Below are 288,358 nucleotides of genomic sequence, written 5' to 3'. Positions count from 1 at the left end.
AAATGTTTGTTTTCCAGCACAAAATTAAATATTACAGAAAAAAATGTTTGTATCTGAGCAGCATATTACATAAGAGAGCACTTTTCAGATTAAAAAAAGAAAACATAATGAAGGCTACTGGGGTTTGCTGCAAAATTAAGAAGTGAGTGTGACAAAGTGTCCAGAAGAACTGTGGCTGGTTCTGTAAGATGCTCAGTAAAACCTACAGCTCATTTCCTTATAAAACTGCACTCATTGTACCTGAGACTACTATTTTTTTTTAAACAAAGGGTCGTCTCACACCAGATATTGACTTTGTTTAATTTATTATGGCTTAGTGCTGTTTATAGTATTTTTTTAATGTTGAAACATTCATTTAATTATTTTTAAGTCATTTTGGGATTACAGCATTTCTTTACATGTGCCTAAGACTTTTGCACAGTATTGTATATTAAATTGAATAAAGTACAAAGACAAGCTATTTAATATTCAAACTGAATCCTTTTTTTTAATATATACTCATTCTGAAATTGATTCCAGCAACAGGTTCCAAAAAAGTTGGTATCAGAGCAACAAAAGACTGGGAAAGTTATGTAATGCTAAAAAAAAACAAAAAAACAAACAAACAAAAAAACACCTGCTTGGACCATTCAAACCATTGCATTATGTTTGTGTTTACATTTTCCACAACATCTCAACATTTATTTCAGGAAGCAGGGTTGTATTACATTAATTTCAAATCAGAATACAACCCCAAAAACTTGCAAACTGTTTCTACTCACCCTTTGGTTCAGTGGACTTGTCCTTTCGACAAATTTTTACTTTAGTCATAAGGACTATCTTATGCTCATCTCAAAACTCCTTATTATAATATGAAATGATAATACTCAACACTCCATATCATTTCAATACACTTAATAATGTTTTGTTCATACAAATGCATACAGTAATGATTTACAATATAATCCCATGATCTGGTGTCACCCAGAAGAGGATGGATTCCTTTTTGGGGTCTGGATTCTCACAAGGTCTCTTTTTCATGTCATCTCAGGAAGCCACGGTCACCCCTGGCTTTTTTATTAGGGATATGGATCTCCATGCAGGTTGCTGTAAAACTACTTTGTGACAATTTCTGTTTGCAAAAGAACTATATACAGTTGTGGTCAGAAGTTTACATACCATGACATGAATGTCATCTTGAATATAAATGTCATGGCAATATTTGGGCTTTCATTAATTTCTTTGAACTGTTCTTTTTCTGTGGCAGAATGATTGTACAGCAAAAACACTAGAATTTGGTGCACAAGTTTTGATTTTCTTTGGGTTTTCTAAAATCAACACAGGGTCAAAGTTATACATACATGGTCAAAAATTTACATACACTCACTTAGATTATTAATTCAGAAATGCTGAAATTTCCAAAATGTCTCTTATCTTGCCAAGGCCAAGGTCTCTTAACTTCCTGTTAGTGATCATGATTGACTACAGCTGGTAGCTTCTCTTTGCCTTCATAAAAAGGGTTTGTTTACAGCACTCATTGGATTGACCAAAACACAGTAAACTGGGAAAGTCCAAGGAGCTCAGTGCAGATCTGAAAAAGAGGATCACAGATATACACAACTCCAGAGTGTCTCTTGGAACCATTTCTAAACAACTGCAAATTCCAAGATCAGTTCAAACAATTGTATCCAAGTTATTGTGAGGTGTAGTTACTTTGCCAAGCCACTTTGCTTCAAGAAAACCCAAACCGTCACCCTCAGCTGAAAGGAATTTGGTTTGGATGGTCAGGAACAACCTGGGAACCACCATGGCACAGCCCTGCCATTAACTGGAAGCTGATGGATCATTGTCTACAGTTCAGATTACCAGGGACTAAGAGGCTGCTATCCAAGAAATAATCCCCTGCTCCAAAATTGAAACCTCAAGCTTAACTAAAGTTTGAAGGTGACCACACAGACAAAGAAAAATCCTTCTGAAGGATAGCTGTGTAGTCAGATGAGACAAATATTGAATTGTTTGGCCACAATGGCCACCATGTACAGAGGGACACTGTACCAGCTGGTGGTGGTGGTAGGATCATCATGCTCTGGGGCTGTTTTACTGCCAGTGGAACCGGTTCATTGCACAAAGTGGATGGAATAATGAAGAAGGAGGACTACCTCAGAATTCTTCAGCATAAACCATCAGAAACTTGAACACAATTTGGGACTTGGGAGTTACAACAGGACAATGAACCCAAACACGCATCAGAGCTGGTTGTGGAGGATAAAGCAGGCTAACATTAAGCTTAAAACAAGTCCTGACTTTAACCCTATTGAAAATATATGGACCATGCTTATAAGTCTAGTCCATACCAAGAAAAAAAAACAAATTTAATTGAACTTTACCAATTTTACCATGAAGAGTCGTGAAATATCTAACCAGAATTCTGCCAGAAGCTTGTTGCTCGTAAAAAAAAATGTTTGGTCAAGGTGAATCTTGCGAAGAGACATTTTACCCAAATATTAGGTGTGCTGTATGTATATTTTTGACCCTGTGTGTATAATTTTGACCCTGTGTTGATTTCAGAAAACCCAAAGAAAATTAAAACTTGTGCACCAAATTCTAGTGGTTTTTAGTTTAAAGACGCATGCTGTACATTCTGCCACAGAAAAAGAACAGTTTAAAGAAATTACTGAAAGCCCAAATATTGCCCTGGCATTCATATCCAAGATGACATTCATGTCACTGTATGTAAACTTCTGACCACAACTGTAAATACATTGGAACAGAATTAAATACATTACAATCTTAAGTTAACATAAATTATCAAGGATCTTTACTATCATACAGCAAAATAATTTATACAGTATATTTATATCCTTCCTTTTTAATGCTGCTCTTGATTACACTCTTATAAAACTAGCAAACACAAAATTGCTGATGCTGAAAAGTTATTGCATTATTTTAGACAGCAGCAAAGGAAATTGGGCTGTACATAAATGCTAAGGAAACAGAATTCTTCAGCTTTAATCAAAATGGAGCAATGAAATCTATGGATGGGAGCAAAATCAATCCTGTTGATGATTTTGTGCATCTTGGCAGTAATATACAATCCTCTGAAAAATATATGGAGATACGAAAAGTCAAAGCTTGGACTGCTCTGAAAAACTCGACAATATTTGGAAGTTGAATCCCCCTAAAGACCTGAAACAGGAGTTCTTTAGATCTACTGTTGAATCTGTGCTACTGTCTGGCTGAACATCATGGACTCTGACTCACCAACTAGAAAAATCTCTAGATGGGACATACACGAGAATGCTATAGAGCCATCTTAAATATTGACTGGAGAACACACCCTACAATTGAAGAGCTCGATGGAAACCTTCCAAGAGTAACTTGTGTTCTTCAAGAATGAAGACTACACCTAGCTGGTCATTCATGGCATAGCAAAGATGAGGTTGTTAGGGATGTCCTTCTATGAAGATTCTTGCATGGCCAAAAACCAGTTGGTTGCCCTAAGAAGACATACATTGATTAGCAGATGATGCCGGGTGCTTAGTTGAAGACTTACCAATCTTGATGGAAGATAGAGATGAATGGAGAGCAAGAGTCAGAAGTTCAAGAAATCATCTTGTCACGATGATGATGATGATGATGATGATGATGATGATGATGATGAAACATCCTGAAACTGTTCTAACTAAACAGGCCAGATTTCCATTCCAATATTTTATAGCTATAGAAGATAAATTTAACTGAACAATTGATACTTCCACAAACACTGACTGAACTTTCAGCAAGTTCTGACTGTATAGATATTAGTTTTCACACATTAGCAATAATAACCCATGTTTCTAAATCAGTGTTAGTTAAGTTGTGATGTGGCTTGTGTGAGTATGTTTGTGTGTGTGTGTGTGGGGGGGGGGGGGGGTGTCTTTCCATTATTAATATGTAATATGACAATTTTCACTCTCTTAAGTCACACAATCTTTTGGATGATATAACTGTGAAACTATAAATGAATATTTATAGATTGTTTGTAAATATCTGGGCATAGTCACACAATGTATTTCCATATTTTCTTTGGGTAGTGGTTTTTTTTTTTTGGTGTTATGATATGGAAGTCTGTGAAGTTGCAGCCTTTTAATGAGGCTCTAGGGTGCTTCTGGGCTGGTTTGCTCACACCAGACTGCTGCTGCAATGCAGTCCTCAATCACAGCGCTAACAGAATCACTCAAGACATTAAATGCATTAGGGGCCAAACTGTGGGGAAACATATTTATTCCCCTGTTAGGATGATTTAAACCAGGGTTTGTCATGGATCCAACATGCAGAAAAGCTTACATCCACAGGAGATAGGAGATGACTTCTTCTTCTTCTTCTTCTTCTTCTTTTTTGAAACAATATATAGTAAAACTGTGACAGGTTTAAAGCAGCATCCAGTTGAATTTATATGATCAAATTATCAATATTATTATAGTCATAAACATGCAACAGATTACTGTGTTTGCATGTACATCCACCTGTTGTAGGAAGGATAGTTTTATTTTGGATTATATCACATGGTTAATTGTTAAATGCCAGTGAGCTATGCATTATGGAGCTTGCAGACTATGGGGTGGAATATGTTGACAAATTGGCTGAGATAGAAATTGGTTCTGAGTAAAGTGCTCGCTAAAGCATCTAGCAACGAGCATGCCCCCAGGATGAGTCATTTTACGCAGTTCTCAGCAGAAACATTCACTACTCAGCTAGTGACCTTAACAGCATCCCAAATGATTTGATCTGCTCTGCTCTCTTCCACAGCCAGGCCAGTTCTCTATAGAGTGATTAATGAGGGAGGTAAAGAATAGAACCAACTTTAATAAATCATACAGATAGAAAAGCTTAAAGCACAACAGATAGAAGAGCTGGTGAGAGTGGTGACTGTTTCAGCTATGACGCATTTGCGGCGCAAGTTGTTAAGTGCTAGAGATGAACTGTAATTGCGTGTTTTATGCAAGTGTTATATAAATAAATACTTAGAACAGAACTGTTTCTGGCATCTTGATACATGATTTACAGTACCTCATCAGTATGGCAAAAGCTAAGGAGATTTTAGGCAAAGAATAAAATAAATGAAAAAAATGGATAAAATGGATGAACATAATGCTTTGTATAGGGTGGATTAGGAAAAAGATTTAGGATAACTCTATAACCAAGGTTGCCAAATCTTGTACATTACAAAATCAACCCAACAGTTAATAATACCAGTTCAAGTTTGCAAAATCTGACCCTCCAAAACCCTGCATTAATCTTGGATAGATTTACTGTAATTGCAGGGTTTTGGAGGGTCAAACAAAACATTTCATTCATTTTTTCATTCATTCATCTTCAGTAAACACTTCATCCTGGTCAGGGTCATGATGGATCTGGAACCTCTTCCAGGAACATTGTGTGCGAAGCAGGCTGGGACACCCATTCATCACAGAACAAACATATTATAATGTAAAAAAAAAGCAACATTATCATTAAAACCATGCGGTATCCTAATGAAATCTTGTAATCTCCATAGCTCTTGCAGAACTTAACGCTTTCACCTTTCACATATACAACCCCAATTCCAAAAATGTTGGGATGCTGTGTAAACTGTAAATAAAAACAGAATGCGATAATTTGGAAATCATGGAAACCCTATATTTCATTGAAAATAGTACAAAGACAACATATCAAATGTTGAAACTGAGAAATTTTATTGTTTTTTGAAAAATATATGTTCATTTTGAATTTGCGGTCACCAAAACATTTCAACAACGTTGGGACAGGGCGTGTTTACCACTGTGTTGCATCACTTCTACTTTTAACAACACTCTGTAAACATTTGGGAACTAAGGAGATCAATTGCTGTAGTTTTGAAAGAGAAATGTTGTCTCATTCTTGCCTGATATACAACTTCAGCTGCTCAACAGTTCAGGGTCTCCTTTGGTATATTTTGCACTTCATAATGGGCCAAATATTTTAAATGAGAGACAGGTCTGAAGTGCAGGCAGGCCAGTTTAGCACCCGGACTCTTTTACTATGGAGCCATGCAGTTTTAAAACATGCAGAAAGTGGTTTGGCATTGTGTTGCTGAAAGAAGGAAGGCCTTCCCTGAAAAAGATTTTGTCTGGATGGCAGCATATTGCTCTGAAATGTGTATATATCATTCAGCATTAATGATGCCTTCCCAGATGTACAAGCTACCCATGTCATGTGCACTAATGCACCCTCATACCATCACAGGTGCTGGCTTTTGAACTATGCACTGATAAGCCGGATGGCCCCTCTCCTCTTTAGCCTGGAGGACATGGTGTCCATGATTTCTAAAAAGAATTTCTACTTTTGATTCGTCAGACCTTAGGACAATTTTCCACTTTGCCTCAGTCCATCATAAAAGAGCTCAGGCCCAGAGAAGGTGGCGGTGTTTCTGGATATTGTTTATATCTGGTTTTACAGTGGTGCTTGAAAGTTTGTGAACCCTTTAGAATTTTCTATATTTCTGCATAAATATGACCTAAAACATCATCAGATTTTCACACAAGTCCTAAAAGTAGATAAAGAGAACTCAGTTAAACAAGTGAGACAAAAATATTATACTTGGTCATTTATTTATTGAGGAAAATGATCCAATATTACATATCTGTGAGTGGCAAAAGTATATGAACCTTTGCTTTCAGTATCTGATGTAACCCCCTTGTACAGCAATAACTGCAGCTAAACATTTCCGGTAACTGTTGATCAGTCCTGCACACCGGCTTGGAGGAATTTTAGCCCATTCCTCCATACAGAACAGCTTCAACTCTGTTGGTGGGTTTCCTCACATGAACTGCTCGCTTCAGGTCCTTCCACAACATTTCGATTAGATTAAGGTCAGGACTTTGACTTGGCCATTCCAAAACATTAACTTTATTCTTCTTTAACCATTCTTTGGTCGAACAACTTGTGTGCTTAGGGTCATTGTCTTGCTGCATGACCCACCTTCTCTTGAGATTCAGTTCATGGACAGACGTCCTGACATTCTCCTTTAGAATTCGCTGGTATAATTCAGAATTCATTGTTCCATCAATGATGGCAAGCCGTCCTGGCCCAGATGCAGCAAAACAGGCCCAAACCATGATACTACCACCAGCTTGTTTCACAGATGGGATAGGATTCTTATGCTGGAATGCAGTGTTTTCCTTTCTCCAAACATAACGCTTCTCATTTAAACCAAAAAGTTCTATTTTGGTCTCATCTGTCCACAAAACATTTTTCCAATAGCCTTCTGGCTTGTCCACATGATCTTTAGCAAACTGCAGATGAGCAGCAATGTTCTTTTTGGAGAGTAGTGGCTTTCTCCTTGCAACCCTGCCATGCACACCATTGTTGTTCAGTGTTCTCCTGATGGTGGACTCATGAACATTAACATTAGCCAATGTGAGAGAGGCCTTCAGTTGCTTAGAAGTTACCCTGGGGTCCTTTGTGACCTCACCGACTATTACACGCCTTGCTCTTGGAGTGATCTTTGTTGGTCGACCACTCCTGGGGAGGGTAACAATGGTCTTGAATTTCCTTCATTTGTACACAATCTGTCTGACTGTGGATTGGTGGAGTCCACACTCTTTAGAGATCGTTTTGTAACCTTTTCCAGCCTGATGAGCATCAGCAACGCTTTTTCTGAGGTTCTCAGAAATCTCCTTTGTTTGTGCCATGATGCTCTTCCACAAACATGTGTTGTGAAGATCAGATTTTGATAGATCCCTGTTTTTTAAATAAAACAGGGTACCCACTCACACCTGATTGTCATCCCACTGATTGAAAACACCTGACTCTCATTTCACCTTCAAATTAACTGCTAATCCTAGAGGTTCACATACTTTTGCCACTCACAGATATGTAATATTGGATCGTTTTCCTCAATAACTAAATGACCAAGTTTAATATTTCTGTCTCATTTGTTTAACTGTGTTCTCTTTATCTACTTTTAGGACTTGTGTGAAAATCTGATGATGTTATAGGTCATATTTATGCAGAAATATAGAAAATTCTAAAGGGCTCACAAACTTTCAAGCACCACTGTAACTTGCATTTGTGGATGCATTAATGAAATGTTTTCACAGATGATGGTTTTCTGAAGTGTTCCTGAGCCCATACAGTGATTTTCACGACAGACACATGTGTGTTTTTAATGCAGTGTCGCCTGAGGATCACAGGCATCCAATGTCAGTTTTCAGCCTTGTGTCTTGTATACAGAGATTTCTCCAGATTCTCTGAATGTTTTAACGATCTTATTTACCATAGATGATGTGATCCCCAAATTCTTTCAATTTTACACTGAGGAATGTTATTCTTAAATTGTTGCACTGTTTGCCCACACAGTCTTTCACAGAGCAGTGAACCCCTCCCTCTACTTGAATCCTTTGCCAGGATTATACTCTACTTCTGAGAGACTCCGCCTCTCTAGGATGCCCTTTCTGACCTGTTGCCAATTAACCAAATTCTTTTTTTTAGCATTGCACAACTTTTTCAGTCTTTTGTTGCCTTTGTTGCAACTTTTCTGAAACGTGTTGCTAACATCAAATTCAAAACGAGCAAATTCAAAACCTCTGCTCCCTCTCTCCCTTCTCTCTTGCCTCTGGTGTCACTGCCTCACTCCCCCCACTTGAATCCTTTGCCAGTCTCCCCACTGAATCTGCTGCATCCTCCCTGCTCTCCTCTCTCCCCTCATCACTGAACACATTATCTCCTTGTCTCCAGGCCAGCAAGATCTTCCCCTCCTAGTCTCTGGATGCCCAAAACACTTTGCTTCTACAGAATCAGTCTATGTGCAGCAGAGAGGAAGTGGAGAAAATCCAGGGCCCCTGCTGACCTGTCCTGCTACTAGTCCCTCCTTGCAGAGTTCACAGCCTCACTCAAATTGGCCAAGATCAAGTTTTATCACTCCAAAATTCATACCTCCATCTCCAACCCTCGTCAACTGTTTTCTGTTTTCTCTTCTCTCCTCAACTCTCCACAGCTGCACCTCAGTCCTGCATCACTGCAGAGGACTTTGCGGTCTTTTTTGAGGACAAGATCATAGCCATCCGCAACTCTTTCACCATGCCTGCCTCCCTATCTCACCCCCTCCCCACTCTCCCTGTCTCTTCCTCCTTGCTCTCAGCTTTTTCCCCTCTTTCCACCTCAGATACCTCCCAGCTCTCTCACTGTCCAACCACCTGTGCCCTTGAATCTATTCCCTCATCTCTCCTCCAGACCATCACATCCTCCCATTTATCACTTCCCTTGTCAACTCCTCCTTGTCCTCTGGATACTTTTGCTCCAGCTTCAAACAGGGCCACATCACTCCTCTGCTAAAAAAACCCCCACCTTAGACCCTTCTGTCATCCAGATCTACCACCCCGTTTCTCTTCTCCCCTTCTTGTCAAAGACACTTGAACGTGCTGTTGCTAACCAATTCTTTTCTTTTCTCTCACAGAACAACCTCCTGAATCCTCACCAGTCCGGCTTCAGAGCTGGACACTCTCCCTTGACTGTGCTTCTCTCTGTCAGTGAGGCGCTTCATGCAGCACATGCTGCCTCCCTCTCCTCGGTCCTGATTCTCCTTGATCTTTCTGCTGCATTTGACACTGTTGATCACCTCATCCTCCTGTCATCCTTATCAGCTCTAGGGACCTGCAGGACAGCCCTAGACTGGTTCAAGTCCTACCTCTCTGGTCTTTTCCTTCCTTTCCTTTCCTTGGGGTGACAGGGTGGTGTAGTGGTTAGGATGGTCACCTCACAACAAGAAGGTTCTGGTTTCAAACCCAGCGGCCGGCAAGGGCCTTTCTGTGCAGAGTTTGCATGTTGTCTGCGTGGGTTTCCTCCGGGTGCTCCGGTTTCCCCCACAGTTCAAAGACATGCAGTTAGGTTAATATGGGACGGCCTTGGTCTGAGGTGCCCTTGAGCGAGGCACCTAACTCCCAACTGCTCCCCGGGTGCTGTTAGCATGGCTGCCCACTTCTCTGGGTATGTGTGTGTGCTCATTGCTCACGTGTGCGTATGTGTGTGTTCACTACTTCAGATGGGTTAAATGCAGAGAGGAAATTTCACAAGTGTGTGATGAATAAAGTTGTGCTTTCTTTCTTTTTTCTTTCTTTTCCAGGTTACCTGGTCTGGTACTGTATCAGCACCACACCCATTTACCACTGGTGTCCTTCCAGGTTCAGTCCTTGGTCCCCTTCTCTTCTCCCTCTACACCCAGTCTCTTGGCCTGATTATCTCTGCTCATGGTCTATCCTACCACTGCTATGCTGATGACACCCATCTGTTTCTCCCTTTTCCTCCTTCTGACACACAGATCTCCACTCGCATCTCTGCTTGCCTGCATGACATCCACAGCTGGATGGATGACCATCACCTGAAACTCAACCCAGGCAAGACAGAGGTAATCTACATCTCTGCTCAATCCTCTCCACCCCTGGACATTGTCATCTCTCTGGAGGACATCGCTAGGTCTCCTTCACCCAGTGTGAAGAACCTAGGGGTCATGTTTGACAACAAACTCTCCTCCTCAGCAAACATCACTGCAGTGACCCAGACATGTAGATTCTTCCTCTACAACATCCGACAGATCCGCCCTTTTCTTACCACCTATTCTACTCAGCTCCTAGTCTAAGCACTGATCCTCTCCTGCTTTGACTACTGCAACTCTCTCCTTCCTGGCCTTCCAGCTCCTGCCATCAGACCTCTACAGCTCATCCAGAACTTTACAGTTCGCCTGGTCTACAACCTCCCTCATTCTTCCCATGTCACCCCTCTGCTTGCTGACCTGCACTGGCTACCTATCACAGCTTGCATCAAATTTAAGACATTGGTGCTAGCTTACCAGGCTCTCAAGGTGTTAGGGTCAACGTACCTCCAGAGTCTGATCTGCCCCTACACTCCAACCAGATCGCTATGCTCTGCTACTACTGGTTGCCTGGCCCATCCTCTCTGCTCTTGCCCAGCCTGCTCAAGACTGCTGTCTGCCCTGGTTCCCTGTTGGTGGAATGACCTTCCCATTGAGGTCAGAACTGCTGACTCCCTGATCACCTTCAAGCACAGACTGCAGACTCACCTCTTCAGGCTGCACCTCTCCCCTTTTTCCCTGCCCACTGTGTAACTGCATATTAGTCTAGACCAACCCAGGCTGTATACTGTCTAGCCTGGGGTTAGCTGTTTTGAGTTCTCTATTTAGTTGTACTTTATATGGTTGGTTTGTTTCCTTGGCTGTTTGAGTATTGGTATTTCAACAGCATATTAGACTAGGTATTGCTGTCACTTGTTCAGTTGGCACTAGCACTTTCTTGTCTAGAAGTTCAGCACTTCATGTACATGACTTTTGCACATGCACGTCATTCTGGATAAGAGTGTCTGCTAAATGCAATGTAATGTAATTTTTCAAAAATCAATTACATTTCTCAGTTTCAATATTTGATATGTTGTCTTTGTACAACCCCGATTCCAAAAAAGTTGGGACAAAGTACAAATTGTAAATAAAAACGGAATGCAATGATGTGGAAGTTTCAAAATTCCATATTTTATTCAGAATAGAACATAGATGATATATCAAATGTTTAAACTGAGAAAATGTATAATTTAGAGAGAAAAATTAGGTGATTTTAAATTTCATGACAACAACACATCTCAAAAAAGTTGGGACAAGGCCATGTTTACCACTGTGAGACATCCCCTTTTCTCTTTACAACAGTCTGTAAACGTCTGGGGACTGAGGAGACAAGTTGCTCAAGTTTAGGGATAGGAATGTTAACCCATTCTTGTCTAATGTAGGATTCTAGTTGCTCAACTGTCTTAGGTCTTTTTTGTCATATCTTCCGTTTTATGATGCGCCAAATGTTTTCTATGGGTGAAAGATCTGGACTGCAGGCTGGCCAGTTCAGTACCCGAACCCTTCTTCTACGCAGCCATGATGCTGTAATTGATGCAGTATGTGGTTTGGCATTGTCATGTTGGAAAATGCAAGGTCTTCCCTGAAAGAGATGTCGTCTGGATGGGAGCATATGTTGCTCTAGAACCTGGATATACCTTTCAGCATTGATGGTGTCTTTCCAGATGTGTAAGCTGCCCATGCCACACGCACTAATGCAACCCCATACCATCAGAGATGCAGGCTTCTGAACTGAGCGCTGATAACAACTTGGGTCATCCTTCTCCTCTTTAGTCCGAATGACACGGCGTCCCTGATTTCCATAAAGAACTTCAAATTTTGATTCGTCTGACCACAGAACAGTTTTCCACTTTGCCACAGTCCATTTTAAATGAGCCTTGGCCCAGAGAAGACGTCTGCGCTTCTGGATCATGTTTAGATACGGCTTCTTCTTTGAACTATAGAGTTTTAGCTGGCAACGGCGGATGGCACAGTGAATTGTGTTCACAGATAATGTTCTCTGGAAATATTCCTGAGCCCATTTTGTGATTTCCAATACAGAAGCATGCCTGTATGTGATGCAGTGCCGTCTAAGGGCCCGAAGATCACGGGCACCCAGTATGGTTTTCCGGCCTTGACCCTTATGCACAGAGATTCTTCCAGATTCTCTGAATCTTTTGATGATATTATGCACTGTAGATGATGATATGTTCAAACTCTCTTTGCAATTGTACACTGTCGAACTCCTTTCTGATATTGCTCCACTATGTGTAGGCGCAGAATTAGGGGGATTGGTGATCCTTATCCCATCTTTACTTCTGAGAGCCGCTGCCACTCCAAGATGCTCTTTTTATACCCAGTTATGTTAATGACCTATTGCCAATTGACCTAATGAGTTGCAATTTGGTTCTCCAGCTGTTCCTTTTTTGTACCTTTAACTGTTCCAGCCTCTTACTGCCCCTGTCCCAACTTTTTTGAGATGCGTTGCGGTCATGAAATTTCAAATGAGCCAATATTTGGCATGAAATTTCAAAATGTCTCACTTTCGACATTTGATATGTTGTCTATGTTCTATTGTGAATACAATATCAGTTTTTGAGATTTGTAAATTATTGCATTCCGTTTTTATTTACAATTTGTACTTTGTCCCAACTTTTTTGGAATCGGGGTTGTATTATTTTCAATGAAATATAGGGTTTCCATGATTTGCAAATCTTCACATTCTGTTTTTATTTACAATTTATACAGCATCCTAACTTTTTTGGAATTGGGGCTGTAAGTACTATGTTTACATTAAATATTTCCTAAACAAGACTGAGTCTCAGCTTAGGTAAACACATCATGTCAGTGCATGATATCATGTCTGGAACAAACATGCTTTCTCACACCACTTTTGTAGCCAGGGGAGGACAATGGGGCAATGAGAAGCATTGACATGGCATAACTCCAGGATCCAGAGTTTGATCCTGATCTTGTACAGAGTTTTGCATGTTCTCTCAGTATCAGTGTGGGTTTTCTCTGGGTTATCAAGTTTCTCCCACAAAAACTCCTATGTAACAGGGCTTAACCTTAAGGTATTCCCTATTTGCAATAGTGTGAGGATACAGTACATCTTCAGAATATCCATGGCTTCAACGCATTTCTGTAAGTTGCTCTGGATAAAAGCATATGCTAAATGCAACAAAGCATACAAATGTAAATGAACAACCAACCAACCAAACAGTAGCCCTGGAGCTGTGAGGTGGCAATGCTATTATTTTTACTTTCCCTCCACCATGTTGTCTTACATATTTTGTAGCACACACACACACACACACACACACACACACACACACACACACACACACACACTGAAGCGACTGTTTTACAGGGAAATTTCATACATGCTACATCTGGGACATGGAGAACTACAATGGTGACATAAATTTCTATATGTCACTCTTGAGGAAATCGATGAAATGTTTTGATAAATTTGGGTACTTTTTTCTGTGAATGTGTCCGTACAATAAAAAGAACATCACACGTTGGCTTGAAGATATGAAGTTTATCTTCTCATGTTCAAAAACTCATATTTTTCATACGAAATACATAGTGGCTCTGAGTGATATATTTCCTAATATTTCACTCTGATGACATCACTCCCACTGTTTTTCTGCTGACTTGATGTGGATTGTCAAAATGGCAAACTGGTTCAAAATTTAAATTCTTTTGATTAACTCACTTTTTTGTGTGGATGTGTCTTTATATTTTAAAGAATATTACACAGTGGCGTGAAGATATGAAGTTTGTCTTTTTTCACTCGTTTGCTCACTCATGATATATCCATTCACCACTCGAAGACAGATTTCATATCTTTGCGCAACCATGTAATATACTTTATATACAGTGCCCTCCAGGATTACTAGCAATTATTGGTAAAGATTAGTAAAAAGGGTTAGAAAAATCCACCAGCTATTTTTTTAATAACCATTCCCTGACTTATGAAGGTCAACATACTTCTCACTCATTTGGTTTGTGTTCTCGCTTTGCCACATTGATGGATGACTAAGGGAATTTGGCCTCTGTGTCACTTCATATTTGTGCTCCAGTTAATCAGGAAGTCATGGATTACAGCTTAAAAGTTCCTATACACTCCAATCAACTCTCAAATGTACAAAAATGTACAATTTAACTGGGAAACATGCTTCAGTTACATTGTGTTAATTATAATTTCCAGGGGTGCTAATAATAAAAGCACACATGTTTTTGTTGAAAATAATATATATATATATTTATTATATAGACATGACTGTTTTACTGGGAAAGATGCCACTCGTATTTTTCATACAAACTACATCTGGGACATTCAGTAACATAATTCTCCAATATTCTCACTCATAAGTATACCACAAGTTGGCCTACTGGTTAGCGTGTCCACTTCTCAACTGGGAGATCATGAGTTCTACTTGCAGTCAGGTCATACCAAAGACCATCACAAAAATGGTATCTCCATCTGGTGAGGCATGCTGTGATAGAGATGTGAGTAGGGAGTCAAACTCTTGCAGTTACCAGAGGACACTGTAACCCCAGCTACATAACAGGCGAGAGGCCGAGTGTTACTGAAATGGAGATCGGTACCGCCTGATGTATCTTGTGGCATGGGAAGGACTTTGATCACTCGTGAGGAAATCGATGAACTGTTTTGATTAACTTATGTAGTTTTTGATCGTGAATGTGTCTACTGTATATAATAAAAAGAAAATTACACATTGGCTTGAAGATATGAAGTTTATCTTCTCATGTTGAAAAACTCATATTTTTCATATGAAATACATCCTGGACCTGAGTAAAATACTTTCCAATATCTTCACTCCGATGACATCACTTCCAATGTTTTCCTGCTAACTTGACGTGTGTTGCCATAATGGTGCACAGAAGCACTACTGCGGCACAAACTGCTGAAAAAGTTAATGCTGGCTAAAACAGAAAGATGTCAGCATGAACTTTTTCAGCAGTTTGTGCTACAGTAGCTCTTCTGTGGGATTGGACTATATGGGCTAGCCTTCATGCCCCATGTGAATCAATGAGCCTTTGACACCCATGACCTGTCTCTGGTTCACCGGTTGTCCTTCCTTGGACTACTTTTGGTAGGTACTAACCACTGCATACTGGGAACACCCCACAAAATGTGCCATTTTGGAGATGCTCAGACCCAGTCATTTAGCCATCACAATTTAGCCCTTGTCAAAGTTGCTCAGATCCTTACACTTGCCCATTTTTTCCTGTTTCCAACACATCAACTTCAAGAACTGACTGTTCTCTTGCTGCCTAAATATATCCTACCCCTTCATACACGCCCCCACAAATGCTGTAGACCAAAAATGACTTAAAAATAATAATGAAATAAAATGTTTCAACATTAAAGAAAATACTGTAAACAGCAGTAAGCCATAATAAATAGAAGAAAGTCAATATTTGGTGTGAGACAACCCTTTGCTTAAAAAAAATAGTAGTCTCAGGTACAGTGAGTGCAGTTTTATAAGGAAATGAGCTGTAGGTTTTACTGAGCATCTTACAGAACCAGCCACAGTTCTTCTGGACATTTTGACTGTCACACTTACTTCTTAATTTTGCTCAGATACAAACATTTCTTTTTCTGTAACGTTTAATTTTGTGCTGGAAAATGGATGCTTGAACTCTAAAATGTTTTTGTCCTGACTCGATAATATAGAAGTAATAAAATAGAAATCTATAACAAAGTCTGTATGAAAAAAAATAGGGGGTCCAAGACTTTTGCACAGCACTGGATATACAATACTCTTTTTTTTTCCCCCAGATGCATTTACCTGAAAGGGCAACCAGACTTGGAAACCATCTAATGCTATTCCTTTATGTACAACCCAAATTCCAAAAAAAAAAAACCCCAGTGAAATTTCTCCATTTCAAAATTTATAGGTTGTCTTTGTACTATTTTCAGTGAAATATAGGGTTTTCATGATTTGCAAATTATCGCATTCTGTCTTTATTTACAGTTTACACAGTGTCCCAACTTTTTTGGAATTGAGGTTGTATGTGTTAAAGAACAGTGATAGCATGGCACATAGTTCACCATTTTCTGTAATGGAAACTGGAAACTCTGCTTTAGACTTTATGGTAATTATGACTCTGATATCACGCAAAAGCTCTGTGACGTATCAATTAAACCCCATCTTCGTGCAGCCCTAACTAATGCTGTAAACACATGTCTGGATATCTGGCCACGCAAAGGATATTAGGTTCAACTATGCTTTCAGAGTATCATTAGGACTTTAATCAAGGCCAAGGTCTGTGGTGCATTTCTCCTGGGACACTCTGGTCATCATGACCAATAACATTAGGAGCTTTTTTTCCCTGCATGGTCCTTCTGTACAGTTTTGAAACACAAGTTGACATTAACAAGATAAATTATGGGTTTCAAGTAGGTGAATAAAGTTATTTTCTGTATTCTTTGAAAAATAAAATAATTTCATTAACATGCATTTTTTAAATATCTCATTAAATTATATAATTATATATATATAGAGGACATTACACTGTCATATGAAGATATGAAGTTTATCTTCGAGTGGTGAATGGATATATTGCGAATGAGCAAAGCTAATGAGTGAAAATATTTTCAAAATGAGAAGATAAACTTCTTATCTTTGCATGACCGTGTAATGTTCTTTATATTATAAAAACACATCAACAAAAAAAATACGCAAATTAATAAAAAATATTTTAATTTTGAACCGGTTTGCCATTTTGATAAGTCAAGTTTATTTGTATTGGGCGTTTAACAATAAACATTGTCACAAAGCAGCTTTACAGAATTTAAACAACTTAAAACATGAGCTAATTTTATCCCTAATCTATCCCCAGTGAGCAAGCCTGTGGCGATGGTGGCAAGGAAAAACCCCCTCAGACGACATGAGGAAGAAACCTTGAGACAAACCAGACTCAAAAGGAAACCCATCCTCATTTGGGCAACAGCAGACAACATGACTATAACATTAACAGTTTTAACAGAACAGGCCTAGTTAATTTCTGACAATCCAGAGCCAAGGCCAGGGAGCAGACAAACAGGCTAAACTGACTGTCTGCTAGCTGCACAGAGTCGTCACTCAGGGTCCACTACATCGAGACTGTGTCTGTTCCCCGAGCTCAACAAAAAGGTAGAAATATTCAGAGAGTTTGTTCCAGTAACCTAATCAATATAAAATTAGATCATACTGACTGTACAGCTGCTGCCAGTACCTTTGATCTAAAGGTGGGGCTATTAAATATTAGATCTCTTACATCTAAAGCGCTAATGGTTAATGAACTCATTACTGATCAGGAGTTTAATGTACTTTGTTTAACTGAAACATGGATTAAGCCAAATGAATATATAGCATTAAATGAAGCGAGTCCTCCTGGATACAGTTATATACACCAGCCTCGTCTAACTGGCAGAGGAGGAGGCGTTGCGGTTATTTATAATGATTATCTAGGTGTAACACAAAAACCTGGTTATAAATTTAATACATTTGAAGTTCTTCATACTCATATAATGTATGTAGCCTCGAAAAATAAGTTTGCCCAGTTAATTCCGTTACTTATTATTTACAGGCCCCCAGGGCCATATTCTGAGTTTTTTTTCTGAATTTGCAGATTTTCTCTCAGATCTGGTTATTTCCTTAGACAAAGCTTTAGTTGTCGGAGATTTTAATATTCACTTCAATAACCCAGAAGACCCTTTAAAAACAGTGTTTGTCTCCATTTTAGATCCAGTAGGGATTAATCAGAATGTCATAAGACCAACCCATAATGGTGGTCACACCCTCGATCTAATACTAACATTCAGGTTAAATGTAGAAAATTTAGTCATACTTCCACAGTCTGAAGTTATCTCAGATCATTATCTCATCTCATTCAAACTATGTCTGAGTAATAATATATGCACCTCACCACGCTACTGTATTAAACGTGCATTCACGTCAACTACTGCACAGAGCTTTATAAATGATCTCCCAGAGTTATTGACTTTGAATGAGTCACTGTCAGCCCCTGCAGAACTTGACCAGGCAACTGAATGCTTAGAGTCAACGTTCTGCCATACTTTAGATAATGTAACTCCTCTTAAAAGGAAAATGGTCAGAGACAAAAAATTAGCACCCTGGTATAATGGTGACACTCGCACATTAAAACAGACCACTCGAAAATTGGAACATAAATAGTGTCAAACAAAATTGGCAGTGTTCAAATTAGCGTGGAAGGAGAGCTTCCTGAAGTATAGAAAAGCTCTTAGTGCTGTGAGATCAACATATCTCTCCTCCCTAATAGAAGATAACAAAAATAATCTTAGATTCCTATTTAATACTGTAGCAAAATTAACCAGGAATAAGTCCACTATAGACACATGCATACCTGTAGTATGTAGTAGCAATGATTTCATGAATTTTTTTAATGATAAAATTGAGAATCTCCGACAAAAAATTCAAACTACTAATTTAAGGTCAGACAATATAAGTGACCCTGTAATTAACAACATAACTGTATCAGATCATCAGTTAGAATGTTTTACAGTACTTCCCTAAAAGAAACTGAATTACTTTCATTAATCTCAGCATCAAAAGCCTCAACTTCCGTACTAGATCTCTTACCTACATGTCTACTCAAACAGATAATACCTGAAGTAATTGAACCGCTTCTAAAAATAATAAATTCTTCTCTTATGATTGGCTATGCACCCAAATCCTTTAAACTAGCAGTTATCAAACCCCTGATTAAAAAACCTGACCTTGATCCCTGTCAGCTGTCCAATTATCGGCCAATATCAAACCTCCCCTTTATCTCCAAGATCCTAGAAAAAGCTGTGACACAGCAGTTATGCTCATATTTACAGAGGAATAACATCCATGAAATGCAGCAGTCAGGATTTAGACCTCATCATAGCACAGAGACAGCTCTGGTTAAAGTAGTAAACGACCTACTGTTGGCGTCTGATCAGAGGTGTGTCTCGCTGCTTGTGTTGCTTGACCTTAGTGCAGCATTTGATACCATTGATCATTCCATTCTTCTGGATAGACTAGAAAATGTTGTGGGAGTTAAGGGAATGGCCCTCTCCTGGCTCAGCTCTTATTTAACTGATTGCTATCAGTATGTTGATATAAATGGTGATATTTCTAGAGGTATTGAGGTAAAGTTTGGTGTTCCACAAGGTTCTGTCTTGGGTCCACTGCTTTTTTCTTTATATATGTTACCTCTGGGTGATGTTATTCGTAAATATTGTACTGTATTAATTTCCACTGTTATGCTGATGACACACAGTTGTATGTTTCTGCAAAACCTGATGAGAGACACCAGCTTAATAGAATTGAGGAATGTGTAAAGGACATTAGACACTGGATGCTTATTAATTTCCTTCTGCTTAACTCTGACAAAACTGAAGTACTTGTACTAGGACCACATGCAGCTAGAAGTAAGTTTTCTGATTACACAGTAACTCTGGATGGCCTTTCTGTTTCTTCACGTGCAGCAGTAAAAGACCTCGGTGTGATTATTGACCCCAGTCTTTCATTTGAAACTCACATTGATAACATTACCCGGATAGCTTTCTTTCATCTCAGAAATATTGCTAAGATAAGAAATTTAATGTCACTACATGACGCGGAAAAACTAGTTCATGCTTTCGTTACCTCCAGGTTGGATTATTGTAATGCCTTACTGTCTGGATGTTCCAGTAAGTGCATAAACGAGCTTCAGTTAGTTCAAAATGCAGCAGCAAGAGTCCTTACTAGAACTAGAAAATATGACTACAATCACCCCTGTCTTATCCACACTGCATTGGCTCCCAATCAAATTTTGTATTGATTATAAAATACTACTATTGACCTTTAAAGCACTGAATGGTCTCACACCACAGAACCTGAGTGAACTTCTGGTCCTCTATAACCCGCCACGCCTACTTAGATCAAAAGGTGCAGGCTACCTGCTGGTACCTCGTATAGTGAAGGCTACATCGGGGGCAGAGCCTTTTCTTACAAAGCCCCACAGTTATGGAACAGCCTCCCAAGTAATGTTTGGGAATCAGACACAGTCTCAGCATTTAAGTCTAGACTGAAAACATATATGTTTAGTCAAGCCTTTTGTTAATGGTGTTTATGAGGTAAAGGAGTAGATCTGGAGGGTCCTCAGACAGAGTGTTTTGGTAAACTGGGATGTATGGATGCTGTCAGTCCCCCACTCGCTTGCTCACTCGAGTTTGTTGATGTTGTAGTGGCTGGCTGCTTTATGTCCCGGGGCTCCCTCATGCCTGTGTTACCTTCTGGCTCTCCCCTTTTAGTTATGCTGTCATAGTTAGTTGCCGGAGTCCCTGCTTGTACTCAGTGCAATATGTATACTGTTCCTACTTATTCAGGTGACATTGGGCATACCTAACAACCTGTGTTTTCTCTTCCTCTCTCTCCCCCCCTCCCCCCAAATCTGTCCCTCTGAGTTACATGTTGGTCCTGGGATCGAGATGCTGACCTCTTCTGTTCCTCCTCGGACCTGCTTGATCCATCCTGGTACCCTGTTTTCTGGTTGGAGTCTCATCGCATCGCTCCTGTGGAGGATGGCCCCATGAGGACAGTTGAAAGTCACACTTGAAGGACGCTCTGGACTCTTACAGTAATGCTTTTATGGCTGAGGACTACAGTTGACTTGCTAACTTTAGGACTGCAGTTGTCATGAACAGTTCTGCACTCAAGTTTCCATCAATGAAGAGTTTATAACATCAACGAAACTGACTTCATATTAAAACTGTTAATATTATAGTCATGCTGTCTGTTGTTGCCCAAATGAGGATGGGCTCCCTTTGAGTCTGGTTCCTCTCGAGGTTTCTTCCTCATGTCGTCTGAGGGAGTTTTTCCTTGCCACCGTTGCCACAGGCTTGCTCACTTGGGATAGATTAGGGATAAAATTAGCTCATGTTTTAAGTTGTTCAAATTCTGTAAAGCTGCTTTGCGACAATGTTTATTGTTAAAATAGAATAGAATAGAATAGAATAGAATAGAATAGAATAGAACAGAAAGCCTTTATTGTCATCACACAGAGTATAACGAGATTCAGAGCTGCTCCATAAAGTGCACACACACATAGAATAAAAAGAAAAGGTATATACAAAAAACAAAAACTACTATTGAACTACTAGTTACTATATACAGACACATTTGTATAGGTCCTGCATGGAGAATACACCCAAGACAAAGCACAGTAGATAAAACCTTAAGGGCAAGTAAAGTGGCTGATAGTAGCAGCATCCAGTGGTGTGCAACCATGTGTAACATAATTACAGTTCAAGTATATTGGCATTATAGTAACAGTATATACATACATATATACATACATATATATATATATATACACACACACACACACACACACACACACACACATATATATATATATATATATATATATATATATATATATATATATATATATATATATTTGATGGACTCTCCCGTCGGAACGACGTATGAGGTTCGAACAACTAATCTAGTGTTTAGGGTTCCTTGAGGCGACAACTGCTCAGACGCAGGTGGCTCTTGAGTCCTGCAAGTGACTTACAAAGACGACCACAATGAACACAGGTATGGAGGTTGGAGACATGTACTGCTGGCACTTGTGCAGCTGCTTTAGTTCTAGCTCTGTCTACACGCAGCTTGTCGATGCTAGATGCCGAGAACTGTTTGATGCCATTGTGGCACACAGACCACCAAGCCCTTCGATCGCTGGCACACTGCTCAAAGGCTTTCAAGTTGATGTTGATGGCTAATAGGTTGGACTTCAGCTTATCCTTGTATCGAAGCCAAGGTCGACCAACATTTCTATGGCCACTGTCAAGTTGGCTGTACAGGAGCTGCTTGGGTATCCTATTGTCCTCCATGCGCACAACATGGCCTGCCCAACGAAGTTGTGATTGCATAAGAAAACTTTCTATACCACTGATACCGCAATGCATAAACAAGTCCGCATTAGAGACTCTGTCTTTCAGAGTAAATCCACAGATGGTGTGCAAGCAGCTCTTGTGGAAGACATCAAGTTGTTGTATATGCTTCCGATAAGGCGTCCACGATTCCGAGCCATAAAGCAGTGTGGTGAGTACGACAGCTTTGTACACCTGCACCTTGATTTCCAAGCAAATTCCTCGTTCGTTCCAAACTCGATGACGCAGCTTTCCAAAAGCACTAGTGGCACGGGCAATACGGTTAATGATCTCATCATCCAAAGATGCACTTGAGTTGACTATGCTACCAAGATACGTGAAGGTTCTCACATACTTCAGGTTCTTTCCATCTACCTGTAACGGAGTTTCAGGGAAGTTGTGAACTGGTGGTTTCTGTTTGACCCCCTTCACTTGTTTTGGCATAGGGCAGGGTTGATGGATAACCTCGGTTTTCTTTATGCTGATCGTTAGGCCAAAGGCTTTACAGGCAGCAGAGAATCTGTCAACAAGCTGCTGTGCTTCCACTAGGGAGGTTGCCACAAGAGCATCATCATCTGCGAACAGTAGATCCCGTATGACGGTTCTACGAAGGAGTGTTTTGACTTTAAAGCGCTGGTGATTGAATATACCGCCACTTGTTCGGAACTGAAACTTCACTCCAGTATCGACATCAGCAAATGCATAATTCAGCATGACCGAGAAGAACAGTGCGAACAGGACTGGAGCCATTACACAACCTTGTTTGGTGCCGTTGGTAACATCAAAAAGATCTGAAGACTCCCCGTTGGACACGACAGAAGCCATCATTCCATCATGGAAGGATGTTATGACTCTCAACATGTTGACTGGGATGCCAAGTTTCTTCAAAACTTTCCAGAGAGCTGCACGGTTTACAGTGTCAAAGGCCTTGGTAAGGTCTATGAACACCATATATAGCTCTTGGTTTTTCTCACGAGCTTTCTCGGCAACCTGACGCAAGGAGAAGATCATATCGATGGTACCCCGACCAGCACGAAAGCCACACTGAGATTCAGGATAAATATCATCAACAATGTGCTTGATTACTCTTTTGAGCATGAGTCTGGCCAAGATTTTTCCAGCAATTGAAAGGAGAGATATACCGCGGTGGTTATCGCAGATGCTTCTTGTGCCTTTATTCTTGTAAAGATGGTTAATAGAGGCATCTTTGAAGTCCTGGGGGACTTTTCCGGCTTTCCAGATCTCCACAAAGAGGCTATGCAACTTCTGAACCAGTTTTCGGCCACCATATTTGAAAACTTCAGGTGGTATCGCATCTTTTCCAGGTGCTTTGCCAGAGGAGATAAGCTTGATGGCATCAATAACTTCTTGAAAGGTTGGTGTAAATGACAGCTCCTTAATTTCAGGGCGCTGTGTGATAGATGCAATGACATCGTCATCAGTTACAGAGGAAGCATTGAGCACTGTATCAAAGTGTTCCTTCCAGCGTTTCAAAATATAATTTTTATCGGTCAGCAGTGTTCCATCTTTTGCTAAAATTGGTGACACTCCCGATTCTTGAGGACCAAATACTTTCTTAATACCATTGTAGAAGGCTTTTGAATCCTTCCTGTCAAAAGCTGCTTGAATAGTCAGAGCATGCGAAGACCACCAAGCCTCCTTCATCTGTCGAAGCGATTTTTGCACCTGGCATTTGCAGGTTTTGTATGCCTTCTTCTTGGTGGGCGAGTTTTTATCATCGATCCACGCTTTGTGAGCCTGGTGCATTTTTTTAATCAGCTCCTGAACCTCAGTATTTTGGTCATCAAACCAGTCTTGGTGCTTGCGGAGAGGTAAGCCAAGAACCTCCAAGGCGATGGTATGTGTTGCATCTCGCAAGGCTTCCCAGGATGAATCAACGTCATCAGTTATTTCTACAGAGTCTAACGCCGCATCAAGAGTTTCAGCTAGTACCTTCTGGGTTTCAGTGGTCTTGAGAGGCAGGACATTAATACGCTTTGGTACAGGGGATTTCTTCACTCTCCTTTGCTGTAGGCGAAGTGAGATTTTGCTGCGAAGCAGGGCATGGTCTGAGAGATAACAGCTGTTATGAAAAGAGCGTGTGATGTTAAAGTCACGAATATCACGCTTCTTTGTGATAACATAGTCAATCATGTGCCAGTCCCTGGAGCGAGGATGCATCCACGTAGTTTTGCGGCAGTTTTTCTGTTGGAATAGTGTGTTGGTGATAGTAAGATTGAACTCTCTGCATAGTGACAGCAGACGAAGGCTATTATCATTCAGGCGACCAACACCATGATGACCTAAAACACCGCCCCAAGATCTAAAGTCAGCACCGACCCAAGCGTTGAAATCGCCCATAAGGATAAGCTTATCCCTATGTTGGATTCCAGCAATTACGTCCCGAAGATGTTGATAAAAGTCATCTTTTTCTTCTTGCGGTCTGCCCATAGTCGGAGCATAGCAGCTAACAAGTGTAACACGAGTGTCACGTACCAAATCCAGGGTCAATGTCATGATGCGATCTGAAAGACCTTTTGGGAGAGATTGAAGCGACTGGGCAAGATCGGACTTGACGGCAAATCCTACACCAGAGAGACGCGGTTCATCGTGTCCCTTGCCACTCCAGAAAAAAACATAGCCGCCCTTCACTTCCTTCAGTTGAGAGATGCCAGCAAGACGTGTTTCGCTGAGTGCAGCAATGTCGATATCGTACTTCTTTAGCTCATGTGAAACGAGAGCCGTTTTGCGTTCAGGCGCAGAATCATTGTCTTGCAGCGTACGAACGTTCCAAGAGCCAAAATGAAATTTCTTAATTATTGTACTTTTGTTTGGACTGCGATACTGGATACCCAGGCAGCTGCAGTCGACTGCCAAGGTTGGATTGTAAGCATGCAATGTTTAGGGCTCCTTTTAACGCCCCCTCCCCAGAATCAGGGAAAGCAGTGCTGTTCCTAAATAGGTCTGCTTTGTCACCGATGGAGGACACGGACAGCACAATTGCTCACGGGTTTGTGCAAGAACGGCCATCACCCACCGATCGCCACAGTGTAGGCTTCCAGCTAGAGACTTCCAGTGATATCCTTCACCTGTCCCCATCGCTTTCACGCTATCGCCAGTGGACTTCTTGCGTGTAGAACTCTTAGAACTAACCTATAGATGTAGTTGTCAGAAAACCCACACAAATGATTTGTTTAAAGTGGTGAAGGCATGTGTAGGACCATCCACACTTTTTGGAACCATTGATAACACAATATCGGTGCAAAAATTCGCCACAGAGAGAGTGAACAACGGCCCTCATGTTTTTTATTTACGGAGTTAACATCTCCGGATATACTACCAGGGTTTAGTACTTTATTTGTGGTACCAACACTAGACGGATTGCTGACCAGAGCTCAGAGAGACTCCGTCCACCCTCATTGTGTCGTAACCCTGACAGGGGTGGCTAGGGGGTTGCTCGTACTTGCCAAAGGTACGACCCCAGACTCTGGTGGGCGGGGTCGTCCAGCTCCCCGAAGCAGGCTAAGGTCACAATGAACCTTGTCCTGCCCCAGTGCCCAGTACACACATACATACATACATACATACATATATATATATATATATATATATATATATATATATATATATATATATATATATACACACACACACACATACATATATGTATGTATGTATGTACACACACACATATACACATATACATACACATATACATACATGCATGCATCCATGTATATACACACACATATATATACACACATACACACAGCTCAAGTATATTGGCATAATTGGCATATTGTGCATAATTGGCATTATAATAACAGTATATATATACACATACATATATATATATATATATATATATATATATATATATATATATATATATGTGTGTGTGTATATATATACATATACATACATATACACATATACATACATACACATACATACACACACATACATTCAGCTCAAGTATATTGGCATTGTTGGCATAATTGGCATTATAATAACAGTATATACATACATATATATATATATATATATATATATATATATATATATATATATATATATATATATATATATATATATATATATACATACATATACACATACATTCATACATATGTATGCATGTGTATATATATACACATACAGCTCAAGTATATTGGCATCAATACTCCAGTAGTATAAGTAAAGTGGCTAGTGATAGCAGCATTCAGTGATAAGGTGACATTTGTATTGACAGTGCAAAAAGACTTGATGCAATACACACACACACACAAAGTTATCTTTTGAACAGTTCACAAGTAGGCCAGTTCTCAAAGCACCAGTTCCTCAGTGCAGACTGGAGTTGAATATGGTGACTGCTTTAGGAAAGAAGCTGTCCCTGAGTCTGTTTGTTCTGGCCGGTATGGACCTGTATCGCCTGCCAGAGGGTAGCAGGTTGAACATATGGAAGCCAGGGTGGGTGATGTCCCTTATGATGTTTTTTGCTCTGTTCAGACATCTAGAGTTGTAGATGTCAGTTAAGGAAGGCAGAGGGCTGCCGATGATCCTTTGTGCAGTGTTGGTCACCCTCTGCAGCCTCTTCCTGTCAGCCACTGTGCAGCTAGAGTGCCACACTGACACTGCGTAGGTCAGCAGACTCTCTATGGTGGAGCGGTAGAAGGTCACCAGCAGGCTTGTGCTCAGTTGCTCCTTCTTGAGCACTCTGAGGTAGTGTAGCCGCTGCTGGGCCTTCTTGACCAGGGCTGACGTGTTGGTTGACCAGGAGAGGTAAGCAGAGATGTGGACACCCAGGAATTTGAAGGTCTGCACTCGCTCAACACACTCGCCGTTGATATACAGGGAGGCAGGGGTAGCGCTGTTCCGCCGGAAGTCCAGGATGAGTTCCTTTGTCTTAGAGATGTTCAGTGCTAAGTTGTTGGTTGCACACCACCTCTCCAGGTTCAGGACCTCATCTCTGTAGGCCTCCTCGTTCCCCCCTGTTATCATCCCCACCACTGTTGTGTCGTCAGCGAATTTGACGATGATGTTCTCTGGGTGGGTTGCGCTGCAGTCGTATGTGTAGAGCGAGTACAGGAGTGGGCTCAGCACGCAGCCCTGCGGTGAGCCAGTGCTGAGGGTGCGGGCAGATGAAAGCGCTATACAAATAAACTTGACTTGACTTGACTAACATGAAGACAGTTTCGTTGATGTTATAAACTCTTCCTTGATGGAAACTTGAATGCAAAACTGTTCATGACAACTGCAGTCCTAAAGTTAGCAAGCCAACTGTAGTCCTCAGCCATAAAAGCATTACTGTAAGTGTCCAGAGCGTCTTCCAAGTGTGACTTTCAACTGTCCATATGGGGCCGTCCTCCACAGGTGCGATGCGATGAGACTTCAACCAGACACAGGGCACCAGGATGGATCAGGCAGGTCCGAGGAGCAGAAAAGGTCAGCATCTTGATCCCAGGACCGACATGTAACTTAGAGGGACAGATGGGGGGGGGGACATAGGTTGTTAGGTATACCTGGTAACACCCAGGTATTATCTGTTTGAATAGACGTGTAGGTAAGGGATCTAGTACACAAGTTGAGGCTTTTGATGTGGAGATTAATAAAAGTAATTCAATTTCTCTAAGGGGAGTAAAACATTCTAATTGTTGATCTGATACAGTTATATTGTTAACTACAAGGTCACTTACATTGTCTGACCTTAAATTAGTAGTTTGAATTTTTTGTCGGATATTCTCAATTTTGTCATTAAAAAAAAATCATGAAGTCGTTGCTACTACACACTACAGGTGTGCATGTGTCTATAGTGGACTTATTCGTGGTTAATTTTGCTACAGTATTAAATAGGAATCTAGGATTATTTTTGTTATCTTCTATTAGGGAGGAGAGATATGTTGATCTAGCAGCACTAAGAGCTTTTCTATACTTTAGGAAGCTCTCCTTCCACGCTAATTTGGACACTGCCAATTTTGTTTGACGCCATTTACGTTCCAATTTTCAAGTGGTCTGTTTTAAAGTGCGAGTGTCATCATTATACCAGGGTGCTAATTGTTTGTCTCTGACCATTTTCCTTTTAAGAGGAGCTATGTTATCTAAAGTATGGTGGAACATTGACTCTAAGCATTCAGTTGCCTGATCAAGTTCTGCAGGGGCTGACAGTGACCCTATCAAAGTTGATAACTCTGGGAGATCATTTATAAAGCTCTGTGCAGTAGTTGACGTGAATGTATGTTTAATACAATAGTGTGGTGTGGTGCATATATTATTACTCAGACATAGTTTGAATGAGATGAGATAATGATCTGAGATAACTTCAGACTGTGGAAGTATGACTATATTTTCTACGTTTAACCTGAATGTTAGTATTAGATCGAGGGTGTGACCACCATTATGGGTCGGTCCTATGACATTCTGATTAATCCCTACTGGATCTAAAATGGGCACAAACGCTATTTTCAAAGGGTCTTCTGGGTTATCGAAGTGAATATTAAAATCTCTGACAACTAAAGCTTTGTCTAAGGAAATAACCAGATCTGAGAGAAAATCTGCAAATTCAGAAAGAAACTCAGAATATGGCCCCGGGGGCCTGTAAATAATAAGTAATGGAATTAACTGGGTAGACCTATTTTTCGAGGCTACATACATTATATGAGTATGAAGAACTTCAAATGTATTAAATTTATGACCAGGTTTTTGCGTGCCAACTCAGCAGAAAAACACTGGGAGTGACATCATTGGAGTGACATATTGGGAACTATTATACATACAGGCCACTTTTTCCATGGAATAAAAAAACATGTATTCTATTCCCTGCTAGTGGGTTTATTGGTAGCTTGCAATATTGTTATCATATCACTTATCCTCCATGTATTATGCCACTCTCCCCAGTGGAGAATGAGAATGCAATATTGTTACCATATTGCATGTTGCCAAGACAACACGACGTCACACGTCAGAGCTCATGCGAATATCCAATGACAAAACTTTTCTGCTGTGCATGCGCAGAAGACGAGGCTAATCCAGTGCTATAATTAAGCACTAAATAAATAAACTAAAAACTGAAACTGAAGATGCGCTGAACACCCGAAAGGCTACCAAAACTTCATTATATATTCTTCACGCATATTTACAAGACAAAAACATTCCAATGGACATTGAAAAACTGGAAAAGAGACACATCAGAGATGTAAAATTTCTGCAGTAGCAAGTGACTGTGACAGTTTGTAAAACATGGCCACCAGGTTTGCTTCATGAAAAATGGAAGATTTTGAGAGAATTTTGGCTGTCATTTTGCTCCATTGTGTGTAGTTGTCAATGTTGATTATAAAAGTAACTAAGTAAATTACACAGGGAAAATAATAATAATATTCGGCTTGACTGCACTAGCACTGGCCTTTTCTAACACTACACCGGCTGGAAGGTAACTGCACTGCCATGCTAACAGCACTGAGTCGCGGGTAAGCTAGTACTGGCCTTAGCTAACACTACACCGGCTGGAAGGTAACTGGACTGCCACACTAACAGCACCGAGTTGTGAGTAAGCTAGCGTTGGCCTTCGCTAATGCTACACTGGCTGGAAGGTAACAGGACTGTCATGCTAATAGCACGGAGTTTCAGGTAAGCTAGCATTGGCCTTTGCTACTACTACTGCTATGCCAACTGGAAAGTAACTGGATTGCCATGCTAACAGTACTGAGTTGCGGGTAAGCTAGCGTTGGCCTTTGAGAATGCTGATATGAAGAGAGTGTGTATGTAGAATAATAATAATATTGGTTGGCTTTTTTTGTGGTCTATCAGATTTATTCCATTCAGCTACTCGTCTTTGACTCATTCAATATCATGCTAGCTGAATGGAATACTGTATATCTGATATACCACTCAAAGCCAGCCACTACATACAGGACACATTTTCCATGGAATAAAAACATGTATTCTATTCCCTTCTAGCAGGTTTCATTCATGTGGTTCAATAGCATGCAATATTGTTAGCATATCTGATGTGTATTACATCACTCTGCCCAATAGAGAATGAGCATTGAATATGGTTTACGATATTGCACGTTGTCAAGACAACATGACGTGACACATCAGAGCTGATGCGAATATCCAATGAGGAAGTTTTCTGCATGCACAGAACCATTACTTTGTTCACTGGGAAAGAGAAAGACTAGACTAATCCAGTCCTAGGATTAGCTATGTTATAATTAAGCACAAAATTAATAAACTGGAACTAAAGACAGATTGAACACCCGAAAGGCAACCAAAACTTCATTAGATATTCTTCACACATATTTACAAGTTATAAATATGCATGAAGAATCTCTTCGAAGCTTTGGTAGCCTTTTGGGTGTTTTATATATATATGTATTTATTCTATCCATATTCACCTGATATGAGCAATCGCTCACTCTGATTGGCTACTCTACTACTAGGCTATCAGCTCATATACTGTGAGTAGAGGAAAAACAAAATGGCGGACCATGTTGCTGAACCAACCGAGGATGAAATAAAAACTCTACTCAAAAACAAAATCCCCAAAAATATAAAAAAAAGGAACAAAATATGGAAGAAAAGTGTTATATACTTGTTACTATAAAATTAAATGTGAGGCATATTTACGGGTGAACACTTTGTATGTGACCTTTATTCTGCCGCGCACATATTACACTGAATAGATCAGACCCAACATATCAAATACTGATGCGCCCCCTAGGGTGAACTAATCGATCTATGATGATCCCAGATCATTCCAACAATACACTACATCCTCCCTTTTAAGCATGAGAGTCATCTTTAACTTTAATAACACAACAAGAAATAACATCTGCATAAGACATTTTAAATTATATCCTTATACTGTTCAAATATAACCTTTGAATCACATTACATAAATGAAGTCTTCAAAAATTTATTTATTTTTATTTATTTTTTTTTCATTTCAATCACTCTGTTGATTATAAAAATAGAGAAGTAAAAACTTAACTCATTAAGCTGAAACACGTAGATGTAAACAAAGTCAGAACTTGACTTATCTGTAGGCTGGACCTAAGTATTATTTTAACTCATAGTCCATGAATTTTGTAGGCATCTTCACAAGTCTCCCACTTCTGGTGCTGTAGGTGGGAGCAGCTGGAGTGGGACTCTTTGGTTCACAGGCAGGTGTGCTTCGGTCTTGCAAGGCCTGTGATGCGCTGTCCTCTCTCTGTGAAGTGACGGGTTGCTCCAGCATTTCATCGTCGTCTTCTCTGTGTAGACTGGGGTGAATTCTCCTCAGATGACGTCGGTTTCTCAGGAACGTGACACCACTGGGAGTCTGTACGTTGTATGCACGTGGTTCCACTCTTTTGCTTAGGACAGTAGCTGGTTCCCAGCCACGACGTGTTGCCATGTGATCTGTGGTACCAGGAGCAAACTCTGGCAGAGTCTTTGTGTTGTGGTTGTAGTAGTGCTCTTGCCTGGCTTGTAGGTGTTTCAGCCTAGAGTGAAATCCATGTGGGACAGCTGGTTGCAGGACAGCTGTGGAGCTTGGCAAGGTGCTTCACAGTACTCTTCCCATCAGGACTTGTGCTGGTGAAAACTCTGTGCCAGTCACTGGAGTGTTTCGTAGTGACAGGAGAGCTAAGTGCGGGTCTGTGCCAGTCTGTGTTGCCTTTTCAAGTGCGTGCTTTACTGTCTTCACCATTCTCTCTGCGAGGCCATTTGATTGTGGATATCCAGGGCTGGCGTGGACAAGCTTTATGCCCCATGACGATGCAAACTGTTTCATTTCAGAGCTGGCGAAAGGAACATGATCGCTTACCAGCTCTTTTGGGATTCCATGTCTGGCGAAGACGGTTCATGGAGTGGGCCACAGCTTTCCAGTCACGGTTGTTGGCATGGGCCACAGCTTTCCACCATGTGCTCAATGTCATGTGTTATACCTGGCCAGTACATCACTTTTCTTGCCTGTGCTTTCATCCGCTGTATCCCCTGGTGTACGAGGTGCAGTCTGTCAAGCATCAGCTGCCTCACACTCTGTGGGATCACAATCCTGTCACCAGTCATCAGTATACTGTACCATCCTTGATGCTGATGGAGTTTCGCATATGCCAGTACTGGTATAGATTGATGGAAACACTGCCCCGTCGTCTTGGCCAGCCTTTGTTGTGTAGCTCCATCACCTGTTGCAGTACGTTGTCTGTCGCTGTGGCAACCTTGAGCTTTGAGAGAGTGTCTGCGTCGAGCGCGTCTGTGGCTTCCATTGTATGCACTACTCTCTCCTCGAACAGATCCTCCTTCGCGTTATCATTGCATTCAGTGACAACAGTGCGGGACAGGGTATCAGCAACGTGTCCTTGCCTGCAGTGTATGTTATCCTCAGGTCATACCGTTGGAGCTGCTATAGAGATCTTGCAGTCACGTGACCAGAAAGTACACAGCCGCCATTTTGTCGGTAAAAAACACCGCTGAATACTGCTGCACTCATGTACAAAATGGATAAATTTCAACCGACGGACTACACGGCTCATTTTTCTAATGAACAGATAATTAGATATATGTCTAAAATAAACGACCTACGGATTAGTGACCCTTATGGCTTACCGGATGTAGTTTTCACGACCGTGTCAGTGGATATGGAACTGCCAGAGGTGGAATACCCAGACGTGTATAATTACCTCATAAACTTTCCCTCGCTGTTCAGTGGTGAAGCACTGCGTGCTTATAAATCTCTGGACAGTTATCTTTACAGAAATTCATGTGACCCCTAAAAGTGTAAAATAATTTTATATCTAGAGACTACATTGATTGTCACACCACTAAAGACCCAATCCACCCCCCCCACACACACCCCCGCCCCAAGCCTTTTCTCAGGTTCCCACTTCCCGGAATTTTTTATTAGAGCAAGTCATAAACTTATGTTGCGAATAACCACATGGATATACTGAAATAAATACATGGCGAACCTGAGATGAAATGGTCACTGCACAGGCGCCAGTGATCGTTCTTTCCAGTCGGTTCCCATGCCTTGTTCTTGTTGTTTGCATTGGCCCGGCCGATAGCAGCAATCCACTTTCCACGCCTGTCAGGGTCCCGTGGCAGCCTATGAAACTTTCTTCCCGATTTCTGACCTCTCCTGTTGTGGCATTTATATGCCATATAACTCTCCGGCATTGTGGCATGGTAATATTTGAAGATTTGGGCGAAAAAAAACCCAAAGTCAGTGTTGGAAAGACGGCGGAAATATGGCGTTTGACCGACAAAATGGCGACTGCTTACAATCTGGAGCGGATGTGACGTCACGTGCAAGATCTCTATAGCATGCGCTGAAGTCGTGCTGGTGCCTTGCTCAGATGCTTTTTGAAGATGACTTCTAGTGGTTTATGTACAGTACATTGTACATAGTACAGATGTACAGACTGTACATAGGATTGTACAGTCACTGTGTTCCCATAAACATACTGGTGAAAGCGCTTGGTTGCGAAAGCTATTGCCAGCGGCTCTTTCTCTATCTGAGCATAATTCTTCTCAGACTCTGTGAGTGCTCGTGAAGCATAAGACAGTGGCCTACCTTCCTGCAGCAGACAGGCGCCGAGTCCGTCTTTTGATGCGTTGCACTGTATGGTGAGTGGCTTGCTCTGGTCGTAGAACTGGAGCACTGGGGCCTGCATGAGGGCAGTCTTGAGCTTGTCTAGTGCAGCAGTGTGTTCGTGGCTCCAGTGCCAGGCAGCATCTTTTCGTAGCAGCTGCCTGAGTGGGCTTGTGATCATGGCTTTGTTTGGGATGTATTGGCAGAGATATCTTGTCATTCCCAGTAGCCTCTGTAGTCCTTTCTTATCCTGAGGCTGCGGCATGTTTCTGATGGCTAACACCTTGGATTCGTCCGGCTTCACACCCTTCGAGGTGACGACATGTCCCATGTATCTGACTGAGTCCACTTTGTATTGAATTTTCTCTTTGTTGAATTTGATGTTGTTTCTCTGTGCAGTGTCCATGACTTTCTGCAGAATGGCATCATGCTCTTCCTCAGACGCAGTGGCGATGATCATGTCGTCTGCAATTATATGCACTCCATCAATGTTTCCGAATGTCTCACAGTTTTTATGTTGGAAAACCTCGCTGGCGGACTTAATGCCAAAAGGAAGTCTCTTAAAGTTAAACCTGCCCCACGGTGTGCTGAATGTACAGAGCATCGAGGAGGGCTTGTCCAGTCTCACTTGCCAATATCCATCCTTTTCGTCTAAGATGGAGAAGATGGTTTTCCCTGACAGCCTGTGGAGGACTTCTTCTGGGGTAGGTATTGAGAAGTGCTGTCTCTTGATCGCCTCATTCAGGTCACGAGGGTCCAAGCACACCCTGAGCGACCCGTTTTTCTTCTCCGTGATGACCAGGCTATTTACCCATTCTGTGGGCTCTGTCACAGGTGCGATGACATCTCTCTCGACGAGTTCTTCCAGCGTGGTTTTCAGCCTATCCATGACAGCGATGGGGATTTTCCTGCAGCCGTGCACTACTGGGGTCACCTCTGGGTCTATGTGAATGTGATGCACCCCGGGAAACTGTCCCAGACCACTGAAGACGAAGGGGTAGGCGTCCACTAACTCCTCTTTTGTGGCTGGTGCCTTGACTGCGATGGTCTCCATTCTTTTGACCAGCTGCAGTTGTTCACATGCGTCTCTGCCTAATATTGGAGTGGAGGAGTGCTTGGTGATGAAGAACTGAAGATCTAACTTCGTCCTGGCCACATCACAGGTAAGACTCACGGTGCCTTCTGGCTTCAGACGTGCTCCTCCATAAGCCACGAGAGCTATGCGGGTGGGCTGCAGCTGATGAGGACCCGGAATCTTCTGCAAAATGCTCAGAGGGAGCACATTCGCATCTGCCCCAGTGTCCAATTTAAACCTGACCTCTGTGTTTTGTATTTTGGCTGTTGTGTACCATGCATTATCCTGCCGAGTGCTTTTGGGTCCAGCACAGGACATAGTCCCTATGAACAGAGATTCGACCTCAAGATCATGCACACCTGGGGCAGTGGCTCCTTTATCTTGTGTTGACACGCATATCTTTGCGTAGTGGTTCCTCTTGTTACAGTTGTGGCATATGACGCCAAAAGCTGGACATTGACGAGGTTTATGCGCCCCGCCGCACTTTCTGCATGTGTTTATGTTTGCTGCTTGTGCCTTTGTTTTATCTGGTGGTCTTGTCTTTCTTTTCATGCCCGCTCTCCCCTTCTCCGAGCTAGCTGACACCTTGTGAAGAGCCTCCACGGACGCCTCTGGCTGAGCTGATCGCATGGCACGCATCTGTGATTTAGCGGCTTCTGCTGCTCTGCAGATATCGACTGCTTTATCTAAAGTCAAGTCCGTTTCTCTTAATAGCCGCTCTTTCACACGAACATCAGGCACAGTAAACACAAGCTTATCTCTGATCATGTCATTCTCAGTCATTCCAAACTCACAGTTTTTGCACTTCTGGCAAAGTTGTGTCACGAACTGGTCAACGTTGACTCCTTCTGGCATGGGTAGTGACCAAAACTGATGGCGCTCGAACACGATGTTCTTCTTTGGTATGCAGTACTTTCTGAAAGCATCCAGGATATCTTTAAGTGTAGGTTCGCCATCCTCTTCTTCCATTTCAACATCGAGGGTGTTGTATATCTCTAACGCATCCTCACCGACCGTGTGTAGCATGATTGCAATCTTCACCGGTTCATCCTTTTCGTCCGCACTCGTAGCCGTCATGTACAGCTTGAAACGTTGCTCCCATCGGTGCCAATTCTCGCTAAGGTTGCCTGTGAGCACTAGCGGTGCAGGTGGCTTGAACTGGTCCATGCTAACGCTAACGTTCAGTCACTCAATGTAAACTTAAAACTAATTTTCTTCTTAAAACAGTGGAGTTACGACGAAAAACTAATGGTGTCTCGTGTCTCATGTAGATGAAGAAAAAACCTCTTCTGACACCATGTTGTGTACTTGTTACTATAAAATTAAACGTGAGGCATATTTATGGGTGAACACTTTGTATGTGACCTTTATTCTGCCGTGCACATATTACACTGAATAGATCAGACCCAACATATTTTGATAATATTTTGATATATTTTGATATACGTGATACTGATGTGCCCCCTAGGGTGAACTAATTGATCTATGATGATCCCAGATCATTCCAACAATACACTACAAAAAGTATTTGATGGTAAGAATGTATCTTTTTTATTTGTCAAGAATTATTATTACAGCATTTTTCACAATTTGCTCCTGTCATTTCGCCAGTTTGTTTACATTCTAAGCGGAAATTATTTTGTTGGATGTTTTGTATGAAGATTTTATTTATCAAATTTGCCAAAAAAAGAAATGCTCTGTTTCTCAAAATCCAGTGAATGTGGATAGAATAAAACAGTTATTCCACTCAGTCTTGTCGTACATGGCTTATAGCCGACTTGGTGCTACGCGCCTCATCAGCTATCAGCTCATGTATGACTCGATTTCATGGAATAACATACATATATATATATATATATATATATATATATATATATATATATATATATATATATATATATATATATATATAAACAAAATATGTTTCGTATCTTAAATTCTTTACAGTAGCCAGCGTATATAAACAAAATATGTTTTGTATCTTAAACTCTTCACAGTAGCCAGCATATATATATATAGACATATAAACATACATACACAGTACCAGATGAATATTTGGACACCTTTTAATCAACTGTTTTTTCTTTATTTTTTATTAATTAAGACACTTTATGTAATGATGGACTGTTGTTTATTTTCACTTCATCACATGAAACACAATAGCAAGTTTTGAGAATAATGTTTGCATTTTTTCTCTGAAAATTGGAATGTTGAATGCTTATTGCCTTTTTTTGTTCAAATGTTTTATAATATTTAAATAATATTGGCTGGCTTTATTCATGGTATATCAGATATAGTCCATTCAGCTAGCATGATATTGAATGAGTCGAAGACGAGTCCAATATCATGCTAGCTGAATGGAATATATCTGATATACCATAAGAACAGGATAAAGCGGCTAGAGATAATGAGATGAGATGGGGATGATATACCATGAAAATAAGCCAGACATTATTATTATTATCTCATCTCATCTCATTATTTCTAGCCACTTTATCCTGTTCTACAGGGTGGCAGGCAAGCTGGAGCCTATCCCAGCTGACTATGGGCGAAAGGTGGGGTACACCCTGGACAAGTCGCCAGGTCATCACAGGGCCGACACATAGACACAGACAACCATTCACACTCACATTCACACCTACGGTCAATTTAGAGTCACCAGTTAACCTAACCTGCATGTCTTTGGACTGTGGGGGAAACCAGAGCACCCAGAGGAAACCCACGCGGACACGGGGAGAACATGCAAATTCCACACAGAAAGGCCCTCGCCGGCCACGGGGCTCGAACCCAGACCTTCTTGCTGTGAGGCGACAGCGCTAACCACTACACCACCGTGCCGCCATTATTATTATTATTATTATTATTATTATTATACACCATATACCAGAGGGAGGCGGATGTATGTGCAGAAGTTTCAGTTTAATGAAGTGCTGAATATATATACACAACGTGAAACAATAAACACCCAGGCAAACAATCCAAAATTGACAGGCTAGATCAGAAACATGATAACAGGCAAAAGGGTCAATCGAGATGCAAACAGTCTATCTGAGGCAAATCTAGAACAGGAACGAGAAACAGGCACAAGAATTGAGAAACAGGAAATCAAGTACACTGGAAGAAAGGCTCGGTAATGCGTACTAATGTAGCGTAATACTTCGCGATGCAAATGCATCAGCACAGTCCTTAAATAGGCAAACACATTGTTCCTTAATTGAGCTTACAGTAGGTGCGCCTTGTTCACGGCACGCGTGCTGAAGTCCACTCGGCGCGTGCGCAGCCCGAGGCACGCCTTCAGGTGCACACGCCACAGCGCGCAGGACTGACAGAACCCCCTCCTAAAGAGTTCCCACTGGGAGCAAAAATCCATCATACTTGGCCCCGGTGGGGGTTCGGGCTCAGGACACGATTTGGGTTCTTTTCTAGGAGTGGGCTTGAACTCAGGACTTGACTTCGGCTCTGGGTCAGAATCATGCTCAGACTCTGGACTTGACCTGGATCTTGGACTTGGCTCAGATCCAGAACTGAAGGTGGACTCAGGGTCCAGGTTGGATTTGAGCTCTGGCGATGACTTGAGCTTTGGGCTGGACTCTGGCTCCAGCTCAGTAGATGACTTAGGCAGGAGTTCTGGAACTGGCTTGGACGTAGGGCTGGGCTCAAGCTCCAAAGATGACTTGGGCTCTGGGGATGACTTAAGCTCTGGAGATTACCTGAGCTCTGGACTGGACTCTGGCTCAAGCTCTGGAGAAAACTCAGGTAGGAGTTCTGGAACTGACTTGGGCTCAGAGCAGGAAGCGAGCTTCGACTCAGGCTCCAGGCTGTATTCGGGCTCAGTAGAGGACTCGGGCTCTGGGGATGACTCGAGTTCTGGACTTGGCTTGGACTGTGGACTTGGCTTGGACTGTGGACTTGGCTCTCTTTTGAACTCTGGACTTGGCTCAAACTCCGAACTGGACTCAGGCATGGGCTCAAGCTCCATCAACATGTTGCTTCAGTCCTGGTTAGGACCTGGCAGTGGGATGACAATGACTTCATAGTTGGGTAGCAGTGGGATGACGACGTCTTCATAGCCGGCTGCCGAGGCAGAGGTCGTTCCGACGTCCTCTGACAAAAGGTTCAGGAACAGACTCAGGTTCTGGCACTGGCCTTAACTCTGGTATCAGCACTGAAGCTGGCACAGGTACCAACTCTGGCATAGGCTCTGCTGCTCTGGCTGAACCGGGCACTGGCTCTGGAGTAAGCACTGATGCAGGATCTGATGGTGGCTCTGGCACTGGAGCTGACTCTGGCACTGGCATAGGCCCTGGAATAGACACTGGCACAGGCTCTGATGCTGGCACTGACTCTGGCTCCAACTTTGGCACTGATTCTGGAGCATGCGCTGGTGCTGACTCAGACTCTGACTCTGGTACTGGTTCTGGAGCAGGCACTGGCGCTGACTCTGGCACTGGTTCTGGAGCTGACACTGGTGCCGACTCTGGCACTGGTTCTGGAGCTGACACTGGCGCTGACTCTGACTCTGGCACTAGTTCTGGAATGGACACAGGTGCTGGCTTTGACTCTGGAACAGATGCTGGCACTGGAACGGACGCTGGCGCTGGCTCAGGTTCAGGCATAGGTTCTGATACAGACATTGGTTCAGGTGCTGGTTCTGGCTGAGAAACCAGCTTAGGAGAGACAGCCTCCAAGAGGGGCTCAGGAACAATAGCCTCCTCTGCTGTCTCTACATTGGCCGCTGGAGGGAGCTCTGGAGCAACAGCCTCCTCCACTGAGTCAGCCACTGGAGGGAGCTCTGGAGTGATGGCCTCCTCCGCTGAGTTGGCCACTGGACTGATTGCCCCTCCTCAAAAATTTTCATGGGATCCCTCCTTTTCCAATGATTCGAAAATGAACTTGAGCATGGCAAAGAAAGTCTGTGAGCTTTGAAGGCATGGGTGCTCGACTCGAATTAGGTAATCCACCCATCTGCATGCTCGCCCAGCAATAAACATTAGGATGAAGCTTACCCATATGAGTTCGGGTGGCTTGGGCTCTTGGAGGTCCTCATAGAAGAATCCATATTGAAGATTGAACCCCTAGGGTGATATTTCGTAGTAGATTGCCAGGGGGCTCCAGTCAGTCTTCAGCCTAAAATATGAGGCAAGGGGCTGAGACAGGGAAACCCGGAAGCAGCGTGGAATCGTGTACTGAAACGCTTCCGCTACATCTATAGTAAGGCAAAGTATTCTGCCAGGTATGCAAGGGAGGTGGATGTATGTGCAGAAGTTTCAGTTTAATAAAGTGCTGAATATATATACACAACGTGAAGCAATAAACACCCAGGCAAACAATCCAAAAATGACAGGCTAGATCAGAAACGTGATAACAGGCTAAAGGGTTGGTCGAGGCACAAACAGTATATCAGAGGCAAATCTAGAACAGGAACGAGAAACAGGCACAAGAATCAAGAAACAGGAAATCAAGAACACGGGAAGAAAGGCTTAGTAATGCATACTAACATAGCGTAATACTTCGCGATGCAAATGCATCAGCACAGTCCTTAAATAGGCAAACACATAGTTCCTTAATTGAGCTCAGGTGCGCCTTGTTCACGGTGCATGTGCTGGAGTCCACTCAGCCTGAGGCGCACCTTCAGGTGCATGCGCCACAGCGTGCAGGACTGACAGAGGGGAACCGTCAGGGCCTTCTAGTCCTTCAGAGAAGGTCCAAACATATCTGCATTTCAAATGTTATATTTAATTTCTTTCATTCTTTAATTTCTTTCATAATTTCATTATAATTATTCTCTTCTAATTCTAATTCAGCCTCATTTTCTATCAAATTTGCTTCAGAAATGAAAGGGTTACTGTCCTGAAAACATTAAAATAGAGTTATCCAATGAGATTTTTTTGTTGTCTCTAGGCTGAGAAGAGTTTAGAGCTGCTTACTTATTGGTTAGGACTTTATTGCTGGGACAGAAGGCCATGGCAGTGTGTGTTTATGTAGGAAGTGACAGATGAATTAATCAGATATTGATTTATAGTGAGAGGGACCAAAAGTTTATCGCCCTAGCATTCTCGAAGGCCAACGCTAACTTAACTGCAAGTTGGCGCCATCAGCGCAGTAGTGAAGTCACCTTCCAGCTGGTGTAGCATTCATCAGTAGTGTTAGCGAATGCCAATAAAGCAGCCAAGCTAGTGCTATCGAGAGCAAGTAGCACAGGCTAACGACTGAGAAACTAAAATTTCTGTCTCCAGACTCTTCTTCCATGCACACTCGCTACAGTATTTTTCACTCAGACTTAAGTAACCATTTCCCTACATAATTTACTTAGGTACTTTTAAAATCAACATCGACAACTGTACACAGCCAAGCTACCTGGCAACCTGCCACTAATCCCTTGCAAAATCCTTTGCCCTGTTGCTTTTTTGGTGTCTGGCTAAGTTTTGGCTGAGCTGAAGTCCTACCTCTAATAGCAACGGTTTGCCACTGATTTTATATATATATATATATATATATATATATATCTCATCTCATTATCTGTAGCCGCTTTATCCTGTTCTACAGGGTCGCAGGGAAGCTGGAGCCTATCCCAGCTGACTACGGGCGAAAGGCGGGGTACACCCTGGACGAGTCGCCAGGTCATCACAGGGCTGACACATAGACACAGACAACCATTCACACTCACATTCACACCTACGGTCAATTTAGAGTCACCAGTTAACCTAACCTGCATGTCTTTGGACTGTGGGGGAAACCGGAGCACCCGGAGGAAACCCACGCGGACACGGGGAGAACATGCAAACTCCGCACAGAAAGGCCCTCGCCGGCCACGGGGCTCGAACCCGGACCTTCTTGCTGTGAGGCGACAGCGCTAACCACTACACCACCGTGCCGCCCTATATATATATATATATATATATATATATATGTTTCGTATCTTAAATTCTTCACAGTAGCCAGTATTGATGACGCTTTACACACTATTGGCATTATCTTATCCAGTTTCATGAGAAACAGGCACAAGAATCAAGAAACAGGAAATCAAGAACACGGAATGCTTTTCAATTAACAGGTGCCTCATCCAAAGTTAATTAGTGCAATTTCTTGACTTTTTATGCATTTGAGATCAAACAGTAGCAAATAATAAAAATACAGTAAATGGTTCTATTCCACAACTGTAGTATATTTAGTATATATTATGTATTATGTCAAGAACCGCTCAACTAAGTAAAGAGAAACGACAGTATGACATGAAGTATCTTACACACACACACACACACACACACACACACACATATACATTATATATATATATATATATATATATATATATATATATATATATATATATATATATATATATATATAATGTATGTATGTGTGTGTGTGTGTGTGTTTCCACTTCTATCCTGCATGTATAGCTTTCAGTTGGTGTGGGACAGAAATGCTGGGATCCAATACTATATCCCACATCAAGACATGACTGAGAGGTGACAACTGCCAAATATGAGAAGGCGGAGCTTTATTGAAAAATAATCGAGTAAAATGAGCACAGTGAAGACGCGTTCCCCTAGTTCCGCTCCTTAAGGGAATGAACAGAACAATTGCCAGACACATCCATCTCTATTTTCTGTTTCAGTGCACAATGCACAAATACATCACACTGCCACACAAAAAAGAATGCAAGCGTTCATTGGTTGGTTTATAAATATGAAACTTAAAGATGAAAAAAATAAATATTTTCTGTTCAGTCTGTATGCAGTACCAGACCATTCACATTACACTTTATAAATTATTATTTTACTGGCATTTTTGTAAAAGCTTACTATATATAGAGCAACACTCAGATATAATTCCTGTATATAGAGTACAACTTGGATATACTTGTTTTTGTGCAAAGCAGTCCGTCATGCCTATCCTTGAGTAAAGGCAATCATATCTCAACTCAACTTGATTTTCATCCTTCCACATATATAATATACAGAAGAATGAAATGTCATATTCTTACGGAACAAGGTGCATAGACAGTGCAATCAACAAATATTCAAGATAAAACAGAAAACCTAACATAGTGCAAGAGCGGTACAAACATCACATAACACAACATAACACAACCTTACATAAGATGACATAAGACAGCACAACACAGTCTAACGTAACATATGCAACGCAGCATAACACAACATCACACAGCCTAACATTATATCACACAACCGGACATAACGTAACACAGCCTGACAAAACACAATAAAACACAACCTAATACAACATAACGCAACCTAACACCACCTAATATAACACAACATAACATGACCTAACATAACACAGCATCACACAAGCTAACACAACAAAACATAACACAACATAACACAACCTAACATACACACAACCTAAAATAACACAGCATAACACAACCTAACACCACCGAACATAACACAACATAACACAACCTAACACCACCTAAAATAACAACCTAACACCACCTAACATAACACAACATAACAACACCATCTGACTTAACACAACCCAACACCACCTAACATAACAGATCCTAACGTAACACCACCTAACACCACCTAACATAACACAACATAACACCAAACACATTACACCACCTAACATAACACAGCCTAAGCCCACCTAACACAATACAACATAACACCACCTAACATAACACAAGACCACCTAACATAACACAAGCTAACATAAGCTAACATAACATCACTTAACACAATCTAAAATAACACAGAATTACACAACCTAACACCACCTAACATAACACAACACAACCTTACACCACCTAATATAACACAACCTTACACCACCTAACACCATCTAACATAACACAGCCTAACACAACCTAACACCACCTAACACCACCTAACAACACCACACAACACAACCTTGCACCACCTAACACAACCTAACATAACACCACCTAAAATAACACAACCTAACGCCACCTAACATAACACAACATAGCACAACCTAACACCACATAACATAACACAACATAACACAACCTAACGCCACCTAACATAACACAACATAGCACAACCTAACACCACATAACATAACACAACATAACACAACCTAACACCACCTAGCATAACACAACATAACACAACCTAATATCACCTAACATAACACATCCTCACACCACCTTACATAACACAACCTAACACAACCTTACATAACACAACCTAACACAACTTAACACCACCTTACTGTGGCAGCAGGGGCGTGGTCAAGCGTCGGTCTGTGGGCGGAGTCAGGGAAGGTAAGTGGCAGAATCACTGCACCTGATCACCTGTGTTTGTGTGTCTTCCCAGTGACCGTGCCCGAATAATGGCCCGGTTCTATTGGCCAGGGATTCACGGCGATGTCCGTAGGTGGTGTACGGCGTGCCACGAATGCCAGTTAGTAAATCCAGCAGCCATTCCAAAAGCGCCTTTGCGCCCTCTGCCATTAATCGAGACCCCGTTCGAAAGAATTGGGATGGATCTCGTCAGGCCATTAGATCGGTCAACACGAGGGTATCGCTTTATTTTAGTTCTGGTGGACTATGCAACGCAATATGCAGAAGCAGTGCCTCTTTGCAATATCTCAGCACATAGTATTGTGGAAGCACTCTTCCATGTCATCTCCCGAGTTGGAATCCCCAAAGAGATTCTGACTGATCAAGGCACTATGTTTATGTCACGCACCCTGCATGAAATGTATGGGTTACTAGAAATTAAGCTGATCCGCACCAGCGTTTATCATCCACAAATGGACGGCTTAGTCGAACGGTTTAATCGCACCCTCAGGAACATAATTTAAAAGTTTGTACGCCAGGACGCACACAACTGGGATAAATGGCTTGAACCCCTGTTATTTGCAGTGTGAGAGATCCCACAAGCCTCCACGGGGTTCTCCCCATTCGAATTATTATATGAGCGTAAGCCGTGTGGCATCCTAGATGTACTGCAGGAAAATTGGGAGGAGGGACCTTCAACGAGCAAAAACGAAATTCAATACGTTATCGACCTGTGCGCAAAACTCCACACACTCACACACCTAACCCAGGAGAATTTGCAGCAGGCCCAAGAACAGCAAATCCGCCTGTATGACAAGGGCACGCACCTTAGGGAGTTCACACCGGGAGATAAAGTACTCGTGCTGTTGCCCACGTCGAGCTCCAAATTGATCGCCAAGTGGCAAGGACCCTTTGAGGTCACACGGTGAGTCGGGGACGTTTACTATGAGGTGAGGCGAACGGACAGGGGTAGGGCACTACAGATTTACCACCTCAATCTGCTCAAACTTTGGAACAAGGAGGTCCCCATGGCGTTGGTGTCGTTGGTTCCGGAGAAGGTGGAGCTGGGGCCGGAGGTTCAAAAGGGAACATTGACATCGCTTACCTCTCTGGTCCCCTGTGGAGACCACCTCTCCCCGATCCAACTCACAGAGGTTGCCCAGTTGCAGGCAGAATTTTCTGACGTGTTCTCGCCCCTGCCCGGCTGCACCCGCCTCATAGAACACCACATTGAGACACCCCCGGGGGTGGTAGTGCGCAGCCGCCCTTACAGGCTGCCCGAACACAAGAAAAAGGTGGTTCAGGAAGAACTCGAGGCCATGCTTGACATGGGCATCGTCAAGGAGTCCCACAGTGACTGGAGCAGCCCGGTGGTCTTGGTTCCCAAGGCCGACGGGTCGGTCCGGTTCTGTGTGGACTATAGAAAAGTCAAAGCGGTGTCTAAATTCGATGCATACCCAATGCCTCGTATTGACGAGTTGCTGGATCGAATAGGCACGGCTCGTTTTTATTCAACACTGGATTTGACAAAGGGATATTGGCAGATCCCCTTGACTCCATTATCCAGAGAGAAAACGGCCTTTTCCACACTGTTTGGCTTACACCAATTTGTCACACTTCCTTTTGGGCTGTTTGGGGCACCCGCTACGTGCCAGCAGCTTATGGATAGGGTCCTCCGTCCCCACGCCACCTATGCGGCCGCATACTTGGATGATATTATAATCTATAGTAATGACTGGCCATGGCATTTACAACACCTAAGGGCCATCCTTAGGTCGCTGAGGCGAGCGGGTCTCACAGCCAACTCAAAGAAGTGTGCGATTGGGCGGGTGGAAGTACGGTATCTGGGCTTCCACTTGGGCAATGGGCAGGTGCGTCCCCAAATTAATAAGACAGCAGCGATTGCGGCCTGCCCGAGGCCCAAGATCAAAAAGGGGGTGAGACAGTTCCTGGGGCTGGCTGGCTACTATCGTAGGCTTATACCTAATTATTCGGATGTCACCAGCCCGCTGACTGATCTCACTAAAAAAGGGGCACCAGATCCAGTCCAGTGGACAGAGCAATGCCAGCAGGCTTTCTCTGAGGTAAAGGCTGCACTGTGTGGGGGGCCACTATTACACTCCCCTGACTTTTCTCTCCCCTTTATGTTGCAGACGGACGCATCGGACAGAGGGCTGGGGGCTGTTCTGTCCCAGGAGGTGGAGGGGGAGGATCACCCAGTGCTGTACATCAGCAGGAAGCTGTCGGTGCATGAGGGCCGTTACAGCACGATAGAAAAGGAGTGCCTGGCCATGAATTGGGCGGTCCTCGCCCTCCGCTACTACCTACTGGGACGCCCTTTCACCCTCTGTTCGGACCATGCGCCCCTCCAGTGGCTCCACCGCATGAAGGATGCCAACGCGCGGATCACCCATTGGTATCTGGCACTCCAGCCCTTTAACTTCAAGGTGGTCCACAGACTGGGGGCGCAGATGGTCATGGCGGATTTCCTCTCCCGTCGGGGGGGAGTCGGCTGCAGGCCAGATGGCTGCCTGGCCTGAGTTGGGCGGTGGGGGTATGTGGCAGCGGGGGCGTGGTCAAGCGTCGGTCTGTGAACGGAGGGTGGAGTCAGGGAAGGTAAGTGGCACAATCACTGCACCTGATGTCAGTTAACCTGTGTTTGTGTGTCTTCCCCAGTGACTGCACCCTATAAAAGGAGAGAGAGAGCAGAGGAAGGGAGCTCTCTCCCCAACCAGACGACTTGTGTGTGTGCGTGCGTGTGTGGCTGGGAGAGTGTAAAATAATCACTGAAAAGTGCAAATAAAGAGTTTTTGGAACTCAGTTCTGGCCTGCCGTACTTCTGTGCTCCACCCACCCGCTCGAATTCCTACACTTACATAAAACAACATTACACAACCTAACACCACCTAACATAACACAACATAACACAACCTAATACCACTTAACACAACCTAACACCACCTTACATAACACATTACACAACCTAATACCACCTAACATAACACAACCTAACACCACCTTACATAACACAATCTTACACCACCTAACATCACACAACATAACTCAACCCAACACCGCCTAATATTACACAACCTAACACCATCTAACATTACACAACCTAAAATAACACAACCTAACACCACCTAACACAATATAACCCAACCTAGCACCACATAACACAACAAAACACAACATAACACAACACAATGTAGCAACACCTAACATAACACAACAAAACACAACCTAACACTACTTAAATTAAGACAATATAACACAATAAAACATAACACAATCTAACACAACACAGCATAACACAAATTTAAATGTTTTAGGTCATCCAACTAAGTCTAATATAAGATAAAGATAGTAACACTTTACTTTTAATAAATGGAGTGATCATTTAAAATCTGCATTTTGTGTTTACTTACACTCAAAACCTGTATCACCCATGTGAAAAAGTAATTGCCCCCTTAAACCTAATAACTGTTTGGGCCACCCTTGTCAGCAACAACTGCAATTAAACATTTGTGCTAACTTGCAGTGAGTCTTTTACATCGCTGTGGAGGAATTTTTGCCCGCTCTTCTTGGCAGAATTGTTTCAATTCAGCAACATTGGAGGGTTTTCGAACAGGAACTGCCCATTTAAGGTATTGCCACAACATCTCAACTGGATTCAAGTCAGGACTTTGACTAGGCCACTACAAAACCTTAATTATATTTCTTTTGAGCCTTTCAGAGGTGGACTTGCTTGTGTGCTTCAGATCACTGTCCTGCTGAATAACCCAGCTGCACTTGAGTTTTCAGTCACGAACTGATGGGCGGACATTCTCCTTCAGGATTTTCTGATAGAGAGCAGAATTCATAGTTCCATCAACTGTGGCAAGTCGTCCAGGTACTGAAGCAGAAAAGCAGCCCCAGATCATCACACTACCACCACCATGTTTGACTGCTGGTATGGTGTTCTTATTTTGGAATGCTGTGTTAGACTTACGCCAGATGTACTGGGACTCATGTCTTCCAAAAAGTTCTATTTTTGACTCATGAGTCCACAGAATATTATCCCAAAAGTCTTGGGTTATCAAAATGCTTTTTGGCAAATGTGAGACGAGCCTTTGTGTTCTTTTTGGTCAGCAGTGGTTTGCACCTTGCAACTCTCCCATGGATGCCATTTTTGCCCAGTGCCTTCTTTATTGCAGAATCATGAACACTGACCTTAATTGAGGCAAGTGAGGCCTGCATTTCTTTAGATGTTTGGCGGGGTTCTTTTGTGACCTCCTAGATCAGTCGTCGATGTGCTCTTGGTTGAATTTTGGAAGGCCAGCCACTCCTGGGAAGATTTGTCACTGTTACAAGTTTTTTTTTTTTCATTTGTAGATAATGGCTCTCACTGTAGTTCTCTGGAATCCCAGATCCTTGGCAATCACTTTGTAACTTTTTTCCATCAATAAATGAAATCATCATTTGAAAACTGCATTTTGTGTTTACTTTGGCTATCTTTGTCTAATATTAAAATTAGTTTGATGACATGAAACATTTACGTGTGACAAATATACAAAAATAGAACAAATTAGGAAGGAGCAAATACTTTTTCACAGCACTGTAACATATCACAACATAAGACAACCTAACACAACTTAACAAAATACAACCTAACACCACCTACCATAACACAACCTAACACCACCGAACATAACATAATACAGCTTAACAAAACACAACATAACACGATATAACACAATATAACACAACATACAACCTAACATGACACAACATAACATAAAATGAATTGCAAAAACAGTACAGACAAAAGACAGTGTGACACCGTAAACAGCAGCAGAACAATTAAGGAGGTAGAGAATAAAGTGCCAGTGCACACTTTAAAGTGACTGCATGCAGTTTGTGTATTGAATGTCCATTGGACCTTTTATTTGAAATATAAAAAGGTAATTAGGCTTGAAGTCTAATCTATCTATCTATCTATCTGTGTAGTGGTTAGGACTGTTGCCTCACAGCAAGATGGTTCTGGGTTCGAGCCCAATGGCTGACAGGGGCCTTTCTGTGTGGAGTTTGCATGTTCTCCCCATGTCTCCATGGGTTTCCTCTGGGTGCTCTGGTTTCCCCCACAGTCCAAAGACATGCGGTTAGGTTAACATGGGGCAGCCTTGGGCTGAAGTGCCCTTGAGCAAGGCACCTAACCCCCAACTGCTCTCCAGGCGCTGTAGCATGGCTGTCCACTGCTCTGGGTATGTGTGTGTGCTCATTACTCACTTGTGTGTGTGTGTGTGTGTGTGTTCACTACTTCAGATGGGTTAAATGCAGAGGATGAATTTCACTGTGTTTGAGTGTGCATGTGGCAAATAAAGACTTCTATCTATCTATCTATCTATCTATCTATCTATCTATCTATCTATCTATCTATCTATCTATCTATCTATCTATCTATCTATCTATCTATCTATTTCAATACTTTTTCCTGTATCATTCGACTTTATTGCACAAAGCTTTTTATGCATTAGAATATTACTTTAATTTCTTTTTCTGTGTAGTTTTATTCCATTACTACCAACATTTGCTCAACATTTCATGTAAACAGATGCACTGGAAAAATGATTAATAGAAAAATAGTTGAGGTGTTGAATACTTATTTCCCCTACTCTATCTGTCTATCTATTTGTCTTTGTCCATTCATAGATTTTTTTTTTTTTGCAGTTTTGAACATTCCCCCCCCCCCCCCCCCCCCTTTTACTTTCTGCAGATTTGTTCTTCATTAAATCACAAAAGGTTTTGGTGTCTCATGCTGTTAATTATTTCCTTGCTGCCCCTACACTGGGAGGAACCAAATAGTCTCATGTTATTAAATGGAAAGATCGTGACTCCCCTTGTCCCTGCTTGTGTCACCAGATTGATTTGAACACAACTAAACAGTCTCTCTCTCTCTCCCTTTCTCTCTCTCTCTCTCACACACACACACACCAAATGTCCCCTCAAGGTCAAAACTGTCCGAGCTTCCTCTGCAAGATATAAAAGCATGCCCATTAACGCGTGCATGTGCACGGACACACACACACACACACACACACACACCCTGTAGTGAAACAAAAAAAATTAACTAATTAACACTAAGTTAATGCATTTTTGTCACATTTGCATTAGTAGTGAAATGTATGGTAATGTAGGGTTACAAAAAGAAGGGGGTAAATGAATGAATGAATTAATGAAAACACAGAGGATATATTGGATGCAAATATATAGTGAGTCCCTGTATGATAAACTATGCAACTGTATCACAATGACTGTGGTGCAGAGGTGGTATTGTGTGAAGTTTCCCATGTTCTCCCCATGTCCATTTTTTTTTAAAGCTGTGCGTGTATAAATGGCTGGATTTGCACCCCATCCAGGGCGTTTTCCTGCTTCATGCCCAGTGTTTCCCAGACACACACTTCATCTTTCACTAGAACATGCAGACTTCTCACTTATCTCAGGATGCAAGAAAGTGGTACAGCATGAACAGCAATCAACAGGACCAAAAGAAAGCAAATACAGTACATACAACACATGAACAAATGTGTTTATTTTATGTAATTTTATTTTTTATTGTTTGCTGTTTTGCCTTTACCTCTGTAAAGCACATTGAACTGCCACTGTGTATGAAATGCACTATATAAATACATTTGCCTTGCCTTGCTCATTCATGCAATTATCCAATCATCCAATCATGTGGCAGCAGCTGATAGAATTATTTGTCTGGCATGCTTGAACCGGTACAGGCTGGTCTGATTGCTACTTGTTTTGGTTAGTTAAGTCCTTGAGATTTCTCTTCACTCGCACATTCTGCTCTCTACTTAATGAAGGTTATGTTGGCCAGTAATGTCTTTCTTCTTTTCATAAGACTATGATCCTGACGAGTGATGTAATGGGACATAACGTCTCTCTTCTTTCATACAGTAGTAGTCTAAACCAGTGATGTAATGCTTCATCACCCATTTACGTTGTACATAGATAACTTAGCTTCATCAGTTAAATCATCATCATCATCCAATCACATAGCTACAACACAATGTGAATATGTACTCATGTTTGTCTGACAGTAAACTGAGAAACATCTCTGAGCAGCTGTGGCAGTAACTGTTTGCTCCCCAATTGATCTGTGAGGCAGAATCTCTTCAGGCAGCAGAGGTCTACATTCCAGATCATACTTTGTTAAATAAACCCCCTTCGGTACATACAGATCAAAATCTAACAGCAGCATAATGCATAAAATCATGCAGATACAGGTCAAGAGCTTCAGTTAATGCTCACATCAAGCATCAAATGTGATCTTAGCAAAAGACCACATTGGGTTCCACTCCTGTCAGCTAAGAATGTAAATCCGAGGATACAGTGGGCACAGGCTCCCCCAAGCTGGAGAGTTACCTTCTCTTTTCCCAATTTTCAACAATTTTCAGTTTCAGTCAGCATGTGCACACTGTAGCCTCAGATTCCTGACAGCCGACAGAAGTGATACCGATGTGGTATTCTGCTGTTGTAGTCCATTTGCATCAAGGTTCGATGTGTTGTATGTTCTGAGATGCATTTCTGCTTTCCACAGTGGTAAAGAGTGATTACATTTATGTTTATGGTATTTAGCAGACTCCCTTAACCAGAGCAACTTACAGAAGTGATTTGATGTTTCCATCAAAAAATGCATCCTAATACCGGTTCACTAGGTTATGGACTAAGAGTAATATCAGTCTAAAAACTCTGTTTGGAAGGTAATCTCTGACATCTCTCATCAGCAAGGGGTTTCCACCCACAGACCTTCCTCTCACTGGATGTTTTTTCCCCCTACTCTAGCAGTTTCTGAAATACTCAAACCAGCCTTTCCTGCTCATCAGCAGCTTAAACACATAGTAATGATACTCTACACAGAGAAACCCAATGCCCTGACTAATCTTATAACAGACTTGTGGTGAAAAAATGATTAATTTGTTTATCTTCTTCTTCTTTTGGCTGCTCCTGTTAGGGGTTGCCACAGTGGATCTGTTCCGTTTATTTGATTTGGCATAAGTTTTACACTGGATGCCCTTTGTGACGCAACCCTCCCCAATCTATCCGGGCTTGGAACCAGGACTAAGTATGCACTGGTTTTGTGCAACCCCAGTGGCTGGGTATTCTGGGTTTATACCGATTGAAAATGTCTGATAAGCCACTTTCCATTCTGATGTTGGATGGGAACAGTGGTGCACTGATACCCCTTTTCCACCAAATCAATTCCAGGGCTGGTTCGGGGCCAGTGCTGGTTCTGGTTCACAACTTGTTCAACTTGCGAGCCAGCTGAGAACCAGTTTGCTTTTCCATCGCTCGGGGTGCTAAGGGGAGCCACGTCATTACGTCACTGTATACGTCAGTTACGTCGCTGCGTTTGCATAAACCTTGGCGCGAACATCGAAGCAACAACAGCACAGAGAAGAAGAAGCAGCAGCAACAACAACAACAACAACAACAATAATGGATGACTGCTGCTTTACTGCATCCATGATATCTCGTCGCTTATTTAAAAATGGCGACCTTTCGCGGTCTTGCTATTGTTTTTGGTCTTAACAACTCCGCCCCCCGCTGACGTAAGCGGTTCTTTCCTCTGGCCCAGCAAAGAGCTGGTGCTAGCCTGGAACCGTTTTTTCTGGCCCCAGAGCCAGTTCTTTGTCAGTGGAAACAGAAAACCCGGTTCCAAACTAAGCACTGGCCCCGAACCAGCCCTGGAACTGATTTGGTGGAAAAGGGGCAAATGAGAAAGGATTAAATGCATAATTTTTGTGCATTGCAGTGCTGCCACATGACTAGGAATAATTTCATGACTGAGCAGGGGTACAGGTGTTCCTATCAAAGGAATATCAGATTACACATGGATGCTCGCAGTACAGTTACGGTAGAACTGCATCATGGGTTGTTAGACAGTCTGCATGCTGATTGGTCGATGGGCAGGTCATATGCATATCCGGCTTCCTTTCAGCTCTCGTTGTGATTGGATACTCTCGGCGCACAGACTCACGGGATTGCAAAGATGTCCGCGTTCATTTGAAAGTGTGTTTTTACTTCATTTTCACTGCCCATCATTAGTTTTAGTTAGTTTCATTACAAGTATAACCGCTAGTACATTCTGGTGACATCCAGTGAAAGAAAGGCGAGGACTCCAAGACAAAAGACAGACTATTCCTTATTACCAGGTTTGTTATCAGTGGATAGCTTGCCTGCTAATAGTCGCTAGCTTGTTTAGCTAACGGAGCCGGTTGGTCTCTAAGGCTAGAACAGCTGAGTCACAGGGAGGGTTTATACACAGTATCTGTCAATGCAAGTGAAAAATACATAATGTTTAAAATTAAAAAGGACCTGTGGAAAACAGCTACGCTGCTCAACAGCTTCTTTACCAATTAGCTAGCAAGCTAAGTAGCAGCATAGCATGTCTATTTAAAAAAAAAATTCCATTCGTTTACAAGTAGTGTAATTTTCTCAGATGGTTTAGTTGGAATAATATTCTCTCTCTCTCTCCTTCCCTAAGCCAACAAATCATGAGTTTGACCTGATTTACTCAAATGTACTTTTAAAGTGTGCTTCCACATGGTTGCCAGTTCTTCGTGACAAAAACAGGCCAGTGGCAAAACTCAAAACATCACCTCAAACTCTAGACAAGTGCAGAATCAGAGCTGCTGTTGGCACATGGATTGTAATGTTTAAAAGTAAAGTCATACGATACATTTTAACAAGCATGCTGTTTCCTGACGCAGAGATCCTGAAATTTTGTACTATTCCTTATATTGCAATAAATGATAGCTATAATAAGGCATGCATGTAGACTGAAACATTACCTTAGCACAGGAACATGATACAGCACTAATGTTTTAAAGGGAATGAGGAGACACTGCTTGTTGTGTTGGGTGTTTCATTGGTAACGAGTACGTACAGTTGTGTTCGAAATAATAGCAGTGTGTTTAAAAACGTGAGTAAAGCTCAAAATCCTTATAATAGTTTATTTCCATGCATTGGGAACACTGCACATTATATTCTACATCAAAACATGAAGAAAAATGTATGAATATTTTAATTACTTTACAGAAAATGAAGAAAAATGAACATTGGGCTGTTCAAAAAAATAGCAGTGTCTGCATTTTTCATTACAAACTCCAAATATTTACTGTATAAACTGAAAAAAATCTTAAGGATTTAGTATTCCTGTGAATCATTAAACTAATATTTAGTTGTATAGCCACAGTTTCTGATAACTTCTGGCACCTGTGAACAGGTATTCCAGCTCAGGATGATTTGACAACATTCCACAATTCCTCTGCATTTCTTGGTTTTGCCTCAGAAATAGCATTTTTGATGTCACCCCACAAGTTTTCTATCGGATTAAGGTCCGGGGATTGGGCTGGCCACTCCATAACTTTCATTTTGTTGGTCTTGAACCCTGATGCTGCTCGCTTACTGGTGTGTTTGGGGTCGTTGTCTTGTTGAAACACCCATTTCAAGGGCATTTCCTCTTCAGCATAAGGCAACATGACCTCTTCAAGTATTTTGATATATGCAAACTGATCCATGATCCCTGGTATGCGATAAATGGGCCCAACATCATAGTAAGAGAAACATTCCCATATCATGATGCTTACACCACCATGCTTCACTGTCTTCAGAGTGTACTGTGGCTTGAATTCAGTGTTTGGGGGTCGTCTGAAAAACTGTCTGCGGCTCTTGGACCCAAAAAGAACAATTTTACTTTCATCAGTCCACAAAATGTTTTTCCATTTCTCTTTAGGCCAGTCGATGTGTTCTTTGGCAAATTGTATCCTCTTCAGCACGTCTTTTTTTTAACAGTGTAACTTTGCGGGGGCTTCTTGCCGATAGATTAGCTTCACACAGGCATCTTCTAATTGTCACAGTACTCACAGGTAACCTCAGACCGTCTTTGATCACCCTGGAGCTGATCATTGGCTGAGTCTTTACCATTCTGGCTATTCTTCGATCCATTCGAATGGTAGTCTTCTGTTTTCTTCCACGTCTCTCTGGCTTTGCTGTCCATTTTAAAGCACTGGAGATCATTTTAGCTGAGCAGCCCATCGTTTTCTGCACTTCTTTACAGTATACGTTTTACCTCTCCAATCAACGTTTTAATCAAAGCATGCTGTTCTTCTGAACAATGTCTGGAATGACCCATGTTTCTCAGGTTTTCAGAGAGAAATGGATGTACAACATGTGCTGGCTTCATCCTTAAATTAGGGCCACCTGATTGACATCTGTTTTTTCACAGAATGAATGACCTCACTAATTAAACTCCACACTGCTATTATTTTGAACACGTCCCTTTCACTTAATTATTCAATTACACAGACTCAGGAGCATGCATATCATGAATGTTGGGTCTGTTGGTTTTCTATGACTCTACTACACCTACTGGTAAATTATTTGCCATGTAGTAATATAATTTCCACCAAAAACAGTGATTGATCTGGTTAGTCGTGTTGGACTGCTATTATTTTGAACACAAGTGTATGTACGTCCGTCCATGCATGCATCAGTTATCTATAAGCTGGAGCCAATCCCAGCTGACTTCATGAGAGAGCTGGGACACACCTACATCTATAGTAGGGCTAACATAGAGATGAACAACCATTCATACTCGCATCCATAACTATGGACAATTTACATGACGTTACAGGCATTTAGTAGATGCTCTTGTCCAGAGCAACATACAACAGGACTCTGACGTACCCACAGCAGTGGGCAGCCCAGGAGAGCAGTTGGGGTTTAGATGCCTTGCTCAAGGCACTTCAGCCATTCCTGCTGGGCCAGGGAATCAAATCAGCAACTTTTTGGAAGAATTTAGAATAGCCATTTGACCTAATCCACATGCCTTTGGAGTGTGGGATGAAACCTACACAGGCATGGCGAGGCCCCAGTCGGCTGTGAGGTTCGAACCCAGAACCTTCTTGTTTTGAGGTGGTAGTGCTAACCACTGTAATAAATCTGATTTGTTGTGGACTTATTTTTATTAGCATATAGATATAATAAATCTAATGCAAGCACAATGCCCATCCTCCAGACTGCTGATGAAAAAAAATCAACCTGTAAAAACGGCTTAAAAGTACTTAATTGGGAAAACTGATGAATGGAGAATAGCTACTATGGATGAACATTTAAGTTTTTTTTTTTCAAAACGGAGAACGTGAACATATCCACTTTGATCTAATGTATAGTGGATATTCTCTGGAACCAAATTGTGAAATATAAATATCTGTTCTTTCCTTTTTTGTTACTGAGGATGTTAGGGTTTGAAACATTTCTCTTTGTGAGGATAAATACACCCTGGGTGGTATGTTAGTTCCATCCCAGGGCAGCATGCACACAGATATTCACACCTATTTCAGCCAATCCACTGATTGTCATGGTTTAGGATAATTGGAGGAAACTCGCACAGGAGAACATGCACAAAAACTCCACATAGACAGGGTCCTGAGGATCCTAGAACCATGGCATTTGATACAGCAATGCTACCTGCTGTGGCACTGTGTTGCCTGGTAATAAATAGCCATTTGGAAAAAAAACACACAAAAAAACACCCTGGTCTTGAAAATGAAAGGAAACATTTATTATGAACCTGTCTCTTTGCGTATGCTTGCATATATAATGGAAACAAAAAGATCAACTCCCTTAATTGTTCTTTTTGCAGGATAAGATTTCCAAACATGTCTGTTATGTTGCTGGAGGACATCTGCAGTAATTATAATCCATTCATATGAGATGTAAATCGTTATAAATTCCAGACACGGGAGTGTCTCTCTGATGTACACCATTCTTGTACTGGCCTACATACACTTCATTTCAATCCAAATGCTTTGTTTTGACCTTTATTGTAAGTGCTTGTTGTAGGGATTGTGGCCTTCCATATTGCTCTGCGTGAATAATAGATCACATGACCATAACATGTGTGTAGGTTTTAAAAAATTTTTTTTTAATTATTATTGTGTTTTAAACTTCAGCCAGCAGTTGGTTTCATGTTGGCTTTGGCAGGAAACTTGGAAACTCTTCCAAACTCTTGATATATTTCTCAAAGATATTTTTGAGAACAACGAAGCAGTTGTCTGATCCTAACCTTGACACTGTAACAGCCAAAACATTCTTTGGGTTTCAGTCAAAGGAATAAAATACATTTTGTTTTACATTTGAAGCAGTCTCTCTCTCTCTCTCTCTCTTTCTCAGAAATAAAATGCTGATATTGGGGACTCATGTCGAACGTGCATGAAGAGAGAGCTGCCATGATGATAGCCGCTGGGGAACTGCAGTCGTTTGTCCCGTTCGGCCGTGAGCACTGCCAACGCCACCCAAGCGCCGTGAACCTCCAGCTGCGCCAGCTGCAGCCTGCCCCTGAGCTCTGGTGTTCTGATGGAGCGGCGGGACTGGTGGGCTCCTTGCAGGAGGTCAGCCTCCAGGAGAGGGAGAAAGTAGGTGTTACTCTTCCTGCATTTATGCCCTGATATCCCTGCTCTTATGTACCTTATCTCATTCATCTCCTAGTTTATGACCTAGATTAGTTGTGTGTGCTGTTTGGGAACAATATGTCACATTGATTGGATTAAATATTTCCAGCATTTGGATGGTGTTTGTGCAGTTTTTATTGACAACTGGTAGAAAGTGCAAGAATTCATTGTACAGTGCAGACAAACCGACAGGCAAATTCCCACAGTTTACATTGAGCTTTGTCCGGCAGGAGTCCTGGCAGCTGAGGAAAGGCTCAGCTGTGTCGACTGATGAAGCCGAGTATGAAGAGGAGCTGTACGTGGCCGGGCACATGGTCATCTGGAGCCGTGGGACCAAGAGTCAAGCTTCCTGTGTGTACAAGGCTTTCACTGTGGACAGCCCGGTTCAGCAGGTATCTGTAATCTGGAAAAATTAGGAAACAAAATCACTGAATCCATTTAAAATGTGTAATATGTTAACATGGATGCTGATTACATTTACAACAGATTTTAAGGTAAGGAGTAATCAGTACATTTTTTTTGTATTAAAAAAAAGATTTACTTTTTTATATAAGATTGACACTGAAAACTTGAATTATACAGTAATGTGATTGTATGTAATTTAAAACAAAATTAAAGAGCAACTCCAGAGGAGTATATGGAAAAGATAACAAGGCAAGGTTTTTTATTTTTGATAATTTTGATCTTTAAACAAAAGTAATTTTCTCTTACTACCTTGTTTTATCAAAATTAGATTTCATTCGATTCAACTTTGTTGTTGTGCAGAGTACAGGTACAGTGCCAATGAAATGCCTTTAGCATCGAACCCGAAGTGCAAAATGCAGTATTATTTACAGATAAGTGCCAGAAGTAAGTACCACAGCATACAGTCGTGATTCTGTATGTTACAGTATATACAGTGATGGACAGTTACACTGTACAGATGCAGTGTCTTGCAAAAGTATTCATCCCCCTTGGTGTTTGTCCTGTTTTGTTGCATTACAAGCTGGAATTAAAATGGCTTTTTGGAGGGTTAGCACCATTTAATTTATACAACATGCCTACCACTTTAAAGGTGAAAATAGTTGTTTTATTGTGACACAAACAATAATTAAGATGAAAAAACAGAAATCTGGAGTGTGCATAGGTATTCACCCCCCCACCCCCAAAGTCAGTACTTTGTAGAGCCACCTTTTGCTGCAATTCCAGCTGCAAGTCTCTTGGGGGATGTCTCTATTAGCTTAGCAGATCTAGCCACTGGGATTTTTGCCCATTCCTCAAGGCAAAACCGCTCCAACTCCTTCAAATTAGATGAGTTGCGTTGGTGTACAGTAATCAAGTTATGCCACAGATTCTCAATTGGATTAAGGTCTGGGCTTTGACTAGGCCATTCCAAGACATTTAAATGTTTCCCTTTAAACCACTCCAGTGTCGGTTTAGCAGTATGTTTAGGGTCATTGTCCTGCTGGAATGTGAACCTTCGTCCCAGTCTCAAACCTCTGGCCGACTCAAATGGGTTTTCCTCCAGAATTGCCTTGTATTTAGTGCCATCCATCTTTCCTTTAGTCCGGACCAGCTTTCCTGTCCCTGCAGATGAAAAATATCCCCACAGCATGATGCTGCCACCACCATGTTTCACTGTAGGAATGGTGTTCTCAGGGTGTTGGGTTTGTGCCACATGTGGCATTTCCCATTATGGCCAAAAATATCAGTTTTAGTGTCATTTGACCAGAGAATCATCTTCCATGTGTTTGTGGAGTCTGCCACATGCTGTTGGGCAAACTCCAAACGTGATTTCTTAAGCAGTGGCTTTTTTTTGGCCACTCTTCCATAAAGCCCCATTCTGTGGCGTGTACGGCTTAAAGTGGTCCTATGGACAGATACTCCCATCTTCGCTGTGGATCTTTGCAGCTCCTTCAGTGTTATCTTTGGTGTCTTTTTTACATCTCTGATTAATGCCCTCCTTGCCCGGTCTGTGAGTTTTGGTGGGCAGCCTTCTCTTGTCAGGTTTGTAGTGGTGCCATATTCTTTCCATTTTGCTATAATGGATTTAATGGAGCTCCCTGGGATATTCAAAGTTTGGGATATTTTTTATGACCCAACCCTGATCTATACTTCTCCACAACTTTGTCTCTGACCTGTTTGGAGGCTCCTTGGTTCTCATGTTGCTTGCTTAGTAGTGTTGCAGAGTCAGGGTCCTTCCAGAACAGGTTGATTTATACAGACCTCATGTGACAGATCATGTGACACTTTGATTGCACACAGGTGGATCTTAATCAACTAATTATGTGATTTATGAAGTGAATTGGTTGGAGCAGCTCTTATTTAGGGGTTTCATACGAAAGGGGGTGAATACTTATGCACACTCCAGATTTCTGCTTTTTCATCTTAATTATTGTTTGTGTCACAATAAAACAACTATTTTCACCTTTAAAGTGGTAGGCATGTTGTGTAAATCAAATGGTGCTAACCCTCCAAAAACCCATTTTAATTCCAGCTTGTATAGTAACAAAACAGGACAAACACCAAGGGGATGAATACTTTTGCAAGACATTATGTTTGTATTATGTTTGTAAATATTGAAATGCATATTTACAGAGGGGAAGTGGACAAGATTAGAGAGCTCGGTAAGACACCGAGCCTCGCAATCTGAACACACCACCATTTTGGTGTTGTAAAAATGAGACGAGGACCGTGATGTCGGCTTGGACAGGGAACAGGGTTTATGTATTCCCACACACGTTTTAGCTGGTCAAAAAACAAATAAAATCTGTTAAGGTATAATTTTATCTGGCAGGTAGGCTATAAATAAGGAGAAAATCGTAAGAATATTTTAACACTCTGTTTTGGTAATGAAAACCCTGTTAAAATAACAGGTTTTTGGGATGTAAAAAATAAAACCAAAATAAATCATGTTCAGAAGTCAATCTTTATCCTTTCTCTGCCTTTAGTGCCAAATAGAAAAGGAAGAAAAAAAAAACCCTTGCAGTAACCTGGTTGTATAAACGGTTGTGTTAAATATTGTGCTTGTAGTACAGCACTCAGTCTTTTTTGGTTAAGAGGTTACCAACTTGGTACATCTTGATATGGCAATTTTATTCCACCCTTCCTTGCAACAGTGCTCCACATCTGTCAGATTTCAAGGGGCCATTCCAAAATGTTGATTTTCTCTTCTGAAGCCATTCCTTTGTTGACTTGGATTTGTGTTTTGGGTCGTTATTATGCTGGAAGGTGAAATTATTCCTGAGGCCTGCAGGTTTTGTGACAAAATGGATTGGCATTTGGAGCTAACCGTGAGTCCCTCTAGTTTGATTAGAGTCCTAGTCCTAGCTGAAGAGACGCAGCCCCATAGCTTGATGCTGCCACCACCATGCTTCGCCATGGGTTTGGTGTTTTTTGGGTGATAAGCTGTCTTGTTTTTGCAACAAGCATGTCTTTTAGAATTATACTGAAAAAGTCTGATCAGACCATAACACATTTTGCCACATGGTGTCACAAAATGTAGGCAAATTTGGATTTTTTTCTTTTCATGAGAAAGATGCTTCCATCTAGCCACCCTACCCTTGAGTCCAGACGTGAGGAATGAGAGATTGTTGTCACTTACAGGAAATGAACAGTACTTGTCAGATGTTTTTTTTCAGCTCCTTGAATGTTGCAGTATGTCTCTTGGCAGCCTCTCTGATAAGTTTTCTTCTTGCCTTTTTATCAGTTTTGGAGGAATGTCCTGTTCTTTGCAATGTCCTTGTACTGCCCCAATTTCTGGCCCTTTGATGGCTTTCATGGTTTTCCATGATGCGTCTGATTTTTTGGAAAGTCTTCTCTACCCATCTCTGAAAAGATATCAAGGAAATCCTTCTCTTTTTGTTTTGATGCCTTAGGTTTTTAAAGGTTTTATTTTGTTTTCATAAGTGCAGTGCACGAAGCTTCATTTCAGTGCTTTCTCACTATTATTACATAAATATATTGTGCAAAGTGTCTATATAAAAAGGTCAGATGTATTATAAACATCTATTACCACTGTATAAGACCAAATAAAGTTTATTAGCTCAACGAATAATCTTAGTGTGTGGCAAGCCACTTTCACCCATCAAGTTTTATACGAGTGATCAAGTGGCGCCGGCTATAATGTTTTAATGAGGTTTTAAAATTGAACTTCTTTTACAATGCATTTGAACATATGCAGAGCAAAAACAAAGACGTGAGAGAGACAGCACAGCTGTTTTTTAGAAAGACCTTCTGCCATTACAATTCTTTGTAGACTTGTGATCAGCTCTCTGGAATTAATGAGTTGTGAAAATGACCCAAATATACATCGCTACATAGTTTTTCCTGGCAAAAAGTAGACAGCATAGGATGTTATTCTGTGGGTGGATCCCCCCACTAGTGATTATGTTCAGGAGTATAGCGGTGATGGAGACACAGGGACATGGCAGTAGCAATATAGTCCACCGGAGTTGCTCTTTAAGGTATTTATGCACCTTATGTTAAATACTGTCTATTTGGTAGGCTTATTTCTTGTATTTTAATATACCTTATCTAGGCCCTGTGGTGTAATTTCATTGTTCCTCAATCCCGGAAAGAGGGTAAGCCCCTTTTGTGTTGTTGGTTAGAGTGACTACATGTGTAATTGAGATGCATTTTTATTTATTTATTTTTAATAAATGTTGCTAAAATTGAGCTGTTCTCTATATTTGAACTTCAGAAAAGGACACAGTTGAACAGAGTGTCTGTATAGTCCAAAGCACATGCGTGAACGTACACTCTGTGAGTGGGAAGGACTTCATCTCCCCACTGCCATTTCAGGTAAATTGTTCCAAGTGTACTGTACCATCATATTCATACTATATCAGTATTTTATTCCAAATAATTTTCAAGCAGTTGCAAATTATTTATTTATCTCAATACATTACTGCAATGTGCTTATTTATTTTTTTTTCAAGTATTACAAGTGCAATACAACTTTACAGAGGACTTTCTTGTGTATTGTTGGTTAGTCCTATGTAGGATTTTTACTTGAGTATTATGTTTTATTTTGCTTATCCCATGCTGACTGTTAATCACATAAATGTGCTTTTGCTCAGTTTAATTCCTTCAGGTGAGGTTTTGTACTAGCAAAGTGCAGGGTTTTTTTTTTTTTTTTGTACTTCATTAACAAGTCTGTGGATACTGGACAAATGTGTGTGTGTGTAATATATATAGTAGTGTGTATATATACGGGGGCCGCAAAAGTAGGTATACAGTAATGAAAAACAAAATATTCGCACAAAATGTTAGTATTAAATGAAACCTAGCACCACTATTGTAATACTGGAATAATCCTTACTGTATACCTACTTTTGCAGCCCCCTGTATATATTTAAAGTGGTCCTGTGAACAGATACTCCTATATCAGTGCCTTGCAAAAGTATTCATCCCCCTTGGTGTTTGTCCTGTTTTGTCACATTACAAGCTGGAATTAAAATGGAATTTTGGAGGGTTAGCACCATTTGATTTACACAACATGCCTACCACTTTAAAGGTGCACATTTTTTTTTATTGTGACGAACAATAATTAAGATGAAAAAACAGAAATCTGGTGTATGCATAAGTATTTACTCCCCCCCCCCCCAAAAAAAAAAAAAAAGTCAATACTTTATAGAGCCACCCCTTACAGAAAAACTACATGAACTTCACATGTGATTTCTCACATGTGAAATATGTGGAAAATGTGTTTTGCACATGGGAAACGTGGTTTTGGCCCAATTTTATGTGAATCACATGTGGTAACATTTTACACATGTGCTCTACATGGTAACACGTTACAAAATCTGATACCATGTATTCCACATGTGGTAACATGATCACGTGAAATACATGGGAAATTCATGTGTTTTTTCTGTAAGGGACCTTTTGCTACAATTACACACAATTTTTTCTGTTGCATATTCCATCGCTAACACACACAAAATAATTTTTTTAAGCGTTAGCATAATAACTCACTGATGTTGCCATTTGAATGAAGTGTATAGAAACAGTTTGATCATGCCTTTATGTGTGTGTGTGTGTGTGTGTGTGTGTGTGTGTGTATATGCAATTTAGGTTTCCTATTTGTGGCCCACTAAGTTTGGATTGCTTTTTGAGCGCAAAAATATCACAGCTGATGCTCCATTGAGCCTCTCAAGGTACTTATTTCTTAGTTTTACTCCTTATTGTCCAGTGGTTATGCTGGCAGCCCTGTTATTTTCCCTAACTTCTATACATTTAATTAAATTGAGTTAAGGTGTGTGTTTGTGTGCATATGTTTTAATTTGTGTTGGTGGTGGTGTTTTTTTTTCCCCCTTCTTCTTTTTCCTCTGTCTGGACAGGGAGCCTCTTCCCACCCTCTTTAGCATGCTCCACCCTCTGGATGAAATAGCACCTGTTGTCTGCAAATCTACAGGTGAGATGCACCCTGTTTTCTGTTCCTCCTCTCCTCGCCGAACACATTTCGATATTTTTGATTAAGAAGAACACCATCTTTATTCATCACACACTTGTGAAATTCCTCTCTGCATTTAACCCATCTGAAGCAGTGAACACACACATACCCAGATCAGTGGGCAGCCATGCTAACAGCGCCCGGGGAGCAGTTGGGAGTTAGGTACCTCACTCAAGGGCACCTCAGCCCAAGGCCATCCCATATTAACCTAACCTAAAGATTACCTAAAAATTGGGTGGTCTGCCAGCAAAGGTGCCTGCTTCTAAGTTGTTTACACATCTAGATGTAAATATTAGGAAATGAAAGCTGAACTTGGATTCATCTTTTGATCTCAAACCCAAGGCAAAGAAGAACAACAACTTTATTCATCACACACTTGTGAAATTCCTCTCTGCATTTAACCCATCTGAAGCAGTGAACACACACACGTACCCAGATCAGTGGGCAGCCATGCTAACAGCACCCGGAGAGCAGTTGGGACACCATATACACTCCTCTGAAAGCACTGGCCTTGCTTGTTCCAGTGCTTTCAGAGGAGTGTATATGGAGGGTTAAGGTGCAGGGTTATCTAGTTTATATGATTTAACCCGTTTGTCTGGCTGTGGCAGGGCTGTTTGAGATGCAGCGGCTGCAGTATGTATCCGACAGCGCACTCCGAGTGGTGTTCTCCTGTGGTGACCCTTCCATCATCATGACCTACGACACACTGCAATGCAGTCACACCATCTGGGCTCTGCGCAAAGTTACACCAGAGGTAACGCTGATCCAGCTATAATGTTCCTCTTAACCCTTGTGATTGGATCATTATTTAAAGCTATAGCAGTGCAGTGTATTTCTCATATTCACTACATAATTTACTCCACACGTAGGCAATTTATTTGGTGGTGTTACACTTTTGATAGAAATAGAACATGTTTGCTGTGCTGACGCAGAAAAATACTTTTGTATATATTTATTGTTTCTTAAGAGGCTCTCTTAACAATCCTATGTGAATAAGTTTCAACTGAAGTTTTACCCTGCAGGAGCAGTCTACAGTTTTGAAGTGTCCCAGTCAGGATGGGCCAGCTCAGACCCCCACTTTCCTTGGCACACACCTAAGGAGTTTGAGCCGGCTAGACTCCCCTGGCTCGCCCTTGCACTGCCATGCCCTGCATAACCAGAGCCGTGTGCCCGCCTCACCCGCACTGCACTCTCGTTCACACTCTCCCAATATCTCTAACATGGCCGCTCTCAGGTCAGACTGGTTCTGCACTCGACAGACATCTCACAGCTCATTTAAACACCTCCCGACAGTTATTGAAGTATTTCCACTTTATTTTTCCTTTCACTGTTTACGCATTTTCCACTTTCCTTAAGATACTCAACACTGACATCCTCTTACTGACTAAAACCTACATTGTACGAGTTGTGAAAAACAGTTCAAATGTAATAGCAGCATGCTATTAATATATATGTGTTAATAAATGTCATATGTGTTGTGTTCATGAATTAAAATGTCACTGGATCAGAAAATCCTATGCAGAACCTCCCCAGTGTTTCAGGCCTCAGTGCTGTAATGCTCAGTATCAGATCCCTAATTATACATCTTATAGGGAGTAACCTAATGTATTTTAGTTACAACAGCGTTTCCATCATGAGTGTTTTTCTTTGCTGTGTGTGTTTAATAATTAGCCGAGCCCACTCCCCTGGAATGGCAGCACCTTCTTTTACGGGAGCACAGCGCTTCAATATGTCCTGTCACTCACCGTCAGCCCGTGGACACAACCTGCTAGCATCCCCTAATAGTACCCTGAATGAAACAGCCCTGATACCTGAGATGGAGCCCATCCGGCCTGATCTCTGCATTGAGCAGTTGTGGACAGAGACCACTAGTTCCTACAGGTTAGTCACAACCGTTAGATATATGAAAGCTGTCAGATTGTACTGGACTTCATGTTAAAACTAGTGCTGTCAAGCGATTAAAATATTTAATCGCGATTAATGTCGCGACAGTCATAGTTAACTCGCGATTAATCGCAATTTAATCGCACATTTTTGTCACATAAAAAACCATTGTAATTCTCTTATCAGCATAAAAAAGTGAATGGGCTTGCCTTGTACCAATTTTTTATTTTTTTTTTTATTGCAAAGCATAGCACGTCTTGACACACCCACTGCAAAGTGAAACCTAAGCCGAGCACCGGCGCGGGGCTAGCAAGAGAACCATGACTGAAATGATCTACTGTTTGAGTTAGTCTACAACTCTAATCAGAGAGATAGGTTAGACAGTGACGGTAGGCTTGACATGCTTGATTATAATATAAAGTACACTATTATATTAAGTTTAAGTTGTTCGTTGATAAATATTGCATTGAATCTGATCTTTACTGTTTCAGCTCACTTAACACACTTTGTACTTTTACACTTTCTGCCTGTTGATGCGTCGCGCTGTCCAATCAGAGGCGGCCAAATTTGCATATTACAGGAAGGATTTCTGGGATAGCATTGAGTTTACAGTTCAGAGGGATCTGGCTTCTTTAGACGCTGTCTTCTTAAAACTGAATAAATATTTAAAAAGAGCCAAATTAGACAGTCTTTTGAACGGCTCTTTTCAAAGAACGGATCACAAAGATGCGGATCCCATCAAAGAGCCATAAATCCCATCTCTACTAGCGCGCCCTGCCCGCGCTGGTTCTTTTGGGGGGGGGGGGGGGAGAGGACTCTGGCTGTGCGGGGCATTACAGTCTAGCTGCTGGTTTTCTAAGCAAAGTCTCTGTTCCAAGTTCCCGGCAGTTTCAAAAGCTTATGAAAAACCTACATCATGTCACAGAGCGTTAATCTCGCGATAAAAAAATTATCGCCGTTAAAATTGAGTCAAGTTAACGCGTTAATAACGCGCCATTTTTGACAGCACTAGTTAAAACTGTTAAAAATGTTATCTGTTATCACCGTCGCCACAGGCTTGCTCATTAGGGATAGATTAGGGATAAAATTAGCTCATGTTTAAAGTCATTAAAATTTTGTAAAGCTGCTTTGCGACAATGTCAGTTGTTAAAAGTGCTAGAAAAATAAACTTGGTGTGACAGCAAAGAGGATAGTTTACTGTCTAAAGAAAAAAACAACATTTCTGCTTCTATTTTCAGTCACATAATTGGGTGTCATGGCCTTGGTTTTCACTGTTATGCAGATAACACTGAGTTATATCAGTTCTAGCCCTTCTGTCCCTCTTCTTTTTTTTTTTTTAAACTCCGTACTAACAAAACAGAAATTCAGTCAATTTCTTGTTAGTGACCTCTGTTTCTACACTCTCTATCGATTGAAGTCCAGGTTAAAACCTAAATCTGCCTGTTTGTAGTATTGGGATAAATTATTTGACTCATCACTTAACTTTGATTCTCATATTAACTCACTTCCAGATTCTACCTTCCTACACCTTTGCAATATTGCTAGACTCTTCCCTATATTAAACAGCAAAGATTCTGAACACTAGTTCATATCTTCATCAGGTCTTGCTTTGGCTACACTGTTTTTAGTGCTCTTCCTGTTAAAGTTCACACTAAATTGCAATAAATTCAAAACAGTCCTCAGTTGCATCATAATCAGCCCACATTACACCCACTCTATATAAACTGCTCCAATTACCTGACTGTCCCTTTCTGAGTTCTTATAATAACCTTCAAGGCCATCTGTGGTCTGGAACCACAGTACATATCTGACTTTATTCATCCCTGTACCCCCGCCTACACGCTTCGTCAAAAATAAGTGCGTCACATGGAAATTGTAGACTTTTGTCAGCATATTTAAACAAGCAAACATTTCACCATTTTGATACAGTGCCTACAGGTAAAGGTGAAATACTTGAACAAAACAACAAGGAAAATTAGCTCTTTCAGTCATTTATTCAACAAAAATATCAATAGATGCAATTTTCTTCTGTGGAGAAAGTAAGTGCACCTTTGGTTTCAGAAGCGAGTATTGCTCTCTTTAACAGAAATAACTTCTTGTAGGCGTTTTGCATACTTGTCCACCAGTCTCTGGCATCGCCTTGCTGAAATTTTTGACCACTCTTCCATGCAAAATTCCTTCAGTTGCAAGATGTTTGAGTGTTTTCTTGCATATGCTGCCCTTTTCAAATCTCCCCACAACATTTCAATGGGGTTCAATTCTGAGCTTTTACTAGGCCATTCCATAACCGTCTATTTCTTCTTTTTGAGCCATTATTTAGGGGATTTGCTTGTGTGCTTAGGATTATTATTGTTTTGAAAGGTCCACCTCTGGTTCAACTTTTGAACAGATGGCCTCACGTTATCTTCAAGCACTCTTTGACATGATTTCAGAATTCATAGATGAATCAGTGAACGAAAGCTTCCCAGTCCCTGGGGCAGTAAAGCAACCCCAAACCATAGCATTTCCACCATCATGCTTTACAAGTTGGTATGAGGTTCTTGTCCTGAAAAGCTGTCTTTGGTCTGCACCACATATGTGCATTCTTACTGTGGCCAAACAACTTTTACCTTTGATTCGTCTGTCCAGAGCACGTTATTCCAAAAGGCCCGGTCTTTGCTTATATGTTCAGCTGCAAACTGTAGTCTTGCTTTAACGTTTCTTTTGGACAGCAAAGGCTTTTTCCTTGCATACTTCCCATGCAGGTCAAATTTGTCCAGTCTCTTTCCGATTGTAGATATGTGCACTTCCACACCAACAGTTGCAAGAGTTATCTTCAGATCCAGTTGTTTGAAATCTACACCACTTGTAGATGATTTTCCTTACAGTGGAATGATTTCTTTCTAATAATTTAGAGAGCTTGTTAAACCTTTGCCAGATTCATAGGCATCCACAACCTTTTTTCCGAGGTCCTTAGAGAGCTCTTTAGATCTTAGCATGATGACACCACAGACTTCAGTAGCAAAGAGAGCACCAGACCCTAATCAGTGGCACCTAATCTGGAAAAACTGATTCTAATTTATGGACTTGAGAGTGTGATGTGTAAGGGTGTACATACTTTTTCTAGGGTGTCATATATATAAAATGAAAATTACTACAAAATGTTAATTTTGTGTTGCTTGTTGGAGTATGTTATCTTTATCTGTAGGCTCTGTATCAAAGAGAGTGATGTTTGCTCGGTTAAAGTGCTGATGACACGTTTTTGACATCTTTGGCGATGTTTTATAACATAAAAAGTCATTCCTGATGATCCATATATTAATTCACGAAGGCGCCTATTTTACAAGTTATGATAAACGCGGCTATTTGGGCAAATTTGACAGGGCTGCAGCACCCAGGAGACGAAAGAGGAGGAGGAGCTATATGACATCAGCGAAATAACCTTCCTCCTCACTTACCAGTTTGTTGTTGATGCGACAGGTGTTCAGTTTGTCATTATTATTATTATTATTATTATTATACATTTTATATAAGTTATTATGCCTTCGCGTTGTGTTGCTGGCTTTTGCTCCAAGACCCACAAGGATGGGGTAAGTTTATTCAAGTTTCCCAGAGATCCCGAGCTGCATGCGAAGTGGGTGAAGCAAGTCAGGTGCACTCGTGACAAGTGGGAGCCCTCACCAACATCCGTCCTGTGCTCTGAACACTTCGATTTGGATTGTTTTGACACCCTTCCCAGCTTAAAAGAATCTCTTGGGTGTTCAGTTCAGCACAAACGTGTGTTACTACCATCAGCAGTGCCTACACAGTGTTGCCAGATTGGGATTTTTCCCGCCCAGTTGAGTGGTTTCAAGTGCATTTTGGTGGGTTTTGAACATATTTTGGGCTGGAAAACGTCAGTAGTATCTGTTGCCAGATACTGCTGAAGTTTTCCAGCCCAAAATATGTTCAAAACCCACCAAAATGCACTTGAAACCGCCCAACTGGGCGGGATTCCTCCCAATCTGGCAACACTGCCAGTATTCCGGAGGGGGTCTACTAGTAGCTATGCCGGATCCAAAGACAGTCCTCCTGTCAGAACATGTGTTGTGAAACGACATAAGATAAAGGTACGTAGAGCTATAGATTCTACATGATAATCATAAATGTAATCATAAAGTCGGCATGATATCAGTCATGTATTTGCTTGTGAAAGCTTGCGGCTTTCATGTAACTGCCGCCTAGCAACGAGAGGCAAAGGGTAAAGAGGGTAGGCTATCATAGATTCTATTCGGAAGAGATCAACACAATTCTAGACTCCCAGAAGAGGAAGAGCTAGCACTAGAGAGTTCACCGGCGTTTTCATGCGCCATTTCCATTGAGTAGAACCAGAGTAGAACAGCCAGTGAACCGCAGCGTGTTCTCCCGCTGACGTCACAACATGGCCGCGAGCCACGGACCCAGTTTTCTTGCGCTGTGCAATTAAAAGTTGGATATTTGCGTAACAACAGCTTCTTTTCACGTAATTATAACAGAAATCTAACATGTTTGCCATGTTGTATAGTTTATTTAAGAAATTGCATAGAGTCATGTTCGTGTCATCAGCCCTTTAAATATGTTGACAAAAGTCTCAATTTCCATGGGATATACTTCTTTTTTTCATACGATTTGTATGTTGTGCTCGATTTGACTTGAAACTTGGAATAACTGTCATTTTTTTTTACCTCCCTGCTTTTGAGCTACAAAGTGGGGGGAGAAATATGCATTTTTGTAAACAATAATCGAGCCAGCTAACTGATGAGTGATGTATACTTTCCTCGTTAAAGGGAAACTTAGGATTTTTTTTAACCTAGGCCCAATTTTCCCATCTTTTTGGGTCCAAATTTTTAGTAGGTACAAATTAATCAAAATTGGTCCAGTATTGAGTTAGAATGCTATAACTGGCAACTGCAAAACCACTATACGATGTAATCCTATGGGGTAAACATCCGTGTCAAAGTAAAGTGCTTGTTTTCGCCAGTGACAGGCTCATAATGTTATTATATGTGTCTGCCAGCATGGAAAGGATCCCTACAGAGATACAGCTGTGTCAGTTTTCCTCAATAACTGTAAAGAAACTGCAGAAAATGACTTTCACAAGCTAATTTTGCTGTCTTAGGCTCCTGACCATGGATGGCTGTGGCATTATCAGGATTCGAACACGTACTCTCTGGATAATAGAGCAAACGCTTTTGTGTTATGCCATTCGGGAGCCCGGTAGCAGGATGTTTAACATTATACCAGCCAACCTTTGGAATTAATTTCCTCAAAGTCTTGGTGATCTCTATTTCAGATTTTAAGGCTGAATTAAAAACATGTCTGTTCATGTAGTACCATTCCAATTCATGTGCCCCCATACTAGGTGGCTGCTCCTGCCTTTGTCCTTTATTTTTATTTTTTTTAAAGATATTTTTTTGGGCTTTTTGCACCTTTATTGGATAGGACAGTGTAGAGACAGGAAATGAGCGGGAGAGAGAGAGACGGGAAGGGATCGGGAAATGACCTTGGGCCGGAATCGAACCCGGGTCGCCCGCATTCATGGTATGGCGCCTTAACCACCTGAGCCACGACGCCCCCTTTGTCCTTTATTTTGTCCCGTTATTTATCTTTATTTTATCACATCTGTTTTTTCTGATTCCTGTATGCACACATGTTGGTCACGTTTATTAGTTTTATTCATCCTGGTCTTATTTTGTTGTATGCAAGTTATTTGCAGGGATTTTTAAAGTGACCTTATGTTTGAAAGGCTCTATATAAATGAAATCATTATCATCATGTACTCTAATTTCTATGTTTGCTTAGGGAGAAGAGCTGCCAGGCGTCTAAAGTGTTCATTACTTCTGACCTGTGTGAGAACAGATACCTGTGTTTCTTGGTTGAATCCCACCAACAGCTCAGGTGAACATACACTCATTTCTTAAAATCTTCTCATTTTTGCCTTTGTTATTAAAAATGTGATTTCCACAGTCGTGCCTGCTTTTTGGCTTTACTGCATAATGGTTCTATTTAGCTTTTACACGGCTTTCTTGTCCACTCTTGTGTGGTTCTTCTAGATGTGTCAAGTTTCTTGAAAGCAATGAAACTCCCCAACTCATATTTGCGTCAGTTACTTCCATTCCGGCCAAAGATGCTGCACCTTTGGAGGTAAGGAAATAAGTTCAAGGCACGTAAATAGAGACAAACCGACGACTAAATTGTCTATAGAATCAGGATCATTGCTTAAAACATATTGTGACTATTTAATTAGGTGCCCTTTTAAATCTTAGATTCATACAGAAATGATGGTTATAAATCTCATGATGAGCAGTTAGAGATATTACATCCATAAAATGTAGGTGTGCCGTTCCTATGGCAATAAGTCTTTTGATATCATTTGATATTGTGAAAATTGCATTACCTTATTTTTTGTACATATCAAGTAACATTATTATAAAACATAAAAAAACCCTAGCATTACTCTTTGTGGTACTAGTATTTTATTAGCAAATCTAAATATAATATATTGTATATTATTAAAAATTGATTGAATTATGATGTTCTTGGTTTGTGTGTCTGTACTTTCTTATTTTATAGGACATCGATGCGTTGCTGATATTAGAGACCAATGGCAGCTTGGTGTTATACACAGGAGTCACACGGGTGAGCTTTTGTTTGTGTCATGTTGTTCTAACTGTCTAAATTTAAAATAAATTCAAATGGGTCTCAGACCCTAGATGAAAGTTTTCTTTATCTGTAACCATAATCAGTTCACACGTCAGAAAATGTGTTCTTTTAATATGGCATTTGACATTGCTGCTTATTTGATTATGACTGTACGTATAGTCTAAATAGTAATGAGTGAAGTGTGTAAATGTGTTGTCATAACTGTAGTTGTCAGCACTAGATAACAGTCCCCAATTACTGGTACAGAAACTGCTAAGTAATCTTTATTTAAACACCACCCCAAATGAAACACCGCAAATGAATCTTCCATCAAGAAAGCTGGAGTTTCTGACTGCATGAACACTAGTCTCATTTACGGTGATGCTGTTCTTTTATCACTATCTCGACAGAAACACACCACAGCCACACAACATGGCGTTTTCACAGAGGATGCATATGTGCAGTAACTATCTAACTTACATTTGCAAGATGAAAAAAAAAAAAGCTGGGTTCTCAGTGTCGGTGCTGTAAACAGATTATCTTTAGCTTCTAATGTGACCACAGCTAGACTCTGAATGCCAGCCATCTATGCTATTGACTTCCTAAACCGCTGAAAGCCAGCACGGCTCAGCTGGTTAATTTGTTACTTTTGTAATATGATATTTTTAAATGCAGTGCTGTACAATTGCAGTGCAATACAGAGCACTGAGCTTGATCGTTTTGCATATAAGACAGACGTCTTATATGCAAAACGATCAAGCTCAGTGCTCTGTATTGTTATTTCTTTTGTACCTTTTTATAAGCCTAATTTCTAAAGAGCCTGACAAGCAGCATAACAACAATACTCATCATATTTTTCCTCATTATCCATATAGCGCTAGCATTAGGCAAACTTCTGCCAGATACTAGGTCTGTGCAGTATATCAGTGAAAAAGTCCCTACATGGTCTTACAATGCTATGATATTCAGTGACATTGACTCAGAGTATATCATAGTGCAAAATAAATATATTTGCCATGGAACTTCACTTATTTTTTAAATGATAGAAACATCTTACTTAATCTTAAAATCAAAGCTCTTTTGACATTTTTGGGTGTAAAAACTAGTTGCAACTAGAGGTGGACAAAATACTCAAGTTCATTACTTAAGTCAAAGTACAGATCCCACTGGTCAAGTGTTACTCCGATACAAGTGAAAGTTGTCCAGTCAAATTTTTACTCAAGTTAAAGCACTGAAGGTACTTGCTTTGAAAAATACTTAAAGGTGGGGTATGAGATTTTGGAATAACGGTTCCCGCAAGCCATATTTTGAAAAGAAACACGCCCGCCCTCGCCATGCTCCCACCCCCCGCGTCTCCACCCCTCCTCCCCCTTATAAAGCCTGAGAAAATCAGCCTTTATAATGGGTGTCTATTGCGTTACACACCAGTGGAGAAGAGTGTAGAGAGCTTGGAAAAATAGCTCAAACTTTCTCATTTAAACTGTGTTTTCAGCCCCAATTTTCACTCCACACACACAATTTTCTCAAAAGTAGTAGCCACACTTGTCCTGATTCACACAATGTGTCTACCTACACGATAGGACTTGCAGTTTTTGAATGAGAAGCCTGAAAGTGAGGAGAGGATAGCCGCGCAGCCCCATAGACTGCCATTATAAACTTGGCAGAAAAGTCACTCGTTTTTAACTCGCTCTAGTGACCTCATTTTTTACACTACAGACAAAAAAATTACATCAGTGTGTTCAGGAGATCCTTGTGGCGCTCACTGTGAAAGAATTTTTTGAATATCTCCTTCCGTTTTCGTGTAACTCCCCGTTGTTTGGAGGGAGCGCACTGAGAAAATCCTGCGCTCTGTGTGACACTCTGCTCGTGCTCTCTCACACACACACACATACACAGAAGGGACGGGCTGCTCGCGGGCTTCAGTCTGATTGGCGTGTCAGTATCCAATCATTTTGAGGTGGTACCTCGATATGATTGGATGGCGTTTTTCCTTTATCCACTGTAGACTGGATTAAAATATTTCGTTTTTGGGTCAAACCTTCTATTGTACTGCTTGCAACATGGGTGTGAGGAGCTTTTCAAGCAATATGGTAAAAAATACTCCTGAAAAAAATCTCATACCCCACCTTTAAGTATTTAAAGTACATTTTCTGTCAACACATTGTTGTATTATTGTCACAACGCTTCAATACCTAATGCCGTTACCAAAGACAGAAATGTGAATTCACGAAAGGAACGCATGCTGTGCCATCATGGTGTTTTAACGTTAAACTAGCTAGTCAGTGACGCTCCACCTGACATGCTAGCAAACTCTTTTCAAACTTGAAATTATATTGGGTAGCTAATGCTACTAGAAAAGAAAGATTTCTACATTGTTTATTTAGCAAGATTATGCTCAAACATATTTCTGAAAGGGCTTCAGATAAGTTAACATTATTCATGTTAGCGTAACTCCGTTTTTACATGCTAACTAACAGTGTTCAAGTTAACTAGCTATGTGTTAATGTTAGTCGTGGACAAGGCGATGGCAACTTGGCGGACAAATCCATAGAAAGCCATTTGACTAACCAGACTGCATAGCTATTGCAACGTTATCGCTAGCTCTAAAAGCACAGACAACTTCACTGCAAGCTTTCTCTTGGAATAAAACCTTTATATAACTCAATATGCTTCCGCAGATTAGACGGCGAGTTTTTGTAGGCCGTGATGCGGTTCGTTTTCGGCAACTAAGCAAACATCTCATCTCATTATCTGTAGCCGCTTTATCCTGTTCTACAGGGTCGCAGGCAAGCTGGAGCTTATCCCAGCTGACTACGGGCGAAAGGCAGGGTACACCATGGACAAGTCGCCAGGTCATCACAGGGCTGACACAGACACAGACAACCATTCACACTCACATTCACACCTACGGTCAATTTAGAGTCACCAGTTAACCTAACCTGCATGTCTTTGGACTGTGGGGGAAACCGGAGCACCCGGAGGAAACCCACGCGGACACGGGGAGAACATGCAAACTCCACACAGAAAGGCCCTCGCCGGCCACGGGGCTCGAATCCCGGCCCTTCTTGCTGTGAGGCGACAGCGCTAACCACTACACCACCGTGCCGCCCTTCTAAGCAAACATTTAAAACGAAATGCATCTTTAATCCTTTCAGAAAACTGAAACATGGGTTCTGGGTAAAGCCATGGGTCCCTGCATTCCGCAGAAGAACCGCCTCCTTCCATTTTGCCATCATCTGAATGTGTTCAAATAATGCTGTTGAGAAATAATTGAACTTGATTTTATACAGTCTATGGTCGTGAGGTGACCCTAGTGATTACTGTGTCAGTGTCACCTGCGAAAAAACCAATCACGTTTTAGAAAAGAAAAAATATCCACTTTCAAAGCCGCTTCATAGTAATGGGTAACGAGGCCCTTGATTGAAATGTAGTGGAGTAAAAAGTACGATATTTGCCTTTCAAATGTAGTGACGTTAAAGTCATAAGTTTCCAAAAAAAATACTCACATAAAGCACAGATACTCAAAAAGTGTACTTACAGTACTCAAGTAAATGTACTTCGTTACTGTCCACTTCTGGTTGTAACTATGCCACCAGCACTACATCAAAAATGTCACACCCAAAAAACTTGTCCTAAGAATAAACTAATGATTATTCAGTCTTGGGTTTGAACCAACAACCTTTCAAAGGAGCTAATATTGTAAAAAAAAAATACATCTTTGAACGATTGCTTTAAGGGTTTGTAATAGTTTGTATGCAGTTTTTAAGGTCCTCTATAATTTAGAAGATTTTTCTTCTGCTGCTTTGCATCTGGCATTAAATCATTGTTTGTTTATAGCTAGAATTGGCAAGTCCCAGATGTTGTAAGTTTTACAGTTATGACTGACAGTATTTTCTGGATTTAGAACATGAAACTGATTGGTTGTGTGCATCACTGCTATACATCATACCTTGTCACAACACTGATTATCTAATTGTTCTGTAGAAAATGACAGGCTTGGATTATAAACAGCTAAGAGGACTGATTTCATAGCTGAGCCTGGCCCTTTTTGAATCTCACATGAAGTTGTCTCTTTTCTTCTTAGGTGAGCAAAGTGTTTGTTCATGGTCTTCTGTCACCAACCTTAAGTCTGCCAAACTCCCTGCCACACTTAAACACCGCCCTGGAGAACGTGAGCACTCCGGCAAAAGCAACCATCCAGCATATGAGCAGGCTTGAGGAGGTACATAACAGGGACCTTTCAAGGGAAACAATCTTCAGATTATTAAGGGGAAGTTGTATCATGAATTGAATGAGAGGAGTATGAAAAGTCCTGAGATGCAAATATTTAAAGGAGAACTGAAGGCAATTTTTTTTAGTATCAAAATCCTATTTATCTCATTTTATTAAATATAGGAATGCATTTTTGATCGCTATTTTGTCACTGCAGTAGCAAGTTATGAGTGTTTGAAATATGCTCTGTAATATATCAGTCCATATGTCAAAGCAATGGCTGTAAACGAGATGCGTTGAGACCTGTGCGAAACATCGTAGGACGGAAGTAAAACGTACAGCGGAAATCAAAGTGACCGACATCTGCCAACGTTGTCAAAAGACGTGCGCGCCCTCTTTCAAATGCTGATGTAATCAAGCCAGAAGTTTTGTTTGTTTTGATAGCAATCAGGAAAGTTTGAAAAAAGTAGGCAGTAATCGTCATTTAAACTCGTTTTTGTGCAGTATTTCGTTTGGAAAACAGTTCATTTGGTGGAATAAATGTGACACAAGATGCAGAGTATGTGTTTTGCACCTAGTTGTGGTCTGGCTGACACTTCATGTTTCGAAGTCTCACACAAGTCTCGTGAAGATTGCGCAGATAAGTGATGCCTGCCATGGACCAAACAAACTAAATTCAACATGGCTAAAAACTGAATAGGCCGATAAGTGTAATATTTAATTGCAATTAGTTGCCAGTACGAGTCATGATACAAGGTTACTAAAACCGAAAACGTAATTGAATAACACATTTAATTAAGAAGGCGGCACGGTGGTGTAGTGGTTAGCGCTGTTGCCTCACAGCAAGAAGGTCCGGGTTTGAGCCCCGTGGCCGGCGACGAGGGCCTTTCTGTGTGGAGTTTGCATGTTCTCCCCGTGTCCGCGTGGGTTTCCTCCGGGTGCTCCGGTTTCCCCCACAGTCCAAAGACATGCAGGTTAGGTTAACTGGTGACTCTAAATTGACCGTAGGTGTGAATGTGAGTGTGAATGGTTGTCTGTGTCTATGTGTCAGCCCTGTGATGACCTGGTGACTTGTCCAGGGTGTACCCCGCCTTTCGCCCGTAGTCAGCTGGGATAGGCTCCAGCTTGCCTGCGACCCTGTAGAACAGGATAAAGTGGCTAGAGATAATGAGATGAGATGAGATTAATTAAGAAATAAAGCAAGTTTAAAAATGACTTCAGTTCTCCTTTAATAGTGCAATGATCAGTGCAATTGATGTTCACTCCATAGGTCTGAGGTTTGGATCAGAAAGATCTGTTTAAATTTAGAGTTACTGTTCAAACAAATGCACCTTCATTAATGAAAGGCTGTCTGAACAATGGAATTGAAAAGTTTTGTTCTTTTCTTAACTTGGAAGTAGGGTTGGGCGGTATTACGGTAAGAAGGTATCCCGAGGTATCCAAAAGTACCAACGGTATCGGTCTCATTACCGTCATTTAAAAAAAATATATAATATCTAAATAAATATGGAGTACATGAGGTCATAATATAAAATAATAAATTGAAGATCATCCCGAATAACTGTGTGATCGTATTTTCACTAATTCTATCAATTTCCTAAAGAAGTTCTCATCGCGTGCAGGGTTGTTTGTCGTTACCATGGCAACCCTGCGTGACATTTGGAGTCTGACAGAAAGCTTCGCAAGAGACTGAGACCGCGGTTGAAAGATGGCAAGTCAAGATAACGAGTTAGTGGCAAAAAAAAAATACAACATCGGCAGTGTGGCAGTATTTTGGTTTCAAACCAAACGAAAAGGAAGAGCCAGCAATAATGTAAATGACCGTGCAAAATCGAAAAAAATCTAATATGTCCCCTAAGGCACACCATAGCCTGGGGTACTCCACTTCCACGAGATCTCTCTAATGAGTTGTGTTTTGAGTAGGTTACATGAGTAACAACAAGGTAAAATAATATAACGTATGACATTTGGGATGTGGGTAATAAACGTTTGAAATGTCATCTACTGAAGAAACGGAAGAAAACATCGTAGCGTAAACTGTTAGGTTTCTGGTGGGAATCAGCAATGCGCTTGCTATCTTTGTTGGGTGTGTTAAACCGTATGGATTTAAGTGGAATAATTGTAAGGAGTTATGTGATCAAGACAACGTTTTAAGCAAGGTAAGGCCATTTGATTATTAATTTCCCCGCCATGGCATGACGTGGGCCCATATGATTTTGCCTTGTGCAGCTATCATGCATTTGAATTAGATTCGCCTCATTTGCGCTGAAGAATATGGTTTATCGCGCAGTCTAAACGGACTTTGGTGTTGGTTGATTTTCTTTTCTTTTTTTTATTTCCCATGCTTGAAAGGGTATGATCCTGCTCATCGTGTACTTTTTTTGATGGAGTAGGTGAAATAGTGCTGCAAATGGCGTTTTAACGCAGACATGTGTAAACGACAGTTGAATGCTATTTTCAAGATGAAGGAAGAGTTGCGTGATGCTTTGAAATATCTCTTAATCCATTCATCAATGCACAAAATTCGCTTTGCTGCTTAATCCATACCACAATGCACATAATTCGCTATGCTGCTTTTAAATAGTACATTTGAGGCATAGGCGCAGGTCTGGACAAGGTCCGCCGGTATAGGCGCACGTTACACAGTAGGCCGAAACAAAATATTATTTTTTTCTCGGTAATACCGTATACCCCGGGAAAACACAGAGACAGTTTAAAGGTATCAAAATTTGGATACCGCCCAACCCTACTTGGAAGATGATTATATTCAATTGATAAAAACAGAAAACACAAAACAGAAGCTCATCAGTATAAACTGACAGGAAAAGAGCTTTAGAGCAAATTGATTTAATCTACCACTCACTATGAAGGATAACTTTACGTTACACGAATTACATTCACTGTGACTTTTCCGACTGCTTGTACATTTCTGTCACAGTTGTGTCCGATGCCTTATAACTGTTGTAAGGTGCCATGCTTTTATCCAAACCTCCCACATCCATCTCTTACCACGGCCTTTAGACTGATATGCCTTCCCCGGTGTCAGAGATGAGGACAGTTCAACATCATGAGTCATCGTGGCTAGAGGACTCTCCGTTTCAGCAGGTTACGCCACATATCCAGGCCCTGCGAGACCCAGTCAGCAACCGGCTCACACTGGTCAGCCAGCAAGCAGTACTCTCTCTCTCACACACACACACCCACACCCACACACACACTTTTATTTCACTGATATTAGGCCAGGGGACCAGATAACCTTTTTAAAAACTGGGTTGAGAGCTGAGCATTTACATTGTCAGATGTGGGAGTCGCTAATTCTCATCCTCCCACTTTCAGTTTGCGGCACTGGCAATAAAAATGAGTACAAAAACCAAACAGTACAGAACAGATGCAATAACAAGTTACCACAACAAATTTCTAGTGATGCATTGTAACAGCATGCATGGACAGATGTATGGACTTTATTTTAATATTACGTATCGGTGCTCTGAAATTTGTGTACCCTTTTGAGTCCCCTAAATTTGAAAGCCTGAATCTCTGAAGCATTTTTTCTACATATGTGAGCACTTATGCTTCTAAGTGGTTCAGTCCATACCAGCTGTGTTAGAGGCATGTAAAATGCCAGCCCATGTGTCGCCCTGTGCTTGCTTTATGCGCCGTCTCTAACGTTTTTCCACTAGTGTGTGAGTGAAACTTAATGTCCATAGAAATCCACAGAAATCGCACTTTCTGTACACACGATGCACTGTATATACTGTTGACTTTTTAAAAATACTAGTTTACAAAGATGTCTTGATTGTGTAACCTGTAGTGGGATTAAAAACAATCTTCTGTCATCTATAAGTATGACTAATGTACAAAGGATGTTTATTATATGGTGTACACTATGTACACAAAGGTTTATAGAAAGGTCTGTGGACACCTGGCCATAATACTCCTATGTGGGCCTTCCCCAAACTGCTGCCACAAAGTTGGGGAAACGCACACTTGACTAGAATGTCTTTGTATGCTGTCGCATTAAGGTTTCCTTTCAGTGGAACTAAGAGGTCCAGACTTGTTCCAGCATGGCAATGCACAAAGCGAGATCCATGAAGACATGTTTTGCTACGGCTGGAGTGGAAGAACTCGAGTTTCGAGGCCTGCACAGAACCCTGGACTCAACCCCTCTAAACACCTTTGGCATGAACTGGAACACTAATTTCATGACAGGCTGCCTTCTGCTCTTGGGGCGGAATGGGCACAAATCCTTACAGCCATGCTCCAAAATCAAGTGAAGCAGCAAAGAGAGAACAACTGTGTATTAATATCCATGGATTTGGAACGGGATGTTCAATGGTCAGGTGTCCATATGGTGTAGAGTTTGTGTTCTTGCGCACGCCTTAATCCGGTAACAATGTGATGAAACTAAAGTTCCTGTAGAAAAAGCTATCAGTGTCTATGAAGCGTTGATATTAAATTCAAACAGTTCCTAAGAAACAAGCCGAGATTGGAGCTTATTCTATGAATGCTTTGTGCACGACAGGAATATCCACTGGACAAGTTGCAAGTCTATTGCAGGGCATCACACGCATAATTTAGAGTATACACTGCACTTATTGGCATGTTTTTGGAAAATTGACAGGAAACCAGACACTTGGATAAAACCAGTGTAAAAGTCCACACACCAGTAGTTTTGAACTCATGAACAGTTTTGCACTCAAGTTTCCACACTGCAAAAAATGGCCTTTCAAAAATAAGAAATAAAAGATTAAAACAAAGCATACTTGCTTGAATCAGGTGAAAAAAATCTGCCAGTGGAACTAGTCAAATTTGACTTGGTAAGATTTCTTAAAGTAAGATGAAAAATCTAACCTGTTTTTAGATGAAATAATTCCAAAATAAGATTGGGGAACTTATTATGCGAGATCTGATTAACTCAAAATAATCAAAATAGTTCTTATAACAAGATCGTACTTCTTACAGTGGTGCTTGAAAGTTTGTGAACCCTTTAGAATTTTCTATATTTCTGCATAAATATGACCTAAAACATCATCAGATTTTCACTCAAGTCCTAAAAGTAGATAAAGAGAACCCAGTGAAACAAATAAGACAAAAATATTATACTTGGTCATTTATTTGAGGAAAATGATCCAATATTACATATCTGTGAGTGGCAAAAGTATGTGAACCTCTAGGATTAGCAGTTAATTTGAAGGTGAAATTAGAGTCAGGTGTTTTCAATCAATGGGATGACAATCAGGTGCGAGTGGGCACCCTGTTTTATTTAAAGAACAGGGATCTATCAAAGTCTGAGCTTCACAACACATGTTTGTGGAAGTGTATCATGGTATGAACAAAGGAGATTTCTGAGGACCTCAGAAAAAGCATTGTTGATGCTCTTCAGGCTGGAAAAGGTTACAAAACCTTTGGACTCCACCAATCCACAGTCAGACAGATTGTGTACAAATGGAAGAAATTCAAGACCATTGTTACCCTCCCCAGGAGTGGTCGACCAAAAAAGATCACTCCAAGAGCACGGCGTGTAATAGTCGACGAGGTCACAAAGGACCCCAGGGTAACTTCTAAGCAACTGAAGGCCTCTCTCACATTGGCTAATGTTACTGTTCATGAGTCCACCATCAGGAGAACACTGAACAACAATGGTGTGCATGGCAGGGTTGCAAGGAGAAAGCCACTGCTCTTCAAAAAGAACATTGCTGCTCATCTGCAGTTTACTAAAGATCATGTGGACAAGCCAGAAGGCTACTGGAAAAATGTTTTGTGGACGGATGAAACCAAAATAGAACTTTTTTGGTTGAAATGAGAAGCGTTAGTTTTGGAGAAAGGAAAACACTGCATTCCAGCATAAGAACCTTATCCCATCTGTGAAACATGATGGTGGTAGTATCATGGTTTGGGTCTGTTTTGCTGCATCTGGGCCAGGACGGCTTGCCATCATTGATGGAACAATGAATTCTGAATTATACCAGCGAATTCTAAAGGAAAATGTCAGGACATGTGTCTATGAACTGAATCTCAAGAGAAGGTGGGTCATGCAGCAAGATAACGACCCTAAGCACACAAGTCGTTCTACCAAAGAATGGTTAAAGAAGAATGGCCAAGTCAAAGTCCTGACCTTAATCCAATCAAAATGTTGTGGAAGGACCTGAAGCGAGCAGTTCATGCGAGGAAACCCACCAATATCCCAGAGTTGAAGCTGTTCTGTATGGAGGAATGGGCTAAAATTCCTCCAAGCTGGTGTGCAGGACTGATCAACAGTTACTGGAAACATTTAGTTGCAGTTATTGCTGCACAAGGGGGTCACACCAGATACTGAAAGCAAAGGTTCACATACTTTTGCCACTCACAGATATGTAATATTGGATCATTTTCCTCAATAAATAAATGACCAAGTATAATATTTTTGTCTCATTTGTTTAACTGGGTTCTCTTTATCTAATTTTAAGACTTGTGTGAAAATCTGATGATGTTTTAGGTCCTATTTATGCAGAAATATAGAAAATTCTAAAGGGTTCACAAACTTTCAAGCACCACTGTACATTTAGCCATTCAAGTCATTTTTATTTTTCATTTTAAGGGTATTTCACTTAAATTCATGACAAAGTCTTAGCAGTAAAAACTGAATTTAACATAAATATACTAATATTAGGATTGTTAAATTCTACAACTAAGCATTGCTAGCTTAAAAGATTCTCCTTTTGTGACCTGTAATTAGTAAAATACTCTAGATATGAGACCAGAGACTATCTTGAATCAGGTTGATGACACGTGTAGCATTGCAACAAGTTTTTTTCCCATTTCAACATTCAAACATTAAAACATCTCTTAAAGGCGTCGTGCGGTAATTTCAGCAATCAGGCTATATCGTGTCAAAATGTCGGGTTTGGTGGGTTATTCAAGCCCCTCGGTTTCCCGCGATCTCAGTGTCACGATGTGCCCGCTACAAGCATTTAAAGTTGACGCGCACAGCCAGATTTAGGCAGCCAGCCGTTAACTAGGTCAACTTATGTGTGACGTCATACCAGTAACCTCCCTTGGGTGATGCTGGCCTGTCGCCATGTTTTCTGTATAACGTGCGTTTACCAGAGTTGTTTACATTGCGGATTTTGTGGATTTATTCAGTTTGTGGATAGTTTTGAACACTCAAAACACTATGAAATGATGTATTAATATTCTGTGATACAAAATGCTTAATCGGTGTATTGTGTTTGGCTGTAACAATGAACAGTGAACACTATTTGTGACTGTTGTTATCAATGGATCTGATTTCAAGGTCATGGCTAGGTATTGATAGAAAAAAAATATTTTTTAAAAACACGTTTTAAGTGTTTCTATGTATCAATCATTAATTGTACAAAATGATTTTCATACATTTATGTATTTGTCATATCTTTCTTTGTCACATGAAGGGTTGTCTTGATAACATATGTGGCACATAATTTTAGCAAATGGATGACAGAAGATTAATTGAAAGATTTATGCCACAGAGCTGCCTTTAACTAATAATTATCACTTATTACTGACGATTGTACGTTTACTAAACAATACAATACAAATCTCAATACTCCCAGCCTATAACATACTGAATATCAAGTTAAAATCAACCGCAATAAAAGGAAAATGATGAAAACTGGAATATCAAGGGGTCTACTGTATCAGAAGGCCCACTGCATTTCGCGAGGTCGCAAGCTCTCAAGTTGCTAGAATTCAATCTTTCTAGCTATACTTTCACCCCCACAGCTATCAGTATTACACATAATCATAGATTAATCACACAGCATTCTAATTCAAGTGAAAATGGTCTTTAAAAATACACACAAGTAGTGATTTAGTCAGAGAAACCAACCAAAACAAGTCTTCAAGTCGCCGGTCTTCTTCATTCTCGTCTTCGTTTCTGTCGTCGTCAGAACTGTCCTCATATTCTTCTGAAGATGAGCGCTCAGGTTCAAATCTGTAAGGCTGGATACCCCCAGGACATTCAGCTGTCAAAATCTCTACTTGTGGGCCATTTTCTTCTTCTGTATCGGTAAAATCAAAGCTAATTTCCTCAGCATCGCTCCTATTTTCTGGTGTGTCCGCCATTGCAACTGCACCGAGTGGTTACTGGTATGATGTCACGCAGCTGTTCCATTGACCGAGAGGGGGCGCTGCGAACGCGGGAAATTTCAAGTGATGGGCATGACCAAATAAGGACCGATTACAACCGCGGGAAGCTTTTGAAAAATCGACGGTCAATTTATTTCGAATCTCGAAAGCATTCTGGTGCAGAATAATGCGACTTTTATCGCCACTGCGTGACGCCTTTAAGATTCCACTTCCCCAGGACCTCAGGCACCAAAAAAATAAAAAAAAAGTCTACGCATTTTGACTTGGTGCTTACACAACGCCAATGCAACAGTGCAGTGTAAGAGGGATTTACAAGATCTGGCACAAAAAAAAAAGTCTATGCATTTTGACTTACAGTGCTTACACAATGCCAAAGCAACAGTGCATTTTGGGGGCAAGATTCAAAGATTTCAGTAAAGTTCATTTATTCCCAAAACAAGCATACTTTTTTTTTTCTTGAAACAAGATGAATCGCATTTGTCAAATGTCCAAAATGTACTTACTTGTTTTAAAAAAAACTTGTTTTATTTTCAAAGGTGCTCCAAATAAGACTTTTTCAAGACATTTTGTCTATACAAGATTTTCAGGATGGACTGTCTAAAAACTAGCCTTTCTAGCTAAATGAGGTTTTGCTTGTTGGGCAATTGTCTTATAATAAGGGTGGCTAGATGTTTTGACTTGAAAATAGACAAATAAACTTCCTAAGATTTTTATTTTTTGCAGTGCATTAATGAAGTTATAACATCAACGAAACTGACTTCATGTTAAAACTGTTAATGTTATCGTCATGTTGTCTGTTGTTGTCCAAGTGAGGATTGGTTCCCTTTTGGGTCTGGTTAGGGCCCGAGCACCGAGGTGTGCGGGGCCGCATCGGCCTTGCGCGCCGGTTGGTGCGAAGCCCTATTGTATTTGGAAGGATTATTATTATTCCCTTTTTTCCTGCCTCGTTTGGCCTTTTTTGAGCTGGTTCCCATGGTTCAAAACGAACAAAATTCGGTACACACATCAGTCATTGTAACCGCTACTCAGCCACAGAGATTTGGCCCCGGGCGTGGCTCAGGAACTCCATAGCACCCCCTAATGTCATGGAGTCCCCTGATCGGCATATAGTTTCAGCTACACACACCAAATTCGGTATGTATGTAGGGCTCCCCAAGACGAACAACTACATTGCATTAGCCACGCCCAACAGGAAGTGAGGTAATTGGGCTTATATGCGTTTGGACACATCATAAATTTTAATATACTCCTCCTAGACGGTTCATCAGATTCATGTCAAACATGGTATACATGTTGCCAAGATGTTGCTGATGTTAAATTGCGAAGGGATTTTTGATATGTTGTAATATGTTGAAATGGCAATATTATGAATTTTAATATCTTGCCACATAAACAGGAAATATGTCAAAAAGTCATAGTACAGTTAAGGATTTGTCTGAAACTTCTCAGGTTAGTAGATAACGTGATTATGATAACATGTAGACACCCAATATGCCTTTCTGGTATAGCGCCACCAACTGGCCAAGGAAAGAATAGCGTTTTGAATATGTGTGTTTTGACACATGATCAGTTTTAAGATGCTCCTCCTAGACGGTTCATCAGATTCATGTGAAAGAAATTTGGCATACATGATGACGAGATGTTGCTGATGTTAAATTGCGAAGGGATTTTTGATATCTTGTAATATGTTGAAATGGCCTTATGATTTTAGTATCTTGCCACATATACAGGTAGTCGTCGACTTACGACTGCGTTTGGTTACGACTGACCGGTCGTAAACTGATCTGGTCGTAAGTCGGCCTATGTTAAATGAACGTAAGTATATTGTGATGTGTAATGATATTGTAATCATCTTAAAGTCTTATTTTATCAACATTTTCCTTATTTCATTACCTTGGCTCATTATTTGGTTTAAGTCAAACACTGCATACTACACTGCGTACAGTACAATTCGTTTAATATGTGCAAAACAAAAAATACGAAATACAGGTGTGAAAAATAGAAAACATTTTAGTTTGAAACATACCAAAATACAAATGTAAAACATAGCAAAATACAAAATTTAGTGACCGCTGGCATCACTGGTGCTTGGCTGTGGGTCGTCTACGTCATCATCAGCTGTTGCAGCGCTCGGGCTGGCGGGAGGATTTGCTCGTTTCATAAACCAGGAGCTGGGGCGGAAACTGTATGACAGTGCGCGAGGGAGCGCGAGAGAGACTGCGCATGTGCCTGGAGCTGGGGCGGAAACTGTTGTTTGCGGCGAGAGGCGCTGCCGGGAGCTGGGGCGGAAACTGTTGTATGCGGCGAGAGGCGCTGCCGGGAGCTGGGGCGGAAACTGTCGTACGCTCAGCTGGGAAACACTTGCCAGTCATAACCAGACGGTTGTAAAGTCGATCGGTCGTAAGTCGCATAGGTCGTAAGTCGACAACTACCTGTATAGGAAATGTGTCAGAAAGGCACAGTGCATTGAATGTATGGTCAGAAACTTCTTAGTTTAATAGATGTTATGATTATGATGATATATAGACACTCAATGGACCTTCCTGTTATAGCGCCACCACCTGGCCAAGCAGAAAATGTGCCAGATATTGGCATTGCCTTAACTGATTGATCGAAAACTTTACAAAATATTGGGTGATGTTCCCATGTGTAAGCCACATGCCTAGGACAGCGCCACCATCTGGCCAAGTAGGAAATTGCAAAAAAAAAAAAATTGATGGATTTACAGTTGAAACCAGAACTTTACATACACCTGCTAAAATTGACTAAAACGAGGAATTAAAAGAATCATCTTTTGGGAATTGATCTTAATATAATGTCTTAATTGAAAAATGAGGAAAAATCCAACCTTTAAGGACACCAATTTTCTTTATGAATGAATAATGTATTGTTATTACTGCCATCATTGTGCGTTTTGTTGCAGACATATGAAAACTCTGCATGTACACACACACACACACACACTGTGGACACAGGAAAACTAAGATGACTTAAGATTACAGCGTGAGATGGAGATAGGGTGGAGACACGTATAGTTTTGTACATATACAAATGTACATTTTTACACCACAGAGAAACACACACTTACTGTCTTTGTCTGTCTATCTCTCATCCGTCAAGCAGTCATGACATTTGCAACATGCACATCACCTTTGAACATTTGATGAATATATGACATGTGACTGTTTTGTTGGGTGGCGGAATGTCCTGGGTTGCGGAACCACACGTGCGAGGGCCCATCAAGGCCTCTAGCAGCTTTAATTCCTCTCGAGGTTTCTTCCTCGTGTCGTCTGAGGGAGTTTTTCCTTGCCACCGTCACCACGGGCTTGCTCATTGGGGATAGATTAGAGATAAAATTGTCTCATGTCTTGGGTCATTCAGATTCTGTAAAGCTGCTTTGGGACAATGTCTATTGTTAAAAGCGCTATACAAACAGACTTGACTTGACCAGTAACTGGAGCTTGAAGATCTAATCCAAGACTCTGCAGCTGTGAGGCACTGCTCACCTGCTGCCGTCCAAGCTGATGTGCGATACTAAAACCTTTGTTTGAAGTGGTTGCTGTTTCAGGAGGTCATGTCCATTACTGAAAGCAAAGGTTCAGACATACTGTGCCATTTCTTTTTGTTTTGTTCTCTGTTTTATAACTTGTACAGTTACGTTCACATTTTAGGGCAGGGAGGGCCAGATGCCTCCTCTGAGACATGAAGCCATTACATGAGTGCACATATGATCACAATTAGCTATTATCACTCTGGTGCCGAGAGGAATGCTGTGTTTCCTACCCCAGGGTCATGGATGGCTGTGGCATTTTCAGAACTCTGGAAACCCTAGCACCACGGTATTCCTAAATGATATTCTTCCTCAAAGCCGATAACTGTTCTTGGTTTAGAATGTCCAGGCTGACATTGTATAAGTAAAATTGTGCAAATGTTTGCACGTTCATCCTGGAGCACCAGGAATCTGTCACCATGTTGACATAATTCGGTTGGCTCTGTGCTCTGTCTGCAGGGCCTGATTTGTCAGGATTGCTGAAGCATGTTTTACTGCCACAAGTAATTTACTTTTAGACCTGTCACAACCAGCTTTAATAGATTTTGGCTGACGTGCCATTTGAACGGGTTTTTAGAAAAGCTCTCATAACCTAGCTTTAGGTCCATTCAGTCGTTACTGGGCTGTTTTTGTTGACTTCTTTTGTCACCTGTTTTTCTACATAGTTATAATTTGTCCTGCTTTTTCTGTTTCAGGAACTGAGCAATGGCTCAATGCTGAGGATCACCATTCCTGAAGTGGCTACATCAGAGCTGGGTTAGAACACATACGCACGCACGCACGCACACACGCACATAGGCACTTTGATGTATTAGATTGTGTCCTGGTGCTGCATTTTGTGCTCAATCACATCACATCACTTCGTATCATCACGGATACCCTCACATTTCCTAGCCTTAGAGCATGAATTTTTAAATGCGGTTGTTCTGATGCCCTTGATGCATATTTTGTAATTCCTACAGAATTAGAAAATCCCCCAGAAGCAGAGGATTTTCTGCTCCAACATAGAACATACAGGCTGTTCAGTTATGTTGTCTATTATAGCTTAGTTGTCTCGTATAGTCTTTCAATAATTGGCTTTTTGTTATGACCTGATCTCTTCATGTTATCTTCCTCAAAAATTATGGCATATTATGACCTGTCTGTCCTTTTTTAATAGGACGTTTGATTGAGAAGAAAGGACTCCGTATTTCTAATAAAGTGACATTTTAACCAGCTTTGTTTTGACCTTTAGGAGTTTGTTTGCCAATTAAGATTCTGACAGATTCATTAGGAGCTTAATTGCCTCTTGTGCACAGATAACATGTTGTGTTATATTCGCCATGCTTGAATGTTGAATTTAATGCAGTTTTTTTAGGCTGATAAATAATGAATGTGTTTTGGTTATGCTCCGTTTGACTTTCGGTATTATCCAAACTTTTCTGCAGGCTAATGATTTGTCCAACGTCGTTCCATTGTTTATTTTTATATTACTCTTTGCAACAGGCACTTTCCAGGTTTATGATTGTTTATAATTAATAATGTTAATGCGCATATCTTGAACCCACAATATAGAATGCAGTTTTTCATATTTTATGAAACTTTTCTGAATTTGACCAAGGGTAAATCTTCCATATTTCCTGCTGTTAAAATTAATCCTATTAGACTCCTACCTTCAGCATGGATACAATGGGCCCCTTCTCATGCTCCTCACTGCCTGCTGTGTTCATCCAACAGTCCCCTATAAATCCACTATTGGCAGAGACCCTCCATCCTGCACTCATCTGTTTAATCTATTTTCATGACCATCCCCCCTGTGTTTTTCTCCACCTACTCAAATCAAGCACGGCATGTTTCTTCTGTTGTTCTTATCATACCTCAGCTGCTTTGTTCTCAATCTGCTGCCTCCTCTGATTGGAACCTGCTCTGTTTAAACATTTCACCCCCTCATTTTTATTTAGAATTGATGGTTGCATTACAAATACTGAACAGCATGGCATAGAAATTTTCATCTATCATAAGTTGAAGGAATTTATTTATATATATATACTAGTGCATCTCAAAAAATTAGAATACCATGAAAAAGTTCCTTTTTTTTCATAATTTAATTCAAAAAGGTAAACTTTCATATATTCTATATTCATTACATGTAAAGTGAAATATTTAAAGCCTTTTTTGTTTTAATTTTGATGATTATGGCTTATATCTCATGAAAATCAGAAATCCAGTATCTCAAATTATTAGAATATTCCCTAAGATCAATTAAAAAAAGGATTTACAATACAGAAATGTCCAACTTCTGAAAAGTATATTCATTTATACACTCAATACTTGGTTGGGGCTCCTTTACCATGGATTACTGTATCAATGCAGTGTGGCATGGAGGTGATCAGTCTGTGGCACTGCTGAGGTGTTATTGAAGCCCAGGTTGCTTTGATAGTGGCATTCAGCCTATCTGTATTTTTGGGTCAGGTGTTTCTCATCTTCCTCTTCACAATACCACATAGATTCTCTATGGGGTTCAGGTCAGGCAAGTTGGCTGGCCAATCAAACACAGTAATATCATGGTCAACAAACCATTTTGTAGTAGTTTTGGCACTGTGGGTAGGTGCTAAGTCCTGCTGGAAAAGGAAATCAGCATCTCCAAAAAGCTTGTCAGCAGATGGAAGCATGAAGTGCTCTAAAATCTCCTGATAGATGGCTGTGTTGACTTTGGACTTGATAAAATACAGTGGACCAACACCAGCAGATGACATGGCACCCCAAATCATCACAGACTGTGGAAACTTCACACTGGGCTTCAAACACCTTGGATTCTGTGCCTCTCCACTCTTCCTCCAGACTCTAGAACCGTAATTTCCAAATTAAATGCAAAATGTACTTTCATCTGAAAAGAGTACTTTGGACCACTGAGCAACAGTCCATTTCTTTCTCTCCTTAGCCCAGATAAGACACTTCTGACATTGTCTCTGGCTCAGGAGTAGCTTGATATTAGGAATGCGAAAGTTGTATCCCCTTTCTTGAAGATGTCTGTTCATGATGGGTCTTGATACACTGACACCAGCCTCAGTCCACTCCTTGTGAAGCTCTCCCAAGTTCTTGAATCAACTTTTCTTGACAATCCTCTCAAGACTGCGGCCATCCCTGTTGCTTGTGCACCTTTTCCAGCCACCCTTTTCAGCAATGACCTTTTGTGGCTTACCCTCCTTGTGGAGGGCATCAGTGATCATCTTCTGGACAACAGTCAAGTCAGCAGTCTTCCCCATGATTGTGGTTGTGTGTACTGAACTAGACCGAGAGATACACTGTGTTCATACTGTTTTACTCAAACTCGAAATGAAATATTCTAATATTTTGAGATGTTTTTTTTTATGTTTTTGTACTGTATGCCATACTGATTAAAATTAAAATAGAAAAATGCTTGAAACATTTTAGTTTATGTGTAATGAGTCTATAGTATATAACATTTTCACTTTCTTAAATAACTGATGGAAAATATTCAACTTTTTCGCAATATTCAAATTTTTTGAGATGCACTAGTGTGTGTGTGTGTGTGTGTGTATATATATATATATATATATATATATATATATATATATATATATATATGGGTGCACACCCACCCACCCCTGTACCATATTTGACAGATATTGTTCGGAATAAAGTAGCGATTAATCCATTCTCATTTGTGTCTAGGTTTATTAAATTACTAATGTCAGGTGTGTTTTCAGTGAAACGATGTCTACAAGCCATTCGGTTCATATTGCCAAAAGACACCGCTATGAAGGTGCTGGTAAAGTGGTACAATATCTACAATGCTCCTGGAGGTCCCAGCATGCATCAGGAGTGGAATCTGTTTGTGACATGCTTGATGACACTAATGGGCTACAACACGGAACGGCTGTCATGGACACGAAATGTCAGTACTGTTTGTGTCTGTGTGTTGAGGATATATGAAATATGGCTGCTATTATTAGTGCACTTGCTTCATAGTAATGTTGTGCACTGCAAGAAATGCCTGGAGGTCTCTAATCCTTAATGTAGACTCATAAGCCTCTTGCTCCACAGCTCCATTTTGAAGTACCCCTCTCACCGGTAATTGCTCCTAAGAAGGCACGTCCAGCAGATACAGGCTCTGATGAAGTAAGTGTTCAAAACAGACGGACCAGTGCTTAATGATATCTGATGTGCTCGAATTTTGATAATTTAATCATAATTGAAACAAGATACAATGTAAACTAAACTGATGATCTAACTGATTAAAGTTTTGCTTAAAATAGGCTGCTTTTAGAAATCACCTCTCCAAGTTTTGAGAAAACTGAATTGAATGTTAGTGTCATGATGGCTTCTTTAGAGTTAGTGAGTGAGATGCTCTTTTGAGTTACTGGAGCACCAAGCCTAAATCAGGCAATAACTGTCACTTCACTATAACATTCAAACGTATTTCATTGTTTCGGCTCCATCAAGGACTGGACGTACCTCTGTAGTTCAGATTACCACTGCCAGGTGTCCGTGTATCCAGCCCCAGGCATGTCTGGTCTGGATACAGAAGAGTCTGCTGGTACCATGGATGAGAGCGGGCCAGCAGCAGGGCTGGAGCCCTCAGCTCTGCTCTTCACCCACATCCCAGCGCTTTTCTATGTGCTCCATTTGCTCTATGAGGACTTAAAACTGGACGAGCTCCAGCGTAGCGGTGCCCGTGCCCTCGTGGGCCTCCTGCAACAGATGGCCAGGTGCAGTAACTTGCATCGCAGTAAATATTGAATATTCTGTACTTTTTCATAACAGTAAGAGAGTGAAATAAAGTGGTGGGGTGAATAAAATGCTTTGCCATTTCAGTTAAGGGTAGATGGTCAGATCAGCGATCTTGCCTAATTGTTTGGAAAAAATGTCAAGAGCCTGATTTGCTTTTGTGTTCAACATAAACACAAGCTTGAGTGGGTCCTATTGTAAGTTCTAGTGTACAACTGTGTGTGGGCTGGGAGCCCCCCTCTTACCCATTTTGCGCTTTTGTCCCAAGAACCCTGCTTTATTAAGGACACGCACATTTTTCGATATTCATGTTTATTAAAGTATTAAAGGATTTCAGTAATCACTGGCCTGTCGCTGTAGCTTTCATGGGTTGTTTAAATATATGTAATCAATACAAAAATTGCGATGATTAAAAAAAGTTCTGAGCCTGTTAGAAGATTTATTGTAGTGGAACTTATATAAAGCAATATCAACAAAATATTCCATAGAATCAGACTTCCTCATGATTATGATCTACTATCCTGGCATGTAACTATTGCTCTTGTAATAAAACCTACTGCGTGCTCCAAATAACTATGGTTTCATAATCAGTCTACATATTGATCATCTGACCTGCATGAACAGTCTGATCAGACGACTTCTTCCGCTAATCCCCCTGCCCTCCTCATCTCATTAGGGACCTGCAGCAGGAGGAATACATTGATCTGTACTGGCGCGATTACCCCTCATTCATCAAAAGCTTCAATGAAACCTGTAAGATAGATCAGGGTAAGTACCTGATTAATGGGTTGGGTTCCCCTCATTAGTAGCCAAAAGCATCTCTGCTCGGTTACCAATGAATCAAACAGTCAAGTTGGGTTGTCTGTGTTGCGGGTTTGAAGGTTGGGCAGTGCTGCTGTCGTTACTGTTTAAATGAACACGTGTGTGTGTGTGTGTGTGTGTGTGTGTAAAAAGATCAGATGGAATTGATGAGCTGGCCGGTGTACCTGACTGGCGAAGTGCCCTGTGTATTTGCATGGCTCAGCAGCTGTCTGAGGGGACAGGAAGTGCCTCCATTCCCCTACCTGCCTGGGATTTGTGAGAGGACCAAACTGATTGTGCTGGTAAATTCCATAGATTTCTTCTCCAAGAACTCACCCTAAAAGCAGATACGTTCATACAGTTCTCACAATGTTGATGAATATATGAATATGTTTAGCATCTCATTGTAAATTGTTCAATTCAGGCCAACAGGATTAAAGTATCCAAAATTGCCTCACAGAGGAGTTTCTCTTCTTCAGCTTTTCTACTATAGAGCTGTAGTAGAAAATAATATCGCCAGTGTAAATGTTCTCATTGTGGTAAGGTTATAGATATAATTATCCCCTGCCACGAAGTGCACAGGGGGATATAGGAATGGAGTCCGTCCATCTGTTTCAATCTGGGCAAGTTTTCTCAGAAACTACATAAGCTACATCAGTGAAACATTGCATGCTCATATTAATGTTCATGATCTAATTTGAGTTTGAAAATGATTTATGAAAAATTATTATTTTCAGACTTGTGGCCCTTGATTTTTGTTATTGGACTTTGGACAAGTGGACTCAATCTGGGCAAGTTTTCTCAGAAACTACATAAGCTACATCAATGAAACTTTGTGTGCTCATACTACTGGAAAAAGCTAGGTAGCATTTTATGAAGGTGTCATAGCACTTATGACATCATAAGTCAGTATTAAAGTAATGGTCTTATAAGGGTGTAAGTGTTAAGAGGTCTTAATAAAATGCTCGTGGCGGGGGATAGTGATGACCATGTTTTCTTGTTATGTTCAGATAAGTCAAACCCATACAGTGGTGCTTGAAAATTTGTGAACCCTTTAGAATTTTCTATATTTCTGCATAAATCTGACCTAAAACATCATCAGATTTTCACACAAGTCCTAAAAGTAGATAAAGAGAACCCAGTTAAATAAATGAGACAAAAATATTATACTTGGTCATTTATTTATTGAGGAAAATGATCCAATATTACATATCTGTGAGTGGCAAAAGTATGTGAACCTCTAGGATTAGCAGTTAATTTGAAGGTGAAATTAGAGTCAGGTGTTTTCAATCAATGGGATGACAATCAGGTGTGAGTGGGCACCCTGTTTTATTTAAAGAACAGGGATCTATCAAAGTCTGATCTTCACAACACGTGTTTGTGGAAGTGTATCATGACACGAACAAAGGAGATTTCTGAGGACCTCAGAAAAAGCGTTGTTGATGCTCATCAGGCTGGAAAAGGTTACAAAACCATCTCTAAAGAGTTTGGACTCCACCAATCCACAGTCAGACAGATTGTGTACAAATGGAAGAAATTCAAGACCATTGTTACCCTCCCCAGGAGTGGTCGACCAACAAAGATCACTCCAAGAGCAAGGCATGTAATAGTCGGCGAGGTCACAAAGGACCCCAGGGTAACTTCTAAGCAACTGAAGGCCTCTCTCACATTGGCTAATGTTCATGAGTCTACCATCAGGAGAACACTGAACAATAATGGTGTGCATGGCAGGGTTACAAGGAGAAAGCCACTGCTCTCCAAAAAGAACATTGCTGCTGGTCTGCAGTTTGCTAAAGATCACATGGACAAACCAGAAGGCTACTGGAAAAATCTTTTGTGGACGGATGGGACCAAAATAGAACTTTTTGGTTTAAATGAGAAGTGTTATGTTTGGAGAAAGAAAAACACTGCATTCCAGCATAAGAACCTTATCCCATCTGTGAAACATGATGGTGGTAGTATCATGGTTTGGGCCTGTTTTGCTGCATCTGGGCCAGGACAGCTTCCATCATTGATGGAACAATGAATTCTGAATTATACCAGCGAATTCTAAAGGAAAATGTCAGGACATCTGTCCATGAACTGAATCTCAAGAGAAGGTGCATCATGCAGCAAGACACCGACCCTAAGCACACAAGTCGTTCTACCAAAGAATGGTTAAAGAAGAATAAAGTTAATGTTTTGGAATGGCCAAGTCAAAGTCCTGACCTTAATCCAACCGAAATGTTATGGAAGGACCTGAAGTGAGCAGTTCATGTGAGGAAACCCACCAACATCCCAGAGTTGAAGCTGTTCTATATGGAGGAATGGACTAAAATTCCTCCAAGCCGGTGTGCAGGACTGATCAACAGTTACCGGAAGCGTTTAGTTGCAGTTATTGCTGCACAAGGGGGTCACACCAGATACTGAAAGCAAAGGTTCACATACTTTTGCCACTCACAGATGTGTAATATTGGATCATTTTCCTCAATAAATAAATGACCAAGTATAATATTTTTGTCTCATTTGTTTAACTGGGTTCTCTTTATCTACTTTTAGGACTTGTGTGAAAATCTGATGATGTTTTAGGTCGTATTTATACAGAAAATTCTAAAGGGTTCACAAACCTTTAAGCACCACTGTAACTGATGGTCAGCACTTTGAAAGAACTCTAACCTGGCCACATGCCCCTAAATTCAGACACCATGTTCTGTGGAAATGTCAAGAATTTAGATGATACAGTGTTCCTAGCTAATCATAATGACATTAATTCTGCTTTCTTCCTGAGCCACCAAAGACAAAGTTTTCCTCCTGTGATTTAAGCCATGGAAATGTTGGGCTGAATCACCGGAGTGGGTCTGGGGATCTCTACCCATCAGGTTGAGTGAAATGACGCACAACCTCATAGAGGCGCTGACAAGCCATCTTGCAATTACGGACTGTGTTTACCTCTCTCTCTCTCTGTAAACTCCATTCAACCCTCTCTCTTCTCTGACCAAGGATTAGCGTCCATTAGCTCTCTTTGACTCTACCACTCACTCACTGTTTTTCAATGAATGAAAAAACGAACAAATGTTCCGATGTTCCATTCTGGTGCTCCAGTGGGGTTGTTGTGGTGATGTTTTATTTTAAGCTTAGTTTTTGCCTCTTCTTTACCCGATATGACATTCAGAGGTAGCATTCCCTTCTATTCTGTGGTTAGTATATACAGTAATGTGGTTGATGACTCCAGTCTTGGTTAGAAGCAGTGCATATATGCTATTTCTCGCTAACATAACCAGAATGACTTTTAATGTCATTGCAGCTGAAAACCGAAACCACATGGGTGCTGTCCCACTGTTAATGACAGTCATTTGCACATTTGTTCATTTCTCTCTCTCTCTCTCTCTCTCTCTCTCTCTCTCTCCCATCTGTCTCCCCTTCTCTGTCCGTCTTTCTGGCAGAGCTATGCGCTGTATGTAGTGGGAGATGAAAAAGCTGCTTCATCTAATGTGTCTAAGTACTTGTCCAGGCTCTCTGCAGGTGAGCTGTCACTCTTTTGACGTGTGTGTGTGTGTGTGTGTGTGTGTATGCACTTCCCTATTCCTTATACAAACCTTGCCTTTATGTCAGAGGTCATATTTTACTTGTATGAGACTGAGGTTAATTAAACACAAAAGATAATTGATTGCGTCTGTGTGCAGCACTTTTGCTTGTGCGTGTATAAGACATTTGATCCATTCAGTCTTTTTTTTTTTTTCAGGGCAGAAAAAAGGTTTCACTGATCCTCCTCTTACAAGGTAATGATCAGATCTCTCTGAAAGGTTAAAATGTGCAATCTTAACAACTGTAATTGTACAGAATGTCTGCAGTTGGCATCAGAAGCCCTTTAATTTTCAGGCTGTGTGTTTCATGGTTGTGTGTGTGTGTGTAGGCAGAGCAGTGTAAAGCAGAGCACTCCAACAGGCTGTCTTGCAGAAAAACTAGTGGTGTGGTTGACCTCTGAAGGTATGTTTGACATCCTATAGTTAACTGCCCATCATGTCATACTGTGATTTCTGAAAACCTGAATACTAAATGTAGTACATTTGCATAGCCTACACGGTGATATTTAATCAAACGTAATTCATATCCTGCAACAGAGTTTAAGCTATTCACACACTGTTTATCATTAATAAATTGAGACGAGGCTCAGAAAATAAGGAAGTAAGTGGTACAAAAGGGTTTCTTTTGTTTTCAGGCTTTATGTTGAAGGATCTGGAGTCTGTGCCTTTTGGTGTGGCACTGCCAATCCGAGATGCCATCATCCAGTGCAGAGAGCATCCCTGCTCTGATTGGTCTGAAGAGGTCTGTGCTCTGATTGGACGGCAGGACTTAACCAAGCAGGCTCACAAGGTTTCCCTGGCCAAAGGAAAACCGGTAAACAACCTAAAATAACTTCCAGTTGCGTACATTAATGACTAAATAGGACACGTAGAGCACTATATGCCGGAGATGTTCACGTGTCAGTTTTGCTGAGTCAAGTCTCAAATCTCTGAGTTTCAAGTCTGAGTCAAGTCTTTAGTCATGCACTTGTTGTTAATACTCAGACTGTGAGCTGTAGGTGTTGTGCTGCATATAAGTGAAACACTGCAATATCATTTGTCGGGAATGCACTGCCATGCACGTTGTAACTCGGGCTTACTCGGGTGCATCTCTGATTGATTTATTTGGCCATGCCAAAGGAAAAACCATTGCTTTGTTTGTCTTTATCTGTCCTGATGGTTGCTTTGTTTTTAACTTTGACATAGCTCGTATACATTTGATAGTGGTATCACCTTTCAGAAGTGGATATTGTTTTTTTCTTTTTTTGGTTTGAACACTACAGAAAACAATAGTCTAGTGATTGTGGTTATGTGTCCAACTGGCTGTCTATTAAATATCAGGAATTATGCACGCTATGTCAAACCTCAACACCAGGCGTTGCCCGATTGCCCGACCAAGACGTTTGGGCTGAAATATTTTAGCGAGTTAGGCCCATGTTTTTGTTCTTTAAGCACAAAAATAATTTTCAAGCGAGTACATTACAAAAAACAAGACGTATTAACCAACATCCTCGGCTCCCTTGTGATCGCCGTTTTGTTTTTTTCTTCCTGATTTGTAACGGCGAGTCAGATTGGCTTGCTTCAGGCGAATGTGCGCATTTGTGCTTTTCATCACTACGAGTGGTCTGAAGCCAAGTGAAGATGTCCGGCGTCTGTTGCTGTTGTTCGAAGAAAACTACAGCTAAAAAAGCTCTACTACCAGATTACTTGGATAATCTTAGTCAGAAAGAAGTGAAGGATAGATCTACATGGAAATTAAAGTTTATTAGCACTTCTGATCCGTACAAAATTCCTCAAAATGACTGGAGTGACGGTGCAGATTAAAGCTGGGCATACACTGTGCAATTTTTTTCAATCGCGGTATTCAGCTGCTGCTCACACTGTACGAGTGAATCGCAGGGGTAAACAGCACGCAGCTTACGATTCCTGTTCTCACGCTATACGATCCGATGCTCGGATGCAATGCTCAGGATTTCAAACAGGTTTGATTTTCATCCGATCGATCGGGAGGAGGTCGTGAGGTGTTAATCGCTTGTCGTTACCCCATGTATACTGCACGATTGAGCCAAAACTCGGCCCGATCTCCAAAATAGTCGCACGAGTGAAAATCGTGTCAAAATCGGGCCAAAAATCGCACAGTGTATGCCCAGCTTAAGTGGCCTAGCGTTGGCATGAGCTACATGTTGGAATACAGCTTCTTTTCCCCGAAGAGTCCTGACATGGAAGAACAGTTTAAAAAAAAAAAACTACAAAAGCAAGAAAACCTTCTTTGTGTAAAGACTTTTTCCTGACATCAGCTTTTGGGAACAGAATGTTGCGAAAGCCAAAGCGTTTACTCTCAAAGGGCTCTGACCTAAACTGTGGGTTAGACAGTATTCCTGCCCCTCCATGTCTCAACAACCCCAAAGGCATCTAGTTACACAGCTATCTGCACTCTATCATTTATATAGTGATGCTTATTATTGTTAAAACAATATCTGAAGTGGTATTTGTAAAATAACAAAATGTCTCGCTCTACACTTTCAATGTTGTAAGATTTTATTTTAATTTTATCTAATAGTGGATGGAACAATAATTACAAACGCTAACAGAATCAGCACATTCCAGTTGTAGCTGTAGTCATATAGTAATTATAATCACCCCGTAATAATAATAATAAGCTATTGGTAAGTACATTCAGTGAATGGAAGGACATGCTTTTGTGTCTCAAATAGTAAACCACACCCTCTGCAGTAAATATATATAATTTACATAGTGAATTATCCCATAGATAAATACATCTTACCCCATTTATCACGGACATTGGCCCATCTTGCATGTGAAGATGAGGAGGACAGGTTGTTTAATCTCCTCCTAAATGCAATGGCAAACTGAATGATAAGACAATACTGCAGTACAGACTCCTGTTTTATAATGTTTTTAGTTTTATAATTCATCTTTGCAATATTGGTAGTCATTGTTAGGCAAAACAAAGTGTGTTTTGTGTCCTAAACTATATAAAAAGGCGCATTACGTACTAGTACCGTATGTAAGTCTTACAATATGATATTGATTTATGTTTCATGTTTTCAGGGCTTTATAATTGAGTTATTTAAACATTTATTTCTGCAACAGAAGAACTTGTTCTTCTGTTGCAGAAATAAATGTTTAAATAACTCAATTATACCGCTAGAAAACATATGGGTCAGTCCATGTGAAATCACCAGAGGCCTCGCCACTGACCATCTCAGATTTGCTTCATACTTTCTGGAAATATTGGCAGTGTGCCCAATAAATAGTGTACAAAATTTTAGGCTTGTACCGTTATTAGTTTCTGAAATATAGGGGCTTTAAAAAAGGGGCGTGGCCCCAATTTCACTGTTAAAACGCGTGCTACAGAAAACGGACCGAACTTCCATAAGTCATTACTTTTAAACTATTCATGCAAGATACATGAAATTTTCAAGGATTGTTCTTCAATGCCGGACGCCTTTAAATACTGTAATAGAAAGTTCACAGTTCAATATTTGCCAAGTTATGGCTTGCTGAAAATCATAAAAAAATGTCTTCAACTTCATATTTTGTGCATTTGCTAATCAAAACAAGCTCTTTCCAGTGGCATAATTGTTTTTATGGTAGACCTTGTCATACAGGGCGGCACGGTGGTGTAGTGGTTAGCGCTGTCGCATCACAGCAAGAAGATCCGGGTTCGAGTCCCGTGGCCGACAAGGGCCTTTCTGTGCGGAGTTTGCATGTTCTCCCCGTGTCCGCGTGGGTTTCCTCCGGGTGCTCCGGTTTCCCCCACAGTCCAAAGACATGCAGGTTAGGTTAACTAGTGACTCTAAATTGACCGTAGGTGTGAATGTGAGTGTGAATGGTTGTCTGTGTCTGTGTGTCAGCCCTGTGATGACCTGGCGACTTGTCCAGGGTGTACCCCACCTTTCGCCCGTAGTCAGCTGGGATAGGCTCCAGCTTGCCTGCGACCCTGTAGAACAGGATAAAGCAGCTAGAGATAATGAGATGAGATGAGACCTTGTCATACATTTGCAATATGCATTTGAATTGTATGCGCAAAATTTTTTTTTTTTTTAATTTTTAAAGCCTAATAAATCAGAAAGTTTGATTTCTTTTGAACACATACCTAGTTGCCTAAAGAGTACTATAACATGAATAATAAATAAGAAAATTTGAAAGATCTGGTGTGCTTTAATGTGGAGATATGGGGGGTCAAAGTTGCTCCAAAGCACGATAGACGACATTTTTTTATGATTTTCAGCAAGCCATAACTTGGCAAATATTGAACTGTGAACATTCTATTTTAGTATTTAAAGGTGTCTGGCATTGAAGAACAATCCTGGACAATTTCATGTATCTTGCATGAATAGTTTAAAAGTAATGACTTATGGAAGTTAGGTCCGTTTTCTGTAGCACACGTTTCAACAGTGAAATTGGGGCCACGCCCCTTTTTTTAAGGTCCTATATCTCAGAAACTAATGAAGGTACATGCCTAAAATTTTGTACACTATTTATTGGGCACACTGCCAATATTTCCAGAAAGTATGAAGCAAATCTGAGATGGTCAGTGGCGAACATTTTTCTAAATCTGGTGATTTGGGGCAGAATTACCCATATCAGTATTGCCTTGAACCGTATACTTGAAAACTTGCTGAAATACTGCAAAATTTTAGGGCAAAAGGAAATTCAAGGGGGTGCAAAAATTTTTTAAGGCCATTTGCCCTGCAGGGCAAAAGGTGTCAAATGTTAACGTTGAGGCCTGTATGTAACAAAATAACACTTATTTGCATGCATGTATTAAAAGTATAAAAAACATATAATTCTGTTAGACCATGGTCCAGGTCTGATGCTCACGTGCCCGTTGTAGGTGCTTTCGACAGTGGACAGGGGTCAGTATGGGCACTCTGACTGGTCTGTGGCTACACAGCCCCATACGTAGCAAGCTGTATGCACTGTGTGTTCTGACATCTTTCTGTCATAGCCAACAATAACTTTTTCAGCAGTTTGTGCTACAGTAGCCCTTCTGTGGGATCGGACTAGACAGATTAACCTTCTCTCCCCACACACATAAAATGGGCCTTGGGTACCTATAACCCTGTTGCTAATTGTCCTTCCCTGGACTACTTTTGGTGGGTACTAACCACTGCGTACTAGGAATACCCCACAAGAACTGCTTGGGGATGCTCTGACCCAGTTGTCTAGCCATCACAATTTGGACCTTGTTAAAGTTACTCAGATCCTTACGCTTGCCCATTTTTCCTGCTTCCAACATCAACTTTGAGAACTAGCTGTTCACTTGCTGCCTAATAAATCCCACCTCTTGACAGGTGCCACTGTAATGAGATAATTAAAGACAGTAAATGAAAAATCAATGATAAAATGACCGTCACCGGTCAGTGAGTTGATTTATGTCTGACACACACAGAGGGAGAGATGGTTATTCATCTGAGCTGCCTTTTATTTTGTGTGTGTGTGTAAGATGGTAGCACTAAATGAACCACTAGAATCTCCAATAACAAGTGAGGCAGATGAGGAAGAGGATGGTATGGCAGATCTTCATCCGGAGGTGACGGGGCTGATCTGGAGCCGTGACCTGCGTGTTCAGGAGGTTCGACGTCTGCTCCAAAGCTCCAGACCTGTGCGGGTTAATGTTCCTCACCTTCCAGAGGTCAGCGACCATGAGTATATTGAGGAGAAAGAGAACAAGTAAGAGAACCCACCCTTTCATGTACACGTAACGATAATATATCTGAGATAATATAGATATTTAGGCACTGCCTAAAAGCGGACCTCCTAATGAGTGTATGAGCAAAATATTTGCAAGGGCACAAAATCAACCTGAATTAAATAATAATATAGTATATGGACCATTGAATTGTATAGTGTAGTGCAGGGGTGGCCAACCAGTTGGAGACCAAGAGCCACATTTTTTACTGTATTACCGCAAAGAGCCACATCATACACATGGGCACACGAACATCACCCATCCCTTCCTCTCTCTCTCTCTCTCTCTCTCTCTCTCTCTCTCTCTCACACACACACACACACACACACACACACACACACACACACACCTCTGCTCAGCCAGATTAATAGTAAATGTCACACACCAACATATTTACTCCTACAGTACTAAGACCACAGGCTGAGGCCAGTCATTTTTAACAATGAACATTGTGTGCACTTACTATGCATTCTGCTTAGTGGGACTCATGGCATTACCAAAAAAAAGCCACACCATACACGACCGCACATGAACATCGCCCCCCCCTCGCTCTCTCTCTCTCTCTCTCTCTCTCTCTCTCTCTCTCTCTCTCTCTCTCACAGACACACACGCACCTCTGCTCAGCCAGATTAATAGTAAATGTCACACGCCAACATGAGAGAAATTTACTCCTTCAGTCAGTACTAATACCACAGGCCAGTCATTTACAGCAATCAATATTGTGTGCCCTTACTATGCATGTTGCTTAGTGGGACTTCTGACATTCCTTGCCTTGAACAATCCTCTTCAAATCTGGCTTGTATTCCGTCGTTGCCACTCGAAGCAGTTCTTTCACATGGGTTTCAGTCAGAACAGAACGATGCTTTGACTTCACATGTTTCATGGTAGAGAACACAGACTCGCAGACGTATGTTGACCCAAACATTGACAGTATCTTAAGCGCAGCCCATTTCACATTCAGGTATTTTTCCAATGGCACACTTTTCCAAAACTCAATGGTGCCTTCCCTCAAAACAGGTTTCAGTTGGTCTTCCTCACGAAGATCGATCATCTCCAACTCAGCCGCAGCCTCATCTGTGACAAGCAGGGCTTTCAAACAGTCCATCTCCGCATTGAATGGGTCGACGAGGAACGTAACCTGTGGCCTTTTCAGTTGTATATCACGGAACCGGGTTACAAAGCTTTCGTGCAGGTTTTCAATTAGTGTTGCATATCTGGCTCCTTGCTTATTCAGGGAGGTGGGAAGCTTTGAAATGAGCTAATGACAACTGACATATAAGGCAGAATGGCTTGCCATTACGTTCAACAAAAAAGTATAAACTCTCCCACTCTGTTAAAAATGTCCTATGTTCGTCTTCATATTTTCGTTTTGCTGTGCATTTTTTCATTGCCATTTTGAGAGGCTACTTGACACAAGATACACCTTGCCCAAAAACTTAGCGATTATCTCACGCACATGCGCATTTGACATGACCTGAAAATACCGTAATATACCCAAGCAAAGCGAAGATGCATTTGACGAAAATACCATACTGAACTCAAGCGAAGCGCACACGCACATAAAAAAAAACACAAACACAAACTTCGATATGAACGTAAGAGCCGCATGACACCGGGCAAAGAGCCGCATGCGGCTCGCGAGCCGCGGGTTGGCCACCCAAGGTGTAGTGCATTTTGCGTCAGTAAATTACTGCATTGTCTTGACAGTGATACCAATAATGAGATGCACATCGCAGTTATAAATGCATATTTATTCCTTTCTTTGGCACCGCATGCCATGTGCCAGAAACATCACAACATTTATTATGATGTGACTCTGCTGGGTGTCTGGTGGACAGCAGTGAACCAGCGCTTTCACTTTACATCAGTACTGTATAGTTACAATCAAATATTAAACTTGATACTGTGTGTCAAACCGTTGTCTGGTTACATCTGTCACGTCCACAGCACCATTAAGACTAATTAGCATGCACCTGTTCCTGATTAGAGTACAATCGCAGCGCATACATATAAGGACTCACAGAGTTTGCGAAAGCCTTGTATTTTGTAACACTTTTCTGGTTTTGACCCTATTTGTGTTTCTGGATTTTGACTATTCTATTACCTCTGACATCCTGTCTGTGCCTTGCTCAATCACTGCCTGTTTTTCAACTCTGCCTTTGTTTACATTTTGGATCCGTTTGCTAGTGTGTTTTCAGTAAAACTTCCTGCACTTACATCCATCTATATCACCCTTACATGACACAAACTGTCAACTGTCCAGCAAGCTAGTGGACTAATAAAACTGTTTTAACTAGTTTTATATAAAACTATCATGAATATTTTCCATAAAATGTGTTAGTGAATAATCCCATGCTATTTTTTTAAACAGCAAATTAAAAATACGTGCTGGATAAAAAACCCATCCATCTTATGTAAATCAAGATACAAATTTCGTTTTCCAGTAGTCAAGTGTTTGAGATAGTCAGGTGGTCCTGTGATGATCTTGTCCAGGGTGTACCCGGCCTCTCGCCCATAGTCAGCTGGGATAGGCTCCAGCTTGGCCGTGACCCTGCACAGGATAAGCGGTTACGGATAAGGGATAGATGGATGGAAATGTTTGAGATATGTTGCCTTGCACTTACAGTCGGGTTCCTGGTGGTGATACATGTTTGTATGGATGTCGTATGGTCAAGCCATCAAAAATCAGGTCGATGCATTACTATATTCTCTTCAATATGGGGCTCTGATCCACTATGATTCTACATCATTGTAGAATTTATAAAGCCACTTTAATAGTACCGGGGGATACAACACAAGCATGCACCTGTTCCTGATTAGAGTGCAATCACAGCGCATACATATAAGTACCTAGTGTACTGGATAACAGATATGACTGAAATGTCAGCCATTTGACGGCCATTTCTTCAGATGGCCTCAGGAATGAAGATGAAGTATTGTATATGTTGCTAATATGCAAGCCAGAACCTGTATTGCTAAAGCTGATATCTCAGACCAAACGTCTGTAAGGTTAGTTTTAGTAAATATACATATTTCTTAATATTTATTCCAGTGCTGTAGAATTAGCAAGCAGTTCTTAATAGAGCAGCCATGCTTAGAATATAAACACTAAGCAACTGTCTATCCTTCTCTGTTTTTCTTTTGCTTACACTCGCATTTACACTCGCCAAACACGCAGTTTAACTGTATCGCTGTCCTGTGTGTGTGTGTGTGTTGCCAGGCTTCTCCAGCTGTGCCAGCGCACCATGGCTCTCCCTGTGGGTCGAGGCCTCTTCACATTGTTTTCATACCATCCAGTGCCAACTGAGCCCCTGCCCGTGCCAAAGCTCAACCTGACTGGTATACCCAAGCACGAACCAACAAGTTTTCTCCATATAATTTTACATCAGCACGAGTGGAATTAGTGGAGTGGAAAAACATTTGTGTGATCCTTCTGTTGAGTCACATGAGGCAGTCAGTGAAATGCTTACAGCTGGCAAAACACATTTATTCCAGTATTTTGTATGTAGCTTGGACCATAAGGGAATGTTGCGATGTGTTCTGGGCATTTGGAACTCTCGTGCTGTCTCATAAGTTTAAGTCTTGCTTTAACAGACACTTTCTGCTTTTTGATGTCCACAGATGATAACCTTCTTCCTCTGCCGTGCGGCTTAACAGAGCCACACAATTAGAGAACAGTTCTCCATGACCAGGCGTCTGCTGTCATTTTCTGGTTAAACAAAAAATGTTGAATAAGGCAGTGCTTGAACTGCAGAGGGGGGAAAAAGACTACTTCAGTTTTCAGTTCAGAATTTTCCCATTTTTGGTATGAAGAAAACGGTCAAATAAGATGCATCGTTCAGGCATGTGCTGATGTACATTTATCACATTATTTAACATGCATCATGGGAGATTACAAATATTGTCATTACAGTTATATCTGAAATGCAGCTTAAAACAGTTATACGCAGTTGAGGGAAAATGTTTGCATACTTCGAAAAGTGTTCTGTTGTTGCGAGATCACAAGTTTGAACCCCGTCAATGCCACAGCCATTTGAAGCTGGGAGTCAAGGGAGCAAAATTGCTCATGATTTCTGGGTGGGAGGGATAGCATTACTCTCCTCCTCCTGTCAGTCAAAGAGACACAAACCAGTCCTGGTCATCTATGAGCTCATGTATACGGAAGAGGGCAGATAGTGCTTTTTTAATTAGTGTGTTACACCTCCCTGTGATGCAGCATGAGCAGCAGTTCAAAAAGATGCAGTTGGCTGGCTTCACGTGTCTCAGAGGAGGCACATGTTATCCTTCACGCTACTCTTTGATAGCCGGATGGTGAGTGGGAATTGGCAGGTGATCAAATTGGGGAGGAAAAAAAAAGGTTGCCAAACAGAAGACAACGAAATGTGTTGTGTGTAGTGTTTGTACTCCCCTCCTTCCATTATTCTTGAACACTGCCAAATGTCATACACTGTCTTCTTCACGTTCTGTTTATTACAATTTTTTAATTTTTAAAAATAAATCTAAACAAATAACTAAAAAAAAATTAAAATGTGCAAACATCTTTCCCAGTTCAATGTTCTGACAAGCTCATCATTTTTTTTCTCTTTCCTCTTTGCTTCATCTGGCAGGGCGAGCTCCACCCAGGAACACCACTGTGGACCTGAACAGTGGCAATGTTGATGTACCACCCAACATGGCAAGCTGGCCCAGCTTTCACAACGGTGTAGCAGCAGGCTTGAAGATTGCACCAGCGTCACGTGTTGAATCAGCCTGGATCGCCTACAACAAGCCCAAGAGCACCGAGCTAGCCAATGAGTATGCTGGCTTCCTAATGGCACTCGGCCTGAATGGTCACCTCACCAAACTTGCGACACTTAACATCCACGATTATCTAACCAAGGTAAAACGGCATATGATGAAAATTTTTAGCCTTTCAACTTTTGGATCCATATCTGTACAGCGGTTATTATTATACAGTACTAGTAGAGGTTCAAATCATCTAATATTCAGGCATTCTGATTACTTTATTCTGATTATGATCATTGTAAATCTTGTTGGTCCAAAATTATGATTAAAGTGTAATCTATATGATTGTACTTAGGTGGTGCAATGTGACATGACTGAAGCGTCTATCTAAATGTCTAAAGCCTCGGTCACAACCGGCTGTACGTGCTCCTACGGCTGGTCTACGTGCAAAAAAACGCAAGAAACGCACAGAGGGTGCGCGTGTGACGTGCTGATTTTCGAGCTGTAGACTGGCCGCAGACCGGCCGCAGAGGTTCTTTGTCATGTCAAACAACCTCTACGGGCGCTTACGTTTTTTTCAGGTTGCAAGACAAACTTACGGCCAACGTGCGTCTTTCTCTACGAACAAAAAAAAAAATGCAGCGATTTGGGAAACGCCAAAAATCGCACGGCCAAAAAATCGTACGTCCGGTTGTGACCTAGGCTTAATTAAGGCAGGTGCATGACAATACAGGGTGACTTGCCATTGCTTTTCTATAACTGGTATTTAAATTGGAATGACTGAAATGATTATGATAGTGTTCACAAAACTGAATATTTGTTGAATTTCATAGTCACAGAGAAAATAAGGCATGAAACCTGAAAATACACCATGAAAAATAGCTTAAATTTGGGGTTAGAGCACATTGTGTTGCTGCTTATCTGACCACTATTATTTATTTTGGTATTAACCATAATGTTTTATATCTTTAATCAGTTAGAATTTGAAAATCACATTGCAAAAGTAGTAGCAAATATTTTTGTCCTAACTGCTTATGTCCACTTGGCTTTTTTATCAAGTAAACTTACTTTGTAATTGAGGGTAATGACTGTAGCATATTTATTACCTCCCCTCTACTCCATCCATCAGTAGTCACCACAACAGAACCACTGCTAACCAAATATTATTTGGGTTCTGACCAGTTGCACTCCAGCAGTAGTACTGACATGGCACATGCGCAAGTCTGCCAACTACCACTACCATGTTAGTGTCACTCCTAAGAATGAGCCACCACCCAAATCATATCTGACGGTCCTGTGGTAGTCCTTTCTGTTGATAGATGAGGTTGAGAGGAGTTAACAAGCTGTGTGTAACAGATAGACAAATAATAAATTTAACTAAAAAATGTGATGAGCTAATAATATGCATTAAAATACAGACAGGTCCTTAAGTATTTGGACAGTGACACAATTTTTGTAATTTTGCCTCTGTACAAAGGATTTGAAATTAAACTTGATCGAAGTGTAGATTTTCAGCTTTAATTCAAGGGGTTTAACAAAAATAGTGCATTAACCATTTAGGAAATGCAGCCATTTTTACGTAGTCCCTCCATTTATCCAGGCTCAAAAGTAACTGAACAAACTAACAATTATAAGCATCATTTTTAATACTTGGAAACAAATTCTTTGTAATCAATGACCGCCTGAACTCTGAAATCCCTGGACGACATCAAATGCTGAGTTTCCTCTCAAGACATGCTTTACCAGGCCTTTACTGCATCCACCTTCAGTGCAGCTTGTTTGTGGGTCTTTCTGCCTTCAGTTTTGTCTTTGGTAAGTGAAAAGCATGCTCAATTGGGTTGACTGACTTGGCCATTTAAGAACATTCCATTTCTTTGCCTTCAGAAACTCTTGGGTTGCGTTTACGGTATGTTTTGGGTCAATATCCGTCTCTACTATGAAGTGCTGTCTTTTCAGTTTGCAGCATTCAACTGAATCTGAGTAGAAAGTACAGCTCTATATACTTCAGAACTCATCTTGCTACTTCTATCAGCAGTGACAATAAAAATACACACCAGTGACACAGTTCTATTGGCAGCCGTACATACCCATGTCCACCACGTTTGACAGATGATGTGGTATGCTTTGAATCATGAGTCCTAACTTACTTTCTCTTCCCATTGTTTTGGTCCAAGTTAGTCTTGTTCCGGAACTGATCAGTCTTCTGTGGTCTTCCAAGCGCTGCTGAGTTCACCAGTGCATTCCATCTTTTTAAGAATGTACCAAATTGCCGATTTGGCTGCTCCTGAATTTTCTACTATCTCTCTAATGGGTGTGTGCTGTTTTTTCAGCCTAATGATGTCCTTCACTTACAGCAACAACCTCTTAGGGCTGCATATTGAGAGTTCCAATGAACAGCAATCAAATCAAATTCAACACTGGGAATCAACTCTAGACTTTTTATCTCCTAATCTGTGATGAAATAATGAGGAAAACGGGCTACACCTAGCCATGAAACTGCTTACCAGCCCAATTCCTCTTGAGCCTGGGAAAATGGAGGGACTTTCTTTAAAAAAAAAGAAAAAAAGCTGTAATTCCTAAACGGTTAATGTGGTGGTATGGCTTGAATTAAAATTGAAAGTCTACACTTCAATCATATCTTGAAGACTTCATTTCAAATCGACTGTGGTGGTATACAGAGGGAAAAGTACACAAATGTCACTGTCCAAATACTTACAGACTTGTTTAAGTCTCTACTCTGTTAAAAAGGGTAGTTGAGCTTGAAGTGAACTACTCTGGCCCCTCCTGGTTTCATGCTGTGCTTGCTCTATTGCTTTTATGATTTGACATTTAAATCTGTCTTTCCTTAGTCTCAGTGTAATTCTCTCCAGTTTTGGAGTTCTAATTGTTGCTCTAATTGTCTTTTTCTAACTTCTGCTCTCATCCTGTTGTTTTTCTCACATGAAAGACGAGCATAAAGCACAGTTTCACTATGACACTGCATAGCTTTCTCATTTCCAGTCAGGCCCAGGCTCTGTCACTACTCTCGGTGGTTACAATGCGTATATACAATCTATGGCCCCATCTATACTCTACGTATTTACACTGGCCCTTTACCACATCGAGAATTGGCGGCCTGGGCTTTCTAGAATATCATAGTACTCAATTACGAGAAGCCAGCAAAAAAACATCCTGCTTTACACACATTCATTTGAAAAGTGAATGAATGAATGAAGAACCGTCTGTTTCTGTGCTTGTCTTTTGAACATTAAAATTTGCTTTGTAAATCACACATCAGTATTTCTCTCCTAGTTCCTAGCTATTCTCTAACTATATAATTTCTGCACTGAATAACACAAATTTCTGATGAATCCGGGGGGCCTCTAGTGCAGCATCACTGGCTCACTAAATTTGGGCAGTTGAAGAGTGAAAAACACTTCCTGGTCAAAGTCACTGAGATCACATTTGTCCTCGTTCTGATGTTTCGTGTGAACATTAACTGAAGTTCTTGATCTGCACAATTTGTGCAGTGCACTGCTGCCACATACTTGACTGACTGGGTAGTTGCATGAATGAGCACTGGGTACAGGTGTTCCTAATTTGTTGGCCAGTGAGTGTAAATTAGCACAATAAATTTGCATAGACCAACACATGCATTGTCTGAACCTTAAAAACATTTAAAGGGTAGACAGTTAACAATTGCCAATTATTTTTAGAGTTTTGAAAAAAAAAATCTCCCTTTTCTTCTTCAGGGCCATGAGATGACGAGCATAGGACTCTTATTGGGTGTTTCAGCAGCTAAGCTGGGCACCATGGACATGTCAGTTACACGCCTGCTGAGCATCCATGTGCCTGCCCTGCTGCCACCCACTTCCACTGAACTGGACGTGCCACACAGCGTGCAGGTGGCCGCAGTGGTAGGCATCGGCCTTGTGTACCAGGGTACTGGACATCGGCACAATGCAGAGGTGCTGCTTGCAGAGATAGGTCAGTACAGCATGGGATCAGTGCATATAAGTGTTCTATAGATCTGTGTGTGTGTGGGTCATGGTGGTCAGAGATGGGCTCTGTTTAAATGTTGCAGGTGAGAAGAAAGAGTTTTCACAGGTGTTTATATGTGGGTGTTTCAATGAAGGTGATAGAATAAGGTCAGTATGAGATGAGAGTAAGGTCAGTTGGTTGTGAGAGGCAAGTACGTGTCCTCATACTTGGTAAGTTTTAATCATCTCTCGACAGTCTTACACTGCCCCAATGTCTAGTGATGTTTACTCAGATTAGATTGTATTACCATACCTTCCAACCTTTTCTGCATTATAGCAGTAGGATTGCTGTAATTTCACATCAGAATACTCCACTATGAGTTTATCACTCAAAAATATGCCAAACTAGCAATCACTTTCTCCTTAGTTCAGTGATTTACTTCATCTTAGCTCGTGCTCTTAACTGGACTCGCAGGGCACCCTCGCTTTCTGTCAGGGTAAATGGCAATGGAAAAGGTTTTGAGTTTAATGATCTCATCTCATCTCATTATCTCTAGCCGCTTTATCCTGTTCTACAGGGTCGCAGGCAAGCTGGAGCCTATCCCAGCTGACTACGGGCGAAAGGCGGGGTACACCCTGGACAAGTCGCCAGGTCATCACAGGGCTGACACATAGACACAGACAACCATTCACACTCACATTCACACCTACGGTCAATTTAGAGTCACCAGTTAACCTAACCTGCATGTCTTTGGACTGTGGGGGAAACCGGAGCACCCGGAGGAAACCCACGCGGACACGGGGAGAACATGCAAACTCCGCACAGAAAGGCCCTCGCCAGCCACGGGGCTCGAACCCGGACCTTCTTGCTGTGAGGCGACAGCGCTAACCACTACACCACCGTGCCGCCCGAGTTTAATGATGTCAAATTAAATCAATCAAGGTATATTTGTAAAAGTTTGGCTGGGCTAACTTACACAAATATATGCAGTATTTATCTTCCGTTAACTATATTTATTAGGGATGCCACCAAAAGCATTCAAGCACTTTAAAGCAGATACGCAGAACCTTTATTTTTAAATACATTTCTGAGTGGATAGTATCTCCATCCTTGACTCTTGTATGCTGTATAAACGGGAATAAAAAAAAAATATTTTTGAGAGTGGCGGCACGATGGTGTAGTGGTTAGCGCTGTCGCCTCACAGCAAGAAGGTCCTGGGTTCGAGCCCCGGGGCCGGCGAGGGCCTTTCTGTGTGGAGTTTGCATGTTCTCCCCGTGTCCGCGTGGGTTTCCTCCGGGTGCTCCGGTTTCCCCCACAGTCCAAAGACATGCAGGTTAGGTTAACTGGTGACTCTAAATTGACCGTAGGTGTGAATGTGAGTGTGAATGGTTGTCTGTGTCTATGTGTCAGCCCTGTGATGACCTGGCGACTTGTCCAGGGTGTACCCTGCCTTTCGCCCGTAGTCAGCTGGGATAGGCTCCAGCTTGCCTGCAACCCTGTAGAAAGATAAAGCGGCTAGAGATGATGAGATGAGATGAGATTTTTGAGAGTTAAAATCGACCGCAAAGTTGGCATTGGAGCTGCCCCGCTGAGTCAGCCAGCCCTGAGTGCGTGACGTCACAGCAGTAACCGGTTTTAAGGCCGAGGCCTTTGACAGCTATAGACCAAAGTCATATAAATAAAAATTTATGGTGAAAGTAAGAAATACCGTTACTGACTTGCTCAACTAAGACTGATTTGACTTCATCATGGGTGCAAGTTTTCCGGCATGTGCCGGAAGCTCCGTTTTTTTCGGTTCCGAAAGTAATTTTTCCAAATCGTGTAAATCCGTTGAGATATTCGGGGGGGGGTATAGGGGTGGCCCTCTCACTGTCTCACTCTCAGCGTATTACCGGGTTACCGCGGTACAGTCTCTGCACGAGACAAATCTTTTCATCTCGTCTTCGCCACAAACCTCATTCAATTTATACGCCGCTCACCGACGAGTGGTCCTGACTAGCCCGTTGTTTCACGCACGTAGCACGTTGTTCGACCAAATCAACACAGCTATTCCCATGAGTCGCCGTTTCTTTTGGTGCAAGTTAGAACGGTGCTTTTGATTGGCTCACTGTTAACTGCCGTCCAATGAAACTTCAGCTTTTATAATAAGCCTTATTTTGCTTCCCTCCCTTGCGACAGATCCACGTGCTTTGCCTCTGGTTGCTGATCAAAATATGTCAAAATGAAGTTTTTATCGGAAGGCTCCAATACAAAAGAATTAGAAAAGACGTCTAGAAATAAATGGAGATGGGAACAAAGTAACAGTAACTTTCACATGGTCAAAATGCAAAGTCATGGATAATTGTGGCCCAGGTGTTTTCTGCAAGTATTGCTCCTAAGGAAAGAATTTTGAAATTAATGATATTGGCCGTGCACTTTTCTGATTTTTGTGCTATGTAGTAATAAGTGAATTCAAAACATTTATTGGTGATTTAAATTGTCATCTAATATTGTGTGATGTGCAAATGCAATGTGCTTTCTTCTAGAATTGAAATTATTCATCTGCTTTTATAAACATGTATTTTTTTTTACATTTGATTACCTTTCAATTATGAAATAAAAGTAAGGTAGGTCTTGAAATAAGTTTGTTAGCTTTTTTATCATCTTTTCTAATGTGGTTGTTAGGTTGAAAACTCATTTGTAGTCAGTAATGGATTATAAAATATAGATATTTTTGTAGATGGAAAAAGCTGAATCTTGTTATTTGCTAAAATCCAGGAGTTTCTGAGGACATCAAGACATGTGGCCCCTTATTTTAACTCCAGCTGTGTATATATTGTAAAAAAGGTATCACAGCAAAAGCATATTAAAAATGGTTGTTTCAACATTTAAATTAGTAGTTGCTAGATGTTTTGAAATATCAAGCCTTGTACTTGAAATATTATTTCAGATGAATTGATGAAATGTACAGTTGTGCTCAAAATAATAGCAGTGTCTTTAAAAAGGCGAGTAAATGTCAAAATTCTTCAAATAAATTGTACTTTAATGAACACAAATGCATTGGGCATACTGCACATTCTATTTCAAAGCAAGAAAATTGGAAAAAGTAATTACATTTCATAATATTTCACAGAAAGTCAAGAAATGTAATGTTCAAAAAAATAGCAGTGTTGACATCTTTCTTTGGAAACTCAAAAATGTACCATACAAACTAAGAAATTCTTGAAAATTCAACTTTGCTGAGTATCCTAAACTAATATTTTGTTGCATAACCATGGTTTCTGTTAACTGCTTCGCATCTGTGGTGCATGGAGTCGACCAACTTCTGGCAACGGTCAACAGGTATTGCAGCCCAGGTTAATTGTACTACGTTCCACAATTCCTCTGCATTTCTTGCTTTTGCCTCATGAACAGCATTTTTTATGTCAGCCCACAAGTTTTCTATGGGATTGAGGTCCGGGGATTGTGCTGGCCACTCCATTAGTTGGATGCTGTTTGTCTGGAACCATGATTTTGCTCGCTTGCTGGTGTGTTTGGGGTCATTGTCTTGTTGAAACACCCACTTCAAAGGCATTTCCTCTTCAGCATATGGCAACATGACTTCTTCCAGTATCCTGATGTACTCAAACTGATCCATGATCCCTGGTATGCGGTAAATAGGACCAACACCGTAGTATGAAAAACATTCCCATATCATGATGCTTGCACCACCATGCTTAACAGTCTTCACTGTGTACTGTGGTTTGAATTCTGTGTTTGCAGGACGTCTGACAAACTGTGTGTGACCCTTAGACCCAAAAAGAACAATCTTACTTTCATCTGTCCACAAAATATTACGCCATTTCTTTTCAGGCCAGTCAATGTGTTCTTTGGCAAATTGTAGCCGCTTCAGCACGTCTTTTCTTTAACAATGGGACTTTGCGGGGGCTTCTTGCTGGTAGATTGGCTTCACATAGACGTCGTCTGATTGTACCAGTACTCACAGGCAAGTTTAGATCTTTTTGGATCCTCCTGGAGCTGATCATTGGCTGAGCCTTTGCCAGTTTGGTTATTCTCCGATCCATTCGAGAAGTTGTTTTTCTTTTTCTTCCTCGTCTTTCTGGTTTTGGCTGCCATTTTAAAGCGTTTGATATCATTTTAGCTGAACAGCCTATAAGTTTCTGCACTTCTTTGTAGGTTTTCCCCTCTTTTATCCATTTCTTGATTAAAAGCCGCTCTTCATCAGAAGTGTCTTGAACGACCCATTTTACTTGGTTTCTCAGGACCAATGCAGGACAGCCAGCATATGCAATGTCAGTTGCCTTGATCCTTAAATAAGGACCACCTGTTAACACCTTTTTTTTTTTTTTCACAAAATCAATGCCCTCCCTAATTGAACTCACCACTGCTATTTTTTTGAACACACCCCTTTCAGCTAATCATTCAATTTCACAGAATCAGTAGCATGCACGGCAGGCCTGTTGGGTCTGTTGGTTTTCTATACCTTTACTATACCCTCCAGAAACTTGCTTGTAGTGTAAAGGTTGAAATTTTAACAAAAACAGTGATTTATCTTGCTACTGTTGAGGGACTGCTATTATTTTGAACATAACTGTATGTGAATATGCAAATCATATAACTATTAATATTATAAATGTTTGCATGAGCTTGTGTAAGAGACAACCATTTTAACTTGTAATTTAAATTTTTTTTGAGCCCTAAGGGGGGCTCACCCCCCTTTGTAACCCCCGCTGCATGGCTATGCCATGCACGTCTGACTTTGTCAGACTTTTCAGGTTTTTGAAAATTTTATACTTGCACCCATGCTTCATTGATTGTGGGTTGACTCTCATTAAAACAGGATAGGTGTTGTAAATTATGCAACATACATGTACATGCATTCATTTCCACTGAAAAAACGTAAAAGGCTAATTAAATAACCAGATGAACTGAGACAATCACATTCTGAAGCAAATTAAATAATCTTATACCAGTAACTTATACACACAATAGAAGTTACATGTATTAATCTAAATGCAGGTAAACATGTTGTTTTTGTTGTTTTATATCCAAATGAGAGTCGGAGCTTACCCGTCTGTGTTCTCGCTTCTTGAAGGCCGATCTTGTGGCTGATTGTTTTGAAACAGTCTGACTTTCAGTTGTTCGTTCAGTTCTCCGTTCATTTGCTTCTTCCATGTAAGGGCGAGATGGCAGCAATATCCAGTTTAGAAATCAGACGGCAAGTCCATTCATTCTCTATTTTGTCCATACGGAGTACTCTGCCATTACTGCTTGGCTCAGGCAATTACTAAAACCCGGGATGGAATGGAACGTCACCGGTTTTAGCAACAACCGTGGGGCGGTCACTGCCTGAGCAATATGTCCCGTCCCGTTCCGTCCCGGGTTTTAGCAACAACCCTTGGTTCACACTCCGGGGGAACTGGTGCAACTGAACTTTCCTTTTTAAAATTAATAAAATAAATACTTGTTTTCTTTTCCTTTAATTGTTGATACTCTTTCAATACGGGCTTATAGCCAACGCTCCTCAACAGATCAGAGGTCTCGTACGAGTCTTCAGTAAAATGTGCAGAGCAGAGGAGAGACCACTTCATAGGCGCTCAATGTGCCCGTGAACTTCTCGCAAACTGCGTCCAAATCTTTGCAGTTTGAACATTCTTGGGCATTGAATGCAACGTAAATCCACCTTCTGTCATGTTGCTGCACCGACCAGCAACACATCTACGTGGCATGGTGATAAATTAGCTTAAAATGGAGGATCGGAGTTGCAGTCAGCTGTTTTTTTAGTATAGCGGAAATGGTGATGAGGCCGATAGACTTCCTGCTGTGACGTTATGGATGTCAAGGTCATTCACTCAGACCGCTACCTATATGAATCATTTTGATCGTAAAAATTACTATATTAGATTTATTGTTAACGCTTAAAACTATTCCTGTGTCATTCTTGAGGTCTCAAGGCATTTATAAATGAAAGTGAGGCCATGGCTCTGCGTATATGCTTTAAGCAGCAATGAAAATGTCAGCCATGTGGACATTATGCAACCAGTTTGTAAAATAATTGTTTTTTCACTAAAAAAAAAATCTGCCTTCCACCTGAGTTCCAAATTGGAAATGCTTGCTTCCTGTCTTTTTTTTTTTGACAATTAAATTGTTTAAAAATTTTTTTAACGATAAATCATGAGCAGGGAAAAATCAATATATCACAAGCCCAGCGCTCATTTAATTTGTTGGATGTGCGCATGCTTAACGTGTGTGTGTGTGTGTGTGTGTGTGTGTGTGTGTGTGTCCACACAGGCCGTCCTCCCGGCCCTGAAATGGAGTACTGCACAGACAGAGAGTCCTACTCTTTAGCAGCAGGCCTGGCACTTGGCATGGTTTGCCTTGGGGTGAGTGTGTGAATGCTGCCAAATTATGCTAAGAATGTTTGTTTTCTTTCATGCAAACTTCATTTCCTTGAAAAGTCACCTGCCATACCAGTTTATTAGCACGCTTATGTGTATTAGCAGTTCTCACAGTCACCTGACATCCTCCTTCCTGCTTATCATTCAAGCTGCTAACACAACCAAATCTCTCTCATTTCAAGAATAACTCTCATGTGGTTTTGCACACTGGAGGCACTCCCTTTTAGATTCCAAAAGCTTCATATCATTTTTTTTTCATGCCATTGTGAGCAAGTACTTGTATCTTTATGATTTTTTTTCTCATTTTTGTCATTCATCAAATCTTGTTGCTGTTTTAAAGTTTTGTTTTAGAAGTAATTTAAAGACTACATAGTTTCAACAATTAGTAGTTATCAAACCATAATATTAAAGTATCGGTTATGTCTTATTATTCCCATTAATAGATTACTTAAATAAATTTCCGTAAATAGACAAGGACACTATGAAATAACCAGAATTATATTTAATCAAATGAAACTTGGTGTTCCCAATTCTGTCAAAGGCATTATTTGTTTGGAAAACAAGTTCTCACTTGTGTGCCTCTAAAGTGCCTTTTTAAGGTCTTAGAGCATTGTATTAAAGATAAAAAGCATTGTGAGCATATGTACAACCTTTGTGTGAGCTGTTTTTCCCATGTTTACTAAGCCTCTCTACCTGTAGCATGGCAGTAACCTTATCGGCATGACGGACCTGAATGTACCAGAGCAGCTTTACCAGTACATGGTGGGAGGACACCGGCGCACACACACTGGCATTAACAGAGAGAAGCACAAATCCCCAAGTTACCAGATTAAGGTAAATGAAATGAACACAGATGTATAAAAATCACTACATATTATGGAGGATAGAATTAAAGCAATGTGTGAGCCATCACCTTTGGGAAATCTGATATAAAACTATTAAATATTAATGATAGGAAGGTGACACGATCAATGTGGATGTGACTTGCCCTGGTGCCACGTTGGCTCTTGCTATGATCTATCTAAAAACCAACAATAGGTAAGTATCTTTTTTTTTTCTTCTTCTTTTCTTTCTCCTTTTTTCTCTTCCTGTCTAGCTTGTTCTTAACCCCGATTCAAAGCAGTTCCTTTTAAAGACTCCCGTGGTTTTTGTGCTCTCTCTCTCTCTCTCTCTCTCTCTCTCTCTCTCTCTCTCTCTCTCAGGTCTATAGCTGATTGGTTGAAAGCCCCAGACACCATGTTCCTGCTGGACTTCATCAAACCTGAATTTCTGCTGCTGAGGGTGAGAGGAAGAGAACAAATTAGAGGGAATAAGTGATGGCTAGATTATGCCTCTAAACATCACTGTGACCTTTTGAGCACCTTAGTACTTCCCGTTGTGTATTACAGTTGTCTGACCCAGTATCAAATTTTGTCTCCGTATCTGGTAACAACTTAACATTTTCAAAAGAATTCTATTAAAAGATGTCACGCTGCAGTAGCAGTATAATAAGAGACCCCCCTACATTAAAAGAGAATTCCCAAACCAAATAATGAATAAATATAGCGAAATATAGCTAAATTTGAAGCCAAACTTTTATATACACGTAGGCTAAAGATATTCGATCTCAGTTTTTCACAACTCCTCACATTTCATGTTACCATACATGTCTCTTGGCAAGTCAATTAGGATATCTGCTTTGTTTACATCAGAGGTAATTTTAAAAAATGATTAGCGACAGATTTATTTATTGATTTATTGATTTATTTATTTTTTTACCACATTAATTCACTATATCAGAATTAGTGGTCAGATATTTACATTTTCTGTCTCTTAAAACAGTCTGGAAAATTCCAGACGTTGATGTGTAATGGCTTTTAGAAGTTTCTGATGTCTAACTGTCATAATTATAAGTTGTATTTCGAGCCAGTGTGTTTTTGCCCTTAATACAATGAGAAATACAATGAGCTTTTCATGCCATGGCCTGAAAAGCTGTCACGCAAGGGATAAGTCCCTACTCCAAGACATAAAAAAGTGCAGGTGATCACTGATGAGCACTATGTATGGGGCAAAAAGGGTAAGACTTTTAATCTGAATAACACCATCCTAACTGTGACTCATGGTGGTGGCAGCATCATGTTGTGGGTGTGTTTTGCTGGAAAAAGGACTGGTGCATTTCAGAAAATAGATGCCATCTTGCATGTAAACTTTTAACCCACTGAAAGTCTGAAGTCGTAAATAAAAGCTGAAATACAACTGTAATTCCAAAAGAGTGGGATGTTGTGTAAAACATAAAAACAGACTGCAATGATGTGCAAATCCTTTTTGACCTATATTTAATTGAATACAATACAAATACAAGATATTTAATGGTGAAACTGTGATAAACTTTATTATTTTTTTGGAAATATACACTCATTCTAAATTTGATGTCTGCAGCATGTTCCAAAAAAGTTGGGACAGGGCAACAAAAGACTGGAAAAGTTGTGGAATGCTCAAAAAACACTCTACAGGTTAATTGGTTACAGGTGATAGTATAATGATTGCGTATGAAAGGGGCATCCTCAAAGACTCAGTTATTCACAAGCAAGGATGGGGTGAGGTTCACCACTTTGTGAAAAACTGCATGGGCAAATAACTAAACAGTTTAAGAACAACGTTTCTCAACATATAATTGCAAGGAATTTAGGGCAGCATTTCTCAACCTTTTTTCAGTCACGGCACGCTTCAGAAGTATACAAATTCTCAAGGCACCTCCATATAAAATATACGCAGTCACGCTGACCATACGCTGACCCTGGCAGTGACGTTGTGACATGGGAAAGGGGGCCGTGAGACAAATTTAGATGATGCATGAGGTGGCGATGATCTGCATTAGTGTAACTATCGTTTTTTGGAATTTTAATTCATTTTATTTATTTCAATGTTAGAATATATAATTTTTTGATGGCACCCCTAACGAAGCCAGATGGCACCCCAGTTGAGAAAGGCTGATTTAGGGATTTCACCATTGAAAATCCTTAATATCAAAAGATTCAGAGAATCCAGAGAAATCTCTACATGTAAAGGCAAGGCTGAAAAAACCAATACTGAACACACATGACCTTTGATCCCTCGAGTGAAACTGCATTATTAAAAAAACCCGGCATGGTTGTATAAAGGCTGTTACTACATGAGCTTGGGAACACCTCAGAAAAGTGTTGTTGGTAAACACAGTTCATTGCTGCATTTGCAAATCTCCAGCAACAATGTCCATAAACGCCGCTGAATTCTCTGGGCCCGAGTTCATCTGAGATGGACTGACACAAAGTGGAAAAGTGCCGTGAACTAACAAGTCCGCATTTCAGATCGTTTTTGGAAATCATGGACGTTGTGTCCTCCGGGCTATAGAGGCAAAGGACCATCCAGATTGTTACCAACACAAAGTTCAAAAGCCAGCATCTGTGATGGTATGGGGGTGTGTTAGTGCCCATGCCATGGGTGCTAACTTGCACATCTGTGAAGGCACCATTTAATGCTGAAAGGTACATCTAGGTTTTGGAGCAACATGTGCTGCCATCCAGATGATGTCTTTTTCAGGGACATCCCTGCTTATTCTAGCAATGCAATGCCAAGCCACATTCTGCACTTGTTCCAACAGCGTGGCTTCATAGTAAAAGAGTGTGGGTGCTAAACTGGCCTGCCTGCAGTCCAGACCTGTCTCCCATTGAAAATGTGTGGCGCATTATGAAGCGTAAAATACGTCAATGGAGAAGCCAGACTGTTGAATAACTTAAGTCATAGATCAAGCAAGAAAGTGGAAAAAATTTCACTTTCAAAACTTCAATTGGTGTCCTCAGTTCCCAAATGCTTACTGAGTATTTTGAAAAGGTTATGTAACACAGTGTTAACATGCCCCGTCCCAACTTTTTTTGGAACGTGTTGCAGGCATCAAATTCATAATGAGTGTATATTTATAGAAAACAAAGTTTATCAGGTTGAACATTTAAATAGCTTGTCTTTGTATTCAATTGAATATAGGTTAAACAAGATTTGCAAGTAATTGCATTCTGTTTTTATTTACACTTTAGAGTGTCCCAAGTATTTTGGAATTAGGGTTATAAATCTGTCCCTTAGCTGCTATTATGAAGTGACCTTTTATGATATTTTTTACCCTAATTGACTTGACACAGGAAGTGTATGGTAATATAAAATGCACACGTTAACTTGTGCGTAAACAGCTGTAACTGCAGCTGTAACTGTTTTTCATCTAGCAATTCACTATCACCTTTTAAAGTTTTAATTGGAATCAGACCTGCGCATCTTGTACACACATGTACCAGGTCCCGCCAGGGTATAAGGTACAGGAGGAAACCTGTAAGGGGAAAATGCCAGCAGAAGCAGTGAACAGTGGATGACTGAATCTCAGTGCTTGTTTTGTGTCTCCAGACTCTGGCCAGATGCCTCATCATGTGGGATGAGATACTGCCTAATGAGGAATGGGTGACTAGCAATGTACCTCAGGTACAAAATCAACTTATTTCACTGACGCACACAAATGCTATACACACAGGCATTTTCCTTTTCAATGTTACATTCCTACTCCAGCTGGTTCTGTGCTAAAAGAACATGATGTGTTCCACATCAGCTCGGCTTAACTTCCACTTGCTTTAAGTTCAGGGATCACGAAGATGTTTTGCAATGCAGGTTGTGCAAGTGACACTTGAAAGGCAAAGCTGTATTAAGCCATTATTGGCTACAATTCAAGCAAGCCAAAGAACATTGTACAACTAACAGGTTACTTCCATGTGTTACTTCCAGAGTGTGCTGTGAACCAGTGATGTAAACATTCAGCATCTGTTGATACATTTTTTTGGCCAGATGTTTTTGAGCATTCAGAATGGGTTCTAGTGCAGATTGCTGTGAGAACTTGTTTAATCTACCATATGTGGTGGTCTGGAAAAAGACATTGGAATTTGTTAGCACTGCATTGTGGGAAGTAACAGGAAAAACAGGGCTAGATAGACACATAGAGAGAGAGATAGAGAGATAAGAAAATAAATATATTTTACCAAAATTATGTCTGTGTTTTTATACAAGCTACTTTCTGACCTTGCCTTAGTAACTACCAGCAATGACCATGTTGGCTAAAGAGACATTTTGACAAAAACAGCAGTAAAAACAGTCAGTCTATGCAAAGATGTCTAACACCTTACAAGCTAATGAATTGATCATGTATTTGGATAGCCAACAGAACAAACGTGACTGACACTCTGGTGACAAAGTGAAGAAATGATAAGGCTTGTGTTGAAATGCTGCAAGTGACTGCTGAGTAATCTTAGGTGATGAGACAGAGACTAATGTGAATGACTCTAATAATTAAAGTGATAATCATCGTTTCCTGTTGTAAACTGGTAGATCTTTTAAAATTTTCAGTAATGGTTTCTCCATGGGTACATTAGATTATAAATGTAGAGGTAAATGGGGTATCTTTTAGTGCAATTGAAAAGTAATCTTTAGATATATAATAGATTTTTTTTCAGTTCTCACTTTTGGGCATAAACAGATTTTTTTAAAAATGCTAGAACTTCTAAAATGAAACCTCTGGTTAAGAGATGTGCAAAGAGGCATGTGCATTCAGGTCTATAAGTATCTGGACAGTGACAATTTTCATGCGTTTTCCTCTGGACACCACTACAATGGATATGAAATGAAGGTGTGATTGAAATGTAGACTTTCAGCTTTAATTCAAGGGGCTGATCGAATACATCACATCAACCATTTAGGAATTAAAGCCATTTTCCCCTCCATTTTCACAGGCTCAAAAGTAATTGGGCAATTGACTGATGAGCACTTTCATGGCCAGTTATGGCCTGTTTCCTTGTTATTTCATGACAAATTAAAGAGATAAAAGGTCTGGAGTTGATTCCCAGTGTTTAATTTGCATTTGGCAGCTGTTCATGGTAACTCTCAATATGCGGTCCAAAGAGGTGTCGATGCAAGTGACCATCATTAGGCTGGAAAAAAAAAATCCTCACCCCTATCCAAGACATAGCAGAAACTTCATCAAATCAACAATTTTGTGCATTCTTAAAAACAAGGAATGCACTGGCGAGCTCAACAACACCAAAGGGCCTGGAAGACCATGGAAGACAACTAAAGTGGATGATCGTAGAAAATCACCTTCAAAACATTTAGCCAAGTCAAAAACACTCTCAAGGATGTAGACCTATCATTGTCAAGTCTACAAACAAAAGTCACCTCCATGAATGTAAATACAGTGGGTGTTACCACTTGATGGTGTTAGCACTGGTAACATTCAAGAAGAGAAGGGCCAGAGTAGACTTTGCTAGAAAGCCTGATCAGTTTTGGGACAAGATTCTTTGGGCAGATGAAACCAAGATTAACTTTGTACCCAAATGATGGGAAGAGTATGGAGAAGGAAAGGATTCAAAGCATCATCTGTCAAACATGGTGGACATGGGTGTGTATGACTGCTAATAGAACTGGGTCACTGGTGTTTACTGATGTTACTGCTGATAGAAGTAGTAAGATGAATTCTGAAGTATATAGAGCTGTACTTTCTAATCAGATTCAGTCAAATTCTGCAAAACTGATATGATAGCGCTTCATAGTACAGCTGGATAACGACCCAAAATGTGCCACAGAAGCAACCCAAGAGTTTCTTAAGGCAAAGAAATGGAATGTTCTTAAATGGCCAAGTCAGTCAACCCAACTAAGCAAGCTTTTCACTTACTGAAGACAAAACTGAAGGCAGAAAGACCCACAAACAAGCAGCAGCTGAAGGTGGCTGCAGTAAAGGCCTGGCAAAGGATCTCAAGGAAGGAACCTCAGCAGTTGATGTCCATGGGTTTCAGACTTCTGGAAGTAATTGACTGCAAATATTTGCATCCGAGTACTAAAAATTATGCTTATATTTTAACTTTTAGTTTGTCCTATTACTTTTGAGCCTATGACAATGGAGGGACTGTGTTTAAAAAATGGCTGTAATTCCTAAACAGTTTAAACCCCCTTGAATTAAAACTGAAAGTCTACACTTCAATCACATCTTGATGGCGTCATTTCAAATCCAGAATCAGAATCAATTCTATTGCCAAGTGCATTTTCATATACAAGGAATTTGCTTTGGTGTTTGATGCATGACAATTAAGATGGAAAAAAAAATTAAGTAAAGAGACAAAAGTAGAAATATACATAGAATAAAAAATATGAAGCAACCTAAAATATACAGTTAGAAAAGAAATGAACATATTTAAAGAGTATTTGCAAACAGCAAAGTGCAAACAATAATCTAAAGGGGAAGTGCGTTAACGTGACTCATTGGGAGTGTGTGCGAGTTCAGAGTCGGGGGGGTCTCTGACCTTGTTGATGAGGCCAACTGCAGTGGGGGAAAAAGTTGACCTTGTGGCATGAGGTTTTGGTCCTGATGGACTGCAACCTTCTGCCAGAGGGGAGCGTCTCAAAAAGTTTGTGTCTGGGGTGGGAGAGGTCAGCCACATTCCTCTCTAGGCCTTCCTCAGTGTCCTGGAGTTGTACAGGTCCTAAAGAGATGGAAGATTGCAACCAATCACCTTTTTGGTAGAGTGAATGATGTGCTGCAGTCTGCCTTTATCCTTAGCAGTGGCAGCAGTGTACCAGACGGTCCATTGTGGTGGTGTACAGAGGCAAAAATATTAAAATTGTGTCACTGTCCAAATACTTAAAGACCTGACTCGGTTTCAGTTCAGGAATTCTGTATGGAATTTCAAAATTGGAATATGTGAAGAGTTTTCTCAGGCTGCCACACATGGTAAGTCTTCAAGCAAATTGAAAGCATATGACCCACCTACACACTAAACTGCAGTTACACATTTAAGTTGCAGATCTCCCAGACTGAGACTTTGGAAGGTCATCAGCAGTTGAGTACCTTTTAAGTCCAGTGTACAGTCCAGATCAAAATACTTTTATTTCATTTGACCCCTGTGCCCCAAGGAAGAACTTGACATGGGCTTTTACATAGTGAGCTTGATGCAATATAATTTCAAGATGTGTCCTAACTTGAGCACTACTGACTAATTATTATTACTAAACTATAATATTTAAACTATAATGTACTGTAATATTTAACTGGAATGTGTTTTTGTTGGTAGATAATCCAAGAGAACATTGGACTGCAGGAGGAAGCACTTGTATCTGAGGATCTGAACATGGAAACTTTGGTGTAAGCTCATGTCATCACATTCACTGTTGGACCAAGTGGTTGTTTAATCTTGATTGTAGAATAAATGTTGGGCTTCAGTTATAAATCTGTTATTATGACATGCCTGAATTTAAGAATTCATTCTAAAGCTACATGTTCCTCTGCTCAGACAAGCTCATGATTATATCATCGCTGGGGCCTGCATGGCAGTGGGCTTTAGGTTTGCAGGATCAGCAAATTCTGATGCCTTTGACTGCCTGGTAAGGGGAACCACACCACACCACACTGGAGTTTCAGTTAGATGCCTTCAGTTAGTTACAACATGCTTCTTAGTATTTCCTGCTGTTCTCATTACTGTATATACAGTACCAGTCAAAAACTTGGACATCCCTACTCATTCAGAGGTTTATCTGAACTTTGACTATGTTCTTTCTACATTGTAGAACAATACCGAAGACATCAAAACTTTGAAATAACATAGGCGGTAAACAAAAAAAGTGGTAAAAAAACAATGTAGCCAGTAGCCTTGATGATACTTTGCATACTATTGGCATTACCTTAACCAGTTTTATGAGGCAGTCACCTGGAATGCTTTTCAGTTAACAGGCATCTCTCATCAAAAGTTAATGAGTGCAATTTCTTGCCTTCTTAATACATTTGAGATCAAATACTAAATAATAAAAATACAAATAATAGCCCTTTCCACAACTGTAGTAATCCATATTATGTCAAGAACCGCTTAAGTAAAGAGAAACTACATCCATCATTACTTTAAGACATGAAGTGACTTTTTAATTAATAAAAAGAAAGAAAATACATTGAATTGTGCGCGCGCACACGCAGTGCATCTCAAAAAAATTAGAATATCATGAAAAGTTCATTTTTCCCCCTAATGTAATTCAAAAAAGGTAAACTTTCATATTCTATGTTCCTTACATATAAAGTGAAATATTTCAAGCCTTTTTTGTTTTAATTTTGATGATTATGGCTCATAACTCATGAAAATCAGAAATCCAGTATCTCAAATTATTAGGCTATTTCATTTCGAGCTTGAGTAAAACAGTATAAATAGTGTATATCTCTTAGTCTAGTTCAGTACACGCAAACACAATCATGGAGAAGACTGCTGACTTGACAGTTGTCCAGAAGATGATCAACACCACCCTCCACATGGAGTTAATCAAACTTGAATTAGCTAAATTAATTTTCTTTTTTTTATGTGTCTATATAATAAAAAGAATATTACATGGTGGCACAAAGATACGAAGCTTATCTTCAAGTGGTGAACACATCTTCGCGCCACTGTGTAATATCCTATATAAAAATTGTACCCTGATTATTTTCTTTCTCCCACAGTATAAGTTTGCTCGAAACTTCATGAAGTCTCTCACTAGCACCACTTCTACAGCCACAGTTGTAAGTTGAAATCTCAGAGAAGGCGAAATCAATTCATTTACTTCATGATATATTATTGTGTTGTGTTGTCTGATCTCTCGGTGTTTTTGTGGTATGTGTCTGACAGTCGGGGCAGTATAACCTGCAGACATGTCTGAGCATGGTGCTACTGGCTACTTCCATGGTCATGGCCGGTTCAGGGAACCTAAAGGTGCTTCAGCTCTGCCGTTTTCTGCACAAGCGTACTTTTGGTGAGATGAACTACGGATTCCATATGTCGCACCACATGGCCTTGGGCCTGCTATTTCTTGGAGGAGGCAGGTTAGTGCATCTGACAGCTATAACTCTGAGCCCTTTAATTGATACAAATGCAGATTCCCTGTGTTAAGCATATGATGAAGGCATTAACTAAATTTAAGTAATGTTAACTGAAAAGATGCTGATTTTAATTTTGTATATACGTATATATTATTTTGCATAATTTATTCTAGCATTATATAATTTTTATATATTATTGTAATTAAGGATGTAGTTTTCTTTATATTTTAATACTTGTGTACATATGATATTTTACATTTTGATTTTTAATAACCCCTCCTAGAACTGCCACCTTATTGTGGTGGAGGGGTTTGTGTGCTTCAATGATCCTAGGAGCTATGTTGTCTGCCCCTGTCAGGGTTTCCCAAGGCAGACAGGTCCTAGGTGACAGGCCAGACCAAGAGCAGTTCACCAAAACCCTTATGGAGAAACAACCAAGGACCGTGACATCGCCCGGTATGGCGCAGCCGGGGCCCCACCCTGGAGCCAAGCCCGGGGTTGGGGCTTGTATGCGAGCGCTTGGTGGCCGGGCCTTTGCCCATGGGGCCCGGCCGGGCTCAGCCCGAAGAGGTGACGTGGGCCCAACCTCCTGTGGGTTCACCACCCACAGAGGTAGCAGTAGGGGACTGGTGCAGTGTGGATTGGGTGGCAGTCGAAGGCAGGGGCCTCGACGACCTGATCCCCGGACACAGCGGCTAGCTGTTGGGACATGGAATGTCACTTCGCTGGGGGGGGAAAGAGCCTAAGCTTGTGCGGGAGGTTGAGAGGTACCGGCTAGAGATAGTCGGGCTCACCTCCACGCACAGCTTGGGCTCTGGAACCCAGCTCCTCGAGAGGGGCTGGACTCTCCACTTCTCTGGAGTCGCCCATGGTGAGCGGCAGCGGGCTGGTGTGGGCTTCCTTATAGCTCCCCAGCTTAGCCGCCATGTGTTGGAGTTTACCCCAGTGAACGAGAGGGTCGCCTCTCTGCGCCTTTGGATTGGGGAGAGGGCTCTTGCTGTTGTTTGTGCCTACGGGCCGAATAGCAGTGTAGAGTATCCGGCCTTCTTGGAGTCCCTGGGAGAGGTACTGAGGGGTGCTCAGACTGGGGACTCCATTGGGTTACTGGGGGACTTCAATGCTCACGTGGGCGACGACAGTGACACCTGGAGGGGCATGGTTGGGAGGAACGGCCTCCCCGATCTGAACCCAAGTGGTGTTTTGTTATTGGACTTCTGTGCTAGTCACGGTTTGTCCATAACAAACACCATGTTCGAGCATAGGGGTGTCCATAAGTGCACGTGGCACCAGGACACCTTAGGTCAGAGGTCGATGATAGACTTTGTTGTCGTTTCATCTGATCTCCGGCCCTATGTCTTGGACACTTGGGTGAAGAGAGGGGCTGAGCTGTCAACTGATCACCACCTGGTGGTGAGTTGGATCCGCTGGCGGAGGAGGAAGCTGGACAGACCTGGCAGGCCCAAACGTATGGTGAGGGTCTGCTGGGAACGTCTGGCCGAGCACTCTGTTGGGGAGGTCTTTAACTCCCACCTCCGGGAGAGCTTTTCCCAGCTTCCAAGGGAGACGGGGGACATTGAGTCTGAGTGGACCATGTTCTCTACCTCCATTGTGGATGCAGCTGTTCGGAGCTGTGGCCGCAAGGTCTCCGGTGCCTGTCGTGGCGGCAATCCCCGAACCCGGTGGTGGACACCAGAAGTAAGGGATGCCGTCAAGCTGAAGAAGGAGTCCTATCGGGCTATGCTGACCACCGGGACTCCTGAGGCAGCTGACGGGTATCGGCAGGCCAGGCGTGCTGCAGCTCGGGCAGTTGCGGAGGCAAAAACTCGGAACTGGGAGGAGTTCGGGGAGGCCATGGAGAAGGACTATCGGTCGGCCTCGAAGAAATTCTGGCAAACCGTCCAGCGCCTCAGTAGGGGGAAGCAGTACTCTGCCAACACTGTTTACAGTGCTGGTGGGGAGCTGTTGACCTCGACTGGGGACATTGTCGGGCGGTGGAAGGAATACTTTGAGGATCTCCTCAATCCCACCATCATGTCTTCCATTGAGGAGACTGAGGCTGATGACTCAGAGGTGGACTCGTCCATTACCCAAGCCGAAGTCACTGAGGTGGTTTGCAAGCTCCTCGGTGGCAAGGCATTGGCATCAGGGTGGATGAGATCCGCCCTGAATATCTCAAGTCTCTGGATGTTGTGGGGCTGTCTTGGTTGACACGCCTCTGCAACATCGCGTGGCGGTCGGGGACAGTGCCTCTGGAGTGGCAGACTGGGGTGGTGGTCCCTCTTTTTAAGAAAGGGGACCGGAGAGTGTGCTCCAATTATAGGGGAATCACACTTCTCAGCCTCCCAGGGAAGGTTTACTCCAGGGTACTGGAGAGGAGAATTCGACCGATAGTCGAACCTCGGATCCAGGAGGAACAATGCAGTTTTCGTCCTGGTCGCGGAACACTGGACCAGCTCTATACCCTTCATAGGGTGCTCGAGGGTTCATGGGAGTTTGCCCAACCAGTACACATGTGCTTTGTGGATCTGGAGAAAGCATTCGACCGTGTCCCCCGTGGTATTCTGTGGGAGGTGCTTCGGGAGTATGGGGTTCGGGGCTCTTTGTTAAGGGCTGTCCGGTCCCTGTACGAACGGAGCAAGAGTCTGGTTTGCATTGCTGGCAGTAAGTCAGACCTGTTCCCAGTGCATGTTGGACATTGGCAGGGCTGCCCTTTGTCACCGGTTCTGTTCATAATTTTTATGGACAGAATTTCTAGGCGCAACCAGGGGCCGGAAGGAATCCTGTTTGGGAACCACAGGATTTCATCTCTGCTTTTTGCGGATGATGTTGTCCTGTTGGCTTCTTCAAACCAGGACCTCCAGCATGCACTGGGGCGGTTTGCAGTCGAGTGTGAAGCGGCTGGGATGAGAATCAGCACCTCCAAATCCGAGGCCATGGTTCTCGACCGGAAAAGGGTGGCTTGCCCTCTTCAGGTTGGTGAAGTCCTGCCTCAAGTGGAGGAGTTTAAGTATCTTGGGATCTTGACCTATGGTCATGAGCTTTGGGTAATGACCGAAAGAACAAGATTGCGGATACAAGCAGCCGAAATGAGTTTCCTTCGCAGGGTGGCTGGGCGCTCCCTTAGAGATAGGGTGAGAAGCACAGTCACTCGGGAGGAGCTCGGAGTAGAGCCGCTGCTCCTCCACATCGAGAGGAACCAGCTGAGGTGGCTCGGGCATCTTTTTCGGATGCCTCCTGGACGCCTCCCTGGGGAGGTGTTCCAGGCATGTCCCCCCGGGAGGAGGCCCCGGGGAAGACCCAGGACACGCTGGAGGGACTATGTCTCTCGGCTGGCCTGGGAACGCCTTGGTGTTCTTCCCAAGGAGCTGGCCGAGGTGTCTGGGGAAAGGGAAGTTTGGGCTTCCATGCTTAGACTGTTGCCTCCGCAACCCGGTCCTGGATAAAGCGGAAGAAGACGAGATGAGATTTTTAATAAATTAGCACAAATGTCTAAAAACCTGCTTTCACTTTGTCATTATGGGCTATTTTGTGTAGAATTTTGTGACAAAAAATTAACTCAGTCTATTAAGTATTAACTTGGTCTATAAGTCTGTAACATAATAAAACGTGGAGAAGGTGAAAGGGGTGTGTAGACTTTCCGGCTTGACTATATCATATTCCTCTCCTGCCCATCTTGCACGATGCTGGATTGCTGGTGTATAAGCTTTTGCCTGTGGATGTTGTGCTTGTGCCAGTGTTTCGAAGGGGGAGAGAGAGAATGATGAACATCCCACAAGGGCCTCTTTTTCCCTCCTGAACCTGCTCAAGCACTTTCATCAGTGCAGCTGTTATTTTTAACTGAAAGCCATTCAAAGGGTTCAAACTGCTTTTAAAACAAAAGTTGGATCACTCATTAAACAATGAAGGACCGTTTCACTGTGTGGAACAATAATGCTTCGTGCGGCTTTGTTCACAGGTACACACTCGGCACCTCCAACTCTGCCATTGCTGCCCTTCTCTGTGCTCTTTATCCTCACTTCCCTGCTCATAGCACCGATAATAGGTAAATACACTATGGTCGCCCTTCTCTCATTGTTCTGCTGGATTTAGTGTTACTGCTGTCCATTTTCTTTGAAGTGCCACATGTTTAAAGGTATTTAAGTGATATGACCATCCTTATTAAAAATATTATTGTGTTTGTTCTCAGGATAGTTTTAGTATATTTGCTCTTTGATGTATCTTGGACCAGTTTGTGTTTTCTTTGCTGGTGGTCATGGGGAATGTTTAGACATTCAAGGTGGTGGGTTTCCCCCCCCTTAGGTATCATCTCCAGGCCTTGCGTCACCTTTGTGTGCTGGCAGCTGAGCCTCGTTTGCTTGTTCCTGTGGACGTGGACACACTGAAACCCTGCTATGCCCTCCTTGATGTCATCTACAAGGTACTGTGTAGCTGCTGTTGACTTTGTAACACTACAGAGAATGGACCTCGGTTCTGAGTAAACGTGGTAATACCAATATACCTGTATTGCAGTGTATTTGTGCAAATGGCAATAAACTCTAAACTAAACTCTAATACATCAGACTGCAACATCCTGGCACTTCTATCATACTAGGTGAGGTTGTGTGGGGGGTTAACTTTAAATTACCTCATGACATCTGAAGATTGGAAGCACACTGCTAACTACAATTACTGAGACGCCCCCCACGTCTGTTTATGATTACACACAGTCATTATGTAGATGAGCAAGTCTGTGACGTACTGAGTGTGCACTGGTATTCAAGCATAAAAGCATAAAATTGTTTTAATAGGAAACACAGTGGTATGAGGAGACAAGCGTGGAATTGATGGCTCCCACTATGCTCCCTGAACTTCATCTTCTGAAACAGGTAACAGCCAAAAGGACTAAATTAAAACAAATGCCTAATCGGTTAGTCAAAGACAAATGATTGACCAGTCTCAAGGTTCCCAAACCTTTTCAGCTTGAGGCGCAAAAGAGAAATTTGGTGTCTGCTTGAGACCCATACAAAAAAATACATCATGAATTGCCATAACATCCATGTTTATAAACTACCAATAAAGAACACAACAAACCATGAATTTAAAATGTATGTCAATGGTATTTATTTCATTACAAGTATCTAACAGCAATAATCACACATTTGTTGAGTGTAGTGTTAAGTTTCGCACTGCCTCATAACAGACTTGCACTATGAGCAAAATGTACACAAACAAAAAAACATGACTGACTGACTTTTCCGCTGTCAAAACACAGAAATTGCACATAATGTAACCTCAGCCAGAAGCCGAGATCACATTTTCAGGACACTAGAAGAGAGCGAGCCCCGCACACAGCATCTGAGCTGAACAGACCAACGTACCAGTAGCAAAAATGATCACACTTCTATTTTTAATTAGGGAAGTGAAGTCATGTATCCTAGCATTGTTAGGACTAGTTAATTAGTCAACAAACAGCCAACTAGTTGATTAGTTGAGGGGTTCTGTTCCTAATATTTTGGTCAACATGCCATTTAGGTTAGTATTTATATCATTTTATTGAAATATTTGCTTTTAGATTTTTACATCAGATTTTACTTGAGCCTGTTGCATATGATCTGTGTGAGAAGGCTATGTCAAGTCTTCTGAGGGCGTGATGAAAAGTAAGCCCTGTCTGAATTAATTTTTTGTAAACTGCAAAAAGACAAAATGCTCCTTAGTGGTACAACACCCACTACTGCAGCGTACATCCTTAATCTAAATCGGACTAACTCCAGCCACAGATCAAAAATCTTGAGAAAAATGTGGTGGAGTTGTCTTAGAATTAAAATTTGTAGTATAATAATGCCAATTTAGAATTTGTTATGCCCATATTAAAAAGTGAAACCTGCACGTTCACAGATTAAAGTGAAGGGTCCAAGATACTGGGAACTGAACATTGATCTGACGAAAGGAACTCAGCATCTGCAGTAAGTCTAAATAGAGCGCTGTACAGTAAGATGCTTGATGATTAGTGTTTGTATCTAACTGCAGACACTGAGCCCTCTGTTTTCTGCTCCAGGTCCATCCTCTCCAGAGACGGTGTTCTTTATGTGAAACTGCGTGCTGGACAGCTGCCCTATAAGGATGATCCTCGGGGTTGGAAAAGTCTGCTAGCTCCTAGCGTTAACAACAGAAACCCAGAAGTGCGCACTTTCAAGGTCTGTCTTTGTGGCTGATTTAAAAAAAAAATTACTGCTCAAGGCACGGGCCATATACTGGTTTGACTGAAACATATGAAAATTTCCTGTAGCTTGAGGTCCACTTTAGTGTGTGGGTTTTTTTTTTTTTTTGCACCACAAGGATTTACATTGTAAACACACACAGGAAGTGTGGGACGGGTTTTTGTTTTTTTTTTAAATGGTCTGGCACTGGATCCTAAATGACTTAGAAATTCTGAATAGCACCAACATTTTAGCATTTGGATTTTTTCTTTCAACTCAATCCTAACATTCCAATTGCAATAAAATAATGTGATTAATTCCATTCAGTGTACATGCCGTATGTAGGCCTAGTAAAATTATTTTGGCAAAGTTTGGAAAGCGATTAGACCTTGAATGATGTGCAAAGGCTTTGGAATTTTACTGTTTATATTTCAGCATATAGCTGTGAAATAGCTCATCATAATTTACTGGACAAGTCCAAATGCAAAGTTATATGTTATCAATAGAATTGGTAAATTCCCTGTTTAAGTCCACATAGACTGGTTAAATGTCTGTTCTTGATCTGGGTTAGCTAGTTAAGCTGTGCAGTGCAACAACAAACAGGTTCGGTTAGCTCTCTAAGGCAAACTTTAACATAAGGTTTATGTTGAGAAGAGGAGGAGGAGGAGGAGTAGTAGGGTAATTTTCTTCATCCATTAACTGAAGTTATACAGTGTCATAGATTCTGATACAAGGCTTGATGTTTCAAAGGCATTTGGGAGTTTGGAACTTTAATCAACTTAGTGGACTACATGGAAAAAAGATGTAACAGTAACTAAGATTTCAAATTAATATTTCTGTGGAATTGGGTATTTTTGGTTGCAATACTTTTTTTTTACTTTCTCTCCTCTCTCTGTTCATCTATCCCCTGCAGCCTGAAGCTATTTCGACATTCACGTCAGATGCTGCCTTGGTTTCCTTTGCTAAGTACTTCTGTGAAGCCTCTGAAAACATGAAGAATGTGAGTTGAGTGGAAAATGATGGTGTACGGCCAAAACATTACAGCTGGATTATAGCTGACAGTAAAAAGAAGGCTTTGGTGTGCTGTGGCATTGTACCTACTTTACACCGTATAGAGTGGAACGGAGTTTAGAGTTTGACCAGAAAGCAGCAATATGAAAATGTGGTGGAAGCAAAAATATTGTCTGACAGAAATTCTTTACCTGGTTACTCTAAATATGAATTTGTAAAGGTTTTCTAATTGTGCTCCATCCATCCTTATCGACTGAGGTCAGGAAGTATTTGTTTCTTCTTATTGTGGTTTTCCTCTTTTTCTTGTGCATTTTACTTTTTTTTTCCCACTTGGGTTTGTGTTCTACAGAAACAGGAGACCGTGACCTTATTCTCGGCTATTCTGTATGAATGTGTGACCCAGGAAAATCCAGAGATGCTGCCCACCCATATCTCTATTGATCAGGTAATTTTTTTTCCCATAACATAATAGTATTTTCGGGGCGGCACGGTGGTGTAGTGGTTAGCGCTGTTGCCTCACAGCAAGAAGGTCCGGGTTCGAGCCGGCGAGGGCCTTTCTGTGCGGAGTTTGCATGTTCTCCCCGTGTCCGCGTGGGTTTCCTCCGGGTGCTCCGGTTTCTCCCACAGTCCAAAGACATGCAGGTTAGGTTAACTGGTGACTCTAAATTGACCGTAGGTGTGAATGTGAGTGTGAATGGTTGTCTGTGTCTATGTGTCAGCCCTGTGATGACCTGGCGACTTGTCCAGGGTGTACCCCGCCTTTTGCCCGTAGTCAGCTGGGATAGGCTCCAGCTTGCCTGTGACCCTGTAGAACAGGATAAAGCGGCTACAGATAATGAGATGAGATAATAGTATTTTCTAAACTGGGAAGGTGAGGGTTCTTCCTTAAACCACATTTTCCTTTAAACATCTATCACTACATCATTTTGAACTGCTGCTTACACAGTACTGTTGAAAAGCACAAACATGCCAGCAAATTCATGGTTTGTCACAGCTGTTTTCTTCCAACAAATATGGAAAGTGACACTGCTTGTACTTAAACACCTAACTGTCCATTTGACAACCACAGCCTTATCTAGATGAAGAAGGCCTCCAGACTGACGGGCGTCCAGTAAGTGAGATATATACGGTAGAGAAACCATAACCAGTCATTTTGTTGGCAAGTGGCAACACCTCACACAAATATTCCACAGTATAATCGTTTGGGTTTTGCTGAGTAATCCAACATACAGGTCAACACGAGTTCTTAAAGAGGCAGGTGGTGAAAGGAATTTTTTTTAATGATGTAAAATTTATATTCTGATGAATACACAGTTATCGATGAAACCTCAAATAGTCTTGGCAAGGTGTTTTATTTTTAAAGCCTGGTCCCACAATACCTATAAGGATAACTATAAATAAATCTGTCCTTTGCAGTTTGTGGTTGGTGGTCACACCAGAGCGATAGCGGTACCTATAGCTCAGGCCTGGGTTTATGGAGCGATTTTTTTCCAGGCCTGGACCTAATCCGATAAAACATCTGCATACATGTCAACCTTTGGCCAATCAAACCTGTATAACCAACCTCCAAAATCCGTATTTCCCTTATAAAATCCGTATAAGATGCAAATTAAAATAATTTACCTAAGATTTGAATGATAATTAACAATGATATATCCCAGTTACTTTTTATTCAATATTAATAACAATAAACCTTCAGAATGAATACAAAGCTCCAATGTTTGACAAAAACACAAAAAGTGTTATCAGTGTAGTTACGAAGGAAATACTTCGTTGTTTGGAGACAGGTTTCACCGAGCGGCTATTATGCACGAGACTTCATATTAGCCACAAAGTCAGGAAAATCTGTTCGTAAAATTACGTTATAATGACCAAATGCAATGAAAAGTATTTTTCCAGTCTCACCTGTGAAAGGTAATCCCATGTGATCTCGTTTGGACGGTAAACCTGTTGGTACAGTTAAACGCAGCACATGAATGAGGCATCTTTATTCTCGGCTACTGTCTAGATGCTATACCAGAGACGGTTGAAGAATCTCCACTTTGCCACATCCAATATGGCGGCGAGGATGACGTATGATTCTACGCAGAAGGCGGTGTCTGTGAGTACGTTTACATGCACATAGAGAAAATCGAATTTCTGCCGTTGCTCGACTGAAATCGAAGTTCTAAATGCCATGGAAACACCTTAGCTAGGCTGAAATTGAACCGAACTTGATTTCTCGTAATCGAGCTACACGACCTAGATTATGCGATTTTTGCCGAGCTACTTAGTGCATGTATACCCTATCGAGCTACATAGTCGAGCTACTTACTTCAGCACTGCCCCTTCCGGGAGTGACAAGACCACAAGCGGGAAACACGACAGCCTCGGTCGGCATGACAACAGTAGTAGCGAGCAGCAGAAGAGGTCAGGAGGAACAAACGAAGAAGAGAAAATGGCGAGCAGAAACGTGCACTTCTGGAGCAATGAGGAGACAGAGTTCATGCTCATTCAGCTTAAGGAGTTGAATATATTAAAATTCATGGACGGGAGAAAAACGCGCAATGGAGAACACGGAACTGATAACTTTTGTTTGCACTCTTGAATAGCTCTTCTTCATGACGACAACCGGAAGTGTACCAACACGATGGGGCTTGTAGCGCCACCTGTGGCTCGGGCGCACAATGTACCTCACACAATAGCTCGATTTCCTTGTGTGCATGTAGGATTGGATTTCTCTGGCACCCCTGCTGGGACCCTTTGCTCGATTACCGACAGCAGCTCGATTTGGATGTGCATGTAAACGTACTGTGTGTTTATATGTCTATGACTTCACGGTTGGCGGGATTCTCGCAATGTGGTGTGCGCATGATCAAAAGTGGAACGAAGTCTCGCTACCACAAGATAACGCGCAATTTCATAAGACTCTTTACTGGCTGTCTGTGGTGTACAGTACGTTTGTAAATGTTATGCGCTCTTTTATCATCGTGGGAATTGATTATAGCTCTAAATAAATATTGAAGTTTTTTTAAAGAATCCGTATAACTTTATTTATACGCCCGTATACTACTTTTATTGAATCAAATCCGTATAAAATACGGACATTCCGTATAGGTTGACATGTATGCATCTGCCCAATTAGACAATTGTTTACATGTGATGTCTGAGCACATGCTGTTTTCCCCGGGCATCTTTGTACATCCTTGTTGCATCATAAAGTCACGGAATATGGATTCACAGAAAATAAAAAAATATAATACAAAGCATGCATCTTTTATTCACAGATATGTGATATTTTCTGTGAAATATCAATAGTAAATTAATAAACATATAAATACAGGTAAGATAGTTTAATTATGAACTTTGGCAGTCCAAACATTTGTTTTAGACTTCTTAATTTTTTTTTTCCGTGATGCATCATCCGTATTAAATCGGTAACCAATCTGTAATATACTGAAACGTCCGTGACCAATCCGTAAATTATTAGCATCCGTATTACAATCCGTAACCACTCCGTATTTTGTATCCTTTTTTTTTAATTATATTATATTTCTGTAGTCTGTGACCTAGGCGTAGTTTGTCAGCCGCCGGAGTATGTGCATGGGTTGTTTTGAAGTCCAAGCTGTACAGTATGATCTGGAATAATGTGCTACTACTTGTAAAAAACTTCCATGACAGATACAGGTCATTTCGTCCAATAGTTAAGATATTTCATCCAAAGCCTTTTTCATATACACTATCAACTTTTTTATATTTCAGCTATTTGTTTGTTCGAAAAAAAGGAGGAATTCTCAATGGAATTTAACCGAAGCAAAACACGTTTTTGCAAAATTAAAATGAAACCAGAAATGATGGGAATCAGCGAGTGTCAACTTCGGGCACATTTGGCTGGGGCCTTTTGGGGAGAGATCGTTTTTATTAGACCAAATTACACAGAAAATCTATACCTGCACTTGCCAGATATCCTTGGCAAGTGCGAGATATGATATCCAGATATGAGAAAATGTGCGTTTTCTCAGTCTTTATATAGGCACGCTGATGCCTCTTGATCATGTGCAGGTGAGCCTCATTAACAGCAGCACATGATCAAGAGGCATCAGCGTGCCTATATAAAGACTGAGAAAACGCACATTCAGTGCGAAGTATTACACCACGTCAGTGCACATTACCAAGCCTTATTCTCCCATGTAGATTCTCTGGGTTTCCGATCCTGTTTCCTGTTCTTAGTTTCTGTTTTTGCCTTTGCCTGATTTAGCCTGTTTGTGCCTTGCCCGACCTTTTGCTTGTTTCACGTTTACAAGATTGCCTGCTGTTTTGGATTGTTTGCCTGTGTGTTTTTGATAGTGCTTAATGCATTCCCTTAAATGAATTATGGTTTGTTTATTCCTCAAGCTTGTCGCATGTATAAAATAATTGATAGTGCGTATGAAAAAGGCTTTGGATGAAACGTCTCAACTATTGGACGAAATGGTCATTGGACGAAGTGTCCTGATCCCTCCGTGACTATGTTGTATGCTTTTATTTACCTGAGTGGCAGGACCAACCGATGTTGTAGTTGTGGTGCGACTGCTCCAGACTGGAACTAAATTCAGGCATAGGTATAGTCATAGTTATTGGTGTTGTGGGACCTGGGCCCTTAGGGTCACATAACTAAAAATATGATTTTATCTGATAAGAACTCTAATGGAACTTTGGACTGACTTGTTAATAACCTAACTTAATATAGTGACACTCAGATGAAGTATGTGCTTGTCAGACGAATCCATAGCTGGCTTGAGTTTTAACCCTTTTTACCAGAGGCCAAAAAATAGAATTTCTGCCTGTCTTGCGGATGTCTGGTACCCAGCATTGAATTTGTCATGTCACACTCCACAGTAGTGGTTAATAGCTCATACGTAAGTAGACAGTCGTTGCTTTAAGAATCTGCAGTTTTTCATAAGAATTTCTGCTTTTACCTAGCTTACAAGCTTATATATCCAGAGAAAAGTAAAACAAACAAACAAAAAAACCTAAAACTTTTTTTTCATACAAATGTTTATCTTCAAAATAAATGGTGATATCAATCCCACTCTTGCTCTCTGAGATGCCCCAGGTGCTTGTACATTAAGCATCCAAAATTCTAAGAAGTTATCTTGAACCACCTGAAGTTCTGCGTAAGGTTATCCAAACATGGGTAAAAATGTCTCCAAAGGGCACCAAACCCCTCCCATTGGCATAATGCCTCTAGAAATGGCACAAAGCCTCAAGAAAAAGCAGACAACTTCTAGAAATAGCAAGCATTGCTAAAAGTGGCACAAAAGAACATGTCCAAATGGCAAAACCCACCAATAGGTCTCATAGAAAATCTCTCCAAATGGTATAAAATGAAATAAATGGCAATGGCATGAAACTCTCAGTAACAAAATGTGTCTCCTAAGACATGGATGTGGGATTGGATTTTAGGAGGCAAAATAACTATTAATAACTATGAAAGTGCAAAATATAAACTAGTAAATGCAAAACATGAACAAAAGTGCAAAAAAACCCCAAAACCCTGAATACTCTGACTTGATTTGAAACAAAGACGGTCCGCCATAATAAACAGGGACACATCACATGACCTGCATTTGTAAATAGTCCTGCCATACGTCTTCCTTTGGAGGCTGAGGGTCTTCTCTCAGCCATGACTTTGTCTCTTTGGCAGAGGTCACGGTGTCCATGGTAGTCACTGGATAGCATGGCCTCTTCTCTGGCACCTGTGACACTTCACTGACAGCTCCAGCCTCTGCTGGCTCAGACACTCTGCTGGCTTCATCACTCCCAAAATCCTCAGTTCTAGACTTTGTGGCTATTATTCTTTCATCAGTGGCCAAGTTGTGGTGAGACTAGTCGTATGACACTGCCTGCATGACACTAAGAGCTGCTTCCTGAGAGGCTTCGCACAGAAGAGCCAGTCATAGCCAGTGGTGCCTTTTACCCAGTCATTCTGCTTATTGTCTTTGACGTTGCTCATGTACAGGTTCCAGAATACTGTCTCAAATAGAAAGTACAATAAGTACCCAAAATCAACATTGGTAAATGCTAAATTAGGTTTTATATTTATCTATCCAATTTCTTGCTGTTTATTCAAATCAAATCAAAGTCCTTCCCACGCCATGTGGTGCATAGGGCAGTGCCGATCTCCGTTTTCGTAGACCTCGGCCTCTCGCCTATTACATAGCTAGGGTTACAGTGGGGGGGCTAGTCCTCTGGTAACCACGAGAGTTTGACTCCCCACTTGCATCTGTATTGCAGCGTGCCTTGCCAGACGGCAGTAGGTACCATTTTTATGATGGTCTTTGGTATGACCCGACCGTGAGTAGAACTCGCGATCTCCCGATCGAGAGGCAGACATGCTACCACTAGGCCAACTATGCCAGTATGCTGTTTATTAGGTTACTATATAAAGGGCAAGACAAATATAAGTATATACAAAACATTTACAAATATGGAAATAGCTTATCTCTGATTGCCTAACATCTTTAAACGAGAACTGATCTCTGATTGCCTAACATCTTTAAACGAGAACTGTTAGCCACACCCCTTTGCCAACACTTGTGGAATTGCAGCTAAACTCTGAGAAGTAAGCAGTGGCTTCTGCACCAAGACTGCTGCTTTATATGTATGAACCTGACTCAGAACAGGAAAATGAAGGCATGGACACCAAATCAGTGTCACAAACAAGATTACAGATGGCTGTTTCAGAATTGGTCATTTTAAACTCACTTTTAAACCTTGGGTTTTAAGTGACATTGTTCGTTTCCTTTACAATACTTTTCCATAACACAACAGACAAACTATAGTACTCACTGCAGGGCTAACATATAAGCTATATACCATCTCATTTTCTGATCTAGGCAACCCAAAAGAAACTGGCTGGAGTGTCTTAGTTTAGATTTTGTGGCTTAATAGGCACTCCAGATACCAAAACGTATGTGCACAAGCACTGGAAAATAAGTTAATTTTTCACAATATGTTTGTCCCCGGGCGGCACGGTGGTGTAGTGGTCAGTGCTGTCGCCTCACAGCAAGAAGGTCCAGGTTCGAGCCCTGTGGCCGGCGAGGGCCTTTCTGTGTGGAGTTTGCATGTTCTCTCCATGTCCACGTGGGTTTCCTCCGGGTGCTCCGGTTTCCCCCACAGTCCAAAGACATGCAGGTTAGGTTAACTGGTGACTCTAAATTGACCGTAGGTGTGAATGGTTGTCTGTGTCTATGTGTCAGCCCTGTGATGACCTGGCGACTTGTCCAGGGTGTACCCCGCCTTTCGCCCGTAGTCAGCTGGGATAGGCTCCAGCTTGCCTGCGACCCTGTAGAAGGATAAAGCGGCTAGAGATAATGAGATTAGATGAGATGTTTGTCCCCTTTAGTACTTGAAGTTGCACTCACTAATCAGAGCATTGTCTTCTGTTGTGCAAAGAACAGAACAGGAAGAACAGGAAAATTGTAGTCATTTTTTGACTCCATTGAAATACATTTTTTCTGTGTTAAAGACCAACACAGCAGCACTGCAACCAAGAGTGTGGTTTATGGTAATGGAACTTAGCAGTGTTTGTTTGTATTAGGTACAATTAGGCTTGTATTTTTTTTCTTAAAGTAAAATAATAATAACTTTTAGTACAGCTTCACTTTTTACAACTGTTCATTTTGAACCTAACGTGCTGTGTGCTTGTGTGTGTTGGTGTGCCTTTGAAGGTTGTGAAGGCTCTGGAGCAGGGTGAGCTGAGTGAGACGTTCTCTCTGTGGCAGATGAAGCTCGTGCTGGAGCTCTGTGAGAGTGGAATATTACAGCAGAGACTGAGGGACACGCGCAGGCAAAGCCGTGGTCTGCTGCTAAGTTCCGAGTTCCTCCCCGTCATGAAGAGCTCAGCTGACCAGGCCCTAGATCGCTGGCTTTGTGGTAAGAAAAGGCCATGCTGAATGATTTCAGGAAGAGATGCAATGATACCGATACTACTATCGGTCTGATACTGTACACATTTACTCATAAACATATGACGTTAGCCTAGTGTGTGGCATGGCACTATATGAAAAAATGACACAAAATGCAAATTATCAGAGTGTATTTCACTATAAATGATGGCAAGCAAAGTAAAGCAGAGTGCAAAATGTTCTCTGTGAACATATCACTTGGAGGAAACAAAAGCATCTGATAAACTGTCTTAAGCATAAAGCTTATTGCTAGCAGCACATCACAGTAACCAATTCTGCTGCAAACTGGCTCACAAGATAAAATGTCAACAGACAATACTGAGCAAAACACCAGCATTCAGTACAAACTTTATAAACAGTATTATAACAGCCCTTACCCAGTATATTGTTCTTGGTAATCAGCCACAGTGAATCATTGACAAAGCGGTATTGTGACACAATGAAGATGGAAAAAAAAGAACTTATTGCTGTACAGAAACATTTTTCCGAAATGAAGCAAAACGTACACTTTTGACCTTTCTCGAGCCAAGGTAACTTGTGTAGCTAACCTTGGAAAGAACATCTCATCTCATCTCATCTCATTATCTGTAGCCGCTTTATCCTGTTCTCCAGGGTCACAGGCAAGCTGGAGCCTATCCCAGCTGACTACGGGCGAAAGGCGGGGTACACCCTGGACAAGTCGCCAGGTCATCACAGGGCTGACACATAGACACAGACAACCGTTCACACTCACATTCACACCTACGGTCAATTTAGAGTCACCAGTTAACCTAACCTGCATGTCTTTAGACTGTGGGGGAAACCGGAGCACCCGGAGGAAACCCACGCGGACACGGGGAGAACATGCAAACTCCACACAGAAAGGCCCTCGCCGGCCACGGGGCTCGAACCCGGACCTTCTTGCTGTGAGGCGACAGCGCTAACCACTACACCACCGTGCCACCCTGGAAAGAACATGTCTTGTAATTTATATGAATGAAAACTCACACATGCTCATCGTGGCCACTATGTAAACTGAAGAATTAGAAACATAGCTAAGGAGCATGATGTATGATGCCTCTGATTGATCACTACTAATCAAGCTACTCATTTTGATATTGCTATCAGTAAAACACTGATTTAAAAAATGCCATTCAACATGTGTTCATACTCCTGCTGAGTCAGTTATCGCAGCATCCCTAGTTTCAGGATCTTTATTTGATTCTTGAAGGGGAAGTTGGCCTTTTCAGTATTTTAAGAACACCTGATTGCACCTGCTTGGTGGTTAATAGGCAGTAGTTTTTAGTGCCATTATGTATTTAAATAGGCATAAACTTAAGCACTCTACCTCCTCTTTGCTTGTAAAAATCACACTGAATATTTAGTCCTTATTTTTATGGAAACAAACTAAAGGCCACCTAAGGCAGGAACCATAATAATAATAATAAAGATTTGCTTGGCGCTTTACATTCTTCTGTTTTCAGCCTCTCTGTCAAATCTGATGCATTTGTTAACAGCTTCCAGTGCTGTGAAAATGCATGTCCTAAAATGTGGTATTCCTTGTGAATCTTTTTGCTTGCATATAAAAGGAACTGAAAGTTCAGATGCTTGCAAGTACCACAGAGGGTATTTTCAAGCAGTGTGTAATAACAGTTCTTAGCAAGTGACATGCCAAAGAAAAGTCTCTTTCTTAGAAATCAAAAACATCTGATATGAATGGAAGCAAGCATATTTTGAATCAGCATTATTGTGATAACGCTCTTTTTCTCTGACCTTTATCTTTCATACACAGACAACAGACATGTGCTACAGGAGTACATTAGCAGGCTGCCTACCAGTGATGATACAGACACCAGCATTCTAGCCTGCTTCTTGGTCTATCACTCAATTCCTAGCTTCAGGAAGATGGCAACAACAGACCTTGAAGGTAAAAAGATAATGCTTCTGGTCATCTCTGTTATCTGTTTGTATAATTGAAAAAAAAATGCAATGTATGAATGTGAGAGACTTCTAATTTCTCCAGTGAGATATGTCAGTCTGTGCTTGTCTTGGTTTTATTGAATTTGCAGTGTTGATGCAACACACTAATTCTTTTAGCACATTTCCAGAAGAAAAAGTAGGCAGTACGATCATACAAAGTGTCTGAGACCCCGTCCACACGTAGCCGGGTATCTGCTAAATCGAAGATATTTTTCTACGTTTTGGCCTGTCATCCACATGAAAACACATCAAAAACGAATATTTTAAAAAACTCCGGGCAAAGTGAAGATTTTTGAAAACTCCGTGTATGCCTTTTCGTGTAGACAGAGATAACCGGAGTTTTGCGTTTTAGAACGTCACAATCTGCGCCAAAAAAATGACAACAAATCTGCCCTGACGTCAAACGTGCGACCTTTGTTTACTGCAGAAGCCAGATTAAGCATGGACTTGAGCTAGCCGCACACCACGGCGATCCACACGGTACCGAACCGACCCATTTCAGAGCCGACTCCCGACAGGGCACGCACATATCCCCCGACTGTTGACGAGTGCAGTCGCGATTGAAGCGACACGTGACAACTTAATAGCTTTGTGATTGGCTATTGGATATAGTTACTGTTAAATCCAACACTTGAAGATGCTACAGGCTGAATTACAAATGACACAACACGGAATATGTAGCGCACTATCTAGGCTGCATGAGCTATTATTCCCAACCTTAAATAGTGCACTTATATAGGGGAGTTAAAGCGATTTGGAATTCAGCCACACAACTTGAGCAGAGTGGCTTTCCAGCCCACTGTGTCTATGGATAAAGCTTCAGTCTATGGAATTACAGTATATACCTGCATCAGGTGCTACCAACACGTATTTCTCGCACTAGAAATTGTGTTTAATGATGTCACGTGTTATATGAGAAAGATATGATTGGCTATTGCTAGCGACTCTCGCCGATCAGTCTGGCTCCCGATTAGTTTTTCGAATCGGCTGTGAGATGAGTCGGTACCATCGAAAACTAGTCTTTATGCCTGACTCGCGACTTCAGTTGGCTCGGTACGCTGAAAATCGGCGTAGTGTGCGGCTAGCTAAAGAGTAATGGATCGGAGTAGTGCCTTGAAAGCGTTAATTATTGTGCAGGTGCTATTTACATGTTTAATTTTAGAAGCCCAACTACTGCTCCAAGAGCACAGGCGATGTGATTAGGGGGTAGGATTTGGGGAAATAGCCATCTACAGGTTTGGAATGCTTATGAATGTGATTGAAAACGCAGATGTTCGGTTATGTGTGGAAGGGATTTTTTTCGAAGACGAGGTGGTGTGGATAAAACATTTTTATAAACGGGGGGGGGAGAATGTTCGGTTTTAAAAATACCCGGCTACGTGTGTACATGGCATCAGAGTGGCGCTTATCCATCTGTTATGTCTCTGACTCCTATGTTATCATATGTTGTTCTGTTTGTTTTGTCTTTTTCAGGGTGCTCCTCTTTCCCTGAGCTGCTGTTGAAGTTCAGTCAGTTGGGTGTTCCTGTTCGAGGCTTGCTGCATCTCAGCCCTTTGCTCTTACACAATGGTGGCTCTGCTATATCGCAACACTTTCCTTCTGACCACCAGAAGTCATGAACCTCATATTCTCCCTTACTTAAATGTCTTCCTAGGGAGACTCCAAGACTCAATTAACATGAAATCCTTTCTTGGATATTCAAGAGACGGCCCAGGTTTCATGGTAAGGCCTGGCTTAATTAGTAGGTCCTAAGGCTCAAGGTTGACCACTGCTGCATTGCAGTTATGTAAATAATTTGTATCAATGTTTGTACCTGTGATACTGGTGTCAATAAATGATTTGAGATGAGGATTTTTTTAATGGTTCACACTTTCTTTGTTTACAAAAACAGCAAAATGTATATTTATGATGCATGTTTTTTTTTCCTTTTCCTCTTCTAATTTTTCTCAATATTTGCCATGACTGACAAAACAAGTGTTCTTCCTGAGCAAATGAACAAGAGCATTCCTGTGCAAATGAAAAACATTTCCCAGCCTGGAAGCACATTGCCAAACACACCCACTCACATTCCACACTATTTGCATAGCTACATTTCTCCATTTAAAATAGTGCTTGCCTCGCTGTGCTTTGAATACTGATAACTGGCTGTTGTGTCTGCAGTCTCACTCTACTATGGGATGAAGTGAAAGTTCTGTTCATGTTCAAAGCTATTTTAGACCATGTTGTTTTTTGTGTAAGAAGAGAACTGTGTTTTTTTTCATTTGTTCTTTAATAACTTGGTGAGGGTTTGCGTCTTTGCATTGTCAGCTCACCACTGATAAAAGCATACAAACTGTCAGAGCAGCGTTTCCTGTATAACAGCAAGTGGTGTAGCAACACTAAGGGAATGACTGGGCAGTAGTCTCATGGGTCTGTTTAGAAAGTATCTCTATACCTCAAAGCCAGCATTGTGGCAAGGCATCATCATTAGTTACTATCATTTTCTATAGCTGACAGAGCTAATTAGTGTGTACTCTGAGTTACTTGAATTGAGCAGTAATGTGCTGTGCCACTCTGTCATGCTGCAAGAACAGTGTAACCACTGGCATGCTGTATTTAAAAACTATCTTCTGCAGCAGTTTTTTTTTTTCTTTTTTGCATTTCTGGTTAGTGCTTTGTTTTTAACAGCAGTACTAGAATAAAAAAGCACAACCTACAGCCTATCATTAAAACAAAATGCAAAGATATTTCTGATGCAGCTTTAGCCTGGTTTCCTGAGGTGTCAAAAAAAAAAGCACACTTTATATGTGCACTCTCATTTCTGATGAAAACTTGCAAAAACCTCATACCCCTTTGGGTGTTCTAGAATAGGATGGTTTTTGGTTGCTTAGTGCAATGATCAGAAGGAGGAACTTGGTGTGAGGCAGCTAAAGGAGGTCTGGAATGTGAATGAGGATTTGATGTTAAAAGGTCACTAACATTTCTCACAGTTGATGCTATTTTGGGTATTTGGCTTCCTTAGGACTTGCTCGCACATACTTTGTTTTAATTACACAGTAGATATTTATTTCAGATAAAGGAAGTGCGTTTGAACTGTGACTCCAGCAGTTCTGTTCAGCTGAAGTGAATTTGGTTTTCACGCCCTTCTTTCTGTTGCTTTTTGAACGTGTGTGAACAGGCTTACAAACACGCCCCAATTCTTTTTTCCTCACAACTCACCATCCCAAACGTCCCATGGAAAATCGGGGTTAATATTCATCCGAGGTGCATTTTCAGCTTTTTCCTGTCCTTGTTGCCAGAACCAGAACCACCCATAACAGTGTGCAGCTGCATGCGCTTCCTCTAGTCTAAACACTTTCATTCATTCATTCATTCATTCATTCGGCGCTTTTCCCACCAATTACAGCTCTTTTCATCTACCTCTAGTATGTTTTAACTTCACCTAGTAGGAGTAATATTGACAGGGTGTGGTGTTTGAGAGTTCTGGGCGAGTTTATGAGCTCAACTCCATTCAGACAAGCAGAAAGATTTGAATCTGTGAGGAGTCTGACGCGCTGGAGAAGTGGGCGTGGCCCAGCCGCACCGGACAGACTCCACTCCATGAATGAGTCAAGTCTACGACGAGCTGAGCTGAGCTGTGGGGGAAAGAAACAAATTCAAACTAAAAAAGAAAGAGGAAGAGGTTGTTAGGTTATTTATTCGCTGCCTGCAAAGCGCAGGAGCAGTTTGTAAAGCTCATACTTGTTAGTCCAGAAGTGCTCAGGTCCCAGTCCGAGGCTCAGTACTCCACTCGGTAAGTTAACAAGTATTTGTACACTAAACTCATACTGTCCTCTCTGTGAGCTTAAAAAAACAACAATAATAATATATAATGCAATTTTTAAATTTTATAACTTTCAGCTCTTTTTTTCTGAATTAAGCAATCCTGCTGCTCTATAATTTCCATGTGCCAAAGTTCTCAGAATTAAGTCAAGTTTATGCACACAGGCACTCACTTTTTATCATTATAGGCTATACTGTGCAGTTCGAACTTCGCAAAATGATATGACTGTTGTGTATTTTAAAATATGTATAATAATAATAATAATAATAATAATAATGAACAGAATAGGTGACTTTATTCTCATTGGGTGATGATGATGATAAGAGGAACTGTGCGGTAACACAGCAGGAGAGTGTATCTAACTTCCTCTTCCTTCTATTTCAAAAAGATACAACTAGAGAGGAAATGCAAATGATGTCAAACTATCCACGAAATGAACTAGACGTGCTGGTGTTCTTTAGTCTATTACAGTGTGTGCCAGGTTGTTTTCACTAAACTGCTTTATGGATTAGTGTCCTGTAGTCTACTTTCTATAGCCGGTGTTCAAATCCATTTTAAGGCCCTGCAGTGTGCGATGATAAGTGGGGATCCGCTGCGTGGTTACACTGTTGAGTCACATAGTCTTTTCATTTCTCTGCGTCACCAAGCCGACAGATAGGGAAGGGAAGGGAAGGGGGCGTGTCCGTGGGTGTGTTTCGAAAGCACGCGCGTCTCTGTATCCGGGTAGAAAAGAAGCGCCTCATGGCTGGAATTCACCACTTCATGGCCATAGTGAAGGGTGTCACATTTCAAAATGTCTCAACCTTTAACAGCTCATGATTTGAGTTCCATGTTGTCTGTTTCTCCTGAAATCTGTTTTGCCCTTTGCTGTTCACTTAATCTACAACAGTGTCATGGGACTTCCTCTTATCTCCATTCATGTGGTTTGAGTTGAGCCGTGTGCGCACTGCATTCATGAATCTGTCAATTAGAGGGTAATTTCCAGCGCCACCTCAACCTGGCAGATGAGAAATAAGTGTCAAATGTCCCATATTGTTCATACTGAAAGAAGGAACAGGATAAACAGGCAAGATGATGTAGCTGGGGGTTTTTCCCCTCCTCCAAAAAGCTATATACATGATATAGAAGGATGATGATGATGATGATATTATTATTATTATTATTATTATAAAAACCGAGTTGTACTCTTTTGGGCATTTTCGTGCTGGTTTAAAATGTGGACTGGAAATGAGCATTATATAAATAACATATAATAAGCATACATAATAAATAAACGTAAATAAGCATATACAGTGCAAGTAAATATTACTGTATGCTTTGAGTACTTGGGTGTGAAGATGGGCTGTCTGTCAGTTTGGTGAGTCTCGTTTCCAGTAAATTAAGTGACTGCCTCAGAAGAGGAAACGGTGACAGTGACACAAAGTTACATTTGTGAAAGAGGGTTCTGTCTGTTGTTCTCTTTTGCATGGTTTTGAAATTACTAGCCTTTAGTGCAGCACACTGGCCAGCTGGTATGTGTTGATAGATTTTTAATGAAGTCTATAAATGATCACTATTCAACATTATAGACAAGTTGTTTCCAGTAAACAACACAATGGAAATGCAGTTAAAACGTTTCACTTTTTTTTTTTTTTAATTGTCAAGTTGTCAATAGGGAAGCTAAAAAACAAACAGGTTACCTATATAATTAGTGTCTGTATTCAGGTTGAAACCATACATATCAAAGCTAATGTAATCACACAACCATGCATAGGCCAAACCTTGGATTTTAGCAGTCACCAGCTGATCGGACCAACTTGGATTTTTTTCAGTCAGATGATGATTTACATCAAGTTGCCGCCTTGATTTTTTTAAATAAAGTTAAATTAACCCCATTTTTGTTTGCTGTCTGTTCAAGATTCCTTTTAAAATGTCATCAAAATACTAGAATAAGTGTTCATATGTTTTAAATATACAATGTGCAAGATTTACTATAGCTTAGGTTTTTGTGACACCTGGTGGACAATTAGGGAACTGCATGGACAGCCTTTTGGCTCCTATCAAATAAAAATTACTACTTTTTTTTTTTTGTAGGATGTAATGCCAATGAAGATTATAAACTACCACCATTATAAACACAATCTGTTATTTTCATTCTTTTAGTTATTTCGTAGCCTTAATTTTAACTAAAGCCTAACTGAATAGACTAAATCACTTCAATTAGGCAGCACGGTGGTGTAGTGGTTAGCACGGTCGCCTCACAGTGAGAAGGTTCCAGGTTCGAACCCTGTGGCCGGCGAGGGCCTTTCTGTATGGAGTTTGCATGTTCTCCCCGTGTCTGCGTGGGTTTCCTCCGGGTGCTCCGGTTTCCCCCACAGTCCAAAGACATTCAGTTAGGTTGACGTGGGGCGGCCTTGGCCTTGACGCTGAGGTGCCCTTGCAAGGTTCCTGACCCCTGACTGCTCCCCGGGCACTCTGGTGTGGCTGCCCACTGCTCTGAGTGTGTGCGCATGTGTTCACTGCTTCAGATGGGTTAAATGCAGAGGATGAATTTCATTGTGCTTGAAGTATGCATGTGACGAATAAATATTTCTTGTATCAGGTTCTAATCTGATTATGGCCAAACATTCTATTGTCTTTCTTTTTTGAAGCTGATGATTTCCTAATATAAACCTCAGTGATTGGAAAAACTAGTGTAAACAATATCAGCTTGACTGTAATGGCAATTTTAATTAAACTAGGAAAAATGTTTGTCGGCCTGATCTACTGTTATAAATAGTGTTACTGGTAAAACAGCTGTGACTCCAGTATGATTCCAAACGCACTTATTTGTCTAAAACTTATCAGTGCTTGCTGTCATGTGAAATGTTTGAGAACCCCAGGGTTAATGAAGAGTCTTACTCTATAGTGAACGCTGGGTGCTCTGGGCCTAATCAAAACACCATATGACAGTTTAGGTTGGTTTGTGGTTCACAGCCCTTTTGTTATTGCAGTCAATATACAACAACAAACAAAACTTGAATTAAATTTGGTCTGGTGTTTGCATGCGGCGGTCGTCTTACACACACTGCAGGCGGTTGCTTACTAATTAACGGCTTAACGTCTGAGATGGTAAAACACTTCAAAGTCCAATATGAACTAAAAGTTGAAGTGTTGACATGAGTGTGTGCTCTGTTAATAGGGACTATGCACATACAACCCATTTCGGAGGCTCTCTACATGCTGTTGGCGCTAGAAATGTGAATACCAACTTAACTTCGGTATCATTCATTTCCTACTAATAACCTCATGGTAAAAGCAGATGCGCACTTTGCATAGCCTACTATTAGTGCGAGTTGTCTGTACAGTAGTGAGACATGGTGCACTATTAATACCTGGGTGATGTACATCTACTAAAACCGCAGGAAGTGTAGCATGGAACATTGGACACTTTTTACACTAAAAATGGTTGCTGGCTGCAGAAGGCAGTCAGCCACCAGATGGTGCTGCGGTTTAAAATTTGATGAAAGGCCGCCGCAGCGACCAACAATTCCCACTACACCGTGGACAATAATTAGAAGCAAACCAGTTTGTACGCATTTGGCCTTTTTCCATTTTAAAGGGATTGTTTTTTGTTTGTTTTTCTTGTGGTGATACTGCGTGGTAATTTCCATGACTAGTGACAAAACTTTCGTGTTCAATTTGAGACATCGTTAAACCGTAGTAGTTTTTGGTGTGTAGATTTTTAATAGTTTTGGCAGCACATATATTACGAAAAGTGGATGAATGTAGCTAGTTTAGGTTTTTTTTTTTTTTTTTAAATCTCAAAACAAACCAGACCTGTATATGGTACTAAATTGTGGTTTAGCTAAGTGCTATTGGTGTCTCAGTTATTTTGTTGAGATGAGGTGTAACACCCTTTTTACAAACTACAATAAGAGAACTTCATATTGCAGGAAATGGTGTATCACTTCCAGCATATTTATGCTGTTAATGTGCAAATTTTAGACTCTGGTATCTAGTGGGTTGGGCAACGCAGTGGTTAACACTGTCACTTCACAGCAAGAAGGTTCTCGGTAGGAACCTCATGGCCGATGGGGAGCCTTTCTGTGTGGGCTTTGCGTGTTCTTCCTGTGTCTGTGCGGGTTTCCTCTGGGTGCTCTGGTTTCCCTCACAGTCCAAAGACATGCAGTTAGGGTAACTGGCTACTCTAAATTGTCCATTGATCAAGCTTGGAGAGGGATGGGCTCCATCAAGTATAAATACCGTAAAATACCAAATAATAGCCCGGGCGATTATTTGTCTCAATCACGTAAGAGACCCGGCGCGTATTAGAGACTAGGCGGCTATTTGGAACAGGCGATTAATTCCTTCTTCACAAACACCTTCCCCAAAATCTACCTCAAAACGGGGAAAAAATCATTCTCAGATAGGCCTACTTTTAACCAGTATAACTTACAGTTTGTTTAGAGTTAGATTACAGATAGCACGGTGCCGACTTCGGGGAATTTTGAAGACGCAGAATGCATCTTCGCATGGCACAGTCGGGGTGGATAAAGGATAACTCACACACCTTTTCCTGTTAATGACTAGTTAAGCGCATGCTTTACAAAATAATCAAGAAACCACACCATTGTCTGTGCGCAGCACTGTGATTTAATTACTCTGCAAAGTTATGGTCACTTGCTATCACCCTCACCCATGCAGCCTCCACCCTTTGCGCTTCGCGATGTCTGTCAATCTGAAATTGCATGGAGGGCGCGACGTTGAAGCAACATAATTAGGGTGCGAAGTGTCAAACCAAAGGGTTTTTTCTTATGCTGAAAAATAAGTGACCTGCAGTGGCTACATACTGTCATCTTGCATCACGTTTCTCTCCAAGACGTCTCCCTATTTGGCCGATATGAGCCTATTCCCCGAGTGAGTTGGTACGGTGGCTCGACCCCGTAGAAAACTTAAAGTTCGGATGAAAGTTAGTTGAATAGGTTACTGACTTGTAGGCCTACATGTTGCCTGCCTGACGCGTGCTTCTGCCCAACTTGCACGACAGATTACTTGTTGAAAAGGCCCCTTGGATTAGATTGGCCGCGAGCAGACTGAAATGCATGTTAGAACGCTCTCACCTTTTTTGTAAAGCGTCTTCCAGATCCGAATGGGTAAGGGCAAGTGAAATGGTATAAGGTCTTTAATAAAACTCAGTGTGTGCTTTGACGCATGCATTCGGCAATTTAGGTCGTTTAACAGAAGCAGCAGTCCAACCTTGGAAACCCGCAGTCCTCAATGTCACCACACACGCTGGCTTTCGTTGGGTATACCCAAAGGGGTGGCTAAGACATCTGTCAAAAGTTACGGAGTTGCATTTCTCAAGAAATATTACGGTAGACCAAGATTATAACATTGAAATGGCATGTTTATTATCACGTAACAAAATGTTGTAAACAGTATTATAGAAATAATTTCATTCATTCATTCATTCATTCATTCATATTGTTTCGGTAGAAAACTATGCAATGCAAAATCGTTTAAACCCCAGAAAACCAGAAAAGTGCTGGGCCTCAAGATTCTAGATAGAACGTTCGGACGCTTTTTTTTTTTTTTTTAGACCCCGGCGAGTATTCGGAACCGGCCTTTATTTGTCACAACACACGCGTACACCCGGCCGTTAAAGGGAACTCGGCGGTTAATTGGAACTCGGCTATTATTTGGTATTTTACGGTACCCTCGATGTACCAATAATGGACTGTTAAAATATGAAAGTATGTCCCTTTTACACACTCATCCAGAAGGGTAATTTTGCAGAAGGCCATCTGTCTACAGCAGAAAAAAATAAAATAACAAAACCCGTCTGGAAAAATCCCAAGGGAGTCTGGAGCCAGGTTTGTGACGTTACCTGCGGAAGCGCCAGCAGGCTGCAAGAGCTTGCACGGTTTCAGTGCACAGCCTGTGTAGACCAAGCGCTCCCATTTCTCTCTCATTGTCCGGTCTTTTGGAAAACGATGAGTACTAATCCCATCATGATTGGCGTTGCTACACCTTCCTAAGATACATCTGTTAACCATTTTAATAATTCCGTTGAAGAAATTTGCAGAAAACCACCAGGTCGTTTCCTCATAAACAAACCAGCGCTGACGTAGAATTCAGAGGGAGGCGTCCTGCATGCGATGTCATGAAAATCCATGTTTCCCAGGAAATCCAAATGCCAAGTTTTTTCAGAGGTGAACCAATTCGCCTCAAATGGCTCGATTTCAAATGAATTTTTCTGGTATTGCGCAAGGTAAAAAAAATTGCACAAAATGCAAAATGTGACAGATATTTGACCAAAGTTTAATATAAAATAGGAGAATTACATTGATCTTGCTCCTGAATTTACCGAAGATGTGCACTTTAAAGTTTGCTGCACTATCTTTATCATTTTTGTCCACAAGGTGGCAGCATACACGATACACAATGCAAACTAGGGTGAATAGGGCTTTGTAGGTTTAGCGTTTGTGATTTTTTTTTTTCAGAGGCTAAAGCTTTTATAGATGTGTGACGTGAGTTCCAGACTGGCTCATGGTATGTAGTAAACATAATGAAATGTATTTAATAATACAGAAAATTTATTAAAGGCAAGTTATTAGCAGAATACACAAAATAAGCAATGTGACAAATTTTGACATTTACATTGCAGACACTCTTATCCAGAGAAATGTACAACAAGCACACACAGCACCTGGGAGTTAGGTGCCTTGCTCAAGAATACTTCAGCCATGAATTTTCCTCCCAATCCTGGGAATCAAACCCTTTAGGCCCAAGGCTGCATCTCTAACCTTTAAGTCACGTCTGCCTGTGAATTATGTATCAAATAAAAACTTTTGGATTACAGGTGACTCTTTCCTACTGAAAACATTTTTCCTCAAATAGGTCCTGGGTGAAATAAAGTTTACTGCCTGATGCACCTTATCCAGTGGCGGCTCCTGAATTTTTTTTTCAGGGGGGGCAATTTTCCCCCGTTATGTCTACACAGACCGTAAATGTCCACAGGACTGAAGTAAATTGGCCTAGGTAGCAAATCAATTGGCCGAACTTGTTTTTGCCTGGTAAATTCAGATATCAATACAGACAATATCTCTTCTCTCCACTAGGTGGCAACACTAAACAAGTTACAGTTTTTTTCAATTGCTAACAAGCGTTTACCCATACTTATGATACTTTTTCTAAACTCTTAACACAGACTGACACCTACGGCACACAATTGGCCAAATGGTTAATTTTCTTCTCAAAAGCACATACTGTTAAATATATACCAAAGATTCTTTTCAAAATAGAGCAAATCTTTTTCTGTACATACTAACTTCCCCAAAACACAAGAATTCTGACTCAAAATTAAATACTTATGTCAAACAATAACATTTGTTTTCACTTCACAAGTTACATGGAGTCTATCAAAGTACACCAGGTTTCAAAATACTGGATATTGTTGACATTACAAAAAGTGCATAGACTTTTCTGTTTCAGTTTTACGTAAATGTACTGTATTTGCATGCAAAAATGCAATCCACTGTTTTACCCCAAATATCTTGTATGTTGACATGTAATAGTTACATTCAAAAGAATTTCAGTAAAAAGCAAATAGATTTTTTTCCTTTACTGTTTACAGTACCTACTTCAGTAGGTACATTTGAAATCCTGTGACAGAACAGAAAAAAAACAAACAAAAAAATAACACAAGATCAATACTTCCAAATAAAAATGCCCAGATACGTAAAGCAGAGAAACAATCAAACAATACAGCAAAAAAATCCGTCTCTAATCTCTTCTATCATCTGGGTTTGGCCACATGTTTTCATCTACATCACATCTTATGTCTTCCAAGGCAATACACCTAGGGTAAAAACGCTTTGAGCGCCGGATCCAGCCTTGGCAGTCTTCCGCTGTTATGTCCCTACAGCCAGCATCCATGGCATCCAGGAGGGTCATTTGATCATGTGGCCGATGGTCATACACATTCCACCTCCATGCCGAGAAGAATTCCTCTATCGGATTTAGGAATGGTGAATATGGTGGAAGGAAGAGGCGTACAAATCTTTGGTGGTCCCTGAACCATGCCGTCACTGCCTGTGAGTGGTGGAAAGCAACGTTATCCCACGTGATCACGAAGGTGCTGATGTTGTCACCCTCATCATATTGTTTTGGAACCAGTTGCTGGTGAAGGTCATTCATGAATGCAATGAGGCGCTCTGTGTTGTAAGGCCCGACCTGAGACCTGTGCAGAAGTAAGCCTGTATGTGCTATTGCTGCGCACATAGTGATGTTGGCACCCCTCTGCCCTGGTACATCAACTGTAGCCCTTTTTCCTATTACATTTCTTCCGCGACGACGCCTTTTTGACACATTGAAGCCAGCCTCGTCGATGAAGATAAATTCGTGAGGGACCTGGTTGGCCTCCAATTCCATGACTCTCTGAAACAAAGTTCATTTACGTAAGTCAAATTACAGTATTATTGTATACCATACTGTATTGTAATGATTACAGTAGTGGTCAGCAAACAGAATTGAATATAGAATTGAAAATACAGTATACCTGCACATACAGCCTTCGTAGATCCTTCACTCGATCACTGTTCCGATTGAACGGTACAGTGTAGAGCTGCTTCATTCGCACTCTGTGTTTTGATAGTGTGCGTGCAATGGTAGTGAGACTGATGCTGTTGATGTTCTCAAACACTTCATTTTCGTCAACAATTCTGGCCTGAATTTCGCGCAGTCTGATTTCGTTGTTTGCAACAACCATTGCCACAATGGCCAGCTCTTGGTCATTGTTCAGGAGCCTTCCTCTTCCCCCAGAGCGAGGAAGGCGTTCCATCCTTTACAGTAAAATACAGTAAAGGGAAAATACAGTATGTAAAAACACAATTACCACAAATACTTACTGTATACAGTAATTTACCAATGAAAATAGACACAATCCATGTAAATACATACCTGTTGGTTTGTTGAAATATGCGAACAATACTGGCAACTGTTGACCTTGGCACATTGGGCTGCACCCTTTCACCTGCCTCTCTTAGGGACAGACCATGATTTACCACATGGTCAATGACAGTGGCACGGATTTCATCAGTCACCACCATTCGTGCAGCTCTTCTAATGCCTCCACCACGCATCCTGACCCCTCTACCATGCCCTCTCCTCTGGCCTGCTCCTCTTACTGGGCCCACACCTATTACCGGGGCTGCACCTCTCACTGCACCGGCACCTCTTCTTGCAACATCTGCCCTTCTTCCTGCAGCTACCCCTCTTCCTGCATCCCTTCCTGGGCCTGCACCTCTCCCTTGGCCCCTCACTCTTAGTCTTCCTCGTCCAGGCATTCTCTTTCTGCTTACTCCATTACAAGCATTACTCCACAAAGGCCTCCTTTTGTAAGTGTCTACATTTGAGCCATACTATGATCAGCTGTGGTTGGTCCAATTTACCCAATAAATATCTGCTGTCAATTATTCAATTACATATTTGTCAATCAGCTGAGATATATAGTTTTTGAACTGATATCATTGCTGAGGGAAGTGTATTTATGCTGTATGTATAGTTTGGAATATTGTTTTTGCTATTTTGGGAAGTTGTGTGTTAACAATTGTAAATAATACAAAAATAGTCTATCATTTTGTTAAGAGGCATATCTTGTCTGTTATGAAAATGTAAGCAATGAGGAAATGTGTTTACTGACTGCAAATTGTGTGAAAATGTCATGAAACGTCTGAATGGTATGGCCACAAAAGTGTGGTGATTGTGTGAAGAGTTTTGAAAATGTGCCAAATGAGTGGACGAACGCTTGTTAGCAACTGAAAAAAACTGTAAAGGTGGCAAACCTTAGTTTACACTCTCACTCACTTACCTTAGTTTACTAGTAGCCTAGTAAACTAGACCCACCCGCCTAGCGGCCAAAAATATTTTTGCCTACGAGTGGCAAATATTCACATTTAGTCTGGCTTGCCAGGCTAAAACTAAGGAAGATTCATTGTGAAGCCTTCAAAACATTTGGCATCACAATCAATTAATATTACATTACTCATTTATTTTCTCATATTTTTTCCAGTATTCTATAATAAGTAGACACAAATTCTTAATTATAAACATATTCTAATTTCTTCATTCTAAAGAATGCAATTAAAGTGGCAGGATATAAATCCAAAACAAGTGTTTATTTAAGTTTTGAAAAAGATGAAGAAAAGCATAACCATCAAACAAACATGTGCAGCTTAATTATGTGGGTTTTTTTAATATGGAATTGCACCATTTTAACAACAAATAATAATTCTAAATAAATTCTGCAGTTTTTTCCCCAAGAATTCCTCCAGAAAGCCATGCCTTAAAAGGAAATTTAAAGTATTACAAGCATGTCAATGAACACAAAAGGCTTTAGTTATTTAGCTATATACACACAAGGTTACGCAAGGTTTTGTAGTCAGTGCAACTTGGCTTAACAAGTTGGAAAAAAGGTAAGGTGCTGCTGGCTCCAATGAACACATACTGTACAATATATAAAAACTGAAAATATGCTTAATTTACACCAAGTCAGAGAGAACTTGAGGCTACTGAAATATTCCAAGCATGGCAATGTTAAACTACCACTGGTAAAACAAAAACATGGCAATGTTAAACTGCCATTGGTAATACACACACAAAAACTTTTGCCTAGTAAATTCAAATATCAGATATCACTGTACCGTCTGCTGTGCTACTTCCAGGGTGGAAGAGAACGCAAGGGTAGCAAAAAAGAGCATTGACTACATTACAGCCAGCTAGCCAAGTTTTCCGGTGGTACCAGTTCTTGTTAAAACCTCTTGAGTAGGTCTTCTCCCCCTTCATAGACACTTGCTTGATGTTTAAATTCGGTCTAGGAGGTCCTAGCTGTTTGATTGCCGTTTTCTCCTCATTAGTACGACAATTAAAGGGAACTTCTTTCAGAGACGCTATCGTATTGTTGCACTCAACACTCGCCGCCATCTTCATAGAATGTTCACACATTTCCCGCGCAAGTTGCGTTTTCCAGCCCAAAATTATGTTCAAAACCCGCCAAAATGCACTTAAAACCGCCCAATCTGGTAACACTTGCGCGGCGCAACAGGCGTATGACGTAAGCACGCTGCTTGTGCGAGCACATAAAACCTAATAGAAAATGCATTGGGAGCATGATTTTCGAAAAAAACGTACGTACCATTACTGTCAATGGGAGATTTTGGGGAAATCTGAACCTGACAGAAATCGCCCCAAAAGGGCGTGGCTACACCAGGCGCAACCTTAGCCTGATTGGACAATGACATTACTGTTGCCGTTGTAGTAGGAGTAGATAAAAAAAAAATCTCCCTCCCTGTTTGGGAGTGCATCGCCCAAATCGCCCCTATTAACGAGCCGCCAGTGACCTTATCCCTTAAGTGCCATCTTTTTTAATTATGGTGCCTCATTTTCAATATTATTGTGAATATTGTGCTATACTAAATTTTGTGATGAACTAAAACACAGCCTACTATGTAAAACTTTAAAGCTAGCAGTTTACACGTTTCTCAGAATTTCACCAACATCTTAACATCAGTCACATTACCAGCAGGGAGAAAGGTCAACATTTTGGCTTTGCGTCTTGAGCGTAATTATCATTAATCTGTTTTATTTTTTGTCATGAAAAATGCCTTTGATTATTCACAGTATAAGAAACCCATAAAAAGATGTTAGCCTGTCTTTCAAGGCCCCGAGATCTAGTTCTGAACATGTGTCTTCTCAGTAGTGTTTCATATTTACTGTGTCCAATCATTCTGTTGTCACTCATGCAGACAAAGTTGTCTCTTGTAAGCTCCTGTAAACCTGCCGAGTCATTCCATCCTAATAGCCTGCAACAAATGAACCCTGGACTTACTGATCAATGTGCCCTATGAGGGTGACACTTCCCTGTGACCTCCGTGTGGGAAAAGTGTAAGTCATTATAGGTGGCATTTAATGAATATTGATAGTCCTTAGAGGTGCTCTGTAGCAGAGAGAGACTTTGTGTTTGTGAGGCGCTGACTGGAATTCATGATGAGCCCCTCTAGGGTTTCCCATTCCCCAGAGAATGCGTGTAACAAGAGAATATTGATTGGTGTTTTTGTGTGTGTCATTCCTCCAAGAAGACTGATCCAGTGAGAAAACACCTGCATTTCTTTCTCACAGGGTTTAGTAGAAGAAGGAGGAAGAGTAAGGTACCCTGGTGTGTGTTTTTTGACTGTCATACTTGCCTGAAATGCGAATTCACTGCTTTGAGAATAGTAACCTATAGTATGGTTTGACATGCTGCGTGGATCTTATTGTTAAATGGAATTTTCCATGTAAAAAAAAAAAAATCCATCCACCACATGGGTGTTTCCACTCACCAAAACGTCCCACAGCTATCTGCTGGACATATAGTTCCATACTGCTTCTCGTTTTTTTTACCTAATGGTACAAACGAGGGCTTTTTTCCCCCCTGTACATCTACTGCTATTAGAGCATCTAGATTACTTCCTAGTGTCCTAAAGCTTAAACCCCAAAATGTGTGGATGATTTGGAAAGTGTGAATGGCTTAGCATGTCTTACCATAGTAAAAAGATCTGCGCATCATGTATCCACCATTATTATACATACAGGACACTTTTTTTGATGGAATAAAAACATGGATTCTATTCCCTTCTAGCGGGTTTCATTCATTTGGTTTGATAGTATGCAATATTGTTAGCATATCGCTTATCCTATGTGTATTACGTCACTCTACCCAACGGAGAGTGAACGTTGAATATGATTTACAACAGTGTTTCTCAATCACTGTGTGAAGTACCATCTAGTAGGCTGTGAATCCCTCCCCCCCCAAGTTGAAGCTAATTTTTACTTGTAGTAGGGTACAATTGTTGGGTTGCATCCGACGTCACATCTGCTTCATTAAGCTACGGTCACACTACAGCTCGTGATGCTTTGCGATGGGTTATTGATGAAAATGAGGCATTTTGGTGGCAGTGTATGACAATATACACGTGAGCTAAAAGTTGTGGTCACACAGCACGCAAACTTCCTGTCGTGCCTTCGCACACTTGAGTCTGGTGCAGCTTGAGTGGCCACGGTCACTCACGGAGCATGTTGTGCATGTTCTTGGGACCCGGTCGTTATGGGAAACACCTGATACTGATTTGAGCAAAATCACCATGCATAGATATGGACGCTGTTTTCACAGACGCTTTGCAAAGTATTATCATTACCACTGTCACGTTTGTTTCTAGTCATGTTTAGAACACTGTTTGAATACTCTGCATTATGATTCTGCTTTGCTTTCGTTTGTTTCGTTTTTGTAAATATCACACCTGCTAATAAACACTCTTCCTGTACTTGGATCCATCTACTGCCGTCTATCTTGTAGTGTCCTGATCCCCAGATCTTTAACCCAGCTACGTATAAAAAGTTGTACACCTCCATGCTCTTCCAGGTTTTCATCTGTGTGTCCATGTTGAATGATGTCTGCAGCACCAGGTAGTTTAAGATGTCGGGGAACTCAACGGATGGATCATTTTCCAACCCATAAGAAAAATCCTTTCTTTGTTAACGTGTAAGGATCTATCTCATTGAGTGGGTTCTATATCCACTTCTTTTGAGTGTACTTCTTGGTTTTAATAACTTGCTTGTTTGCTGAACACAAACATGGCAATAAGTTCTTGTGTTAATGGACCAGACTCCACTTTTGGATCATTAATCCCTTTTGACTGAGAATGCTCTGTATGGTTTTATGTTGGTTTCTGGCACATCCATACAGTTTTAAATACAATGCCTACAATTACAAACAGTTTGTTTTTATTACATTTAATTCCTGGGCTCTCATCTGTAACAGGGAGTGATGTTGCATCCCATTAATACACTTTACAGTAGATTATTAGATTCTAATAGAATAGATGAGCCAAAATAATTGGGGATCTTTTTTAATGGGCTCGGCAATTTGTAAACAAACATGGCTGCCAGGTTTGCTTTGTTAAATATGGAAGATTTTGAGAGAATTTTGAAAGAGAAAGATGTGTTGAATACCCTAAAGGAATGTGCATGTATAATAATAATATTGGCTGGCTTTTTTGTGGTATATCAGATATATTCCATTTCAGCTACTCGTCTTTGACTCGTTCAATATCACACTAGTTGAACGGAATATATCTGATCTCTCACTCAATGCCAGCCAATATTATTGAAATATTTAAACTACATTTTAGTTTCCCCATTTCCCCAGTTGTAGTCTCTTTATCCTCTACCACAGCTGAGGCGGTGTGCCATAGGGTTTGCCTGTAAAGCTCTGCTGTGCAAGTCTTTTCAGCAGTTGGTGTGAGAGGAGTGATGAGAAGATGCTGGACAAGCAGGATTTGCTGACGCTAAAGATTCTGTAATCCCATCCATGCCTTGAAAAGGTGACCACCTTCTGTGGGTTTTATGAAGTGTCGACTTTTTATTTTTAGCCTCACTCACTTCTTCAGAGCTTTTTGTTCTATTCGTTACAGGAAGTTCACAACGGCTTAGGCCGTGTCTTTGGACTTTTGTCATCAGGACCTTTTGTGTGAGCCATCTCTCTCTCTCTCTCTCTCTCTCTCTCTCTCTGTCTGTGTGTGTGTGTGTACGTGCTTGGTGAGCAGTAGGGCTGGTTTTCTATCATGTGTCACTGATGAAATTTCAGATGTGAAAACAGTTTCAATATCTGATATTAGAACATTTTAAAAGGAACAGAGAAGCCACTCATGTTTTATTTAAAGAGTAACTCGACTGTAAACCTCATATAAAATGCTCCTGGTAAATTCTGTTATTACTCGTGAATTGCCTAATACTGTACACCTATAATTTGAATCATTGCTTTATTAACAGTCAAATCATGGACTTCTTCTATATGCTGAAAATTGTTGCAACTCTGTTTCAGACTGCAGCAGAACTGTATATCAATTCTCTCTATATTTTGTCAGTATAACTGAATATACAGTTCCAGTCAAAAGTATACACGCCCCTACTCATTCATAGGTTGTTCTATATTTTGTATTTTCTACTTTGTAGAACAACACTGAAGACATCAAAACTATGAAATAACGTAAGCAACATATATGGAATTATGTGGTAAACAAAGTGTTAAAAAAACCCCAAAATGTTTCATATTTTAGATTCTTCAAAGTAGCTACTGTTTACCTTGATGCACACTATTGGCATTATCATAATCATTCTTATTTCTGACATGAGTTTTACCATAGTGTCTGTTGCATGCTGTACCATAGTATTGCCAAGCTACATTAAAACAAACAAAAAACATGCATGCAAACTCTTACATTAAACTCTTAAATAAGCTCCACAGGTATTTTGAATTATAAAGGTCACACGAAAAATATTGTGGCTAGTCACGGGAACTGACTTAACCTTCAGCAATAATCAGAACCTCTGTTTAACAAAAGCATAGGACACACAGCAACATCAGTGTTACAATTTCTAGCAAAATAATGCAAGCACAGGAATGAAAATGGTGGCAGCAAAGGCAATTTCTGCTCGTGTGTGTTCCCTGCTTTTAAATAGTTGTAATTATACCCCCACTCTGGGGGGGGTGTATACTAGTTTACCGCCATCTGTCCGTGTCTCCGTATCTCTGTCCGTTCGAAACACCCTTTTTCTCAGCACCACAAATCATAGCCACTTGGTACCAAACTTCAGCTTGGGGTTCTATACTGTTTTCAGGTCTGTCGCACATCGACTTCCTGTTTACCGACTGAATGTATTTACGAAACATACAGGGTGGATTTTGACGCCATTTCAAGAAGCAAAATGCTATTTCAAAATGACGGTTTACCAGGATGCTATTTGAAATCCCTGGGGAGAGACACTGCTTTTTACTTACATGTTTCAGGATTAATTATTTGTAGAAGTCAACATTTCATAATAATAAGTGTCCTATTCCTTCGATTGCTTGCATTCTGATATAAGCGAGAACGGGGGGGATACGTAAGTGAGCAGTAGCTCACAGTTGATCTTGTTTTATCTAATGTGCATTTTTAAAATGCAGAAAAGACACAAATAGATGCAAATGATTTTTTTTTAAGTCTTTAAAGGCATGGACAAGAAAATATGAATAATTATTAACGAACAGAAAAATCCACATCAAACTGATAGGGTGCACCTCAATGATGTGTAAATATACAATAGTGAATAATCTGAATTGAAAATACATAATTGCCACAGGTGTTTATTCAGCGCATGCTCTTAATGACCAAGACACGGGGTTTCCTCTCCCAAATGCAAGGGCTGGGCAATGTGGTTCTCTCTCTGGTTGAAGTTGTGCAGGCCCATGTTCTGAACCAGCCAGTGTGTATTTAGGCTGTGCAGGGTCATGTTCTAAGTCAATCTGCATCTTAACAGTTAGAAGGGCCATGTCCCCCCCCCCCCCCCCAAACATGATTGTTTTGACATGGATGTAGCTTGTGTTTCAGAGCAGCTAGATTAGAATGACAAGACGCCCCAATTACAAGTGCACTTATTATTGCACTGTAGCTTGGCCTGTGAAACCAAGTTCAAGTACTGAAGGGCCATGTTTTGATTAAAGAAATGAAACCCCATGTAGCCTATTCATGCTTAAAAAGACGGAAAATAGATTGAACTCAGGGGGCATGCACTGTAATTATACAAATACTTGATTTTGTTCAAAAGTGCTTATTGAAATAAAGTTTTTAAAAAAAGTGTGAAGTTGGGGGCGTCGTGGCTCAGGTGGATAAGGCGCCATACCATAAATCCAGGGACCTGGGTTCGATTCCGACCTGAGGTCATTTCCCAATCCCTCCCCGTCTCTCTCTCTCCCACTCATTTCCTGTCTCTACACTGTCCTATCCAATAAAGGTGAAAAAAAAAACCCAAAAAAAATCTAAAAAAAAAAAAAGTGTGAAGTTTATTGTACATTATTGAAGTTTTGTAATTGTGTAGAACAATGAAAAAAGGCATGTATAGTTTAATGATAAATTGTGATAACCTCAATTGCCTTTTTGTACTACTGTGAATGTCACTGTTCAGCAAAAAGAGAAATCTATGTTGGCAGAATGAGGAATTGAAAATTGACTTAATTAAGAATCCTTAATAAAGATAAGTGTTATCATAGTTTGGATTATCATGGGCACATTGTTGGCAAAACATAAAATTCTTAATGCAGACGGTTGCCTTGAAATTTCAAGTATTCTCAACTATTCTTTTTTTACAGTGTACATCAGTTAAAGTAAAGGCTCTGTAAAACTCATGATTAATCAATTGTGTAAAAAAAAAACTAGAAGAGGCACAGCAAATGTGAATTATCACTCTGTGCCAACTTCAGTGTGGGAATTTCAAAACATCCTTAAGTGAGTCAAGAGAACCTCATGTAGGGATAATATATGTATTATACCATTTTAATAACACATTTTGTTTCACGAATTTGATATCTAGTGAAATGATAGTACAATGCTTTATACTTCAGATTTTCTACAAAGGGATTTATTTTTAGGCTGTCTAGCTTTAAAATGTGAATCAGTCTGACTAATACCTGAGCATTCAGCTTAGGACCAGCAGCCTCAAAAGAGCATCTCTCAGCAGCTGTGAATTGACTGTAATAGAAATCTGACTGACAGACCGAGAGTGACTACCTAACATTCTCACAGTCACAATTTGACATGGCAACACTGGTTTTGAAAATAACTTCTTCAATTTCAGGCATATCCGACCTGTTCAGGTTTACTGCATATGACCCTTAATTTGAGCAAGTTGAATAAGCTCACTAACCACAGGATTAGAAAGACAGAAAAGTACCAGGTGAATACTTTAAAGGTTCAATAGTCCTTTTTTTTTTATTTTTCCTTACTTGTACAAATAACCTGTCAAATATGTAGAGCATGATAACAAAAAAAAAAAAACAATGGAAAGTATAGAAAACCTGTTTGGGGAAAAATGTCTTTCAGTCCCAAACACTTGTTTGTATGTTCTTACTGTCAGTCATTTTATAGGCACTTTCTGTTCCTCCAAAGGTCCTGGGGGGACATGGACGGGAATGATTCAAATATTCAGCCCACCTGGCTGTTGAGACCTCATCTTGAGAAAGGCAAATCTTGCCTCATACACACCTTTAGTAAGACAAAATCAGCACTGAATTAACAAGTGATTAGATGAGCACTGAAGTGATTTGGGAAGTCAATCACAAAGCTTTTGGTTTACAAGTTCAGCTCATCAAACTATATAAAACTGCATTACTTATGGCAAGAGCATAAAATTTAAAGCTAGACAACCTTTCAATTTCATAAAATTGGTGAAATTTAGTTCCCTCTGAAATTTGGTCATTTGTGATATGTTTATTTCTGTAATATCTAAAAAAAAAAAATCAGGCCGTTCTGTGGCTGGGAAGTTATTTAATTTGAGGGGGTTCCTTTGCAAATAATGTGCATGAAATTGCTCGCTTTGCAGTTACACAGACGGAAGAAGTCCGTGTACACGTGCAGGTTTAGCTTCTTTTTTTTTCCTTCTTTTGGGTTTTATGGGAACTGGCATCCACAGTGTTGCATTACTGCCATCTACAGGTTTACCTTGACCGTGCACTGACAGTTCCATCATTCTGTCGCTAAACGAACAGCTGATCACACCGAGGTGCTCGCTGACCGCCGATATTTATTAGTTTGGTCCTGCGTTTCCTTTCCTTTGCAACATAACATATTTTCTTCTCACTTTGTTACTGTAGTCGGTCTTTCACCTTTCATTTGCATCCTCGATTTTCCTCTCCTGTTTCAAATTTGTATCCCACAATGCCTTGCGCGAACAGAGAAAGCCCACCACGTGATGCATGATGTAGTATCTTGAATTGGGTCATGGTGAAGCAGGAAAAAATAGTGGAGAATTTAGGTCTGTGGTTCAAATTCAGTAGCTTTCGGTCCACTAAACAAAAATAATTGGGTGTAGGAAAATTCTTTTTATGACTTAAACTTGAAAAATCTGAAAGGCAGTCTACCTTTAAAGGAAAAAAAGCAACAAAATGCCACTTTATCCAGGTGTCTTAGTTGAGCTAAAATTCTTTTCTAAAATGACTCAATGGGAGATTTCTGGAAGTTTCTGTTAAAATAGAAAATCCTGTACTATAAAGTCATATTAAATGCATGTGATATTAGAAACTGATATTGCATTAACCAAAGCCGTCTCCACTGAAGCACAGCTACTCTTTATCAGTTCCTTTACTGCAAATACACCGGAGACGGTGGGTTCCCAAAAATGTCAACTTACTCATACTATCCATGTTGTCTTAGATATGCTCTGTGATTTCTCTGTGTTATCATTTACTGTTCATGGTTTCTTGCACGAGCTGAATAAAGTGGGGAAAAAACCCCCACAACAACTTGGCACTACTATTTGCTAATTAAATATCTTAATTAATGAATTCATATTGACTGGCATGAAAGAAGCAAACAAAAAATGTTAAACTATTGATTTCCTTTGGTTAGCCCATTATTTTATGCGCAATTTATGATGTCTTCACACTTAACCTTACTGTCCACTTTAATAGGAACACTTGTAACCCCTGCTCGTTCAGACAATTATCCAATCATGTAGCAGCAGTGCAACTGGACAGCAGAAGATTGTAAACACATTGTCTGTCTGCTCTTTTTCCAGTCTTCAAATGTCCAGTTTGGACTGCCTCAGATTCCTGTTCATGGCTTGGAGAAGAACCTTATGTGGTCTACTGCTTTTGTAGCCAATTTGCCTCAAGGTTTGGCATGTTATGTTTTCTGATATGCTTTTCTGTTCACCACAGTTATAATGAGTGGCTGTTTGAGGTACCATAGCCTTCCTGTCAGCTCAAATAACTCTGACCATTTCCCCCTGACCTCCCACATCAGCAAGACGTTTCCACCCACGTAACTACTGCTCACTGTTTTTTTTTTTGTTTTTTTTTTAGCACTATTCTGTAGAAGCTCTAGAGAAAATCCCAGAAGATCAGCAATTTCCGAAACAGTCAAACCAAACCTGGCACTAACAACTACGCCACAGTCAAGGTGACTGAGATCACATTTTCTCCTAATTATGATGCTTGATGTAAACATTTACTAAAGCTCTTGTCCAGTATCTAAAAGATTTATATATATTGTGCTTCTGCCAAATTATTGATTTATCAAGATAATTGCATAAATGATCAAGTCCGGGTGGCACGGTGGTGTAGTGGTTAGCGCTGTTGCCTCACAGCAAGAAGGTCCGGGTTCGAGCCCCGTGGCCGGCGAGGACCTTTCTGTGTGGAGTTTGCATGTTCTCCCCGTGTCCGCGTGGGTTTCCTCCGGGTGCTCCGGTTTCCCCCACAGTCCAAAGACATGCAGGTTAGGTTAACTGGTGACTCTAAATTGACCATAGGTGTGAGTGTGAATGGTTGTCTGTGTCTATGTGTCAGCCCTGTGATGACCTGGCGACTTGTCCAGAGTGTACCCCGCCTGTCGCCCGTAGTCAGCTGGGATAGGCTCCAGCTTGCCTGCAACCCTGTAGAACAGGATAAAGCGGCTAGAGATAATGAGATGAGATGATCGAGTCCAAGTGTTCCTATTAAAGTAGCCTGTGATTGATTGATTTATTTTTAAATTAAATTTTATTTTTTTCATTCACCTCAGTTGACACATGGTATGTCATATGATGTAAGATGTACTATTCATGAAACTGAAAGTTAAGAAGATGGGATCCCTGCTGCAGATTATTCACAAGGGTATAAGAGCGAAACAGAAGGCAGAAACCGTAGCACCATGACTCATTCGGTTTATTTGGTTCAGTAGACTGATTTGCCTTTCCACCTTTAAAATGCCACTGGTGTTTGAAAGTATGACTTTATTCTCTTTTTTTTTTTTACACTCTGGTTATTTTTGACTTACTAGTAGTAGGTTTCTTTGATATTATTCACTTAAAAACAGGCCCGTGGTCATCAATGAATCTGTAGAAGCAGTTAAGTTTTCCACATTCCTGTCTGGATTCAGGAATTAATAAAATTGTACCAGTAGACAGTCATGTGGGAATGGGAGCAAAACCGAAACTTTGAAACATTAATCCATTCCCTAACCTAATAACATTTATGGTAATCTTATGCCATGGTTCCAGTTGGAATTGGAACCATCAGATTAACATGATGTGGACCTTTGGCAAACCCAAAATAACAAGCAAAGCAAACATTGGCAGACACAGTGTCTTGCAAAAGTATTCACCCCCCTTGGTGTTTGTCCTGTTTTGTCGCATTACGAGGAATTAAAATGGATTTTTGGAAGGTTAGCACCATTTAATTTATACAACATGCCTACCACTTTAAAGGTGAAAATTGTTCTTTTATTGTGTGACAAACAATAATCAAGAAGAAAAAACAGAAATCTGGAGTGTGCATAGGTATTCACCCTCCAAAGTCAATACTTTTTAGAGCCACATTTTGCTACAATTACAGCTGCAAGTCTTTTGGAGTATGTCTCTATTAGCTTAGCACATCTAGCCACTGGGATTTTTTTGCCCATTCCTCAAGGCAAAACTGCTCCAATTCCTTCAAGTTAGATGGGTTGCGTTGGTGTACAGCAATCTTCAAGTTATGCTACAGATTCTCAATTGGATTGAGGTCTGGGCTTTGACTAGACCATACCAAGACATTTAAGTTTCCCTTTAAACCACTCCAGTGTAGCTTTAGCAGTACGTTTAGGGTCATTGTCCTGCTGGAACATGAACCTTCATCCCAGTCTCAAACCTCTGGCCGACTCGAACAGGTTTTCCTCCAGAATTGCCCTGTATTTAGTGCCATCCATCTTTCCTTCAGTACTGACCAGCTTTCCTGTCCCTGCAGATGAAAAACATCCCCACAGCATGACACTGCCACCACCATGCTTCACTATAGGAATGGTGTTCTCAGGGTTTGTGCCGCACATGGCATTTCCCATGATGGACAAAAAGATCAGTTTTAGTCTCATTTGACCAGAGAATCTTTTTTTCCATGTGTTTGGGGAGTCTGCTACATGCTGTTGGGCAAACTCCAAACACATTTTCTTAAGCAGTGACTTTTTTTTTCTGGCCACTCTTCCATAAAGCCCCACTTTGTGGAGTGTACGGCTTAAAGTGGTCCTATGGACAGATACTCCCATCTAAGCTGTGGATCTTTGCAGCTCCTTCAGTGATGTCTTTGTTGCATCTCTGATTAATGCCTTGCCCGGTCTGTGAGTTTTGGTGGGCAGCCTTCTCTTGTCAGGCTTGTAGTGGTGCCATATTCTTTCCATTTTGCTATAATGGATTTAATGGTGTTCCCTGGGATATTCAAAGTTTGGGATATTTTTTATAACCCAACCCTGATCCATACTTCACAACTTTGTCTCTGACCTGTTTGGAGGCTCCTTGGTTTTTATGTTACTTGCTTAGTCGTGTTGCAGAGTCAGGGTCCTTCCAGAACAGGTTCATTTATACAGACATCATGTGACAGATTATGTGGGATTTTGATTGCACACAGGTGGATCTTAATCAACGAATTACAGTTAGGTCCATAAATATTTGGACAGAGACAACATTTTTCTAATTTTGGTTCTGTACATTACCACAATGGATTTTGAACAAAACAATTCAGATGCAGTTGAAGTTCAGACTTTCAGCTTTAATTCAGTTGGTTGAACAAAATGATTGCATAAAAATGTGAGGAACTAAACCATTTTTTAAACACAATCCCTTCATTTCAGGGGCTCAAAAGTAATTGGACAAATTAAATAATTGTAAATAAAATGTTCATTTCTAATACTTGGTTGAAAACCCTTTGTTGGCAATGACTGCCTGAACTCATGGACATCACCAGACGCTGTGTTTCCTCCTTTTTAATGCTCTGCCAGGCCTTTACTGCAGCGGTTTTCAGTTGCTGTTTGTTTGTGGGCCTTTCTGTCTGAAGTTTAGTCTTTAACAAGTGAAATGCATGCTCAATTGGGTTGAGATCAGGTGACTGACTTGGCCATTCAAGAATATTCCACTTCTTTGCTTTAATAAACTCCTGGGTTGCTTTGGCTTTATGTTTTGGGTCATTGTCCATCTGTATTATGAAACGCCGACCAATCAGTTTGGCTGCATTTGGCTGGATTTGAGCACACAGTATGTCTCTGAATACCTCAGAATTCATCCGGCTGCTTCTGTCCTGTGTCACATCATCAATAAACACTAGTGACCCAGTGCCACTGGCAGCCATGCATGCCCAAGCCATCACACTGCCTCCGCCGTGTTTTACAGATGATGTGGTCTGCTTTGGATCATGAGCTGTACCACACCTTCACCATACTTTATTCTTTCCATCATTCTGGTAGAGGTTGATCTTGGTTTCATCTGTCCAAAGAATGTTCTTCCAGAACTGTGCTGGCTTTTTTAGATGTTTTTTTTTAGCAAAGTCCAATCTAGCCTTTTTATTCTTGAGGCTTATGAGTGGCTTGCACCATGCAGTGAACCCTCTGTATTTACTTTCATGCAGTCTTCTCTTTATGGTAGATTTGGATATGCCTACCTCCTGGAGAGTGTTGTTCACTTGGTTGGCTGTTGTGAAGGGGTTTCTCTTCACCATGGAAATTATTCTGCGATCATCCACCACTGTTGTCTTCTGTGGGTGTCCAAGTCTTTTTGCATCGATGAGTTCACCAGTTCTTTCTTTCTTTCTTTCTTTCTTTCTTTCTTTCTTTCTTTCTCAGGATGTACCAAACTGTAGATTTTGCCACTCCTAATATTGTAGCAATTTCTCGGATGGGTTTTTTCTGTTTTCGCAGCTTAAGGATGGCTTGTTTCACCTACATGGAGAGCTCCTTTGACCGCTTGTTTTCTTCACAGCAAAATCTTCCAAATGCAAGCACCACACTTCAAATCAACTCCAGGCCTTTTATCTGCTTAATTGAGAATGACATAACGAAGAAATTGCCCACACCTGCCCATGAAATAGCCTTTGAGTCAATTGTCCAATTACTTTTGGTCCCTTTAAAAACAGGGTGGCACATGTTAAGGAGCTGAAACTCCTAAACCCTTCATCCAATTTTAATATGGATACCCTCAAATGAAAGCTGAAAGTCTGGACTTTATGTCCATGTCCATTATATAACTATAACTTGAATATGTTTCAGTAAACAGGTTAAAAAAAAAAACAAAATTTGTGTCAGTGTCCAAATATATATGGCCCTAACTGTATGTGACTTATGAAGTTAATTGGTTGGAGCAGCTCTGATTTAGGGGTTTCATACAAAAGGGGGTGAATACCTATGCACACTCCAGATTTCTGTTTTTTTTTTTTTTAATCTTAATTATTGTTTGTGTCACAATAAAAAAAAAAGTGCACTTTTAAAGTTGGAGGCATGTTGTGTAAACCAAATGATGCTACCCCTCCAAAAATCTATTTTAATTCCATCTTCTAATGCAACAAAACAGGACAAACACCAAGGGGGATGAATACTTTTGCAAGACACTGAGTAAAATGTTATAAACAGCATCAGCTTGAACAAAACAAATGTTCAGCAACAGGAAGAGGATTCTCTCAACGGAGATGTGATGCAGCTCGAGTGATGCCATGTTGCTAACTCGCTAATGTCTCACCTTGGGCTTGTCACAACAATGGACTTGCTGTCTTGTGAATTATACATCCTGTCCGGTCTCGCATGTTTTACACACCTTGCGGAAGTTCACGCTTTGTAGCATTCTATTAAATATAGTCAGGTGAGAATACACGGTCTGCCCCATGTTGTTTTTACCTCCTACAGTAACAGGTTTTGTATGTGAAAGGGGTTTATGTACTTTTAGTGGGTTAGTACGAACTTCTCTGTATCTTGTAGATTTCTTACTTTTCTGAAAAAAACCCCCAAATTGTAGTGATTTACAAGAGGAACACTCTGATTTGACTCAACAAAGGAAAAGACCAGAGCAAACCAGTCGTGCATGTGCTTGCAATGGTGGTGTAGGAGGATCTTAATTTTTCCCACGGAACTCATGCTTCCACAATCTCCAACTTAAAAAGCAGTGTTACGTCATATCCTGTGCCTGTGCCTTTTATGATCTTTCCTCTAAAACAAACAAGCCATTTTCCCCCCTTCTATTATTCTAGAAAACCCAAGATGGGTTCCTAGTTGTCTGGGATGTTGTGTAGGAAGTGTTTAGAAGACTTTTGATTTACTTCAAATCAATCGTTCTCTTTTACAAGCACAGTCACATGCCCACACACATCTTGGCCAGGGGTTAAACTGTGTTCCTTTGGTGTTAGAGGTCCATACAGGCCTCCCCTGCACTGCTGTGGGAACTTTGCCAGTCATCTGTGGAGTATGAGAGGCATGTGGGGGAGAGGAAGCCGTGGTTTGGTGTGTCAGCGCCTTATGTGTGTTCCATTCTGTTAACCTTCCACTCTAGCTTTTTTTGACTCATCTGGATCCCTCTGGTCCTTTGAGATGGGTGTGTGTGAATGTGGGGGAGGAAACAAGCTGGTTGTTCTTTCTTATAGGAGGTTTGTTCAGTATTGTCTTTATAACTTCTAGGAGAATGAAGAACAGAATGGTAAGTCAGTACATGATCAATACTGTTTGAATGGAGATCAGTGAGTGAATCGGTGAATCACTGTGAAGCTTTTGCTGCTGAATGTGTTTTGGAACATTTGTAGTTTGCAGTAGGATAATAACAGTGCCATTTTGCAATGTACGTAAGAGTATGAGCCGTAGTAGCACAGCAGTGGATATACACACGGATTTATTTTTAAATGACAAGCATTTGGCACTATTTCATGACAGTTTTGCAACTGCAGAGCATCATAGGCAATGAGTGATGAGTTGCTTCGCAAATTAATGTTAGTCAGAACATAACGGAGTATGAATTCAGTAAAAAAAAATCTTCTGCAGTTGATGGGATGGTGGGACAGTCGTTAGTTATTGCTGCTCCATGGCTCCAATTTGTTAATTTCAGTCTTGAGCTCTGGTTACTGTCTGTGCAGTGTCTTGCATGTTCTTACCCGGTTTATTTGGGTTTCCTCCCACTTCCTAAAACATGCGGGTAGGTGGATTGACTACACTAAATTGCCTTTAGGTGTGAATGTCTGTGTGTGAATGTGTGTGTGCATGGTGTCATGTGATGGGCTGATAGCCACTCCAGGGTGTATTCCCACCTAGTGCTCCTAGGATGGGCTCCAGGAATGGAACAACTACAGTGACCCCTTGCAATGATCTGCAATTACTGTAAGAGTAATAGACAGTCAAAATTCTGATTCTTTTGATTATATGTACTGTATATAAGTTTTAATGCACAGTTTCCACTGATTTGAGTCTTTTACATCGACTTTACTTACATTACTAGTAATTAATAAGTACATCACAGATATTAACTAGGATATAATATTAAAGAAACACCTTTTTCCCTGATCAAAAAGAAGGAAAATACTGAAGCATTTTTCACAAAAGGAAAGTCATTTTTGCTGAGTCTGTGATGAAAAAGGAAGCCCATCTGACCTCTTGGTTTTCCCAGTGAGGCTCTTGATCTGTCTTCTACTTACTGTGGGAAAAACAGAGAACCCGCCTCCAGTCTATCTTTAGCTCAGGATATTAGCCGTATGGGCAGGGCTGTGTGATCCCGTGTAAACTCAACATGCCTGTTGCAAATCCATAAGGATTCATAAGCGCCACCTTGTATGAACAATAAATATTAGGACAAGGGCAGGGTTAACTGGTGGGTGCTTTTTTAAAAATTTATTAATTTCATTTATTTATTTATTTTTAATAGCAACTCGTGAGATCCAGCTTAACCTGTCTCATTCATTAGTGTTCTTGCATTTGTTGCATGAGATTGGGTTTGGTGAACTACGTGCAATGGCAGGCTGACTACTTCCTTTCAGTTCATAGTTTCAAATCTGTTTTAGCTTGCAGCAAAGGCATGTTTCATCTTTGTACAGATGTCAAAAATGAAGGGCATCAAAACAAAAATTCTGGAGGATCTGAATAGTACTGTACTTGACACGTTTTCTTGTGTATATTTCAGTGACTCGATGTCAGTGAGTATGGTTCAAATACCCCCTTCACGGAGGCAAATACCCCACACTGGTACCGTTTACTGTAAACGAGAAAGGTTTGAGACATTTGTGCAAACCGCTGGCCCGGGAGCTCACGGTGCACTGAGCAAAGCTGCGTGGGGCTGTGTGTGGGCAGCCATGACACAGATGACTCAGCACCCAGCAGCAAAAAAAAAAAAAACTCCCTTAACTCATTTAAACTGATCTAGAATGTAGACTGAAGAATTCTTTAGCGATTTGTTTGATTAAAACAACACTCATAGCTATAATATGGTTAGTTCAGAGTAGAAACTGAGCATAAATTGTTTGATGTATTATGATCAGACACAGGAGTTAGTGGCAAAAGGTAAGAAATTAAATATACTTCTATATACAGTGTCCATTATGGCAGATCCATGCTACAAGTCTAATTCTAGCCTATTCAAGATCTGAAACAATTCCCTATTTGTTAAAATACTTTTGCCTTTTTTTGGTTTTAGTTATGCTTCACCAGCCTCTGTATAATTTGATTTGCTTGTTGAATTGTATTATTCAGGTACCACGTCATTTTTGAGCATATGTGACCGCTGCGTAGGCAACACATCATTTAAGGCAACCATATCTGACCACTAAATATTGCTTTTGGTAGCTTGCTTTTATATCATGCATTTCATGGCAATATTTTTGTGTAAGCAAAAACAGGCATTATTGTGTACAAGCATTGATCAACATACAAAATAATTCTGGCAGTTTTATTATTATTATTTATTATTATTATTATTATTATTATTATTATTATATTTTTAGTCTAGTTCAGTACATACAATTATTTAGTGCAAATTTACAGAAATTGTGTAAGGTAAATTATTGTAAGCTTATTCTATTACTTTTAATAAAAAAGTACTAAATACAATTATTAATAAATTGTATCTTTTTATATAAATTAAATTTTATATATTATATTGTGTATAATAAGATCCTACATGGCCCCACTTACAGTAATTTCAAGGGAACAGACAAACTCAATTTACTGCCTGGTTTTATTGTTGAGTGAAATTTCTGGTAAATATGAAATAAGGCAACGATTTTGAAATGTCACTTTAATGTCACAGGTAAAAGATCAGTATCGGTATCATATCTGGCATAACATGACTAAGAAATTGCCTGTTTGATCATCCAAGTCAAGTTTCAGTCTTATTTATGGTAATGGTGAACTAAACAAATTCTTGTTTGTGAAGCTGATAGTCATTTCTGCAAGTTTCTTTGTAATGTTGGTAAGAATCAGCAAATTTTCTCAAAGAAGTCACCAGGTTCAAATAAGGTCGCTGACGCACAAGTCAGATACACCATGTGGGTGTGGGTGGTCAAGGCCCAAAACGAGTGTCGTGCTTTGAGTCAGCTCAACTGCAAACTGCAAATGCTCAAAACAAAAGCTTATTATTCACAAGTGTAAAGAAGTGATGAACAATATGTGGAATTACATAAGCTTTCTGGAGAAATTAGTCTTCAGTTTTGTCTGTAATACTGTACTTCTGACACACTGGTATTGAAAATATCTGATTGTCGTAGTCGTGTGTGTGTGTGTGTGTGTGATGGGCTGGGACAGGTTCATGAGGTGGAAGGAAAGTGTTAGGTGCCGTGATGATCAAACTTGAGAGACTGTCACCTTTACCAGGCGCTTTTATGTTCAGTACACATCACAGTTGTGTGTGTCTTAGAAGTTGTGTGTATCAGTTTCCATTTTGAGAAATTATACTGACAAATTTTCCTTTTTAAAGAGAAAAAAAATTATACTGATGATCTGGTCTACATATAAATGTTTCTCTACATTGAATAGAAATAATGCAGATTGCTACATTTGTATCATAATACAGTAAATTCTACATAATTTAGCTAAAGTATTTATTTTTAGTTACTTGTTTTCTTTTGTTTTCCCTTCGAGGGCATGCTCAGCAGAGATTTTTATCTCTCCAAGAACAAACAACTAATTGACTACTAGCTGCCTGCCTGCTAAGCATCTTGTACCATAATGCACTGTACTTTGTCAATGACTTTTAAATTAATATTTAGTCTGGTCATTGTTTTGTTTGTGTATGTATGTGTGTCTATATATATATATATATATATATATATATATATATATATATATATATATATATATATATATATATATATGATCCGTTTGACTTGAGTTAAATCAGTGATCTTTTGTTGAGAATTACTGCAGTATTTCTGTTTCAAACATGCATCCCTTTGAATTCTGCGGTGATACTTTGTTGTGCATCGTCACATATAAAAGCAGTTACTAGCAATCTGTTCTGGCACTGAAAAAACCTGATGCTTTATATTTGACCACATCTGACTAAACTCAAGAGGTTTGTAAGAGAATACGAAACTCCTACTTTATTGTGGCACATTTTTAAAGTGCAAACATATTTCATTGTATCTTTTTGTTGTTTTTTCTTTTAATTTTTCCATCACTGATGCTGATTTCTAAATAATTTTTCTAATTTTCTTTTTGCTATTCACTTATTTTGATTATGTGCAATGTCCTATTTTCAATGAAATAAAAAAGGACTATTTTTCACCTAAGAGAAAAGCAGAGTTTAGAGTATGCTATCACTGATTCTTCTGAGAGATAAACACTACACCTTGAACTACTTTATTCCTACATCTTACCTCTGATACTGAGCTAATTAAATCGACCTCGTGTTGTGTGTGTGTGTGTGTGTGTGTGTGTGTGTTTTACACCAAAGTAATTGTCTATTGGATTTATAAAGGGCTCAGAGCAGCTCATTGTTTTAGAGGAAGGCAGTTCTGTGCTAACTGTATATAACTGTATAGTACGGTCAATTTAGTCATGGTTAGGATGTAGTAAAGACTAAACAGAAACCATCTATCACACAAAAACAGATTACATGACATGCAGAGTAACCTACTTTACATTGCAATGCAGTGTACAGCTATGAACTACAGAGTAATCTAGCTAGTATTGTTTTCTGTTATTATAATGTCTAATCATATCGTAAAATGTACATTTAATTGTGCGTTTTTTTCCCCATTACGTGACAATATTAGCCCTGTCAGAAACGTACACCTGAATATTCATAATATTCATTCATCACCAAACAGTTCATGAGTAGGTGCTGTTTCAGTGCTGTTTTGTTTTCACATATGCATCACGTGGTCCTGATAGCGGCTGTACTACTGGTGTTTACCAGAAGGGGGCAGCGTTTCTAAACTAATGAGTACTCCTGTGTATGTGTTTTGTTCAGTCAGTCAATAGACACGGCTTCCCCCCTTTTCCTCACAAGAAGTCACGCAATTCTGAAATGCGTAGAAGATTAATAATCTTGTATAGGCCCACTGTAATGCCTTACTAACAGTCCCAAAAGTTAAAAGAGTCGGGTTTGTTTGTACTGGCTCTCATTTGATCGAATTTGTCACTGAAACAGATTCCTCAAGCACTTTTATTTAGTATAATCCAGTGCAATATTTGCGCTGAATAAAGCGCAGTAGGTTTGTAATGTCACAAAAAACAAGCAAACAGACAAACAAAAAAAAGTAGGATTATTTGAATTCAGCATAAAGTGCTGCGAGGAGCATTTCTATACACCTCCAAAACAATTTAGCAACATGAAGCTAATCTCTGTCAGATCATGACTTCTTTCCAGGTCAGAGCAGATCCAAAGTTCCAGTTTTTAAATAAGAAATATGTTATTGTACAGCCTGTAAAGCACATTTATAACAATTTACAAATGATCTACAATTCATTCAGTTGTGAATTTTAATTTAGCTAGACCCTAAACATTCTTTACTCTGACCATAAATATTTATTTAACCATAAACCATTCAGTAACCTCCATTACACGAATAAATATGTTGTGTAAAATGGCTGCCACACTGTAAAACAGGTCTGTTTTAAAAGTTTAATAAGTTTTAATGCAGACACTGTTTTTCATGTATGGCATTTAGTAAAAATGTATACGGTGTAGGCTATTAAATATTGTCAGAGCATCACAACAAAATAATATTAGTCAACCACATATGATAAACATTTATAGATTTGAGTCTCGTTGCGCTTTATTTGGCTATTTTACTGTGAATTTGCCATCATGTGATAAACATTTCTAATCATTTGTTGTACAGTATAAGGACCATTGCTGGCAGTGTATCTATTTTAGTATTTCAGTTCACATTTAAATGTGGCAGTTTATTTGACAGTATTGAGCAAAATTGTGGCATTCACTTCATGTGAGGGTGAAGAAAAATTTGTCTTACACGAAGTCAGTATTATCAAGCTGACTTGTTTTTCCTTCTCAGATTCACTACTTAATGATAATAATCTGCTGTCTATAATTGTTTTGAAACTTGCATGTGTTTGAAATGCAGTATCTTATAATGCGCATGTATTAAATCAGCGTAACTTTCCGTTTAACTCCTATTATTTCCTTTGTGGTATATAGTCATCCTGCTCGACTTGCTGTTCAAAACCGACCACCCCAGGCTAATTCAAAAGGCTATTTTGATGTCGATAGTATGTACTGTATCATGTTTAAGTTTATAGGTTATGTTTACTGTTTGACATGTTGCCAGTGAAACTAAAGGTACCTGTAGGCTTGCAATGTATATTGCGATAGTCATGTTTTAATATGTGCGTTACCACATGTCTGAAGTTACTGCTTTCAGTCAATTACAGGCGCTGAAAACAGAAAGGTCAAGTTGTTTAAAGAAGTTTTTCCACACACAGACTTATTTGACTCGGTAGTGCAACTGTGAGTCCCAGGTTATCTATCTCTTGTGATTTTCATAACCATGCAAATGTAATGTTCATTATAAAATAACCTATCTTACTCTTTACATCTTATCTCCATCTGTAATTAGTAATGTAAACAATAATTAGACAAACACACTAAAGCCTGTGTACCACTGATGTAAGACCCAACATAGTGTGTGTGTGTGTGTGTGTGTATAATGTATATAGTTTATATATTATAGCTGAGATTTTCACTGCTAAATTTTTTTTTCACTTGATTGTTTGGAGTCAGGTTACAATTCTTATTATTCTTCTTTGGTTACAGGGACATTAGGCTATCAAATTAAGATATTTGTTTACTACCATATTAGCACACAGCATTACTAGCCCATACTGGTCACATACTACTCTGCCTTACGATTTAATGCAAGGTTTATACATAATCACAGCATAATGACAGCAAAAAATCGTTATTTGCGTGACTCACAATACAAAACTCACGTTTTACCTTGTGTATTTAGTAACCTAGGAAACAATAAAGTAAAGCATACTTTTGCTTGGAGTGTGTGTGTGTATGTTAGTTATTCAGATCAGAATTAGGACAGACAAAATGCCTGAGCTACATTGCTTCCTTTATTTTTGTTTGTTTATTTATTTTGTCTTGCCCTTTTTCCTTAAAATCAAATCAAATGCAAAATATCTCAAATGCTGCAAATGTAAATATATATTTGAGTACTTTTGTCATATCATTGATATAGATATGAGGATGATAATATGACAGGTAGTATGGTCTGTGTACACCTTTTTGTTTACAGTACAAAAAAAATTAATTCATGTATTTGTCCAGTGTGCAGCGTACACTTTGACTTTTCTGTGATAAAGCCGTCATATTGTTTGACAATACACTTTAAATTTCAACATGTAATTATGTAGCTTTCACTGTACAGAGATTAAATAACCTGAAGAGAAAGCTAAAATATAGGCTATAATTTACAAATGCTTGCTGGATGTTAATCTTTATGCCTTTGATATGATAGAATATTGATCTTTTGTGGTGTATGGGTTGAAATATTTTTCCTTTGTTTATATTTGAGCTAACCATGGCCTAGTTTGAGGATCATCTTAATGTTACAAGCTTGACTCAAAGAATTGAGCATGAATACCTGTTTTCGACATTGTTTCCACTCCCTCACTGCTGTCTGTGTTTGTTCTTTCTTGCTTGCTTTCTTCATCATGTAAGATTTAGTCAGTAGCACTAGAAGCTTTTCACTCTTTATGATTACTGCTTTCCTGATGAGTGAATGAAATTTAACCCTAACCCTCGGTGGAAATGATTTGCTTTGCATTTTAAAACATATGACTTAATTCAAGTTGCTTTCATTGACGAAGCTGGATTACATTAGAACTAATGGTACTGTATTAAGTTTCTTGATCTTTGAATTGTCTAAATTGGAATGGAATAAAAATATAATATACAGGATGTGCTTATTTTTTGTTTGCAAAGAAATATCTATTACAATGGCACCATTAGGTAATGGTGCCATTGTAATAGATATTTCTTTGCGTAGACGTGCCAACAAAACTTGGTCTTTTCATGCACTGGTTTATTTGAAGCTAATTTATTTTTGTACTTCACTAAAACAGCTAATTGGAATAGATTCAGTATGATGTAATTATGTACCTCAGATATATACCAAGGACTTCAGAACAAACCCTGTTGAAGCAGTGTTGGGTTCAGTACTCAAGGCATGAGTGATTTTAATTCATTGACAAAAGACAGAGTTTGAAATCTTGAAAAGATGTGGTGATATTTGCACTATTGGTTTGGAAATTTGGGAACTGGTCAATTTACAGCAAACAGGAAATTCTAAATTGTTATTTTTTCTCATCTTGCAATCTTTGGTTATAGTATGACTAACAAGCATGTGAAGGGAAGCTGTACCGTATGTACCAATGAATAGAAAATAACAATGGTGCCCTATTGTATAACCCCATGTGAACTGGAAAATGATGCTGAATGAGGCACTTATTCACGTTGTAATGAAAAAAAAAAGTTTGTCCAAACCCGCCCGGGTTCCCAATGGAAGTGGTATCATTTGGTTTGGGAGCGTTCTGTAAATCTTGTTCTCACTTGTATTCCCAGTGCATTTTTGGTATTATTATTATTATTTATTTACACAGTCATACTGTGTAATGTGAGGAACAGAACAATACATGCAGTTGAATACAACATATAACTTTTTCAAAAGTATTTCATCACTGGACCTGACCATTTTCTGTAATAGCAGGTCAGTAATATCAGGTCTGGCTGATATTCAGATGTGATTGCAAAAGAGTGACCTTAATGACGACGTGAACGGATTACATCTCTGAAAGCTGACCGTCATCAAACGTACCTGAGGAAGAGTGAAACTTTAGTGGGCTTTAATACCATAGTGTTTAAAAGAGCATCGATGGCCTGGTTGTTCTGCTTTGAATGAGGAAATTGAGCAAGGGACCTTATTTAAGTCATGATATGGAAGCGTCACATTCTTGTGAAAAAGGTTCCCATGTGTCCCTAAATACACATTTGTAATAGTAAATCGAGACAGTCAGTGACATGTGACATTGTCGCACTGCATTTTGTGTCTGATCATCTTGCATTTATTTATCAGTGTGCTCAAATTAGTCATCAGTCACCAATGGGCTTCTTACATCTCTTACCACAAATGTATTTTTAGGGCGTTTTTCAGGTCTGTGTAATTTCATGTTGGAGCAGCGTGGCCTATTCAACAGCTGTGACCTTTAACCTTTTACTTGCCTAGCAGCAATAGTTCAACTAGTATGGGTTTCCGTATGTACCGACTTTTTCACTGTTTAAAAAGAAATGATATCTATTTATCCAATGTAGTTTTTGTTTTGTTTTTTTAATTTGCAAGGGCTTTTGAGCTTACTTACACACAGTGTTGAGACAATTACCAGACAAAATATGAACAGTTAAAATACTGTTTCCGGATGAGCAATGCAAAATGTGTGTGTGTGTGTGTGTGTGTGTGTGTGTGTGTGTGTGAGTGAGGGAAGAGATAGCGTGGGCTGAATTTGAATGCCGAGATGCCAAGTAGAAACATAGGATGTGTAAATGCCACATAGAAATATTGAATCCGTCTCAAAATATTGCACAGCCCTGAATAATATGCATGACCTTTTTTTCTTTTTTCAAAAAACCACAAGCCTTCTCAGTTTTGTTTTTCGGGCGTAATTTGGCTTATGTTTAAGTTCACCATCTTTGTGTTAAGACAAACATTCTTAGAACCTCTGCAGGTTAACAGCATATTCCGAAATGTGTGCAGCCCATAAAAGCAAAACTGATACATGAACGTTTTCCAGCTTAGACATCAATCTGTTGTCCTGCACAGATTTTACTTGGTATTGATCGTGATGTTAGCAGGTTGGAGCGTAGTAGTAGTGTAGAGTCGAGTCATGTAGCGGTGTTTAAATGAGATGTGGGGGTTTTGTTTTTAATTTTATTCTTAGACTTTATGGTTGATGTGTAATGTGTTTTTTAAATGAGGTTGCAGTTGTTGGAAATAGGTACTATGACACTTCATTAAAATGCATTTTTGTCAACTGCTACACAAATATAAAGTTCTTAATACCAGGATTACTGAGCTCCATGCACATGACTGTACACCTATACAACAATACAAATGTACAACTAGGCTGCTATACTATACACTATACAAATCAATTTTATTTGACTCCGCAAATGATATTTCATTTAACAGAGGTGGATTTTCTGCAGTTGTGATTACTGATCACTGAGGGGTTTTTTTTGTTTTTAAAAAAAAAAGTGGTTTATTGCTTATCACAAAATTCTCATTTTGTTTTGACCATGCTGCCTTAACGTTAGTTGACTCTCAAAAGCCACGAGGTGGGCGTATGTTTCCAACACACACACAAAAAAAAGGCTGCTTTAAGACCAGTGCTGTTAGTTTATACCCTGCAATAATGACCATAAATGTTTTCATATTATATAAAATAAAGGGACAATTTGTGAGTGCTGTTTAGCTGTTAGTGTTAATTCTGGTTCAGCTATTTAGAAAGGGAAAAAACCACACACATTTAAAATACATATGTATCATGGTATGCAGCTTTCACTTAAGAGAGCATTTTAAAAGTCAACTTTCAGTCTTTTTGTCTGTATGTCTACGTGTGTGTGTGTGTATCTCACCAAGTGTATCAGTACTCCCACCTGTGGTTGTGTGCTGCTTGCTGCTTTGCGCAGAGAAAACAGTAAGAGGTTAATGGTAGTCACAAAAACACTCCTGCATTAAAAAAAAAACCCAAAAAAACCCAGCAGAATTAAAAGCTGCACAAAATGGACAATTCATTAAGTTTGTTTCGAGTCTTTTTTTTTTCCTCTGTTAGTTGAAACCCTTAATATGTTTAATTTGCATTTAATTCAACAATAAAAACTAGTATCCTTATAATTAGTCAGATACAATATTAGCTGCAACATTTTTGTAAAGGCTTTGTGTGTGTGTGTGTGTGTGTGTGTGTGTGTGTGTGTGTGTGTGTGTGTGTGTGTGTCATTCTTACCCAGTTATATTTCCTCAGTTCAGACCTCATTTGACAGCAGAGGTAGAATTTAGTGGGACTGTTTATTCCCCCCCCAGGCACTGAATGAAATCCAGCTCTGAAGGAAGCTCTGTGCCTTTTTAAAAATGTATTTATTTATTTGTTTTTATTCACTGTTACTAGTTAGCTTAGGCGTGACTATTTTAAAAAGTGCGATTAAATTGTACGGTTTATGAAGCTATGAGTAAGATTAGATGACATGCGTGGAGATTTGATCTTTGTTGTTTGTGAGAGTTTCAGTATTAATTGTCACTGCGTCTGCGTGTAGGTGTAACTTGTTATCAGCAGCCAGTCAAAAACAGAGCACGAATTTCACTCTACGTTTTATTATTAACATCGCTCATATTGTATGAACACTAAGACGGCTTCGTATCACTTTGAAATTCTGTAAATAGTTCTCTTTTTACTCATCTTCTGTTGTTGTGGGTGAAAGTAAAAAAAAAAAAAATGCTCCCCAACAGTATGTAGGAATGTCATTGAAAGAAGGCAGCTGTAGCAGCAGATCTTAATATATTATTGAATAAAATTGTGTGATACTGATACAATAAAGAACAAAGCAAGATTTGTTGGAAAAACTCTGTTTAGAATGAAATAACAAAAATGAAGGTTTGGTTGCATTTCCTCTCCTGGTGTGGGTTATATCACACTGCAGTGCTGTACTGTCTGTGCCTGCATTTAAGACCTAATTACAGTCATAAAGTTTTACTGTGGGTTTCGTCTGGACTCCACTGTTATTCTGTCTATCCTGATGAAGCAGGATCGAGTAGAACAAACGCTCTGGCCACAGCCCTTCACTCTACGCTTAACCACGGAGCCATCAAACACACCTCTGCTGCGCTTCTGTCACCTTCAAATGACTAATTTAGATTTAAAAAAACAGCTCTGTGTGTGTGTGTGTGTGTGTGTATTTCATATCATGACATAGAAATAAATAGATTTCTGTTCCTATCTTTTTGGCTCAAAAATGAATGAAGTATACAAATGGACTCAAAAGTACTTTAAACACTGATATGAAACTCATTTTGTTGACCAGCAAATTAATATTATACAATTTAGTAAATAATCGCCTTTGTAAGAACAACCGAGAACTAAATTGAAAATTGTGATGTGACTGGAAATATATATATATATATATATATTTTAAATCATGATTTTCAGTGGCGTGGGAATGAGCTGGCCTTTAAAATGTCAATTTCTGATTTACTGTTCGGTTTTTTTTTTTTTTTTATTAATACATCTATTGATAAAGGTAAGTGTCTTGTAGTTTGTTTTTATATAAATAAATTCTGAAGTCATTTTGAAACTGATGGTTTAGATGATATTAGAGACACTCTGGGGAAATTTGACTCTCAAACATGTTCTTTCACAACCCACTCAGTTTCATAGGAAAAATCTTTAACCTTTTCAGCTCTAACAAATGCCCATCAAAGTGACAGAGTTACTGTGTGTGTGTGTGTGTGAGAGAGAGAGAGAGAGAAACTAAGCAATGTTTTTTCAGGGCACACTTTATTTTTTAATTAATTTATTTTTGCCATTATTGGTACTATAAAGCCCATAAAATGAAGTTGAGCTCTATCTATCTATCTATCTATCTATCTATCTATCTATCTATCTATCTATCTATCTATCTATCTATCTAAATATGTGGGGATGTTTTGTACCTGCCATTGTGACACGTCTAATATTTCTGTGTTGTCAGTGTCGGGTCTTGATAAAGCTGAATGTGTGGGCAGATCCATGAGTTTGTGAATCAGGTCCCCCCCCGAAACTCTGTTTTAAGAAATGTTAGCATGATTTAATAGTCATTTATCACATGGATTTGAATGAGGGACTAGTTGTAGATTGCTTGGTGAACTGTACATGTAAGTGTTATTTTACTTGCAGTTTGATATTAGCATTGTATTAGTTTTATTTTGTTTGCTTTTAAATTTTTCCTGTAATTGGAAAGAAAAAAGACGACTCAAAATATATGTACATGTTTAATAAATGTTTAATATTTCCTGTAGATTGTCCCTGCAGGCTACGTTCATATAGAAGTCATATATAAAAGTCTAGTTTTATATTGTATACATATGATCTCATCTGAGCATTCCAGCTAAACCTAAGAGAACTAATTTCTTGTATTATTGTAATATTACTTTTTGCTCAACATGTCCGCTACCATTCTAAAGTAACCTGCCCCATTCAATACAACTCGTCTGATCACTCAGAAACATGTTTTAAATCAAAGTTTCTGCATTGATCTTATGCAACTTTTAAAATGTTCATTTGAGCTGTTCTTAGTTGGAACACAGATATTAGCCTCCCACTTCCTGTTTAAGGCTGTGTTGTTTACCATTCAAAGGTGCTATATTTTTAACCCTGTAACCAGTTGTCCATTTGAGACTTTTAAGAGGGACGTGAATGTAAAATGTTAGTGTAAAAGCTGTTTAATTAGATAGATACTTTATTAATCCCAGAGGGAAATTATACAAACTCTGGGCAGATAGACAAAAGGAAAAAAAGAAAACACTGATGGGCAGTAGTGAGAGAAGAGAAATCAGTCATTAGGAAACAGTATTGCGTTTCTCTGAATACCTCAAGTAGTAATATGTGGCAAATTTCATATGTACTTGTAGCATGACACACATTTTAATCTCTACACATTTCCTAATATTCTACCAGAGCTTTCATCTCTCTCTCTATATTAGTTCAAGTAACTGATTAATTACTTTCTGGTACTTTTTGCACCCAGAAATCACACCCCTTCCACCCACTCGTGAGACAGATCTTTTTTTTTCCCCTTCGTTGACCTGTTTCTATCTGCCACCATGGAGGAGGTGTTTACTAATCACCAAGAGCTGAAGCTGACTCAAGTAATGGATGCATGCTTTTCAGTCTCATCTGCTAGTCAGTAATGGATGAGCACATGAAGCATGTTTCTGTAGCAGAGGTCTCTGTGCATTATGTGGAATGGTGGTGATTATTCATGCTCTGGGGGGGGGGGAAAAGGCTGAAGTGGGAAAATGCTACGAAGATGTGACCAGTAGCTTGTACTGTGGATTTGATGGTCATGAAATAGCATATTTTGTTGCAAAACACCTGACCACAGTATAACTATTTAAACACCGAGCATGCAGAAGGTGTGCTGATGAGGCTCTGAAACAGCAACGGTAGTTTGATCTACTGGCATTTTCAAAAGTAGATCAAAGACATTTATGAAAGCTCTAGGTTTAATTGCATCTCACACATTTATCATGCATGCTTATTATCCTAATGTACAGCAAACAAGTGATGCACAAGACCCCAACGTCATCTTTTGACCCCAGTTTTGTGTTCATAAAGGAAAACTGTACAAAACAGGACTTGGTGCTAGTATACACCAGGGGTTCTCAGAGTGGGGTCTGTGATTTTTAAATGTTGTTACACTGGTGGAAATCACCACCCACCATTCTCAAAGTTATACAGTGCTCTCCACAATTATTGGCACCCTTTGTAAAGATTGGGGAAAAATCACCTTTTGAGAGAGTGGGCCTAGGACTCTGGATGATCTGGAGAGATTGTGTAAAGAGGAATGGTCTCGGATGCCCTGCTCTGTATCTCCGACCTTATAAAATGTTATAGGAGAAGACTCAGTGCTGTTTTACTGGCAGTATTAAATGCAGGCACATGTGTTTTTGCTGAATATATTTACTTCTTGATGAGAGATTTGTTTTTCTCTGAATAAATTTATTTCAATTAAAGGTTGGATTTGTCTCATTTTTTCAGTGAGAGATGAAGCTACAGTGTCTTGCAAAAGTATTCATCCCCCTTGGTGTTTGTCCTGTTTTGTCACGTTATAAGCTGGAATTAAAATGGATTTTTGGAAGGTTAGCACCATTTGATTTGCACAACATACCTGCCACTTTAAAGGTGAAAATTGTTTTATTGAGACACAAACAATAATTAAGATAAAAAACAGAAATCTGGAGGTCTTAGGTAATCTTAGGTATCTCCCCCCCCAAAAAAAAAAAAAAAAAAAAAGTCAATACCTTGTTGCTGCAATTACAGCTGTAAGTCTCTTGGGGTATGTCTCTATTAGCGAACCTTCATCCCAGTCTCAAACCTCTGGCCAACTAAAACAGGTTTTCCTCCAGAATTGCCCTGGATTTAGCGCCATCCATCTTTCCTTCAATCCTGTCCAACTTTCCTGTCCCTGCAGATGGAAAATATCCCCACACTATGATGCTGCCACCACCCTGCTTCACTGCAGGAATGATGTTCTCAGGGTGTTGGGTTTGTGCCACACATGGCATTTCCCATGATGGCCAAAAAGATCAATTTTAGTCTCATTTGACCAGAGAATCTTCCATGTGTTTTGGGGAGTCTGCCACATGCTGTTGGGCAAACTCCAAACGTGTTTTCTTAAGCAATGACGTTCTCCTGGCCACTCTTCCATAAAGCCCCACTCTGTGGCGTGTACGGCTTAAAGTGGTCCTATGGACAGATACTCCCATCTCCACTGTGGCTCTTTGCAGCTCCTTCAGTGTTATCTTTGATGTCTTTGTTGTATCTCTGATTAATGCCCTCATTGCCTGGACTGTGTGCTTTGGCAGGCAGTTTTCTCTTGTCAGGTTTGTAGTGGTGCCATATTCTTTCCATTTTGCTATAATGGATTTAATGGTGCTCCGTGGGATATTCAAAGTTTGGGATATATATATATATATATATATATATATATATATATATATATATATATATATATATATATATTTTTTTTTTTTTATAACCTTACCCTGATCTACAGTATACTTCTCCACAACTTTCTCTGACCTGTTTGGAGGCTCCTTGGTTCTTGCTTAGTAGTGTTGCAGAGTCAGGGTCTTTCCAGAACAGGTTGATTTATACAGACATCATGTGATGGATCATGTGACACTTTGATTGCACACAGGTGGATCTTAATCAACTAATTATGTGACTTATGAAGTGAATTGGTTGGACCAGCAGAAGGACCTATGCACACTCCAGATTTCTGGTTTTTTTCCCCCATCTTAATTATTGTTTGTGTCACAATAAAGCAACAATTTGCACCTTTAAAGTTGTAGGCATGTTGTGAGGCCATCCAAAGGTGGATTTATTTTCTAACCCTTTTTGCTAATCTATACAAGGGGTACCAATAATTGTGGAGGGCACTGTATCGTTTGAATTTTTGTCATTCGCCTGTTTGACTGGTAACTTAAACTCAATGGGTTTAATCCAAACCTCAGTAACCTAATGTGTTCTGCTAGTGGAAAATTCTGGAATAAAGACTACTCTGGTTTCAATAAATAGTCAAAATGTCAAAATATAATCTTACATATTTAGATCAAGAGTAGTTTGAATATGACTAATGTATTCTGAGGAACTTATTTTGCAATTAAAGGGGACTGCAAAATTACAAATCTTGTCTAAACCTATGACTTATGATCTCGTTTGAACCTATGGCACACAGGATGTTTTTTGTTGTTTTTTTTTTGTACCATTCTGTGTAAACTCTAGAGACTATTGCGTGAAATTCCCAGGAGATCAGCAGTTTCTGAACTACTCAAAGCAGACCACCTGGCACCAACCACCATGACACAGTTAAACTCAGAGCTCACACTTTTTCCCCCATTCTGATGTTTGATGTGACCCATTAATTGAAGCTGATGAATGAATGAATTAACCCTTTATTATCACTAGTCACAAGTACCAGCGAAATTGACCATCAACCTGTCTTTACATACACACAAGCTCTTGACCTGTCTGGTTTTATACGTTTTGCTATTGTGACACAACTGATTAGATAACTGCATGAATGAGCAAGTGTACATGTGTTCCTATTAGTGTGTGTGTGTGTGTGTGTGTTTTCAACCCCCAATCCAAAAAAGTGGGACGCTCGGTAAAACGTAAATAAAAACAGAACGTAATGATTTGAAAATCCTTTTCAATCTCTATATTTTTAATTGAATACAATACAAAGACAAGAAATGTCATGTTCGGTCTGATAAACTTTTGTTTATTTATTTTTTTTTTGTAACTATATGCTCAGTCTGAATTTGATGCCTGCAACACATTCCAAAAAAGTTGGAACGGGGCAACAAAAGACTGGGAAAGTTGTGAAATGCTCAAAAAACACCAGTTTGGAAGATTCTACAGGTATGCAGATATTGGTAATTGGAAAGACTCAGTCATTCACAATCAAGGATGGGGAAAGGTTCAGCACTGAAAAACTGCGTGGGCAAATAGTCCAACAGTTTAAGAACGTTTCTTCACATATAGTTGTAAGGAATTTAGAGATTTCACCATCAACAATCCATAATATCAAAAGATTTAGAGAATCCAGAGAAATCTCTGCAAGTAGGGGCAAGGCTGAAAACAAACAAACAAACAAAAACCCAACTCTGAACGTCTGTGACCTTCAATCTCTCAGGTGGCACTGCATTAAAAACTGACATGATTGTATAAAGGACATTACCATGTGGGCTCAGGAACACTTCAGAAAACCGTTATCAGTAAACACAGTTCGTCACTGCATCTATCATGCAAAGTAAATGCCATATATCAACAACATCCAGAAATGTTGCTGAATTCTTTGAGCCTGAGCGTCATCTGAAATGGACTGACACAAAGCAGAAAAGTGTGCTATGGTCTGTCGAGTCCACATTTCAAATTGTTTTTGGAAATCATGGACGTTGTGCCGTCTGGGCTAAAGAGGAAAAGGACCATCCAGATGTGTCTGTGAAGGTTCTTCATCATCCAGGTCATCATAATCCATAGGTACTAAAGAAGGCAACTGGACTTTCAAGGATTTCAGGCAAGTCCAGTTGCCTTCTTTAGCATCTATGGATGACTATCCAGATTGTTACCAGCAGAAAGTTCAAAAGCCAGCATCTGTGATGGTATGGGGGGATGTTAGTGCCCATGACATAGGTAACTTGCATATCTGTGAAGGCACCATTAATGCTGAAAGGTGCATGCATGTTTTGAAGCAAAAATGCTGCCATCCAAACGATGTCTTTACCAGGAATGTTGCTGCTTATTCCAGCAAGACAATGCCAAGCCAAATTCTGCATGTGTTACAACAGCATGCCTTCATGGTAAAAAAAGTGCAGGTGCTAAATTGGCCTGCCTGCTCCCATTGAAAACATGCGCTGCCTTATAAAGTGCAAAATATGCCAACGGAGACCCTGGACTGTTGAGCAACTGAAGGTGTGTGTGTGTGTGTGTGTGTGTGTGTGTGTGTGTGTGTGTGTGTGTGTGTGTAGCAAGAATGTTAAAGAATTTCACATTTAAAATTTCAACAATTAGTGTCCTCGTTTCCAAAAAGCTTACTGAGTGCTATTAAAAGAAAAGCTGTGGTAAACATGCCCTGTCCCAACTTTTTTGGAATGTGTTGCAGACATTAAATTCAGAATGAGTGTATATTTACAAAAAACAGTAATGTTTATCAGTTTGAGAATTAAATAATCTTGTCTTTGTATTGTATTCAATTGAGCATAGGTTGAAAAGGATTTGCAAATCATTGCATTGTTTTATTAATGTTTTACACACACACACACACACACACACACCATTTCCAGAAAAATTGGGATATTTTCCAAAATGCAGTAAAAACAAAAATCTGGTTTGTTAATTCATGCAAACCTTTATTTAACTGTCAAAAACACAGAGACAGAGAAAATAGTTTTACTGACCAACTTAATTGTCTCATCTCATCATCTCTAGCCGCTTTTCCTGTTCTACAGGGTCGCAGGCAAGCTGGAGCCTATCCCAGCTGACTACGGGCGAAAGGCGGGGTACACCCTGGACAAGTCACCAGGTCATCACAGGGCTGACACATAGACACAGACAATCATTCACACTCTCATTCACACCTACGGTCAATTTAGAGTCACCAGTTAACCTAACCTGCATGTCTTTGGACTGTGGGGGAAACCGGAGCACCCGGAGGAAACCCACGCGGACACGGGGAGAATATGCAAACTCCGCACAGAAAGGCCCTCGCCGGCCACGGGGCTCGAACCTGGACCTTCTTGCTGTGAGGTGACAGTGCTAACCACTACACCACCGTGCCACCCCAACTTAATTGTATTTTGTAAATATAAACGAAGTTAGAATTTGATGCTTGCAACACATTCAAAAAAAGTTGGGACAGAGTCAAAATAAGACTGAAAAGTTGATAGGATGTTCAAGTAACACTATCGTGGAATCTTCTAAAATGACCAGGTTAAGTGATCGGGTATAAAAGGAGCAGCACCAAAGGCTCAGTCTTTGCAAGCAAGGATGGGTCGTGGCTCACTCTTTTGTACCAAAATTCGTGAGAAAATTGTTAGTCAATTCTAAAAAAACATTTCTCAATGCAAGATTGCAGAGAATTTAGGTCTTTCAAAATCTACAGCACAGAATATTGTGAAAAGATTCAGGGAATTTGGATACATCTCAGTGCGTAAAGGGCAAGATCAGAAACCACTGTTGAATATGCATGACCTTTTAAGCCCTCGGGCGGCCCTGCCTGAGAAACTGTCATGCTAATGTGACAAATATAGCCACAGGGGCTTGGGAGTACTTCAGAAAAAAAGTTGTCACTTAACACAGTCCGCCACTGCATCCAGAAATGCAACTTGAAACTGTATTACGCCATTCATCAATTCTATGCAGAAATACAGCTGATTTATCTGGTCCTGAACTCCTCCCAGATGGACCGAAAGAGAGTGGAAACATGTGCTGTGGTCAGAGGAGTCCACATTTCAGCTTTTTTTCAGGAAAACCGGATATCAAGTTCTCAATACCAAAGATGAACACAACCATTTATCAGAGAAAGGTGCAAAAGCCAGCATATGTGGTGATATGATTGTGCATCAGTGCCCACAGCATGGGTGAGTTGCATGTGTGTGAAGGTACCACTGATGCAGAGGCGTATATTGGGATTTTACAGAGACATATGTTGCCATCAAGGTGATGTCTCTTCCCAGGAAGTCCATGCTTATTTCAGTAGGATAATATCAGGCCTCATTCTGCACCAGCTACAGCAGCATGGCTTCATAGACAGAGTGCTTGTGCTTGACTGACCAGTCCTGATCCGTCTCTTATTGAGGATGTATGGCACATCATGAAGAGGAGAATCAGACCATGGCAATCATGGACTGTTGAGCAGCTGAAGTCTTATATCAAGCAAGAATGGACAGAAGTTCCAATTCCAAAACTGCAACAATTAGTATCCTCAGTTCCCATACAAGTAAAAAGTGTTGTTAACAGGAAAGGTGTACAATTGTAATAATGACTCTGTCCCAACTTTTTTTTAGTGTGTTGCAGGCATCAAATTCTAACTTTTATATTTACAAAATACACCAAGTTGGTCAGTAAAACTGTTGAAAATCTTTTTTTTTTTTTTGTACTTTTGTCAGTTAAATAAAGGTTTGTATGAATTAACAAATCACAGATTTTTGTTTTTATTGCATTTTGGAAAATATCTCAATTTTCTGGAAATGGGGTTTATGTTACATACATACGCGCACACTAATTCAACTGAATATTTTACTTAATAAAACAAATGAAAATGGCATGGACAAATGATACCCTTAACTTAATATTTTGTTGCACAACCGTTCGCAGCAATCACTGCTAACAAGCAATCTTTGTAGCTCTCAGTGAGACTTCTGCATCAGCCAACAGGTAGTTTGGCCCACTCTTCCTGAGCAAATTGCTCCAGCTGTCTCAGGTTTGAAGGGTGCCTTCTCCACACTGCAGGTTTCAGCTCTTTCCAGAGATGTTCGATGGGACTCAGATCAGAGTTCATAGAAGGCCACTTCAGAATAGTCCAATGTTTTGTTCACCATTCTTGGGTGCTTTTAGCTGTGCGTTTTGGATCTTTATCATGTTGGAGGACCCATGACCTGCGACTGAGACTGAGCTTTCTGAGACTGGGTAGTATGTTTCATTCCAGAATGTCTTAATAGTCTTGAGATTTTATTGTATCCTGCACAGATTCAAGGCACCCAGTGCCAGATGCAGCAAGGCGGCCCCAAATCATAACCAAGCCTCCTCCATGTTTCACATTTAGGTATGGTGTTCTTTCTTTGAGAGCTTCATTTTTTCCTTCAGTGAACATAGAGCTGACGTGACTTGCCAATAAGCTTGAGTAAATGCCAAAATGCATTTTAGTAAATTCTAGTCTGCCCCCCCCCCCCCCCCCCCCCCCCCCCAAACAATGAGGTCCTTCCATCAAGCCCGTTGTCACTCAAAAAGTTACGGAGGGTGCAATCAGACATTGATGTACCTTGACCTTGGAGTTCAAGTTTTATCTCTCTGGAAGTTGTCCTTGGCTCTTTGTCTACCATTGGCACTATCCTTCTGTTCAATCTGTGGTCGATTTTCCTCTTGCAGCCATGTCCATGAAGGTTGGCTACAGTCCCATGGAACTTAAACTTCTTAATAATATTTGCAACTAACTGTAGTCACAGGAACATCAAGCTGCTTGGAGATGGTATGATAGTCTTTGCCTTTAACATGCTCATCTATGTATAATATCGTATCTAATTCCTTCTGATCTCTTCAAACAACTCTCTCCTTTGCTTTCCTCAAATTGCTTTCTCCTTTATTGGTCCATGTTCAGTGTGGTGTACACGACGATACCAAACAGCAGAGTGATGACTTTTCTCCATTTAAATAGACTGAATGACTGATTACAAGATTGAAGGCTAAACAATTATTTTGAAATATCACTATAATCCAATTATTCATACATGTCAACCTATACGGAATGTCCGTATTTTATATGGATTTGATTCAATAAACGTAGTATACGGGCGTACAAATAAAGTTATATGGATTCTTTAAAAAAAACTTCAATATTTATTTAGAGCTATAATCAATTCCCACGATGATAAAAGCGTGCATAACATTTACAAACGTACTGTACACCACAGAAAGCACAAACAGCCAGTAAAGAGTCTTATGAAATCACGCGTTATCTTGTGGTAGCGAGACTTCGTTCCACTTTTGATCATGCGCACACCGCATTGCGAGAATCCCGCCAACCGGGAAGTAACATTTTGTTTGAAACGTGTATTTCCACCTGAGCGACTTTCAATAGCGACTGAAAAGATTCTGAATGGGCACTCCGGCAAGATCAACACAGACACTTGCTGTGACATGCAGCCTAGTGAGGTATTCGTGCAGAGTGCTAAAAAAAAGCTGTCATGGAGTACAATTCAGAACATTAGAGTGACACTTTGTGTTTTTGTTGAACATTGGAGCTTTGTATTCATTCTGAAGGTTTATTGTTATTAATATTGAATAAAAAGTAACTTGCATTGTTAATTATCATTCAAATTTTAGGTAAATTATTTTAATTAGCATCTTATAAGTATTTTATAAGGGAAATATGGATTTTGGAGGTTGGTTATACAGGTTTGATTGACCAAAGGTTGACATATATGATTATTTATAATCTTTTCTAGGGGCACAAACAAATCTGTCCAGGCTATTTTAGAATATCTTCGTAAAATAAACAATCAATAATTTTTCACACTTTTTTGCTTTACTCTGACATACAGTACCAAAGGCATGCAAGTAAACATGAGAAAATTGCTTTGAATTTCATTACTTTTCAGGAGGAATAAAGCATTGTCTCAACAAGCTATAATATTCTTTATATTATATGAACACAGCCACACAAAAAAAAATATACAAGTTAATCAGAAGAATTTTAATTTTGAACTGGTTCACCATTTTGACAACACATGTCAAGTCAGCAGAAAAACACTGGGAGTGATGTCATTGGAGTGAAATATTGGTGATTTTATTATACATATAGGACAGTAGAATACAGGACCGTTTTCTCATCTCATTATCTCTAGCCGCTTTATCCTGTTCTACAGGGTCGCAGGCGAGCTGGAGCCTATCCCAGCTGACTACGGGCGAAAGGCGGGGTACACCCTGGACAAGTCGCCAGGTCATCACAGGGCTGACACAGACACAGATAACCATTCACACTCACATTCACACCTACGGTCAATTTAGAGTCACCAGTTAACCTAACCTGCATGTCTTTGGACTGTGGGGGAAACCGGAGCACCCGGAGGAAACCCACGCGGACACGGGGAGAACATGCAAACTCTGCACAGAAAGGCCCTCGCTGGCCACGGGGCTCGAACCCGGACCTTCTTGCTGTGAGGCGACAGTGCTAACCACTACACCACCGTGCCGCCCAGGACAGTTTTATTCAGTAGAATAAAAACGTATTTGATTCTCTTCTAGCGGGTTTCATTCATTTGGTTTGATAGCATGCAATATTGTTAGCGTATTGCTTATCCTACATGTATTATGTCACTCTATCCAGTGGAGAATAAGCGTTGAATATGGTTTACGATATTGCATGGCTGTCAAGACAACATGACGGCGCACATCGGAGCTGATGGGAATATTCAATGAGAGAGTTTCCTGCTGCACATACACAGAAGCATTTCTTTGTTCGCCGGGAAAGAGAAAGACTCGTTGAACATCTGGAAGGCTACCAAAACTTCATTAGATATTCTTCATGCATATTTACAAGCAGTGGATTTTAGAGCTGGGACTTCAGCTCAGCCAAAACTTAGCCAGACATAAAAAAAAGCAACAGAGCAAAGGATTTAGCAAGGGATTAGTGGCAGGCTGCCAGGTCGCTCCATTGTGTGTAGCTGTCGATGTTGATTTTAAAAGTAACGGAGCAAATTACAGAGCAAAATGAATACTTGAGTCTGAGTGAAAAACACTGTGGCGAGCGTGCAGCATGAAGAAAAGTCTAGAGGCAGAAATCTTAGTTTCTCAGTCGTTAGCCTGTGCTACTTGCTCTCGATAGCATTGGCTTGAGCGCTTTATTAGCATTCGCCAACATTACTGATGAACGCTACACCGGCTAGAAGGTGACTTCACTGCTGCGCTGATGGCACAGAGTTGCGCTTAAGCTAGCACTGGCCTTCGAGAATAATAAACTTTTTGTCCCTCTTACTAGAAATCAAAATTTGATTGGTTAATTAATCTGTCCTGTGATGACCTGGTGACTTGTCCAGGGTGTACCCCGCCTTTCGCCCGTAGTCAGATGGGATAGGCTCCAGCTTGCCTGCGACCCTGTAGAACAGGATAAAGCGGCTAGAGATATGAGATGAGATGAGATGAGAATTAATCTGTCACTTCCTACATAAACACACTACCATGGCCTTCTGTCCCGGCAGTGAAGTCCTAACCAATGAGTGAGCGGCTCTAAACTCTTCTCAACCTAGAGACAACAAACAAAAAAATCTCATTGGCTAACTCAATTTTAATGTTTTCAGGACAATAACCCTTTCATTTCTGAAGCAAACTTGATAGAAAATGAAGCCGAATTAGAAGAGAATAATTATAATGAAATCATGAAAGAAATTAAATATAACATTTGAAATGCTGATATGTTTGGGCCGTCTCTGAAGGCCTAGAAGACCCTGATTGGTTTCTGTCTGGTGTATCTCATCTCATCTCATCTCATTATCTCTAGCCGCTTTATCCTGTTCTACAGGGTCGCAGGCAAGTTGGAGCCTATCCCAGCTGACTACGGGTGAAAGGCAGGGTACACCCTGGACAAGTCGCCAGGTCATCACAGGGCTTACACATAGACACAGACTGTGTTCTATGTGGAACTCTGTCTGTCCATGAAATGCCAATGATCTTGTACAGGCAGCGGAGGTGAAACTGGTCCAGTGCTTTTTTAATAGCTGTTTTTTTTTTTACAGTGTCCATGTTTCACAGCCGTAGATTCACACTCACACTCACACCTACGGTCAATTTAGAGTCACCAGTTAACCTAACCTGCATGTCTTTGGACTGTGGGGGAAACCGGAGCACCCGGAGGAAACCCACGCAGACACGGGGAGAACATGCAAACTTCGCACAGAAAGGCTCTCGCCAGCCACGGGGCTCGAACCCGGACCTTCTTGCTGTGAGGCGACAGCGCTAACCACTACACCACCATGCCGTCCCCCTCTGGTGTATGTATTATAATAATAATAATAATTTTATTATTATTATTAGCTGGCTTTTTTTCATGGTATATCAGATATGTTCCCTTCAGCTAGCATGATAATGAACTCTTCAACTCGTTCAGTATCATGCTAGCTGAATGGAATATATGTGATATACCACTGAACACCAGCCATGATTATTTAAATATGTCACTCAGATCAGCGATGCTTTCGTATGAAAAATGTGAGTTTTTCAACATGAGAAGATAAACTTCATATTTTCAAGCCAACGTGTGGTGTTCTTTTTCTTATACAGACACATTCACAAACAAAAAGGACCCAAATTTATCAAAACAATTCATCAGTTTCTTCACGAGTGACAGAGAAATATGTTACTCCAGATGTAGTGCGTATGAAAAATACAAGTAGCATATTTCCCAGTAAAACACTCGTGTCCATATAACTAACACACACACACCATACAAACTTTACTGTAGCCTTTGTTTTCATAAATTGTTCTCTCTTTAAGCTAATCAGAGTGTCAGTCTGTATATTATTAACACCATAATGAAGTATAGATTCCTGAGCATTATCAAAGCCTTTTATACAGATCAGTCATTCTGTAAACAACAAGAATTGAAATGTTTTGTGATCTCTCTAGAGAGAGTATGGAAGGGAGCAGAGAAGAGGTTGAAATGCTAGTGCATTTCATCTCGGCCATATTCCACCCTCCACTCCAGAGATTCATGTCTGGTTTTAGACACACACACACACACACACACACACACACACACACACATTATATTTATATATATATATATATATATATATATATATATATATATATATATATATATATATATATATATATATATATATATATATATATATATATATAGAGAGAGAGAGAGAGAGAGAAGTTGTATATAATTAGACAAGACCGACAGATTGAGAAACTGGAACTCAGATTTTTTTATACACACACAGTTTTAATCATTTTTGGAGGCTAATAATTGATATGGATCATATTCTCATTTCTGATTTTTCTTGTAAGCATTTAATGACAATGGTTTGTATTTTCCCTTTGCATTTCTAAATGCTTTTCCTGTTCAGTTGGAAATGTTTGATATTCTGCTTTCAGGATGTGGGCTTTGAGACAAATTGTTGCCAATAAACCAAAAATGCATCTCGTGTTAATGACTTAGTTGGAAAGAGGAAACAGTAGAGAAAGATGCGGTTAAAATCACAAATGAGAGCAAACATGTTTGGGGGTCTAGAAAATGGAATAATGCAAATTGTAGAACGTGTTAATGCGATAATGTGTTCGAAGCATAAAGTGTGGAGCAAATGCTTTTCATGGATTACGCATTTCTACATATGTTTTGTAGGCTTCATTTCTGTATGTAGTCGAAAATCTGTTGCATATTTATTTAAATGGATTTCCAGAGCAACCTGCCACAAGATGTTTATTTTTGCTGCTGTTAACAATGAAACAATACATGCAAATAGCACTTGTAGTGAGTAGGATGTGCATATGGTGCACTGAATAGATACAATGCAGGAGGAGTCATCACATTTGTACAGTATAATGATCGATTTGTTGTTGATAAGGAGGAGAGGAGAAAGAAAATGGAAAAGGAAAAAAGAAAAGGAAAGCTGGGCATTTGATAGTAGCACCATTGGCTGTGAAACCTCAGCGCTGCTATTACAGTCATATCGATAGCACAGAGAGGAATGACTGCAGACAGGTGTTACAGCTTGAAGCCAGCCATTTCTGATGTTTCTGATAATAATGAGCGCTACAGTGCAAAGGTGTTAATCATGTGTTTCTTTTGCACAGGTCACGAGAGAAAGCCACAGCTGCCTGACAAATCTGAGGACCAGGTCATCCCAGGTATCCATGTTTTGGATCCCTATACTGCATCTATTTTGTGATGTCTATGTATATCTAGCTATCTATATCTAACTGTATACATGGAAGTGTATATTTGAGCAACAGATAATCAAGATGGCAAATACAATGAGTGGATGTGAAACACTGGTAAACCTGATAACTGAAGCTGAGTAATGTAAGGAACTAATTGGTTGCAATAAATATTACCCTGAAAAGAAAAAAAAAAACATGATCGGCGTGACATTTGTCTCCTTCTGTGGTCGATGCCGGGACCCGAAAGTGTTTGTTTTAACGGTGTGTTTACATTTGATGTGTCCTCCTACTTGTCTATCAGTTGAGAGCAGAGTGGTTGAGCTGTGGTTTAGAAGAACACTATGCATTCCCAGACTATATGAGGACGCGTGTAATGTTTTCAAATGTCACTCACTCTCTCTCTCTCACGCATACACATCTACACCCACATTATCAGACACATGCTTAGCTGGAAGCAACAGGTTTTTAAAGATATTGATAGGAATATATTTTGCACAGAAAATAATTAAAATATTAGCAGTCACAGATCATGTCCAAAAAATTATGTCCAGTACTGTACAAAAGTCTTAGGCACCCTTTTTTTTCCCCATACAAACTTTGTTATAGATTTCTATTTTATGACTTCTACATTATGGAGTCAGTACAAAAACATTTTAGAGTCCAAATGTTCGTTTTCCAACACAAAATTAAATGTTACGGGGAAAAAAAAAGTTTGTCTGAGCAGCATATTACATAAGAGAGCACTTTTCAGATTAAAAAAGAAAACGTAATAAAGGCTCCTGGGTTTTGGTGCAAAATGAAGACGCAAGTGTGACAGTGTCCAAAAGAACTGTGGCTAGTTCTGTAAGATGCTCAGTAAAACCTACAGCTCATTTCCTTATCAAACTGCATTCACTGTACCTGAGACTACTATTTTTTATTCTATTTTTAAATAGAGGGTCATCTTACACCAAATATTGACTTTGTTTCATTTATTATGGCTTACTGCTGTTTATAGTATTTTTTTTTTTAATAATGATGAAACATTTCATTAAATTTTTTTTAAACCATTTTTGGTCTGCAGCATTTCTTTACATGGGCTTAAGATTTTTGCAGAGGTGTGTGTGTGTGTGTGTGTGTGTGTGTGTGTGTGTGTGTGTGTGTGTGTGTGTGTGTGTGTGTAAATTAATTTAGTTAAGAACTGTAAAAGTCTTAGATTCTTGTAAAAAAAATGTAGAAAGGTGCTTTTGTAAAGATATTTCTCAATACTTAAAGGATACTATATTTGCTAGGAAGGGCAGTAAACAGTAAGATAAGCCTTTATTGTCTCCAAAATGGAGAAATTCATCTTGGGCAAATGAGAGTCTGACATGAATACACATAAAATCAAAAAACACATTTACACACTATAAAAAAACAAAAAAACACTCACCCATACATAGACATACAATCAAAAACACATTTACACACTACAAAAAAAAAAAAGGGACACACACACACACACACACACACACACACACCAGTTCTTCCAATACATTCACCCCCAACACACTAGTTCTTCCAATACATTCACCCCCCAACACACCAGTTCTTCCAATACATTCACCCCCCCCCCCCCCCCCCCCCCAACCCCCTCACCAGTTCTTGTTAAGTAACTTAATCAATAGAGGGACCACAGAGAATTTAAATCTATTAGTTTTACAGTCAGGGACCCTATACCTTCTGCCAGAGGGCAACAGCTCATACTCATAGTGAAGGATGTGCTTCTACAATTTTCACACCCTGCTTTTGCACCATGTCTTCAAAAACGTGGAAGGGGGTGACATACCTATTATCTTCCCAGCCCTTCTAATGAGTATATACAATTGTGTTCTAAGCTTCACCGATAGATTCCCAAACCATATTGTTATCCCATACCGAATGATGGACTCTATGGCAGCCCTATAAAAAGTCAGCATAATGTCTTTCTCCACCCCAAAGACCCTTAGCCTTCTCAAGAAGTGCAGGTGCTGGCTTATTTTAACACAGACAGATTCAACAGGCTGGGCCCACTTCACCTAACAATCGAAGTGGACACCTAGATATCTATATGAAGTGACCTGTTCCACTCTCTCTCCCTTAATCAGTACTAAATCATGATTCCCAATAGATCTGGGGTCAAAAATAATTTCCTTTGTCTTATTTATATTTAATACTAGATTGTTACTCCCACGCCACTGCACCATAAGGCCTACCTCTGATTGGTAGGGGCTAATGTCCAGTGAGTCAGATGTTAATAAACTCAGAATGGCTGTGTCACCTGAAAATTTAATGATATAGTTCTTTGTATAGTGACATCTACATTCATTTGTATAGAGTGTGTAAAAAGAAGACGCGAACTTGCACAGCCTTGAGGAACTCCAGTTAGTTAGAATGTCAGAAAATGTAGAATTAACCTTAACTTGTTGTGTTCTATCTGTAAGAAACACCTGATACCATCTGATTATATAAGGGTTTACCTCCATCTTTTTTAGCTTCTCTAATAAAGTTTGTGGCAGTATAGTTATTAAACGCTGAACTAAAATCCATGAAGAGTAACCTGGCATATGCCTTTGAGTTCTCTAAATGCTTCAAAATGAGGTGCAATGTTGTGCTTAAGGCGTCATCAGTACTTCCGCCATCTCTATAAGCAAACTGGTAGGGGTCGAGAAGATGTTGAACCTGTTTACGTAGAATCCCTATCATAATGCGTTCGAATGATTTCATAACCACTGATGTTAACGCCACAGGTCTAAAATCATTATTAACCTGCGGGCATGGCTTTTTTTGGAACAGGAATTATAGTTTACAGTAGAAAATAAAATAACTCAATATTTGCTACCCTTTCTCTCGGGTACACTGTTGTGCAGTTGGTATATTGTCAAAAGCATCAAACTTGAAATCATTCCTCTGAAGGCTTCCTACTTGCTTCTGTCTCGACACATACCTTAATGGTTTGAATTCAACCTGAAAAGTGGCTTATTCACTATATTTATTTCGGTAATGACCTTACTCTCCACACCATTATAAAATGTGCTTTTTTTTTCTACTGACACATTATTGCAGGATAAATAAAATTTATATTATATATTATAGGGTTCAAGCCCCGTGGCCGGCGAGGGCCTTTCTGTGTGGAGTTTGCATGTTCTCCCCGTGTCCGCGTGGGTTTCCTCCGGGTGCTCTGGTTTCCCCCACAGTCCAAAGACATGCAGATTAGGTCAATTGGTGACTCTAAATTGACCGTAGGTGTGAATGTGAATGGTTGTCTGTGTCTGTGTCGGCCCTGTGATGACCTGGCGACTTGTCCAGGGTGTACCCCGCCTTTCGCCCGTAGTCAGCTGGGATAGGCTCCAGCTTGCCTGCGACCCTGTAGAAGGATAAAGCGGCTAGAGATAATGAGATGAGATTTTATTTTTATATATATATATATATATATATATGTGTGTGTGTGTATATATATATATATATATATATATATATATATATATATATATAAAAAATATGCTGAATAATATACATATATTTTCCCGTGTATGATGTACATGCTCTTAAAACAGAAATTGTGGAAATTGTCTGATAATCAGGAGTGTCGTTGCTCAAGTATTTAAGTTGGAACTAGTCTCAGGATGATGCGTCAATGCCAGGATATTATCTCAGAGCAGATCACAACAATTTTTACAGACTTGTCATGGTCATGACCTGCTGTTTAAGTAGAAATCCATTTCACACTGTAGATTGTGCACCCTGTATTCACTATATAGAAACAGATGATCAAGGTTTTATCTGTTATGCTGATTGTTCCAGGATTGTTGTTCAAGTTTTTTGTGGCCATGTGTGCACGTTTTTCCGAATGTGTATTTGCCTTGAGAGAAGTTTATGGATCTGACGAGAAGCAGATTTCTTTTCCTTAACATTCTGTTATTACTGATCATCAGGAGTGGGAAGTTACAGTGCACTGAGTGTCAGCCTCAGATGCTGCAAAAATACATTGTGCAGTGAGGGGAAATAAGTATTCAGACACTTTAAAAAAAAAAAAAAATTATTTAACATACCTACTTTGAGTGCATACACAGATCAGCCATACCATTAAAATCACAAAGAGGTGACATGAACAACATTTGATTATCTCGTTACAATGGCACCTGTCGAGGGGTGGGATATATTAGGCAGCAAGAAAACAGTCAGCTCTCGAAGTTGATGTGATGAAAGGAGGAAAAATGGGCAAGCATAAGAATCTGAGTGACTTTGACAAGGGTCAGATTGTGATGGTTAGACGACGGAGTCAGAGCATCTCCAAAACAGCAGGTCTTGTGAGGTGTTCCCAGTATGCAGTGGTTAGTACCTACCTAAAGTGGTCCAAGGAAGGACAACCAGTGAACCGGCGACAGGGTCATGGGCACTAGCCTGTAAAGGCTAGCCCGTCTGGTCAAATCCTACAGATGAACTACTGTAGCACAAACTGCTGAAAAAGTTAATGCTGGCTATGACAGAAAGATGTCAGAACACCCAGTGCATCATAGTTTTCTGCATATGGGGATGACCGAGCAGAGTGCCCATGCTGAGCCATGTCCACTGCCAAATTCCCCAGATCTCAATCTGATCAAGCATCTGTACAATGTACTGGGCAAACAAGTCCAATCCACGGAGGCCCCACCTCACAACTTATAGGACTTAAAGAATCTGCTGCTCACGTGAGATACCACAGCATGCATTCAGAGGTTTTGTGGAGTCCATGCCTGATGGGTCAGAGGTGTTTTGGCAACACAATATTAGGCAGGTGGTTTTAATGTTTTGGCTGATTGGTGTATAGTGCCACTTCAATTTTACACACATAATGTCTTTTAACTTCATGCTTATACCGGTAAATATGAGCAAAAATGCTTGCATTCTTAACTCTTTTCATACATAAATTATTTATACACATACTTTTCCTCTTTTTTACATTTACAACTGCATGATGTAGGAATTATGATTCTGTCTAAATATTACTTAAATTAAAAAGTAAATGGACTGGGCGGTACGGTGGTGTAGTGGTTTGCGCTGTCGCCTCACAGCAAGAAGGTCCAGGTTCGAGCCCCATGGCCGACGAGGGCCTTTCTGTGTGGAGTTTGCATGTTCTCCCTGTGGGTTTCCTCTGGGTGCTCCGGTTTCCCCCACAGTCCAAAGACATGCAGGTTAGGTTAACTGGTGACTCTAAATTGACCGTAGGTGTGAATGTGAGTATGAATGGTTGTCTGTGTCTATGTGTCAGCCCTGTGATGACCTGGCGACTTGTCCAGGGTGTACCCCGCCTTTCGCCCGTAGTCAGCTGGGATAGGCTCCAGCTTGCCTGCGACCCTGTAGAACAGGATAAAGTGGCTAGAGATAATGAGATGAGATGAGTAAATGGACTGTCCATGAGGGTTTTTTTTAAAGGCTTTAAAACAGTATGCCTGAAATAATAATAAGACCGAAATCTTTCAATGTACAAAATTTTTTAACATTCAGGTTCAAATTTGTAACGTTGACAATTTTTTAAAATAGAAAATATAATTTCCAAACATAGAAAAAATTATGATGATGATGATCAATTATGATAAAAATTGATGAATGATGCAAGGAAGTAAAAAAAAAAAAAAATCATCTTCCCAAACACACTAATTAAAAAAAAAACCCAAGAAAACAAATTAACAACAAAAAAGCTTTTTAAAAATCTAAGTCACAAATTATTTGTTTGTTTATTTAATTTTATGTAAAAAGTTATTGAGAATGACAGTCTCTAGAGCTACAGTTTTTGTTAATTTGCAATAATGTTCTCAACTGATTTGGCTGATTTCAAGTTGAAATCAAGTTGATTTCCATTTTATATTTTCCTTAAAAAAAAAAAAAACCTGAAACTGCCTGTCTGTATCCCCTTCAGACGCAAGGAAAAAGGCTGTGGAACTTCGTGTACAACTGTACACATTATGTCTGAATGGAATAAGTGTGAACACTGTGCAGGAAAATGTTAAGCATAAAGATATGTTTAAAAAGTTGACAGTAAAAAAGTCTTTGGACACCACAAATGGCCAACATTAGTATTATTAAACAAAGCTGTTGTCAGAAGCAATTCACTTTTTCCAGCATGGTGGTTCAGTTTTGGGTTTCTCTCAGGGACTCGCAATGGAATTCAAATCAGGAGATTAATTGGGACATGCAAGGCCTTCTTGAGTTATTCTGGCTGTTTTTAGGGGTCTTTTGTTGAAATGTCCATCTTCTCCCTACGTTCAATTTCTTGACCCACGAGATTAAATTCTCCTCCAGCGTGTCCTGGTACATCGCTCCATTCATGTTTCCTTCAATGTTGTGTTATGCCCCAGTTCCATTTAAAGAGAAACAGCCCTGGATCATGATGCTCCCACCTCTGTACTTCACTGTGGGTGTGGTATTCTTTGCTTCATAAGTGCAATACTTCTTTGTTCAAACATTGCAATCTGAATTTATGCCAAAAAGTTCTATTTTTGTTTTGTCTGACCGTAGTATATTGTTCCCAACGAGTTCTGATTTGTCTCTATGCATTTAGATACACATCTGTGTTTATTTTGTCACAGAGGAGTTTTGTATGAGCTGTAGAAACTAAGATGATTATGGTGGTGTAGTTTATTGCTCGTTTTTCTCTGTGTAATTGTTGTTCTTGCTGCTTTCAGGTCCTCCTGCAACTCTTTTCCATTGACTGCTGGTTTCACTCTTACCTTCCTTATCTGAGAGTGTGCTGTGAAATCTTGTGTGGTGCATCACTGGTGGTTCCATTAACTTTATACCAACATGCTGTTGAAGCACTTGTAGTGACAGAGATGTTTAAGGTCTTTGCTAGGGCTCTGTAGCATTTTTCCCTTCTAGTGGTTTATTTATTTATTTAACTAATGTTGTCCCTGAGGGAAGCGTTTTTACCTTCTCCATGACTGCTACTAGTTGCTTAACATTTTCTCAGCCAGTTACTCTAGGTGCAATTTAAAAAAATCTTTTCCACCATTGATATCTAGAACTTTTTGATTTATATTCATGTAACCCTTATATATACATTTCTATTTTATGACTTCTACATTATGGAGTCAGTACAAAAACATTTTAGAGTTCCAAACATTCGTTTTCCAGCACAAAATTAAACATTACAGAAAAAAAGTTTGTATCTGAGCAGCATATTACATAAGAGACTATAATGAAGGCTACTGGGTTTTGGTGCAAAATTAAGAAGCAATTGTGTGACAGTCAGTGTCCAGGAGAACTGGAGTTGGTTCTGCAAGATGCTCAGTAAAACCTACAGCTCATTTCCTTATAAAACTGCACTCTCTGTACCGGAGACTACTATTCTTTTTTTTTTTCTTTTTTTTTTTAAACAAAGGGTCGTGTCACACCAAATATTGACTTTTGTTTAATTTATTGTGGCTTACTGATTTATATTTATAGCATTTTTTTAATGTTAACATTTCATTATTTTTGAAGCCATTTTTGGTTGACAGTATTTCTTTACATGTACCCAAGTCTTTTGCACACTACTGTATACAGTATATATTAATACTGTCTGAATACTTTTTCCTCTTAGTTTAATTTTTAAATGTATGTATATTTATGCTTATACAAAGTGAAAAGGCATTATTTGTGTAAATTGTAAGGGGCTATTGGAGCGGTGCAGTGGTTAGCACTGTCGCTTCACCACAAGAAGGTTCTGAGTCCGAACCTCGGGTTGGCTTCAGCTTCCCCCGTGACCCTGATGGATAAGCAGGATAGATAACAGATGGATGGATGAAGTGGATGTATTAGATAACGAACAACAAAAGTGTCCAAATATTTGTTTTCCCATGCTGTAGTTGTGTATCACTAACAACAACCTACAGTATTTGAATTTTTTTTTAGTGCTTGCATTTGATTACGCCTACAGAAAACTTTAATTTCATTTAGTGAACATTTTTTTTTTTAAATGATGAGACGTTGCATGTTGAGAGCTGCAAAATCATCAAAAATTCAATAAATACAGTTGGGCTAATCTGGAATATAATACATATGTAAATGGCACAGCTGACACACAATGCTTCTTCTTGGTATTATAACCATTATGCTGAAAAAAGGGAACATGTGGTCAGTCAGATTTACGAGAAAATCTTATAATTTATATAAAATATTTAGTTTCTCATCAAAACATTATTTTGTTGCTTACACTAAATTTAATTTAAACAAAAATCTAATCTACTCGGGTAAATTATGTCAACTGAGTGTGATCCATTGACCTAGTATTAGCATGATCAAATTACATTATATAGTCTCGGCATGGTGGCGCAGTGGGAAGTGTTGCTGCCTCCAGCTACAGGGTGCTGGGTTTGTTCCTGGGCTTGTGTGACTATCTGTGTGAAGTTGAATATTCATGATCAAACCATGTTGGTTGTCCAAAAACAGATCATACAAACTCCACTAACATTAACACACCAAGATTGTGTTAATGTAAATCAATTAATTCATATAGAAAATAAACAAGTTAACTGAAGTAAAGTGGAAGAGATTAATTTGTTGAAGTAACATTTAATTTCTGTGGAAATTATTTTTTATTTGACATTTGAGTTATCCAACCATCCATCCATTATCTATCCTGCTTATTCATCAGGGTTGTGGGGGAAGCTGGAGCCAATCCCAGCTGATTTCAGGCCAGAGGCGAGGTGCACCCTGGGCAGGTTGCCAGTCTATCACAGGGCTAACACAGAGACAGACAACCATTCACACTCACATTCACACCTGTGGAAAATTTAGAGCAGCCAGTTGACCTAATCCACATGTCTTTGGACTGTCAGAGGAAAGTGGAGCATCTGGAAGAAACCCACGCAGACACGAGGAGAACATGTACCTTATTATTATTATTATTATTATTATTATTATTATTATTATTATTTTGTTGGAAGGGTATCAGTGACAGAATAAATTCTGGCACAGAATATCTTCTATATGTAAATTTGAGGAAAAACAGTGTTCTACAGTGAGGAACCGTTATACAAAGTGTGCAGTCATATAGATAAAGTACCAGTCAGTGTACTAATTCAGTGTGTTGTCTTTATTTTTATCAATTCAAAGTCACTTCCTGGCTTAAAGTAATGATGGATGTCATTTCTCTTTCCTTAGTTGAGTGGTTCTTGACATAATATGGATTACTACAGTTGTGGAATAGGGCTATTTACTGTATTTTTATTATTTAGGTGGCATGGTGGTGTCAAGTCAAGTTTATTTGTATAGCGCTTTTAACAATAAACATTGTCACAAAGCAGCTTTACAGAATTTGAACAACTTAAAACATGAGCTAATTTTATCCCTAATCTATCCCCGATGAGCAAGCCTGTGGCGACGGAGGCAAGGAAAAACTCCCTCAGATGACATGAGGAAGAAACCTCGAGAGGAACCAGACTCAAAAGGGAACCCATCCTCATTTGGGCAACAACAGACAACATGACTATAATATTAACAGTTTTAACATGAAGTCAGTTTCGTTGATGTTATAAACTCTTCATTGATGCAAATTTGAGTGCAAAACTGTTCATGACAACTGCAGTCCTAAAGTTAGCAAGTCAACTGTAGTCCTCAGCCATAAAAGCATTACTGTAAGAGTCCAGAGCGTCTTCCAGGTGTGACTTTCAACTGTCCTCATGGGGCCGTCCTCCACAGGAGCGATGCGATGAGACCTCAACCAGACACAGGGCACCAGGATAGATCAGGCAGGTCCAAGGAGCAGAAGGGGTCAGTATCTTGATCCCAGGACTGACATGTAGCTCAGAGGGACAGATTTGGGGGGGGGGGACATAGGTTAAGTATGCCCAATGTCACCTGAATAAGTAGGAACAGTATACATATTGCATTGAGTACAAGCAGGGACTCCGGCAACTAACTATGACAGCATAACTAAAAGGGGAGAGCCAGAAGGTAACACAGGCATGAGGGAGCCCCGGGACATAAAGCAGCCAGCCACTACACCGTCAACAAACTCGAGTGAGCAAGCGAGTGGGGGACTGACAGCATCCATACATCCCAGTTTACTGAAACATTCTGTGTCTGAGGGCCCTCCAGATCTACACCTTTACCTCATAAACACCATTAACAAAAGGCTTGACTAAACATATGTTTTCAGCCTAGATTTAAACGCTGAGACTGTGTCTGATTCCCGAACACTACTTGGAAGGCTGTTCCATAACTGTGGGGCTTTGTAAGAAAATGCTCTGCCTCCTGATGTTGCCTTCACCATATGAGGTACCAGCAGATAGCCTCACCTTTTGATCTAAGTAGGACCAGAAGTTCACTCAGGTACTGTGGTGCGAGACCATTCAGTGCTTTAAAGGTCAATAGTAGTACTTTATAATCAATACAAAATTTGATTGGGAACCAATGCAGTGTGGATAAGACAGGGGTGATGGGATCATATTTTCTAGTTCTAGTAAGGACTCTTGCTGCTGTATTTTGAACTAACTGGAGCTTGTTTATGCACTTATTGGAACATCCAGACAGTAAGGCATTACAATAATCCAACCTGGAGGTAACAAAAGCATGAACTAGTTTTTCCGCGTCATGTAGTGACATTAAATTTCTTATCTTGGCAATATTTCTGAGATGAAAGAAAGCTATCCGGGTATATTATCAATGTGACTTTCGAATGAAAGACTGGGGTCAATAATCACTCTGAGGTCTTTTACTGCTGCACATGAAGAAACAGAAAGGCCATCCAGAGTTACTGTGTAATCAGAAAACTTACTTCTAGCTGCATGTGGTCCTAGTACAAGTATTTCAGTCTTGTCAGAGTTAAGCAGAAGGAAGTTAATAAGCATCCAGTGTCTAATGTCCTTCACACATTCTTCAATTCTATTAAGCTGGTGTCTCTCATCAGGTTTTGCAGAAACATACAACTGTGTGTCATCAGCATAACAGTGGAAACTAATACAATGTTTACCAATAATATCACCCAGAGGTAACATGTATAAAGAAAAAAGCAGTGGACCCAAGACAGAACCTTGTGGAACACCAAACTTTACCTCAGTATGTCTAGAAAAATCACCATTTACTGATAGCGATCAGTTAAATAAGACCTGAGCCAGGAGAGGGCCGTTCCCTTAACTCCCACAACATTTTCTAGTCTATCCAGAAGAATGGAATGATCAATGGTATCAAATGCTGCACTAAGGTCAAGCAACGCAAGCAGCGAGACACAGCCCTGATCAGATGCCAACAGTAGGTCATTTACTACTTTAACCAGAGCTGTCTCTGTGCTATGATGAGGTCTAAATCCTGACTGATACATTTCATGGATGTTATTCCTCTGTAAATATAAGCATAACTGCTTGCCACAGCTTTTTCAAGGATCTTGGAGATGAAGGGGAGGTTTGATATTGGCCAATAATTGGACAGCTGACAGGGATCAAGGTCAGCTTTTTTAATCAGGGGTTTGATAACTGCTAGTTTAAAGGATTTGGGTACATGGTCAATCGTAAGAGAAGAATTTATTATTTTTAGAAGTGTTCAATTACTTCAGGTATTATCTGTTTGAATAGACATGTAGGTAAGAGATCGAGTACACAAGTTGAGGCTTTTGATGCTGAGATTAATGAAAGTAATTCAGTTTCTCTAAGGGGAGTAAAACATTCTAATTGATGATCTGATACAGTTATATTGTTAACTACAGGGTCACTTGCATTGTCTGACCTTAAATTAGTAGTTTGAATTTCTTGTCGGGTATTCTCAATTTTGTCATTAAAAAAACTAATGAAGTCGTTGCTACTACATACTGCAGGTGTGCATGTGTCTATAGTGGACTTAGTCCTGGTTAATTTTGCTACAGTATTAAATAGGAATCTAGGATTATTTTTATCATCTTCTATTAGGGAGGAGAGATATGTTGATCTAGCAGCACTAAAAGCTTTTCTATACTTCAGGAAGCTCTCCTTCCACGCTAATTTGAACACTACCAATTTTGTTTGACACCATTTACGTTCCAATTTTCGAGTGGTCTGTTTTAAAGTGCGAGTGTAATTGTTATACCAGGGTGCTAATTTTTTGTCTCTGACCATTTTCCTTTTAAGAGGAGCTACATTATCTAAAGTATGGTGGAACATTGACTCTAAGCATTCAGTTGCCTGATCAAGTTCTGCAGGGGCTGACAGTGACCCAATCAAAGTTGATAACTCTGCGAGATCATTTATAAAGCTCTGTGCGGTAGTTGACGTGAATGTACATTTAATACAGTAGCATGGTGAGGTGCATATATTATTACTCAGACATATTTTGAATGAGACGAGATAATGATCTGAGATAACTTCAGACTGTAGAAGTATGACTATATTTTCTACGTTTAACCCGATTGTTAGTATTAGATTGAGGGTGTGACCACCATTATGGGTCGGTCCTATGACATTCTGATTAATCCCTACTGAATCTAAAATGGACACAAACGCTGTTTTCAAAGGGTCTTCTGGGTTATCGAAGTGAATATTAAAATCTCAGAAACTAAAGCTTTGTCTAAGGAAATAAGATCTGAGATAAAATCTGCAAATTCAGAAAGAAACTCAGAATATGGCCCCAGGGGCCTGTAAATAATAAGTAATGGAATTAACTGGGTAGACCTATTTTTCGAGGCTACATACATTATATTAGTATGAAGAACTTCAAATGTATTACAATCCCGATTCCAAAAAAGTTGGGGCAAAGTACAAATTGTAAATAAAAACAGAATGTAATAATTTACAAATCTCAAAATCTGATATTGTATTCACAATAGAACATAGACAACATATCAAATGTCGAAAGTGAGACATTTTGAAATTTCATGCCAAATATTGGCTCATTTGAAATTTCATGACAGCAACACATCTCAAAAAAGTTGGGACAGGGGCAATAAGAGGCTGGAAAAGTTAAAGGTACAAAAAAGGAACAGCTGGAGGACCAAATTGCAACTCATTAGGTCAATTGGCAATAGGTCATTAACATGACTGGGTATAAAAAGAGCATCTTGGAGTGGCAGCGGCTCTCAGAAGTAAAGATGGGAAGAGGATCACCAATCCCCCTAATTCTGCGCCGACAAATAGTGGAGCAATATCAGAAAGGAGTTCGACAGTGTAAAATTGCAAAGAGTTTGAACATATCATCATCTACAGTGCATAATATCATCAAAAGATTCAGAGAATCTGGAAGAATCTCTGTGCGTAAGGGTCAAGGCCGGAAAACCATACTGGGTGCCCGTGATCTTCGGGCCCTTAGACGGCACTGCATCACATACAGGCATGCTTCTGTATTGGAAATCACAAAATGGGCTCAGGAATATTTCCAGAGAACATTATCTGTGAACACAATTCACCGTGCCATCCGCCGTTGCCAGCTAAAACTCTATAGTTCAAAGAAGAAGCCATATCTAAACATGATCCAGAAGCGCAGACGTCTTCTCTGGGCCAAGGCTCATTTAAAATGGACTGTGGCAAAGTGGAAAACTGTTCTGTGGTCAGACGAATCAAAATTTGAAGTTCTTTATGGAAATCAGGGATGCCGTGTCATTCGGACTAAAGATGAAAAGGACGACCCGAGTTGTTATCAGCGCTCAGTTCAGAAGCCTGCATCTCTGATGGTATGGGGTTGCATTAGTGCGTGTGGCATGGGCAGCTTACACATCTGGAAAGACACCATCAATGCTGAAAGGTATATCCAGGTTCTAGAGCAACATGTGCTCCCATCCAGACGACGTCTCTTTCAGGGAAGACCTTGCATTTTCCAACATGACAATGCCAAATCACATACTGCATCAATTACAGCATCATGGCTGCGTAGAAGAAGGGTCCGGGTACTGAACTGGCCAGCCTGCAGTCCAGATCTTTCACCCAGAGAAAACATTTGGCGCATCATAAAACGGAAGATACGACAAAAAAGACCCAAGACAGTTGAGCAACTAGAGTCCTACATTAGACAAGAATGGGTTGACATTCCTATCCCTAAACTTGAGCAACTTGTCTCCTCAGTCCCCAGACGTTTACAGACTGTTGTAAAGAGAAAAGGGGATGTCTCACAGTGGTAAACATGGCCTTGTCCCAACTTTTTTGAGATGTGTTGTCATGAAATTTAAAATCACCTAATTTTTCTCTTTAAATGATACATTTTCTCAGTTTAAACATTTGATATGTCATCTATGTTCTATTCTGAATAAAATATGGAATTTTGAAACTTCCACATCATTGCATTCCATTTTTATTTACAATTTGTACTTTGTCCCAACTTTTTTGGAATCAGGGTTGTAAATTTATAACCAGTTTTTTGTGTTACACCTAGATAATCATTATAAATAACCGTGACGCCAGTTAAACGAGGCTGGTATATATAACTGTATCCAGGAGGACTCGAGTCATTTAATGCTATATATTCATTTGGCTTAATCCATTTCATTCATTTCATTTCATTTCATTATCTCTAGCCGCTTTATCCTTCTACAGGGTCGCAGGCAAGCTGGAGCCTATCCCAGCTGACTACGGGCGAAAGGCGGGGTACACCCTGGACAAGTCGCCAGGTCATCACAGGGCTGACACATAGACACAGACAACCATTCACACTCACATTCACACCTACGGTCAATTTAGAGTCACCAGTTAACCTAACCTGCATGTCTTTGGACTGTGGGGGAAACCGGAGCACCCGGAGGAAACCCACGCGGACACGGGGAGAACATGCAAACTCCACACAGAAAGGCCCTCGCCGGCCCCGGGGCTCGAACCCAGGACCTTCTTGCTGTGAGGCGACAGCGCTAACCACTACACCACCGTGCCGCCCGGCTTAATCCATGTTTCAGTTAAACAAAGTACATTAAACTCCTGATCAGTAATGAGTTCATTAACCATTAGCGCTTTAGATGTAAGATATCTAATATTTAATAGCCCCACCTTTAGTGGTGGGTGGTTAGCACTGTTTCCTCACAGCAAGAAGGTTCTGGGTTCGAACCTCGCGAGCGATGAGGAGCCTTTCTGTGTGGACTTTGCATGTTCTCCTGTGTCTGTGTGGGTTTTCTCCGGGCACTCCAGTTTTCCCCCACAGTCCAAAGACATACAGATTAGGTAAAATACCCAGCCAATACCATACCATACCAAGCCAGTGCATACTTAGTTCCAGTCCCAAGCCCGGATAGATTGGGGAGGGTTGCGTCAGGAAGGGCATCCAGTGTAAAAACTATGCTAAGTCAAATATTTGGAACAGATCTGCTGTGGTGACCCCAAACCGGAGCAGCCAAAAGAAGAATACTGTATTTTTACTGTTTGATCTCGAAAACATTAAGAAGGCAAGACATTGCACTAATTAACTTTTGATGAGGCACAGCTGTTAATTGAAAAGCATTCCAGGTGACTACCCATGAAGCTAGTTAAGATAATGTCAATAGTGTGCAAAGCGTCATCAAGGTAAACGCTGGCGACTTTGAAGAATCTAAAATATGAAATATATTTTTTGTTTTAACACTTTTTTTTTTGTTTACCACATAATTCCATATATGTTCCAGATTCTATTTCATAGTTTTGATGCTTTCAGTATTGTTCTATAATGCAGAGAATAGTCAAAATACAGAAATGAATGAGTAGGTGTGTCCAAACCTTTGACTGATATTATAAAGTGTGTCTGTTGTACAGAGTACGTAATGTGTTATGATACGTGTGTGTGTTGACAGTTGACAGTCATACTGATAACTTTTCACATAAAGTATGTTTACTCCACTGAAGGTGTTGATTTTAGGGATTATGAGACTGATAAGTAGGTCATTACTGAATAGTAATCATCATTATTGGTTTAGAGTTGCAGGGCTACATGTTTTATGTCTCACACACCAAAAAATCCAGGCTTAATGATGTCAAAACGAGCTTGTGATCACAAATTTGTGATTTTTTTTTTCCCTCAACTTTTGGGAGGTTAGGATTAGGATCAGAGGCATATTACAGTAAACAGCTGTGAATTTACATTACATTTATATAACACCTAGCAGAATCATCCTCTCATATATGAAACTACTGTCTTAAATATAATCACTGCTACTGATTGTCAATATTACAATGAGCCAATGTATGGAAATCTAATATGTTTATATTTTTAAACCTCACATGCTGGACAAATGTGGATTTTGTACTTCCTGTTTTAACTGTCACGTCATCTTCCCATCCCGTATCTGTACAATCACAGGATTTTCTAGAAAAGAGTATTTATTTTCACACTATGGCCAGTCCCAGGTCTCCAGCAAAGGTGAAATTCTGTTAATTTTGTAATCTCTCTCTCAAATCTGAAAATATAGCTAGGCTTTCCAGGGATGTGATTTTTCCGCGAATTCGCGGAATTCCACTTTTTTCACCTCAAAATTTGAAAAAAAAAATTTTTTCCGATTTTTCGCTCAAAAATCCGCATTCATATCCTATTTGTTCCGACTTTCAGTAATTCCGTCATTGAGATGAAACGAGGTACATGATTGGCCCATCGCTCTGTAACAACCAATGAACGCGCTTGTTAGATAGCTGTACGTAAGCTCACTTCAAACAAAGAGTTGAAAGTATTGGTGGGACATGGCGATTCATTTCCACCAGTTCGTTCATGTCGGTCAGTTCAGCAAAGAAATTCGTTCGTTCAGTTCGTTCACTCGTTCATTTTGATGATGTCACACCAAAGCGGCACAACAATGGCTGTCGTCCGAAGTTTAGTTCATCTTGAGTGAACGAGAGGCGGCAGAGGTGCCATCTACAATAGATTTTCATACATTACAATGTGCTTGAGAAAAAGATGGAAGAAAAACGTTATCCTAGCATTATCTGAAAAAGACTACATAAACAAAGCTCTGAAAGTTAATTAAATGTAGATGAGAATAAAGCTGTTTTTATATTTATTATATTTATTTTAGTAGAGCCATGGTCTGCCGGCTATGCAGTTGTTCTCTCAAACCCATTAAGCAAAAAAAAAAATTTGCTTATTTAACAGCAACACTCATTTCAGAGAATAAACAACTTTACAAGTCATCGTATTCAGCGAACAGTAGCCTGCGATGTCTCTCTGCTGCATTCATGATCATTCATTGTTTGGCCTGGTCATGGACATGGAAACGGTTGTTATGCACGAACATTCGATTGACGTCACGTCTAGCGAGACCTTTTCCAGCTGTTCGAGCAAGAGACCTCCTTGACTGTTTCATGCAGTTGTTCAAACCCATTAAGTAACACCCATTTTGCTCATATTCAACAGCAACGCTCATTACAAAGAACAAACCACTTTATTACAAATTGCATTAACATTAAAAAAACGAACACAGTATGCCGCGATCTCCAGAGCCACGTTCTTCATTGTTTATCACAGTCATGGAAACCGTTGCTATGCGCCCAGCCCAGTATGGCAGCAGGCAGGCTGGCTGCTGGCTGTTCGTTCGTTCGCGAACTGCTGAGCTCGTTCGCTGTGAACTGAAATGTATTGCTGAGTGAGAGCTCTAAATTGTAAACTAAAGACCTGGCATGTGTCAATGCTCTGATAATAGGGCTCAGATAGCCCTTAAAGAAGTAAAGTGGCGCTGCTCTGCACAGATCAAAATGCAAGTTGGACGCCCTTCTGCTACTGAACAGATCCTGCTGATTCGCCAACGACCAAGATTCAGCGACCGCCCTGCTGCCAGCGAGCAGAGACTGCTGATTCGCGAACGACCGAGAACGAGAGGCAGCGCGAACTAGTTCTAGTCGTTCACTTCGAAGACTCGTTCAAAAAGAACGGTTCGTTCATGAATGACACATCACTAGTTGAAAGATGGCAGCCTCCGTGATCGAGCGTAAAGATGCACCTGATCATCAGTTTGGTGTGTGTGTGTGTGTGTGTGTGTGTGTGTGTGTTTTTAAAGTAAATAAACATGGGGAAGAAGAAAAAAAACAACCCAGCTCATTTCTTTCCCCATAATAAACCTGTGAGTGGTGATGGTGTCACTGCACGTGCGACAGTTGGGTATGTTTTCGCGGGGTGACGAAGGTCGCCGTGGCAACGCAGCCTCGTGCCATCTGTTGCTTCCTGGATGCACATGCGCACGCTATGAAAGCTGTGATGAAAAGGTTAGCATCGGAGGCTAAACCTTCTGAGGAGAAAAGAAGGGGCGGTTTTTATTTCAGTTTGTTTTAGTTACGTCGGAAGAAACAACAGTTTAAATCACGGCTCCAGTTTCATCTCATCTCATTATCTCTAGCCGCTTTATCCTGTTCTACAGGGTCGCAGGCAAGCTGGAGCCTATCCCAGCTGACTACAGGCGAAAGGCGGGGTACACCCTGGACAAGTCGCCAGGTCATCACAGGGCTGACACATAGACACAGACAACCATTCACACTCCCATTCACACCTACGCTCAATTTAGAGTCACCAGTTAACCTAACCTGCATGTCTTTGGACTGTGGGGGAAACCGGAGCACCCGGAGGAAACCCACACGGACACGGGGAGAACATGCAAACTGCGTACAGAAAGGCCCTCGCCGGCCACGGGGCTCAAACCCAGAACCTTCTTGCTGTGAGGCGACAGCGCTAACCACTACACCACCGTGCCGCCCCGGCTCCAGTTTACAAATCAAAATGGTTACTCAGTGAAAACAAAACAAAAGCTAGAGAGAGGGGGAGTGGTGGGAGTTTAACCCAGGAAAGTGAGTCTGTGAGGCGACAGTGATGCTTGACCCCTCCCGCCTCCTCTCACTTTACCTCAGAGTCTCTGCCAACTTCATCACAGATTATTTCACCTTTTTCACTCGAAGTTAGTTTTAATTTTCGCTCAAAACCTTTCCCACAGCGTGGATGTAAGGTAATTATACACAATTTTGATTTGTTTATTCAATATTAAAATGTTAGTGCAAATAATACATACTTGCCAACTTTTCAAAATTCTCATGAGGGAGAAAAGTGTATGAAAGACATTCTCAATTGGCCGAGGGTCTGATGCGCAGTTGAAATGATAAAAACAGTGGATCCCAATTAATTGCAAATACATTTTTTGTGAATGTTGTTTAGTGAAAAAGTGATTTTTATTCTTGCATATGAAAATCCTCAAGTGAGTGAACACTGTACAGTTCTGTATATGAGTCAATTTCACAGAAAACGTATTTTTTTGTCCGGACATGTTTTGTTTACATTTTGAGATTTCTAAAACCTTTTTATGGTCTCGTATGATAAAACATTATCAGTTCTACCTTGCATTTCAAAATTTGACTACTTTGGTTCATAAATGTGTATTTTGTAGCAAATTTTAGGATCGAAAATGAGCAAAAATGACTGTCCCACTGAAAAGAGACTTTTTTTCAGACATGATTCTTAATGTTAGACAAAGGTGGAATTGAAACTTTTTCACGTTCAACGACAAGACTGTGGAAACCACAATGGACATATGATGTCACAAATTGAAAATGCCATTAAGAAAAGATATTTTTTCGATGTTTTGTTAATTTTTGTACCTGTCCCAGAGGTTTGTCTCAGTTCTGTTACTGTGATTAATCACATAACAAAAATAAATGCTCCCAAAAGCTATTATTGAAATTATTTGTTGCCAAAGATCTACATATTCTCACCTTTTATATGGATGGCAGAATGAACTGAATCTGAGAATATTTACTTAAAAATTTCAGTTTTGGTAAGTAGTCTATGCATGACTAATTTTTTTGTGTCAATCCTGTTACCCTGTCTAAACGGGGTGTGCAGTAACTTAATCAAATATTAGAAGTTGCCATACATAAGAAGCAAATTGGGAGACTACCAGGAGCAATAGAGTTTAATAAATAATGGTGCATGAATTCTTATGTTGCATCATGTTTGTTTGAAAAGGCACATTTAGGTATGTTCAACTTCTACAGTAATTGAAAGTATAAATTTTGTTTTTCCTTATACAATTTTCTATTTATTCTAATGCAGATGATTTAATTTAGAATGACATTTTTAGGTTTCATGTTTTGGCTTTTTGTCAGTTAAGAATCATTGAATTTACTATAGGGGCTCAGAGTTGCATGTTGACCATTAAATTGGCTTGAATTTGTTAATCATGACAAGTTTTTTCTTGTGTGTTTGCTTGCCATTTTAGTACAATTTTTAAGTCAGAAAACCTCAGAACCCAGGAGCTTCGGGGGGCTTTGCCCCCCTTGTCCCCCCACCAGGGCGCTGCCCTGGACCAGCTGGGGGCCTATGGCCCCCAGACCCCCGGCTAAAATTTTCAGATAATTTTACCAGCCCCAAATCACATCCCTGGCTTTCTTTCACTAGACAAACCTCCTATTGATAGAGAGGTCTGCTGTTGGATAATAATTTTTTATTTTTTGTAATTCTCTTTATCCTGGCTGATTTATTGCACTATGTACAATTCTTGTGGGGTTTTTTTATTTAAATTTTTTAAGGTTAATTTCCATAAAGGGAATTTAGATTTGGATTCAGTTGCATGAGAAAAAATTATAATAGATGTTTTGCATTGTAAAAAAAAAAAAAAAGGCTGAATCTTATAAAATTGATTTGATTGTCAACAAAAAAATCTGATGAAATGGTCACCTGTGTTGCACAGCAGGTTTCATGAGTCATTGCTTGACTAAGTCTCCTTACTGCATGTGACGCAAAATCTAAAATAAAAATTAGGAAGTGGCTTTAGGTTAGCAACTTGGCATATCTTGGTGGCCTGTCATCAAAGGGAAAGCACAGAGCTAATGTCTCTGAAGTGAAATCATTAAGGTTAAGCCATAAAAACGAACTGAATTTATATACAGATGGAAAAATTTTGTTTTGGCCTTAGATTATCTCAAGCACTGGGTGGGGGGAGTAGTCTGAAAACCACACTTGAGTGAAAGTATTCTTATTATACAGTTTCACATACAAGTAAAAGCAGCCTTCAAGACGAACTTGAGCAATTTAAAGACTATGGCACAAGATTATTGAATATAGTTTGGTTTCAGGTGAATCATTTGTAAAGCTATTGGTCAAAGTAAAAAAAGAAAGAAAAAATCATCTGTGAGCATCAGAAAGAAAAAAAAAGAGCTTTTCACTTCAGCATTTCTGATGATTATTATTTTTACATCGTCATCTCTGACATACCATGTATTTTATGTAACACTGAAACTGGATTGGACTAATTTAATTTCATTATTAGATATCACTGTGCCAGTACATGAGTCTGAATCAGAAACACTAAGGAAGAACCTGTATGCCATGTTTCTTCCTGACCCCTCCTTTTCCCATGACTCAGCAAAAAAAACAAAAACACAGGAAGTTGTGTGACTTCCAAGCTGTGTGACGTTATACGTCTCTACATGGTTCTTTGTTTGTCTTGTTTTATTTGTCCTAGCACTTCACTCTGGCAAACCTGATGCCCCGCCATCTTAATTGGCATATAATGGCAAGCAAAATTGAGCCCATATTATAATACAGATCTTATCTCTATGATTATGAGCGGCAGTGTGTCACGGTGATTTCTTTGTGTACATGAGTAAGTGAACACAGGTGAACAGAGAGGGGAATGTCAGACAGACATCTAGGAGCCAAAGCACGTGTGCTACAGATATGATGACTATCTGTTTACAGGCTGCTGAAAATCCACTTCATATAAAAGTGATTGAGGTGACTCATGGCATTGAGACACATCCTGAGATATTAACCCTGTCTATCTATACACAACCACAGACAAAAATTGTCTGTGTGTGTTGACTTCAGGTGCCAACAGTTGACAGACTATCAAAAAGATTTTAACATGTGCAGTTGTTCTGCTTTTAGGGTGTGTATTATCTAAGATTTTACTAATTTTTATTCTGCTGCAGTTGACATTGTGGACAAACCAAAGATGTGCTAATGCCTCAGTGGCAAACAAATATTACTTAAGCTTGGTGTGGGCTTTCGTTTGCAGAATAATAGTTTGTACGTAACTTTATTTGAGTTTCTGTGATGTCAGGGAGAGTTTCTGCCTAACCCTTTTCTGGTACTATTTATTTATTTATTGTAATGGAGTGTACATGGCCAATAAAGAACAATATTCACTATTGTTGTAGTACTTGAGATTGGTCTTGGCCTTGTCTCAGAATCAGCCGCATTTTTACTCAGATATAGAGGACTCGTGAATTTATTTCAAGACCAGACAAGACCACAAATCCGGGGCTATCACTAAAATGCCTGTGCATTGTCTCATTTATTTGTTAACATCATTACTGTGACTGAATGTAAAACTTACTGATTCAAATGTGACCAGTAACGTGACTCATTGCAAATTTGAAATATTTGTTACTGTTAACAGCTATCACTCCTTCCTACCCCCTTCGCATGCACTGGTATGGTCTCGGTCTTGACTCAGTCTCACTATGGCTTGGTCTTGACTACAACACTAATATTCACATTTACTCATAAGATCATAATCACCAACCACTCCATGACAACTTGAGTCAAGTAACCCTTGTCCTGCCTGCTGCTTTTTATTGGGCTGACTAAGGTCATTATCCTGAGACAGTAGTCTGCCTTTTGTTGAGAGAGGGAGGGAGGAAGAAAGATAGAAAGAGCTAGAGAGAAACTGTCTGAGTGAGAGTGCTCACTGCCCGGGGTGACATTTACACGCCCTGACATGTTGAGCTGCCTCTGCTCTCTCCCTCCTTGTGGCTTTGTCCGGCACTGTGTAAACAAAAGTTAGGCACTCAGGTGCTGCTGCACTAAGAACAGACTTTACTCAGCTCTGTCTGAACCTCCGAATCACCCCCAGCCCCACCCTGAAACCTCCCAACCCCCTCCTCTCTCTCTCTCTCTCTCTCTCTCTCTCTCTCTCTCCCCTTCACGCTCTGCTTCAGGCATGATTTTAAGCATTAGACACTGGCAGCAGCACTTAAACACTCACCACTATGCTTATTGTTCTCACCAAACTGTTTGCTCTTTACCTCTTGTTGTGGCATATGGTTCCCCTGATTAACACACTTCAAACTATTCAATTTAACAACAGTTTAATTTGCTCAAGACAAGCAAGCGCACACAGCATGTAAGGATGTTAATATGCTTCCCGACATGGCTTCACAATGGCAAATTCATACAAAACTGATCATCCAGCTGTGCTAATAAAAAAAAAAAAGAAAACTGTTCCTCCATGCTTTTGGATAGTTCACTTCCTGAATTCTTCACATCCTGAAGCAGTACTACTTGGAACTCTTTCTAAAACACTCTTACACTCACCGGCTACTTTATTAAGTACACCCATCCACCTGCTGTTTTATGCAGTTATCTAATCAACCAATCCCTTGACAGCAGCACAATGCATAAAATCATACAGATACAAATCAAGAGCTTCAGTTAATGTTCACTTCAAACATTAGAATGGGAAAAATTGTGATCTTGAAATGTGACTTTCACTGTGGCGTGGGTGTTGGTGCCAGATGGTCTGCTTTGAGTATTTCAGAAACTGTTTATCTCCTGGGGTTTTCACACACAGCAGTCTCTAGAGTTTACACAGACTGGTGTGAAAAACAAAAAACATTGAGTGAGCGACAGTTCTGTGGATGGAAACTCCTTGTTGATTAAGAGAAGTCAAAGGAAAATGGCCAGATTGGTTTGATCTGCTAACAACTCATATAATCACTCTTTACAACCATGGTGAGCAGAAAAACATTTCGGCATGCAACAGTAGAAGACCACATTGGCTTCTGCTCCTCCAGCCAAGAACAGGGATCTTAGAATCAAGAACAAGTTCCTATTAAAGTGGCCGGTGAGTGTATGCATGTATTAAAGAATTTTGAAAGGTTCGACCAGAGGGACAGTCTTTTAGGATTGTACACTTAACCTTTTAAGCATACCATGAATACACTAGTGCATCTCAAAACATTAGAATATCGTTAAAATGTTATTTTTTTAAATTTATTTAAAAAAGGTAAACTTTCATATATTCTATATTCATTACTCAAAGTGAAATATTTCAAGCCTCTTTAGTTTTAATTTTGATGACTATGGTTTATAATTCATGAAAATCAGAAATCTGGTCTCTTATTAGAATATTTCCTAAGATCAATCAAAAAAAGGGTTTGCAATACAGAAATGTCCAACTTCTGAAAAGCATGTTCATTTACACACTCAATACTTGGTTGTGGCTCCTTTACCACGAATTACTGCATCAGTGTGGCATGGCATGGAGGTGATCGGTCTGTGGCACTGCTGAGGTGTTATCGAAGCCCAGGTTGCTTTGATAGCCACCTTCAGCTCATCTGTACTTTTTGGTCGGGTGTTTCTCATCTCCCTTTGACAATAGCCCATAGATTCTCTATGGGGTTCAGGTCAGGTGAGTTGGCTGGCCAATCAAGCACAGTAATATCATAGTCAGCAAACCATTTGGTGTTTTTTTGGCACTGTGGGCAGGTGCTAAGTCCTGCTGGAAAAGGAAATCAGCATCTCCATGAAGCTTGTCAGCAGATGGAAGCATGAAGTGCTCTAAAATCTCCTGGTAGATGGCTGTGTTGACTTTGGACTTGATAAAACACAGTGGACCAACACCAGCAGATGACATGGCACCCCAAATCATTACAGACTGCAGAAACTTCACACTGGACTTCAAACACCTTGGATTCTGTGCCTCTTCACTCTTCCTCCAGACTTGAGGACCTTGATTTTCAAATGAAATGCAAAATTTCCTTTCATCTGAAAAGAGGGCTTGTACCACTGGTCCAGTTCTTTCTCTCCTTAGCCCAGGTAAGACGCTTCTGACATTGTCTCTGGTTCATGAGTGGCTTGATATTAGGGATGTGACAGTTGTGGCCCCTTTCCTGAAGACATCTGTACTTGGTGGCTCTTGATGTACTGATACCAGCCTCAGTCCACTCCTTGTGAAGCTCTCCCAAGTTTTTGAATTGACTTTTCTTGACAGTCCTCTGAAGGCTGCGATCATCCCTGTTGCTTGTGCACCTTTTCCAGCCAGCCTTTCAGCAATAATCTTCTGTGGCTTACCCTCCTTGTGGAGGGTGTCAATGATCGTCTTCCAGTCAAATGTCAAATTAGCAGTTTTTCCCATGATTGTGGTTGCGTGTACTGAACTAGACCATGAGATACATGGTATTTAAAACAGAGGCTCCAACTCTCCTGCCGTGGGCGGGAGATCTCCCACTTTAGGGAACATTTAGAAAATCCTCCCGACCTCCCGCTGACAACATAAAAATCTCCCGCCCGCCCTTACTACACATGATTAGTTAAAAATATATATAACTTGATGTTTATGTTGACGAAAATTAATAGTTGACTTTCCACTTGGCGGCACGGTGGTGTAGTGGTTAGCGCTGTCGCCTCACAGCAAGAAGGTCCTGGGTTCGAGCCCCGGGGCCGGCGAGGGCCTTTCTGTGTGGAGTTTGCATGTTCTCCCCGTGTCCGCGTGGGTTTCCTCCGGGTGCTCCGGTTTCCCCCACAGTCCAAAGACATGCAGATTAGGTTAACTGGTGACTCTAAATTGACCGTAGGTGTGAATGGGAGTGTGAATGGTTGTCTGTGTCTATGTGTCAGCCCTGTGATGACCTGGCGACTTGTCCAGGGTGTACCCCGCCTTTCGCCCGTAGTCAGCTGGGATAGGCTCCAGCTTGCCTGCGACCCTGTAGAAGGAAAAAGCGGCTAGAGATAATGAGATGAGATGAGACTTTCCGCTTTTCGTGTGTCTGACATTGTATGGGTGGACTCAAGTGTGTACCCCGCGGTATATGCTGATTCCCCGGTCGGTACACCGATCGGTGTAACAGGGGGATTGGAGTGAATGCCGGAGACATGCGCACACAGATCAAGCGCTGAATCGAGCAGAATTTGGTCCCTGCTGCGGGGTCACACTGAGCCACCCAATGTCTTAGCAGTTATCGATAAAGCATACAGATGGCGCTATTAATGATACACGCAAGAGAACGAGAAAACCCGCAACACTCAACCATTTTTGTTTGTTTTTTTGCGTCTGCATTTCGTCTGCATTTATCGCCTGCTCATCTTTAACTTTATGTTGATGATGTTGATGATAGTTTATTTCAAACATGTAAACAAACAATGAATAAATAAGCAGAAAACAAGAAAAGAAAAACGGCATTTGCACAAGAATACGTAAAAAGCCACTAAATTAGAAAATAAACCATAAATAATATAGGTAATAATAATATAATATCAAAACAAAAGAAAACAAAACAAAAATACAAACAAGGACACACTAAGCAGTTTTGTGTGTGTGTGTGTGTGTGTGTGTGTATATATATATATATATATATATATATATATATATATATATATATATATATACACAACTATTCAGATATCAATTCTCTATGACTGTATGATATAATTAATTATATATGTATATCCATATGTCTACACATAAGTTTACTACTAATACCACGCTCACAATGGAGAAGAACAAGATAAAAACAAAACAAATAGACGATGACTCAAAATAGAACAAAATTAAAAAATATACAGTAAACAGCCAGTTATGATTAATCACCTTCATCCTTATACCTTGTAAAAATCAAATTTTTGTACATTTTTTTAAACTGCTTCATGTCTGGACATCTCTTGAGCTCCTCATTTAAACTGTTCCACCGCGTCACCCCACAAACAGAAATACAAAAACTTTTCTTGGTTGTGCACACCCTATAATTTTTTAATTTAAATAAACCCCTTAAATTAGAACTCCCTTCTCTTTCAATGAACAGTTTTTGAATATTATGTGGTAGTTGATTGTTTGCTTTGAATAATATTTGCGCTGTTTGACAGTCCACCAGATCTGCAAATTTCAGTATGTAAGACTGTAAGAATAATGTATTTGTATGATCCCGATAACCAGCCTTGTGTATAATCCTTATTGCTCTTTTTTGGAGAATGAATAATGAATGTATTGTATTTTTGTAATTATTGCCCCATACCTCTGCACAGTGGTGGTGTAGTGGTTAGCGCTGTCGCCTCACAGCAAGAAGGTCCGGGTTCGAGCCCCGTGGCCGGCGAGGGCCTTTCTGTGCAGAGTTTGCATGTTCTCCCCATGTCCGCGTGGGTTTCCTCTGGGTGCTCCGGTTTCCCCCACAGTCCAAAGACATGCAGGTTAGGTTAACTGGTGACTCTAAATTGACCGTAGGTGTGAATGTGAGTGTGAATGGTTGTCTGTGTCTATGTGTCAGCCCTGTGATGACCTGGCAACTTGTCCAGGGTGTACCCCGCCTTTTGCCCGTAGTCAGCTGGGATAGGCTCCAGCTTGCCTGTGACCCTGGAGAACAGGATAAAGCGGCTAGAGATAATGAGATGAGATGACCTCTGCACAGTAACTTGAATAAGGTGAAACCAGGGAATAGTATATAATCTGGAGTGAATTGTGATCTAGAAACTGTCTGACTTTGTTTAATATTGCAATATTTCTTGATACTTTGGATTGTGTGTTTTTTATATGTGGTTTCCAGCTGAGTTTTTCATCAATAGTTGTTCCAAGAAATTTGATTTCCTTAACTCTTTCTATAATAACCCCATCTATTTGAATATTTATTTGTGTGTTTGTTTTGTTGTTACCAAATAATATTACTTTGGATTTGTTCAAGTTTAATGATAATTTGTTATTGTTGAACCATATTATTAATTTACTTATTTCTGTTGTGATCTCCTGCAATAGTTCCATTAAATTATCACCAGAAAAGAGGATATTTGTATCGTCAGCAAACAAGACAAGCTTCGTTACTTTAGATACACTACATATGTCATTGATATATAGTATAAAAAAACTTTGGTCCTAACACTCAACTCATTCATCTCTTGAATGAGATAATGAAACGAAGTTCCGTTGGTGGAAATGGCGAAAGCCAAACTATGAAGAAAAAATATCAGAAAATCACCAAGATAAAGTTGGGATCGCCCGTCGTGATGGTCATCAGGGACAAATGGCAGACTATTTTGGATGGCAGCAAGACGATCTGACAGGGTTAGATCACCAGACCAGACGTTAGATTCTAACCAACTTGTCTGACTTTTTTTGTCTGACTTTTACTAACTTTGACTTAGAAATAGAATATTATTAGAAGAACATTATCATCAGAGGGTCTACCACTGGCAATTTATAATAGTCATTATTGACATTAACATTGACTTTAGGCATATTAAAGTTTGGTCTATAGTCACTGGATTTATCTAGATCCGTTACTATTAATAAGATTTAATTGACACGAAATGTGGTGAATCATTCATATATAAATAACGCACCTACGGCGCTCAAACTTGTCTCCCTCCGAGCTACTCGCAGAAAGGGAGAATCTCCCTCTTTGCAATTTCCCAAGTTGGAGCCTCTGTATTTATACTGTTTAACTTGAAATAAAATATTTTTAGTTTTTTTTGTACAGTAGGCCACAATTATCAAAATTAAAATAGAAAAATGCTTGAAACATTTTAGCATTTTAACATTATGCTAAGAGTCTAGAATATATTAAATGTTCACTTTCGAGTCAAATTTATTTTTATTGTGCTTTTAACAATAGACATTGTCGCAAAGCAGCTTTACAGAATTGTAATGACTTTAAACATGAGCTAATTTTATCTCTAATCTATCTTCAATGAGCAAACCTGTTGCGACAGTGGCTTTCTTAAATAACTGATGGAAAATATTGAACTTTTTCACAATATTCTAAGTTTTTTAGATGCACTATTATATACAGCACAGCATAGTCTTAAATCAAATATTATTCTAGCTTGTTCATATTCTTCTGATTATCATGGAAGATTGGTTCAGGGTTTTCACATTGTGAGGTTTATGGCCAGGCAAAGAGGAGCAAACAAGGGAATCTGAGAAAAGCAGTTTAATGGTGGAATTAGACACTGCATGAATGAGATCAATGTTAAGGAGGACGAATAAACACTTCTGATATATCTTCTTTCAAAATCATTCATAAATATCTCCGTTATTAATGAGTGGCTGATATTTGCTTGACTTGAGCAGGAGTGCATATGTTCCCATTAAAGTGACGTGTGTGTGTGTGTGTGTGTGTGTGTGTGTGTGTGTGTGTGTGTGTGTGTGTGTGTGCGTGCGTGCAGTTTGAGTGGAATCAGCAGTTACGGAGAAAGCACATAAGGATCACAGTCTATTTTACTGTCTTTGTTGAAGTACCATTTCTGTAATGTGTTGTGATTTTAGTCATCTTTCATGTTTCTTTTGTGCAGCAAAGCCAGACATTCACTTCCAAATATGGCGACTGCAACAGAAACATCAGGTGACTGAAACTGTACAATTATGTCATTTATGGCAATTTGACACTGGGTGGTATTTTTCCTTTCATTTTTATATTGAGGCAATAGTTTGGGGGATTGCTCCTGTTCTGGCATTTTTGGTTCTATTGTATTTGGTGAGAAGGCTATAAACATCGGCTTGAGTTCAATATGCTGACTAGACTGCTTTGTTTTGTGCTGGTTATGGTGACTGCAGCTTTGTGTGTGTTATCTGTCAGTGCTCACGGTGTTTGCAGGGAAGTTAACAAACCTGGCCAGAGTAACCAGATCTCTGATTAGCAAAGGACTGGAATCACATCTACACTGGTATTTTGTTCAAATACATGTCTACATACAAGGTGAAGAAAAATGAACTCTGTCTTCTTCAGAAGTTAAACTTTTTAAGAATGTATATGCTGGACAAACTTTAAGCCAAAGGTTTGTACCGTGTGTGTGTGTGTGTGTGTGTGTGTGTGTGTGTGTGTGTGTGTGTGTGAAAAATATACATACATGTATATGTGTACCAATCAAAAGTTTGGACACACCTTCGAAAAACCCAAATCAGAAAAAGTTGGGATGGTGTGTTGAAATTAAAACTGAAACTTTTTTTTTTTGTAAATAATCATTGACCTGTGTTGCACTCAAAAAATACAACAGCACATTATTTGATGTTTTACTTCATGAATTTTATTGGGGGTTTTTTTCAAAATAAACATTTCAATGTTGATTCTTGCAACACATTTTCAAAAAAAAAAAAGTTGGGACAATAAAGCATTTACCACTTTGTAATATTGTTTAAAAATGCTTCAGGTTATTTTGTCCCATTCTTCCTGCAAAACAGGTCTTAAGGTGTGTAACAGTACGGCGTCATCATTGCTATATTTTTCATTTCAAAATTTGCCACACGTTCTCTATTGGGGACAGAGGGGGCAGACACCCTCTTCTTCCACAGCCATGCCTTTGTAATGTGTGCGGAATGTGGTTTTGCGTCATCTTGTTGAAATATCCCTGGGAAAAGATGTCGTCTTGAAGGCAGCATATGTTGCTCAAATCTCTGTGTACTTTTCTGCATTAATGCTGCCATCACAGAAGTGTAAGTTACCTTTATCGAATTCACTGACACAACCTCATACCATGACAGGCCCTGACTTTTGGACTTGTTGCTGGTAACAGTCTGGATGATCCTTTTCATCTTTGGTCTGGAGCAAATTGTGCACATTTCTTCCAAAAAAGCCCTGGAATACTGATTTGTCTGACCACAATACATGTTTCCACTATGTGATGGTCCATCCCAGATGCCTCCGAGCCCAGAGAAGTCAACAGCACTTCTGGACACAGTTAACATAAAGCTTCCTTTTTGCACAGTAAAGTTTTAACTGGTATTTGTGGATGTAACTCTGTATTGTAGTGCTTGATAAAGGTTTGCCAAAGTAATCCCAAGCCCATGTGTATTATATCAGTTGTAGATGAATGATGGTTCTTGATGCAGTGCCGTCTGAGGGATCAGAGATCACAGGTGTTCGGCTTAGGCTTGTGCCCTTGCCCTTTATATACAGATTTCTTGAACCGTTTGATGATATGCACCATCGAAGGTGAAATATCCAAATCCCTTCCTATCTTTCTTTGAGGAACATTGTTTTTAAACATTACTACTACTACTACTAATAATAATAATAATAATAATTATTATTATTATTATTATTATTATTATTATTATTATTATTATTATTCCAGGCATCCTTTTTTTAACCTTTTTAGTTATGGACAGGCTAGTTACTTTTCAGTATAAGTAATAGTGTATTTAGACAGAATCAAAATTCATACATGGAATTTCAAGTAAAAAAATTAAAAAGACAATATAAAATATAAAAAAAAAACTGGATATTCACAACTTATCTATGTATGAATGGGTTACTTAGAAGAAGAAAGAAATGCAATGGTGTTGAAATATGATGGATGCTGTGTTTTCAGTCTGGTAATAAAATGTGTTGACTCATGTCATACAAGCTAATGTTCACTCAGTTTTTTAATAAAAAAACTGAGTTTGTGTTTTCCCTTTGTGTTACTTAGTTTTCTTAACAACTGGAATCTGGGAAATTGACATCTTTGCTCACTGCTGCTTCCATTCATGCTCCAGATGTGGAAATTTACCTCTGATTTAAAAAAAAAAATCAGAAATGGTAAATCAGGCAGAAAATTCTGTATTGTATATCCATTTTACCCTACAAGAAATTAATCTAACAGTAAGTGTGGAAAACAGCAGACAGTCTACTCTGAGCATTTAGGTTGAATAGCTGAAGTCACCTGAACTTTATACCTGCTTAAAATAACCCTGCCTAGATCAGCCAATTAGCAGACTGCAGGTCCACCCTGACTCATTGCTCTGGCATACACGCACGCACTCACGTCCGACAGCTCCCTGAGCAGTGCTGATGTACACAAAGCACGCAAACCTGGGTTGGTCCCAGGGTGATTTTCCAAGGAAAGAAGAAAATATATGGTGATTGTACCAGCTTGCATTTGTCTACATATTCATAAATAAGTAAAGACTTTATGTATACATTGTTTGTTTTGTTTTTTAAAGGACATTTTATGCACAAATTATTACTTCCATCCTCATATCAACAAATAACTCACAAACAGTTTTATTACTGTAATAAATACTTGAAAAACAGCAACAGACAAGTTAAAGATAAGTGTTGTATGAGCAGTGTTTCAATAGGAGCCCTCAGGCCCTGGTGATGTACTTGTTGATACTTCCTGGTGGGGATTTTTCAGGAGGAGTCCTGAGGTGACAGAATAAAAGAGCCTATGGGATGACTAACACCTCTGGAAAGTACACAGCACTTCCATCAGCAAGCCACTGCCCTATAGGGTGAAGCTGGGAGCAAACAGCCCACAGGTGAGCAGGGTCATTGCCCTCAAGGAGTCTGTGGTGGACCAGGGTGATTTGAGATTTTATTTTCTTCTTTAAGGTATAATTTCACCCAGAAATGCTGACAGTGAAGAATGATGAATCGAAGCAAATGAGTATGAGTCAGCAGAATTTAGATCTAAACTGTCCTTGATTGTAAGTGACAACACTCTACTGAAGGCTTTTTTTTAAGTTGGAGGTTTAGACATGAGCTTCATCACTTAAACCTGAGCTAGCAATCAGGGTTTTTCCTTTGTGAGATTCCAGAGGGTTCCTCAAAGCCCATCGAGTCGACAGCCATTCCAGTCAGTGCTTATTTAATTTCTAGTGCTATCAGATGTAAAAAAAAAAAAAGAGAGAGAGAAACAGAAAAGATAGTGTATCTCCATGTGGCCAAACAATGGCTGAAATTAAAGCCATATATTTACTCTTTGTAAAGGGTTGAGTGACACACTTTTTCCATGACTCCAAGGAGGGGCACTTCTTTTGCCTGTCCTCTTGAGTCTGATGAGACCAGCACAGCTTGGCTCAAAGTAGTCCTACAGTCCATTTTCTTTCTGGAAACAAATGTATGTGTCCATGGCGCCTTGTGATGCACTGGTGTCTTATCAGTATGAATTTCTGCCTCCTGTTTTGTGAGTCTTTGTGTGTTTCTTTAAGTAAGGGACCTGTGACAACCTGACACGTAATTTAACACACCGATTAACCAAGGAAATGATTCATCATGCGCTCCACAATGGACTGATATCCCATCGAGGATGAATTCTCCCACCATGTGGCCAGTGCTACCCGGATACGCCTTGGATCCACTGGGACCCTGATCAGGATAAAGCACTAACTGAAAATGAATGAGTGAATAAATAAATTGATTAATGATTCAGTATGGTTACTTACTGGTGAAAAATATGCTACTACAGTAGTCTGGAATTATGGAATTAAACAGATAAAAACTGTCATTTTGTGTACTTATTTGTTTCCATTTTTCACTGCAATATGAACAATAACATTTATTTACATTATGATTAGAATTAAGCTTAGAATAAAAAGCTTTATAGGAACAAAAAATGTCTCATTTTCAATATTTTAACATTGACTAATTATAGTATGCTGGAAACCAAATTGTACAGGAATATTTGAATTAAAATTATTATCCACATTTCAAGGCACATCTTTGGTCGTGAGTATTAGCAGTGGAACCAGTGAAAAGAAGAGATGAGATGACAATACTGCCTGCTGAGGAATATTCACTTAAACATTCAAAAAGTAGGTGGTGGTGGTGATGATGATGGGCTGAATCAGGAGTTAAAATATGGAACATTTCACTTTGTAGTGCTGTGACCTTTGTACTTCTGTACATTACTGGAAATGAAGTCAGGAGTACTTCAATGGTATTAACCCAAATACAATAGATGAACAATTTCTCACTTCCTATTTCCCTGGGTTTCTCTTTCACTTTTGGACCTTCCTTTCACCCAAGTTATTTACATTTACTAGCTTGTACTAACTGAGGAACTTCAGTGTACCTTGATTTCCTTGCAATAACGTATTGCTTTATTCCAAAGGCCACACTCCTGAAACCGACTATTTGGATTTGAAATTATTCGCATTTCTGTGTCAGGGCACCAAATTATTAGTCAGAAGTTTTAGAAAATTAATATTCCTGCCCTTGTACTTAACTCAGGGTGTTGTGCTCACTTCCCAAGCAATGAATTGAATGGTCAGTGTGGTGGTTTAGGATTAGAGTCAGCCAAATAGCTGAAAGTAATGTTAATATCAGGCTGATTTCTCAGATGGAAAGCTTCAACAAAATTGCAAACAAAATACAGTGGTTACTATGTAAAGTATCCTATTAATACTAATTATATTAAGTATTAGTATTAATACGAACACTGATCCTACTAATTAACAATTATGCACTGAAAGCGAAGTGAATATTGGTGAATAATAACTGAAATGAAGTAGAGGTTATTATTCTCAGATGTTCACTGAGCCTGAGGCAGATAATTATTTTAATATTATACAGGTGATGATTAAAAAATAAAAATATATAATCATGTAAAAAATCATTTATTTCAAACTTCAAAAGTGTCATACAGTTGTAATAAAGGTGCAGTGCAGACTTGTGTCACTTATCTATGCAAGTCACATAAAGTACTTTCTTTTGAAATAGATAAAATAAATCACAATTCCACCTTACCTTTGAATAGTTTTAGACCAAACTTTGTAGCATCTTTAGTGCTTCTATGAACAGCATTTTCTTTCATAATTTGGAATTCTTCCTCACTTACAGTGACAAAGCGATTGTCCACCATTTTACCGAGTCGCTCAACGTGATTATCGAGAAATAATCTGAATTTCTTGACCAATCAGCGCACAGAATTTCTTATAATCACCTCCATATATATAAGTCTTGGGATATTAGGATTATTAATTTAGGATTACTTACTCTTAAATGTTAAATGTTCCAGACCAGCTATTTGCCACTGTGGATACCACAAATTAATGACCAAAACCAACCTACATAATGCTTACCACAAAGGGGGAAAAATGAGAAAAGCTAGCATAAGAAAAATTGCCATGTTTGAATTAGCTGATTAAAGTGCACGGCCATAAAGTGTAGACCAACTATGGTCACAAAATACTGTACTGGTAAATCAGTACATGGAAATTACATTCCATTGCTGAATAAATTAGTCATCTAAAGGTTAATGTCCTTGAAGAAGTCCATAAGAAGACCACAGGAACCTTGAAGAAAACAGTACATTTTATTTCTTGAATGCCCAAGGGTGCTATTTAATAATCTATTGAGCAATGTCATAAATCGCTTCTTCTCTCTCAATTCTTCACCAATTTTTATTCTTTTTGGCAGGAAGGTAGGTCTGCCTGGGGTGCATATGGCTTCTACCCAAATCTGCATAATTGCAATTAATAATGAAGATATGGAATAATTAAGCCCTAACAAGCAGTTTCCACACAAATCACTTCTTCTCCCTCAATTCTTCACCAATTTTGATTCTTTCTGGCATGAAGGTAGGGGTACTTAGGGTGTATATAACTTCTACTCAGATTTGCTTAATTACAGTTATTTATTATGTTATGGACTAATTAAGCCTTAATGAGCAGTTCAACAAAAACTGCTTCTTCTCAGTCAATTCCTCACCATCTTGGATTCTTTCAGGCAAATAGGTAGGTATTCCTAGGGTGTATATAGCTTCTGTATATAGCTGCTATATATAGCTTATATAGCTTGCAACATTTATTGCGACAGGTGGCCCACTTTAGATCATTCCTTCTGCACTAGACGGGGCCGGAGTTTGCTACGCCATCATTGGTGGTCTTGTTAGTATTTACTGTCATTGTCTTTTCAGTGCTTAACTTGAATCAAATGCTTGGGATAGCCTTCAACAAGCTTCTCACAAAACTTTGCTGGAATTTTTGCTCATTTCGCCTGGTGTTTCTAATTCAGTCAGGTTTATAGGCCTCCTTGCTTGGACATGCTTTTTCAGTTCAGTTCCCAATTTTCTATGAGATACAGGTCAGGGCTTTGTGAAAGCCACTCCAATATTTTCACTTTGTTTTAATTACAACTTTGAAGATATATTTAGGCTCATTGTCCTGCTGGAAGAACCAGTTGCGACTATGTTTTAACTTTCTGGCTGATATCTTGAGGTGTTACATCACTATTTCTGGATAATCTTCCTTTTTCGTGATGTCATCTATTTTTTGAAGTGCGCCAGTCCCCTTTCTGAGCAAAACACTCCCACATGATGCTGCTACCCCCATGTTTTACAGGTGGGATGATGTTCTTTGAATTAAATCCTCATAATTTTCCTGCATACATACTGCTGTACATTATGGCCAAACAGCTCAGTCTTTGCCCTTAAAAAGACTAAGTCCTGATAATCGCCTGCAGACTTCAGTCTGGCTTTTTTATGCCAGTCTTGAAGTAAGGAATTCTTCCTTGCACAAAGGCTTTTCAGGCCATAACAGTTAAGGACTCAGTGGTGCCTCCAACTCCTTCAACACGTCCTTTTGGGTTATCTTGGGGTTTAGTTGAACCTTTCAGACCAAAGTCTGTTTATCCCTGGGAGTCAATATTTTATTAGTCAATATTTTGATATTTGCATACAGATGCTTGTATCTTGTTGCCTGTGGTATGTGAAGTTGTTTGGAAATTGTTCCTAAAGAGGAACCAGACTTGTGGAGGTCCTTTACAACTTGGTGTTTGCAAACTTTTGACCTAATGGAATTCATCTAAAATAAATCTGTCTCTAATCGATTTCTTTTAATTGACCTCTGATGTGAACAAGGTAAATACTTAAAACAACATGAAAAACTGAGATTAAATCTTTAACATTTGTGTATGTAAACTTTGGTCTGAACTGTAAATGTATTCGACTGTATTCTGTACTTTATAGAAAGAACACATTTTTGCATGCCAACACTTTTTGGCATTTAGCTGTGCGTGAATATATCTGATGGATTTTTTGCTTGTGGCACACCACACTACAAACCTTCCCCAACTTACACCTAATATGAGCACTTTCTCCACACTTGCAGAAGAAGCTATGAAGCAGGTCTTCACTTCAAACAGGCAGGGAGACAAAAGCTCCAGAGCTGAGGTGCTGCCTTCTCACCTCTTCTATTTGGCTAATTCACATAAAGAATGAAAGCTCACCAGAGGCATCAGAGGATGCCTCTGTCAACAGGGACTTTATCATAGTAACAATAATAATAATAATAATAATAATAATAATAATAATAATAATAATAATAATAATGATGATGATGATGATAAATATTATTGTACTTATTGTAGTATTGTAATATTATTGTAAGTAATGCTCTCCTTTTATTTTGTGACTAAAAAAATCCATGCACTTATAAATATGCAGTATTTTATAACTGTATAATCTGCCTGGTTCTGTGGTTTGAAGAGCAAAATGTATTTTCTTCTTTTTGGAAAAGACATGCAGGATAAATCATCATTTTTATCATATAGCAAAGAAACAAATAAAGAATAGCATACGGTCTTAAAGGAAGGGTTAATTAGCTCTTATGAGGTCTGGGGCAATTTTACACACTGAAAATGACAGGAAACTTACTTGAGTCTGATGGGCATGTGATAAAATACAAGAAGGTGTGTAGTACTATGGAAAGTTTTGTGTGAATGAACTCAATAGAGGAAGACAATTGTCTGGGGGTCTTTAACCACAGCATCCTGAGCACACTGCCTCGTGTCAGTAGCTCAAGGTTTGACTTACTGTGCTTATTGAAAGAGAATGTTAATGCCTTCCCAGGCAAAGAATGTAGATTTCCTGAATAGTGTGGTCAAAATATTGAAAGGCGGCAAAGACTAGAGGTTTGGTTGGCCCAGAGCGATAAGCAATGACAGCAGCACTTGTTGAAATATACAGATTGTTGGACACCGGAGAGGAATTTTAGTGCTTTCTTCTGGTGTTTATATGCCCTCAGGGGTTTCAGAGTCATTTAAGTATCAGTATATGGCATCTCTCTCAGTGAGGAGCACATTCTGATTTAACTGAACTGCAGGTTTAGGTGAGATATAGTAAATAAACATCCCTAAGATTGATGCCATATGAATAAGCAAATCCATTTTGTTATCCATAAACCCAGTTCAGGGTGGCACGGTGGTGTAGTGGTTAGCACTGTTGCCTCACAGCAAGAAGGTTCTGGGTTCGAGCCCAGTGGCCAATGGGAGCCTTTCTGTGTAGTTTTCATGTTTTCCCCATGTCTGTGTGGGTTTCCTCCAGGTGCTCTGGTTTCCTCCACAGTCCAAAGACATGCAGGTTAAGCTAATTGGTGGCTCTAAATTGACCGTAGATGTGAATGGCTGTTTGTCTCTATGTGTGAGCCCTGTGATGATCTGGCAACTTGTCCAGGGTGTACCCCGCCTCTCGCCCATAGTCAGCGGGGATAGGCTCCAGCTTGCCCGTGACCCTGCATAGAATAAGCGGTTACGGATAATGGATGGATGGATAAACCCAGTTCAGTGATTGTACCAGCATAAATCAGCTATGTTAATATTCCTTGTGCTGATCTTCCACAGGGATCAGTGTATGGACCTCTCTATTTACAATAAACATCATAAACAGGCCTTTAATGTCAGAACTACAGGCAACTATATAATTAGAGCAAAAATGATTGTACAAAATAAAAAAAAATCACAGACTGACTCAAGTCACTCACAAATGAAAAAACTACTTGAAGAAAAAATATAATCTATAAAACCTAAAATAAGTATAATATATATGATAGCAATCTATTAAAATATGACCCAGAACTTGAGTTAAAATACATATTTATAGTTCAAATAAATGTCTACTCAATTTTACCAATTGCGTAAGAGTTCCACACCTACTAATGTCAAAATTCATTTCTTGTTTGATTGTCCTAGAACCTCTCAAACATAACACTGCTGATCTAAGTAAGTTAAATGATAACTTTGCTCCTAGCCAGTGCATTATTACACTATATTCTAGCTGTTTCTTCTCTGATAATTTCAATACAAGTTCTGCAATAAAGTGCTCAGCTTCTCTGCTCGATTTTGAAGGGAATATATATATATATATATATATATATATATATATATATATATATATATATATATATATATATATCATCTCATCACCTCTAGCCGCTTTATCCTTCTACAGGGTCGCAGGCAAGCTGGAGCTTATCCCAGCTGACTACGGGCGAAAGGCAGGGTACACCCTGGACAAGTCGCCAGGTCATCACAGGGCTGACACGTAGACACAGACAACCATTCACACTCACACCTACGGTCAATTTAGAGTCACCAGTTAACCTAACCTGCATGTCTTTGGACTGTGGGGGAAACCAGAGCACCTGGAGGAAACCCATGCAGTCACGGGGAGAACATGCAAACTCCACGCAGAAAGGCCAGCATTTGGTAGTAGTTTTGGCACTGTGGGTAGGTGCTAAGTCCTGCTGGAAAAGGAAATCAGCATCTCCAAAAAGCTCGTCAGCAGATGGAAGCATGAAGTGCTCTAAAATCTCCTGGTAGATGGCTGTGTTGACTTTGGACTTGATAAAATACAGTGGACCAACACCAGCAGATGACATGGCACCCCAAATCATCACAGACTGTGGAAACTTCACACTGGGCTTCAAACACCTTGGATTCTGTGCCTCTCCACTCTTCCTCCAGACTCTAGAACCGTGATTTCCAAATTAAATGCAAAATGTACTTTCATCTGAAAAGAGGACTTTGGACCACTGAGCAACAGTCCATTTCTTTCTCTCCTTAGCCCAGATAAGACACTTCTGATATTGCCTCTGGCTCAGGAGTAGCTTGATATTAGGAATGCGAAAGTTGTATCCCCTTTCTTGAAGATGTCTGTTCATGATGGGTTTTGATACACTGACACCAGCCTCACTCCACTCCTTGTGAAGCTCTCCCAAGTTCTTGAATCAACTTTTCTTGACAATCCTCTCAAGACTGCGGCCATCCCTGTTGCTTGTGCACCTTTTCCAGCCACCCTTTTCAGCAATGACCTTTTGTGGCTTACCCTCCTTGTGGAGGGCATCAGTGATCATCTTCTGGACAACAGTCAAGTCAGCAGTCTTCCCCATGATTGTGGTTGTGTGTACTGAACTAGACCGAGAGATACACTGTGTTCATACTGTTTTACTCAAACTCGAAATGAAATATTCTAATATTTTGAGATGGGTTTTTTTTATGTTTTTGTACTGTATGCCATACTGATTAAAATTAAAATAGAAAAATGCTTGAAACATTTAATTTTATGTGTAATGAGTCTATAATATATAACATTTTCACTTTCTTAAATAACTGATAGAAAATATTGAACTTTTTCACAATATTCTAATTTTTGAGATGCACTAATATATATATATATATATATATATATATATATATATATATATATATATATATATATATATATACACAGTGGGGCAAAAAAGTATTTAGTCAGCCACCAATTGTGCAAGTTCTCCCACTTAAAAAGATGAGAGAGGCCTGTAATTTTCATCATAGGTACACTTCAACTATGAGAGACAGAATGGGGGGAAAGAATCCAGGAAATCACATTGTAGGATTTTTAATGAATTAATTGGTAAATTCCTCGGTAAAATAAGTATTTGGTCACCTACAAACAAGCAAGATTTCTGGCTCTCACAGACCTGTAACAACTTCTTTAAGAGGCTCCTCTGTCCTCCACTCATTACCTGTATTAATGGCACCTGTTTGAACTCATTATCAGTATAAAAGACACCTGTCCACAACCTCAAACAGTCACACTCCAAACTCCACTATGGCCAAGACCAAAGAGCTGTCAAAGGACACCAGAAACAAACTTGTAGACCTGCACCAGGCTGGGAAGACTGAATCTGCAATAGGTAAGCAGCTTGGTGTGAAGAAATCAACTGTGGGAGCAATTATTAGAAAATGGAAGACATACAAGACCACTGATAATCTCCCTCGATCTGGGGCTCCACGCAAGATCTCACCCCATGGGGTCAAAATGATCACAAGAACGGTGAGCAAAAATCCCAGAACCACACGGGGGGACCTAGTGAATGACCTGCAGACAGCTGGGACCAAAGTAACAAAGGCTACCATCAGTAACACACTACGCCACCAGAGACTCAAATCCTGCAGTGCCAGACGTGTCCCCCTGCTTAAGCCAGTACATGTCCAGGCCCGTCTGAAGTTTGCTAGAGAGCATTTGGATGATCCAGAAGAGGATTGGGAGAATGTCATATGGTCAGATGAAACCAAAATAGAACTTTTTGGTAAAAACTCAACTTGTCGTGTTTGGAGGAGAAAGAATGCTGAGTTGCATCCAAAGAACACCATACCTACTGTGAAGCATGGGGGTGGAAACATCATGCTTTGGGGCTGTTTTTCTGCAAAGGGACCAGGACGACTAATCCGTGTAAAGGAAAGAAAGAATGGGGCCATGTATCATGAGATTTTGAGTGAAAACCTCCTTCCATCAGCAAGGGCATTGAAGATGAAACGTGGCTGGGTCTTTCAGCATGACAATGATCCCAAACACACTGCCCGGGCAATGAAGGAGTGGCTTCGTAAGAAGCATTTCAAGGTCCTGGAGTGGCCTAGCCAGTCTCCAGGTCTCGACCCCATAGAAAATCTTTGGAGGGAGTTGAAAGTCTGTGTTGCCCAGCGACAGCCCCAAAACATCACTGCTCTAGAGGAGATCTGCATGGAGGAATGGGCCAAAATACCAGCAACAGTGTGTGAAAACCTTGTGAAGACTTACAGAAAATGTTTGACCTCTGTCATTGCCAACAAAGGGTATATAACAAAGTATTGAGATGAACTTTTGTTATTGACCAAATACTTATTTTCCACCATAATTTGCAAATAAATTCTTTAAAAATTAGACAATGTGATTTTCTGGATTTTTTTTTCTCATTTTGTCTCTCATAGTTGAGGTATACCTATGATGAAAATTACAGGCCTCTCTCATCTTTTTAAGTGGGAGAACTTGCACAATTGGTGACTGACTAAATACTTTTTTGCCCCACTGTATATAGGCAGCCGTAAAGAATATTTCAAATAAATGCAAACAAATTGTCAAGCTTTTGGGGGGGGACAATCAAAGAGCATTGAACAAAATGGGACAGATAGTTGTTGAGTAGGCTGGGTAATGGATATAAAAATACACAATCAAATAAAAAATATTATTAAGAACAATTTGGACTATATTATAAAATTACTTAAAAAGTCTTTGACAGTCAAGAATTTGCTAGATTTTGGATGAATTATCCTAGTGAGGTAGGCAAAAAATATCCCAAAGAGACTCAGTTTCAGAATTGCAGATGTCAATTCCACAACAAGAAGCCATTTGGCAAGAATCCATGAAAGAAAACTTTCTGAGAGCAACCCACAAACTACAGCACCTTCACCAAATATGACTGGAATTGCAGTTGACGGTCAGATAAGACCAAATATACCCACTGTAAAATATGGTGGTGGTTCACTGATGCTTTGGGACTGTTTTACTGTTATTAATTCAGGAAAATTGATGGCATCATTAATTTTAATATCTTAGCCTGAAAATACACCACTTGGTTATGGGCATCCATCCATTATCCATAACCGCTTATCCTATCCAGGGCAAGCTGGAGCCCATCCCAGCTGATTATGGGTTAGAGGCAGGGTACACCCTAGACAAGTCACCAGATCATTGCAGGGCTGACACATAGAGACAAACAACAATTCACACTTATGGTCAATTTAGAGCCACCAATTAGCATGGAAACCCACACAGACAGAACATGCAACCTCCACACAGAAAGGCCCCTGGGCTCAAACTCCGAACCTTCTTAATGTGAAGTGACAGTGCTAACTGTCGCCACCCAGACCACTGTGCCACCTAGACCACTTGGTGTAAAAGAAAATGTGATTCATCATATCAGGCCACCTTCTTGCATTGCTCTATGGTCCAGTTCTCATGCTCACATTTCCGTTGTAGGTGTTTTTGGTGGTGGACAGGGTTCAGCATGGGCACTTTGACTGGTCTGTAGCTACGTAGCCCTATACCCTGTAAGCTGTGATGCACTGTGTTCCAACATCTTTCTATCATAGCAGAGGTGATTCTAGAGTCTGTTGTGGCCCCAAGCAAAAATTTCCAGGGGGCCCTTCTGACCAGTGTTCATCACCAATATGTTATAAACAATCTGACACCAATGAAAAATGTATGAAACCAAAGTTTTTAAAATTCCAAATGTGAAAATACAATGGTAAAGAACAATAAAAACAATAAAAACCAAAATAAATAAGCCCTCGGGCCCCAAGCAGTTGCCTGCCTTGCCTGTTCACAAGCTGCGTGTCTGTATCATAGCCAGTATTAACTTTTTAAACAATTTGTGCTCTAGTAACTCTTCTGTGGAATTGGAGTCTAGTAACTCTTCTGTGGAATTGGAGCAGACGGGCTAACCTTCACTCCCCATACACAACAATAAGCCTTGGGCACCAATGACTCTGTCACTGTTTCACCAGTTGTCCTTCCTTGGACCACTTCTGGTAGGTACTAACTACTGCATACTGGGAAGACGCCACAAGACCTGCTCTGACTCAATCATCCAACCATCACAATTTGGCCCTTATCAAAGTTGCTCAGATCCTTATGCTTGCCCATTTTTCATGCTTCCAACACATCAACTTTAAGAACTGACTGTTCACTTGCTGCTTAATATATCCCACCTCTTGACAGGTGCCACCGTAATGAGATAATCAATGTTATTCACTTCACCTGTCAGTGATTTTAATGTTATCACTGATCCATGTATGAAAAGCTGTAAAGCTGCTTTGTGACAATGTCAATTGTTAAACATGAATTGAATCAAATTGAACTGAAGGTCACATGAGTAAAACATACAAGGAAAATTCTGAAATGTTTTAACCTGGGCCTTATTTTCGCATCTGTTTGAGTCCACAGTTTTACTAGTGTCAAAAACAATTGAAATAGGTCCAGTATTGAATTAGAATGCTATAACCAGCAATGTAATACAATGTATATAATGTAATCCTACCAAGCAAACATCTGCATCAAAGTAAAGTGCTTGTTTTTGCCACTGACAGGCTCATAATGTTTTTATAAGTGTCTGATAACATGTAAAGGATCCCTACAGAGATACATCTGTGTGAGTTTACCTCAACAACTGTGAAGAAACTGTCAAAAATGACTGTTTCTACAGTCATTGTTTTTTCCAGTCTCTGACGCACCACTCCATTCAGTATAGTTAATTATCGCACTGGGCTGTTTTCTGATGTTTGTTACATTCAACATCGCTGAAATGTTATGCATTGAGAAGTGGAAGACAATCCTCTGCAAGTGTCATCAGCCTTGTTAGCCTTTATATTCAGTGCACTTATTCTTTCAATGTTAGGCTTCACTGCATATTGATGCAAATAAATCTGAATCAGTGTTAGCAGGGGAAAGAAGCACTCTTTCAGAAAACTACTTATGATTTTTTAAATGAAATGCATATAGATTATACAACATTCCCGTTTAATTTATAAAATTTTTTTGTTCAATATTCATGAGGCCCTTGGTCCTTCTTCATTTAGAAGTAAATAAAATAATTGCTTTGGCACAACAGTGTAGCAGACAGTGTTGCTACCTTACAGCACCAGGGTCTCTGGTTTGATCCTGAGCTTGGGTTACTGTCTGTGTGGAATTTTCCCGTCTTCACATGGGTTTCCTCCAGGTGCCCCAGTTTCTTCCCACTTCCCAAAATAGGATTGTAGGTTGATTGGCTACATGTGAATGAGTGACTGAATGTATGGGTACATGGTGCCCTGCAATGGACTGGCATTCCATCCCCGGTGAATTCTCCCACCTTGCACACAGTGTGGATTCGTCACACGGGACACTGGCCAGATTTACCTACTAGGTTGCTTAGGACCATCTGGTAGAAGCTTCATTTAGAGACAAATTTAACTCACACCTCTGAGTGAACTTCTGCTCCAAGTGAGGTCAGGGTCTGAATGGACCATGTTTAAGTCCTCAGTTGTAGAGGCAACTGCAAAAAAGCTGGGTTCAGAAGGTCCTTGGTGGCTATTGTAGCGGTAGCCCTAAGTTTTGTAGATGCCAGTGGTGAGCAAAGCTGTCACAATGAAGAAAGAGGCCTTCTGAGTAATGATCATGGAAGGCTTCTCTGACTCAACTGAAAGGTATCAGTGAGGCAGAATGGCTGTAACAAAAGCAGTTGCACATGCATCCCAGGAGCTTCCTACTCAGCAGCCAAACATCTGACCATGCACAAGATTTTCTCAGCAAGTGTGGGAATGTATTAATCTCCACTGGAGATATTGTTGAGCAATGGAAGGAACACCTGTGGAACTCTTTAATCCAGTGGACATGCCCTGACACTAGAAGTTATTGCCAGAAATATTTGGTGTTATGGAGTCCATCTCTGTGGCTGAGGATACTGTAGGAATTATAGCCTTCATAGTGGCAAGGTGTAGGGGAACTGGACAAAGCTGGAGTTGTGTAGTTAGCATGTTTGCATGGAGATCTGGGGAAGTGCCCTGGGACTGGTAATCTAGTAAGGTGATTCCTACTTTTAAAAAAAGGACCAGGTGATATGTTCCAATTATAGGAAAATCACACTCTTTAGCCTCCCAGGAAAGATCTTTGCCAGGGTTCTTGAGAGGAGGCTCAGGGTTCTGCCCAGGCTGTGGAACAGTGGACCAACTCTTTATTCTTCCAATTCTTACACAGCTTTGTGAGGGGTCATGGAGTATTCTAATCCTGTGTACGTGTTTTGTGGATTTGGAGAAGGCCTATGATTGTGTATGTCAAAATTGGTTATGAAGGTACTGTAAGTGTACAGGGTATCTGGGTTGCAATTTAATTTCTTTATATGCACCATAGGGTTGTATCCATATTATTGGCATTCAGTCAAAATCATTTAAGCTGGGTGACGGACTCCATTAAGGGTGTGTGTTGTCTACAGTTCTGTATGTGGTTTTCATTGACAGGATATCAAGATGCAGCCAAAGTTGGAGAGCTGTCCAGTATGGGGGATTAGTGGTAACATCCCTGTTTTTTGCAGATGATATTCTTTTAGCATCATGTGGTTTGGACCTCTGACATACACTCAAATGTCTGGCTGCTGAGTGTGAATCTGCTGGGATGCAAAGCAGCAACTACAATACCAAGGCCATAGTTCTCTCCCAGAAAAGAATGGGATGTGCCTTTCAGATAGGGGTGAAACCTTGCCCTTGGCAGAAGTGTTTATGTATCTTGGGATCTTATTATCTTATTTCAGGTGATGAAAAAAGAGATCACATGACTGACAAACAGCTTGGTTCAGTTGCAGAAGTGTGATAGTTGCTATTCCAGTCTGTGGTGATGAAGCAGGACTCTACATCCCTATCCTCACCTATAGTCAGGGGCTGTGGGATGTGACAGAAAGAATAACATCACGAATACAGGCAATGGACATGAGCTTCTGCTGCAGGGTTGCTGGGTTTACGCTGTGATAAGATGATGAGCTCAACTATTGATGAGAGTAGAGACACTAATCTGCTGGACTGAGTGAAGCCAGTTAAGGTGGTTCAAGCACCTTACAAGAATGTCCCCAGGTCAGCTGTATCAAGCATATTCCACTGGATGAGGACCTCTCCTCCTGGAGAGCTTATAGCTCACTGTTGGTTTGGGAATGTCTGGAGATCCCCCAGGAGGAGCTGGAATGTGTGGCTGGGGATAGGGAAGTCAGAACTAACTGACTGAAGACTGACTGAACTTCTCAACCTGTTGCCATGATGACCCCCAACAGGAAAGGTGGACGAAAAAAAGAGAATGAATTTCCATATGCCATATCCCATATGATTTCCCATATTCTTCATGTTCCAAATATGGATTAAACCAATTCCAAGGCCAGTCAAGCCACATCCCTTACCACTGACTCATCTGACATATGGTGCAGTGTAGAGAATTTAAACAGAATTTGAATTTTAAACTCACAATAAACTATTAAATATTTAAATTCAACTCAAACATTCTTTACAAAATGTGCTCATATACTGTATCTTTGAAAATTCTTTCTAATCATAAAACCACACATATGGTTGCAACTGGTGCAAATATTTACTGTACATATATACTGTGCTGGGCAGCACGGTGGTGTAGTGGTTAGCGCTGTCGCCTCACAGCAAGAAGGTCCAGGTTTGAGCCCCGTGGCCGGCGAGGGCCTTTCTGTGTGGAGTTTGCATGTTCTCCCCGTGTCTGCGTGGGTTTCCTCCGGGTGCTCCGGTTTCCCCCACAGTCCAAAGACATGCAGGTTAGGTTAACTGGTGATTCTAAATTGACCGTAGGTGTGAATGTGAGTGTGAATGGTTGTCTGTGTTTATGTGTCAGCCCTGTGATGACCTGGCGACTTGTCCAGGGTGTACCCTGCCTTTCGCCCATAGTCAGCTGGGATAGGCTCCAGCTTGCCTGTGACCCTGTAGAACAGGATAAAGCAGCTAGAGATAATGAGATGAGATGAGACGACCCTTTGCATTTAAAACCCTTTGGTGACTGACCCCTTGAAAATGGTTCCTCCAGGAACCATGACGTTTCAGTTGTCAAGACAACGGAAAAACTAAAATACAAATACAAATACAAGAGCATTTTGTTTTGTGCACAAGAGCATTGTGACGTATCTTTCTGTTTTTGTATTTTAGTTTTTCCGTTGTCTTGACAACTGAAACGTCATCGTTCCTGGAGGAACCATTTTCAAGGGGTCAGTCACCAAAGGGTTAAAAAAAAAAAGGCAGTCTCAGATACAGTGAGTGCAGTTTTATAAGTAAATGAGCTGTAGGTTTTACTGAGCATCTTACAGAACCAGCCACAGTTCTTCTCGACACTTTGTCACACTTGCTTCTTCATTATCTTTTCTTTTTTAATCTGAAAAGTTATGCTCCTCAGATACAAACTTTTTTTTAATGTAACATTTAATTTTGTGCTGGAAAATGAACGTTTAGAATTCTAAAATGTTTTTGTACTGACTCCATAATGTAGAAGTCATAAAATAGAAATCTGCAACAAAGTTTGTAGGAAAAAAAATAGGGTACCTAAGAGTTTTGCACCATACTGTATATCAAAAGCAGAAACAGTGCAATACTTTGGGAACATATGACTTTGCATGGGCTTAGTGCTTAGAGTTGATTGTTGGAATTTAAACCACCAACAAACACTCCACAATGGTCACTTGCTCATCTATTACTCAATCATAGAACTAGAAACGAAAGGGTGGTAGTTACAGGGAAAATTTTGGTTGATACTTCCTCAGCAGTTGTCATCTTACAGTACAGGATTCCAGTAAAAGTCATTCAAGGAAACACTCTGCAGGCAGAAAGTTTAACAGATATGTATCTGTTTTTATCTGTATCATGATCAGTGGATGAACTAAAACATATGTTTTGCATGGAATGGGAAGACTCGGTCTCTGATCCATGTTTGTATCTGAGTGCTTATTGAAAAAACACTTTACATTATAAGTGTATATTTATGAAATGAAATTTTCAAGCTTGGCTTGACTGTAGATAGTTTTGAGTTAATTTGTTAATTTAATAATTTCTTTATTCAGTACAGGATGAAGATTTGATAGTTAAGTAGCCTTTAGACTTCTCTGTCTATCATTATATGTAGCAGAGAACATGATTTGAAGTAACCATTAAGGAAGTTTGTTTGACGTTATAAACAAACTGGTTTCTCACATTTACTGTAATACCCACAGACACTGTTTGGAGGAATGAACCACGAAACCGACTCTTGTCCAGTGTGTGTGCGTGTGTGTGTGTGTGTGTGTGTGAGAGAGAGAGAGAGAGAGAGAGAGAGACAATGACATGCCCAAAGCAGAGAATAGCTCAGCATAAGCTATATAATTATGTCCACATGTTTATGCCAAGTTGTGTGGAAGGTACCGTACTTTCCATGTCTTGCAGATTAGCTCTGATAGGCTGCCTATTTGGAGGAAGAGCGAGTTCTCTTTTCATGTGAACACTCAAATTAAGGGGAGTGTCTGTGTTCGATATACTCTGTGTGCAGAAGATACAGGAGTTTCAGGTGTACTGTACTGTAGTAATTTCAGAACAAAGCCTCTGGTCCTTTTTGTCCATATATTTAAATGCAGTGTTTAGCATTTATTTCTGAAGATGTGCTATAGCATCTTGTTACAGCTTCAGTTCATTATCAGATGTTTTGAATATTTAAAGCAACATTTCAATCAGTTAGTGATAATAGCACTTGAACCGGTTACACATGGTATTTTGGGCCAGCACATACTTATGACAACATTTACATAATTTTTTCTATTTGCATTCAATTTCACATTTTATTTGTATAAGTGTTTTCTGAATGCTTCAAAAGTTTTCTCAACTTGAAATAGAATGACAGATTGACTTCAAACTTGCCTTAGCACTATATTTTTCATACAATACACAGACATGCGTATGAAATCCGAAAGAATAATACAGCACCCTCCACCGACTCAGGACTCCTGCGGGTCCTCTTAGTTCCCTTGCCTTTTCAGGGCCTTTAAAATAACCCCCACTTATTTTCCATGATGGTGCTCCTGCAGATTTGTTTTGCGTTCTTGTTGCATAGGCCCTGTTTGCATGCATGTGATCAGATCGTAAGTGTTCAGCTATATGCACAAGGGGTCATGTGTGTCTGTCATACACATTGTGATCTGTTTAATCAAACCACATACATAGGGAAGTGATGCATGTGTAATGAATGTAAATTTGTAATGTAAATTCTAGGGTGTCTCAACATTGAAGGACCACCAGTACTACCAGGTTTTCACACACAATAGAGCTCCTTCAAAAGCCTAACCACACTGTTGACTGATCTACATAACAGGGTTTTATTTATCCATTTTAGTCCATGCATTGAATATTTAGCACTATTTAGGGAAATTGCATGCTTGAACATGCAGTATGACTTCCCATTTTGAATATAGTATTTACACTGATGGTCCCGATGTTTGACTTTAAAATAGTATATAGGGTTTGGAAATGGGTACATTTTAGTTTGGCAGTGTCACCTATTTCAGCCATCACACGAAAGCATTGGATAACATTGATTAAGGAAACACTGCATAGGCTCTTGTTACAGCTACAGACTATTAAAAGTGATATAATCTGTACAGCTGAATGAAATATGTCTCTGTAGTAACGTACAGTGTAGTTCATTAGAGGTGTGTGTGTGTGTGTGTGTGTGTGTGTGTGTGTGTGTGTGTGTGTGTGTGTGTGTGTGTTAGAGCTGTAGGCTTACAGTAACTAAAATTTGCGACTCCAACTCATGTTTGCATATTTTTTCCCTTCTCTTTCGGTCAACAGATCCTTTCCTTCAGTGAGCACAGGTTTCATGGTTTAATCCATAGCCTAAATACAGTCCAGTAGCTTAAAGGGGCCAGTTAACCCTTCCCAGAATCCAATGCATTGTGTTTTGTTTACATACGGGCCACTGCATGTGCTCTGCAGCAAAACCTCCACAAATTCACTGCTAGTGATCCCTTCGAAACTCATATTGAACTTTTTATCCCCCACTGGCTGAAAGGCCCAAAGGGGGATTATGTCATGGCGATGTCTGTCCGTCTGTTCATCCTGGGAAGGGTGTTCACTTTCTGAAATTGACTCCTCTCACAATTTTTGGAGGAATTTCACGAAACTTGGCAGGATTCTTTGTTATATGTCGGTAATATGCATATTGCAATTTTGTTAAATTCAGCCACATTTTACCAGAGTTATAGCCCTTGATTATAATTTGACAATTTCATGAGGGTGTGTTTTCCTTCTGAAATCAACTCCTCTCACAATTTTTGGAGGAATTTCACCAAACTTGGCAAAAGGCATTGTTATATGCCTTTTATATAGTACACATATTGTTATTTTGTTCAATTCAGTTGCATTTTACCAGAGTTGTGGCCCTTGATTAACAAGCTTGTACTTTCACAATTTCATGAAGGTGTGCTTGCCTTCTGACATCAACTCCTCTCACAAATTTTGGATGAATTTCTCGAAGCTTGGCAAAAGGCCTTGTAATATGACGGTAATACACATATTGCAATTTAATTTTGCTTGTGAAAATTTTACGAGTTTTGACCCTTGATTAAATAACTTGTACTTTGACAATTTCATGAGGGTGTACGTTCTTCTGAAATCAACTCGTCTCACAATTTGTGGAGGAATTTCACCAAACTTGGCAAAAGGCTTTGTTATATGGACATTGCAATTTCGTTTAATTTGGGCAAATTTTACCAGATTTATGCCCTTGATTATTAACAAACTTGTACTTTGGCAATTCCATCAAAGTGTGCTTGCTTTCTGAAATCAACTTCCCTCATCATTTTTATTATACCCCGCTGGCCAAAAGACCTGAAGGGGGATTATGTTGTGGCGATGTCCGTCTGTCCGTCCCAGGAAGACGGACCTTCTGAAATCAACTCCTCTCACAATTTTTGGAGGAATTTCACAAAACTTGACAGGATTCTTTGTTATATTTCGGTAATAAGCATATTGCAATTTCGTTCAATTCAGTCGCATTTTACCAGAGTTATGGCATAGTTGCCAGCGGGGGATATTGTGGTCTCAGAGCACTCTTGTTCAAATTTTGAACACAATATATCTGATATTTTCTTTCCTTCATGACCGACCAAAATGTGGTCGAGGCAGGTTCAGGTCCAGCAATAACTGTACAAAAATTTTGCCAAAATAGCTTCAGTTTCAGGGTGGCACGGTGATCTAATTGTTAGCGCTGTCGCCTCACAGCAAGAAGGTCCGGGTTCGAGCCCCGTGGCCGGCGAGGGCCTTTCTGTGCGGAGTTTGCATATTCTCCCTGTGTCCGCGTGGGTTTCCTCTGGGTGCTCCGGTTTCCCCCACAGTCCAAAGACATGCAGGTTAGGTTAACTGGTGACTCTAAATTGACCGTAGGTGTGAATGTGAGTGTGAATGGTTGTCTGTGTCTATGTGTCAGCCCTGTGATGACCTGGCGACTTGTCCAGGGTGTACCCCGCCTCTCGCCCATAGTCAGCTGGGATAGGCTCCAGCTTGCCTGCAACCCTGTAGAACAGGATAAAGCAGCTAGAGATAATGAGAATGAGATGAGCTTCAGTTTCAAATTACAATTTATGATCTATGGCCGAGGATATCACCACCTTGTTGCAGATTGATTGTGCATAACAATGGCATCAAAAATGGTAATTTGTTACTTAGCACAGAGGCTTCTAGGAAGGGACAGCTAGCCCCTTTAATATATACATTTTGGCTCAGAGGTGTAGCTAGGGAAGAGGATTTCTATTTCAACACCCCTCAAACATTTTCCTTTTCCAAGTGTTTATTCACTGAACATAACAGACAATGCAGTTTTATGAATGTCATTATAGACCAATTACTGTTATTTGACATTGAATAATATTTAGCGCTGTCAGTGTTCATAAAAACATTCACCATTATGATTAATCACGTCAAATTAATGCATCTCTTAGCTTTTTTCATCACCTTTTATTGGCATCCAGCTCCTATGTGAAGAAACATTTTTAACTAATCAGAATCATGCATTTTTTTTTGTTCCCTATGAGCTCAGAAGAATGGAGGTCTGGTTTTATGAGATAAAATGTCACTTTCTCTACCGTTGCTTCTTATTGAAATCATTCTTAGCTGTATTTTATGGCAGTGACTAATATAGTAAGATTGGATGAATGGAGATAGCTTAAATTACATTTATGTTATCGCTACTTCCACCACTTTCTGGCAGGTACACAAAATGCACAAGTGCTTAGCACTTATCACAATAACTGTACAGATCACATCTTGATTTTATTTAATTTGTTTCCTCATATCTAATGAATTATGATATATCTAATGATTGTGCTGTTTTTGACAACTGGTCAGTGAGGACCCACTCAAGACACATGAAAAGACCAGCAGGTGTGCGTCTATCAGTCTCAACTGAGCACCTGTGATCTGATCACTTGAGATGCATGGGAACACTGGGGTCATAATGAGCAGCACATCAAAGTGTCAAAGGCGTTGTCAGTAAATATGCAAAAAGTCTGTAACTTTTTAACATCATCTAAAGTTCCAATGTTTCAGCACTGCATCCCTGAGAAGACGTGTTTTGATTTGTCTTAAGCTGTTTAACCATCTTGCTACACTACTAGATGTTGGCTCAGATGGTTGATGTTTATCACAATTGTTTGAGTTTGTTTTGTAAAAATGCAGCCTCATTTCTATATCTGTCCTGTACTTATCTTTCTTGGATTTATATTATACTATCTTTTATTTGCAATTTCATACATCAACCTTTAGTTACCCATGCCCTTACAAAATCTGTACTTTTCCCTTACATACACCCATGAGCCCTTATACATGAGAAATTCCAATATATAATCCAAAGCACCGATTGTTTTATTCCACATTATACACTCCTATTGCAATAGGCATATTTATCACATTGTATCAAGTTAAAGGGATCAAATAAGCATGTACTGAATACAAAGAAATTTTAGATCCCAGAGAAAACAACTGAATTAAAAAGGACTATATGTACAGTCAAGTAAACAATTATCTACTAAAGAGAATGACTGACTGAACTATAAACATAATTATTTAATATACATTGTATCAGTAATACCAGAATTATTGATGTAAATTTTGGAAATAAAATGTATTAATATTAAATAGTTCATAAAAATTACACAAAGTTCTATTTGACAAGTGTTGACATCACCTACAATATTACATTCCACCAAAGAAAATTACTTGAAATATAACAGCAGTACTAAGTAGGTATTTTAATTAAAATAGTAGGTTACATGTAATAAATTATATATAATCATGTCAAACAGTAAATGAAGGTTAGTAAAAGTTCCATTTGAAAAAAAAGTGTTGACACCACAAGCAGTGTTAGATCCAACTAAAGATGACTGAACCACATCAAGTATATTATGTAAACAAGGATCAGTGACAATATTAATAAATTATGAAGTTAAATTGAAAATCTTCCCAGTAATTTATAACAACAATTTAAATCTTATTCTTTTTTGGAGTGTTCTTTGTTGTACAAAAATGTTGCAGATTTGGCACTAGCTATAATATCACTGCTTGGGTAGCAGTTGTAGCTCCTCGTCACAGTTCATTTTAATTTGCAGATATGCAGTTAATGTGTCTGCAGCCATATTTTTTCTGTCCTCAGTATGAATTTTCCTAACCAATAAAAAAGCCCTCTCACTATCTGCATTGCTATGTGAGAGGCACAGCAAAGCAGTAAAAAGTTGTTTCAACATTGGAAACCTGGCAACACCCAGAGCAGTTTTTACATCGAAGACCTTTCCCCAATATACATCTATTATTTTCCTGGTCAATAAAAGAAAATCAGAGCACGGCAAACATGTAGATGGTGTTAAATTGCTTCCATCCCCTACTACACGTTTTAGAGACAGGTTACCAACGGTCGTTACCGCCATTACTCTTCAATACTTTTCCAGTTTACTGATGACTGATGGTAGTAACGGGTGTTGGTCATCTGTGTCTACATATAATGTCTATCAGCAATTAAAATATTTAGGGAAGCGAAACCAGAAATCGCCGGGTAACTACAGTTGCCATTGTATAAACGTCGACTCCCAGTATCGCCTCCCTAAATTATCATGATAATGGAGGAAGCTTTCCTACATGCAAACAGTAAAAACTTTAAATAAATAAATAAACAAATTTAAAAAACCCACAAATGCTTACCTGTGCAGTCTTTGAATCGGGAAACATTTTTTTCGCTAGCTGTGAAAAATGGTCTGCCACAGTTGGGGGGATGTTGTGTTCCACGAGAAATTGGCAGAACATAACTTCTGCAGCCGTCACAGAATTCTGGGCAGTCCGAGCCAATGTACTTAAATGACTGAGAAAACCACTTACTTACTTACTTAGGCCTACTGCCAAACCTTGGGCATAGGCCACGGACTAGATCCCTCCATCTCATGCGGTCCTGGGCCCTCTCTACCAGCTGTTCCCATGTGTAGCCGGTTGCCCTCACATCAGCATCCAGGTCCCACCTCCATGTGTTCTTCGGTCTTCCCCCTTCCGCTTCCCCGGGGGGTTCCAGGTGAAGGCCTCTCTTGTGATATTTGTTACTGGTTTGCGCAAGGTGTGCCCTATCCATGTCCAGCGTTTATGTAGAATGACAGTCCCTACTGGTTGTTGCCTGGTGCGGTGCCACAAGTCCTCATTACTGATGGTGTAAGGCCAGTAGATTCTAAGAATTTTCCTAAGGCAGGTATTTATGAAAGCTTGGCTTTGCTGGCTGTTGTTCACCATGTCTCTGCACCATACAATAGAACAGGTTTTACCATAGTGTTGAACATCCGGATTTTAGTACTGGTAGTCAGTTCTGATGATCTCCAGACTTTATCCAACTGATGGAAAGCTGTTCTTGCCTTTCCTGTCCGTGCCTTTACATCTGCATCTGTCCCACCTTGTTTGTCGATGACACTTCCTAGGTAAGTGAAATTATCCACCTCTCCTAGTGCTTCTCCTGTCAAGGTGATAGGAGTATTGCAGTTTGTGTTGACCTTGAGGATCTTGCTCTTTCCACTGTGGATCTTGAGGCCTAGGGAAGCTGAGCTCACGTCTGTTGAGTTGGTCTTCTCTTGCATTTGTTGCTGTGTGTGAGAGAGAAGAGCCAGATCATCTGCAAAATCCAGATCATCCAACAGTTTCCCAGCTATCCAATTTATTCCATTGTTCTTACCATCTGTGGATGTCTTCATATTCCAATCTATGGCCAGAAGAAACAAGAATGGGGACAGCAGGCATCCTTGCCTCACCCCCGTCCGCACTTGGAAGGCATCTGTGAGTTGTTGGCCATGGATTACCCTGCACGTCATCCCTTCATAGGAGTTCTTGATGATGTTGGTGATTTTTTCAGGTATGCCATACTGCCTCAGTAACTTCCATACTGACTGTCTGTCCAAACTGTCAAATGCTTTTTCATAATCAATAAAGTTGACATAGAGAGGTGAGTTCCATTATATGGACTGCTCCAAAATGATTCTAAGTGTGGTGATCTGGTCCATGCAGGATCTGTTTTTTTAAGAACCCTGCTTGTTGGTCACGGAGGTTTGAGTCCACGGCATCTTTCATCCTGTTCAGGAGGACTCTGCTGAAGATCTTACTTGGAATTGAGAGAAGGGTGATTCCCCTGTAATTGGCGCAGGAGCTAAGGTAGTTTGATGATGTACCCCTCCTTCCACTCCTGTGGGACTTCTTCCTTCTCCCATATGCTTTGGAACAATGGGTAGAGCATCTCCACACTTGTCTCCACATCTGCCTTCAGCGCCTCTGCTGGGATATTGTCTGGACCTGATGCCTTCCCATTCTTCAGTTGTTTGACAGCTTTCTGGATCTCCTCCTTTGATGGTGGTCCACACTCGATTTGCAGGTCACTGTCTGCTTGGTGGATGTCTGACGTTTCCCTTGGGGCTGGTCTGTTTAGCAAGTCTTCAAAATACTGTGCCCATCTGTGCTTTTGCCTTCCATATCCGGGATGATATTTCCATCACTGTCCTTTACTGGTCTCTTTGAGTTTGTTTTCCAGAAAGTTTCTTGATGGTAGTGTACAGCTCCCTCATGTTGCCATGGCAGACTGCATCCTCCACTTCTACTGCTAGTGTCTCCATGTAATTCTTCTTGTCTGCTCTTATATGCCTCTTTACTGCCCTGTGTGCTTCTACGTATTCCTCATGTGCTTTGGCTTTTTCTGTTCTTGTGTAACAGTTGTTTATTGCTGCTTTCTTCTTTTTCCTTTCCTCCACTTTTTCCAGGGTCTCTTTTGCGATCCACTCCTTGTGGCTTCGTCTCTTTGTGTCCAGCACTTCCTGGCATGTTGATGTTACTGCCTCTTTTATCCCCTGCCACTTTTCCTCAGTGGAGTCTTCTATTGTGGTCTCTAAGTCTTGCAGGACCTGGAACTTGTTGGAGAGTGTGATCCTGAATTCTTCCAGCTTTTCTGCATCCCTCAGGACTGAGGTGTTGTACCTTCTGCCACTTTGTCTGGTGTCCCCTGTCCAGTTTTTTCTCAGTTTTAACCTTAAGATTGTGATCAGTAGGTGATGGTCTGAGGAAACATCGGCTCCTCGCCTGACTTGAACATCTTGGAGGGATCTTCTGAACTTTTTCCCAATACATATATGATCAATTTGGTTTTCCGTGAACATGTCTGGTGATGTCCAAGTGGCTTTGTGTATCCTTTTATGTTGGAACATACTCCCACCTATGACTAGGTTGCTTGTAGCACACATATTGGCAAACCTCTCCCCATTATCATTCATTACGCCCAAACCTTGTTCCCCATGATTGACTCGTAGCCTTGGTTGTTACTCCCTATCTTGGCGTTGAAGTCCCCAATGCTGATGACGATGTTGCGTCTTGGCCTGTTCTGGATGATTGTCAGTACTCTGTTATAGAACTCCTCTTTGACCTCTTCATCGCCATCGTTTGTTGGAGCGTAGCACTGGATGACGTCCATGTTGATCCTCCTTCTTTCTGTATGGAAGCATGCAGTTAGAATCCTCGGGCCATGTGTCTCCCATCTAATGAGAACTTTTTGGGCTGTCTTGGACAACATTAAGGCCACTCCCTGTGTGTGGGGGGCGTTTTCCTCTTCATGACCTGCATATAGCAGCAATTCTCCTGTGTTTAACATCATCTGTCCTGAGCCTGTCCATCTTGACTCACTGATTCCCATCGCTAGCTTGTAATTTCTCATCTCTGTTGCCACTTGTGCTGTTTTTCCCGCCTCATACATAGTTCAGACATTCCATGTCCTCAACATGGTAGTGGTCCTGGTCGATATGATGGTTGTCCGCCTAGTAGCTTCCAGTTTTATTTGGATTTCACTACTTGGTGTCATGCGTCCTCCTTCTGGAGGACCATCTTCTTCCAGGCCCGTATATATAGAGTTTCTAGTTCATGCTTCTGCAGGAGTTTTAAGTTTTTGTGGTGAGGGGGTGCTGACCCTTTGCCCAACCTTATCTATTTTGTATCACACTCCGATAAGGAAGAGCGGTAAGCTGGAAAGGTGCGGATGCTATTTGCCAGCAGCAGCTCCCCTGGGAACCATCCCACCATGGTTGAACCTGCCAGGAGCAAGGGGAACCTTTCAGGACGAGCCTGCCAGTTTCCCACCATGCTCCCGGTGGTATCGCAACCCAAGGTCATTGCTGTAGCCTTTGCCCGGGGAATACCACTAGGAGGTTAGTACTCCAATTTAAACCCTGAGAAAACCACGTGCAACTATAAAACCACATAAACCGAAAATAGTTCCGTTTCATTGGGCATGCGTGTTTGAAAAAATAAATGGTGGATGCTAAGAAAATTCTCGGAGTAATGGAAAAAATCTGATATAAAATGTAATTTTCCCATATGAAAATCAGTGTACGCTGTAATAGCCAAAAAATTGCATTTTCCCATACAAAATACGGGGAAACCGTATAACTTGACATGTACAGTGGTGCTTGAAAGTTTGTGAACCCTTTAGAATTTTCTATATTTCTGCATAAATATGACCTAAAACATCATTAGATTTTCACACAAGTCCTAAAAGTAGATAAAGAGAACCCAGTTAAACAAATGAGACAAAAATATTATACTTGGTCATTTATTTATTGAGGAAAATGATCCAATATTACATATCTGTGAGTGGCAAAAGTATGTGAACCTTTGCTTTCAGTATCTGGTGTGACCCCCTTGTGCAGCAATAACTGCAATAACGTTTCCGGTAACTGTTGATCAGTGCTGCACACCAGCTTGGAGGAATTTTAGCCCGTTCGTCCGTACAGAACAGCTTCAACTCTGGGATGTTAGTGGGTTTCCTCACATGAACTGCTCGCTTCAGGTCCTTCCACAACATTTCCATTGGATTAAGGTCAGGACTTTGACTTGGCCATTCCAAAACATTAACTTTATTCTTCTTTAACCATTCTTTGGTAGAACGACTTGTGTGCTTAGGGTTGTTGTCTTGCTGCATGACCCACCTTCTCTTGAGATTCAGTTCATGGACAGATGTCCTGACATTTTCCTTTAGAATTCGCTGGTATAATTCAGAATTCGTTGTTCCATCAGTGATGGCAAGCTGTCCTGGCCCAGATGCAGCAAAACAGGCCCAAACCATGATACTACCACCACCATGTTTCACAGATGGGATAAGGGTCTTATGCTGGAATGCAGTGTTTTCCTTTCTCCAAACATAACGCTTCTCATTTAAACCAAAAAGTTCTATTTTGGTCTCATCTGTCCACAGAACATTTTTCCAATAGCCTTCTGGCTTGTCCACATGATCTTTAGCAAACTGCAGATGAGCAGCAATGTTCTTTTTGGAGAGCAGTGGCTTTCTCCTTGCAACCCTGCCATGCACACCATTGTTGTTCAGTGTTCTCCTGATGGTGGACTCATGAACATTAACATTAGCCAGTGTGAGAAAGGCCTTCAGTTGCTTAGAAGTTACCCTGGGGTCCTTTATGACCTCACCGACTATTACACGCCTTGCTCTTGGAGTGATCTTTGTTGGTCGACCACTCCTGGGGAGGGTAACAATGGTCTTAAATTTCCTCCATTTGTACACAATTTGTCTGACTGTGGATTGGTGGACTCCAAACTCTTTAGAGATGGTTTTGTAACCTTTTCCAGCCTGATGAGCATCAACAACGCTTTTTCTGAGGTCCTCAGAAATCTCCTTTGTTTGTGTCATGATACACTTCCACAAACACGTGTTGTGAAGATCAGACTTTGATAGATCCCTGTTCTTTAAATAAAACAGGGTGCCCACTCACACCTGATTGTCATTCCATTGATTGAAAACACCTGACTCTAATTTCACCTTCAAATTAACTGCTAATCCTAGAGGTTCACATACTTTTGCCACTCACAGATATGTAATATTGGATCATTTTCCTCAATAAATAAATGACCAAGTATAATATTTTTGTCTCATTTGTTTAACTGGGTTCTCTTTATCTACTTTTAGGACTTGTGTGAAAATCTGATGATGTTTTAGGTCATATTTATGCAGAAATATAGAAAATTCTAAAGGGTTCACAAACTTTCAAGCACCACTGTATGCAATTTCAGGGATGTGTTTGTGTGTGCTGTAAGGGTCTTTTGAGTATCTTCTTACAACATCCAGATGCCTTGACATTTCTTTCATCTCTTGTTAGTGCTCACTGTAAATACTAACTACAAAAACAGTGCCAGCACAGAAAGTAGAGGCACCCTTGTAAGAAAAAAAAAAAAATAGGCCTACAGTATAATTCTGACATAAACCTCAATGGTTGCCTCAGGTCCATTATTTCTCACTGCAATTACAGCAGGAATACAAGTACAGGATTTCATGCCATTTGTGAAGTACATTTGCAGAGGTTATGATCATGTAGGAATGGTGCAGCCAGAGCTAACCAAATCTATATTTTATATATAAGAAATGCATTTCTTCAGCAATAAACATGCATTATATTTTACACTCAGGATTGCATGGTAAAGTGCTTCTTTAAATTAGACACGACAGACATTTTTAGAAAGATGAAAAAGAAGCTTTTATTTACAGCAGTATTGCACAAGTTGAGCACAGCAAGGTTTCAGTGCAAACACAAAATGTAAAAAGGATAAAAGAGGAACATTTTGCTACAAATGTACTGGGTCTGCGAGGTGGATCAGTTAATGAGACTGAATCTTAAATCCAGTGAACGGGAATGCAGATCATCTTGAAATTTACCTTCTGTGAAAACGTTTGTTCTGAGGAGAAAAAAAAAAAAAAGCGGAAATATTTTGACATAAAATATATGACCTTTCCATTACCGGGAGTTTGATTATATCCTGATCTTTATGGTTGTGCATACATCATGCATAATGTCAAAGAACACAATGCAAATATCAACATTTACATACAGTACGTCGAAACAAGTTCTTTGGTTTTGACTGGTAAACCTGAAACAGTTAAGGCAAGCTACAAATGGCTTGTCATTTTGACAAGAAATTCAATTGTGAATAAAATGATTAAAATATGATGGAAGTGACATGCCCATAATTACATTTTAGCAAGTGGATTGTAAGTATTTTTAATATCTGCTGATTCTTCTGGGTATTGGTCATCACTTAACATGTCTAACATAATTAACATAACAGTTGTTAAGTACCAAGAATGGTGGTGTAGAATATGACTCATCATCTGCAATGCTAACTGCAATACTGAGGAAATGGCAATGCATAAAAAAAGGCTTGAGTAGATGCAGGTTAGAGCCATGGACTGGATCATGTTGGAAGCCCATTTTGTTTAAAACTCCACAGGTATAAATCCCCTGAGTCACTGAGGCTAGTTTTATAACATCATTACATCATGTTTCTTGAATCTAGTCTCAGTGATAAAGGCTGTTCTTGGTCAAAAGTCAGCAAGAAAAAACCTCATATGAAAATCCCCTGAATAGCTTTAATCTCTCACACACACACACACACACACACACACACACACACACACACACACACAAAATTAAAAGTGGAAGCACCACCCATGATGAAATGCCCAATGCAACCACAGCTGACCAACCTCAAGTGTATTATTAAACCTTTCACTCATTAAATTACACCATGGGCCAAATTTAAAACTATTAAAATCATTAATTTGTTAAAAATAAAAGTTTCTTTTCAATCACTTTAAAGTGGAAACCTGTGTCTCGTCTGTCCTTAGAAGTTTTAGTCACTTGCTTTCATTCATTTTCACAAAATGGGGGGGAGGGGGAGGAGGAGCCTGTCAGTATTATAGCCAAGGCTAACGTTTCTCCGGCAAAAACAGTGTCGAAATCACACCCCTGCTATGAGCTGGCTGTCCCTCAGAGTTTTGAAAAGCCAAAAGGTGAAATTAACACCTCACAAATGTCTGACCTGGTTTGTTTCTGTAGCCCTCATAAGCGGTCAGTAACCAGTCATAGATTTCCTTGTTTCCACCAAGATCTTCGGGCAATACATGATTTGACGTATTAAAAATAATTTTGTGTATACTGTTCATTCAACAGAAGTGCAAATTTTGACTTAATAAAGAAGGGCAGGCAGAACCGCAATATTACCGCTAACTAATCCACTTCAGTTATAGACAATCAAAAAAAAAAAAGGAAAAAAATTTTTAAAACCACCACGACTTAAATACAACAGTGGCAAATAAATACAGAAAAGACAAGTTTTTAAAAGATATACATAGTTAAAATTAAAATAACAAAAAACAAACAATGAATGAGCACTGAAAAAGAAAGATTAGCGCAACCGAGGCCATGAAGGCATATGCGATCGACACGTCTTCACTTGGTGAAAAACGGAAAAACTCCAGAGACAGAGAGAGGTCTCGCAACCTTCTCGACCCAGTGTTTTAATGGCTCAGCTTTCCATGTTCATGCAGGAAACACAGCTGTCTATGACTCCATGTTAGATCCCAGAATTCCCCACCCAATTCCACGGCATCCAGATTCCAATCTCTTCTCTGGACAGGGAATGTCAATGTCAGCGTGCAGTCGAAAGAAGAACAGGGAGAGAGAGCAAGAGAGAGACACAGAGAGAGACAGAGAGAGAGAGCAAGCACTGTGTATTTACATATCTACAATCGGGTGCTACTTGTCTGCTGGGTGTTCTCCTTGTCCATCATCTTTGTCTCAGGAGGAACTGTAATAGCCGTCCAATCAGGAGCCCTATCCACAGCATGATGGCGGGCTCATTCTGGGCCTGCTGAGGGGCTGCGCCACCATTTCTTTCTGCCTGTTGAGAGGAAAGAGGAAAACATGTGTGTGCATGTCAATACTGTGATTCATTAAAGCACTCACACAAATTCTTCTGTGCACACGGTGCATAAAGAACAGTTTCCCCAATCAGATTATGTGGATGGTACCACACAGGCACCTTAAAGATAGAGGACCGTGGATGTTCTTCCTTGGATAGCCTAAGACTACAATTGCTATGAACAGTTTACACTTAAGTCTCCATCACTGACCAGTTAATAACTTAAGTTTGATACAATACACTTGGAAGTTCAAACTCTAATGATGCTCACACTCAAGTTCCTGTTAACTATTTGGCTACAGTATACAGTTATAAATCATTTCTCTTTCTATAATCACACTACCCGGAGTCACCCAGAAGAGGATAGGTTCCCTTTTGAAGCTGGTTCCTTACCATTGTCGCCTCTGGCTTGCTCATTTGGGATAAAGTTAAAATATTTATTTAAAATTTTATATTCACATTTCTGAAAGGCTGCTTTGTGACAATGCCCATTGTTAAAATAGCTATATAAATACAACTGAACTGAACTGAATTAAGTTAGAATTAGTACTAGCTCCAAGTTTCATGTAATTCTTCCACCCTGGGCTCTTGGCATCACGATCAGCTCACAGTATTTCAGCTAATAAAACAAGTCTCCTTGTTAAAGACAACTCTGCTTTGTGAGATCTGGCAGCAGTCAGGCTGAATCAGGTGGCCTGTTCTAGCCCTTGCTTTTGGTGTACTTTCACACCATGCACACACAGTGACCCCGATAAGAACAGGGCATTTCCCCCTGGGGGCTCTTGGCAGGAACCAGTGAGGAAACACACTCCAGAATGAAAAAAGGAAAAGAAAAAAAAAAAAACCTTTCCTGTTGCGCATAAAAGAAGGATGAAAAACACCAGGCTTGAGAGGGCTGCCTCTACTTCACCTCCAGGATAAGAATCATTTGCCTAAGGCTAATAAGGTCAGCTATAAGAGCTAATAATCAAGGATGAATCATGAATTCTATCTGGATTAAGGCAGGTGCAAATGCTTGGAGAGATAAAAACAGGAAAGCAAGAGGATACTGACTTGAAGCATGCGGTCTGAAATAGCCTCAATTATTCCACTTGGCTAAAAAGCGATTTTAATAAACAAATACAGCAGGTGAAAAATAAGAGGGGACTTGATTTAGAAAAAAAAAAAAAAGATTAAATAAATAAATTAAAAGGGCCAGCCAAAAACTACAACGTGCCCAAGAAGTGATTGTGTGCTCAGCCAGAGGAAACAGGTGAGGAGGAAGTGGAGTAAAATGGAAGGACATTTAACCCTGTGGTGTGGCACACACAGAGAGAGAGAGAGAGAGTGTGTACTGCAGCAACAGCATGAATGACTGTGTATACCAAAGGAATGATTTAAGTTGTAACACATCACTCAGTGTCAATCAGGGCATGCTTCCAAGTCACACATTACTTTCAGTCAATGGCTTTGAACCAAAATGTATAATTAAACAACCACGAAACATAGAAATAAGCACATACGTAGACCTTTTGAGTAAAAGTTACACCTAACATACCAACATGAGCTATATGAAGCCATTTTATTTTGCTCTACTCATGTTCTCAATGAAAAACTATCAATATCCCATGAACAATATACAAACAAGCAAAACTGCATAATCTTCCATTTACTACTACATATATCTGGGTATTTCTGGTAAGTAATGTCCCAGTTCAATCTGATCTAAACACTACTTCATTGTGCGCTTCTGCAGAGACAGCATGCAGTCCCAGTTCAGAGCCAAATGACAGGGGGAGCATCCCTTTAATCAACCCCAATTAACTTGCATACCACTGCGTAAACAAGAGGCAAAGAATCACAGCTACAGTGAAAGACCACTTCTTTTTAATTCTGGGTATACAGGATGTACACAGTGTACATTTAGACTGTATACGATCAGATCATCACTGTGGTTCTTACAAATAACTGCAATACAATACTAAAAACAGTAAGGTGCAGAGAAAAAGGGGAGGGATGAAGAAGAAAATAGTGGTTAGGCATGTCAGAGCCACTCACTCAGTCATTTCTCAGAGAAAACTGGAAGCGGGTGTGCGAGACCACGTGGAAGAAAAGCAGAGAAGCCACAAGCACACAAAGCCATACAAAGTGCAAAAACACTCAGCTCAGCTCAATGCCACAGCATGGATGAGATGACATGCACTTTTTCTAATATAGTCAGAGATTTATTAAGGCTATTTTAGCAAAAACAGCTTCCTTTGTTCAAAAGAAAGTTAGCACTCTAAATGAACCACATCCCTGGAAAACATCAGCTAATTATTCAGTTATTCATTGTATTTGGTAACTACTTTAATTAATTTTTTTAAAAATCCATTTTGGAGTGGCATAGTTATGAAAGTGAAGTAAATCTGTGGGCAACTATACAGAATTTAATGATAATCTGTAAAAATCTATTTGGGCAACTTTACTCAGTCTTTTAAGCTGTTGTGATTGGCAATGGCTGATTTATCCTTCATTAACTGGTACAAATTACAGCAATACTTTACAACCAACTCCAATTAATCAAAGCACATCTCCAAAATCTGAGTACATTCATGACATCAATAGCAGAGACAATGCACATGTACAGTATATACTGTAGTTTCAATCCTAACAGCTATGTTCTGGATGAGGTGTCTAATACTCTGCTTTAAGCTTGATAAATTGTCAATCATTCAGCATCTTGCCACAGATAGGGCTCTGGTTATGCACTGCCAAACAACATGTTGGAACATAAATGCCTTCAGCAATCCTCCCCTGAGAGGTGGCCACCTGAATAAAGAAACGTCCACAGGCACAAAGGAAGAAGTCGTTCTGTTCCTCCGGGGGGAAGGAGCTGTGCAACCAAAAAGCAGTGATGCACATCACTGACAAAAGTCAACAGTGTGCGTTGGTGGGATGCAGACGACAGAGTGGGCCAGAACAGTGCCACCAACACTGAGGCCAGACATCTGCTCTGCATTAGCGCTTAGCTTGCTTACTATACTGGACTGTTTCACATCTCACACTGCTACCTCTCAACTGAGCTTTATGAAATATGAAGTGAGTTCAGTAGGAATTCTGAGAAGACGCAGTGAATAATACAGCACCATAGCAAAACACCAATTTTCTCTTCTGATTTCTTTACTGGGCGGCACGGTGGTGTAGTGGTTAGCGCTGTCGCCTCACAGCAAGAAGGTCCTGGGTTCGAGCCCCGGGGCCGGCGAGGGCCTTTCTGTGCGGAGTTTGCATGTTCTCCCCGTGTCCGCGTGGGTTTCCTCCGGGTGCTCCGGTTTCCCCCACAGTCCAAAGACATGCAGGTTAGGTTAACTGGTGACTCTAAATTGACCATAGGTGTGAATGTGAGTGTGAATGGTTGTCTGTCTATGTGTCAGCCCTGTGATGACCTGGCGACTTGTCCAGGGTGTACCCCGCCTTTCGCCCGTAGTCAGCTGGGATAGGCTCCAGCTTGCCTGCGACCCTGCAGAAGGATAAAGCGGCTAGAGATAATGGATGGATGGATGGATGGATGGATTTCTTTACTGATCAATGGTACAGGAATATCAATGCGACACTTGGTGTAGCAGGTGAGTGGTGAAGGAAGCCAACAGAGTCTCATGATTGTGTAGGTGTCAAAATTTCACATCAACTTACTCATATGAAGAGACAGATAAAATTATGGGGAGGGAAAGTGTTAGAGGTTATAGACTTCATTATGATTTCATTCTAATTATCCTGCAAATTTTACATAAGATTTATCAGAAGCTTGTAGATTTTGATCCATGACCTGTCTTTAATCACATGCTAAAAACACGAATGAACACATGGATGGAGGCACTAAAGAAAGCTCGGAAAGTAGGTCAAGTGACATGTATCCATCAAGCAAAACAAAGAAAAGCAGTGACATCACAGACATGTGAAAAAAAAAAATAAACAGGAGGGTTTTTTTTTTTTAAGTTCAAACACATCCATTTTAAACTTCTCTGGACAGCTCAGTTTTGACCCTGACTAAGAGCAGATCTTAGCTGAGCCTTGAGTGCGTCTGCATGGCGCTGAGCAGAATGACCCAGTGGATAATTAGAGCCCACAGTCTAACCACAGGGTAAACATTATGAAGTCAACTCGTCCCGGTCACATACGAACCCTGCCATGCAACACTCTCAGCCTCCTCTCCCTCTTACAACTACTACAACTACAAACTCCTCTGTACATCTGCAGTGGGAACATACTATTGTGGCCCTTAGCCTAGCTCTGTTGTAACACACATCAGCTAATGCATTTAAAGTCAAGGAATGTAATGCTCTCTTTAAAAATGACAGATACACGCAAAAACTACATCAGTAGTCCACCATAGAACAGTCTATAATGGAGAAGTAATCATAACAAACATCTTTACTTGAAATCTATAATATGGAGGATACAGCATGAGAACAAGGCAAGCTGTCACAAAAGATTCTTAAATGATAAATACAGATCTCAAAAAAAATGTAAACTAAGGTTGGTTTCGGTCAGAAGAACAAATCCAAAGCTGTGATTTTTACTGAAATTCAGGCAAACAAAGTCAGTAGACAACTTGTGGTATTCTTAATATAGTACCTACAAGCTTGTTTTCAGACAATCCTTTTCCAAAAGGGAAACTCTGTTCTACAAAAAGAACTTCTAAGATAGTGATAGTGGAAAGCAAAAGAAAACGGCATGTTTTGCAGAACACTGAACGTGGGACATATGACACTGCACCTGTTCTGCTTTCTGGTATATGACATCGTTCTGTTACCGACATCTTAGCCACTTCTACATGGAGGTAAAGGAAAACATAACCAAAACAAAACAACTCTGATAAAGGTGACAGGCTGTTTCTGAGTCAGTATAGTAGTCACGGTTTCAAAATTTTGTAGGCATGCTGGCGCTTCCTGCTCAACAAGATTTCTGTGTAATACTTCCATGAATGTGCCAGAATGCTAATATAGTTAACAACACTATAGGAAAGATCACATAGTATTAACTCATTAACAGCTATTGTAGCATAATATCCCTTTAAATCTACTACTTCACAGCTCCTCTTCCGCTAGCTATGCTTCAGAGTGTGCATGTGTTATAGATGTGTGACTGCAATGCTACATTATGTTATGTTATGATGACGTTTGAAACACAAACACAAAATGAACCTAAGCCATTTATAATGACCCTCTTTAATTTTTTTTCCTAAATCCTGGAACAGTAATTAATCCATTTTACAGAGCTAAACAAGTGAAACAATGATGAATAGACGACAAGAGATCAGCTCGTGTGAGATAAGCTACGATTTGCATAAAAAGTTCAGGGTATGGCCTACATGAAAGCATGTGATGTGGACGAATATGAAGAGTATGTGTGAGTGGTGCAATAACATACTAGCATTGGACATAAAGCCACGCACTACTACCATGCACACCAAGATAAACGAAAGTTTTAGATTTTCTGTAGGAACAAATACAAATTCTGTATTAAATATTGCTACGACCCAGAAAATCCATTTTATGTGGCCCAGAAAGAAGCCAAGTCACAGTCATCCAACACTGGATGTTCATCCAGTATGTCTGTTATTAAAAATCTATTACAGGCAGTAGGGAAAATGAATGCAAAAACCCACAGTTATATCATGTTTTATATGCTATGTATTTGTATAATAAATGCATAATAAGCATCTCATCTGATGCTTATTTTGAGTGGAAAAAGCATACATAGAAAATGATAAAGAGGCTCCTTGTACACAGTCAGAATAAAAATGTTAAACTGAGAATCCTAAAAGGGAACAGGGTTTTCATTTCAAAAGTTTCAAGCAGAGCCTCTTTACAAGAACTAGTAACCTTCCAAAGAACCTTTGAGAACTTCTGTTTCTAAGAGTGTACTGCATGACTCATGACAGGCGGTTCCTTAGGAGAAGACATTGATTTCTGTCTGTAAATGAAGTGATGTAACATGCAGTGCAGATATGCAGTCAAAAAAAAGTACATAAATATTTAAAGTAAAGGTAAGTAAACACTTCAAGTGAGAGCCCGTCTCCATTTCCCTGCAGTGGCATAGGAAATCTCAAATGCTTTCAACACTCTAGTTCCTCATAATGAACTAATAAATGAACTAATAAATAAGCAATGAACTAATGTGTTCTTCACATAGATCTGACCAAACATGTTATTAAATGCATGAACACAACTATGTGTTTCTCACCTCATGAAAATAAAGCTGGTTAAATTCATCGCCGATGCGCCGCAACTCTTGCGCAACGTATGACTCCGCTTGCATGTCCCCCGCAGATGCTTCTCCGTGGGGTGGATAGTGGTTATGGAGAGCAGGCCATAATTCTAGAAAAAGAGCAACAAATAAACAAGGAAATATCAATTATGTTCATGCTATGCAATTTACCCTCATGACCTAAATATAACACCAGAAAATCTTTTTTTAAAATTAGGTACATCCAGCAATACTAGAAGAAGAAAAAAATGAACAAAGTCATACAGAAAGAGGTTATTTTGTTTATATTCATTTATGTCATAATTTCAGCACTAGTTTTCATGAAAACATGATGCAGTCTAAATACTTCCGGTCGTGAGATATCAAATGTTATGTCCCGTTAAATAATCTTTTTCTGTCTATTTGCCTTTTTCCATTGTCTTAATCTTATTTCTGGTTCCTGTCTTTCTTGAACAAACCACATTTCACGCTCTCTAAAATCCTTAAATTCTACAAAGCATTGTAGCTGCTGTGTGTTGCAGATTTTGAAAACCATCTATAATCAGCGTGCATGAACTGTAGGACAACTGTGTGAACAAATGAGATAATTCAGCGCTGATACTGTAAGACCTGCAGTAAATCTGAGTTGTGGTCAGAATGCACTGGAGAGAATATTGAGGCTAAGTGCTATTAATACAACCACAATCTGGCTGGAGGTGCACTGATTCTCCAGCTATGACTCAAGCGAGAACCAGTTTTACTGTTATTTCTCATGCCCAATCATATTACGACCATATGCTACTCATTTCTACACATCAGCCTCATTGAGGCTTTCACTATAAAATAGGCAAAAAAAAAAACCAAAAGAAAAAAAAAAAACAAAAAACAAAACCTCACTCATGATATTACTCAATTACATTCTCTACTTTTACAAGCTTGGCCACAGGCCAATGACAGCAATACTGATGGATAATGATATAGCGTTTGTTTGTCTACGTGTGAACAGTCACTGTGGCTGGATGGATTTGCGATGTGCTCTGTTTTGACTGACACACTAACATGATACAGTTTGTTTCGCTATGTCAAACACATCACAACGTATTCCAGAGCCATCTCTATTTCAACTCAGCTGGCAGCAATGCTAATACAACTGGCAACCAGACAAGTTCACAGTTACGGGGGCCATCTGACTGACATGAGGAGTTTCTATACATCTCACAAACCAAAACACGACAGAGTTTGTGTGCCGATTTAATGACAAACTGCTACAATGAAGCCAAACAAAACAAGTGAATACTGATGGGGTAATCCTGCTTCACATGAGACAGATGAGAGCCCTGATAAGTTACTGTTGCTTTCCTTCTCCAATAAGAGTGGCCTCTTGGAGACAGGACGCTAGCAAGGCACTCCAGGAACATGATTTATCACTAGTTCTCATCTCCTGCCTCTCTATAGGAGAGAATAGGAATGGTTAGATCTTGTGTCTGGGCTTCACAAAAGACTATTTTGACTGCCAGAGGATAGAGCTCCTGCTCTGGCTGGTCACCTGAAGCCTCTGCAACAGTACACAGAAATAAAGAAACAACAAGCAAATCAGCTTACTCCATCGCTTCCATTGTGTGGAGAGGTGCACGCTAACCCCCTGTACACTCTAAACATGGGGGTTGCCCTCAGTGCACAGACAAAAAAAAAAAAAATTATATATATATTTCCTGTGGGTATGTGAAAAAAGGTACACGGACCTCCTAACCCAAACGGATGTTCATGCACATGCAAGTATACTACAGTTACATGTGTAAACAAATGCTTAACTGTATGCAGAAAGAAAATGTGAATAATGTTGATTTTAGAGGACACACACTTTTATTGTCATCCAACAAGTAGTGACTGTATAAATAGGACGTTATTAAAAGGTGTTTACAACACAAATGAAGTATGGAAAAACTATGTTCAACTGTCATGCACCTTTTGCCAGTCCAGGTAGGCTATCTAAAAGCTTTTCATGCATGGAAGTTTCTGCTGTATGTAAATTTCTCAAAAGACATGCAGCGAGGACTCACAACGCAGAAGTCGTTATGAATGAGATATGAATGTGAGGGAGCATAACATGCATCACAGTGTAGAGAGAAACATCAGCATGCAATCCCAGCACTGTAACAGAACGCACCGGGAAAGGGAGGGAGGGAAGGAGGGTTGGAGGAGGAGAGGGGGATCCTTACCATCATTGTGCGCGTCGCCTCGCGCTTCGGAAATGCGCTGCAGGGCGTGAATTATCACTTGACTAGACGGACTCGGGGTCTGAGTGGCCGTGCTATGGGTGATTAGCGGAGAGCTCGGCTCACTGTCGAACGAAAAATATCCACTCGACGACCTGGAGAGGGTTCGGAACACAGGCGATCTTGACTGGTAAGCCACACGGCTATTCGGCACCGCGATCCCGCCCCTAATCGACACTTGTTCCAGTTCGCTCGGCTGAGGGCTCTCACACGGCTCGGCCCGGGAGGCGCTCTCTCCGCATCCCCCCTGCTCCTTTAAGAAGGCTGGGCCGCCGGCCCGGTATTGCCGTCTGCGGGATAAAATAAAACAGCAGTAATTACCGTTTCTGGCATGCGGGTAAAAGGTTTTTTTTTATATATATTTACTTAAGCTGTGCACGCGAGCGGAGTTCCGGCACCGTCTATCGAACAGCCGATGTGAGGGACCGCGTTTCCGTTTTACTTCGCCGCCGTGTTTACTCACGACGCCAGCTTTGTGACGGCCGGGTCATCCGAGACACAAACTCCGGTCAAACTGCGTCACAAGTCAACTTCATTCCGAGCTACAAGTTTAACTTCCTATTTTCTTTCTTCGACGCGAGTCGGCCGAAACACACCGCCTTCATTTGAAGCCGAGTCCCAGAGCTGTCGGCTTAAGGATAAAATGTCACACACACACATCCTCCAGCAGCACAGAATATCGAGTCGCGTTTAGAAATCTTGTCTCGTGCACAGAGGAAACGCATCGCCTGTGGCTTAAATCGTCGCGCGACTGACTGTGTGTTTGTTTGTTTTTCCTCCCGTGCCAGCATGTCTAATATAAACAACGCCATGATGTTCAGTAACTCACGGGTAATGTAGTGTACAGTTGACTCCAAACCGTGGACTGTTCCAAACCGCTGTAAACATCAGGAGAGATGAGGTGCTCGTGCGTGCGTGCGTGCTCACCGGATCCTGCGGCGCTCGAGAACTCTCCGAGCGGCACGAAGCGCGAGCGGAAACGCGCGTCCTCGGCATCACAAATGATTGGATTACCGCGCAGTTGACTGGCAGTCAAGAAGCCAAACAAAAAAATCATCCACAAAAAAAGTTTTCGGGAAATATGAGCTCCTCCTAGTGGCTTAACTTTTTCGCAGTTGGTCCCGCAAATAAGCGGAAAAAAAAACCTATAAAGTAATCTGGATAGACTAAACACAATATTTTCATATCATAGTCGCTTTGCGTAAGTGTCACCGTTTACCGTTTTGCGTAGTTGATTAAAATACAACCCCGACTGCTCTGATCCAGCGCTCGTGCGTGGGCAACACAGAGCAAAACAACAACAAACAGGTGCTCTCTCTCTCTTCTCTCTCTCTCGCGCGCGCTCGCTCTCCCGTTTTCCACAACACGGCTAAATAATTCAGCAGCAAGGACTTTTCCTTAATCACTCCATTTTCAACTTTTATCTCTGACACAGAGGTCTTTCCCAGAGAGAAAGAGAGAGAGAAGTGTTATGGTACGAAAAGACCGTGCAGCTTAGTCGGCAGCTTATTATTTATATAATAACAACAACCCAGAGTATTTTTTCTTTTATTCTTTTTGATCAGAAGCAATAATAACATAACTGCATTAAAAGCCCAAAATAACCCATGATCTGGAATGAATTCAGAATTGCACGCAAAATTAACACACTATTCTTTCTTTATTGCTTCAATGATCATTTAAATCTTCATGGAAGAAAAAAAAGTTATCCGACCTATAGAAAGAAGTCCAAGATATTTTTTTTTAAAAACATTTTTGATTATGACACAAAAGACTGCGTTGTAGTCTTCTCACCTGGACATGTTCCTGGGGCATACGGCTTAGGAGATCAAGGAGAGAAGAAAAACCGACAAAGGCGAGCAAAGAGCATGCAACCGAAAGCCGCTGTTTACAAAAGAAGGCAGAAGCGAGAAGAAAAGAAGTTGCATTTAGATGTTCTCAGATTGTAGGCAGCTCAATATAACTACAAGTTCCGAGTTGTCCTGTTGGTGGGAGAGGGGGGGAAAAAGTTCTTCCAGTTCGCGATGTCGATAAGAAGCGTCGCGGGTTTGTTTTCGACTCCTTTGTTTGTGGGCGCTCTGAGAGAAGCGCGCTCCTCCTCACTATACTTCCTCAGAGCGACTCCGAGCGCGCACGCGGCTGTTCAAGCGTTTACGGTCACCCCCTTGGCTCCGCCCACCATAGGGGTGGCGTCTGTAACTTAAAATAAATGCTGCACTGGATGCAGGCGTATCAGCTGACACCCTGGATCATATATGCATACATGCATAACTGGATATGATATATTTTAATCAAGTGTACATAATGGGAAAAAAACCCTATCCGTTCAAAAGTTTACACACCCCTTTCTGAACGTAATATAAATGTTCCTTAATTACTGAACCCACCCTGATAACTGCGTCCAACTTTTTTGGTAGCTACCATCTGCTGCTTTTGGACCCTCTCGGCTTTAACTTATTTCTTTTTTGGGTTATTGTTTTGTTGCAGGGTACACCCATATTTTGTGTTTCTTTTATTGTAGTATTACAAAATAGAGGTAGGGACATTTCCCATCTTTGGGCAGCATGGTGGCGTAGTGGTTGGCACTGTTGCCTCACAGCAAGAAGGTTCTGGGTTCGAGCCCAGTCGCCGACGGGGACCTTTCTGTGTGGAGTTTGCATGCTCTCCCCTTGTCTGTGTGGGTTTCCTCCGGGTGCTCTGGTTTCCCCCACAGTCCAAAGACATGCAGGTTAGGCTAATTGGTGGCTCTAAAGTGAATGCGACTGTGAATGGTTGGTTGTCTCTGTCAGCCCTGCAATGACCTGGTGACTTGTCCAGGGTGTACTCCGCCTCTTGCCCATAGTCAGCTGGGATAGGCTCCAGCTTGCCTGCGACCCTGCACAGGATAAGTGGTTACAGATAATGGATGGATGGACATTTCCCATATTCCCTCACATAGAAACCAAAGGAGAACTTTGGAGAATGCCCAACGGTACTGTGCAAGCATTGCCCTCTACGTCCTACATGGGCTATACATCCCTTCAAGACTCAATATGTTTTTAGTTGTTTTCAAATCCATTCCTTGTGGTACACTGCACAACTACTTTCATAATTTGCTATCAACAAATAAATTAATACATTAATAAATCTGGCTTTTTAATTGCACATGCAGAAAGATCCATGCAGAACAACCAGCAAGAAGTGTTGCATCTATGGAAATCATTTTTGCGTCAAGTTTAAAATTCTGATACTAGCCCCAGGACAATGCTTTAAGGCATTTTATGCATTAAACCAAGTCAAATACAAAAGAAAATCTTAATGAACCTGGCTTGTTGATTGTTAGTAATTTCCAGAGTATTACTAAAGGTTAGAGAAGCAGCTTTGGGACCAAAAGGCTGCTAGTTCAGTTCCCTAGACCAGCAGGAAAGGCTGAAGTGCCCTTAAGCAAGGCACCTAACCCCCAACTGCTCCAGGTATACTGTATGTCGCTCTGGCTGAGTGTCTGCTAAACGCCATTAATGTAAGTGATATTTTAGCTATAGGCTTATATATGGTGATTAAATCATATCTTATGAGGTGGATTTTGTAAGTTGCTGTGATCAGTATGTTTTATACTGGACCAAACTACCTAAATTAGGCAACTAGCTAGCTACCAAGATTTTGACAAGTTATATACAACCCCAAATCAGAAAAAGTTGGGATGGTATGTTGAAATTAAAATAAAAAACAATGATTTGTAAACAGGGCGGCACGGTGGTGTAGTGGTTAGCGCTGTCGCCTCACAGCAAGAAGGTCTGGGTTCGAGCTCCGTGGCCGGCGAGGGTCTTTCTGTGTGGAGTTTGCATGTTCTCCCCATGTCCGTGTAGGTTTCCTCCGGGTGCTCCGGTTTCCCCCAAAGTCCAAAGACATGCAGGTTACTGCATAACTGGTGACTCTAAATTGACCGTAGGTGTGAGCGTGAATGGTTGTCTGTGTCTATGTGTCAGCCCTGTGATGACCTGGCGACTTGTCCAGGGTGTACCCCGCCTTTCGCCCGTAGTCAGCTGGGATAGGCTCCAGCTTGCCTGCGACCCTGTAGAAGGATAAAAGTGGCTAGAGATAATGAGATGAGATTTGTAAACAATCTTTGATCTGTATTGCATTCATAACAAAACAACAGCACATTATTTGATGTTTTACCTCATAATTTTTTAAAATAAGCATTACAATTTTGATTCTTGCAACACACTTAAAAAAAAAAAAAAGTTGGGACGTTAAAGCATTTACCACTTTGTAATGTTGCGATTCCTTCTCACAACACCTAAACACCAAGTGATGAAGCAGTTCAGGTGTTATTTTGTCCCATTCTTCCTGCAAACAGGTCTTAAGGTGTGCAACAGTATGGGTTTGTCGTGGTCGCATTTTTCATTTCAAACTTTGTCACACATTCTTTATCGGGGACAGGTCAGGACTGCAGGCAGGCCAGTCCAGCACCCATACCCTCTTGTTCTGCAGCCATACCTTTGTAATGTGGTTTTGCATTATCTTGTTGAAATGTTGTTGTCTTGAAGGCAGCATATGTTGCTCCAAAATCTCAATGTACTTTTCTGCATTAATGCTGCCATCACAGAAGTGTAAGTTACTTTTGTCAACAGCACTGACCCAACCCCATACCATGACAGATCCTCGTTTTTGGACTTGTTGCTAGTAACATTCTGGATGGTCCTTTTTGTATTTGATCCAGTGCATGCGGCATCTATTTCTTCTAAAAAAAAAAAAAAGACCTGGAATACTGATTTGTTTAACCACTGTGTGAATAAACCTCTGGACACAGATAATATAAGGTTTCCTTTTTGCACAGTAAAGTTTTAACTGGCATTTGTGGATGTAACTCTGTATTGTAGTGCTTGACAAAGGTTTGCCAAAGTAATCCTGAGCCCATGTAGTTATATCAGCTATAGATCAATGACGGTTCTTGATGCAGTGCCATCTGAGGGATCAGGGATCACAGGTGTTCAGCTTAGCCTTGCACCCTTGCCCTTTACACACCTCCAGATTTGTCCAGATCCCCGTTAATCATTTAATGATAGTAGAGGGTTAAATATCCAAACCCCTTCCTAGCTTTCTTTGAGGAACACTGTCGTTAAAAATTTCAGTAATTTTCTCATGTATTTCTTGACAAACTAAAGATCCTCGGCCCATCTTTTCTCTTCAAAGACGAGGCCTTTCCTGGATACTAATTTTGCACCAACTCATGATTACAATCACCTGTTGACATCATCTGTTTCAAATTACATAATTATTTAATTGTTTTACCACTTAATTTCCCCTATCCCAACATATTTTGGAATGTGTTGCAGGTCTGAAACACAAGAATGGATGTACATTAACAAATGAAATGAAGTTGACCAGACAAAACATGAAATATCTTGGGATCTTTCTGTCTGCAATGAAATATAAATCAAAATAAATTTAGAAATCACTGCTTTCTTTTTTTATTTGCATTTTCCATATCATCCCAAATTTTTCTGATTTGGGGTTGTAATATCATTTTGCAGACCACTCCTTCAACTTACAGTGATACACAGATTAATTGAGTGGAGGTGGAAAAGAGGGTGGGTGGGTGTGTGTGTGTGGGGGGGGGGGGTTTGGGCTGGAATTCTAGGTGGCTTATTATTTATATTAGACAGCCAAGAAGTCGTCACAGTAGATATGCAGGAGGTGTTGAAGGGTGGGAAGGAGATGGGGAAACTTCCTCACCATAAATGAAATACAGATGCAAATTTATAGGGCATAAGTGAGGAGGGAGATATGTTCTTTTTCCCCAAACATCAGTTGTTTCAAACTGAATTATGTAAGGAATAAAATATGATGGTGCATGCTGTTATAGGAAATAATAGGAAGCTTATTATTTTCCCATAATAGCTTATTAGCTATTATGTGACCACGAGTTGGCCTAGTGGTTAGCATGTCCGCCTCTTGATTGGGAGATCGCGAGTTCTACTTGCGGTCAGGTCATACCAGAGACCATCATAAAAATGGGACCTACTGCCATCTGGCGAGACATGCTGCAATACAGATGTGAATGGGGAGTCAAACTCTCGTGGTTACCAGAGGACCAGCCCCCCACTGTAACCCTAGCTATGTAATAGGCAAGAGGCCAAGGGCTACAGAAATGGAGATCGGCGCCACCTAATGCGCCATACGGTGCGGGAAGGACTTTAGACTTTTTTTTTTAGGCTTGCTAGGCGCTTGTTACTTGAGTTCGTGCTTTTTTCCAAGTTTTCATTCATTCATTCTCCTTTTCCACCTGGTGGGGGTCATGGTGGCAGCAGGTTGAGGTAGTCAGCACAGACTTCTGTATCCCCAGCCACAGATTCCAATTTCTTCTGTGGGATTCCCAAATGTCCCAAAGCCAACTGTGTGATGTAATCTTTCTAGTGGGTCAGGGGCCTGCCCTGGAGACTCGATAAATCTCTAGTCGGACCTAACCAGAAGGTATCCTTGTAAGGTGTCCAAACCACCTCAACTGGTTCCTCTCAATTTGGAGGAACAGAAGCTCTACTCTCAAGGTCTCTTGCATTACTGAGCTTCTCAACCTATTACAGAGAGTAAACCAGTAACCCTACAAAGGCACCTAATTTGTGCTGCCTGTACTTGCAACATTCTTAAGTTCATCTAGGTTCAACTGTTGGACTGAATCTCTGCTCCAGAACTCTGCACAGACTATTTCCTGGGAGACTGCAAGTGAGTTCCCTATTTGAAAACACTGCATCTTGTCCACTTTATTAAAAAAAAAAAAAAAAAAGGGACCAACTTCCAAGTCCACTGTCCCCATTTTGAAGAGGTGTGGTAACCACACAACTTTCCTGCTGAATCCCATCAACACTTGCTGCTATGAAGGTTTATAAGCCCCATAGTCAACTCCACAAGGATTCAAAACACCAAAACAGTGCCAGAAACCTCATGGAGGGAGGGCCTGAAGTCTTAATGTCAAAATTGATAATTGGCCTTTAGCCCAAGGTGCCTAGTACGCTTATGAGCAACCTTATTTGAATAAGCATTTGTCATTGACAAGCTGCAGTTAAGCACATTAATCTAATAACATTTCTGATAACACTGCTCATATCTTGGAGGCTGTACCACCCAATCAAGCCCCTCCAAATATCATCATTCCAAACAGAAGCTTTGAAGTCCTGCAGGACCATGATAGAGTTAGCAGAAGGTACCCTCTCAAGCACCTGCTCTACCTTCTCCACACATGTGGAATATTATGAACTGCTAATTAGTGCACATCAACAAACAACAGTCAACAGCCAGCAATGGTTTTCCTTACTGAGACTCAGAATCTCACTGAAGCAATCTTCTTTCCACTGGGAAATAATATCCAACTGCAAGGCCATCATCCTTACACTTACCTAAAGCCCACCGCACACCTTCCCAATTCGCTTATGATTTTGTCGGGCCGATGTACGCGAGGGCACCTCGTAGCCGATTTCATCGGTTCTCAGTTGCTTGGTTCAGATCAAACCGGTCTTGATATTTTCGGATGTGATCTCTTCGTACACAAACACAATCGGTAGTGTGTGCGTTGTTACTATGATCTCATAGGCTACGATAATTTTAAACAGCCAATTGGAGTGCCAGGATTGATCACACGTGGACTGCAGACTGGGAAGCAAAACTTATGTCATTTTGGGAAGCATCCACCTGTCTTTATGACATTAGTTCACCTGATTACAGCAAACGGGAAAAGAGGAACGAGGCTATGGTTGTAATCGTGTCAGCTTTGAAAATGCCTGGTAAAGTATTATAGCATTGTCAGTGGTACAGAAATCGCTTGTTCAGAATTCCGGAACAAGTTAAATTTTAAGAATGACTGAACAAATTAGAGGCCGGCACAGTGGTGTAGTGGTTAGCACTGTCGCCTCACAGGAAGAAGGTTCTGGGTTCGAGCCTAGTGGCCGGCGAGGGCCTTTCTGTGTGGAGTTTGCATGCTGTCTGCGTGGGTTTCCTCCAAGTGCTCCGGTTTCCCCCACAGTCCAAAGGCATGCAGGTTAGGTTAATTGGTGTCTCTAAATTGACCGCAAGTGTGAATTTGAGTGTGAATGATTGTCTGTGTCTATGTGTCAGCCCTGTGATGACCTGGCCACTTGTCCAGGGTGTACCCCGCCTTTCGCCCGTAGTCAGCTGGGATAGGCTCCAGCTTGCCTGCGACCCTGTAGAACAGGATAAAGCGGCTAGAGATAATGAGATATATACGTGATATCTTGAACACATGACCATCTATTCGGGCTGAACGTGTATGATGTCTCGCAAATGTGTGCGGGGAATTTTGAACCGATCAAATCGGGCCCGTATACTCGTAACCGATCGCCTGACACACGAAGCCCCGATGAAATCGGGAAGGTGTGCGCTGGGCTTAAGTAGGAGAGAGATCATGCTGATCAAGACGTTTGCTACCATGGCCTGTAGACTGTGTGGATATAAATCTGAATATATCTAGTCCAAACATTTTTCATCTTACACACCAATTCTGGCTTTTCTGCTCCCCATCAATGTGACATTCCATGTTTCTAAAATCCATCTAGGACTATTGATTATATGCTGGCCACCTAACTGGCATAGCACCTGACCCCCACCCTTCATCTTGCAGGTGCTGCGCCTGACCAGGTTACATGGACAGCCCCATCACAAGACGCTTGCCTGAAGACAGCACCCCTAGGCTTGGCTAAAGGGGTGTGTCCCTGTAACCCTAATCCAGGCACCGGCTGGCACGGTGGTGTAGTGGTTAGCACTGTCGCTTCACAGCAAAAAGGTTGTGGGTTTGAGCCCAGTGGCCAACGGGGACCTTTCTGTGTGGAGTTTGCATGTTCTCCCCGTGTCTGTGTGGGTTTCCTCCGGGTGCTCTGGTTTCCCCCCATAGTCCAAAGACATGCGGTTAGGTTAACATGGGGTACCCGTGGCCTGAGGTTGGGTTGAAGTGGCCTTGAGCAAAGCACCTAACCCACAACTGCCCCCCAGGCACTGCAGCATAGCTGCCCGCTGCTCTGGGTATGTGTGTGCGCTCATTGCTCACTTGTGTGTACATGTGTGTGTTCACTGCTTCAGATGGGTTAAATGCAAAGGTTAAATTTCACTGTGTGCTTAAGTCTGTGCTTGAGTGTGACAAATAAAGGCTCCTTCATATTTTTTGTACCCTTTACCAGTTATAGATACATTTAATACCATGGAATATCATTATCACTTACTGTTATCACTTGCATTGTAGCAGCTATAAATTAAAGTCCAAATAAATATACAGCTTGTTACAGAGAAACTGCAGAATGCAAAACTGTCTCACCTGAGGATTTACCTGTGGCAGAAAACTGAAAGGAATCTTTAGCTTCACCTCTTTACCTGTAGGTAGAGGTAAAGCACTGACACGGACTCCTTCCATAAATGTTAAACAAACAAAGATTTGTAATGTATTTATCAATTATACATTTTCTTTTTGTATACAAGTTTTAATCAATTTATTGAGACTCGGATTATGTTTAGAGTTCACCTATTCTGATTACCTTCTTTAACACTCCTTTGTTGAGTTATTTATTGTACAATACATTATATAAAACAATGTTTAATTGTTTAAACAAGACTAACTGTACTTGTAGCACTTCCATCATACAGAAACTGATATGATAAACTCATATCATCTCTAGCCGCTTTATCCTGTTCTACAGGGTCGCAGGCAAGCTGGAGCCTATCCCAGCTGACTACGGGTGAAAGGCGGGATACACCCTGGACAAGTCGCCAGGTCATCACAGGGCTGACACATAGACACAGACAACCATTCACACTCACATTCACACCTACGGTCAATTTAGAGTCACCAGTTAACCTAACCTGCATGTCTTTGGACCATGGGGGAAACTGGAGCACCCGGAGGAAACCCACGCGGACATGGGGAGAACATGCAAACTCCGCACAGAAAGGCCCTCGCCGGCCACGGGGCTCAAACCCGGACCTTCTTGCTGTGAGGCGACAGCGCTAACCACTACACCACCATGCCGCCCCGATATGATAAACTGATAAATATAAATAATACAAATAAATACCAATGAATCCTATCTATCCTGCAGCCAAGAAGCAAAAACCAAGTTTACAAATAGACATGGTTTAAAATATTTTGTGTCATTTGTTTAATGGTGAGAAAAAATAAGCACAAACCATGCAAGGGTTGTTTAATAATGACACTGTGCTTAAAGTATACTGGCAGCTCTTGATGCATACAGTTGCTTGTTAAAGAACATTTTGAATTAATTTACGAAAATATTATGTACCATCAATACAGCATCACAGTTCATACAGGCAAAGTCAACAAACACTTGAAATATCTTCACTGTCTGAGTAGGACAACCTAAAAGTGAAAAGGTCTAATTCTTTCTTTGGGGTGGACTATAAAAATGTTACATTTCTGTAATTGTTTTATAGATGATGATATAAAAAACACATCGGTTTTTATTACTGGCAAATACATTCCAACTTAGCATGAGCGTTTACTCATCTCATTCAGTAAGCCACAGGGTTCAGTATTCTGCCTTACATTGACATTTAGCTGCTTTTAGTACCACAACTATTTAGAACATAAAGACAGCCAGTAGTTGAAAATGAAAACAATAAAGGACTGCGAGTTGAAGATTAATTTAAGTCCTACTAATAACTCAAGTTAAATGAGCAAAATACCTCTTACATACAGTGCCTTGCAAAAGTATTCATACCGCTTAAACTTTTTCACATTACAACCACAAACTTAAAAGTTTTTTATTGAGATTTTATGCGATAGACCAACACAGAGTAGCACATAATTGTGAAGTGAAACGAAAATGATAAATGGTCTTCAAAATTTTAAACAAATAAAAATCTGAAAAATGTGATGTGCATTAGTATTCAGCCCCCCTGCGTCAATACTTTGTAGAGCCACCTTTTGCTGCAATTACAGCTGGAAGTCTTTTGTGGTATGTCTCTACCAGCTTTGCACATCTAGACACTGAAATTTTTGCCCATTCTTCTTTGCAAAATAGCTCAAGCTCAGCCAGATTGGATGGAGAGCGTCTGTGAACAGCAATTTTCAAGTCTTGCCACAGATGCTCAATAGGATTTAGGTCTGGACTTTGACTGGGCCATTCTAACACATGAATATTCTTTGATCTAAACCATTCAACTGTAGCTCTGGCTGTATGTTTAGGGTCATTGTCTTGCTGGAAGGTGAATCTCCTTCCCAGCCTCAAGTCTTTTGCAGCCTCCAACAGGTTTTCTTCCAGGATTGCCCTGTATTTAGCTCAATCCATCTTCCCATCGACTCTGACCAGCTTCCCTGTCCCTGCTGAAGAAAAGCATCCCCATAGCATGATGCTGCCACCACCATGTTTCACAGTGGGGATGGTGTGTGCAGGGTGATGAGCAGTGTTAGTTTTCCGCCACACATAGCGCTTTGCATTTAGGCCAAAAAGTTCAACTTTGGTCTCATCTGACCAAAGCACCTTCTTCCACATGTTTGCTGTGTCCCCTACATTTCTTATGCCTGTCTTTCAACAATGGCTTTCTTCTTGCCACTCTTCCAAAAAGGCCAGATTTGTGGAGTGTACGACTTATAGTTGTCCTGTGCACAGATTCTCCCACCTGAGCTGTGGATTTCTGCAGCTCTTCCAGAGTGATCATGGGCCTCTTGGCTGCTTCTCTGACCAGTGCTCTCCTTGCTCGCTCTGTCAGTTTAGGTGGACGGCCATGTCTTGGTAGGTTTGCAGTTGTGCCATACTTTTTCCATTTTTGAATGATGGATTGAACAGTGCTTCTTGAGATGTTCAGAGCTTGGGATTTTTTTTTTTTATAACCTAACCCTGCTTTAAACTTCTCCAGAACTTTATCCCTGACCTGTCTGGTGAGTTCTTTGGTCTTCATGATGCTGTTTGTTCTTCAGTGTTCTCTAACAAACCACTGAGGCCTTCACAGAACAAGTGTATTTATGCCAAGAGTAAATTACACACAGTAGGACTCTTAACTAATTAGATGACTTCTGAAGGCAATTGATTGCACTGGATTGTATTTAGAGGTATCAGAGTACAGGGGGCTGAATACTAATGCACACCACATTTTTCAGATTTTTACCGGTATTTGTTTAAAATTTTGAAGACCATTTATCATTTTCGTTTCACTTCACAAGTACAATATGTGCTACTCTGTGTTGGTCTATCACATAAAATCTCAAAAAAAAAAAACCTTTTAAGTTCATGGTTGTAAGATGGAAAAATGTGAAAAAGTTCAAGGGGTATAAATACTTTTGCAAGGCACTGTAAGCATAAAACTTACATGTTGCAGAAATATGCAAAAATAACCTTTAAATGAATATATAATAAATAGCACTGACCTTTAGATGAATGAGAATGTGAAAACTAGCATATCAGCACATTTTATACTACATAATTAATTATTATATGCACCATATTGCCAAAAGTCTGTGGTCACCTGACCATCACAATCAAAAGTGCTATACTAAAGCTATGGGCAATAAAAGTGGGTTGGTCCCCTCTTAGCTGTTATAGCAGCCTCCATTTTTCTCGGAAGGCTTTCCACTAGATTTTGGAACACGACTGTGTGGATTTGCTCATTCAACCACAAGAGCATTCATGAGTTTAGGCACTGACATAGGATGAGAAGGCCTAGGGAGCAGCCAGTGTTCCTATTTATCCAACACAAAGGGGTTCAGCTGGGGCTGAGGTCAGGGCTCAGTGCAGGGCACTCTACAACAACCTTCTACACCAACCTTGGTAAACCACGTCTTCATAGACCTTGCTTTGTGCACAGGGGCATTGTAATGCTGGAACATGTTTTGGCCTCTTATTTCCATTGAATACTATAGGGAAGCTGTAATGCTACAGAAATCAGTAATGCAAAGAAATCCAGTCTTTGTATCCAAGTAAACAGTTGCAGCCTTCCCATTTTGTGGCAACAGTTTGGGGAAGGCCCACATATAGGTGTGATGGTCAGGTGTCCACAAACTTTTGGCCATATAGTGCATCATTCTTCTTCAACCACAATAACTGTCTTATAAAAGTATTGGCAATCAGCCTGCTGCTAATCAGGTCACTTGAACACTTAAGCCCTTGTTAACATACACTATATGGCCAAAAGTATGTGGACACCTGACCACTGCATCCATATGTAGGCCTTCCCCAAATTGTTGCCACAAAATTGGAAGGACACAATTCTGGAGAAAGCCGTTGTATGATGTTGCATAAAAATTCTCTTCACTGGAACTAAGGGGCTGAACCTAAACCTGTTCCAGAATGACAACACCCCTGTGCACAAAGCAAGGTCCATAAAGACATGGTTTGCCAAGGTTGGTTTGGAAGATGTCAAGTGGCCTGCAGAAAGCCCTGAACTTGACTTGAATGCAGATTGCGCACCAGGTCTGTTCACCCAACTTCAGTCCCCAACCTCACTACAACTCGTCGATGAATCAGCAAATCCACACGGCCACATTCCAAAATCCAGCAAAGGGAGGACCAACTACATATTAATGCCCACAGCTTTGGAACTGGATGTTCAACAAGCACATATGGGTGTGATGGTCAAGTGTCCATATACTTTTGTCCATATAGTGTATAATAGTGTCTAATAAAGGGTTTATCAACTGTATAAATTCCCTGTGGGTTCTTCTGAACAACAATACATACAAAAACTGTACATTCAAAAATAAGGTGACAGTTATAAAGGCTTCAGCATGTCCACAGTGCCTGTAAAACCAGTTTTTCCATTTTGCTCCAAAGTCTTTCCACTCACCCTTCTGTAACTCATCTTCTTCAACTACTCAAAAGCTTAATCTTTAGCTCATTAGCCAATGATTTTATGCATCACGACAAGGAAAGCTGTCAATATGAAATGTGCAGGGTTACTGCAGAATTTGCTTTGGGGGACAATGTTCAAATTATATCCTCTGCTGCTGCTCAACAGCTCTAGGAAAGTCTGGTATAATACAAAAAGTATCAGTTATTGGTGTCTTGTAAAAGACATTAAGGTATTTTTGAATGTTGAGTAGTCCAAGTGACTGGGGGCTTAAGATGTTGAATATTCATTCTAGGGCAAGGGTTATCTGCAAGGGGTTGGTTAAACCTGATAGTTGATTAAAGACCAAGATTAGGTGTTTGTGTACAGTTGTGGCTCCAACCTGGCTTGAAGACAAACCTGCAGATAAGATTGGACCCCCCCGTCTTCGGGGTTTCTTCACTGATCCTGTCCTTTGTGTGATTGGTTGTTAAAAAAAGCCTAGTCACCAAGATTTATGAGTACTAGACATTTTATTAAGTGTAATGTTGGAATCCGTGAGAGAGAGTACACACAGTACCCCCTACCCTAATGGTCCGCAACAACCCAACAGGCAGTTAATGGACTTTCCAGCTCAATTTCTCTCAGCTCATAGCAAAAACTTGCAAGACCAGACTTGCTCAGGAAGTCTACAAAGTAAGTAATCACCAAACTCAAAAGTTTACTACGAAGACTGCATGGAAGAGATCCAAACACACATTTGGATTTGTATCAAAATACAACTACAGAGAGGATTGCACGGCCAGGTGTTTGGCTGCAGGGCAAATCTCAGAGTCTATGTCACACTGGACACCACGAATTGCGATGACTAACAACAACAAACGAGAAGCTAAAGCAGTCTGAAGATGGCTCTCAACCAAGAGGAATGATCAGAGTGATGATAAGCATCACTTGGGAACAATATGGAGAATGGGTAATCTAAGTAAGCCTGTTTGACACTGCAATCCCAGAGACATCCAACAGCCTCACTGAATGATGTCAGGAAATCGGCGCAAAAAGCAATTTCTTATTTTTCTTTATTTTATGTCGAGCAGCAGCTTTTTTTTTCCTCTGAAGAATACTTATAATGTCAGCTTTATTTAAAACTTTCATTTGGTGAATGAGTAAAATGTTTATTCTTCCAGTTACAGACTTAAATCAAATGTTCAGCATCTGAAAGTTTTTATACATAGGCTATGACTAATAAGAATAAAAATACAGTATGAACCAGATAATTATAATAACCATTCCCTTGTAAATCACCTCTGGTGCTGCCCAACATATTCAGCATTGCTGTGCACTTTATAGCACACGAATGATTATTATAGTGCTTAAAAGGAGCTTTTATCTCAACATTGCTTCTGTTTATTAAAAACAAGATCAGATATAAATACCCTTCGAATAACAAACCTTCAAAAATAATGTTTGATTTATTTAACAACGTTGCTATTGGCAGAACAAGCAAATCATAAATTCACATCACATAACCCAAAACGCATTTTTGAAAAAAACAAACAAAGTTGCTGTTCTTTTCATCTTTCCAAACATCCTAATGTTATCTATTGTTGGAGAAACTGAAAACCTATTTTACCAAAAGGAAGCAGGATTAAATTGTACAAGTGTTCGCAGTATGTAGGTTTTCTATACCTCAGAGCTTTGATGTGGCTCTTTGCTGGCTTTGGGGCTGGGGAATGGGGCTCTTGGGTTGTGGGTAGAAGCCCCAAGGTGCCCTGGAGTTGGGCACACCAGCAATGGGTGCCTGGATGCAACAGGAAGGCATGTTGAAGTCTGACACCACCTTCAATGCATCGTCCTTCACTGACCTGCACAACTCCAACAGCTAGGTGGACAACAGTGGACAACAAATGACCATCAATACACACATTTTCACTACTCTGGGACCTGGAAATGTGCTTAATACGTGAATTAAAAGTTGTGGTCTCAAATAATTCTTCATGTAGAAAATCAGTTTAGCAGAAAATGTATTTAAATACAGTGACACACAGGGATTGTCATGCCCTCTAGTGGCTAATAAGAGCAAAACACTTGCATTCAATACATTGAACAACAAATTATTTCGTTTTTTTAAATAAAAATTTTTGTATGATTGTTGAAAACCCATGTTTTATGCCATTAACTAATACAAATCATAAAATATTATATGGTGCAACTTCACATTATACATAAATTTAAGTTAGTAAATTTATCAACTGCTGTATTTTGTAAAGCCTGCCCTGGGTTACAGTATATTACTAACATAAAAAAATGACTCA

The 288,358-nt window shown here is 40.3% G+C and overlaps 4 protein-coding genes and 1 long non-coding RNA gene across 8 annotated transcripts in view; 2 read left to right on the top strand and 3 right to left on the bottom strand.

Moving 5' to 3' along the window:
- Positions 1–53,243: 53,243 nt before the first annotated feature.
- On the top strand, positions 53,244–147,232 carry anapc1 (anaphase promoting complex subunit 1). Of its 3 annotated transcripts, none has more exons than XM_060925375.1 (49): positions 53,244–53,300; positions 57,468–57,709; positions 57,976–58,137; positions 62,265–62,307; positions 62,427–62,527; positions 63,803–63,885; positions 64,069–64,142; positions 64,790–64,935; positions 65,204–65,415; positions 65,853–66,062; positions 71,865–71,960; positions 72,116–72,206; positions 72,636–72,701; positions 76,789–76,926; positions 79,938–80,075; positions 89,268–89,328; positions 92,283–92,470; positions 92,620–92,694; positions 93,019–93,284; positions 93,980–94,071; positions 94,258–94,406; positions 97,527–97,605; positions 97,826–97,862; positions 97,997–98,070; positions 98,303–98,481; positions 103,120–103,346; positions 106,586–106,704; positions 107,973–108,244; positions 111,822–112,056; positions 118,321–118,412; positions 119,127–119,261; positions 119,383–119,465; positions 119,630–119,708; positions 122,835–122,909; positions 126,536–126,606; positions 126,755–126,845; positions 127,942–128,001; positions 128,108–128,301; positions 132,254–132,340; positions 132,598–132,715; positions 133,086–133,163; positions 134,173–134,240; positions 134,333–134,471; positions 135,388–135,474; positions 135,835–135,930; positions 137,494–137,586; positions 143,177–143,381; positions 145,185–145,319; positions 146,846–147,232. In XM_060925375.1, exons 2-49 carry the CDS (start codon positions 57,494–57,496, stop codon positions 146,989–146,991), a joined length of 5,961 nt encoding a protein of 1,986 aa, XP_060781358.1. In that variant the 5' UTR covers positions 53,244–53,300; positions 57,468–57,493; the 3' UTR covers positions 146,992–147,232. The 3 variants fall into 3 exon arrangements, with proteins under 3 accessions (XP_060781358.1, XP_060781357.1, XP_060781359.1); XM_060925374.1 differs by having other exon boundaries at positions 53,264–53,443; XM_060925376.1 differs by lacking the exon at positions 137,494–137,586 and having other exon boundaries at positions 53,264–53,443.
- A 1,633-nt stretch (positions 147,233–148,865) lies between these two features.
- On the top strand, positions 148,866–202,989 carry LOC132889152 (uncharacterized). Its single transcript, XR_009655012.1, has 4 exons — positions 148,866–149,144; positions 168,780–168,876; positions 169,066–169,162; positions 201,302–202,989. It is a non-coding gene; the product is annotated as an uncharacterized LOC132889152 (long non-coding RNA).
- On the bottom strand, positions 156,921–158,015 carry LOC132888510 (uncharacterized). Its single transcript, XM_060924534.1, has 2 exons — positions 157,696–158,015; positions 156,921–157,574 (listed from the first exon to the last, which is right to left on the bottom strand). The coding sequence occupies exons 1-2, from the start codon at positions 157,975–157,977 to the stop codon at positions 156,921–156,923; spliced, it is 936 nt and encodes a 311-aa protein (XP_060780517.1). The 5' UTR covers positions 157,978–158,015.
- Positions 202,990–261,553: 58,564 nt separating the features above from the next.
- Positions 261,554–274,397, bottom strand: bcl2l11 (BCL2 like 11). Of its 2 annotated transcripts, none has more exons than XM_060925373.1 (4): positions 274,080–274,397; positions 272,229–272,575; positions 270,007–270,140; positions 261,554–263,781 (listed from the first exon to the last, which is right to left on the bottom strand). In XM_060925373.1, exons 1-4 carry the CDS (start codon positions 274,085–274,087, stop codon positions 263,668–263,670), a joined length of 603 nt encoding a protein of 200 aa, XP_060781356.1. In that variant the 5' UTR covers positions 274,088–274,397; the 3' UTR covers positions 261,554–263,667. The 2 variants fall into 2 exon arrangements, with proteins under 2 accessions (XP_060781356.1, XP_060781355.1); XM_060925372.1 differs by lacking the exon at positions 274,080–274,397 and adding an exon at positions 273,115–273,684.
- Positions 274,398–284,655: 10,258 nt separating this feature from the next.
- Positions 284,656–288,358, bottom strand: part of acoxl (acyl-CoA oxidase-like) — a 155,832-nt gene continuing 152,129 nt past the window's right edge. The window contains exon 19 of the mRNA XM_060925370.1: positions 284,656–287,925. Coding sequence (XP_060781353.1) covers positions 287,734–287,925 — 192 coding nt within the window. The 3' untranslated portion in view covers positions 284,656–287,733. The remainder of the gene's footprint in view (positions 287,926–288,358) is intronic.

This window comes from Neoarius graeffei, chromosome 7 (assembly GCF_027579695.1).
Source record: "Neoarius graeffei isolate fNeoGra1 chromosome 7, fNeoGra1.pri, whole genome shotgun sequence".
Taxonomy (NCBI): domain Eukaryota; kingdom Metazoa; phylum Chordata; class Actinopteri; order Siluriformes; family Ariidae; genus Neoarius; species Neoarius graeffei.
This window is presented reverse-complemented; position numbering and strand designations above follow the sequence as displayed.

Excerpts from the sequence above, each read along its gene's own strand:
- bcl2l11 (XM_060925372.1), bottom strand. The coding sequence starts at position 273,281 with ATGCCGAGGACGCGCGTTTCCGCTCGCGCTTCGTGCCGCTCGGAGAGT. Across the intron at positions 272,576-273,114 it reads AACTGTACACTACATTACCC|ACGGCAATACCGGGCCGGCG; the intron begins GTGAGTTACTGA and ends TTTATCCCGCAG. Across the intron at positions 270,141-272,228 it reads AGGCGACGCGCACAATGATG|AATTATGGCCTGCTCTCCAT; the intron begins GTAAGGATCCCC and ends CTCTTTTTCTAG.
- anapc1 (XM_060925375.1), top strand. The coding sequence starts at position 57,494 with ATGTCGAACGTGCATGAAGAGAGAGCTGCCATGATGATAGCCGCTGGG. Across the intron at positions 72,207-72,635 it reads AAGATGCTGCACCTTTGGAG|GACATCGATGCGTTGCTGAT; the intron begins GTAAGGAAATAA and ends CTTATTTTATAG. Across the intron at positions 76,927-79,937 it reads ATATGAGCAGGCTTGAGGAG|ACTGATATGCCTTCCCCGGT; the intron begins GTACATAACAGG and ends CACGGCCTTTAG.
- LOC132888510 (XM_060924534.1), bottom strand. The coding sequence starts at position 157,977 with ATGGAACGCCTTCCTCGCTCTGGGGGAAGAGGAAGGCTCCTGAACAAT. Across the intron at positions 157,575-157,695 it reads TACGAAGGCTGTATGTGCAG|AGAGTCATGGAATTGGAGGC; the intron begins GTATACTGTATT and ends ACTTTGTTTCAG.